At 38.2% G+C, this 288358-nt stretch overlaps 1 protein-coding gene and 1 long non-coding RNA gene across 2 annotated transcripts; one reads left to right on the top strand and one right to left on the bottom strand.

The window, feature by feature from the left end:
* Positions 1–55205: 55205 nt before the first annotated feature.
* On the bottom strand, positions 55206–57307 carry LOC119504773. Its single transcript, XR_005210632.1, has 3 exons — positions 57230–57307; positions 56582–56825; positions 55206–55354 (listed from the first exon to the last, which is right to left on the bottom strand). It is a non-coding gene; the product is annotated as an uncharacterized LOC119504773 (long non-coding RNA).
* A 204-nt stretch (positions 57308–57511) lies between these two features.
* Positions 57512–260473, top strand: RORB (RAR related orphan receptor B). Its single transcript, XM_037797309.1, has 10 exons — positions 57512–58125; positions 201422–201507; positions 205435–205576; positions 212461–212862; positions 231153–231274; positions 232630–232762; positions 235923–236030; positions 237545–237655; positions 240851–240963; positions 260091–260473. Exons 1-10 carry the CDS (start codon positions 58119–58121, stop codon positions 260244–260246), a joined length of 1380 nt encoding a protein of 459 aa, XP_037653237.1. The 5' UTR covers positions 57512–58118; the 3' UTR covers positions 260247–260473.
* The last annotated feature ends 27885 nt before the right edge of the window (positions 260474–288358 follow it).

Raw genomic sequence — 288358 nt, 5'->3', positions numbered from 1 at the left:
ATGAAATTTTAGCCTCACACCTACAGCTATGGCAAACAGTGTGAGCAGCCTACCTCCTAGCCAGATTAAAAAAAAAAATGCTTGCACTGAAAGTCTATTTCCTTTATTCCTTCTACACAGTATATCAGGTTGTTCTCAACAAAAAAGTATAAGGCGTACGCAATGGTAAGAAAAACAAGAGTCTGAAGGGACAAAGCAAGCACTAGAACCAAATTCAGAGATGGCAGAAATGTCAGAATTATTGGGCCAGGAATTAAAAAAAAAAAAAAAAAAAAAAAAAAAAGCTATGATAAATATGTTAAGAGCTCAAATAGAAAAAGTGGACCCACAAAAACAGATGAATAGTATAAGCAGAAAAATGGAAACTCTAAAAATAATAAAAGGGAATAGTAGAGTTCAAAACCCAGTAACAAAATAAAGAATGCTTTTGATTGGCTCATCACTAGATGGAACAAAATCAGTGAGCTTGAAGATATATTGAAAGAAATCTCTAAAACTGAAATTCAAAGAGAAAAAGAGAATGAAAAAGATGTGAAAGAATACCCAAGTCCTGTGGGACAATTACAAAAGGTGTAACATGTGTAATGGGAATAGTAGAAAGAGAAAGGAAAAGAAGAAATATTTGAAGTAATAATGCTAAGAGTTTTCCAAAATTAATGACACAACAAACCAGGAGGCCTAGGGAACACTAAGAAGGTTAAATAAAAATAAAAAGCCCTAAACCTAGGCATACCATATTCACACTTCAGAAAAACAGACAGAGAAAATCTTGAAAGAAACCAGGGGGAAAAAGCACCTTACTTACAGAGGAAGGATAAGAATTACATTGAACTTCTCTTCAGAAACCATGCAGTGAAAAGAGTATGGAATAAGATATTTAAAGCATTGAATGAAAGCAAGCACCAACCAAGAATTCTGTACTCAGCTATATTATCCTTTAAAATTTAAGGAAAAATATAGACTTCCTTGGACAAACAAAAAATTGAAAAAGTTTTTCATCAGTAGACCTCTCTTGCAAGAAATGTTAAAAGAAGTTCTTCAGGGAAAAGTTAAATGATGGAAGGAAGGAAGGAAGGAGGAAGGAAGGAAAGAAGGGGGAAGGAGGGAAGAAAGGAAGTGAAGGAGGGAGGGAGGGAGAGAGAAAAAGAGAAAGAAAGTAAGTTTTGAGGGAGAATACATGAAGGTCAAATAAAATCTTTTATTTCTTTCATTCTTAACTTATCTAAAAAATAAGTTTGTTCATAATAATAGTAATATCAACAATATCTTGAATGATTGTAGCTTATGGAAAAATGAAATGAAGGACAGCATTGTTTCCAGGAATGGGTTGGAGGAATTGAGATTATTCTGCTATAACTTACCTGTACTACCCAGGAAATGGTATAGAGTTAGTTGAAAGTAGACTTAGATGACCTGTAAATGTATTTGACCAACCATAGGATGAACATAAAAAGATCGATATGGTTGATATGCTAAAATAGGAGAGAAAGTGGAATCATATTAACTGCTCGACTGAAACCTGAGAAGACAGAAAAAGAGTGAAAGACAAAAAAAAATGAAAGAAATGATAGGAAAATTAACAAACAACAAGGGCAAGGAATAGAATCCATTACTACATCAATAATCACTTTAAATGTGAATGGTCTAAATATACAAATTAAAAGACAGAAACTTTCCAAGTAGATAAAAAAACAAGCCCCAACTATATGTTGTCTACAAAAAACCCACTTTAAATATAATTCTTTATATTAAAAGTAAAGAGATAGAGATTACTAATACTAATAAAGAGAAAATTGGAATAGCTATAGTAATCTCAAACAAAGCACGTTTCTAAGCAAGGAAATTAAATCCAAAGTAAGCCAAAGACAAAAAAAAACAAACAACAACAACAAAAAAAGCTAGAGCAGAAACCAATGAAATTGAAAACAGAAAAACCACATGCTGGTTCTTTGAAAAGTGCAATACAACTGATAAACCTCTACCCAGGCTAACCAAGATAAAATAAGACACAAATTACTAAGATCAGAAATGAAAGTGGAACCAGCACTACTAACCCTACAGACATTAAAAGGATAATAAAAGAATATATGAACAACTCTAAGCCCACACATTTGATAATATAGATGAATGGACAAATTCCTTGAAAGACACAATCTACCAAAACTTACTCAAAGAGAAATAGATAATGTGAATAGACCTATATCTATTAAAGAAATTGAATCAACAATTTAATAACCTTCCAAAACAGGAAGTCCACTAGGTAAAGATGGTTTCTCCCATGAATTCTACCAAACATGTAAAGAAGAAATGATACTAACTCTCTACAAACTCTTTCAGAAAATAGAAGCAGGGGGAGCACTTCCTAACTCATTGCATGAGGCAAGCATTACCTTAACACCAAGATCAGACAAGGCTATATAAAAAAGGAAAATTGCAGACCAATATCTCTCAGGAATATCAATGACAAAATCTTCAATAAAATACCAGCAAATGGAATGCAACAATGCATAAAAAGAATTTTACATCACAACCAAGTGGTATTTATTCTAGGTATACAAGCCTGGTTCAACATAGAAAATCAATTAATGTAATCCACCACATCAACAGGCTAAAGAAGAAAAATCATATGACCATATCAATAGATTCAGAAATAGCATTTGACAAAATCCAACGCCCTTTCATGATAAAAACTGTTAGCAAACTAGGAATAGAGGGGAACTCCCTTAACTTGATAAAGAATATATACCAAAAAACCTACAGCCAATATTTTACTTAATGGGGAGAAACTAGATGCCTGCTCCCCAAGATGAAGAACAAGACAAAGATGACCCTCTCGCCACTCCTATTCAACATTGTACTAGAACTCTTAGCTCCTATAACAAGACAAGTAAAGAAAATAAAGGATATACAGATTGGTAAGAAAGAAAAAATTTGTCACCATTCACAGATGATATGATTGCCTATGTAGAGAATTCCAAAGAATCAAAAAAAAAAAAAAAAAAAAAAAAAAAAACTCCTAGCATTAACAAGCAATTATAACAAGTTTGCAGGATTAAGGTTAATAAACAAAATTCCATTGCTTTCCTTTATTACCAGCAGTGAACGATTGGAATTTGAAATTAAAAATGACACTGTGAGACAGTGATTGTGTACTCTGAATAGATTATATAGTAAGTGAATATATCTCAATAAAACTTGCAATTTAAAAAAATCACCGTTTACATTAGCAACCAAAATATGAACCACTTAGGTATAAATCTAACAAAATATATACAAGATCTATATGAAGAAAACTATAAAACTCTGATGTAAAAAGTCAAGGAAGATCTAAATAAATAGAAAACTATACATTGATAGGAGGACTACATATTATTAAAATTTCAATTCCGTCCAACTTGATAAACAGATTCAATGCAATCCCAATTAAAATTCCAGCAAGTTATTTTGTTATTTTGTTATTATGGAAAGGCAAAAGACACAGAATAGCCAGTACAATACTGAAGAACAAAGTCAAAGCACTAACACTAACCAACTTCAAGACTTACTGTAAAGCTACAGTGATCAAGACAGTATGGCATTATTGAAAGAATAGAAAATAGATCAATGGAACAGGATGAAGACACCATAAATAGATCCACATAAATATAGTCAACTGACAGTTTTACAAAGGAGCAAAGACAATTCAATAGAGAAAGGATAGTCTTTTCAACAAGTGGTACTGGAACTACTGGACATCTACATGTGAAAAAATGAATCTTGGCAAAGTCCTTACACCTTTCCCAAAATCAACTCAGAATGGATTATTGACCTAAATATAAACCACAGCACTATAAAACTCCTAGAAGATAACATGGAAGAAAACCTAGATGACTTTGTGTTTGACATTGACTTCTTAGATACAACTCCAAAAGCATGATCTATGAAAGAAAAATTGATAAGTTGGACTTCATTAAAATTAAATACTTCTGCTCTGTGAAGGACACTGTTAAGAGAATGAAAACAAGTCACAGACTGGGAAAAAATATTTGCACACACATATTTGACAAATGACTTGTATCCACAATACATAAAGAATCCTTAAAACTCACTAATAAGAAAACAAACAACCCAAGTGAAAAAATGGGCAAAAAGCTGAACGGAAACCTCACCAAAGAAGAGACACAGATGGCAAATAAGCATATTAAAAGATGCTCACCATCTTATATCATTAGGGAATTGCAAATTAAAACGATAATGAGATGCCACTCCACACCTATTAGAATGGCTGAAATCCCAAACACCAGTTCCACCAAATACTGGTGATGACGTGGAACAGAAGAAACTTGTCCATTGCTGGTAGGAATGCAGAATAGTGCAACCACTTACTCAAATGAACTGAAAATGTGTGTCCACAGAAAAATCTACATGTGAATGTTTACAGTAGCTTTATTCATAATTGTCAAAAACTAGAAGCAACCAAAGTGCCTCTCTAGAGATGAATGGATAAACAAACCATGGCTCATCCATACAAGGGCATATTTTTCAGCAATAAAAAGAAATGAACTATCAAGTCATGAAAAGACACGGAGGAACCTTAAATGAATATTGCTAAATGAAAGAACCCAGTCTGAAAAGGCTATATACTGTATCATTCCAACTATGTGACGTTCTGGAAAAGGTGAAACAGCATTTTAATTAAAAGCTATCAAATACCAATTCCTTTTAACTGAAGCAATAATTTCCAGGAAAAAAATCTGTGTTAAATGCTGAAGTGTAACTTACCTTGAGATATAGCCAAGTTTAGCAACTAATATCAAAATCACTGTTAATTTTGTGGTGCTGTGGTGAGGTGGGGGTAGAGATGGGTTGCCAATTTGGATCCTATGGTAAATAGACCGCAAGATATAGCTGGAAGTGTAAAAAATTTATTGGGGATGACACCTTTGAAATATAAAGGAGAGAAGGAGAAGGAGTAAGCAGGAAAAGCCTGCAACCTTGATGAAGATCCATAAAAGAAGAGGAGGAAGGAAGGAAGATTGGGTAGGAAGAGACTCAAACTGCAGCGTAGATCTGAAAACATTTTGACAAGCCAAACGAAATACTCCAGCAAAAAGATGGCTCAGAGAAAAGTCCCTCACTTGGCAGAATTGGCCAGGCTGGATTCTACCTGCTGAGCTCAGACCTTGTTGAGAAACGCTGGGGAGATCGCAGTTTGGGCTCAGATGCTGTAGGGAATCCTGAAGATGTCACATACAGCTCAAGGTTCATCTAGCTGCACTCTTCAGAGCAAGTTCTCTCTCCAAGCAAGATCTCAGCAGAGCTCTTCCATTGCTTCACAGAAGGGGCCAGGATTGGTCTTACTTGACTAGTACTATCATGAGTTGTCATCAGTGCCCTCTGGTCTGGGCAGACAGTTAAGGTTAATGTATTTTCTTTCATGGGTGCTTTTGTGAGTTCATCAGAGACCCTCTTCAAGGGCAATTACTTTGGTTCAGATAATGTGTCTCCATCTGAGCACAGCTCCTTCCTCAGGCCCTTGGACATCTGGACCCACCTCCCCAACTTCTTTCTGCCAAAGTCTCCTGGCCTCTCCAATTGGACCAAAAACAACCCAAGGCCAGTTCCCAGCTCTCACATGGCTCACATCCGGTGCTCAGAAAGCACTCACGTGTCCTATGTCCTGACAATTTCTGGGAGGACAGCCCTCTTCCCTCTACAGTCACAGCAGAGTTTCTCAGCCTGTTAGATACCAGCCACTGTGCCCTGAGCTCCTGGGGATGCAGACGAAGCTCTCTGAGGGTTCCCACTGAGCTTCCTCCTTGAGGAGAGAAAACCTCCCCTTCCCCTTCCCCACAATGGGAGTGGTAATGACAGCTCCAACTGTGCTCGCCAAAATATAAATCCTCTTCTAATCTTCAACTCTTTTTTCTCACAGCCTTGCTAACCTCTTTTAAAGGATGGAGATCAGCGATCATGTAAATGTCCAAGTTTGGGGCCATCACCTTTACAATCCCTGCTCATCTACCCCAAATGGAAGTACCAAAAGTCCCATTTTAACATCCTTTTAAAATATATACAACTTACACCCAGCAATTCCACTTCTATTTTTGTGTTCTAGAGAAAATATATGCATTGCTTATAATATTGAAAAAATTGAAATAACCTAAATATTTATGAATATGGGAATGAATAAATAAATTTATGTGTTAGAATAGTATACAGCAGTTAATTCTTAAACTTCAACGTCAGAATCACCTGGTGGTGGGGGCGGGGAACAGGGTATCAAAATACAGATGAATGAAAGAAAATAAAACTTCAGTGGCTGAGAGATTTCAAATAGAGTCAAAAGGTCACTCTGGTGGACATTCCTACACTCTATATAGCTAACACTTTTTAGGTTTTAATGTATTGGAATAGCTAGAAGTAAATACCTGAAACTATCATACTCCAACCCAATAGCCTTGGCTCCTGAAGATGATTGTATAACAATGTAACTTACAAGGGGTGACAGGGTGATTGTGAAAACCTTGTGGATCGCACTCCCTTTATCCAGTGTATGGATGGATGAGTAGAAAAATGGGGACAAAAATAGGGTGGGATGGGGGTGGTGATCTGGGTGTTCTTCTTTTATTTTTATTTTTTATTCTGATTCTGATTCTTTCTGGAGTAAGGAAAATATTCAAAAATAGATTGAGGTGATGAATGCACAACTATAGGATGGTACTGTGAACTGTTGATTGTGCACTAGAGATGACTGTATTTTATGTGAATATATCTCAATAAAACTGTGTTTAAAAAAAAAATACAGATGACTGAGACCCACTCCTAAAGTTTCTGATTCAGTAGGTCAGGGATGGGCCCTGAGAATTTTCATTTCTAACAATCCCCAGATGATGCTAATGCTGCTGGTGCAGGGTCCACACTTTAAGAACCTCTATTATGTAGCAATTGAGTTAACAGAACTGCATCCTTATGTAGCATCATGAATGAGTCTTGAAAACAATGTTGAGTGAAATAAGCAAGCTGCAGAATGATGCAGATGGTCTAACACCAATTACATAAACTTTAAAAGCAAAATAGGGCAATATGGTACGATGGACACATAAATATGCAGTAAAATATAAAACACAGTAAAGAAAGATACAGGCTAAATTCATGACAGTGATTACCTGAAGGAGAGAGGGGATCAAGGACAAGTTGAAAAAAGATCTGAAACTAATATGGTAAGTGGTAACATTTTGCAAACCCTGGGTACAAAGAAATCAGTTACATTCTACTCTGGTTTTCCCTGCATTTGATATATGTCATTAAAAATAACATAAATTATTTTTTAAAGAAAACAAATTACCTTTAAAATGTATTTATTTATTCCTTCATGTATTTATACCTTGTCTTGTTCAAAGAGGATTTAAGTGAGCTGACATATAGAAAAAAATGTATATTTGATATTTTACATTAACAACAAAGATGATCATATTTTGTAAAACAAATCATTACAGATCATGTGGCACTGGTTGACAGTTCTTTATTATTGAAAAATGTATGGCTATATTTAAGTAATTGAAATATCATGATATTACCATTATGATTAATATTAATGGCCTTTATTATAACTAGTTATTCTATTGAAGCAATTCCGTGGAGGGGGAGAAGAAAGGCAGCAATTTTCACAGGTGGAAGGTCTGCGTTTCGGATTATATTAGGGGTCTTTGAAAATACAGAATTGTTTGCAGATTTCTTAAATTATTCATCTTAATGCCCAATTGCCTGAGCTGAAATTCTGACAGCAGATAATTCAAAATTGAGTTCACTGATATATACTAGAAACACACATGTTTTGTTTAGACCTATATGCTGTAGACATCAAGTGTGTCAATGGAAAATAGAATTTTTTTTTTTATTTAAGCTTATTTCCATTCTTGCCTCAATGTTGTAGATGGGGATTGGAAAGGTGATCTGCAGAGATGGATAAACTGGAAACTTTTATTTCATGATATTGAAGCCTTTAATATTTCTTTAGATGGGATTAGATATGCACGCTCTTTCTGACTATGCAGCCTATATCTTAGGGAACTAAGTTAGATCTATCCAATAATGGCTGTGATTCATTGCTGGGACACTAAAAATACATGCTCTGTTACTCATAGTCCTTTAAAAATATAAATAAGCACATATTCATTTTCTCTTTTTAGCTCTATATATTGCATTATGTCCCTCTAGTTGGAGAATACCATTTAGTAAACTGTTAAATGCTGGCAGAATTAATGGTTGCTTAGTCATTTCTGTTAAACAATTTGTTTACTGATTCTTGAAACCTGATCAATTAGAGATTTTTTAGAATTGGGGATCCACTTTTCCCACAGTAAAGAAAAAAATCTCATTAGACATACATTTTAATTAAAAGCTATTAAGTACCAATCCCTTTTAACTGAAGCAATAAATTTCAGAGAAAATATATTAGCCTGAGATGGAGCCAAGTTCAGTGACTAATAACAAAATCACTGTCATCTTCATTAATGAACATTTACCTCCATATTACCTCCAAATCAATGGTACTAATTTGCTTTGTTTTGATTTAAACATCTGGATGCTTCTGGCAACATTCATCAACTGAATTTTTTCAGTGTTTTCCACTATTAATCATTGCCCTTTATTTCTAATCCAGAAACTAGTGAGACATTTCTGTTACTTTTTCATTTCCTACCAACATTCTAACTCAGCAGAGAACAAGGCAGAATTCACAATGCTGTATTTAATTCACACTGGGAGAGAGAGGAAGGTTGGATTGAAAGGGAAAATGTGGAAATGCTCGTATGTTTAACACCTCCCTAAATTAAAATCAACGTATTTCTATGAATTCATTTCCTCATTGCAAGTGGCAGAGATGCTATCAGACAAAAACTGATGTAAATCTCATGCTAATGATTTTTATTGAACATGTACTGTGCACATTTTAGGGACTGGATTCTACCTAAATAATGCAGGAGCATGTGATGCCTGCCAAATCCCACACAATGTTGAAACCCCAGTTAGTGTTTCATCTTTAAAGAGAGAGCTCTGCATCCTTTTGGCAGCTGATGAGTTCAGATAGAAAACATGCCAGGAGTGTGGACCAATGCATTATCACACACACACCCCTGCCACATAACTGTGCTCGTCATATGCCATAACATTGGCAAGCAGAGCCCAGAGCTCTTTAAGAACAAGAAGAGGCTCATAAATAATAGTTGAATCACACAAGGGATAATTAAATGAGACAACTGAATGCCAATGGACTCCCCAGCAGAAAATACTCTTCTGTGAGGCTCATTCCTGCCTTGCCTTTCTTTTTTTTCTTTCTTTCTCAGTTCTGACTAGCAGTTCAATACTGTAGTTACTTTTCAAATGGGAGTGTTTAAAGAATGTCAAACTCTGAAAAACATTTTGAGACATTTTCATATTTAAGAACTTTTCTTCAATGTAAATAAACATAGAAAATATTCTTATTTTTAAAATGTTATGCTTTAACCTCACCATTCTAATGACAGATACCTGTTTGACAAGCAAACCACAGAAAACACTCAGGAAAAGCAAAAGAAGAGAATTTCATAATGTGCAAAATCTCACTGAGTTGTGTGTCCTGCAATGTGAGTGGAATTCATTCATTCTTTTCATTTAGGATAAATACACGTCAATGTTAGAGCCACCCCCTCATTCTTAAAAAATGAGATTCACAATGAATTTCAATGTTTCCCTACCATCCTCCTCCGAATTCCTTTTCAGAAATGCTTAATGTTTCTGGCTTGACAGCTTTGTGCTCAAGGTTGACAGGATATTTTTAGTATCCCAAGTATTTTAAAAGCTCTGAAAAAATCTAGCTCTGGTTTGCTTGTTTATAAAATGCATTTAGCAAACAATTACAGTTCATTTAATATGCATTCATTGCTGTCTAAGAAAAAAAAAATGCCTTCAGCTTTTTCAACAAAACAAAGGAAAATATGTATTTATTTTTGACACTGAGGTCACACAGAATGGGGAATGCTCACAACCACTGGGGTTTGGGCACCTTGCAACAGCAAAGTAAGGAATTAGAGATGGAGGTAAACCTAGTTCAGCTGCACTTCTTTTTCAATATAGGGAGCCTGGGGCCTCCATTCTGACCCATCTTAATTTGGTAGCAATAAGATAATTCCACATGGCAGAGTAAAGCTACACCTCACTTTCAGGAAGGGTTCTGAAAAGTTATGTGAAAATCTAATTTGTCACTTTAGTCATCAAATATTTATTCAGTGTCTGCCATGTGCCAGGTCCTGTGGTCCATTCTGGAGATAAAAGTGCAAACAGAACAAGCTTGGCCATTGCCCTCTTGGTGGTTACTGTCCATCAAGGAAGACAGACGTAAAGTAATACATAAAAGAGTGATATCACTGGCATGACGCAAGATCACTTATATATCAATACATCCTGAAATGCTGAAATGCAGAACCTAAATCTAACTATGGTAAGACATCAGACAAAACCAAACTGAAGAAAGGTCCATTTAACAGAAAAAGGGGACCATAGACTTAAAAAAATATATCAATTTCTTGAAAGACAAAAGAAAAGCTCTGGATATGTTCCAAATTGCAGGAAAGTAAAGAGATGAGATAACTAAATGAGCCTAGATTGTGTCCTGAACTGTTAAGAAAAACACATGCTATAAAGGACAATATTAGGTGAATTAGCAAAATTGGTATATAGGTGGCAACTAGATAAAAGTTATTATATAAATTATTATAAACATTATTATATAAATGTTAAATTTACTGAAACTGATAACTATTGTGTTTATGAAAGAGAATATACTTGTTTATAGGAGATACACACTGGATTATTTATGGATAGAAAGCTATGACGTATGCAGCTTACATTCAAACAGTTCAGAAAAATAATATTATGTGAGTTTGTAAGTGAGAGAAAGAAAATAGAGAGAGAGGAAGCAAATGATAAAGGTAGTGGAGCGAAATATTAACAATTGGTGAATCTGGATAAAGGGTGTTCTATTTACTATTCTTGCAACTTCTCTGTAAGTTTGAAATTATGTCCTAATAAAAAGTAAAAAAGAAAGAAGAAAAAGAAAGATGTTTGCTACAAAGAAGATGTACAGGCTGCTATGGACAACGTGAGGGAGAATATAACCTAGTTTAAGAGGCTTGACTTAGAAAGTATCACTTAAGATGACTCCTGAAACATAGCGAGGAGTTTGGTGGTGAAGAGTGTGAGACGTTAGGAAATCATTCTAGGCACACACATTTACGCAGGCGCCGAGTGTTCAAACCTAGAGAGACCCAATACGGCTAGAGCACAGGGTGGCAGGGAAAATGGGCTGAGGGAAATGGAAGGGGAGGCAGCGGACTGACTGTCGGATCACATAAATGAAGTAATAAAAACTGTTAAGGCTGGGAATGGCATGGTAAATAGTGTGGTGTAATTCAAGGCAAAAGGAAAGAAATAAAACTCTTCTTTTAGTGACTCTAACCCAAGTCCTTAAATGGTAAGTGGCCAAGCACACTCCCCACCTCCTTTCTTGGGATCCAAAGGATTCAACCCTATTTCCACTTGAACAATTAGTGAAACCTAAAGGAGGGAGAGCAGCCAAGCCAGATCATTGAAGGAGAGACGCGACTAAGTGGCTGATGGGAGCAAAGGAGCTAAGGAAGGGAGAGGGGCAGGAAGGATGTTCCCAGCAAAACTCCACAAGATGTCCTTGGAGAACAGAGTTTTAAGGTTTAAAGTTTAAGATCTCAAGACCAGGGATACGTCTTAAAGCAAAGTCAAAGAGTATAGTGAAACCTCTCAAATTTGTGTGACTCTATTGGAGTTTGATTATGTCACTTGAATTCCAAAGGAAGGGTGGACTGAACCTTCCTCTAGTGCTCACGTGTGTTTGGCCACCTAGAGGCAAGTTCTCTTTATGTACCATCCTTTTGTTCCATGATAAAAGGTTTAGATGGGATTAAAAAATATTTTTTAAAAGATATTTTGACCATCTTGTGGAAAATGCAATGTGGAGGGGAGTCAGGGTGATGGAAGAGGAAGAGTAGCTTCTGGGAAACAAGTTAGAAGGCTGCTAAATTATCTAGATGACACTTATCCATGGATGCCTAGGTTTGCATCCATGGAGATGATGGTATTCCATTGAGATTTTGTAAAGTCTTGTTTATTTAAATATTTTTGGGAAAATATGTGTTCATATTTTGAGTTTGCTTAAAATAAGAAACATTTATTAACAATATAACCACTTAGAATTTAATACCCTGCTGTGAGCAGCCACATTCCGGATTAGGCCTAGTAGACAAGCTGCAGCCTGCCCTTGAGTTCCCCCCGCCCATCGAGTGGTGCAAAGATGGCGCCCACATCCTGCTTCCGCTTTGTGATGTATGTGACAACCCTCTGTATTCACCAATCATGCTTGTATGCGTGGCGTTTGCCCATTGGATATACGTAAGGTTTATAAGAAAGTTCCCGGGCAGAGCTCGGGGAGACAGCCCACTAGGAGCCGTACCTGACGGCCACATCGAGGCTGCTCTCCCGCGAGGCACTCTGCCCCGCGTGGAAACCTGTAACAGAGAATGCTTATCTAGCTTCAGTAAAAGACTTGCTCTCGCAACCGCCGTGTGGCTCGAGTCGTGACTTCCAGCCAGGTCAGTTTGCGTGGTCTGCATCTCTCTCTCTCTCATCCCTTGTTTCTCCCCTCGCCGGCCGGGGAACAGGGGTCGAGCGGGGCGGCGCCGGACACCCTGCCACAACTTTACCTAGATATAATATTATATAGGTAACCTAGAGCCCAAAAACATTCTGCTAACTGGGATTTCACACCTAGCTGAAGTAAAAATGAATATCCTGAAATATCTAGGAAATAGTTCAATCAGCCGCAGAACCTCCTAGAACCTACCCAGCATGTGCATGTGTTTTTCTTCCTCCCAAGGCCCCAGTAAAGCCTGTAGAGAAGAACTTTGGGAGGCATATTAGTCTCTGGAAGACTAAAATCCCCTGGCTCCTATCTAGTATCCTTCCATATTGGCAAATCCTTTTCGCCGCCATGGATATGTCCTAGCATGTCTATGAATGCTTGGAGAGATATTACTGATCAATAAATCCACAAACTCATCAGGATCCTCAAGGGAGGGTGAGTCTGGCTTTGAACGGGGGAAACTTGAGATTTGTAAATACTGGCCCTCCACGTCTATGCCAGTGTCTAGGGCAATAAGGATGACTACTGGTTTTCTGACGGGCAGTAAAATGTTGTTTCTGATGCAAAAGTATTGGCCTACCCCACCTCGATGGTTGCTAACATGACCACAGACATAGGGGACTGGTGGTTTGATGGGTTGAGCCCTCTACCATAGGTTTTACCCTTGGGAAGACGGTTGCTGCAAAGGAGAGGCTAGGCCTCCCTATAATTGTGCCTAAGAGCCTCCTCCCGAATGCCTCTTTGTTGCTCAGATGTGGCCCTCTCTCTCTAGCTAAGCCAACTTGAAAGGTGAAATCACTGCCCTCCCCCGTACGTGGGATCAGACACCCAGGGGAGTGAATCTCCCTGGCAACGTGGAATATGACTCCCGGGGAGGAATGTAGACCTGGCATCGTGGGACGGAGAACATCTTCTTGACCAAAAGGGGGATGTGAAAGGAAATGAAATAAGCTTCAGTGGCAGAGAGATTCCAAAAGGAGCCGAGAGGTCACTCTGGTGGGCACTCTTACGCACACTTTAGACAACCCTTTTTAGGTTCTAAAGAATTGGGGTAGCTGGTGGTGGATACCTGAAACTATCAAACTACAACCCAGAACCCATGAATCTCGAAGACAATTGTATAAAAATGTAGCTTATGAGGGGTGACAATGGGATGGGGAAAGCCATATGGACCACACTCCCCTTTGTCTAGTTTATGGATGGATGAGTAGAAAAATAGGGGAAGGAAACAAACAAACAAACAGACAAAGGTACCCAGTGTTCTTTTTTACTTCAATTGCTCTTTTTCACTTTAATTATTATTCTTGTTATTTTTGTGTGTGTGCTAATGAAGGTGTCAGGGATTGATTTAGGTGATGAATGTACAACTATGTAATGGTACTGTGAACAATCGAATGTACGATTTGTTTTGTATGACTGTGTGGTATGTGAATATATCTCAATAAAATGAAGATAAAAAAAAAAAGTATTTGGTGACATATCATTCCCTTAAAGATAACAAAAGATAAAGAAGTTGACATGGGATCCCTAGGAACTGAAATGACTCTGGTATCCACTAGGTACTAGCTCTAGGTGAGTCTCATTAAACTCAAAATACACACTAGATTGACAGTCATTTCCTTTGATTTTTTTAGGAGACTTAATAGCATGTTTTGTTTATTTATTTGTCTGTGGCAAAAAAAAAAAAAAAACTGTTAAAAAATGGTAAATGTTGATTTATAAAACCAAAGGAACTACACCTTTCTTTGGAGTCAAAATTAACACTTAAGTCAAAAGTGAATAGTTCTCTATGTTCTCAGAAGTTGATCTAAGAATAGGATTAGACTTTCTACAGTTATTCTCATGAAAAGTATGAAATTTGAGCATATTTAGGAGAAATATGTTCTCTAGTACTTTACATTTAGTTAGCAAGGGGGACTAAAACAAATACATAAATTATTGATGGATCTTTATACTATATGTTTAATTTGCCCAGTTGCTAACCCCTAAAGTACCATCACAGATGTATTAAAAGAGAAAAATGCTTTGTCCTCTCTCTATATTTTATTCTCAGAAACTTGAAATGGCCTGAAAATTGTTCAGTTCTTCCTCACACCTTGCCTTTAGAACAGAACAAGAATAGCTTTGATTTTAAGGGCAGCAAACAAAGGTCCAATGCGATAGAGGAATTGGGAAGCGAGGTAGCAGAGCAGTCATTGTCTGAACAAAGGGTCAAGCTCAGTTACACAAATTTCCCTCTGCAATTTCTATTCACTGAACTGTGATAACCCTAAAGAATTATCAGTCTTGTAACCAGAACCTCTGCCCCTGTCTCCAAGGAAGACCACACACATTACATGAAGCCCCAGATCAGATCACCAGACTAGCTCATCCTTCCCCTTGAAAACCCTCGAGCTACTCCATCTGACTCCTGAGAGCTTGCCCCTGTCCTGAGACTAGAGCTCCACCCCATGTAACCCAGATAATCTGAAGCTGGGCAGAAAGGGACTCAGTTGTGGAATATACTACACGTATCTGTAGGAATCAGTATTTTAAGCAGAAAAAAATATCCAATTTGAACTGGTTTAAACAGTTAAGAGAATTTACTAGTTCACATAACTCAAAATTTTACAGGAGGGTTGGTTTCAGTTAATAGCAACAAGAGCTTGTTCTCTGCATTCTCTCTGCTCTGCATCCCGTGGTTTTATCTCCACCCTCGGGTTGGATAGGCTATTTCCATAGCTCTGGAATCTCACCTTCAGTTCCAGGCTTCACATCAAGATGGCACTTGATGGGTGAGCAACTGGACAATTTAGACACATAGTTTAAAGTTCCTGGGAAAGATTGATGGTAACCTCTGGTACTTCCTGTGAAGAAACAGCTCATTACTTGTGCAGGGTTTTCAGAGACTATATCATCAAATCTCAAGGTGGATTGAGGTCATTGCCCATTCTTGAAGCACTCACAATGACCAAAAAGATGGCCCATCCTTATAGCTAGGAATGGGGTCAGTACCTACAAAATCACATAGAGGAGAATAGCAGTGTGGTGGTCTCCCAAAGGAAATTTGGGGTACCATTAGGAAGAGGAGGGGTACTATCCATCCCCAAACAAAGTATATGTACTATACTAACTCAGCAAAAAAGACAGAAAATTCCCTCTGGCAGAAGAAATAGAAAATCACTGTGTTGCATCCACTTGAATAATTATTCATTCAAGCAAGAAAACCATTGGGTAAAAAAAATGTTGGGGAACAAGATATTCACACTGGGTCAAAGTATCACTTTATAGAATGCTTACTAATTATAATAGAAAAGTCTCATAAACACTACCTTAACCAAAATGATCAAATTTGGCAATCGGTGAGAATCAGCGATGACAATATCAGCTATATGATGTTTATCCCAGAAGTGTTTAACTTGGATCTAATCACGAGGAAAGAATCCAAAATGAGGGACATTCTTTAACACAACTGGCCTGAAATCTTCAAAAGTCCTAATATAAAAGACACAAAAAATCTGGGGATTCATACTAGATTACAGAGAATAAATAGACATTGTGGGGAGCCGCTTTCCGGGTTAGGGCCTAGTGGACACGCCGCGACCTGCTCTAGAGTAGCCCCCGCCCATCGTTTGAGCCAAGATGGCGCCCGTATCCTGCTTCCGCATATGACGCATGAGGCAGCGGTTGCTGCTAGCCTATTGTACACGCTTACGTAGTGCCAGCACATTGGTTGTAACTGTTGTATATAAGAAATTACCCGGGCTAGCCTCGGGGAGACAGCCCACAGGGAGCCGTGCCTGACGGCCGCATAGAGGTTGTTCTCCCGCGGGGTATAGGGCCTCGTGTGGAATATGTAACAGAGAAAGTTTTCTTCCTGGCTCCAGTAAAAGGCTTGCATTCACTGCTATTGTGTGCCTCAAGTGTCAGTTTGTCTGTGTCTCTCCCTCTTTCCCTCTGTTCTCCTTGCCGGCCGAGGACAGGACGCGCGGGACCGAGTGAGAAGGCGCCGGACAAGTGGTGGCCCGTACGGGGAACTCCTTTCGCCTCGCTCCTTTTTCATTGCAGCGGACTTCCCGCGCCTGATCAGCGCGAGAAGGTGAGTGTTTCTTTTACGTGAGAGTCAGGGCCCGTGGGTTCTCAGGCGGTCCCGGGGACTCGGAAGAGCTCTCCGAGTGGTTAAAGTACAGTGCCGACTGCAAGCATGGGGCAGTCTGGAAGTTCACCTTTGTTGGCTCCTTTAAGAACCCTCCTGAAGCAGAGGGGTATCTCAGTTAAGAAAAGCTCCCTACAGAGGTTTCTCGATGATGTTGAAACTTTTGCCCCTTGGTTTCCCTCCACCGGCAGCCTCAGTCTGCCCTCTTGGCTGAAGCTTGGTCACGATATAGACCGGGCGCGGCAGACGGGCGTTTGTCTGGATCCAGTTCTAGTACCTATATGGGAGACCGTCCGCGCGGTCCTTGAACTGGAGTCGGCTACAGGCCTAAGTCCGTCCTCCGCCTTGCAAGAGGTACGGCACGCTCTCCAGGAAACCCAGTCGGTGTCATCTGCGGCCGGCTCCCATAAAGGCAAGCAGCCAGAGTTGAGTGGTGGTAGCTCGGACACCTCTGCCTCAGAATCGGATAGCGTTGACGGTGAGGGAGCGGAAGCGCCTCCATTAATTGATTGGGAGGAGCCTCCCGCCCCACCCACGCGGCCTTCCGCCCCGCCGGCGCCTGTCGCCGCGTCGCAAAAAACGCCGCGGCTTCCGGTGGGCTGGTTGAGCGGTTCCGCCAAAGGCCCTTACCGAGAGCTCCCACTAGTGCCCGAATCCGATAATCACGATGGTCCGCCTTTGCGGGACCCGGAACCCCTTGCAGGCGGGCCGGGGGAGGGGCATCCACAGCCGTATCCCCCACCTGAATACTCAGGCCCCCTAGACCCCATATCATCAGAATGTGGAAGGAGGCATTTCTGGAAATGGGTCCCCTCTTTCACCTTTAGGCCTTTCGGTATACTAGGTGGGTACCAACCACTTAAGCCAGAACCATCCCCAGAAATGTACCCGGTTATTATTAACCATCAAGGCAACAACCAATATGAAGCATATGATTACAAACTTTTGAAGGAGCTAAGGCAGGCCGTCCATCAGTACGGCCCCAATGCCCCTTATACCCTGAACATGGTTGAAAACCTCTCCGCCCTAAATCATACGCCCGCGGATATCGTTCAGTTAGCCCGTGCTTGTTTGCCACCAGGCCGATTTATAGATTGGAAAGCGTGGTTTGAGGAGTTAGCTGAGGAACAAGCGGCTAAGAACGCAACGGGAAGACATGGCGCGTGGAATACAGACATGCTGTTGGGGAGGGGAGCCCATGCCCAAAATCAAACGCGGTTCCCTCAAGAGGTCTATGCCCAAATCTTCCGTTGTTTCGTGGGAGCTTGGAAAAAGCTGACAGGTGAGGGAGAGGCTCAAGCCTCGCTCAGTAATATTCATCAGGGCCCCACAGAACCTTTTGTGGACTTTGTAGCCAAAATGCAGACTGCAGCCGAGAGAATTTTCTCAGATGATATCTTGCTGACTCATGAAAGCCCAGACACTTAGAGAAGTCAATCTTGAAATAGCCCCAGAGAAGATCCAGATGACCGAGATTGTCACCTTCCTGGGAGCAAAACTTACGTCTACTCAAGTCTCCCCCCAAAAGGTGTCTCTCAGGTTAGATAAACTGAACACCCTCAATGACTTACAAAAACTCATGGGAGACATAAATTGGGTTCGCCCATATCTGAAGTTACCCAATGCCGAATTAAGACCCTTGTTTGACTTGCTTAAAGGGGATCCGGACTTAGCTTCGCCCCGGTCCTTCACCCCTGAAGCGAGACAAGCACTATGCCAAGTAGAACAGGCACTCAGTAGTGCCACGTTAAAAAGAATAAACCCTGATAAGCCTTTCGAAGCTTGCCTGCTGCCGACGGTGTCACAGCCCACGGCGGTGCTGTGGCAACAGGGGCCATTACTCTGGATCCACCCCGGAGTTTCTCCAAAAAAGATCTTAGAGCATTACCCTACCGCAGTTGCAGATCTGGCCCTGGAGGCCATCAAGAAGGCCATCCAACACCTTGGCCAACCACCAAAAAACCTTAGAGTACCCTACTCTCTCCCACAAATTGAGGTGCTTACCGGATGCATAGATCAATGGGCTGTTCTCCGATGCACCTTTTCGGGATGTATTAATAACCAATATCCCAAAGACCCCCTCTTACAGTTTGTCACCCAACATCCGGTAATCTTTCCCAAAGTGACTTCGTCTAGGCCACTAGCGAACGCCCTCACCGTGTACACGGATGGCTCCAGCTCCGGTACAGGGGCGTATTGTGTGGAAGGGGACACTCCCAAAACAGTGTTTTTTCAACCACAAAAACCGCAGTGGGTTGAATTGCAGGTTACTATTACAGTCCTGAGAGAGTTTCCTGGCCCCCTGAATATTGTCTCTGATTCCCTTTATGTCGTAAATTCTCTACAAATCCTAGAAACTGTGGGCATTATAAAATGCTCCTCCACTGTAAGCACATTCTTTCTCGAGCTGCAAAAGACGATTCGTACTAGGCAACATCCCTTTTACACAACTCACATTAGGGCCCATACAGGCCTACCTGGTCCCGTGGCCCAAGGAAATCACATAGTAGATGTGGCCACTCGACAGCCACACGTCTTCCCCGTGCTGACACCATATCAGCAAGCCCGAGAGTTCCACGCCAAATTTCATATCAATGCAGGTACCCTGGCTAAGCGGTTTAGTATACCGCGAGCGGCCGCTAGAGACATAGTCCGAGCTTGTGGAAATTGTGTTACTCAACAGCATATCCCATCTGTGGGAGTTAACCCTAGAGGTCTCGTCCCGGGAGACATTTGGCAAATGGATGTCACTCATCATTCAGAGTACGGAAAAATCAAATACCTGCATGTGTCAGTAGACACATGTTCTCAAATATTATTTGCCTCTGCTGAGACAGGGGAAAAAGTCCACCAAGTCATTGCACACTGCCTTGCCGCTTGGGCAGCGTGGGGCAAGCCAAAAATGTTAAAGACAGATAACGGACCTGCTTATACCAGTAAAACTTTCCAAAAATTTTGTGATAATATGGGAGTACAATTGAAGCATGGAATCCCTTACAACCCTCAAGGACAAGGTATCATTGAAAGAGCACACAGGTCTCTGAAAGACTTGCTCAAAAAACAGAAAGAGGGGATAGGTCACGGCCTATCCCCAAAGGCTCAACTGTCTGTAGCCTTATTCACGTACAATTTCTTAAATGAAAATTCACAGGGCATGACACCTGCCCTTCAGCACACCTCCCCGAGTCCTCCACATAGAGGTCTAGTCCGATGGAAGGATGTCCTGTCAGGACAGTGGCAAGGCCCTGACCCCATGCTCAGCTGGGCCAGAGGCTCTGTTTGTGTCTTCCCACAGGAACCAGGACGTCAACCGGTGTGGGTTCCGGAGAGATTGGTGAGAACCGTATCAACGCCCGAGAGCGCTGAGAAGCTGCAGCCTGACCAATTGGGGAACCCCCAACATGACACAAGAGACCCAACCTTCAACGCTGGTGACGACCAGCAAGATGACCAGCAAGATGATGAGAATGATCCTGACCGCCTCCCCGTCGTCCAGGGGGAGGACCGGTGATCCCAACCCCTATTCCCCTATAAATACCCTCCTGATTTGTTTTCTCTTTCTCAGCAGTGTTGCAGTGGTTCAGGGAGAAGATCAGTTCCTCTGGGGCCTCTGGCACCATCCCCCGACGCTAGCTCCCTTTTCTGCGGGGTCCCCCGCCTCTCCTCAGTTCTTCACTCCTAATTTAACTCTTAGCCTCCATCATCTACCTTTGCCTGCCAATGTTTCCTCCATAACCTTCAACGAGACCTTTCCTCTAACCGATGATACGCTGATCCTTTCATTTGCTAATCGCTCTATAGCTAATTGTTCCTGCGCAAACAGCACAAGTACTGCCTGTGATACCCATTGCACTCAGGTGACTTTTGGAGTCTTGCTAGAATTTCTTAATACCTCGGCTGGCTATCAACAGGATTGTGAGGGGTTGCTTAACAAAAATGAGACGAAAAGATGCCTCAAGTTTTCTGGGTTTAGACCAACAGTCCTTAACTGCTCTCGAGATCCTGATGCCCCGCAGCCTCCTTTCTCCCCTTGCGCGCATGATCTGCACAGGAAAACCACTCTGGGGGACTTCTCTTGGCACAGCTGTATGCCCGTGAGGCACCCGTTCCTCTTAAGTGAGGACTGGTGGCTCTGGTCCGTGCGCCCTCACATACGTAATTTCACAGCAATAAGCAAGATCCGAAACTATACTGAGGCATCGGCGTGGGGTACCGTAAACCAATGTCGAGAACCGCTAATCGACCCCATAGCCTCCCGTATCCAAACCTTCGCTCAGCATTTGGCCTGCAACCCCCTGGGGGCATGTCTAGACCTGCGCTATTTCATGCTATTGAATGGTACCCTTACCAACACGTCAACCGATGCGACGGGTGACTCCACCACTGCCAATTGTTCCTTTTCGGGTGCAGAGGGAACATATGCTGATAAGAATTGTTCCTTCCCTTTGCACAGGCAGGTTTGTGTGCTCCCTCCCTTCGCCTTTCTACTCTCTACAGAGCCTACCTTTAACTGTTCCAGCGTCCCCTGTACCCTGTCTGAATGCTGGAACGGATTCCCTCCCTACGCCATCCTAGCCTACCGTCCCAGCTATGTTTGGGTCCCGGTCAACACCACTGATTGGGTAGGCCCTATTACCCAGGTTGTGTCAACGGAAAACTTTCCGTTTTCTGGACCTTTTAATCCCTCCCTTAACAGGAAACCAAGAAGTGTCAAAAGCTGGCTGTGGAACCTCGGCGGCATCGTCGCTTCAGTGTTCGTCCCAGCAGTGGGGAATGCGGTGCTTCAAGCCTGGACAACGGAGCAGATCGCCCTGACGATGGAAACAGTCAACACTTTAGCCAATGCCACCCGGGACGCGTTGCACGCCCACAATCTAATGTTAGAGTTGAATTCGCAAGCGATCCAGAAAATGCAAAATGAAATACAGGAACTTGGACAGGAGATAGATGGGCTCTGGAAAACAGTCGAGCAACTGTGTGACACCCGATGGATCCTTTTCAGACTTTGCGTCACTCCGGTCAGGGCCAATGTAACTGCTAACACCCACAAAGTCTCTGACTGGCTTAAAAATACTTATCTGCCAACTTTTACCAATCTTACCCAGCAGGTGGACGTCAGCCTGGACAAGATTGGGACCGTTAAGTTGACCCCCGTTAAGTTCAACCTTGTCAGTTTGGTAACTGACCTGTGGAACCGAGTTACCTCCTGGTTTTCATGGCCCAATCTGACCACTTGGGTTCTCCTCGCTATAGGGTTGTTGGTGGGTTTAGTAATCGTCAAATGCCTGTTAGAACGCTTGTTTCAAGCACAGCAGCAACTGCGCGTTACCACTATGATGGCTATGTCTTCAACCTGTAGTACTCCTGATAGTAGCTTCTATACTGATCGATCCCCGTCCCGGCCACTCGGGGTGGGGCGCTCTGGGGCCAGGTTCGCGGCAAAGTCCATGGCCGTATCCCGGATATAACATATAACTCCAGCAGTCTTAATTTTTGTCTCAGGCGAGTCTCTTAGGCGGAGTCCCAGTTGTGGCCAGACTGGACTCTGGCCATTGCACAGAGACGCCTAGTGACGCCTTTGACGCTGGTTGCCACTCTCCTGCCCCAACCGTTTTTCCCCAGTTACGAGGCGAAGTACTGTAGGGAGAGTCACGTTGTTTCCAGCTCACGGGCTCTCCGGTCTCTATATGAGGTAAGCATTCTGGTCGGTGCCAGAGGTTCCGCCGTAAAATGGCAGGGGCCTAGTCCAGACTCCCCAAAGCACCAAAACATGTAGTGGGTCACTCAGGCCCACGGGAGTACACTCATCAATGGAGACACTGGGTTGAAATATATAAAAAAGGGGGAGATGTGGGGAGCCGCTTTCCGGGTTAGGGCCTAGTGGACACGCCGCGACCTGCTCTAGAGTAGCCCCCGCCCATCGTTTGAGCCAAGATGGCGCCCGTATCCTGCTTCCGCATATGACGCATGAGGCAGCGGTTGCTGCTAGCCTATTGTACACGCTTACGTAGTGCCAGCACATTGGTTGTAACTGTTGTATATAAGAAATTACCCGGGCTAGCCTCGGGGAGACAGCCCACAGGGAGCCGTGCCTGACGGCCGCATAGAGGTTATTCTCCCGCGGGGTATAGGGCCTCGTGTGGAATATGTAACAGAGAAAGTTTTCTTCCTGGCTCCAGTAAAAGGCTTGCATTCACTGCTATTGTGTGCCTCAAGTGTCAGTTTGTCTGTGTCTCTCCCTCTTTCCCTCTGTTCTCCTTGCCGGCCGAGGACAGGACGCGCGGGACCGAGTGAGAAGGCGCCGGACAAGACATGACAAACAAAATGTCTAACACGTGATTCTTGATTGGGTCTTGAATCAAATAAAATAACAACAATAAAAAGTTGTAAAGGATATCAATTTGGGAAATTTGCACATTAACTGTATGGAATATAGTAGAGTTACCAATGCTAAATTTTCTGTGTAGTAATTGTCTTTTATTTATGAAGAATGTCCTCATTTTTAGACAATACATGATGAAATATTTAGGTGAATAATACAATGCTAAATATCTCTTCTCCTAGAATTGACTTACTCTTAGTAAGTGAGATAGATGCCATTCCATCAAACATAATAAAGCCTTTGATGTGTATTTTCTTGAAAGTTTTAGTCTTTTATGATGTCAAATAACTATAGATATTCTTTGGTTCTTTGAATTTTCTTCTTCTTTAAAATGAAAAGTGTATAAAGCATGAACAATCTGTCACTGCTAAAAAGTGCACTGTTTTTACTCCATAGAGAAAATGAAAATAGGAGAAACCTGCTTGTAACCGTCTCATCAAAACTCATGTATTTCTGTACGCAAAAAGAAACCATGGTAGTAAAGGAAATTGGTATATACCATGAAAACATGTCTGGAATATTTTTAAAATGCTAATGACCCAGCATTTTTTTCTGCTTATCTTCTTTCTTTGAATTTTGGTTCTTTCCCTCCTCCCTCCCCCCAACTCAAGAAAAATTTCCTGTTTTTTTCTTTTTGTCAATTTTTTTCTTTAAGCAATAATTGCTGAGCATCTTTTTTTTGTGGTTTTATAAGAAAAGTTTTTTTTATTTCCACAAGAAACTCAGTCCTTTCCCAAGAGGAAAGGGACTTAAATAGATGGAGAGATTTAAATAATGTTTAAGGAAGAACTAGCTGTCAGATTTACTGCAAAATTTAAGATGTCTCTCTTCCTCTAACTCCTAAAGAAAAGTATAAAGACCATATCCTATAGAGAGTTTGGGTATGTATTTATGGAAGGTGGAGCAGAGGATTTTAATCAAACAGTCCCCTACTTTCCTTTGAAACCCTGTATGCTAATTTTATAATTATTAAGGAACAGACACATGTCTTAAAAGTATAGAGATGTTTCATTTTTTATAAATTTAATAAAAATATAGGGACTCAAACTATAGCTATATAAAACAATGTTCATCACGTTTACTTCTGATTGTATATTATGTATGTGCCTGATAGATGATGAACTCACCAATGGTACTCCCTTTCTAACAGAAAACATCAAAGAAGCACTTCAGAGTCCATATTTATATGACAGCCCCATATCCAGGAAAGTATGCAATTGTGTTAGAAAGCCCAAAATGTATTCAAGAGTTTCCAGTCCTTTTGCAACAATCCAGTTAATTTCCATCCAGTTTCTTCCAAGAAATTACATTAGCCTTTCTTTCTATTTAATATAATATAATCCATGGAAGGAACTACATTAGCCTTTCTTTCTTTTTAACGTAATGAAGAATTGACAAAAACTTATCCTGGCAATTGTGATTATATCTCATCACTATTTTAAAAATAGCTGTATTTATTAATTACCCCAAATCTTGAATGCCAGCTGCTGTTTCGGTAATCTATACAACCCACAAACCACATCAGAACTTCACAGTGTAAAACAAATGTTACCCTTTATCTCTCATGTTTCTGCAATATGAACTGGGCTAAGCTGGATGATTCTTCTGCTCCACGTGATAATCTGCTGGGAATGTGGTCATTATGCTCCACTGGGCAATTAAGTCCAAGGTGGCCCATTCACACCTGGCTGGCAGGTGGTGCTGGCTACAGATGGGGAGATCAGCTGGGGCTGTTGACCAAAGTGCCCCCATTCTCCTCCACTCAGCCTCTCCCATTGGCTTGCGATCACAGCATGATAGCAGGCTCCAATATGTTTCTTCAGAAAAGCCTCCGATGTTATACAACATTATTCTGTCACACCCTGTTAGTCAAAACAGGTCATAGGACTAACCCAGATTTGGAGGGGAGGAAATGAGCTTCATCTCTCAATGGTAGGAGTGACAAAGAATGTGTGGTCGTTTAAACCCACTGCACCAAATATTCCAGGTACTAGAAATATAGGGGGAAAAAAGCATAATATTTTCTACAATAATAATAAAAAGATAGGGATAATATATAACAACAAGAGAATAAAAGTAGAGCTAAATGTAGTTAAAGTGCCTGATGGTCCTTTCATTGTGTGTTAGTTCAAGAAGGAAGACTAAAAATCAGTGACCTGAGCATCCACTTAAAGAAGTACAAAAAATCAGTAAACTATATTCAAAGTAAGTAGAAAGAAAGAAAAGATAATTTAAAAAGGAGAAGGCACAAAATAACCTACTTCAGAAATAAAAAAGGTCAATGTCACAGCTATTAAAGAAATTACAAAGGTAAGATTGTATTAAAATATCTTTATGCCAATGAATTTTCAAAATTAAATAAGGACAAATTCCTAGGAAAACTCAACTTTACCAAAACTAACTCAAAGAGAAATAAAATAACTGAGGATGTAGAGAAATGAGAACTCTAGTGCATTGTTGGTGGGGGTGTTAAACAGTGCAGCCACTTTGGAAAGCAATATGGCAATTCCTCAAAAAGTTAAACATACAATTACCATATGACCCAGTAATTCCTCTTCTAAGTATATACCTAAAGAACATGAAAACAGGGTTTCAAACAGATACTTACTTATACATCAATGTTTTTAGCAGCATTATTCACAATAGCCAAAACATGGAAACAACCCAAGTGTCCTTCAAAAAATAGATGGTAAATAAAGTGTGCTACATGCACACAATGGATGATAATTTGACCATAAGAAAGAATAAAGTTCTGAAACATGCTGTAACATAGAAGAACCTAGAAAATATTACGCTCAGGGAAATAAGGGCAAATACTGCATAATGCCACCAATAAGACATGTCTAAAAATAGCAAATTCGCAGAGACAGAAAGTTGATTAAAGGTTAGCAAGGGGTGGGGAGAGCAAGGAAGGGGAAATATATGTTGAGTTGATATGAGGTGTGCTCCAAGTTGATTTTAAATTTGGGTCCGGATGGAGATCAGGTGTGACACAATGGGACCCAGCAGCCATAATACATGAGAAACGATAGGATGTTACTCGTAGGTCCCAGGGAGAGAGGGATGCCATGAGGGGTCGATGGGAAGTGTGATCAACTTGGGCAGCTCAGCCAGCAGGTGGGGAACACATAGCAAAGTGAGAAGGACCCATGGGTTTGTGCGTTTATTGTGGTCCAGGGGGGAGGTTAATAGATTTTCCACACTTTGAGTCAAGACTTGGTTATTTTAAAGCAAACGTGCAAGAGAAGGGAAAAGCACTAGGGGTCTGAGAGTGATGGGAATGGCTAGTTTATCACTTGGCGGCAGCTGGTGGGTTTGGGGTGAGGTGTATGGATGGTATGGGTGGTGGCAGCAGATATGGGTTTGGCCTCTGGGGGAGTTTGTGCCTATTAAGGTCAGTTTTGAGGCAAGTGGCTTAGTCAAGGTCAGATGGATGCTGAGGCAGTTCACAAAAAATTTTTGATAGCTGTAAAAATCCATCCCTTGATGCCTTGCCTTGGCATCATTTATTTGGAGGATTGTGGCAGTTTGGGTGACATATATTTACTGCCAGTGGCACAACATTATCAAATCAGTGCATAATGTACTGGTTATTACACAAATGTCAAAAAATCATTAAAAACCAAGAGCGGGAAGACTTTGCATAGCCATTCCCCCCACCCTTTATGGGATAGCTAGGAGGAAGTGTTGGAGGTGTCTTTTGTTTTTGTTTTTGTTTTTATTTAGGGCCTGAGGTATTTGTTGGAAAACCTTGGTTATACTGTGCACACCTTGATCTCTTGAGTGATCTTTTGTAAGTTGCTTTTGACCTGCCCTAAATTATTTATATACAAGAGAAGGTATTTCTTATGGCACATGTTCTAGTTTGCTAACGCTGCAGAATGCAAAACACCAGAGATGGATTGGCTTTTATAAAAGGGGGTTTATTTGGCTACACAGTTACAGTCTAAGGCCATAAAGTGCCCAAGGTAACACATCAGTAATCTGGTACCTTCACTGGAGGATGGCCAATGGCATCCAGAAAACCTCTGTTAGCTGGGAAGGCACGTGGCTGGTGTCTGCTCCAAAGTTCTGGTTTCAAAATGGCTTTCTCCCAGGACATTACTCTCTAGCAAGCTTACTCCTCTTCGAAACGTCACTCACAGCTGCACTGAGTTCCTTCTGCCCGTCAGCTCATTTATATGGCTCCACCGATCAAGGCCCACTCTAAATGGGTGGGGTCACGCCTCCATTGAAATATCCAATCAGAGTCATCACCCACAGCTGGGTGGGGCGCATCTCCAAAGAAACACTCAAAGAAAGCTAATCAAAACTGATAATGTCTGCCCACACAAGATTACATCAAAGATAATGGCGTTTGGGGGACATAATACATTCAAACCAGCACAGCACAGTCACTCCTTTTTTTGCCAAGAGGTAGTCTAAGGCTAAACCGTTACTCAAGACTTCCTGGGCTAGCGAATCTGTTTTGTAATTGCCCTTATTAGCCTATAGAGGGACAGGAGCTTAGGCAAAAGAACTGAGAGCAAACATGGGGGACTTCAAATGCTGGAAGGTTGTCCCTGCTGTGTGATAGTAAAGATAGAACATTTAGCTTGACAGTAAGGGCGTGGCAGAGTGTAAGGAGGCTTTACAACTCTGGGGAGTGGGAGTGTGACATGTTGAAAATCATGGCATCAGGAAGAGTGCTCCCTGCTTAGGCAGCCTGTCATCCTAGCCAAGCAGTATTCTAATGATGTCTCTTCCCATTTCTTAAGGCAGAATCTGGGTTCATTAGTTGGCTTGAGCAAAGGGGTGGCTGTGATTTATTGGGGTGATTGGAATGTCGGTAGGTGACACTGATAGTGGTCTTCGAACTGTGTCATCTCCATCATTGAATTCATGGGGGATGGGGGTGGGTGAGCGATGTCATTTATGGCAAAAATTGGGCAAACTAATGGGCTGGGGGTGATATTGTGTGAGGCTAGTTGGTGATTGCTGGGGACCAACATGGGGATAGGTATCCCTCCAAAGTAACAATCCATAAAGGATGGGGAATTTTGTCCTGGGCTTTTAAGTACCATTGGGCAACTCTGATGATGAGGTATCTGTAAGTTTTGCAAAATGGTTGTCGTCACAGAGCTCCGTGACTTTTTATGGGGTCTTCTAGGATGCACCTAGCAAAGGCTATGGCTGCATGTTTCCATGCAGCCCCCTGCATTTCTCTCCACAGGAAAAATTTGTTTTGTCTATACTCATATGCCAACTGGGTGCTAATTTTTTGTAGGCTTTCTTGGCAATCTAAGCTTTTGTCTTAGAATAGTGTGTCCCGGAGGCTGGGATAGAAGATAATAAGCCATGCAGGTTTGATTTGATTATATTCATGAGGCCATTGGTGCTGTATGAGAATCTTATTTGGGTTATACTTGGGTAGAGAATTATTTAAGCACTGGTGCCAGTGGACCCATATGTAAGTTAGGTAACTTTGGGTCATCAGCCATGCTCAGTGGCATGTTGGGTATAGGTGGTTGAGGACTGACAGCTAGCAATCTCCTCTGTCCCATCCCTGTGTACAATTTTAAGATTAGCCAAACATTTTTAGAGTACTACTGGGCCTGCCTGATGAAGTCTTATGGGTTAGTAAGTAAACCTAAGACCCAGGGAGTTAGCAAAAATACTAAAGCCCAGATTCAGGGTGAACATTTTCATGGTACCCGTCAGTAGAGACCAGCTTCTGGGACTGTCACTTGTATCATGACAGCCAGACTTAGCATTTTTTCCTCCCTGAGACATTGCATGATGCTTTTCTCTCAGGGCTAGCTCTATGACTTGTTTGCCAGTCAGGTGTTGTGCCTTGTATGGGCATGGGCACTCATGGCAGGGCAAAAGGAGGTCATTTTTCAAAATGTGATTGGCATCTACCAGACGTAACTTTCCATCTTCTCTAAAGGTGATCCAGACTGTTGCACTACTTCCTGGTGACTACTGCAGTGATGGGAAGTGGTCCCATTTAATTAATATGACAATAGGAGATGGAATGTGACCTCATCTATGGATGCCAGTATTTGGTTTTGGAGCACAAGTTACAGCTTTTAGCAACTATGTTGGCCAGTGATGGGCCTAGAGGCCATCCCTCTTAATGTGCCCAGTCCACAAGGCAGAGGACCTGCTGGGGCCTGAGGTACAATGGGCCCAGACCGCCATTTTGTAGAGGGAGATTGGAGGGCCTGAGTGGGCAATCTCTGAGGGACCCACCAAATATGTTATGTAAGAATGAATTTTAGATAGCTTATCCACAGTGTACTCTGGTGTGTGAGTCAAGCATGTGTGGAAATGGGTGAGGCTGTGAGCTGCTTCCAAATGTGGAGCCCCTTACAAGGGCCCCTCTTGTTTGAGAAAATTATTTTGTTTCCATTGGCTTAATCCCTCTGCTAGCCCTTTGGCCACTGCCCAAGAATTAGTGAAGATGCAGAGATTGGGCAACTGGCAATCCTGGATGGCTAATTGGACCGCTTCTGGCTCTACCACTCTGCAGACCCCAAACAGCCATGTTGAGGTGAGGTGATAGGCACGGCCCTCCAGTGAGCTGTGAGGCATATAATGATAGCACTGCCATCAGTGACATACACCGACTGCTTTTCTGTGTCAAAATGTTGGTCCTGAGGGGCTCCCCAGTTGGTTAGAGGAGGGGGCAATGGGGAAACCATCTCCAGCATCTCAAGATCTGTGGGCAAGGAGCTAAGCATGGGGCAAGCCACAACCTCCTGTAAATTGGAAAGGCCCTGTTTGTCAGGTTTTGTCTTCTCTTAGAGGCAGTATTTCCATTTTGCCAGTGAAGCTTCAGTAGCTGTGCTGAGCATCCACTGGGAATGATCTCTCACCCATGATGGTATGGGAATCTGCATGTGCAGACTGACAGGCAATCAAGTTGCATACCACAGCATGTTGTGGTGAACACTTAAGCTCTAGGGCTGTTGTGAAGATGAAACTAAATTATTACTTTGAAGTACATGCTACTTTGATTCTTCTAAATGCATCAACTTACCAAATGCACTTCACTATACAAGTGAATCTAGGTTACATTTCCTTTTCTTCTGTAGTGAAAGGGCCTTTTCTGTTGCTCAGTCTTGTGTTGTTATTTCACTTCCACCTGATGTTTTTCTCAGCTTCTAGCACTGGACAGAGGTAGTCTCAGGGAGGGACAAGAAACCTATGAGCATAGACTCTGGAGTAGCTCTGAATTAGGTTCTGCTGTCTAGGACCAGTCTAAGAGCAGAAGTTCTTTGGGAACTTAAGACTTGTCAGGGAGAAAATGAATCCATGCCATTGAACAGTCTAAGTGTATAGGTAAACACAGGGTAACAGAGCTGCATCTCTAACTGAAATGCAGTCCAGAACCCTGAGTGGGGCAGGTAATGTAAATCCTGGCATACTTTTCCTGTCCTGGCATCTTAGAGAGGGAAGCACACACAAGCTCCTGGGACTGTACGGCTAGCTGGGAAAGGAGAGAACTTACACATGCAGAAGGTTCATATGGGGTGTCAAGAGCTACTTTAAATGTGATTCAGACTTTGAGTGACAACTCTAAATGTCTGCTTTGATCCACATCTGGGGAAGTGAGATTTGTTCACAAGTAACTCAAATCTAGCAAGCCTGGAAAAAAAAAAGAGAGAAAGGAGAGAGTTCTGTAGTTAGGGCTATATACTTTGAATTAGAGATACATATGTTTTGATCCCAGAATTTTGTCAGTTGCTAGCATGACATGAGTAGGGTAATTAATTTTTTGAGGTTAAGTTTTCTCATCTCTAAAATTAGTATAATAATATACATCAAACAGGATTATTATAAAAATGTAAAGTATATATCACAGTGCTTGGTAAAAAATAATTACTGAATGATAGCAGCTATGATCTGTAAAATAAACATAATCTCTCTCTCTCTCTCTCTCTCTTGTATGTGCACACACACACGCACCCACATATGCTCAAGTACCTCAAAGTTTCTTGGCAAAAAAATTATTACTAAGTCACGTGACAAATATAAACAAATTTAGATTTGCTTAGATTTGTTTAGATGTATGTTTAAATTTATCAACTAACCAAGTCTTGGGCCTGGACATCAAGGAAGAAATTGTTATATTGAAGAGAATGGACATTCTTGCAACTCACGTATGCCATATGCTACATGGCAATACATACTATGTAATAATGTCATCACGCTTTCCAACCCACAAGGCCATCGGCAATATATAAGTATACAAGTTTCAAAAAAACCATGCTTACGTAAAGTGTTACCACATTTTGCGTGTTTTTGGCTAATTTTCAGTTTTAGGAGATGTTTAGTTAATTTTCAGGACTTTAGAAGGTGTTCCGTTAATTTTCTTGATTTTTAGAAGACATGTAATAACCATTATAGAGATGTTCAACTAAGCCAGTCAGTTTTCAGACCTGGCATAGGTTGATGAAATTTATCAAACAGAGTGTGAGTCAGCATAAAAAGAAAGGTTTTTTTTTTTGTTCTCTAAAATGATATACTTATTCCAGAAGCTCATGCAGTTCTGAAGCTCTTTCACAAAGCATTTGCAATTACCCACAAAATTTGCTTCCCAAGAGCATTTTGAAAACTCGAAATTGGGGGTTATTTTCACACTTCCCAGTGTTTTCAGGCTTTCACTTGTTTATAAATTAATCGAAAAAGTGTGACAAAACAAACGGAATTTTTCCTTATGAGAACATCTTTGAATGCACATTGGCCTTTTTGACAGCAAACACCAGGTAGGGAATTCAACGGTTTTTTGATGTCAGCACACACGATTTTCTATTTATCCTTATAGAGTAATTTGTTAAGGAGTACCTTTAATTGTAGTAATGAAATATGTCTAATCATCTCAAAATCAGAATAATCATTATAAGTGACAAGAACCTGACAAAAAGGATTAGGCCTTGAGAGAGAAGAAAGTTGAGTTTAAATAGTTTGTGATAGAATACTTTGTGAAGTAATACTGAATATATATATATACATACATGTATATATGTATATATATACACAAACTATTGCTACTATCAGCAATTGCTGGCCACAACATTTGTGATTATGGTTTTGATATCACAGACATGTATAATCACACTGCGATAGTATTTATCATTCCTTCTATTGTGTGAAACAGTTGTAACAAGAACTCCCTATATAGCTAATAACCTCCAAGAATCTTGAGAAACCCACCAAACACTAAATTGCTCTTTCATTTTCTGTTTAAAAAGAGAGGAGAAGAAAAAAAAAAGAGTGCGTGAACATTTCATCATGCTTTTTACAAATGGTGGGAAGCAGCACAATACAGTTGTCACCTGAACTGTGTACGGTGCTCTCTACCACTCCCTGAAATAAGTCATTTCTTGCATTGTTATTCCCATTGTTTTTGAGAGAGTAGCACCAAGAATTAGTTTGGGTTTCAAGGTAACTCACTTCTCTTGTACTTTAAGTGTGTTGTTGAAGATGTTATTTGCTACATCAAACAGAATCCTCCTTAGGAAGACGTCTTAGAAAAAATGTCTTTCAAGTCCTAGTGCCAAGAATAATTGGGCTTCTCCTCAGAAGTTTATCTGTTTTCATCTCATGAACATTGATTCTACTGTAAATAAATTGTTGTATTTCTTTCATTGCCTTGGCTCACCAAAATATGGGTAGCCCACCTCTGGCAAAATATACTAGACCACAATACATGGTTACTGTGAACCACTTATATATGGACTCATTTAGTTTTTTTTTTCTGTCTTTATTTTTATTTCCTTTTTAATTTTGTGTTATAAAAATTGTTAGCTTCATTAAATCCTTTTGGCAATGCAGGATAGATTTAAATAGAATAGAACTTCTGAATATATTGCTAATGTATTTGATTTGCGCATTCACATTAATTGAGCATCTACCTTTCCCAAAGAACTAGGAGAAATACCCAGATAATTTAAATATGGCCTCTGCCCCAATGTTGTAAAAGACACAAAGCCTACTCATAACAAAGTATGGTAAAAGGAAACAGACAAAGGTACAGAAAAAATGTCATGGGAGTTGGGAAAAGAGGTATTAATTGCCTTTGGTAGTAAGAAAAGGATAAGGAATATGCTGTAGAGTAAAACGATCAATTATGCTGTTACTAGCAGTATAACCTTGGATAAATCACTTACTCTCTTTGTGCCTCAATCTCCTTATATATGAAATAGGAATAGTAATACCTCATTAATGGATTAAATTAGATAATGTACTTACCCATGATCTAGCATAAAATAAATGCTGTGTTGGGGACTGAATCATGTCCCCCAACAAAGGCACATTCAGGTTCCAATCCCTGGTCCAGTGGGTATACACCCATTTGTAAATTGGACCTTTGAAGATGTCATTAGTTAAGGTGTTCCCAGACTGCATGAGGGTGGGCCTTAGTCCAAGACGGCTGAAGTCTTTAAAGGCAAAGAAAATTGGACACAAAGAAAGAATCCACAGGAGGATGAGAAGCTCAAAATCAGTGCAACCCAGAAGAGAAGGAAGACATTTGCCATGTACATTGCCATGTGAAGAAAAAGTCAAGGAACCCCAAAGATCAAAAGCCAGCCAGATGACGCAGGATATGACTCCCAGAATGAATCTGGACCTGGCATCATGGGATTGAGAACATCTTCTTGACCAAAAGGGGGTGCAAAATGAAACAAAATAAGTTTCAGTGGCTGAGAGATTTCAAATGGAGTCAAGAGGTCACTCTGGTGGACATTCTTATGCACTATATAGATAACATTTTTTAGGTTTTGTGTATTGGAATAGCAGAAGTAAATACCTGAAACTATCAAATGCCAACCCAGTGGCCTTGACTCTTGAAGACGATTGTGTAACAATGTAGCTTACAAGGGGTGACAGTGTGATTGCAAAAACCTTGTGGATCGCACTCCCTTTATCTAGTGTATGGATGGATGAGTAGAAAATGGGGACAAAAAACTAAATGAACAATAGGGTGGGATGGGGGGGATGATTTGGGTGTTCTTCATTACTTTTATTTTTTTATTATTATTCTGATTCTTTCTGGTGTAAGGAAAATGTTAAAAAATAGACTGGGGTGATGAATGCATAACTATATGATGGTACTGTGAACAGTTAATTGTACACCATGGATGACTGTAAGGTATGTGAATATATTTCAATAAAACTGAATTTTATTAATTAAAAAAAAAAGCCAGCCAGAAGATTCTGACTCCAGAAGGAAGAAAGCCTTCTAGCCTCTGAAACTGTAAGCCAATAAATGCTTGTTGTTAAGCCAACCCCCTTTTTATAGTATTTGTTTTAGCAGCTGGGAAACAAATACAATTTTTGGTACTGGAAAGTACTTTTATGACAAATACTAAAAAACATGGAAACAGCTCTGGAACTGGGTAATGAGTAGAAGCTGAAATAATTGTGAGGTGCTTGATAGGAAAAGCTTAGAGTGCTTTGAAGAGAAGCGAAGAGCCTGGAACCTGGGGCTGGAGGGGGTCTTGCCGCCTCCGACTCTTCGCCTCTGGAGCGGAGGTCAGCCCCGCTCTCACGCAGCCCAAGCGTCGCCCCTGGCCCGCCTAGCCCGGGAAGAGCGGGCTCCTGGCTGTGTTGGGGGCAGAGCCCGGGCGGCCGTCCGGGAAGGACTCCGGCGGGGCCTCAGGGTTCCCGTGCCCAGCGTCGGGCTGGCAGCACCCGCCGCCGCATCCCTTGGGCTTGGCAGCCTCCCCTCTCTCCAGTCCAAATAAGATGCAGACCTTAATTTTTGTCCGAAAAACAGAAGCAGCTTCCGTGTAGGACTGGGCTCGGCCGAGCTCCCCTTGCTGGTTCCCAGGTTTCCGTTTGGGAGGAAAAATAGTTTAGAAAAGTCACAAATTGACAGCTCCAGCCCTAAACAGCCCATGCAGTCCCAGAGGAGCGAGAGAACTAGATTTCCAGGGTTCTAACAAAATAAGACTGAGGATGTCCAGTTTCAACAAAAAATTAAAAAACATGCTAAGTAATAGGAAAGTATGGCCCAGACACAGAACTTGCCAGAAACCATCCCTGAGAAATCTCATACATTTTAACTATTAGTCAAACACTTTAAACCAATCATTAAATATGTTTAATGAGCTAAAGGAACCCAAACTCAAAGAACTAAAGAATATAAGAAAAACTGCCCGAACAAAACAGAAATGGTAGAACCAAACAAATCTTGGAGCTGCAAAATACAGTAAAATGAAAAACTACACAGATACAATAGCAGATTTGAACAGACAGAAGAAAGTATCTGCAAACTAAGAAAAAAAACCTGAAGAAAAATGAACAGCCTGATGGGCCTGTGGGACACCATCAGGTAAAATGACGTAAGCATCGTGAGAGTCCCTGAAGGACAACAGAGAAAAGGGCAGAAAAAGGATTTGAAGAAATAACGGCTGAAAACTTCCCAAACCTGAATATTATCCACATCCAGGAAGCCCAGTGACCTCCAAGCAGGATCCCACAGATCTACACAAAGACACACTATATTGAACTCTCAAAATCCAAAGACGAGAAGAAGAATTCAAAAACAGTAAGAGAGAAGTGATTTGTCACATGCAAGGTTGCCAATAAGATTAAGAGCGGATTTCTCGTTAGAACCCATGGAGGCCAGAAGATGGTGGGATGACACATTTAAATATTTAAAGAAAAAAACCTGTCAACCAAAATGCTGTATCTGGCAAAACTGTCCTTCAAAACTGCAGGCCAAATTAAGACATTTACAGATAAACAAAAGCTGAAAGAGTTCATTACCTGAAGACCTGCGCTACAAAAACATGCTAAAGGGAGTTCTTCATGCTGCAATGAAAGGACACTAGACAGCAACCTGAAGCTGTAAGACATAGAACTACATAGGTAATATAGAAACGTCTTACTGCACTTTTGGATCGTAACTGCCCCCCCCCCCTTACTGAGGTTTTAAATCTGTGTTAAGGGGCAGAGTGGATGAGATGCCACCTGAGCCCAGTGCTGCCAAGGGGGAGTCTGCAGGTGATGCAGAACAGTCCGTACAATAACCGCTTTCAGCAATATGGAGACGACATGAAGATACACAGCAACAATACGGTTGGAATCTCAAAATATACATACATGAATAAAAGACAAAAAACAAGTGAAAAAAAAAAAAAAAAAGAGTGCTTTGAAGAGACTTTGGGTAGAAACATGGACTTTAAAGGTACTTCTGACAAGGCCTTAGAAGAAAATGATGAAAGTGTCTTGGAAATTGGAAGAAAGGTGATCCTTGTTATATAGTGGCAGGAAACTTGGCAAAATTGAGTTCTGATGTTGGATTGAAAGTGGAACTTATAAGTGATGAATGTGGAAATTTAGCTGAGGAGATTTCCCAAGCTAAATGTGGAAGGTACAGACTGGTTTCTCCATGCAGCTTCTAGTAAATGTTGGAGGAAAGGGATAAGCTGAGAATTAAATACTTAAGCACAAAGGGATCGGCAATTAACGATTTTGAAAAATTGTCAGGCTACCCAGTGTCCTCTGAGACTAGAGCCAGAAGCTGCTCTATTAGGGAGCTCTCCCCCAGCATTTCAGAACAAGTCAAGATTGGAAATGTAGTTACCCAAGAAGGACCTATGGAAAGTTCTACTGTCTGATGGTTTTGACCCCCTGGAACTGCATGCAAAGTGAACAAGTTTTTTTGTAAAACTTGTATTAACAGAACTACTGCCAGCCTGGACTGAAAGAGCAGAGAAAGGATGAATTGAAGGAAGAATGACTTCAAGGCAGAACAATGGAAGCAAAGGTCTGAACCAGAAAGACGTTGGACAAAGAGAACAGACCCACCCACATGTGCAGAGAGGGTGGATCTGCCCCTGTGCTTGGAGGGATCTGCCCCTGTGCAGGGAGAGTGATATACTCCAAAGCTTGGAGGTGGTGGAGCCTGTGCCCCTGTGTTGCACGGAGCTTGGCCACCGTCCCCATGCCCAGAGAGAGTGACACCTTCACCCTAGTGTTGGGGAGAGCATGGCTGCTGAGCAAATGCTTGGAAGGGGTGGGGCTGCCACTCCATCATGCCCTGAGGACAAAACATTTATCTGTGGATGCCTCTCAGACCTTGAAATCTAATGGAGTTTGCCCTGCTGGGTTACAAACTTGTTTGGGACCTGGGACCCCTGTTTTCCTTCAAGTGTCTCCCTTCTGGAATGGGAATGTTTATTCTATGCCTATCCCACTATTGTATTTTGGAAGGAGATAACTTGTTTTCTAGGTTTCATAGGTCCATGGACAGAGAAGAATTTTGCCCTAGGGCAGACCACACATGTAACTGATTTCGGTGAAGCTTTGTATTTAGCATTGTCACTGAAATGGATTAAGGCTTTGGGGATGTTGTGATTGAATGAACGTATTTTGCATGTAGGAAGAACATGTCTTTTGGGGGTCCAGAGGATGGAATGTTGGGGATTGAATCACGTCCCCCACAAAAGGCATGTTCAGATCCCAATCCCTGTCCTGTGGGTGTGAACCCATTTGTAAATAGGACCTTTGAAGATATTATTGGTTAAGGTGTGCCCACACTGAATGACAGAGGGCCTTGATATAATATGGCTGATGTTCTTATAAGCAAAAGAAATTGGTCACAGAGAAAGAAGCCATGGGAAGCAGCCAAAGCTGGAACTTGGTGGAACCAGAAGAGAAAGGAGAAGATGCTGCATGTGCATTGCCATGTGGTGAAAAAGCCAAGGAACCCAAAGATTGCCAGACAAGACAGAGGACACCATCCTTAGGAGGAAGCAAGCCATCTGGCTAGCCTCTGAAACCATGAACCAATAAATTGCTATTGTTAAGCCAGGTAATTGTATAGTAGCAGCCAGAAAACTAATACAAAAGACTTAAATTTTTGGAGCAACATACCATGTTTCCACCTTCACATGAAAACTCAATGTTATAAAGATATCAATTCTCCCTAAACTAATTTATACATGTAATGCAATCCTAAACCAAATTCCTATAGAACTTATGATTTATTATTGAACTTAATAGGATGACTGTTATGGAATTTAGCAAGGTAATCCTAAAATTCTTCTATACAAAAATCATGCACATGAATAGTCAATATTTTTAAAAAATAACACTGGGAGGCATATGCCCTTCCAAATAGCAAAATATACATTAAAGTTATAGTAATTAAAACAGTAAGAATTGACATAAAAATAAACAAAGAGATCAATGGAACAGAATAGAATCCAAAAACAGACCTATTTATATCTGCAAACTATTGTAGATATGGCATTTCAATTCAGCAGAGAAGAGTTTGGATTTGTTTTGTTGCTGTTTTCTTTTCTGTGTTTTTTTGAGGGGAGGGGTTTACATTTTGAGGGAGGGGGCAGACTGGCATAGATTAAGAAGTGCTCACAATGTTCCCCATACTACAAAGTGTTTTTCACGAAATAACTCATATTGTCTGTCCCACAACCCTATGGGGGTAGTGATATCTGCATTTTGTAATGATAAAATCGAGGCAAGAGAGGCTAGTCACTCAGATCTCCACCAAGTAGCAAAGCTGGAATATGAACCCAAGCATTCTTACTCCATTACACCACGTAAGAAAAGGTAAGTCAGATTTCTACCCCTATCATACCAAACCCAAACCCAAACAATAAGTTATTTGAATAAAATATGGAAGAATATTCTTATAAACTGGGGGTTTATAAGACACCCAAATCCCAAAAGCCCAAAGGAAAGTATTTTTAAAAGTCATTACCTAAAAATAAAATCTCTCACAAGAAAAAGTACTAAAATAAAGTTGAAAGACAAGGTGGAACTTACAAAACAGGCAAAGGATTAATAGCCATACTATATAAACAGCTTGGACAAATCATCAAGTTAAAAAGCCAGTACACAGGTCAAGAATTCCTAAAGGCCCAAAAACATATGGAAAGGTCCACAACATAAGTAGTAATCAAGAAAATGAAAATTAAAGCAATACTGATATTGTGAATGTAATTAATATTACTCAATTGTACACTTCAAAGTGGTTAAAATGGGAAACTTTGAGTTGCATATATGTTACTTCAATAAAAAGTTTAAAAAAAATACGATACCAACGACTCAAGTTGATGAGGTTATGGGGAAATGAACACTTTGCTATACCATTTGTGGCAATGGAAATTGGAAAGACATTTTAAAGTTTGGCCATATTCACCAAAATCTTCAGTGTTAAACCTTTGACCCAGTTTTTCCACTTGTTATGGAATGATAGCTATTTGTAGAATATTACATAAATGTACAAAAGAAAAACTACAATTATGAATATCAATATAAAGAGAAAAGATTTACAATGCATTAGTATTTTAGCAGCAGTTCCTGCTAGCAAGAGGAAAGGATTATGGAGGAAATGAAAGGGGATCATAATTTTTACTCTATACACTCATATATTTTTCAATTTTTCATAATGCATATGTGTTTATGCATCACTTGTGTTATTTAATTTTTTAAAGAATAAATCTTGGTTATTTAAGAAAATGTCAAAACTAGGTTTTCCTGTTTGCAGACATAACTGCATTTCACAGTTTTGCCATTGCTCTCTCAGTTTGTTTTCTCTGAGACTGTTTACATAATCCAGACAGAGAGTTAATTTAGATTTTTGACCACATTCTCAGTTGTTCACTTGGGTAATACACTGTGGAGTAAATTCAAACCCGGCCTAACTTGTGAAAATACTCAAAGTTTTTTTTTTCACCTCTTTTCTTTGCAGCCCTCTCTGTAACTCGTATCTCTAGTGCTGTCTCTTCAGTTTCCAAGACCAAGCAGTGAGTGCCAGGCCAGCTCCTAGCAACATCAAGGCCCATTGATAGTCCTAGTCCCTAGCTGCCAAGGGTCCCCTTTCTCTTTCTCTAGGAGGACAGTTAGCTGGCATGTAACTTTTGCCCTCAGCCTTCCACTTTTTCCTGATATAATGCAAGTGGTGAGGAAATAATTTGAGATCTCCAGTGGAAAAAACATTAAGGAGAAAAGTCATATCCTCTAAGTGTCTGAGTAACAGATAGAAGACATATCCCTGTTGGCATCATGAAGACACATTAACCTGCTTACCTCTGGAGTTCTTGGAAGAAAACAACTCCCTATTTGATTATTCCATGGTTAAACTGATTTTTCTCTTTTTCACAAATTCCATCCTTCCTTTTGCAGAGCTCCGAGTGGAAGTCCAGGGAAATGCGATGGAACTGGATTGGGTAGTGAGATGGAAAGGAAAGACTGGGAGGGCTACTCCCTTTTCACAAGTTTTGTAACTGACGTGGCAGGAGCAATAGGTTCAGGAATTCTTACTCTCCTCCAGGCAGTACAAATGGGAATAAATAAGATTTTTCTCTGCTTCTCTCCTGCAACTGTGCCTTAGAAAGTGCTACAGAAGTAGACCTTACAGGGATGTGTAGTATACATATGGTATTTTGCCTGCCAAACTCAGTTTTCCTTTGGGAAAATGTTCTTCCCCTCTAATTCCAATAAGGTTGATCGCCTGCTCCCATCCAAGGTGGGCATGTGACCCAAACCTGCCAATCAAACCCACAGTCACTGGTTTAAGGATGGAAATGTGATGCAAACCAAGTCAATGGATGTCAGATCTAGGACTTTTTATCAAAATATTAGAAGAGATACTCTATTTCAATTGAGTTCACTGAGGTGGTAGAATGTAAGCTAGAGCATCTAGTAACTATCTTTATCACCTCACGGTTAAAGAGAAGGAAGTAAACACAGAATAAAGCAGAGCTGAAAGATGGAAAGAGACAAGCTGATGATGTTGTGTGAGGTCTGGATCCATATGTGCCACTTCTGGATACAAATTCAGTTTTCTTAAACCAATTTGAATGCTGTTTCTATCACATGCAACCCATAGGATCCTGACACATGGCCTTTCCCTCACAATAAGAATTTCAGTAAACTGTGGACAGGGAGGAGTGGGTAAGAGAAACAATGCCAAGAAACAGAGTAAGACTCAGATAATAATAATTAATGCCAGATGATTTCATGTGTGACAGCTCATTAAATTTGTATGGCAGATGAGGAAATAAAGAACAGAAGTTAATGACTGGCTTCTAACCCCAAATCCTTATGCTTTTCCTGTCCTAATACTTCTGGCTCAGAGACCTCGACCCTGGCCTGGTTCTTCTAGAACAATCAATTGGTTGCAGAGCTTCCCTCCCATACAGGACTTTTGATAAGCTAAAAGAAGGGTTAAGGTTCTAAGAAGAGTTACAGGATCACCTAGAAGATATTAAAACCCCCAATGCTCAAAACCACACCAACTCTGAAAAGCTCTTCAAGGGAATGGCTGGACTTGGAGTAAATGGTTGGAGCTGGATACAAATACAACCTATTTGTTTCTCCTGGTTTTAACACAACCAGCAAATGAAATACCATAAGTTGGAGGCTCCACCAGGGGGCAAAACCTTGTCAGGTTATTACTATCTATCTAGCTATCCATCTATCTATATATCTATATACATTCTATTGATATGAAGAAATCTAATGGCCTTGGCTTTGAGGCAGCAGCTTCATTAGAAAATGCCTTCTACACAGCCATTTGTACAAAATAGTTCTGCATCTCAAACATAGGCAGTTTTAATCTACCAAAAATATAAGATTCAGCAACATTTGCATTTTTCAACTTAAAAATAAATAGTTAAATTTTGTTTAAAAAAAAAGCCTTTACAAACATATGATTTGAAAATTGGCAGTGACCTACATATCCAGTGCAGGAAACAATTAAGTGCCTATACTATATCTACTCTTATAATAAATTACATTAATAGTTATAAGATATGTTATGATACTAAACAAAACAAGCATATAAAATTGTATATACGTAATGATAATTATGTAAAAGGCTTTGTGCACTTGAAAAAACACTGAGAGGAAGAGAATACAAAAATGATAATAGCTGTGCAGTTAAATGTGATCGTGGAAAACATTTTTCTTTTTTTCTGCTTTCTCTGTCTATTATGACGTGGTTTGTAAATTAAAAATGATCATTTTAATGTGGCCACAAAATCATCTTATCAGTATATTCTAGGTTTCCAAATTTTATTTTGCATAATTTTTTGATTTTGGAATATTTCTTTTCCTTTGGAAGATTCCTACAAATGTTACATATATATTTTTTGAAAAGCAAAATTGTAGGGAGCAATGATTTTTTCAGGCTTATGTAAATCTTAGAATCTTTGATAGAAGTATTTCTATTTAAACATATATCAGATAGCTTCTGAGTTTGAACAATATTTATAGCTTTTTTAACAGAATTTACCCAAGATTTGACCTCTGTTGAAATATACCAGTGATTGAAATGGCAGGTTTTACTTCAATTTATATTCACTGAATTTTTAAATGAATGAAACGCCAATCTGTAAACATAGTAATAGTTTCATAAAGTCTGCTTTTTTGTTAATTGGAGAAGTTGTGGATCTATAGAACAATTATGCATAAAATACAGGATTCCTATATACCACCTGTGCCAGTTTGTATGTACTATGTCCCCCAAGATGTCATGTTCTTTGATGCAATCTTGTATGGGCAGACATATTAGTGTTGATTAGCTGGAATCATTGGATTAAGTTGTTTCCATGGAGATGTGACCCACCCAACTGTAGGTGATAACTCTGATTGAATTATTTCCATAGAGGTGTGGCCCCACCCATTCAGTGTGGGTCTTGATTTAATCACTGGAGTCCTTTAAAAATGCTGGCACAGACCCAGAAACTAGCTGGCTTAGCTCACAGATGCTTGGAGTTGTGGACCCCTGACGCTGGCTGCAGCTTAGAGAGATGTTTTGAAGACGGCTGTTGAAAGCTAATGCTGACATTTTGGAGAACATCATTTTGAAATGCAACCTGGGATCAGCAGACACCAGCGACGTGCCTTCCGAGCTAACAGAGGTTTTCTAGATGCCAATGGCCTTTCTCTAGTGAAGGTACCCTATTATTGATGCCTTACCTTGGATACTTTATGGCCTTAAGATTGTAACTCTGTAACCAAATAAACTCCCTTTATAAAAGCCAATCCATTTCTGGTGTTTTGCAAAACAGCAGCATTAGCAAACAGGAACACCACCCACCACCGACACCTTGAACTGGTGTGGAACATATGTTACAATTGATGATAGCACATTTTTATAATTCTACTATTAATTAAAGTCCATAGCTTAACTTAGGGTTCCCTGTTTGTGTAGTGTAGTTCTATGGATTTTTAAAAAAATTTCTATTCTGTCACCATATATACAATCTAACATTTCTCCTTTTAATATCTATTCAGATAGATATTTCAGTGCTGTTAATTGCATTCACAATGTTGTGCTACCATCACCACCATCCATTTCCAAAACATTTCTATCTGTAAACTTAGTAACAGCTTCATAAAGTCTGGTTTTTAAACTCTACTTTTAAAAGGGTAATTCCTTTTCCCTCCCTTAAGTTTCATTCAGTCATTTATAACTATACAACCCACGTTTTTCTACCAAGAGCAGGATCCTTGCAGGCCCTGAGAGAGCCCACCCATCATACCCACAGAATCAAAACCTGCTTGCCTTTTCCTTAGGCATTTCAGTGTTTCCATTTACTGCCCTTTTGTTATCTCCTGGTTTTTTTAGTCCTTTAGAAAATACAAATTTTCTTTTTGGAAGACTGCAGAGCTTTTTGAGATTTAGTATAAGGTGCATTATTCCCCAAAACAATTAGTTTCCCAAGGTAAAAAGACCAATGAGTCAGGTTGCTAAAGACCGAGCAATTTTCACATTTAAATAAAACAAACAGTAGATGTGCCAGAAAAAGAATTGATTCTGGGGGTAGGGTCAGGTAACACACAAGAAATACAAGGCACATTCTAATAAGCTACTCTTGATTGAAGGCAACTTTGAAAAATGAATAGCTTATCTGTATTTCCATGATAGCTTCTCATTCACACAAATATGTACTTTATTTTTTTTTTAAATGGAGAAAAAGAAGCAGCAGCAGCAGATCTGAAAACAGATGAGCATGGTTGGTTTTTGTGTATTTGCATTTGAGCCTAATGGGCTTGAAGTTAAAATGCTGGTTTTGTGGTCTACAATTAGCTCCCCAAGTGTGGGAATGTGCCAGCCTCTCTGATGACCTCACGTGCGTGTGGTTCCCTGGTTCTCAGGTTCTCTGGCTCCTTCCTTCAAAGCCAGTAAATTTTAGGTGGTTGTTAAACCAGGTCCTGGTGTTCCTGGCACCAACACTGCTCCCTCTGCTGGGCACTGTCCTTCCATTTCCTAATCTGCTGGAACAGGAAATAGATGCAACTGACCCCTTGGAACAGAGCAGAGAACACAAGCTTATTTGCTGCCCTGAACACCTCAACTTACCCACTTCATTTATGTCTTGTCAGTATCCCCAGAAGGAAAGAGGGAGGATACAAGAGATCTAAGCAGAACTCTACAACTGTTTATTATCTTACATCCAGTTTAAATGCATGAAATTACTTCACTAGTCTTTTCTGGGGACACACTTGCATATTTGGTTAAAGTATGACATAATCAATTATTTTCAAAGCCATATTTTTCTGCTTTAACTTGTACTCTGTAACCCTCTGAGCCTCGAAGTCAACAAAAATTAATATTAGAGAACACTTTTGCTCCTGTTTCTGGTATACTTTGAGTGTAACAAACCTATCAAATGGAAAAAATAAATTAAAAGATGAATTTGAATGCATTGTATCTTTTTTCAGTTCACTGGTATTTGGAAGGGAACTTGTTCTCTCCTTTTGTAAGATACAGCTGTCTCACAGCACTAATTGAATTAAATTCAAGTAATCCACAAATGAATGATGTTACCCTTGCCAAAAAAACAAACAAAAACTCATAGAAACAACTTAGTTAATGACTATGTGTTTACTTTGCAGTAAAGAAAAACAATCATTTCTGAAACTTTCATTTGGAGATTGTGACATTACCTGGATTATTGGTTCCATATGTGTAAAGTATACATAAACTTACGCCAAGCAGAAAAGCTGTCACTCCGTTTCCCGAGGGTAGACCCGAGTGGTTAAAGATGGACTGGTAGGCTAGGGCTGCCACTGGGACAATGCCCATGGGACTGAAGTACTAACAACAACAACAAAACCAAGCATCATTCCTCAGGAAACCGGGCAGTGAGCTCCAGTCCAACGTGAACAACAACTCTTATACAGAAAGCCAGTAAGCAAAACCAAACAAAGAAGTTTCCCCTGACCCCCTTCTCTTTCTTCTTTGTCCCTCTTCCTCTTTTTATGTTCTCCATCTTTACTGCCCCAGTTCTGCTTTACTTCACTCATCATAGAAAGACTAATCTGAAATATGTCTCCCTGAATATAATACATAAGTTATCAATCTATTAAATAAATGGATGTATACACTCTATCTTGAGCTTTTTAATCCTTGAATTCTCCATCCTTTTCCTCACATTTGATTCCGACCCTTCATCTCAATCATATTTTTCTCTCTCCCTTTTCCAAGCCCTGGCTGCTGAGTGGAACACAATTTGTATTCAAATAGAACTCTCTCCAGATTTTATACCAACTGACTGATATCATAAGCATCTCACTGGGGAGTTCAGATAAACTTGCTTACTTACTTAGAGTTTTTATAAAGTATGCCAATCTCATCCCTTTACTCCCAGTGTCCCTTCAGAATTAGTTTGGATTGATAGAGTACTTTGCCCTTATTTAAAGGTCTCATCTTGTATCAACCTCTCTTTTCATTCACTAAAGAAATTCTGAAGCCTTTCCTCATCTGAGTTAGGCATTGCTTGTCTGCTTTGGTCCAGAAAATCATGCTTTCATAAACATAAACATTTCCTGATCTCTGCTGATGCATTTCAGTTTTTTAAACTATGTATGTGCAGCTTTTATCAAAATGCTGTCAGGCCCCAGAGCTGCCAATCATTAAAACTGATTAACCCCAAGGCATGTGTGTGGACTCATTCTAAGGGAGGGGCATGTGATGGGAAACTTGGTTTTTAAAGTGGCTGCAGTTAGCTGTGTATTCTTTATTTCAAGAATAGAAATGTGGTAGTAAGTCCCAAGGAAGATGTCTTACAACATCTTAAAAAGCAAAATGCAGATTCCCATCTATACTTTTGAGCAATAGGAAAAAAGAAAACAACATATTGCACTGAGAAATCTGATTTTGGTGAGTGAGTTGAAAAAAAGGGCTATCTTTTTAGTGATATTATAAACATGCAGCAATATACCAGTAACAATTTTGATATTTGGGAAGTGTAAGTACACAGGGAGTTTCTAAAATATTAATGGGAAATGCCCTGGGTCAAGTTTTGTCCATATACATGCCTTTTGATATTTTTTTTTAACTCAAAATCTCCAAAGTTTTATTTACCTATGTTCTCTGGTCAATCTAAACTTCTCTGAAATAGAAGAAAGATGCACGTTACCATTAAAAATAGCACGTAAACCATACAGAGTCTTGAACTTTTTTATAGACTATGTCCAGAGTTTTGATTAAAAAAATTCCAGAAAAAAATAGACAACAGATAAAACTAACAGATGACCAAGATATTGGAATTATCAAATATAGACTTTAAAGTAACTACGATCAAACATGGACTTTAAAGTAGCTATGATTAAAATGTTCGATGGAGGATTTTACCAGTTACTGGAATCTATTCTAAAAAGCCAAGTGGAAATTCTAGGACTGAAAAATACAACAACTGAAATAAAGACCTCAGTAGATATGTTTAACAACAGACTGGAAAACTGGACACAGCTGAGGAAAGGATTAGTGAACTAGAAGTTAGGTAAGTATAAAATATCCTGATAGATGCCTGGAGAGCTCAAAGGAAAATGGTGAAACATTCTAGCATACACAAAACACTATCTTCCTCCAGACAGAGGAGAGAGAGAAGGTAAGACAATGTTTAAGAGTAAATGTCAAGAATTTTCCAATTAAGGAAAGATATCAACCCATAGATTCAAGAGATGCTACCAATTCCAGGCAGAGTTAATTAAAACAAAACAAAACAACAACAACAACAACAACAAAAAACACTTAGGCATATCACGGCAAAACAGCTGAAACCAAAGACAAAGAGAAAATCATAAAAGATCCCCCAAATCATAAAAGATCCCCAAAAGGCAGATGCATTATTTTCAAAAGAACAACCATAAGGCTGATAGCTGACTCTTCAACAGAAAGAATGTAAGACAGAAGACAATAGAATGCCATGATTAAAACGTGGGGGGAAAAATCTGCCAACCAGTGAAAATATCTCTCAAAAGTGAAGCACACCATCAAAATCTGAGCAAATTCATTATCATAGGCCCACATTAAGGACACGCCAAAGGCAGACAGAAAGAAAATGGTCGCATAGGGAAACCCAAAAATGCAGGAAAATTACACAGGCTAAATACGGGGCAAATCTGAAGGAATGCTGAGTGTTAAAAAGAATAAAAACAATAATAATATTTGTTTTTATATCTTCAGGAGTTCAAAATATATTTAGAAGTAAAATTAATGACAACAAAAACAATGGCATAAGGGAGTTGGGGAAACGTTAATAAAATTAAATGTTCTCAGGACCTAGCAATGTCTGGATTGTGGTAAGAATACTAGTTTATATTATTTTCTAATAATTCAAGAACACATGTTTAATCTCTAGGGAATTACAAAAAGAATATTGAGAGAATGTATAACCAGCAGACTAACAGAAGGAACATAAATGGAATAAACTAAAACTGATTAATTCAAAGTAAGTCAAGAAAGAAGAAAACAATGGGTCATAAAGCAATTGGGAAAAATAAAAAACACATAATGTGGTAAATACTAGATTTTATTCTGTATATTTGTTAATTGTTTAGAAGTAGCTGGGGAGTGTGATGGACAAGAAAAGACTAATTGACATGAATTAGAAAATTTGCTGTTCATAATTCATGAAACAGATTTTCCACAAGCAAAAAATTACCAGTAGTTGATGATTTTTGCATGATTAAGATTAGTTGGGCATTTTATAACTCATTTTATACTCATTGTATCCTTTTGAGTTTATTAGCTCTGTTTTACATAATATATATAAACATACATATATAAATATATATATAATACATATATATTTATAGTTTTAGGCAGGTTAGATAACCAACCAAATTTCACATTGCAAATTGCAGCTTCTAGGAATAGAAAATAGTTGTGGGGTTTCTAAAATTGTCTCTATTTTTGTTTTCTTTTACTCCATAACTGATACACTTAACCATCATTATAAATGTCATTTGCCTTGAAAAAAAAATTAATAGTCATGCATTTTTTAATGTGGCCATAATGAAATATAGATACATCTTAGCAAATGTGCAAACAGGTTTCCATAAAATAAAAATAGTATTACTTACAACCCTTAAATCCTAGCAATTAGTCCAAGTTGTCAATTAACTAAACAAACTTTTATTAAGCATTTAATAAGTGTCCAGGAATCATACTGGGCAGTGATAATATAATACAAAACAAGACAGATGTGATGCTTTCCTCAGAGAGCTAATAATATTAATTATAAGTTATTTCCTTTAATAAATAACAATAAAATAAACAAATTATAAATTCTGGTATGTGGTATAAAGAAAACAAAGAGATGCTCTTACAGATTATAAATGAGTCCTCCTTTAGAGGATGTGATGAGGGATGATTTCTCTGAGAACATAACATTTAAGCCATCAGAGTTTTATAAGAACAGTAACTATGTGGTGTATTGCCAAAACTAGAACACTTCAGAGAATGAAAAGGGATACTTTTAATAATTTGCAGGATTTCTAAGCAAACCAGGATGTGCATTTACCCTACTTATAAACAAAAGTAAGGTCTGGATTATTTTCTAAATGCAATAGGAAATCACCAAAGTGTTTTAGCAGGAATAGTTATGACTTGACTTACACTTTTCAAAGGTCTCTCTAGCTGCCACCTAGAAAATACATGGGGGAGGAGTAAGAGTGGAGGTAGAGAGAAAAATGCTGAGAACATTCTACATGGCTAGGTAGGTGCTGGGATAGATGAAGCAGTGAAAGAGGAGAAAAGTAGCCAATTCAAGATATATTTGGGAATGTGTCAGCAACTAAGGTGAAGTTCTACAAAATATTACACTTGCATTTTCATTTATGTTTTAATAAACACACAGGAAATTATCTTAAAGGCTTTTCAAGTGATTTGGAAAGGGGGTTTTCAACAGCATTAACAGAATTATAAACTTGACAGAGAAATTTTTCACCTGTAGCAAAATTCATAAAGTGAAAATTAAGTAAATCAATCATCCATTAAGTTAGCTCATCTTTCTTCTCTACCAGTCCCAATTTTGGGTTTTTTGTTCAGTTCCTGTCAATTTGCAGGACTTATACACATGGTGTACAAAGGCTATTGATCCTTCCTCTGTCATATGTGCAACAAATATTTGCCCCAGCCTCTTGTTTGCATTTTGACTTTGTTTTCTGTTTTTCGTGTGTGTGTGTGTGTGTGTGTGTGTGTGACCCAAGATCTTTACTTCATAATTTTTCTTTTTAATTTTTGTATAGAAAAGTCTATCTAACTTTTTCTTTATGCTTTCTGGGTTTCCTGAATTAGAAATGTTTACCCCTATCCAAAAGAGTATACAAATACACCAAAATATAATTCCATTATGTATTTACTATTTATTTACATTTAAATTTGTAATCCATCTAAACTATACTTTTGCATATGATGTGATAAGGAGATCTAGCTTTGTTATCTTTTAAACAGTCAATAATACTAACATCATAGTAAAATGCACCATATTTTCTAATCTGAACTGAAATTTCACTTTAGGTTTTTATACAAAGTTCTCATATAGTCTTAAGTCAATCTCTGTATGCTCTGATACGCTCCATTATTTACCTATTTCTGTGTGAATATATTTGATTTTTATTACAATGGCTTTAGAGTAATTTTTGCTAAGGGAAGTCCCCTGCCCTAATCTTTTTTCCTTATCCTCTTGAAAAAACTTTTTAGTCATACACACACACACAAAGTGGTATCTGTTCCTTGTAAATAAATTAAACAGTACAAAATATATGGCACAAAACATTATGATCCTCATTCACTAATTCTTCCAATTAACCACTGTTAAAATGTTAGTGTGTTTTCTTCTAGAATTTTTGTTTAAGAAATTTATACATTTGAACCCATTCTGGACTAGTCTTAGTTTTGAAAATAGTTTCATTAACTATTCACATGCATTTATTCTTCCAAAGAAACTTTGAAACATTTTAATTTAGTTTCATAAAAAAGAAGCATAATATTTTAATGTCTAGTGTTCTGGAAAACACACAAATGTTTTTTGAACCACTGTGTTTTGGAAGAGAATTTGTAGATTACAGATTAGATCAAGAGATCAATCTAGTTCATGTAAATGGGTATTTGTTATAGAAAACTCTCCTAGGGTCATAATGGATGGGAAGGGAGCTCACCAAAATATAATAATAGGAAAATCACTAATCTGAGACAACGTTTCACTAATGATCCATCTCTCAAATTTAACTAAATCATGTAACTAGCAGTTTAGAATGCCAGGTGCTGGATACTAAGATGAAAATGACAGAGTTCCTTTGTCTAATGGGGAAACTGGGATGGGAAATAATGTGACTTGCTTGATATCACTCAGGCAAATGAACTACTCACTGGGACCTAGACATTCATATTTCCCCTCCCCACATGCTTTCAAACCCCATTAATTCTACACAGTTGTGCTATGTCCTTATCCATTCTATTTCTCAATTCTTGTCTCAGAAGGAAAGGAGTTCCTTCTTACCAAAACTAATCTATGACCCCTGATCTCATTTCTTCCTACTCTTTACCTTTATACACAAAATCATTGTTTCTTTCTTTCCTAAATTTAAATAGAAGGAAAGAAGTGTGTGTGTGTGTGAGAGAGAGACAGAGAGACAGAGAGACAGAGAAACTTGGTCTACAATGTTTTCAAACTAACAGTCAATCCCTCTCTTACCACCCATTGAAAAACGTTGAGTTGTAATTCATTCAGTACTCTGCATCCATGTCATAACAGCTCTTTGCTCCTCAGTCCTGAAGTTTTCCCGAGGGTCACTATTCTAGTTTGCTAAGCTGCTCAAAGCAGATACCGTAAAATGGGTTGGCTTTAGCAATGAAAATTTATTAGCTTAAAGCTTACCATTCGGAGGCCATGAAAATGTCCAAACCAAGGCATCATCAAGATGATACTGTCTTCCTGGAGACCAGTTGCCAGAGATCCTGGACTTCTCTGCCACATGGCAAGGCACATGGTGGCGTCTGTTGGTCTCTCCCTTCTCTTCCAGGTTTCGCTGCTTTCAGCTTCTTGCTTCTGTGGCTTTCTCCCTCTTTGTCTCAATTTCACTCTCTTATAAAGGACTCCAGTAACAGGATTAAGACCCACCCTGACTGAGGTAGGTCACATCCTAACTTAAGATTCTACTCACCCAGAATATCTTCTTGACCAAAAGGGGGATGTGAAATGAAACAAAATAAAGCTTCAATGGCTGAGAGATTTCAAATGGAGTCGACAGGTCACTCTGGAGGACATTCTTATGCACTATATAGATAACACCTCTTAGGTTTTAATGTACTGGAATAGCTAGAAGTAAATACCTGAAACTATCAAACTCCAACCCAGTACTCTGGACTTTTGAAGACGATTGTATAACAATGTAGCTTACAAGGGGTGACAGTGTGATTGTTAAAACCTTGTGAATCACATTCCCTTTATCCAATGTATGGATGAATGAGTAGAAAAATGGGGACAAAAACTAAATGAAAAATAGGGTGGAGGGGGATGATTTGGGTATTCTTCTTTACTTTTACTTTTTATTCTTATTTCTACTTTTTCTGGTAAAGGAAAATGTTCAAAAAATAGATTGGGGTGATAAATGCACAACTATAAGATGGTACTGTGAATAGCTGATTGTACACCATGAATGATTGTATGGTATGTGAATATATCTCAATAAAGCCTGAATTTAATTTAAAAAAAAAAAAGATCCTACTCACCCAAGTTTCCTACTTACAATGGGTCCACGTCCACAGGAATTCATTAAACTTTAAGAACATACTTTTCTAGGGTACATACAGCTTCAGATCATCACAGTCACTAATAACTTCATGATCAGTGAACCCAATAGCCCTTTACTTCCCTGACTATCTGACATTGTTAATCAGTCTTCCTTTCTTATAAGTCTTCCCTACCTATACTTCTCTGATGTAGATTATCACCTCCTTCCTCTCCTTTCCACCCTCTCATTCACTGGCTTATCCTCCTCCTCCTATACCATAAAAGGAGGCATTTTCCCTCCTCTCAGACTCACTCTCTTTTCCTTAGTGTTTGTAGATGTTGCCTGTATCTTTACTTCTAACTCCTACGAAGTTCCAAATCTCCAGTTCTATGTATCCAACTATCTGTTGGACCTTGTCACTGAAATACCTCAAAGTTGAAAATTAATCTCAACATTTTCCCATATTTAAACAAGCTTCTACTCCTCCTTGGTTACTTACTTCTATTAATGATATAGTTCATCCTATCAGCCTCTTACTGGTGACACTTTGGTTTAGCCAACACTTTGCCCACCATCTCCACTATTTAATCAATCACTAGACATTGTGGCTTCTGCCTGTAAAATGTATTTTGCATGCAGCCTTTCCATTTTTCCCATATTTTCTGCTGCCAATTCAAGCCCACATTAACTTTGACCTGCAATATTTATTACAAGAAAGGAACAAAAATATATTTATTTTCCTAGACTCCAAGATGGACCTGAACTGGGCATTACATTATTATTTCATAAATTTTTCACAGTATCCTTTTATTTTCAAACACATAATTTACTGTTCCTTATTTAATGGCATTTAGTGTATAATTTGCTTTACTAAGAGAGTTTGAGTACTTAGTACTGTGTAGTGGAAAAGAGTTCAAATGCCTATTTATTCATTTGCAAGTATATTTTATGCATCTTCTATGCCACAGGCAAGATTCTAGAGACTGAGGATTCAGCTCTGAAAAAATAAAATCAAGAAAGTCCCTGGACTCATAAAACTTACATTTTATTTGCTAGATTTGAGTCTGAATCCTGGATCTAGCATTTTTAGATTTGTGGTCTTAGACAAGTTACTTGACTTTCTAAGCCTCCACTCCTTTATCTGTTAGAAAACAAAAGGGGGGGGTGTAATAATAATTAACATGTAGGGTCTTATAAGACTTAGAAAGTAGATAGGCTGATATATCACATGATCAATCCAATAAATGTTAGCTCTTTGTTTTCCCCTACCTGTGTACTTTACCCTTTTCCTAACGCTTGCCTTACTCACCTCTTACCCCACATATTAGGGTTCATCTTATGTTTTGGTCCATTAACACACTTTGCAATTTATTATATAAAGCACAAGCCATGCATTTCGAAAATGTGCTTTCTTTTTTCATTTTGAAAATTTGTTGAACTTGCAGCCATACTTTAAAATGAAGCAGAATCTAAAGTACTTAGAGTTTATGAAGCTCTCCAGTTGATAATAAAGTTGTGAATAGTAATAAATATGAAAATAACTAGATTCAGCTTTCTTCAATAATTATGAACCCAATCTTAATCATTGTTTATTTTTCTCCCCAAATTAGAAGAGTTTAAAATGCAAACATATATTCTCTATCTCCCTTTCCTTCTCCCTCCCCCCCCTCCTTTCTCCCTCTCTCCTTCTCTCTCTCTCCCCCTCTTTCCTTTCCCTTCCCTTCCCTTTTCATTAGGAAATAAGAAAGAAAAAACTTATTTAGGTCTTTGCTCCATTTCTTGTTCAGATCTAGTGAACAAAAGAGTAGAAAACAGTATTCAACCAATAATTATGAAGCACCCACAAAGTATCAGGAGCTCTTCCAAACTCTAGTACTTTCTGACTCCTGCTCTTATGGAACTCTGCTGCAATTGCTGGGGCAATGAATACACTCAGAGTTACAGAAGATCTTCGAGGCAACCTAGATAATTTCCAATCTGCTGCAGAAATCTCTCTACTGAAGCCCTTTACCAGGGCCTTTCATTCAACCCTTGCTTGAATGCCTCCAGCTACAGGGGGCTCAGTTCTTTGCCCTTTCCATTTTTTAATAGGTTTAAACGTTAAAAGCTTTTATATTTTTCTGGCTTTTCTGATATTCAAAGGCAGTTTTATATCTCTTTCTCACCTTCCACTGCCACCACAACCCCCAAACTGAGCCATTTGTTAGTCATTCATTATGTAATACTGTTATCAGTAGTGTCTGTGTCCCTCTAAGATTCACAATTATTTAAAATACTCTTTCTATATAGACTGGTCAGTTCAGAATATAGTGAACCATTCCTTCATATATTAGTTCAAGCAATTTAAGATTGAAATATCTTTTTTTTGTGTGTGGTCACCCTACCTGGTTGGCTCCTATTAACCTTCCTCTCTGTCAGGACATTTCTTGTCATTACTACTCCATGGCTTCCCAGCTAAATCCGAGGGGTGGTAATGTTCAGGGAAAGCAGGTGATTCTTGAGTGTTTTCTAATAGCTTCCAAATTTATGTCAACTAAATGGAGCCCATTTATGTTAAATAAATATTCAGGATTTAAATAGAAGAAATCAGCATTTTCTAAGAAGTCACGAAATATTTATGTATAAGCTGATGCTTTTGTAACCCATCTACCAGGCAAGCTGAGGAGAAATTATATCAATTCTTGAGACCAAGCACAGTGCTATGTGACTTAATGATTGTCGTCTAAATTTATCAAAATTAACTATCAACTGAGACTATCCTTCAGGCCCAAGCCAAAAGTAGTTCCAAGCTTACAGGAAAACAGACAGTTCCATAATTGTTGAAATAAAATTACTGACACTGTACTTCATGTGAGCAAGGATAATAATATTAATGTGTTATTATGCCAAATGAAATATGGATATTTGCTGGTAGATGGGTTACAAAAGCATCAGATTATACATAAATATTTCGTGACTTCTTAGAAAATGCTGATTTCTTCTATTTAAATCCTGAATGTTTATTTAACATAAATGGGCTCCATTTAGTTGACATAAATTTGGAAGTTATTAGAAAACACTCAAGAATCAAAGTTTTAAATTTTTAAGGAGATCCAAAATGCTCCAGGTCACCACATTATAACCAATGATCAACATTTATGCCACCCTGAAAAAAAGAAAAGAAATATTTGTGCATTACCATATATGTAATATATTACATACGCAGTTCTGAAAAATGAAATAACATAAAGTCTTTATTTTTAGTTAATATTTTTTCTAAAATTTTCAAAAGAAACATATTATATTACTAAACAAAATTAGACATTGTTGAATACACAAAGGAAAGGACATATAAGAATGTGTAGGAGGGGGGAGAAGTATTTTCCATATATGTGTTGACTATCCTTTTTTAAGGATTACAGATATTGCAGCAGTAAAAAGAAATTTCAAAATTCAATAACTGTTCTGAAATTTAGGTCTAAATGAAAGAGTTAAAATTCTTGAATTTTGAAATTCCTCTTTACCCTAATGAAAAACAGAAATCTAAAATAATAATAGCAACAATAATAATTATAATGTTTACAAAAGCTTTGGAATTTTCAACAATCCTGTGTCTCCACTTGAAGCACATGAAATTAAAATGATACAGTCACAATTTGTTTCTTGACTATTTTATATTCAGTAATTTTTAATGAAGCAACTAAATTAGGCATAACTTAGTACAGCTTTAATGTAGTTATGATGAATATATTTTACTTGATTAAAAATGATAAAACCAGGGAGCCTTAAATATTATCTTAAAAGATTAACTACTGTGTCAATTATAAATCTAGGGGAAAGGTATTTATAAGGGAATAACTATTCTGAACAGTAACTTCCTTTTGTTCATTTCATTTAATTAATGACTCAATCAGCTTTCACTCTTAACATTAAAATTTTCCTAAGTTACCCATTGCCTTACACAGGAAGAGCATACAGCAGGCTATGTCAATATAACAGTAGTAAAGATTCAGCAAGTGATCCACTTTTTATTAAACAGGAGAAAAAGCTACTTTGGCAGGGTATAGTCATGTACTTAATTACATAATTGCCAAGTCTACATTGTATTTTGTGTTACATGACATAACATGAATAAATACCTGTAAAACAAATTATTTGGGTAAGTAAATGTCCATGAGGCCTGCTCTGCCAACAGGTAGGCTAACAAGTAGAAAAGCTCCAATGCCTTCCGAACTGAGGAGATGAGGCAATTTTTTTTTTGCCTCCCTTTCACTGAAAAGTAATAACATGCAAAGGAACAGTTTTGCTTAGATTATTATTAAAATAGTAATAAAGGAGATGTATGACAACTTTCACCTAAGGAATAAACAAACAAAAAAAAAACTTTACTTACATTTAATTGCCATTCTCGTCTAAACATGTAAATGTCTTCTGGCAGCAACTCAAATGAACAGTTTCTGTCTCCTGGAGCCTTGCGCCTTCATCAAATACAGAGCAGGACCACACAGTCATAGCCTCTGACCTCAGCCCCTTCCTCTCCTCACCAAGGGGGCCACACTGCCCAATGTGGGCTGTTATACTTGAGTCCCATAGCCTGTCGCCCACGGATCCTCCACGTGCTAATAAAAATTCAATTCCTTGACAAAAGAAAAAAGAAAAACGTTGCGGGGGAGGGGGAAGCTGTCAGAGTTTTTTGTTGTGTTTTTAAGGATTTGGGGAGAGGAAGGGCATCTGAAAGATGTTTTTTAAAGGAAGCGGATGGCCACTTGCTTGGGACTGCACTGGAATTGTGATAAAAAGTGATGGAAGTGAATTTCTACTATCCTACCACTAACACTGAAGCGTCCTGCCCATAGAAACCCCTGCCGGAGATGCGGAGTTTACCGAAAAAGGACTCGGCAGAGCGATGCCATCAATTCAAAACTAACTACACCAGGGTCGGGAGGCTTCGGACCGAGGGACGGAACGTGGGGCCCTGGGAGCCCTGAAGCGCTTGCTCAGTGTTCCTCTCCCTCCCACCGGAGTCGGAAGTGAATGACACCTGCAGATCTGCCCCACACTCTGGTGGCTTCTTCTCCTCCTCTGCCCTGGCCGGGCAGTCTCTAATTCCCAGTTCCAGCCCCGGCCGCCTCGGGCTCCTGTGTCCCTACCCCGCACGGGCCCCGGGCCCCTCCTCCGTGGTCCCGCCCACCCACGCGCAGCCGGGCGCTGATTGGCGGCGCCGCTGACAGAAGGCGGGGCCTGGAAGTCCCGGCCAAACCCGCCCTCACGTATAAGCCCCTTCTCAGCTCTCTCTCCATCTCTCTCCTCTCTTTCTCCCTCGCTCCCTTCCTCCCTGTAACTGAACAGTGAAAATTCACATTGTGGATCCGCTAACAGGCACAGATGTCATGTGAAAACGCACATGCTCTGCCATCCACACCGCCTTTCTTTCTTTTATTTCTGTTTCCTTTTTTCCCCCTTGCTCCTTCTCCCTCTTCTTTGTAACTAAAAAACCACCACCAACTCCTCCTCCTGCTGCTGCCCTTCCTCCTCCTCCTCCTCCTCCTCAGTCCAAGTCATCACAAAAGAAATCTTCTGAGCCGGAGGCGGTGGCATTTTTAAAAAGCAAGCACATTGGAGAGAAAGAAAAACAAAAGCAAAACAAAACCCAGGCACCAGGAGGCACCCCTCCTGAACACAAACAAACAACCATCAAAACAAAACAATCACCACCACCATCATCAAAACTGTTAACAGAACAGCTGCGGCGGCGGCGGCGGCAAACGTCACCCTCTGGCCTCGGCGTCCGCCTGAAGGGATGGTTTTCCCGGCAGAGCTGCTCTTCGCCGACCGCCTTCTTCACTCGTGCTGAGCGGGATTTTGGGGCTCTCCGCGGTTCCGGCTGGGAGCAGCTTCATGACTACGCGGAGCAGGACAGCGGCCACACCATGCGAGGTAAGCGAGCCCGCGGGCACCGAGGCTCTTCGGGTCCGGCCAACTTCAGCCCGACGGGGAAATGGGGGAGGGGAGACTACAGAGGTTGGCGGGACACAGTTCCCGAGTTCGCGTTTGCAGATGGGACTGCAAATGGCCTCAGCGTAGAAAGTTGTGGGAAGATTGTGATGCCTCTCGGTAGTTCTGGAAGACCGTGGGAGAGCGCTTTTTGGAGAGGGAAGGGATGCTGGTTGCTACCTCCCGGTCCTTGAGTTGCACTGAATCTTTTCTGCGCCTTGTTTTCGGGTGCGAAAGCCGACGCGGGATGAAGGGAGAGCCGGGAGAGGAGTGTCTCTCGGCAGAAGCAGCTGGAAGGGTGCGCAGTCATTGCCGACCCGGGACCGAGTAGCCAGGCGGGCAGGCGCGGGCACACATGCTCGCTGGGTTACGCGGCACACCAGCGTCCCCAGACAACCTATGCTTCCCTTTGCGGGAGCAGTAGGCGGGGGAGGCACGGTGTCGCGGCCACCGAGTCCGTCACCAGCGCGCGCCTCTGGCGCCGCCGCTGCGTTCCGGCGTGGTCCGCGTGCCCGAGCCCGGGGAAGTGCGCGACCCAGAGAAAGTTGTGCTGAGAAAGTTCGGGAAGCGAGGAGAGTCCACGCTCTCGGCGGCGGGGAGAGCCAAGGTCCCAGTTCTTTGTGAAATAAAGGGCCTCAGCAAAAGGCGGTGCTGGGTGCGTCCTCGGGCCACCCACCCTAGGCGGCACCTGCGGCTGTGAGCACTGGGCGAACTGACGGCTGCCTGGCAGCGCGCAGGAGTCTGGGGCGGCATACCCACACCGGCTGCACTCTGCGGCCCCCCTAGCTGCTGGCCTGACCTGCTTTAGGGAGTACTTTGTCCTTTTTCTCTCCTGGGCCGAGAACTTTCAAGTTTCCTGCGCGCTGCGACGGGACGCAGTCTCCCTCACTTTCTGATCCGCCACAACTTCACGGTTTTCTTGAAAAGCAGGCCGGATGCCCGCGTGCCTTGGGTATCTGGGTACACGGCTGGACCCCTAATCCCTGCTCCCAGTCTTCTTCCTGACCATACCTTGCGGTTCTTTGGAACCGTTCTCTCCTTCCCTTCGCACGTTCCTTCGTGTCTTGGCAACAGAAAGTTGGAGACCGCCAGCTCTGGACTTTCCTGCATCCCCGCCCCCGCGAGCAGTGGACTAAGCAGGGAACACTTTGGCGAGTTGAGCTTTAAACCCTCATCGCCTTCCTCCGGGCTGTATTTCTCTCCTACCCACTCGCCCAGTGCCTCTCGAGAAGCGTCCCGAAGTAGCAGCGGGCTTCTGTCTCCTCGATCCTCTCTCCCGGCAAGCGGTGAGCCCGAGCCAGGACCCAAGGGTGGAGACCGGGTTAGCCCACCGGGCGCTGGGGAAAGAGGAGGAACACGGAGAGGAGGTCGTCCATTCAGTTGGGAGGGTCTTGACTGAGGGTGCACTGGGAGTGGGGGCCCTAGGTGTGTGTGCGCGCTGGCTCCAGCAGTGTCCAGACTGGGTCTTGTCGAGTGCTCCGCTGTCCGGATTGTTTCCAGGAAACTATACTTTGGCAATTGGCGAGTCTTTGCTTTTCCTTTTTCTGACCCTCCCCCCTCCCACCCACACCCCCTGTCGACTCTCCTTTAGTTTGCTATATCTTTCTTCCACTTCTTTCCAACCTTACCCCCATGACTGTTTTCATAGGTTCTGGAACAGGTCTGAAACCACACGCCTCCTCAGCTCCCACCCGGCACTAGGACTTGGGCCTAAAAACCGTTCACCCTCTCCTTAAATTGTGGAAAGTAGAGTAGCGCGGCTCAGGAGTGGATGTAGCTTGATCGCGCCACTCCTGAAGGAGCAGTTTGCAAGCGACAGTCCCGGTTTGCCACGGTTTTCGCTGAGAGCCATGCGCTGGTACTCCAAGAGCTTGCAGGGTTTAAAGCCCGTGCTTAGTCCTCATGAGCACCTTGAGAAACCCAGGATAAACCCCGAGCTCCGTCACAGAGAACGACACCCTTGCAGGGCTGCTGAGGACCGCTTACAAGTTGTATTTTGGATGACACTCCAGGAGGTCTGGGGGAAATGCGCTAGAGAAGGGGGGCGGGGAGGGGGAATAAGCCGAAATGGTGACCGGGTCCCTCTCTCTCCCTCCTTGCCCCCTTACTGTATCCTCCACCGTCTCTTCTCATTTCCTGCGGTTCTTGCCCTTCTGCAACATCAGGAATTGTTCTTTAAGGATGGGATCAGAAAAGATCCAGGCTGCTTCATACTCGTGTTGGAGTCGGGGTTGAACTTGAGTGTGAACTTGAGAAGTGAGAGCGGGAAACGAATCAGCTTTCGCTTGTGCTTGGGCTACTAATCAGCCTATATGGGGGGAGGGGCGGTTTTTGAACTCGGTATTACAGTATGCCCCTTCCATTTCCTACACACACACACACACACACACACACGCACGCACTCACGCACGCACACACCGTCTCTATCCCCAGGTGGTCCCAGACAGTGTCTCACCCCTTTTGCAGCTGGCAGCTGTCCTGAGTCAGGGCGCTTTGCGCAGCGCAAACGTGGTTCAGGTTTGAGTCGTCGCGCTCTGGGCCAATTCGGCAAATCCACCTCCACCCCCCTCACCCCACCCCCACCCCCACCTCCAGGCTGGGGTAGCTAAGAGACTTTATCCTGAGGGAAGCAATTGGGGTAGGAAAGGGCTGATGTGGCTCTCTGATCTTTGAGGTCGGTGTTCTGCTCCACAGCTGATCCGGGTCCCTGACAGAGCGCAGTGGCTTACTCGGCCTGTAGAAAAGGAGGTTGCATTTATTGGTGCACAGAGCATTTCGCCCTTTGTCTCTAAGAGGGTACCGTTGAGTTCTAGAGACGCTTCTTCGCAGATCACCAGGGATTGATTGCATTACTGAAAAGAATAACTTCTGAAGTCAGAGGGAGGACTTTTAATTGGCTCCGTCCATATATTAGAAAAGAGTGAACCGAGGTGTGGGTTTCAAGACTCCTTCCGGAGAGGCCTGTCGGCTTTTTATTACACGGGGTTTCCGAGATCCTCGGATTTTTCAGTTCAGCCTCCGCAGAGAACCTGCTTCCAGAAGCAGGACACAGATGTTACAATCAATAGGTGATTGTCGCTGGAGCAGATTAGAAATCTGGTTTTATGCTTGTTGTATTCAAGGATTGAGCCTGGCTTTTTGAAAGTCCAGAATCATAGATTGTTTGCAGGTATTGAATGTTTAACTGCTAACTTTGGAAAGGAGGCAGCTTGCTGTCAGAGATAGCACAACTCTTCAGAAGTCTGGAACTCTGAATGTCCTGCTCGCTTGGCCTTCAGATTTCCTAAACAAATTCTTGGCCCTAATTTCCTCCACAAATTCCAATGAGCTATTTCTAACCAACATTCCGTCTCCCATAATTAAACAACATGACTGGAAGGACATGTCTGTCAGTAGTCCATTAACAATTGCTCATTAAGTAATCATCAGGAACCGTCAGGAAGCTGTCTTTATGCCGAGAGGAGTAAACATTCAAACAGTGTGAAGACAAATTCTAAAGCTGTATTTCAAGTATTGCTGAACAAATTAGAGTCTGCATAAGGAAATATTTTCTTATATAGTTACCTCCTGTGTCTCCCTCCTCCATCTGCCCCCACCTCCACCCCATATCCTGGATGAATTAGTAACAGGTATTATAACCCAGAAGTTCTTGAGGCTTTCTGGGCTTCTTGGACAGGCGTAAGCACCACCAAGACTTATTTTTCTATATTTTCTGGTACGCTGGAATTGGGAAACCAGGATGCAAATGTAAAGACAAACTCTGAGTAGCCTTCAAACATGAAGGATTCAGGATTAAAACTCCTTTGTTACCATTCTTTTAAAACTTAGAGTAGTGGATTTTCCATCAACAATAGTATAGGTTTTGCTCATTAGAGAATCTTTGAAAGGTGGTTTCATACGCCATTATTAAAGTGTTCTTATGTGATAGTTTTGCTTTAACATCACTAGCATACTTGATTTATACTCAGATACAAATGTTAACATTTACTTATTTTGGTTAACAGTTTGGTGACTAAATTAGTAATAGCCTTAACAGCACTTATTCCTGTGTGTATTTGCACACATTGTATTTTAAATTCAAGTGTTTCCAAGTCATGAAACTTTACAGCAACAATGATTTTTTGGCACCAAGAAAATACAAAGTTACAGGGTCAGTCTTCATGAAAATGACATTAAAACCTCATAATAATACCTGTTTTCTAAAGATAGCATATACAGAATTGTCAGCCAAATTTTAAAAAGCAAATCAATACAGCATGTAATTCTAGATAAGAAGAAAACTAAACTTTTTTTCAGCTATTACTTCACATTTCATAAACTTGTATTTTACTTTTAGGAACATAATATGGCCTATATACCTTTTTATACTTTTCACTGCAGTAGTCTTAAGAAATAAAAGTGTGAACCCAAGCCCATTAACTGTTATTTTCACTGAAATAAGTAGTATCCCCTGATGTAAAGTATGATATATAACCTTCAACTAAAATAGAGTTTAAAATCATTCTAGTAAATTATTAAATTAAAAATTGTATATATGTGGGTCTGTTGGGATTCTGCAAATTTATACATAAAGCAAGGTTTTAAATTGTGAACAATAATATCAATGCCACTGTGCATTGGTAAAATTTAAGCCTGACAGAAAAATACATGAGGAAATAAAAGAATTAATGCCAATGTTGAGACCCTCCAGTTCTGGCCATATTGAGACAAATCAAAGGTTCAGAAACATATGTGTTATCAATGCAGAAGTTATTAGTGATTGAGGTGGCTTAAAATATTTTTTTTTTATCATTCTAGTGATAAGTAGAGAATTTCTTAAGACTAAATCATTTCCGGGTTTATTTCACAAAGACCAAAAATGTAAAGACTTTTAATTAAATTGGAATTAATTAAAATGTCTAACAAAACATTTTATTGTGATGTTAAACTTTATAGAAAATGTAAATATTAGTAATGGACTTCATGCTTAATAATTAATATAGGTGTTTTATTCTAATGTAGTTTTGCTATTACATACGTACCTATCCAAAGGATAGAAATTAAATGAATGAAATAAGTCCCTTATGATGTAATGAACGATGGCTTTTAAGGACTCTACACGTAAAGTATTACTCCTGCAATTTTGTAATCATCTTCCAATTACAGCTTCTTGCAAATATTTATCTTACTTTGAATAGAATCTCTGACTTAACAGAATCCTTAGCAGATAATAGCAGTCTTTGGAGGCGTCTGTTGATACACACAGATACACAATATGTATATGTATGTGCCTATAACCACCCACTCAGACAAGAAGAATGAATATTTGAGAGAGAAAATCATTCTTATCTTTGCTTGCACAATCCAGACTTCCAAATTCAAACATATTTAGCAAAACAGAATCAACTTTCCAGAGCATTCAAAGGGAAGCGATGGATATACATGGTACTTGAGTGGCATAAAAAGGAACTGTTAATAGCATCTATTTATAAATAATCTACACAAAACTCCATTATACTACCTGATGATAATTAGAAGGAGAGGGAATCAAAGAATTCAGTGCTGCCAAATAAATAAAATATTCCTTCTCAAATTAAGCAACAAATTCATACATAACAAGGCTTATGCCATGAATTTGAAGGATGTCTCCTTTGTAGCACAAGACAAAGGGAGCATAGAGGAATAAATATTGATTGAACTAATCATCTGATGAATAGAAATGAGATTTACCAGTGCACCAATATAATAGGCTATGTTAACTAGTTCTTTCATAGCACTTATGCTGCCCTTTCAACCCCTGACCCCATCCATTCAGTTCTTAATGAGGGAAACCACAGGTGTTATAACGGCATTTATAGTGAATCAAACTAAATATAATAACCATGTGGTTAACTAGTGGCATTGAGGGATAGGTTCTTATGAAAGGAAATATTGTTATCATAATGTCACAAAATTATTGTTCATTTCAAACCACTTAGAATTTTGGCTTGTTCCGTTCGCCTTCAGAATATGTGACCATCAACATTATTAAAATATGGGGCCATCAACATTTCAAGTCCAAGATTTGGTGTCTCAGTAATAGGTTAAGTATTAATGTTTATCTGAGGAGCTAAAAATGTTATACAATATATATATTTTACCTACATTGTTTTAGACCTTGCATAGTAAGTGTTTAAAACATTTAAAAATAACACGTCTAGTATCTTATGCTTAACATAGCATTCATTATTTTTGGTTAGTGGCTATTTTATAAATATTGGAAATGAAATATAACTTTATAATAATCATGATTATAGGATATATTTTGTTTTAAAATTGAATTGAAATTTTCTTGGCACAAGCATTTCTTACAAAAGCAGAAATGAATATGTCACCCCTTGCCAAAAATGAGGCTAAAAACTTATTCAAAAAACATCCTTTATAAAATAGAAAAAAAGTAATATGCTTTGACTTAAGCGTATTCACCTCTGCATAGTGAATATTTTATTAACTGGCTGAGTACGCTGATATTGTAAGTTACTGTACTAGAAAGGGTATTCATTAATGTCATTTTTTTTGTGTGATTAGTTATCATATGTAGTTCTGGGTTATATTTCTCTAATTTAGAAGAATCACAGACATGAGCAAAGAAAGAATAAATATAATCTGGTTGTTTACTGAATTACAGGTTTTGTTACTAACCTACTTATTACTCTGTGCTCATATGAGCCTAATATCCTGGCACTATGGGATACAGAAAAGAGTTGGGATACTTGAAAAAAACAGTCACCACAGATTTCAATCATAGTAAAACTTTTGTCAATGTATATTGCAATAAATAAATTTTAAATTATGATTTTTAAAAATTTTCATACTAATATCCAATGATGTAACCTCCTTTTAAAGACTGTTACACTATTAACAGAATTTCATTAGGATTATGTTGTACTCATATGACAACAGCAGAAATATAGCATTTTAAAGTTGAATTAGCACTGCAAATGGCACTCTCTGAATTTGGGAACAAAATTGTCCTTCAAAAGGAGAAATAACAAAAGCTTTTTTAAAAAGACCTTGGCATTTGTAACCAGAACTTGGCATGAAATAATGAGTATTAGTGGCTGGAAAAGAAAAAAAAAGGAAGAAGAATCTTATTTCAATTATCTGATCAGTTTTTAAATTTAAAAACAATATTCAAATACAAATTGCTCTCCTTCTTATTTGTAATCAACTCATTTTGATTTGCCTGAATTTTGTTCTGAATTTTGTCAAACTCATTGAGTATGAGAATGAAGTATTTTCTCAAATGTTTCAATTTTTAGTTTTAATTTTTAAAGGAATAGCCTCAAAGATTTATCTTTCATAACTTTATGTTTACTAATATACATGTTATGTGACTCATAACTATATTTATCTATGATTTATTGAGCAGTCACCCCAAACTAGGCACAGAATCAAGGCCTGAGGATACTCAAGTTGATAAATCACCATCAAAGCCATGTTCAAAGTGAGAGCAGAGCAGAAGACTGTGGGGATGCTATCAAAAAGTCCGAACAGCTCTCACAAGTGAAGTGATATTTGAGATGGACCTTGAAGGATGAGTAGAAGTCCATCTTTTGGTTAATTTGTTCATCATCAAAGAATCATATAAAATTATTGCTTGTATTCCCCAGTTGCCTTTTATTGTTGGTACTACGTGAAACTGAGTCTGTTGAGTTAGAACTATTCAGGAAAGGGCATACCATGATGTAGAACAAGCAGTAGTATTTTTCTCAAATAAAACTTTCACTAGTAAAATGATTCTCAAGCGATACTTTTTTAAATATTAAGGTGACTCTTAAATTTCAAAATGAATATGTGTGTGTGTGTGTGTGTGTGTGTGTGTGTGTGTGTGTATCACCAGGAAAGGATATGGGAAATATTTTACAATCTCCTTATCCATTTGTTTTTAAAAAGGAAATTCTTATTTAAAATGAAGACATGGCTAATGTATATCAAATTTCATTGCCTTTAATGTTTAAGATATTACCTGAAAGTAGTGATATCTGCTCTATAGAGTGTTTTAGATTACTAGCTCTCAGGGAGAATACAATTCATTGAAACAATGGAGTATATACGCCATTGTCTGAGGGCCGTAATGACATTCTTCAAACTCTTCCATTGTCAAGACTTTGGATATAAAAGTATACTCTGAAAATTAAACTATAAAATTGATACATAATGGTTTTGCTGACTTCTGAGGCAGTCTCTCTCTTAAGTGTCTTGAAAGACGGAAAATTCTGAGGACTCATAGATAGTAATAAAAACCTAAGACTAAGAGGCAAATATTCTCTGTGTTCAACTGAGCACTATCTAGGGGTGAAGCCCGGATCAGGCTCAAGCAAGTATCCAATTCACTCCACAGTTAGGCTCCTCGTTTTGAACTATTTGGCATTCTGGTCTCATACTCAGCTCTTGAGAGTTTAATTAGCATGGATCTTCATAATAATGTCTCATCCACTCTGAAACACTGGCAAGATTAAGTTTCTGAACCTGCAAAGCTTGAAGCCAGACCCTGAGCTGGGGAGAATTCACAAAAGTAAATCTCACCATTTGAGACTTCCAGGCAGCCAAATCATCCCTCTTGGTCACAACCTCTGCATTAGCATAAAACTCATCTTCAAATTTCTACATGGTGAGCAAGATCTCTGAGTCATGTTTTCAGTCCCCCCAAAGAAATAACTTTTTGAAAATGCTGACTATTAGCTGGAATTTATTAGACTTAGGAAAGGTGCACTTCTGTTACAACAACATCTTGATGCTATAATGGCTATTGCATTTAGTCCATTTATATCTTGGTACTGGAAGAGTTCAAGAAGTGGCTAAATGATCCTGTCTCTTGGGGCTTTACTAAAAAGGTGAAAGGTTGGAAGAGAGGGTGTTTAAAGGCCCCTGTGATTTTTAGAAGCTTTTATTGAACAGTTATTTAATAAGGCAACTGGTTCCTTATAACAGTTTCTCTCTCGTGCTCATATGGCCATTTCATGTTTATGCCTGGGCAGGTGTGCCTTTCTGGGTGGTGAATGTAGACCGAATGTTTGGAGAACAGCGGATTTTACTTGTGGTGCCATGTGAAATTGAAGAGTCTGGTTTTTCACTCTAGCTTTTATGAAAATATGCCTCATTCATAGTAAACATTAAACCACTGTTTTGATCTTTCCATTAAAAAGACTATTTTAGAGACAGTCTTATGAAAGAGAATCAGAATGTGCTGTTGCCTGTAATTAACTCTGAGAACATGAAATTCAGACGGGGTACTATTTTTATTTGTTTAAATATTGTGAGGAAGATAAGTGAAACTAGTTATTTGACAAACTTCATTTAAAATGTGTTTAATTTAACCTGTCCAAAGCATGGATTGTAAAAGTGCTTCATAAGGGTTTTGTAATACTGTATTATCATGAAAATCCATATTCTAAATTTCCCACATAAAAATTCCATTATATAGCTGACCCAGAATGAACACTTGAATCATATTTTACTATCCAGCAGCTGTTGGCTTCTAGATTCCAGAATCAAACAATAACTCATAAAGTTTAAAGATACTAGGCACATAGAATTTCTAATGAATAATTGTCTATCATTAACATTTTTTCAGGTCAAATAATAAAATTATTACACAGAAAATTTCCTGTTAACTTGTACAGAAGTTGTGCCTGGCACATAGCAAAGGAATTAAACACTTAAAAAAAAAAAAAAGAAAAGGAGAAGAAGAAACCTTGTTCCAAATTTCCACAGTTGTTGAATATGAGCAAATGCCACACAGTCTGGTTGAATAGAGGAACATTTGTTCAGGAAAAACACATTGTATCATTAAGGTACAGTACTTCTTGGCAATAATTTTCTTTAACAAAAACAAAATATTTTAAATGAATTCATTTAGAAACTTTTAGGATTCCAACCTATTGATTAGTTTGCTCTAAAATAAAATTTAAAACAAATAGTCCAGTATAGTTTGTTCATTTTTTAATGCTGACTACTTTATAAAAGGTTGCATTTTAAGCACTCTCACTTGTGCATATATGTTTTCATTCTTGTGAGAGAATAAAAGTTAAATACCAAAGGCACAGGATTTTGGAGTCTTTCAAAGGGCAGCCCAGAAACATCAATAATAAGAATGCTAGTAAGGTAGTATCAATACCCTGCAAGTTTTGTTTTTGTTTTGTTTCATTTGTTGATATTACTAAAAATCAGTTACTGTCTAGTCACCCCCGATATCATATCAGAATAATTAAAATTTATGTTATTGGTTTTGGAAAAGTATTCTTTTGTAATGAAATAAATTGATTCTGAATTTCTTTCCACCAAAATCCATAGCATCCTCATTTTCATTAATGATTTTGAAACACGATTGGCTTTAGTGTTGATTTATTATCAAAGATAGACCTTTTTATCATAATATGAGGATTAAAAGTAAAATAAATATATTAGGAAGTTGGTAATACACAACACAATGTTGGATCAGGTTTAAATGTGATTCATCAAATCTCAGTTATTGAGCCCTTGCAATATATACAAACCGATGCCCTCCAAGATCATAGTCTCAAGCACAACAAAAATGTTTTTCTTATAAAATTCCCTAGAATTCCTTAGGTAGGATTTATTTCATTTGAATTTCTCAAATGTCCAGTGTTAATTAGATCCCTTTTTCTCAAATAAGAAAACTTGACGACTTGTCCATCTAGATATTTATTTTAAAATGTTGAGAGCAGAATTTGACTTCAAACAAGGACTTCTGACTCCCAGTCCAGTTCCATTTCCATCACTATGTTCCCTTCCTGAGGCCGAGCTATTTTTTACCACCCCTGCACCCATAGCAGACATCACGGATTCATTATGGCATTCATGCTCACTAAATCCAGATGCACCATCACCTGACCAGAATTGGCCTTTGAGAGAAAATCAATTTACCAACACTTTCATGAGTATTTAGAAGATATAAAGAACAGAGAATAATATAATAAAACCATATTTTATTCAGTTATAAGATCCTCTTGGCCAAAACATAGTTCTCCACAGTTCTCATTCCCAAAATGATGCTAATGACATCTACCAATCTCAAGAAAAATTAGGATAATAAATTCTATGAAAAAACCGACAGATTCTGAATAGGAACTTCCCAGCTAAAATTATTAAAAATTTTAAAAATATATAGTAATTTTTACCATAATTTTTTCCTTGAAAGTTCTAAAAATTTAATTCATAAACTCAAATATATCTTCTTTTACAGAGATATCAAGTTTTTAGTCAACTTGCATATTTATAGATATTCCCTCCACTAAGAATCTGCATCTACTTTAAGAAAGCAATTTTATGGAAGAACAGTTATAAAAATCCTTGATGTCTAAATATGAAAGTCCTCTTACTTCAGTAACCAGCATGCACTTGCCTGTTAGTTTACGATGTTAAATCCATTCCTTTGTCCTCTGCTTGTCCAGTCCGTCCTCTGTTTTTTTGTTTGTTTGTTTCTTCGCCAGGAGTGTTAGCTATCTTTGGCCATAAGCATTTCAAACAAATGAATGGACTGAATAGCCTAGTGTATCACCATTTACCAACCTGAATTTAATTATTTTTTTTTCTGACTTGACTGGGATTGCGACTTCCATCAACCCACCATTTGTATCAAAGGCCTATTATCATCCTATCCACTTCTATGTTTTGCACAAGCATAAAATATTTTCTTAAGGAAAGAACCTTGACAACATTAAGAAGGTGCCGTATCTAATTGTGCCCAGCAATGTAAAGAAAAACCAATTAAATATGACATTAGTTCCAAAGAAATGCAAAGTTCTGCTCATCCTTAACAATATTGCAATTTAAAGTGTTTTGCATTTTGGCTGAAACATAATATTCCTTCCATCAAGTTCTCATCTATATAGTTAAATTTATGCTTTCAAATTAAGTCCATTCACTTTACTTTAGAAGCACCTTTATTAATCCACTGACTTTTCAGGCCTCTTTGGTGTAATCTGTGCCGAACAAAACACAGCCTGAAACACTGACCCTACCCAGTCCAGTCGTTTATTCTCCAGGACTCGGATTGATCTTTTTATCTAATGGTCCTGACTCCCACAACTAGACTAAATTTGACCACAGTTACCATTAGAAAGACAACTGAACCTCATCAGAATCGGGATTGGGTTGTCTTCACCTACATTTAGTATCTAGTGCGTTTAATGATTATCAGGTTTGAAACACTGTAATCTTACTTCAGGTGCTTTTCTTTGTTTTACTACATGTAAAATGCTGTCTTTGCTTCTCCATTTTTTAGGAGTAACAGTATACTTCTTCACATTCATTAATTCTGCCAGTCTTTACACTGCAGCTGCTCCTAAGGCAGATTCTGAAAACATTTTAAGAAAGGAAATTTGTAAACCTGAGGAGGGCTGACAGATGCAGTCTGATCTCCTTACGAATGTAATAGCAGACAAAATTTATAATAATACCTTGCCTGTGTTTAGTGCTCCACAGTTCTCAGTGAGCTTTTACAGACATGGTCTGGGTGAGACACACAGCTATCCTGAGAGAGATGCAAGACAGGGTGGGGGACTTTCATGTGCCCAAAATGGCTGAGCCAACCGAAAACCCAAACATAAGCAGAGTGCTCTATACAACAGCTTAAAATTACAGTTTCTTTACTTTAAAAATTAACACCAAACCAAAATTTATAATCAGCTTATAAAAGAGAAAATACAAATGGCTAATAGACATATGGGGAAAAAAAAGTAATTCAACCTCACTTATTAAACAATTAAAGCAATAATGAGTGGCATCTTCACCTGGCAAATGAAGGGGTGTGTGACTTGGACATCCTCACATTCTGTAATGGGAGTTTACATTGGTACAAGCTTTTGGAAGTCATGTTGAACCTAAACCCTTAAAAATGATCATACCGTTTAACCCAGTATTTCACCTTCTGTGAATCTTTCCAAAGGAAATAAATGACAGGACCAATAAGACTTTATACCTAAAGATTTGTGCCCAAAGACTTTTATTGCAGCCTCATTGTGATGTTTTCAATAATACAGGGAAACTTTGGCTGTCAAGCTTTTAACAGCATGCTTTCATTGCACACATATTCGCTGTGTATGTTAGTATGTACTCATCATGCATTCAGCATGCTTCACTTTGTATTGACTTTTCATATGTACCTGACAATGTGTCTTAGATACTAGGAATAAAATGGTGAGCATATATTTTAATAAACAATCTAATAAAGATATGATCCCTGATCTCACTAAATCTAAAGTCCAATAAATAAAAAAATCAGCATTAAAACTCTATATACTGACCTGAATCAAAGCTGTATGATATGAATTATAGAAAAATGCATAAGAAGGAAATAAAATAAAATACATAAAAATGTTCAAAGTCAACTCTGGGTATTAAGATATCAGGTAATATTTTTCTTCTTCATTTTCTTTACTTTTTAAATTCCCACATAGTCTTTGTATATTAGTCCTAATATCAGACAAAGTAGCTACTCAGTTCCTCTTGCAGAGTAGTAAGTCTCCTACTTTATCTATGACTCCTTGAATTTCAGTTCATCCCTTTGCCTAAAGTTAGCAAGTATGATGTTAATAGGGTTAAGGGTAAAAGTTTAATGGCTCATTGAAAAAATTAACTTATTTGATATTTGCACAACTACTCATTCGTTCATCACCAAATGTGTATCAAAGACCTATTATGCACCAGACACTATCAAAAGTGTTGGATATACAAGATGAATAGAACTCAGTCCCATCCTCTAAAGAGTGTAGAGTCTAGTCTTCTTGATAAACCATATGCTATAATTCACCATAGGTATTGGAAATAGCAAATAATACAAATAATGATGAACAATTTAAAAACCTTTCTCCTTGAGAGGGAAAGGTAGGGTTCTGCCTTATTAAGTTCTTGCTAAGAGTGGATAAATATTGCCCTTTTTGTCTCTGAAGACTCACATTAAGTTGAGAGATATTATTTCAGATGCTGGAAGGAAGATCAAGATATTTGTATAGAAAAATTAGTCAGCTTGCCTTTTCTTTTTAACCTCTGTTAAACTAGCCCATATCTATCCCTTGCCAAAAACTGAGGCTTTAAAATCCCTAAAGGTTTTAAAGAATACCAGCACAGATATACTCAGGCCCTAAACTATGGAAAGTTGGAGCATGAACTGATTCCTCTTGATGGAGTTGTAGGAATAGTATCTGTATCTCTATGCTTTGAGGTAAATGAGGAATCCCAATTTGCTCTTAGAACTGTTGGAAACTCATTGGTACTTAGAAGGAAAAAATTCAACTTTGAGTATCACTACTAAGATACTCTTCAAACTGACATACTTATACCCTTAGGAGAGTGATTCTTAGTGGGGGAGGGGGTGATTTTGCATCTCAGCGGATATTTGGCAATGTCTAGAGTCATTTTTGGTTGTTGCAACTGGGGAGGTGCTATTGGCACCCACTATGCAGAGATCAAGAATGCTGGTAAATATCCTACCTTGTACAGGACACCCCTGAAAACAAAGAATCAACCTGCCCAAAATGTCAATAGGACTGAGGTTGAGAGATACTGACCTAGGAGCATATGAAGACTTTCTAAATGTAATCAATTTCCAGGTCCTCAGTTTTCTTTTGTGTTTTCTGAGAAAGCTGGTTCCCCTTTTCCACTTCCCCCTTCATAATAACCCTACTTCCACTCCACATAAGAAAGGTCTAACTCTTACCCATCTCAAATCTTTTTTGTGGTGCAAGGTTCCCGAGATGGGAAAACCTCCATTGTACTAAAAAAAACGGGGCTATCTAAAATAACAGTTTTGATGCTGAGCAAGTGAGTGATTCTTATGAATGGACAAAACATCCTTTTGTAAGTCAGGTGGTTTTCATTTCTTTACTTATAACGAAATTGTAGTAGTACGCAGTCAAATTGTCAATTACAGATCATTAAAAAGTTTTTCAGGATAGAATGCTATGGAATTCAGGGAACGTATTCCAGAAGGAGTTTAAAGAAGTGAGTTAAATTGTTAGGCAAAATTAGTTCCACTTCCATCTACATATTTATATAAATAAGTTCTTCACTATTTATACTTCTGAAAATGAAAAATAAAAAATAGAGTTGATGTTTAACCCTATTAGTAGCAAATAATAGTCATGCATAGATTCCAGAATTAATTGGAAGAAAAATGCCCCATCTGCTCATTAAGAGGTGAATTTCCTCCCTCTAAATATTTATTTTTCTGTTTAGTAAATATCAAATTTGTTATATATTTATGACTTTTTCAACTGTATTCTAATAATAGTGTTAACTCAATCCAGAAGAAAGCTTAACATGTAGAGCCTGTTTTCACAGAACAAAAACATGTCAAATTTAAATAAATATATACAAGTTTTTGTTAACAGAGAATTATAACACGGTGTGCAATAAAAGACTTTCAAACATGGAAAAATCTGATTTTAGGATAAAATTCTGTGAGAGAAGTGAAATAAAGTATGAATTCAAGGGAAAAAGTAGATGTTATGAAATTTCTGTTAAAAAAGAGCTTCTTTGTGTATTTTTTTTCAAATAGATGATATGAATATGAACGCATTTGGAGATTTAGATTCCATTGGTATATTTAAAGAGCAATTCAACAGTTTCATTTTAAAATAATAAATCCACAATTATATCCATACTCAGAAATTACATCCTTTGCAATGATATACTATATGCTACATAATCTGCTTTTCCAATAGTTTTGGGATGAATAAGAATGCTCTCAGACACATGGTTCCTTTACATTGTGACCTGCCGTATTTTTTTCAGGTTCATATTAACCTGGGATCCTAATTGCTTAGGAACTCTATTAGGTTGAGCATCTAGACAACAACTGTTTCAAACTCTGAATACAACCAAGGGTGATAACCTCTTCTCCATTAGCTTTTTTTAGATGACCAAGAACATTCATATCTGGGAGGCTTTGGACAACTGCCTATGTTACCCAGCTTTCTAAAGTGCAAGTTCTCTGTTGTTCTGGATGACCACCAACCTCAAAACTTACCTCAGATAAACACAGTATTCTTCTCAAAAAGAGGCCCTTCACAAACACTATAATGCCTTACCAATATAGACTAACTACAATGTGTAAACTCAGAATTGAATCTTAGAGTGCAGCCTAACAGGGAAATGATTATAATTGTGCCTAAGAGTCTCCCCCTGAGTGCCTCTTTGTTGCTCAGATGTGGCCCTCTCTCTCTAACTTGGCAGGTGATCTCACTGCTTTCCCTGCTATGTGGGAAATGACTCCCAGGGGTGTAAATCCCCCTGCAACATGGGATATGACTCCCAGGAATGAGCCTGGACCCACCATGGGATTGAGAACATCTTCTTGACCAAAAGGGGGAGGGATGCAAAATGAAATGAAATAAAGCTTCAGTGGCTGAGAGACTTCAAATGGAGTCGAGAGGTCACTCTGGTGGACATTCTTACACACTATATAGATAACACCTCTTAGGTTTTAATGTATTGGAATAGCTAGAAGTAGATACCTGAAATTATCAAACTCCAACCCAGTAGCCTTGACTTTTGAAAACAATTTATAACAGTGTTGCTTACAAGGGGTGACAGTGTGATTGTGAAAACCTTGTGGATCACACTCCCTTTTTCCAGTGTATGGATGGATGAGTAGAAGAACGGGGACAAAGACTGAAAAATAGGGTGGGATGGGGGGGATGATTTGGGTGTTCTTTTTTACTTTTAGTTCTTATTCTGATTCTTTCTGGTGTAAGGAAAGGGGTCAAAAATAGATTGGGGTGATGAAGGTATAACTATATGATGTACCATGAACAGTTGATTGTACACCATAGATGATTGTATGGTATGTGAATATATCTCAATAAATTGGAATTTAATTAAAAAAAAAAAAAAGAGGCCCTTCAGAACATTTCACTAGACCAGGAATTGTCAAACTTTCTGTAAAGGCCGAGATAATAAACTTTTCAGACTTTGGGGGCCACGTGGTCCCTGCTGCAATTACTCAGCTTGCCATTGTAGAACAAAAGCAGCCATGGCCAATAAGTGAATGAATGATCTCGGCTGTTTTCCAGTAAAACAGCCAAGGTTTGGGTGGGTAATAGTTTGCCAACGCCAACACTAGACTGTCAAGTCCCTGAGGACAGGGACAATGTCTTATTGAACTTAGTATTCCCAGCAGTTAGCACAAACCCTGACACCCAACAAATGTTGAATAGAAGAGTAAATGATAGTATTCGAGACTTATGAGAATAATAGTGTATTAAAAATGTGCTAAAATCCATTGTACAATAGAGGAAAATAAGAGAAGAATTGTAAACCTCATAGAGCTTAGACATTAGCCAAGGACCCCTGTTTCTAGAAGTACCAGGCAGCTTAGCTAAAGTTATTAGAGTGAGGCTGAAGTATATTATTTACATACATTCCAAGATTGAATAATTAATTATTCATATCTAACTTCTTATGTGTTTGTCTTCTCTATATTTTGAACCCCTTGTTGTCAGACAATATTTTTAATCCCCAACCCCAAACTTTATATCTTGTTCATGACAGGTAAATTAAATTTTGAATTAACTATGTGTGAGGAAAGTTAGCTCAAGAAAATGGCCAATGAATTAATTACACAACAAATACTAGAAGTATCTAGTATGTTCTCAGCTAGTTATTGAAGGAGAACCAATGAAGAAGATGCTAGTACTTACTCCGTGTCATATTCTGTTCTAAGTCCTTACAAATACAAATATTACAAATATTGCTTAGTTAATACTCATAGCTAAATACCATTATTAGATCCACCTGATAAGTAAGGATTCAGAGCCAGGCAGTCTGCCTCTCAAGTCTGTGCTCTTCATCATTGCAAAACGCTCTCACTTTTCTTGAGAACTGAACCCCTGAGGCTTCTAAATAATAAAAAATGAATTATTAACTAACACTACAGTGTTGCCAAATGACCACTGTGATCAGTAAAGACTAGATGAATCCAGAAGCAAGATCGATCTTATAGCAGTTCGGAAGAACTTTATGGGCAGTCACTTGAACAAAGCCTACAAATATGTGTAGAATTTTATCAGCAAAGAGTCATGGAGAAGTTTTTCAGATAGAAGGATGGAGCGGACAAAACTTGACGACAGGATTGTGAGACAGAATTTGTGAGAATACTCCCTCCCACCCCACCCCCCAAATGAAACAAAGTGTAAGAGAGGAAACCAACATTTACTCTACACCTATACATGCCAGATATTGCACGTAGTTACAATCTCAGGCATTAAAGTGAGACAGTACAGTTTCTTTCCAGCCCTGCCTCTGCTACTTACTGTGTGATCCTGGGCAAGTTACTTAACTTCCCTGAACCTCAATTTTTTTGTAAAATGAAGGTATGTAATGCCTGCATCATGGGGTCATGTAAGAGTTAAGTTAAATGAAATAACTTTATAAAGTGCTTAGCAAAGTACTTGGCATTTAGCCCTCAATAAGTGGTTTAATATTGTTCTTGAATTTTTGTTGCCACAAAAATATCTTTATATTGCAACTGAGATAGCTGAGGCTCAGAGTCTCAGACCAATGTCTGTAATGTACATGTGATTTCAAGTACAACAAGCTTCCCAGGGAGTTCTCATTGGAAAGTAAGGATTTGGTTAGATAAAAGAAAGAACTGAGAGATGCTGAGATGCCAAAATAGGTTTGTTGTACTCGGAGGAATGGAGTGTCGGGGTTTGAACTTTTGAAACAGGAACTATATGACTATTCCTACATTCAAAATTTGCCTTTCAAGGATTTGGGGGTCACAGAGTAGAGGTCTGAAGACTTGGTTTGGGTAAGGCAGTGTCAGCAGGCTTCATGACACCTTATTTGACCCCTTAACACCTACCTGGGAAGCAAGAGTCTGCACTCCCACCTAGTCCGTCCTAAAATACCTGGTAAATGTGCTTTCAAACTTTGGCTGAGTATGGCATTGCACCCACTTTCAGAGAAGAAATCTGGGATGGTCATGATACAGTTTGTTTTTCCTTATTTTTATTTACTTGTTTAGCACAATCTGGTTAAAAAAGTTCATAGACTCAACGTTTACTAGATATAAATTGTAATATTTCCCCATACCATCTTGCTGCATCTTTTCATACCCATCATGGTTTTGTTTTTTTGCTTGCTTGTTTGTTTTTGTTTTTTTAGCAATGGAGATTTTATTTGTTCTTTTAGAGTGTTTATGAAGGCATTCACCACTTTTTAAATGGGAACTATCCAATGTTTTATTTTATAATACATTTCATGCAACTTTTGAAGATCCCACCATTTATCTAAAATAGTTGAGTCTTTCCTCTTCTTCCCACGAAATATTAGGATTTCTATCAGAAGAACTCCTCAACATTTCATATGTCTGTTTTCAAAAGCACACCTGCAAAATGCATGTATCTTTAAAAAAACTCTTCAAATTCTCTCATCATTTCTCCTTAAGACAAACAAGTGTTTGTATTCATCATTTTATTTTTAAGGGGCCTATTGAGAGGGCTAAAATTTCAATGGAGATTTCTGCCTTAACAGAAAGTACTGACGTCAGGAGATGTAAATTGTGAAACTTACATAACTTGCACTATCCTCAGCCAGTATCTTTGGTCTAATTAAATACAAACCCAGTCAGTTGGCAGAAAGGTATGGTGTGGTGCTGCAGATATTAGCACCTTGTTAGCAGTTGCAACCTGCTTTCTCAGGCAGAACCTATTTCTGAATGCAAAGTTTTATATAGATAAAAGATGCAATGTTTGAAAGGCACTTGATGAACTTATATTTGAACCCAGAAAAATAAAATGTTTCTTACCGACCTTTTTAATTAAAAAAAAAAAAAAATGTAGTCCAGAATTCAAAAACAAATCACAAGAAAATAAAACAGTGGGCTTTATTATTTTCCAAAGCTATCATTCTACTTTTAAGTTTCAATTTCTAGAAAAAAAAATAGGAAAAAATTATATTTAAAATGCTACTACATGATAAGCGAGCTTGTGATGGTATAAATGTGTTATATAAATATAATTGTGTTATAAGTCCATGTTCATCTGGCATTGATCTATATTTCATCATTGTTGTCATCACCTTCATGGCTAATTCTATTGCACCCTTATTATGTGCAAGGCACTGTGGTGAGCACTTTATATGAATTACCTCAGTTAATCATCAGAATAAACTCGTGAAGTTAGTAGTATTTTTTTATCCCCATTTCAAAGATAAGAAAAATAAAGCATAGAGAGGTTAAGTAACTGGCCCAGGGTCACCAAGTAAGCACCTGAAGGAGCTGGGATTTGAATCCAAGTTTTTAAAAGCTGTGCTCTACCCTCTCCCCATCACTCACCCATGGTCATAGGATACTGCAAGCTGACCTTCCTCCTCTTGGTCTCCCTTGTCTGTCTCCATGGAGCACACCCTTCAGATACCTTCCCTGACTCCACCCAAGCCAAATCTGGGGGGTGGAGGTGGTCGGGGGAAAGCTCTGTTCCACCTTCCTCTTTAAGTCATCCACAATATTCAAACTTCCTCAGTGCCATTAATGTCAACATCCGGAATGAGAGTATGATCGTTCAGAATCACCTGAGAGCCTGTCTTTCTATTAAATGTGCATTTAAGAAATTGCCATCAAATATCAAACACTGCCTCTGGCCCAGAGGCAACCTGTCTTAATTTGAGAAGGTGCAGCTCACACCCGAGTGCACGCTGTATCTGACACAATGATATTTGCTGTCTCGCAAAAGACAGACTGTCTTCTGGGGATTCAGTGGAAAGATTGCCATAATCTAAATCAGGAGGACTTTCACTGCCCCTTACTGACTGTGTCACTTGGACAAGTCACCTCTTGGACCCTGCTTCCTCACCTCTAAATGAGCATGTGGAGTGAGGTAGTCTCTAGGGTGCCTCCCAGCTTTCAGAGTCCATTGGTTCATGCCCTAAAGGCTAAAATTTCATTACATTTTTACTAAGACTGGTTTTCAGTTGTCTTAGTTGTGAAGGAAAAAGAAGCTCTTATAGATTAGACAACCCATCCCAAACCAATCAGATATAAGGTGCACACACTGGGATCCTACCTCAGAACCATCCATGTGATGCCAAAATCTTGAACTAGAATATCCTTTATGATTTCCAAATCCTATAGACTCCAATGTCCTCTACAAACATGCCTGGTTCCCAACTTGTTAGAACTACACTGAATTTCTATGTAGTCCCACAAACTTACGATACACCAATAATACAAAATTCATTAGAATTATAGTGAGGGTCTAAGATAAACATCCAATGTACTGAGCAGTTTTGCTGAGGGCTGGTTCAAGTGTGTGTGTGTCCACACAGGGAAAGTATTTAGAGAAGCCAGGATGGGTAGTTTGTGTGAGACAGGGGAATTCAATGAAGGGAGATACTTTAGCCTTCCCTTCAAGTACATCTCCCTCCTGAGTACATTTTCTTCCATCACAATGGACTAGAAGAGATCCTTGCTTAGTGGTGCAGAACTCTCAAGACCTAATTTAGCTTTTATAGGAAATTCAAAAAGAGAGAGATGGCGCAAGAGCAAAGGAAAAGAACAAAGATTTGAATTTGTAAAGGGAATATTGATACTTGTGGACTGATTCTGTAACTCCTTTAAAAGAAATTTTCTAAGTAAATGCTGACTTAGACTGTTCCGTTGGTGGCAGGCCTGAGCTCCTCCCGCCGAACAATGCGCTGCCCAAATCATCTTTACAACTCCTGACAGTCCGTTGTTTCGGAAGTTCGGGTTCATTGGTTTTTATGCCATGAAGGTCAGGGAACATTTTGGAAAAATAAAATTTCCCTTTTAATTTCTTAAATGTGTCCTCCCAAGGATGCCCAGAAATAGGGAAGTTACATAAATGCAAATTAAAAACATGCTGACAAGCTGCGGTGCCTTGATCATTTGTTATTCACATTTCACAGCAATTTCCAAGAACATCACCACATCCTTTGTTAACTACATATCAATTAAAATACCTCTGAGAGGCAGGTACAATAAAGCACTATTATTGTCATTCTTGAACAGTGAAAGGCCCACTTTTTACTAACTGCTACACGTAGCACATAGAGACTTAGCAAGCAAGAGAGAGAAAGCCTGCTTTTAAGGATTTCACAATCTATGAAGAAAGACATTTTTCCAATGCTCTATCAAAAAAAAAAAAAAAAAAAAAAAACCCGAATGAAAACCGCAGCGGCTTAACCAGGCAATCAGTGGCAGGGATAAGACCAGAACCCAGACGTTCTTATTCCTTCTCATTTATTGCAGCTGCAAAGTCTAATAAGCAAGCAATTTTGCCACACGAATGTAAAATTGTGAGAGCAAAGAGCCCAAATCACCTTTGTGGATAATTGTAGCAGTGAAGGCAGACTGACCAAAAAAAAAAAAAAAAAAATTTTTTTTTTATAACTTTGGGCGTTGAAACCAGATGTCTCTCTGCTCCACTCCTTTTCCAAGTCAGCTGGGTCATTTTCCTGCCCCTCCAAGTCTCAGTTTTCTCACCAATCTTAACAGGAGAATGAGACCTACTTCATTGGGTAGGTACAAAGATTAACAAAAGCAATAAATATGACACCTTCCAGGCTCTTAATTAGTTGTTAGTCTTATTATCTGATAGACAGCAATGCTATATAATGTTTGCATTTTAAAATTTGGCCTCAAGCAGCAACATTGCATTTAATATATCACCCACATTCTAGGATTGGCTTGCTTTTCTGGGTCCTGTGCACCTGCCTGTGGTTCTGTTTATCTTGCATTTATAACAAACTGACAGTCTTTCACCTCCTATAGTGTATTTACTTTCTATAGCTCCACACCATTGCAGACTATTAGCTATGATTATTTAAAAAAATGGTAAAATTCTGTGATTTGGCAGATTAATTAACTAGGTTGGGTATTAAATTGTGGCAAAGATCTTCACGTGACTAAACCTATGTTTAGTTTATTGGGCAACTCGATGCTAACTGGCATTCCCCACCAGCTTGAAGAATACACAAACACAACAACTTCCCAGCTTCTAAATCCTGGCGTTAACTAAAACTTGATTGTGCCACTGCAGTAATCATCAAGCTTGAGCTGCAACTCTTGTTTTTATTCTGGGAAAATTGATTTATTCAAAATAATGTTTCACTTAAGGGTCTAATCATAAACCCAAGATGATTCAGATGAAGTCCAGCTGTAACAACAACAGTATTATCCAGAAAACTAACCACATGTATATTGAATCCCTTGAAAGTTTTCCATAACAGATCTAGGGGTGATAAATCATGCAAACTCATTCTATAATTAACTAAAGTGTTCCTTTTCCTTCACCATAATCCAAAAGGATTAGCCCGTGACCTTTAGTTGGATAAATCGGGGGCCCTAGTTTACTCTGCTGTACAAAATTAAATTCAGATTTTAAAATCTGATCCAAAAAAAAAAAAAAAAAAAAATCCAAACACACATAGAAGTGAAACTTTTCAGAAATTTTTAAACAAAACTTTGCAGCAAACACAAATTTGAATAATGGTTAATATCTCTAAAATAGCTTGGCTTTTGATACTATATCTTAGAACTTTTTCATAGGAATCTCCTGAAACTTCATAGTCATGTCATCTGGGAAGGTTTTCAAGTTGGTAACGTGAGTAACTCAAGAGAGCCAGGTTTTTACAGTTTATCCTAATCTTAGATAGCCCACAAGGCTAATTTTTCACCGTTTTCTCCCTACTGCCTAGCATAGTTCCTGACACAAAAGGGTTTGTCGGAGGAATGCACCAAGGAAATGGAACCATACCGTGTTCCCTATCTGAATTACAAGGACTGATCAAGCAACCTTGCTGCAATCCTCCAGTCTTTCATAAATATGCTTCTTGTGTAACTCCTATTTCTCCCAATTCCAGTTCCTGGCTGCAACAGGCCATCGTTCCATTCCTATCTAGCTTTATTTTTTTCTCTTTTCACACGACTGGTTCATTCATTAAAAATTTATCAAGCAATCACCTAAAACCCTTTTGCAAGACAGCAGAAGATGAAAGGATGGCTGGACAGATAACTTTCCAGAGGACATTTTATAATTACTGAATTTTTGCAGCATGCCTTCAATCTCATCTTTGAATTTTCAACTGTCTGAAAACTTGACCATCTTTGGAGAACTGTATTGTACTGAACTTAGTGATTTCCACTAAGTATGCTGAAAATTCCTGTTACTTGATGCCTCATTAATATAATAATCAAGTTCAAGCATTTTTTTTATCTAAAGTAAGTGACATCAAAATTTCACAAGCATTGGAAAAATACAAATAGAATTCACTTTCTCTCCAGGAAACACTGATCAAATTTATTCTATACAGTAATGTTATTGCATTATTTTCTGAGTTATTTTTGTGTAGGTCAAATAAAGTCTGAGAAATTGAGTTTACATTATTACCCCAAATACTGTTCACAAACTGGTAACACAGCAGTGGATGAGTCTTTACCTCAATAAGGATAATACCTAATTCTTTGATTTTGCTAAGATAAATCATTTAAAATGCAGTGCATTGTTTATAATTTGCTTCCCAAGGGGATAGTGTAGATATTCAGTTCTTAAAAATGGTTACCAAAACGAGAAATAGCATAAATCAGAGCTGTATAGGCTATTCCTCAAAGGGAACAACCTGTAAGCTGAAGTCATTGTTTGGTTCTCCACTACACACAGATAATAAACTGAAGAATGGACAGAAGTGTTTTGATGAATAGGAGTGTCACTGCAAATCACAATTAACCTAAAAAAGAAGCAGAATGTAAAATGCATGTGAGCACCTCTTTTCTAGTTTCCAGCTCTATCTAATCCTTATTAACCTAGCGTATCACACTGATTTATAGGGTAAGGATGCTGCCATTTTAGTTTAGGTGCTTAACAAGCAGTAAAGGCATTTGGTAAATATTTCCTGAGGTTCGACTCTGGTTGTTAGCTGTTGATTCTCTCAAATTTTCTTCTCTATAAGTCTTTTAGATTGCTATAGTCTTATGATTTCACTTTATATTTTCACAAATTTCATTTTTTCCTTTCATTTCTCAATTTCTCCATCATCTCATAGCTCTCCCCCTTGGGATTGATACCTTTTCTCTCTTCTTTTCTTATAATTGCTCTCTGTTTTGTTTGTTTTCTATTTTCCATGTATCTCATCTCAATTGTCTTTTACATTTTTTTCCAATTTGCATTGAAAGAGTTTGATTGACCCATATCCTCCTCCCCGCTTCCTTAATTTGTTCATTTTCAACCAGTTGGTAAAAGTGTAAACATCTCCACCAGTTAGCAGTTTATCAAAACTGTTATCAGATTAAGAGAGAAATGTTGTAAGTCTCCCTCCTTGCATCTTCGTAAACTGGGTCAGATGCAAAGCATAAATCTGTATTTACATGCCATAGATCTGATTTTAAAAGTCTGTTTGTCTCACATCTGTGTTGTTTTACATATATGAACATTTCCTAAGAAGAGGACACTAACCAAAATAAAATATTTGGCCTGATTGTTAGTTCCCAGTAACCAGAAAGTTAAAAGAAAAAATCACCTGTGATGTTGTCCAAACTAGTTTTTCAGTAGACTCTTTGTCTGGCAGCCTGTTAGAGCAAATACTTTTTAAACTTAATTCTTTTAATAAGGATAAATAATCTTTTCTTGAATCTTCCTTATAGAATCAGTAGTAAGAGTGGCCGGACAATTTTGATGAATTGGTTAGGCAACTGATGCTGATTGGGTTTATGCTCAGTCTTTGATTCTTGAGCTACAAAAAATATCTTGAGATTAACTCATCAGTATTAATCTCTTTGCATTGAGTGTTTTTAATTTTTAGCATGGAAATTATTGTTATGACTTCAGTCATTTAGTCAAATTCAATTTTTTTTTGGCAAAATATTACATGCCAAGACCTGTGCTAGATCCTGAGAGAGGACATAGGAATAAGGAAAGATCTTATTATATAGAGAGGGCAGAGATACGACTAACCAGCAGTTAAAATGCAATATGACTTGCCAGAGTCAGGTTTTACTTAAGGTGCTGTAGGGTCACAGGAAAGAGGACTCAGTCTGCCTTGGGTGGCAGGTAATGGGAAGAATTTGGAAAGGAGAGGAGCAGTTAACATCATTCCAAGCAAGAGCAATGTCTAAAAAGTGATTCAGTATTTCCAGATATATAGAAAAACTTGCTGCATTATTATCATCTCTTAGTTAACTCAGTCATAAGAGAGCTTGAAGGAAATCCAAAGATCTTGTCTTTTGCTGAAAAGCTAATTAACTTTATTTTTGACTGTCTTTTTAATTTCCTTTCTATAAGAATGGCCATTAATTTAAATACATGCATTAAAACATTCAACTAATTTATAAGAGAAGATAATGAGTAAATATTTTTTCTATTGTTTGCTCAAACTACATAGTGGTCTATTCTCTACTTTTGTAATTTAAATACTCTTTTTCAACCTCCATTGATTCTTTCCTTGTCTGATTATAATAAAAACTTAGATCAAGCATCATAACTCAAATATGAAAAGCCAAAATGAAAGTATTATAGCATTTGTCTTTCTCTTATATTCAAACAGTGAAATAAGAGAAAAAGGATAGTATCCTGCAAACATCACATCTGAAGATCTAATGTTTTGGTGGGGTTTTTTTACCTAATGGTTTTCTAAAAGGCCAAATTTGTAAGATAGAAGCCAAATTTGGAAATACATCTTTGATTCTAATTACCTACGACAAATAGACCTTTAGAAAAGGAAATTACTACTTTTCACCTTGGATTTGATGTAATACAAACCTGACGGTATACCGGTACTCAAAAATTACTCATTAAATTATATTTAATTTTATTTTAAGCAAAGTCTACTTAATGATCTACATCCCTAATGCTGGTAAATAAACACTAAAGATTAATCCAAACGCATATAATATTTAGACCAAGAATGATGTTGTTAAATTCTGATTTTCAGAGAACAAGCAATATTTTGTCAACTGAATAGAGAAAGAAGTGTGCTTATGTGCCATAATACCTACTGTGACTTATTAAATCCGTTCTGAGTAGAGTGTGGGAGTTAGAAAGAGGCAATATTGATTCTTCATTATTAGCTAAAGACTTACATGCCATATAAAATGGATTCTAACTTCAAAGTATCAAGGTGTTTCCAAGATCCTTTTTTAGAAATCAGTAGGAAATAAAAAAGTAGTATAGTCTTGTTAATAGGGTGGTGGAACTTTATTTTATACTTTCTTAGAGAATGCTAGAGATTTATCTTCATAATTGGTCAAATAATGTTTTGTTTTCCATTTGGCATTTCTCATATTGCTAAATCAGCCCGAATTTTCTTCTTCGGTCCCTCATAAAAGGGCAAGAACACACCACACTGACACATTAGAATTTTCACTCTATCAACACAGCAAGTCACTAAGTATTTGGGAAACCTGATTTAAAATTTGGATGCTCCCACAGGAAGAGAGTAAAGATCATGCATTTTTAATTTTTATAAGTCTAGAATTCTATTGTTTTTTTGTTCCAGCCCCATTCTAGGAGCACACCGATTAACGTCGCTTCCTGCAACCCCCAGCTAAATTAGAGTCTGTTTCTGGAAGTATCCCCAGTAATTCTAACCTGCTGCCAAGTCTGAGAGCCACAGAGAAAGCCAATGCAGGCATGCTAGAGGTGATCGCTGAAGTTTCAAAAGTACGGAAGTAAGATTTGTAACAGGACTTGGTTAGAAAATACAAGGATATGAGGGAGAAACTTTAAGGAAAAACAAACTTGGCTCCCGTGATTCCAATTTGCAGCTTCTTCACATGCTCACTTTTAAGAAAACAAAACAGACTTTCAAAGTCTCACCTAATTTGGAACCACTGAAGTTGTATTGGTGCACAGCCTGCATGAGAGCCACCAGGGGCTTTGTTAAAAATGCAGGTTCTGAAACAGAATCTCTGGCAGAGGGACCCAATAATTTAACAAACGCCGATTTAACGAACACTCCCAAGTGGTTCTTACGCCAAAGCTTGAAAATCATTATTCTAGTTAACTCGCACACTTTCTCCTTAGAAAAACAAAGGCTTACATTTAATCTTGCGGCTGGAGCAACCAGTGGGGGTGCGAGGTGGCTTAAAAACTTTTGCAGGCTCAACCAGACAGTCCACGGCAACATCCTTGCACGGAGCTCATGGTTCCCACTCAGCCAAGTGCTTCCTCAGGAGGCATCAAGGGCTTCCTTCTGGCTTTTTGAGGCTGCTCTGCAGATCAGGGCTGTCACAAATAGGTGGGTTCATTTTCTTCAAACACTTGTTTCTCAGAATTTCCCATTACTTTTTCAAATTGCTGAGGGTACACATGAGGCATCAGATTTACACGTCCTGTCAACTCCCCAAAAGTGGAATTTGTGCCAAAAATTTTGGGAAAGTCTGTTCCTTCAGATTCACAATGGTTGTCAAATGTCATCTATGGTCTTGCTGGCATGATTTCTATTTGTTTTTTTGTTTTTTTGTTTTTTAGTTAGGTAGCTATTACCAATTTCAGAATACACGTGTGCAATTATATGAGAGACACTTAGGGCAAAGCTGGGTGTCCCTCAGGGCTTACCAGTAAAAAAGGGGGACAAATATCACCCTTCAGAAATGGATGCTTAAAAATGAAACAAAATAAACTTTAACAACAAAAAGCCTACCAAAAACAAAAACAAAGGTAGCAAAGATAAAATGTTAGAGAGATGATATTCTTTGACACTCTGGTAGAATCAGGATTGATGGGTTAAAGTTACTAAAAAGCAAATTTCCATTCATAATAAGGAGTCTGAAAGAGTAACGTTGGGCTTTCGTTGGACATGCTCAAGCAGAGTTTGGAAGGGTTACCTTTAAGGGTAGTTTACAAACATAAACCTCACAGTGGAAGGTTGGAATTAAAGATCTAAATCCATTCTAGTGCTACTATTCTATGTTGATATATTCACAGTTATCTACAAAGGAATATTTAGGAAAGACACCCTACTTAATTAAAGCAAGCTATAAAACTCATGAGAATTTGGATGAGTAGAAGACGATACACTATTAGTAGTAATGTTTCTTTCAGTGTGAAAGGGCTTTTGATTATTATTCAAATTTTAAATTAAACATTTATTCTCAAGCATGTTTTAGAGAGGACATGAGTAGAAGCTTGAACTACAATATTCGTACCACAGAAAACAAGATGCTAAATCATCAACAAATCTAAGAGTCATTCATTCTCTAAGTATTCACTGAGCACTTAGCATGTATCAATCAGTGCCAAGATCTGGAGATACAGCAGTGAACAAAGGCCACAAAAAAAATCCCTGCCCCTAATGAAGCTTACATTTTAGACAGATAATAATAAAAAACAAGTAAATAACATCTGTAGTATCTGTGATGGTGATAAGTTCTACAAAGAAAAATGAAGCAAGAAAAGGTGATTTAGGGTGCCGGCAGGATAAGAAGTTTCAGGGAATTACTATTTTTCTGTCTCTACCACAAAAATATAGCCATGTTTATTATCTCCAGTAATAATTTTGGTATTTAGTTCAACCCTCTGGTATTACAGAAGAGACAACCGAGCCCACAGCGGTCCGTGTTTTGTCTAAGATTTCCATGGCTTGAGTTCAAGTCCACTCACATGTAGGCAAATGTTCTTTGTACTTTACCATGTGCGTCTCTTAGGAGTTTAGAAATTGCAACTTCAAATCCATTTTGTCACTACAGACGAGTCCAGACTTTGACGAAGAATATTTTTGCTCTTCCAAAATATTTCTCTCTGTGTATCGCACCAGCAGCATGTTTATAGGGTAGCCGGGTGACTTCATGCACTTGAAGATAGATGGCTGTTAACACCATGTTGTGAGTGATGACGTAATTTCACATGATTTCCAAATGGAGTTTCAGAGCTCCTCTTCCAAGGCTGAGATTTATGTCGACTATCAAACAGATGACCATAAATAGAGCTTGCTATAATTTATTTCCAAAATATCTGTGTGCTTTTAAAAGACACTCCAAATCTGTCACTTCCTTTTCCCTAAAACTCAGTGACATAAAATGGAGATCATTATTCCTCTGGGGCAAGGACCAGAGAGAACTTGAAGGGAGCGGTGGTGACTCAATTACTTCACCTGAGTAAACCTATAATCTACACAGGGGATGGGATTCTTCTGGTACACGTGTTGAAAACTCTTTCCAAGCGTAGCTACTGCTAGAAATAACTGTAAAAATACTATTTTCCTACTGCAGCTGCTCTCTTCATATTTGCTTTACTGAAAAAAAGAAAATACTATTGTTAGTACTGCAAGCCTCAGACATCAAGGTCTCCTCGGTGACTGCGTCTGGCAGTGGGAAAGGCAGCAGCCCCAAATGTTTCAGTGTGGGATTTAGGGTGCCAGGCCAATGTGTTGTTACCCTTCCACTTGTCAACAGGGAACAAACAAGGAAGATACAGAGATAGACCGTGGATACAATTAAAGTGGTTTTTACACTCTAGCTGTGGATATAATAGGGTTTTCAATACCATTAACGGACATGCTCAAAATGATTTCTTCTGAAGGTAATGTCTTCTTCTTTTGTAATATTCCTGATACCATTTTCTTCTTCGTTTGTAATATTACACCTTTATTTATTGAAAAGCTACTGAGTGCTGGTTCCATGCACTTGGTTTTGTGTTGTTTCACAGATGAGAATAGTGACTGACGTTTGCTATTGTGCTTAATCTATCCCAGGCAATGTGCTAAGAGTTTTACATTTATCATCTCATTTTATCCCCACAGCAGTTCCATGAAGTGGATACTATTATGAATGCCGTGTTTTAGAGACGTTAAGTAACATTCACAAGGTTATATACTTAGTGAACATCGAAGCCAGGATTTCAAACTAGCAGGATTCAAATTCTGAAGCCCCTTTCATCACAGTGTTGCCTGAGCCCTCTTTATTTGGCCTTTTTTCTTTTTTTCAAGCAAGAGTGCCATATTCTCTGTCCTTGAAGGTGGTTAAAAAATGGAGAAAATATTTTTGTAGGTATCAAATATTTCATAATTAAGAAAAATTCCTCATGCTTTTGGAGAATTTGGAAGCATGGACTTTTACATGACAGTATTTATTTTCTTGATAAAGGGAAGAAATATTGAAATCCAAGGATGTTTGAAGGTTGATTTTGCAATTGGAAAATTGAGAAAGAGAAGAAGGAAGGATAGTTTGTAGGGGCAAGGTAATGCAACAGAAGAATAAAGAAGACAAATAAGGAACTAATAAGTTAAGAATAGTTAATGCAAAGCTAGAAAAAATATAACACTGAGATCACATTTAACAATTTAGTTGTTAAACTTAAAAAATAAACATCAGACCAAAAGGGGGATGTGAAAGGAAATGAAATAAGCTTCAGTGGCAGAGAGATTCCAAAAGGAGCCGAGAGGTCACTCTGGTGGGCACTCTTATGCACACTTTAGACAACCCTTTTTAGGTTCTAAAGAATTGGGGTAGCTGGTGGTGGATACCTGAAACTATCAAACTACAACCCAGAACCCATGAATCTCGAAGACAGTTGTATAAAATGTAGCTTATGAGGGGTGACAATGGGATTGGGAAAGCCATAAGGACCAAACACCACTTTGTCTAGTTTATGGATGGATGTGTAGAAAAGTAGGGGAAGGAAACAAACAGACAAAGGTACCCAGTGTTCTTTTTTACTTCAATTGCTCTTTTTCACTCTAATTATTATTCTTGTTATTTTTGTGTGTGTGCTAATGAAGGTGTCAGGGATTGATTTAGGTGATGAATGTACAACTATGTAATGGTACTGTAAACAATCGAAAGTACAATTTGTTTTGTATGACTGCGTGGTATGTGAATATATCTCAATAAAATGATGATTTAAAAAAAAAAAAAAAAAAAAAATGTAGCTTATGAGGGGTGACAATGGGATTGGGAAAGCCATAAGGACCAAACACCACTTTGTCTAGTTTATGGATGGATGTGTAGAAAAGTAGGGGAGGGAAACAGACAGACAAAGGTACCCAGTGTTCTTTTTTACTTCAATTGCTCTTTTTCACTCTAATTATTATTCTTGTTATTTTTGTGTGTATGCTAATGAAGGTGTCAGGGATTGATTTAGGTGATGAATGTACAACTATGTAATGGTACTGTAAACAATCGAAAGTACAATTTGTTTTGTATGACTGCGTGGTATGTGAATATATCTCAATAAAATGATTTAAAAAAAAAAAAAAAAAAAAAAAAAAAAAAAATAAACATCACCATATATCTGTTCCTTACAGGTTCACTACAAATTTCTCCAATATCTGAATCTTTAAAAGATGAGGCTATGCCTCAACTTCTCATCTTTAAAATAGGGCTAATAATAGTACTTGTCTCAATGACTTATTGTAGAAATTAAAATATTAAATACATTTCAAAGAGCTAATACAGAGTATTTTTAAAGTGTTTTCAATGGTGCCTGGGACATTGGAAGCACTCAATAAATGCTGGAGACTGTAATTGTTATTATTGCATAGCAGAATGCAAAAGAGCATGATACCTAGGAGACTGAAAAATAATTCCCTAGATTATGTCATAAATTACAGGGATTTATTATTAAACTGCTACATTCATTAATTTAGCAAAACTCCCAAGCTATATCAAATAGAAGTATTTCAGACTAATTTTACACCTATGCTACTTTCTGTAGTCTAAATTGTCTACACCCCACAAATATAAGCACATCGTGTTACTTCTGAAAACTGATTTCCCCTTTCAGTTTCTATCAACCTCAGATAAATCGACATTCCAGCCCAAGTTTGATGAAAGATCATATACAAAAACAAAATACTTTCCAAATAGAAGGAAATTTTTTATTTCCTTTTGGATGTCAGTGATTAGAGAAGCAAACAAGATTCTCTTCACTCCTTTTTAGAATTGACTGCAAATTCACAGCCCTTTCTTTAGGATTAGCAAACTCTAAACGATCATATTTTATATGCCTGATTTGAAGCCAATTAGAGCCCTAAGAACTAAAATGAAGCCTGTATATACAAAGGTGACCCCTACCGAGTTGTGGACGCTGCTGTGAAATCTTTGCATTGCTTCTGTGTGTAAAACTGGCCATATGGCCACCTGAAGAGGAAAATTGGTCTTTCTTGTCATGTAGATCCAAGGACAAAGGACATCAGACCATTTACGCTGGTAATCAAAGGGCACTCATCTACAAATCCATAGCTCCTGGCCTGTAATCATTCATTTTCCCTTATCTCATTCCTTAATCTGGATTAAGGATATCACATCAGCACTTCTACCCTGGCCTCAAAGTGACTGTTAATTGTTGGTTTCATAATAAACACTTGACATTTTTTAAATGACATCTTCCTTCTTGTCATCCCTATTTATTAAACGTGACTCTTGTCCCAGAAACCTTTGTTGTTTCATAAGGTCCTAGACTACTATGTTGTTAATCTCAGCATTTCTTCTGCAACATGAGTACAGTGCTCCCCTAGTGACACTATCTCACGAAGAGACCTCCAATACATGGGGACACTTGGCTAGGGAGACAGTTCACTTTGACACAAAATTGTCAGTCAGCATGACTGAGCTCACACCTTGTTAAAGATGTAAACTGACAACCTCAACACTGGAATTTCACTTATTATTGTATCAAAGTGACAATGGCTGATTAAGGTAAAATGCTTACCCCAAAGCTCTCCAGCTCCAGTGGATTCAGGATTCTACCTTCAGAGTAGGTCCCTTGGCACAGTCAAATCAAAAGTACCCTGAAAGTTCCCAGTTGCAATAGTATGCCAAAGTACAAAGGGAAGATCTGAAAGTATACTGGGGAATCCACTGCATAATTGCCTTCTTTAAATAGAATGATAGGTTTTATTGTTATTTGGCTTCTTTAATATACAAAAGAAAAAAATAAGCCCTACAATTTTTATGATATCTTCTTTTGAAAGAAAAATAAATATAAATGCACTCAGAATAGCTTTCCCCTCTCCAACCTGCCCCAGTAAATTCTGAGCATGAAAATACTAAAACTTGCAAGAGAATTTTTTATAAAGACTGCTAAGTCTTCTTGCCGACGGGATGCAGTTTACATGTAGAGTGTGATGAATTCCTAGTCTTGAAATTCACGGTGTCAGAATTATTGCCGTTTAAAGTCATGTATTGAAAATTTTCCATCGGAATTAATACTATGTAATGTTTGCAGCCTCTGAAAAACCTTCAGTGTTTCTTTTCATCTAAGCTGACACACTGTCACTGTGAATAAAAATAAAAGAACGTATAATGCCGAGGAATTGTTTGCAATCAGAAGTTTTCTTTCAAGCTTACCTATCCTTGATCAGCTATCCATGACCTCGAAAGTGCAGTATGAGTTTCTAAGATTCAAAACCTGAATAATAGTTCTATAATTCTTTCCTGGGCTATTCTACAGAAAAGAAAAATGACCAAATGAAATGCAATCCTATTTCAACAACAGTCACATTACCTAGAAACGTATATATGTGACTATAATTCAAAATCTAAAGATTCTCTATCCTGCCTCCCTTTTTCTCAGTGAACAGATTTAGTATCCAACCCCAAAGCATCACTCTAAGCATATTTTTAATTTTCTCTTTCTACTCTCATTCACTCTTTCTGATCTTTATTCCTTAAAAGGTCTATTTTACTCTTATCATTACTAATTTGAATGAAGAATGCAATGCTATATTGTACTTTTGCAGAACTGTTGGAGAGCTGCTTTCTTTACTTGGTTCAGCTTCCAAGCTACACATTACACTCTTTGAGAGTAAAACTTTGTCTTCAATATATATATAGTATCCTTTAAAGCATCAATATGGAGCTTTCTATTCAGAAGACTCTCAATAAACATGGACAGTGTGATAATATACTCCATAAATTACAAATGGCAGCTGGCGTGATGAAGCCCAAACAGATTTCTTTTTTATGGTTAGCTGTAACTTTGAGCTCATTTTGAATAAGTTGTCCTCATTTTAAAACCAGGAAACTTCACAAAAGTCCAGATTTCCCATTTCTCTTTTAAAAAGTCAGAAAATTTGGGCCCCAGCTGCCACAAGGTAACAATAACTGGAGCTGAGAGGTGCCTCTTCCCTTTAGATGCATATGCCCCCTGTTTAAATTCCTTGTGCCCCCGGACTTGCTTCATCATTGCACTACCTACATGGTGGCCTCCCTAGATGTTGGAGCCTGCTGCCTCTTGCTCCACACAGGCATTGTTTGAAGGCTCTCGAATTCATTAATAGAATTAGCTCACAAATAAGACTTCCCCATGAGGCAAAATGATAGATTCTGTCCTCCAATAGGATCCAGCCATTCTCAAAATGTTTTTCTTGTGGTTTTCTTCATATTTATGCAAAATTCTGTAGGACTTTTCCTTATAGTTCTGCAGGGACCCTCATTCAGCTGCTACCACTCTGGGAATATGATAAGATCTGCATTTTTTGAGATATTCTATGAAATGTCATGAAAAATGACTGACAGGGGCAGTGACAGCAGCATCCCCACCTGGAATAGTGCTCATGGGGATAAGATGCAAGCAAAGTCCCTTTGGCATCTATGTTTTGAATCATAGTGTGGTTCTCCAAGAGTTAAAGAGCTCCAATGCTTATTTAATGATTTTTTTTAAAAATCCAATCCCGCAAATTTTAAAAAATTAATTTAATCTCGATGGACCTGTCAAATTTAAGTCGATTGCAGAGCTGAATGTCAGTCCAGAAAGGCAGTGGCACCAGTTCTCACACATTATGCTTTGTTATTATATCCATGAACTATAGTTATGATTGCTTGATTAGGAGGAAGCTGGTGAAATGTTTTTAATTCTTTTTTTAACGTATGCATTGCTGTTATGATTTCAGGTTTTTAAGAATATTGATTTTGGTCTCTTACCAAAAAGTCAAAAGTTGGTGACATTCTTGAAAACACAATTTCATCCAATGAAGTTGATAGAAAGCCTGTTAGAAATGGATGCTTTACTGTCGACTCATTGATTTAGCCATGCAGTGGCAAGAAAAATAATCTTTCCAAACAGTAGGTGGCCACTGTAGCACCCTGATAACTGATCTGTTGACAAATTATTCACATCTTCCCTGGGTGTTTTCCTACAGGCTGAGTCCAAATGTGACTTTTCTGATGTTCTTTCTTCTGTTTCATAAGTATCCCTTTCCTGTATTTGCTGTTTTCTTCCTACAGTTAAAATGGCCAGGTTCATACAGGGATAAAGAACAAACAAAATGCCTTTTAGCGCTCCCTTAGGGAGCTGGAGGGTTCTGAGAAAGAAGTTTCTCTCAGATAGAAAATACCGAATGGAGGCTGATTGCTTAAGGGCATTAGTTAAATATGATTGATAATGGCTTGTTATTATTTGTTTGATCTTATTTCTTTTTCCCCTCTTTAATCCACATGAATAGTAGTAATGAACACAGCTGAGTGAATGAACACAAAAGCAGATAAGCCACTGTGTGCATTTTACACTCTCAAATTTAATGAGTACATTGTCTTTAGCATCATTAATGAGTTTTGCAAAATCTGTAATATTTTCATAGAACACTACTGCAGCTTGTTTAAGGGTCATTTGACCACATTTTGCCCCTGGCACCAGAGTGATGGCTTAATTTTTAACTACAAATGATAATTCTAATTAGTGGGCCTGGAAAAAAGAAAAACCAACTCACCCCACCCACTTACACCCCAGACCCTAACTTGAACCCCAGAGCCACAATATATGATCTCTCTCTGAGGCGCCTGAGAAAAGTTGCTAAAGTAGTTACTGTACCACCTATGGAGTCAGAATATTTTGACATAATTACCGTATTTTTCCTCTGCAGCTACTACACCCCAAAGTGGCTATGTCAGGACATTGCTTCTTCTTTTTCTGTTTTCTCAACCACAAAACCAGGTTCCCAATTGGATTTGGCAGCTGCCGAGCTACCCTAATATAGCAGCAGACAAATCCAGGCAAAGAACAGATCTATCACTGTATCTGACTGATCTTTCTGCTTATGCACAGTGACAAATTCTCACCTCTTCATATAGATCAGCAGGCTCTGTAACCAGTCAGTCACGCATAAGTTGTGACGGCACATCATAATATTGGCAATTTGGAGTCCTGGAGAACAAGGTGAAACTTGCAGTTATTTTACATGAAAACTGCAGTCGTTCTCAGAGCAATATCATGTGAGTGTGTGTGTATGTGTGTGTATGTCTTCTTACAAAAAGAGGCTCATCGTTCTATTCACTTTATTAAAATACATAGAGAAAAAGGAGTGGAAAAACAAATCTTTGTGCTGCAGATGAGTGATTTGCATTGCCCGTTGAAGATGACTACCCAGATTTCTTTTCCCACCTGCTTCTAAGTTACTCAGAATGGCTAAATCAAGGAAGCCTCTGGCTAATGAGAATATGTGTGCTTGATTCTAGGATTCTAGTGCTGTCTTAGGGCAACAGAAGGATAAAATCTTGGGATCAATTTCTCAATTTTTCTCCTCCCTATTTCCAGTGACATATCCTCTAAAGAGGCTTCTGTTTACCCTTATGAAATCAAAACCTCCCACTTGTACCCCTCAATCTAAGAACTTTAAGAAATAGTTTTGGCATTTGCAAGGACTTTAAAGAAACTTCTTTTATCATTTTATGGTAAACATATTCACAAAATAAAATGCCCGACTGCTTCTGAAATGTTTCAAGATATAAAATGAAAATCATTCCCATGAGCTATCCAAACCTGGAGGAAGGCAGCAAATTATTTATCAAAGAAATCTATTAATATGTGTGTTTTAGAATTTATAGGTTGGTGGTATACAAATTAAAAGTATTTCAAGGTTACTCATTCAGAAGGAAATGAATCTATTAACAAATAGCTTACCAATGAAATGATGGAGGATTTAGGTTTCTGTTGTTTCAGTTGTTGATTTTAAGTTACTGGTATAAGAAACAGTGAAGAATGGTCTTGAGACAATTCCAGGTTGTTGATTCTACAGATATCCTCCAAGTGAAAGTAACAAAGTCGTATCTAAAAGATAAATTTAATGCAGAGAATCATAAAATATAAAAAATTTCTCTGCTTAGATGAAGTGTTAAATCCTTCCATTTTATTTCCATTAAGAAAGACTAGAACTTATTCAGTCTGAGGTTTACTCTGCTTTCGATAGTTGGTTTTAGGCTTAAGAAAATGGGGTGGAGGCAGCTGCTATCCTGATTGTGCTGAAAAGTAGCTAGGACAGCACCTGAAAACTGTGTAAGGATTCAGTATTTGATGATGGTGGTGGTGAGGAGGAGGAGGAGAAAAGGTAGAAGAGGGAGAAGAGGAGGAAAATAAGGAAATTTTAGTAACTTTCTCATATTCCTATAGAATAGCATACAGAAATTACCCTCTCTGTGTTAGCAAACTAGCTCTTTGAGTTCATTCTAGATCCTTGGAATACATTAGCTGAAATCCTTTATCTTTCTTTGGGATATTAAAGTACCATTTGTTCAAAATCTTATCAATTAAGATTACAAACAAAAACAAGTCTAACTCTCCCTTTCTTTCACTTTCTGGAGCAAACTCAATTGACCATATTATTCTTAACCAATTACTCACTCTGTCCTGCAGTAATAAGGTCAAGTCAGTGACATCAAGTTTCCAAAAATGAATTCTGTAAATGGAGTTGTTTATTAAATGCTTCCAATGGCATGAAAAAAAAGGGGGAAAAAGCAATGAAATTCCAAAAATGTAGAAACTACAAAGAGAAAACATCAGCTGACTAGCCCAAGGTCACCTGGTGAAATAGCAATAAAGAGAACAGTTTAATACCTGCCATGCATAAAGCTTTTAACTTGCATGGAAATGGAAGACTATTTATGCTTTCCCACACGTGTTAACCAAGCCCATGGACCACATAAGGTAGAATTTTCTCTTATATTGATATTGAACTTTTATCCTATGCAGATATGGTTCACTTACTTGATTTGAATTTCATAACTCTTTGGATAGACAGAAAAGGATGTATAAGACCCATTTTACAGATAAGGAAATTGAGTCCTAAGAGGTTAAGTGACTGACTCCAAGCTACAGAACCGGTTAGGTGCAGAGCCAGAAATAGAATGCAGATCTTTGTTCTCCTAATTGAAAGCTGTTTTCTAGGACAACAGTGCCTCTTCTCCATGCCTCCTGGTACAAATAGCTGTTTTTGCTTGGGAGACTTGAAGATTAAAGACTGTACATTCTTTTACTTATGTAGTAAACAGAAGTGAATGAAGCATTAATATACTAAGCATCTGAAAGCAGAGAAAAGACTTTTTTATTTTGCAGTTGGCTTTCTGGTACTTAAAGGTTTTATTTTTTTTTTTCTTACTCACTTTCATCTACTTAGAAGAAAGTCCCCACAGCAGCTTTTGAAATTTGAAAAGTCTAATTTGCTTCCTCCACATGAAACCCTCAACTCTGGTTAAATATAAGACATCTTCAAGCAGGTGTTTGTTTTCTTAAAAAACAAGAATGGCATTTTAACTTTATTCGTTCTGCTTCAAAAATATGCATTATTTTAGTCATTGGTTTAAATTGAAACATTTTCAAAAAGCTTCATTGCTGACTAGTTTCAGGCCATTTGATATTTTAAATATCATTCCATGAGTTTTAGCAGAGCAGGCATAGAAATAAAAAGACTTTTGTTATCTGATGAAATGTACAATGTTCTTATTCTCAAGAGGAAAACTTGGATAATTTTTAAATAGTGAAAGGAAATGTTATTGCTAGAGAACTTTATCTTATTTGCCTACTGTTGACCCCTCAATTAAAAAATTAAAAGATAACTAAAAGGAAAAACAATTTCTAGGATTTGAAAATAGAGAAAATATTTTCAAAGGGTCATCTTTCCAATGCAATTATTGTTATTAAAATTAGTTTACAAATAAAATCATAGAACTTTGGGTAATAGTATTTATTTGTTTATGTATTTTGCCTGATCCACTTCATAAAATAGTTTCCAGTAGCTTCCAATAAAAGACAAAGATATGAACAAAGAAACAAACAACAGGATTAAAAGGAAGTGTTAAATAGTAAGAAGGAGGTAGTCCAGTCATGATTAAGAGCATGGGGCTTTGGAGTCAAACAAGACTGGATTTGAATCCAAACTTGGCTGATGATAAGTTGTATGATCTTGGACAATTTACTCAGCCTCCTTGATTACCAGCTCCTTAATCTACAAAATGGAGATAATGCTGCACACCTCAAAGAAGAAAAAGATGGCTGCTGTTGTTTTTATTCCTGAAATGCCTTTACTAATGGATTCTGTTGCAATTAAACCTAAAAACAATGTTCTAAGCCACACATTCTATGAGGTTAGAAAGATCAAGCTAAATTTTAAAACAAATCTTGTGGAATGATGCTCATGACTTATACTTCACTTCATGAGCAATACCTTACAAAACTAGCAATCAGTTAAGAACTACATCATAAAATTTTAAGGAAATATCAGTGACAACCATATATAAATTTATTCTTGAATATATAGGTGTATTTGGTATTAGGTTTCATTTAGATGTTGCTGGTTTCTCCTTGCGACCCTCCTTGAAATGCAATGTCCTTAAAGATACTAAGTCTATAATACCATGAAAATGAATGCACAGCATTCCAAGGTTGGTTGCTGTTTGTGGGAGCAGATAGAAGAAACAGAAAAAGATGTAAAACAACACACACACACACACACACAAATTCTGCTCACTCTGAATGTATTAGAGGGAGAGAGTAAACTAGAACTTTCTATTAATAATTTCAATGTTTATTGAAGCAGACCAGGTTCCAGGCACTGTTGCAAGGCACTGGACGACAACATTAAAAAGCCAAGCAACGCCCTTGCCCTCCTGGAGCATTTTATTCATTAGTGCAAAGGAGAGACAGACTATGAACAAATAAATATGACAATGAAAGTAATCCAAAGGACAGTAATTGATAAAACCATGAAAAAATAAAATAATAAAGCTAGGTAAGGTGATAAATGACGGCAGGAAAACCAGGGGCAGTGCAATGGGGCCACTTTTTGCTGTGAATTCCATGCATGGATAGATATCAAATATCATTTACAAATCATTAGGCTTTGTGATGAAATTATCTCACCCTTCCCCTCAAAAATAAAATAAAGTTTCCAAAGGAAAGCAAAGTAACTTTGCTTCTTGCCCTTAAATCATCTTCCAGATACAAAAGCAATCACTATTTTCAAATTTAAAATGAGAAAGACCATTTGATTTGAAGGAAAAAGTTTTTGTTTTTGTTTTTGTTTTTGTTTTTTGGTGTTTTTTTTTTGTTTGTTTCTGTTTCTGTTTTTGTTTTTGTTTTTTGTCAGTGTGACATAAATGGGAAACTGGAACAAACAGATTTATTTTCAGCCCTTTTCAACTTTGTCCTCTGGCAAAATGCAAAAAACCAAAGACCTTCCATCAAATACAACTAAGAATACTGGATAATTTTTTAAAATATGTATTTTGTTTGTTTGAGTGTGTAGTTTATCCACACAGTTTGAAAAAAAAATATATAGTGGGGCATACATTGACACATTCCTGCCCCATCTACTAACATTCTGACCCACCCTGCCCCCCCCCCCAGGTAATCATTTTTATTAGTTTCTGGTGTATCCTTCCACTTCCTAGCTATGTGACCTTGGGCAAGTTACTTAACCTCTCTATGCTTCATTGAATTCATATATAAAAATGAGGGTAATGGGTAATAGTATACACCTCAAAAGGCTTTATGAGGATTAATTGGATTAGTGTTCATAAAAATACACAGATGAGTTCCTGGCAACTAAAGAGTTCTAGCTACATGTTTGTTAAGTAAATAAATCAATATATATAGCAAATAAGAAAATATATTAGTAACTCCCTCCTTGACTATACAAAAAGGAGAATATAATACACACAATTTTCTAACTTTGTTTTTTTTCATTCATGAATACTTGAAATATTTCATTATCAGTATAGAAACATTTCTCATTCTTTTTTATAGCTGCGTAGTAGTCCATTGAATAGATGCACCATTCTTGATTTAGCTGCTCCTCTAATGATGATCATTTACATTGTTTCCAGTCTGTTGCTATTACAAACAATGCTGCAGTGAACAACCATATCTGTAAAATTTTGTACGTGTGCAGATAAATTTGTTGGACAGATTTCCAGATTGAGATTTCTGGGTCAAAGGGTAATTGCATTTATCATTTTATAACTATTCACAAATAGCTCTCTACAGTGGTTGAACCATGTCGTACCCCACCAACAATGTGAGAGCACTCAATGAAACATCTTTTTAAAAATACGTCATTGAGTTGAAAAGACTTCTAAGAAGGCAAAAACAATGTGAAAGCAAGAATGATGAGAGGTGAGAATGTATTATGCATTGTACTTTAAGCATTTAAAATGATAAAATAATGCTCATAATTTAGGGCAATCTAGATAGCAAAAAGGACCCCCCCCCCTTTAAACAACCATCCCATTCTCCAACCCCCATTAGATTTTCTTAAATTGAACCCATTCAACCTATGATTTGTCCTTTTCCTGAACTATATTTTGGAGTTTTAATGATGATGTATGTGTAGGAAATGAGTTAAAGTTAAAAATGTAAATTTTGCATAGAAAAATAAATGTTCCCTTCAATAAACTTATAAACATATCTAATACAGAAGGGACAAGAAGCATTTAAGCTGTGTTTCAGCCCAGAGCCACCTGCCAACCCTGATAAGCTTCCAGCTGATGTCCACGCGGCACAGGGGACAGGCCCTGCCCCAAGTGGACAGTCTATTGAGAGGCTTCCACATGCAGCTGGGACCTAATCTAAGAAAACTTTAAATATGCCCTGTCCCTGTCCACGGAGGGACCACTAATGTCTCAACCATCGTATTGGAGGAAAATAAGTCTTCCTTTGAGAATAATGACCACAAAGTAGTGCTCTTGTGGACCTTCAACCCAAATCTATGCACCTATGTGGGAAAAAAGAAAAAGCCAATCCAATCCAAGAATTTATTTTAAATAATTGGTAATACCCTCAGATACCGAATAGAAACAAATGCAATCTTCTCTGGAAAATATGAAACTCACAGATCAAAAAGAAGTCACACAGATGAAGTTCTAAGAAGTGTAAGTTAATAGTCAAAATGACAAAAACACCAAAGAAAACAAGATATTGTGATGGAAAAACTAGACAGAGAGAAACACATCCACAAAGCTTTCAGGCATTGGAATTATAAGACCCCAAATGTAAAAAGTATGTGTAATATGTTTCGGGAAATAAAAAGGGTACATAGTGTGCGAGTAATAAACAAGAGACAGCAAATAAGACCAAGCACGTGGGGGTGGGGGGAGCTAACAGAGCTTATAGAATGAAATGTGTATTGATTGAAATTAAAAGCTCAAAAGACATATTAAATTACAAAGTAGACACAACTGAAGAGATAACTGATGAATACAAATTTGAAGACATTATCAAGAATACAGCACAGAAAGGCAAAGACATAGAAAACTAAAGACACGTGGAACATAAAGAACGTCTAACATACAGGTAACCAAGATCATGGGAAGGGAGGAAAGAGAATGAGGTAGAGATGATATTTAAGGAGATACTCTCTGAAAGCTTTCACAACTGATAAAAGATGCTATGCTCAGATTCAACAAAATCCATTCCCTGCTTCTTATCCAATACCTTTCTCAAAAATTCTGTGCTAACTAGACTCAAAATGCTCATCATTCCAAAATATTAATTATCCGAAAAGTTCCTTGGGATTTTCTCCCATGGACACGTTTCTTCGTCTCTTTTCTCAAAGCCTATGTAGAAGACAGGCTGCTTTGTGGAAAGAGCATAGTCTCTGGAGTCCAAGAATTTGGGTCCAAGAATTCACATTTCCTAGCTTTGAGTGTTAGGTAAGTTATTTAAGCTTTCTGAGCTTCAGCTTTCTTATGCTTAAAATGGGAATAATGGCATCTACCTTAAAAGGCAGGTTATGAAAATTAAATAGCATAACATCTATAAAATTCCTAGCATACTTCCTGGTACTTAACATTTTCACGTCCATAATTGTAAAAGTGCCTGATTGTGAGATCCTTCAGACAGAAGATTGGAGCCGTTGGTTCAGATCCACTCACGCCACTCATTCATTTGCTGATTTTGATACTAATCACACCAATGATCCTGGTGGGGCCGAAGTGACTCTTTCCACCACATATGGCAAGTTAGCAATGAGAACCCACCCACATGTGAGAATTCCTGATTTTCATCCCTACAGCTGCAGATTCAGCCACATAGGAAACAGCATGGGATAAAATCCCCCTTTGCTTTATTGCATGTCACTCCTTCAAGGTCATGTCTTATGGAAAAGAAGAGAGGCCACTTGCTCTTCTAATTTCAAGGATTCATTAACTCATTCAACCAACATTTATTGAGCCCATTTTTTTTAATGTGTGCCAGACTCTAGTCTACTCTTTACATCAGGAACACATCAGGTTGCAGAAGTCAAGAGGCTGTTTTCAAAAGAACACTTGAGGTAGATTCGGAAGTGAAAGGAATTTTGTTTAAAGTGGAGGACTTTAGGATTGGGGAGAAGGAAAAGCAATGAGAACTGTGTTTAAATGACTAACATATGCTCAAATGAAAACAAATTGAGTCTGTAAATAATATCTCCCTAATCACATATATTACAAGCTAATATCATCCTCTATCAATGACCTTTAAAATAGAGGTTTGGTAGATATTTTCCTCTGTAGTAATGCAAAGGGAATTAATAACATTTCATCATAGCACAAAAGGAAATTACTGAGAAACACAATCTTAGCTAAATGCATGGAATATGACATCTAGTTATATCTATATGTGTAGACTAGGATGGGATGTGGGCTCCCAATTAAACAGAACACCTTGAAGCTAGACTCGAGCTGCTACAGGGTTTTGTTTCCAATCCCTTGTCCCAGGGTTTAAATTGGTTGGAATCTCTCAGGATATTGTACCAATGACTCTCTTTGGTGGAGAAGAGCCTGTGAATTTTACTGTCAGCAGACACAATTCCTTTTCACTTTCTTATTTTGTCTTCATTTCTCGGCCTCTGCCCCTGCCTCCTCCAGACACTTTCACGCTTGCCGTTTGCCTGGGTGCCTGTTTGCTCTGTTCTCTATCATTATCCTTCTGATTTGAGAACATTGCTATTGATGTTGATTGCTACCTGGTCACGTGAGGGAGGCCAAAAAGACCCACACGGCTACCACAAGCCCTCTTTTCTTCACTCACACACGCATAAAGACTGCTCTTTAGTTTCCAGCCACCAGAGGATGTCTATGCACAATTCAGTCTTGTCAATTGTTAGAACAAAGGTAAGGGGGAGGGGGGACATACCATTGATTGCTTTATAATTTTTTACATTTGCATACCGTGGGGCCTAAATAAATAAATAAATAAATATACTCTCAGGGAAGCAGTCCTGATTTAGAAGTCTAGTTCTGCATTGAATTGCCATTCATCTACAGAGCCTGAATCTCTTCTCCCAACCCCCTTCTTATTTGGTCCCCTCTAGTGCCTGTCTCACCAGGCTTGCATGCTGTGCTTTGTAGTTCAGGGTAGCCCCTGACTTGGGGGCCCCATTAGCTCTCTGTATTTTTTACCCTGTGTCTAATAAAAACAGACATCAGAACTCCTCTCTCTCCTATGTGCCCAGGAATCCTGGGGAGGGAAGTTTCCCCTCATGCTGCCAACATGATCGGCTGATGCAACTCTGCCTGCCTTAGGATTACAAATACCATAGCCAGGGTCCCATCCTATCAAAAGGAATAAACAGAAGCTTTGAAATCAGATCTTTAGAATTTGCATTTTGCACTGCCACTAAGTAAGTTCTGTGAAATTGGGTGAGCCATTTAACTCCTCAGTCTCCTCATCTTTAAATTGGGATATGGCGACCTCAAATGTCAGAATGCCTCTGAAAGTTCTTGGAAATTGTGGTTTACTCCACAATGTGAGTTACTCTTCTCTTCTACTTCAATTGCCATGGGTGTTTTTTCTGGCACTTATTTTGGGGGTCCTTCCTTCTGCTATTCAAAGTGACAGCTAGTTAATCTAATAAAGTAAACCATGATGCTAAATTGGATGGAACTCATAGCTCATTTTACTTAAGCCCCTCCCTCTCATTTTTTGGCTTCAAAGGGAGTCTTCTGGACACCGTGGTAGAACCCAAAAGCTTATTTCAATCATAAGGATTTCTGACACTTTGGTAGTTCCACCAGAGGTAATATTGTGGTGCCTTTTTGTACCCATCAACTGTCATTTTTCTTACAAAGATCTGGCTCAGTGGACTTTTGAAATAACCCATCTACATTTACTGTAAATGTATCTTACATTATCATGGCTAAGTCATTCTCTCTTCCCTCAGATGAGCCAATCCAACACTCCAGTTTAGGTGATCTAGAGAAGTTTTGTAGAGTAGGTCATATCTGAGAAAAGTCTTTAAAAATCAGAGAATGAAGGAGGAGCACCACAAGAAAAAGGACAAGCCAGGGCAAAGGCAGAGAGATGAGAAGTTTCAAGAGCTGTTGTAGGAAAATAGTCTGGTTAGGGTGGAGTAGTTCTTCCAGAGGAAAAAGAAACATTCCTGGGTTATTAAGTTTGGAAACACATGATATTCCTGTTTTGGAGACCTGCAATATGAGTAGAATATTAACCTCCAATATGGATATTAGAGTTTAATCACTTATTTTACCTGAAAATAATAGGCATATGCCTATTATCATTCAATAGAACTTTAAAATCAGGGGAATGACACAGTCAACATTTTATTTCAGACATATTCATCTAACCAAATTCAAAGACCTAAAAATAAAAGGAGAGAAACTGGCAATCGAGATATATTTACAGGTGTTTGTACTAGTTCAGAAGAGCCACAATAATGAGAATTTCCATGGGTATACAGAAAAAGACAGATGTAAAGTCCTGGCAGGAGAAGGTACAAAAGGCTTTGGTTTCTGTATGGTTTAAAGCGGTATGTACCCCAGAAAAGATCATGTTCTTAAAGCTAATCTATTCCTGCAGGTGTAGACCTACTGTGGGTGGGAACTTTTGGTTATGTCAGTTGAAGTGTGTCCCAGGTGGGGCTTAGTCCTCTTACTGGAGTCCTATATAAGAGATGAAATTCAGAAAAGGACAGAGAAGATGAGAGGAAAGACACACACAGAAGGTCAGAAAGAAAGCCACATATGGAGCAGCCAGAAGCTGAACACAAAGAAACCTGGGAGAGAAGAACCCACAGACACTGCCATGTGCCTGGCCATGTGCGAGAGGAGTCCAAGATCTCTGGCAGCAGGTCTTCCAGGAGAAAGCATCACCTGTTGATGCCTTGATTTGGACATTTTCACCCCTTCAGAATTGCAAACTTGTAAGTTAATAAATCCCTGTTGTAAAAGCCAACCCATTTCTGAAACATTGCATTTGGGCAACTTTAGTGAACTAAAACAGCTTCTAATCATTGGAGATGATCTAAATAAAGCTGTTTCAAAGTGACTTGGAGATTTCCAACTGGGATGATGGGGAACAAGAATGAGTTTGATTTTAGGTACAGTAGGTTGAGGATACAGTGGGAAGGGGATAGAAATGTGGGCTTACAGTTTCTAAGGGGAGATATGCCAGAGATGGGGGAAGCATCTTCAGAGAGGTCATTGTTGAAATTGCTGCAGCAGCTGACATTTCTGGTAAAGGATTCAGTGAGATGAGGGTTGAGGTGAGAACCTTGGAGGAGTGTCCGCATTTAGGGGGCAGAAGGAGGAACGGGCCCTAATAGAATATGCAGCTAGAAAGAGAAGAGCCGGTGTAGTTCACTGTTTTAGAAGCAGGTGGAAGAAGAGTTTTAGAAGGAGGACATAATCAATGGTATCAATGATTGATGAACATTTTGGAAAGAAGAGAGCTAAGAAAAAGCCACTGACTTTAATGACTAGAAATTGAGTCACTAAAAAGCTCAGAGGGGAAAAGTTCTAAGAGAACTGCAGTAGATGGACTGCTAGGAGGTGAGGCAGTGATTCTCAAGGCTCTCAACCCTGCCACGCATTTGAATAACCTGTGGATTTTGTTGCTGCTGATGTTGTTGCATGGAGTCAAAGCCCACGTGAGGGATTCTGATTCAGTAAACTTAGGCTGGGACCTAAATTTCTTGTGAGTGGAAAATAGAGGAAAGGAGTGTTTTTAGAACGTTGACAGTGAAAGTGAGGAGAGATTATCAGCATCAAAATTTGTTGTTTTGTTTTAAGAGAAGTGACTTAAGTATGTTTGTAGGCTGGGAGAGAGGAAGAAAACTATATTAAAAATGTTCAAGAGGAGATCATTGATGAAACATGGCTCAAAAGAAAGGAGAAAGGCAAGGGATCTGAGCATGGGAGAGATCCTGGCATTAAATAAAAGGAAGGTCCTACCTTCCCTGGAGGGAAGAAGGAAAAAAGGAGGAAGGAGAGGTGAAGTCATCTTAAGATTTAGAGGTAGAGAAGAGGGAAAATAGGCGACTTCAGCTTCAAGGATTTGAAAGCTGTCAGTTAAAGGACAAAAGGTCTTCTGCTGAGAATGAAAGAAATAGGATTAAGATTAGGGAACCAAGTAGACTGGAGAACATTTGGCAGACCTGCTTTGGGATATGCTAATAGTAGACCCAAGCAGCCTACAATTACATCTAGGGTGGTCACGGAGGCCTCACTGAGAAGGTGACATTTATGCCAACACCTCAAGGATGTGAGGGAATGTGGATATGTGGTGAAGAGCTTCCCAAGCAGAGGGAACAGCAAGTGCAAAGGCCCTGAGGTGACGATTACCTGGTGCATTAAAGGAACAGCAGCAAGTAAGGACATGCAGTCAGAGAATTAATCAGGGAAGGGGCTGGGGCAGGGGGGTTGTAGTGATTCCTATGAGCTCTGATTACATAGGACCTTCTTACTACTGTGAAGAATTTACTTATATCCTGAATGAAATGGGGAAGCACTGGAGGGTGGAATATCGAGGCAACACCACCTGAGTTCCATTTTAAATAAAAGGATCCCTCTGGCTGCTGTGCAGAGAATAAGCTGCAAAAAGGCAAGGGAGGAAGCAGGGAGACCAGCTAGCAGGCTACTGCAAAAAATCCATTTTAGAAATTATGGTGATTAGGACTAGAAAGGTAGCTCTGAAAATGGTTTAAAACAAAACACAAAAATACAATGTTGAGTTATCAATATATTTTTAAGATAGAACTAATGGGATTTGCTGATAGATTGAATGTGGGGTCTGAGAGATCAGTCAAGGATGACTCCCAGGATTCTAGTTAATAGAGCAACTAGAACAATAGAGTTAATAAGGGGATGACTGCAGAGAAGGATTGGGGGCCATTGCAGAAAATGTTACAATGCAAAAATGTATAAAGAAAAAACTTAAAAAACTAGTAAAAACTTTTAAATAAATTGATGAATTTTCTTCCAGCTTTCTCTTCTATGCCTATGTATAAAGGTATACTTATCTTCCAAATTTGGATCATACTGTAACCTATTTAGTGTCCACCTTTTTCATTTAATATAGAATAAGGATTGCCCCATGATCTTAATTGTTTTTTAATAAACTTGCATAATGGTCCATAATATGGATAATGGATACATCCCATTTGCTTAATAATTATACCATTATTGTATACTTACGCTCTTTCAAATAATAGCTATTTAAAATGATCTTGCAATTTCCAATCCTTTATTTAAATCTTTACCACATCAAAACAGGAGTCCTGGATCAAACAATTTTGATAGTTTAAGTCTGTTGAAATATACAGTTAATTTGGTTTCCGTGAAAAGGTGTACCCGTTTACATTTTCATCCACATTCTCTGAGACTGTTTGTCTCATTCAGCCACTTTCAGGATTGTGTGCTAGTTATATTGCTTAGTATTTGCTAATCTGTCAAGAAAAAAGGCATAGTACACCCAAGAACTGACTATATTAAGCATATCAAAACCTTGCTAGCCTTATTTATTGCAAACAGCTTTGCCAATGAGTTGTTTGCCTTTTAATTTTGGGCATAACACTTTTGCCATATAGAAGTGCCTTAATTTTTGTAGTCAATCTGTGAGTCTTTTCCTTAATAACTTTTCAAGTCCCTTTTTTTCCGGCAACACTAAATGATTTCATCAATTTACAATACAAACACCAATTCAAAAACACAGTTATCAATCATTTCTTCAGTATTTTGAAATGTTTTGTATTTCTTTCCACCATTAATTTATTTGATATTTTAATTAGAATTTGTTTTTAATCTCTGGTATCTTTTCAAGTAAAGAAGAAAAAAGAAAAAAATCAATCTATGCTTCTAAAATATGATCAAGGACAGGTCACAAATACCCATCTAGATGACAGTAACGAAAAGAACTCACTGTTTTGAGAAATATACACTTTTCTAGCTCTGTGATAACTTTGAATGTAGGGCAGGATCATCTGAATCTTTCTCCAGAAATTCTCATTAGGTAGATCAAGCTGGGGCTTGGATAACTAAGTTTGTAAAGTTCCAAGTGGTCCTATATCACAGCCAATGTGGAGAACTGCTTTTCTGTGAGTTTCTATGAGCTCTCTACAACTTCTTAATTGCACCATGCCAACCTCGGTCCCTTCCAACTTTCAATTACCACTTGGGTGTACAAGTGACAGAAAAGGATGTCACTGCAAATCGTTTTCTCTCCTCTTCTTATATAGCTAGTCTGGAAGAAAGCAATTGTCAGATCAATCCACATGCTGATAGCCATAAACAGCAAAATTTAAAGGGCAACCCAAAGAACAATTATCTATTGGTATTACCTCTTCTGTGAGCATTTAGAACTTCATTATCCAATACAGCAGCCAATAGCCACATGTGGTTATTGGGCACTTTAAATGTGGCCAGTTTGAAGTGGCATGTGCTGTAAGTGAAAAATGCACACAGGCTTTTGAAGACCAAATACCAAAAAAAAAAAGTAAAACAAAATATCTCATTAATAATTTTTATACAGCTTATATGTTAAAATGAAAATATTTTGGATATAACAGGTTAACTAAAATATATTATTAAAGTTTCATGTTTCTTTTTACCTTTCTTTAATGCACCTACTAGAAAATTTTAAATTACTTATGAGACTTGCTTTATATTTCTGTTGGTCAATGTTGATCTAGAGATAAAACATGCCCAACAAAGCAAATTAAATTTGTTGTTTACACATTATTGGAAATTTATGGATCTAAAATACTATGATATACTTAGAGATTTATAGTAGATAAAACATAATTTATTCCTTGTTCCATTCATAGGATGTATAAAAACCTCTCCATCCAATTATAGCTCAAAAGTTTGTCCTGGAAAAAACATGATAGTGGTTATCATTTTTTTATTTTCAGAATTTATTGTGGAGTGCTTTTCACAACATGAATATTTTTAATTGATTTGATAGAACAAATGAAGACTTTTCAAGCACAGAATTATTGTTATTCAAAATGCATTTAAAATAAGACTAATTTTCTCTTTTTTCTGTTCCTTGCCTGGAGAGTTGTTGAAGGGTGGTACAGTTATAGAGCAGAAAGACACAAATACTGGTAAGGGCATATTAAAGCACCATTTCCAAAACAGAATCTCTGGGAAGCAAGAACAGGCAAACAAGCTAGCCTGGATGCAGTAACCAGGTAGCATGGTTGTTATAAAACAAACTTTGAACCAATCCCGGGTTTGACAATAGGGATTAGGGGGAATCTCTGCAAGCAGCAGCAGCTTCACGGTGTGGGCAGACTGTCTGGTTGGATACTCCAGGGCACACAGCAAATATCACCATCGTTGGGAAAGACCCAAGCCCTGATTAGTGTCTCAATTCACAGGATAATCCTTGGTGCAAAATTGTCTCTGAGTTATAAATCTCACCACCAACATCAGGGCTATGCATTTGATTTTTACCAGTATGTTTCTTTAATGAAAGTAATGCCTTTCCAATGTAAGAACATTAACTATTCAGTATCATATAATGTTAGAATTATAGAACATTAAAACTGAACAGGCTTTCCTGAGATCATCCAGGGATGCTGATCAGTATTATGAATGATAAAAAGTTGAGGGTTAAAATATTGCCTTTGTTTTCCAGGCTGTTATGACAAATACCACACAATAGGTTGTTTTAGCAATGAAAATGTATTGGCTTATGTTTTCAGAGGCCACAAGGCTTGCTTCCTCCCAGGTTTAGTAGCCTTCTGGCTGATGGACAATCTTTGGTTTATTTCTCTTTCTCTTCTGGGCTCTTACTAACTTCCCGCTACCCACTCCTCCCACGGTTTTCTCTCTGTAAGACTTCCAGTAATGGGATGAAAACCCATCCTGATTCACCTGGCCACACCTTAACTAAAGACAGCATCTCTATAAGGTCTATTTACAGTAGGCTCACACCCACAGGAATGGAATTAAGATTAAGAACATGTTTCTTAATGGGTTATATAAGTCAACATACCACAAATATTAAAAAGGAATGGAGGAGGCGGGGCAAGATGGCAGACTGGTGAGCTGTATGTTTTAGTTACTCCTCCAGGAAAGTAGGTAGAAAGCCAGGAACTGCGTGGACTGGACACCACAGAGCAATCTGACTTTGGGCATACTTCATACAACACTCATGAAAACGTGGAACTGCTGAGATCAGCGAAATCTGTAAGTTTTTGCGGCCAGGGGACCCGCGCCCCTCCCTGCCAGGCTCAGTCCCGGGGGAGGAGGGGCTGTCAGCTCCGGGAAGGAGAAGGGAGAACTGCAGTGGCAGCCCTTATCGGAAACTCATTCTACTGATACAAACTCCAACCATAGATAGACAGAGACCAGACACCAGAGAATCTGAGAGCAGCCAGCCCAGCAGAGAGGAGACAGGCATAGAAAAAAAACAACACGAAAAACTCCAAAATAAAAGCAGAGGATTTTTGGAGTTCTGGTGAACATAGAAAGGGGAAGGGCCCTGAGGCGCATATGCAAATCCCGAAGAAAAGCTGATCTCTCTGCCCTGTGGACCTTTCCTTAATGGCCCTGGTTGCTTTGTCTCTTAGCATTTCAATAACCCATTAGATCTCTGAGGAGGGCCATTTTTTTTTTTTTTTAATCCTTTTTTCTTTTTCTAAAACAATTACTCTAAGAAGCCCAATACAGAAAGCTTCAAAGACTTACTATTTGGGCAGGTCAAGTCAAGAGCAGAACTAGGAGAGCTCTGAGACAAAACGCAATAATCCAGTGGCTGAGAAAATTCACTAAACACTACAACTTCCCAAGAAAAGGGGGGTGTCCGCTCACAGCCATCATCCTGGTGGACAGGAAACACTCCTGCCCATCGCCAGCCCCATAGCCCAGAACTGCCCCAGACAACCCAGTGTGACGGAAGTGCTTCAAATAACACGCACACACCACAAAACTGGGCATGGACATTAGCCTTCCCTGCAACCTCAGCTGATTGTCCCAGAGTTGGGAAGGTAGAGCAGTGTGAATTAACAAAGCCCCATTCAGCCATCATTTCAGCAGACTGGGAGCCTCCCTACACAGCCCAGCAGCCCAGAACTGCCCTGGGGGGACGGCACTCACCTGTGACATAGCACAGTCATCCCTCAACAGAGGACCCGGGGTGCACGGCCTGGAAGAGGGGCCCACTTGCAAGTCTCAGGAGCCATACGCCAATACCAAGGACTTGTGGGTCAGTGACAGAGACAAACTGTGGCAGGACTGAACTGAAGGATTAGACTATTGCAGCAGCTTTAAAACTCTAGGATCACCAGGGAGATTTGATTGTTAGGGCCACCCCCCCTCCCTGACTGCCCAGAAACACGCCCCATATACAGGGCAGGCAACACCAACTACACACGCAAGCTTGGTACACCAATTGGACCCCACAAGACTCACTCACCCACTCACCAAAAAGGCTAAGCAGGAGAGAACTGGCTTGTGGAGAACAGGTGGCTCGTGGACGCCACCTGCTGGTTAGTGAGAGAAAGTGTACTCCACGAAGCTGTAGATCTGATAAATTAGAGATAAGGACTTCAATTGGTCTACAAAGCCTAAAAGAACCCTATCAAGTTCAGCAAATGCCACGAGGCCAAAAACAACAGAAAATTATAAAGCATATGAAAAAACCAGATGATATGGATAACCCAAGCCCAAGCACCCAAATCAAAAGACCAGAAGAGACACAGCACCTAGAGCAGCTACTCAAAGAACTAAAGATGAACAATGAGACCATAGTACGGGAGATAAAGGAAATCAACAAGACCCTAGAAGAGCATAAAGAAGACACTGCAAGACTAAATAAAAAAATGGATGATCTTATGGAAATTAAAGAAACTGTTGACCAAATTAAAAAGATTCTGGACACTCATAGTACAAGACTAGAGGAGGTTGAACAACGAATCAGTGACCTGGAAGATGACAGAATGGAAAATGAAAGCATAAAAGAAAGAATGGGGAAAAAAATTGAAAAAATCGAAATGGACCTCAGGGATATGATAGATAATATGAAACGTCCAAATATAAGACTCATTGGTGTCCCAGAAGGGGAAGAAAAGGGTAAAGGTCTAGGAAGAGTATTCAAAGAAATTGTTGGGGAAAACGTCCCAAATCTTCTAAACAACATAAATACACAAATCATAAATGCTCAGCGAACTCCAAATAGAATAAATCCAAATAAACCCACTCCGAAACATATACTGATCACACTATCAAACACAGAAGAGAAGGAGCAAGTTCTGAAAGCAGCAAGAGAAAAGCAATTCACCACATACAAAGGAAACAGCATAAGACTAAGTAGTGACTACTCAGCAGCCACCATGGAGGCAAGAAGGCAGTGGCACGATATATTTAAAATTCTGAGTGAGAGGAATTTCCAGCCAAGAATACTTTATCCAGCAAAGCTCTCCTTCAAATTTGAGGGAGAGCTTAAATTTTTCACAGACAAACAAATGCTGAGAGAATTTGCTAACAAGAGACCTGCCCTACTGGAGATACTAAAGGGAGCCCTACAGACAGAGAAACAAAGAAAGGACAGAGAGACTTGGAGAAAGGTTCAGTGCTAAAGAGATTCGGTATGGGTACAATAAAGGATATTAATAGACAGAGGGGAAAAATATGACAAACATAAACCAAAGGATAAGATGGCTGATTCAAGAAATGCCTTCACGGTTATAACGTTGAATGTAAATGGATTAAACTCCCCAATTAAAAGATATAGATTCGCAGAATGGATCAAAAAAAATGAACCATCAATATGTTGCATACAAGAGACTCATCTTAGACACAGGGACACAAAGAAACTGAAAGTGAAAGGATGGAAAAAATATTTCATGCAAGCTACAGCCAAAAGAAAGCAGGTGTAGCAATATTAATCTCAGATAAAATAGACTTCAAATGCAGGGATGTTTTGAGAGACAAAGAAGGCCACTACGTACTAATAAAAGGGGCAATTCAGCAAGAAGAAATAACAATCGTAAATGTCTATGCACCCAACCAAGGTGCCACAAAATACATGAGAGAAACACTGGCAAAACTAAAGGAAGCAATTGATGTTTCCACAATAATTGTGGGAGACTTCAACACATCACTCTCTCCTATAGATAGATCAACCAGACAGAAGACCAATAAGGAAATTGAAAACCTAAACAATCTGATAAATGAATTAGATTTAACAGACATATACAGGACATTACATCCCAAATCACCAGGATACACATACTTTTCTAGTGCTCATGGAACTTTCTCCAGAATAGATCATATGCTGGGACATAAAACAAGCCTCAATAAATTTAAAAAGATTGAAATTATTCAAAGCACATTCTCTGACCACAATGGAATACAACTAGAAGTCAATAACCATCAGAGACTTAGAAAATTCACAAATACCTGGAGGTTAAACAACACACTCCTAAACAATCAGTGGGTTAAAGAAGAAATAGCAAGAGAAATTGCTAAATATATAGAGACGAATGAAAATGAGAACACAACATACCAAAACCTATGGGATGCAGCAAAAGCAGTGCTAAGGGGGAAATTTATAGCACTAAACGCATATATTAAAAAGGAAGAAAGAGCCAAAATCAAAGAACTAATGGATCAACTGAAGAAGCTAGAAAATGAACAGCAAACCAATCCTAAACCAAATACAAGAAAAGAAATAACAAGGATTAACGCAGAAATAAATAACATAGAGAACAAAAAAACAATAGAGAGGATAAATATCACCAAAAGTTGGTTCTTTGAGAAGATCAACAAGATTGACAAGCCCCTAGCTAGACTGACAAAATTGAAATAGAGAAGACCCATATAAACAAAATAATGAAAGAAAAAGGTGACATAACTGCAGATCCTGAAGAAATTAAAAAAATTATAAGAGGATACTATGAACAACTGTATGGCAACAAACTGGATAATGTAGAGGAAATGGACAATTTCCTGGAAACATATGAACAACCTAGACTGACCAGAGAAGAAATAGAAGACCTCAACCAACCCATCACAAGCAAAGAGATCCAATCAGTCATCAAAAATCTTCCCACAAATAAATGCCCAGGACCAGATGGCTTCACAGGGGAATTCTACCAAACTTTCCAGAAAGAACTGACACCAATCTTACTCAAACTCTTTCAAAACATTGAAGAAAATGGAACACTACCTAACTCATTTTATGAAGCTAACATCAATCTAATACCAAAACCAGGCAAAGATGTTACAAAAAAGGAAAACTACCGGCCAATCTCCCTAATGAATATAGATGCAAAAATCCTCAACAAAATACTTGCAAATCGAATCCAAAGACACATTAAAAAAATCATACACCATGACCAAGTGGGGTTCATTCCGGGCATGCAAGGATGGTTCAACATAAGAAAATCAATCAATGTATTACAACACATTAACAAGTCAAAAGGGAAAAATCAATTGATCATCTCAATAGATGCTGAAAAAACATTTGACAAAATCCAACATCCCTTTTTGATAAAAACACTTCAAAAGGTAGGAATTGAAGGAAACTTCCTCAACATCATAAAGAGCATATATGAAAAACCCACAGCCAGTATAGTACTCAATGGTGAGAGACTGAAAGCCTTCCCTCTAAGATCAGGAACAAGACAAGGATGCCCGCTATCACCACTGTTATTCAACATTGTGCTGGAAGTGCTAGCCAGGGCAATCCGGCAAGACAAAGAAATAAAAGGCATCCAAATTGGAAAAGAAGAAGTAAAACTGTCATTGTTTGCAGATGATATGATCTTATATCTAGAAAACCCTGAGAAATCAACGATACACCTACTAGAGCTAATAAACAAATTTAGCAAAGTAGCGGGATACAAGATTAATGCACATAAGTCAGTAATGTTTCTATATGCTAGAAATGAACAAACTGAAGAGACACTCAAGAAAAAGATACCATTTTCAATAGCAACTAAAAAATCAAGTACCTAGGAATAAACTTAACCAAAGATGTAAAAGACCTATACAAAGAAAACTACATAACTCTACTGAAAGAAATAGAAGGGGACCTTAAAAGATGGAAAAATATTCCATGTTCATGGATAGGAAGGCTAAATGTCATTAAGATGTCAATTCTACCCAAACTCATCTACAGATTCAATGCAATCCCAATCAAAATTCCAACAACCTACTTTGCAGACTTGGAAAAGCTAGTTATCAAATTTATTTGGAAAGGGAAGATGCCTCGAATTGCTAAAGACACTCTAAAAAAGAAAAACGAAGTGGGAGGACTTACACTCCCTGACTTTGAAGCTTATTATAAAGCCACAGTTGCCAAAACAGCATGGTACTGGCACAAAGATAGACATATAGATCAATGGAATCGAATTGAGAATTCAGAGATAAACCCTCAGATCTATGGCCGACTGATCTTTGATAAGGCCCCCAAAGTCACCGAACTGAGCCATAATGGTCTTTTCAACAATTGGGGCTGGGAGAGTTGGATATCCATATCCAAAAGAATGAAAGAGGACCCCTACCTCACCCCCTACACAAAAATTAACTCAAAATGGACCAAAGATCTCAATATAAAAGAAAGTACCATAAAACTCCTAGAAGATAATGTAGGAAAACATCTTCAAGACCTTGTATTAGGAGGCCACTTCCTAGACTTTACACCCAAAGCACAAGCAACAAAAGAGAAAATAGATAAATGGGAACTCCTCAAGCTTAGAAGTTTCTGCACCTCAAAGGAATTTCTCAAAAAGGTAAAGAGGCAGCCAACTCAATGGGAAAAATTTTTGGAAACCATGTATCTGACAAAAGACTGATATCTTGCATATACAAAGAAATCCTACAACTCAATGACAATAGTACAGACAGCCCAGTTATAAAATGGGCAAAAGATATGAAAAGACAGTTCTCTGAAGAGGAAATACAAATGGCCAAGAAACACATGAAAAAATGTTCAGCTTCACTAGCTATTAGAGAGATGCAAACTAAGACCACAATGAGATACCATCTAACACCGGTTAGAATGGCTGCCATTAAACAAACAGGAAACTACAAATGCTGGAGGGGATGTGGAGAAATTGGAACTCTTATTCATCCTTGGTGGGACTGTATAATGGTTCAGCCACTCTGGAAGTCAGTCTGGCAGTTCCTTAGAAAACTAGATATAGAGCTACCATTCGATCCAGCGATTGCACTTCTCGGTATATACCCGGAAGATCGGAAAGCAGTGACACGAACAGATATCTGCACGCCAATGTTCATAGCAGCATTATTCACAATTGCCAAGAGATGGAAACAACCCAAATGTCCTTCAACAGATGAGTGGATAAATAAAATGTGGTATGTACACACGATGGAATACTACGCGGCAGTAAGAAGGAACGATCTGGTGAAACATATGACAACATGGATGAACCTTGAAGACATAATGCTGAGCGAAATAAGCCAGGCACAAAAAGAGAAATATTATATGCTACCACTAATGTGAACTTTGAAAAATGTAAAACAAATGGTTTATAATGTAGAATGTAGGGGAACTAGCAGTAGAGAGCAATTAAGGAAGGGGGAACAATAATCCAAGAAGAACAGATAAGCTATTTAACGTTCTGGGGATGCCCAGAAATGACTATGGTTTGTTAATTTCTGATGGATGTAGTAGGAACAAGTTCACAGAAATGTTGCTATATTATGTAACTTTCTTGGGGTAAAGTAGGAACATGTTGGAAGTTAAGCAGTTATCTTAGGTTAGTTGTCTTTTTCTTACTCCCTTCTTATGGTCTCTTTGAAATGTTCTTTTATTGTATGTTTGTTTTCTTTTTAACTTTTTTTTTCATACAGTTGATTTAAAAAAGAAGGGAAAGTTAAAAAAAAAAAAAAAGAAAAGAAAAAAGACAAACAAGGAAAAAAAAAAAAGATGTAGTGCCCCCTTGAGGAGCCTGTGGAGAATGCAGGGGTATTCGCCTACCCCACCTCCATGGTTGCTAACATGACCACAGACATGGGGGACTGGTGGTTTGATGGGTTGAGCCCTCTACCATAAGTTTTACCCTTGGGAAGACGGTTGCTACAAAGGAGAGGCTAGGCCTCCCTATATTTGTGCCTAAGAGTCTCCTCCTGAATGCCTCTTTGTTGCTCAGATGTGGCCCTCTCTCTCTGGCTAAGCCAACTTGAAAGGTGAAATCACTGCCCTCCCCCCTACGTGGGATCAGACACCCAGGGGAGTGAATCTCCCTGGCAACGTGGAATATGACTCCCGGGGAGGAATGTAGACCCGGCATCGTGGGATGGAGAACATCTTCTTGACCAAAAGGGGGATGTGAAAGGAAATGAAATAAGCTTCAGTGGCAGAGAGATTCCAAAAGGAGCCGAGAGATCACTCTGGTGGGCACTCTTATGCACACTTTAGACAACCTTTTTTAGGTTCTAAAGAATTGGGGTAGCTGGTGGTGGATACCTGAAACTATTAAACTACAACCCAGAACCCATGAATCTCGAAAACAGTTCTATAAAAATGTAGCTTATGAGGGGTGACAATGGGATTGGGAATGCCATAAGGACCAAACTCCACTTTGTCTAGTTTATGGATGGATGTGTAGAAAAGTAGGGGAAGGAAACAAACAGACAAAGGTACCCAGTGTTCTTTTTTACTTCAATTGCTCTTTTTCACTCTAATTATTATTCTTGTTATTTTTGTGTGTGTGCTAATGAAAGTTTCAGGGATTGATTTAGGTGATGAATGTACAACTATGTAATGGTACTGTAAACAATCGAAAGTACAATTTGTTTTGTATGACTGCGTGGTATGTGAATATCTCTCAATAAAATGATGATTAAAAAAAAAAAAAAAAAAAGCACAAGCAACAAAAGAGAAAATAGATAAATGGGAACTCCTCAAGCTTAGAAGTTTCTGCACCTCAAAGGAATTTCTCAAAAAGGTAAAGAGGCAGCCAACTCAATGGGAAAAAATTTTTGGAAACCATGTATCTGACAAAAGACTGATATCTTGCATATATAAAGAAATCCTACAACTCAATGACAGTAGTACAGTCGGCCCAATTATAAAATGGGCAAAAGATATGAAAAGACAGTTCTCTGAAGAGGAAATACAAATGGCCAAGAAACACATGAAAAAATGTTCAGCTTCACTAGCTATTAGAGAGATGCAAACTAAGACCACAATGAGATACCATCTAACACCGATTAGAATGGCTGTCATTAAACAAACAGGAAACTACAAATGCTGGAGGGGATGTGGAGAAATTGGAACTCTTATTCACTGTTGGTGGGACTGTATAATGGTTCAGCCACTCTGGAAGTCAGTCTGGCAGTTCCTTAGAAAACTAGATATAGAGTTACCATTCGATCCAGCGATTGCACTTCTCGGTATATACCCGGAAGATCGGAAAGCATTGACACGAACAGATATCTGCACACCAATGTTCATAGCAGCGTTATTCACAATTGCCAAAAGATGGAAACAACCCAAATGTCCTTCAACAGATGAGTGGATAAATAAAATGTGGTATATACACACGATGGAATACTACGCGGCAGTAAGAAGGAACGATCTCGTGAAACATATGACAACATGGATGAACCTTGAAGACATAATGCTAAGCGAAATAAGCCAGGCACAAAAAGAGAAATATTATATGCTACCACTAATGTGAACTTTGACAAATGTAAAACAAATGGCTTATAATGTAGAATGTAGGGGAACTAGCAATAGAGAGCAATTAAGGAAGGGGGAACAATAATCCAAGAAGAACAGATAAGCTATTTAACGTTCTGGGGATGCCCAGGAATGACTATGGTCTGTTAATTTCTGATGGATATAGTAGGAGCAAGTTCACAGAAATGTTGCTATATTAGGTAACTTTCTTGGGGTAAAGTAGGAACATGTTGGAAGTTAAGCAGTTATCTTAGGTTAGTTGTCTTTTTCTTACTCCCTTGTTATGGTCTCTTTGAAATGTTCTTTTATTGTATGTTTGTTTTCTTTTTAACTTTTTTTTCATGCAGTTGATTTAAAAAAGAAGGGAAAGTTAAAAAAAAAAAAAAAAAAAAAAAAGGAAAAAAAAAAGATGCAGTGCCCCCTTGAGGAGCCTGTGGAGAATGCAGGGGTATTCGCCTACCCCACCTCCATGGTTGCTAACATGACCACAGACATAGGGGACTGGTGGTTTGATGGGTTGAGCCCTCTACCATAGGTTTTACCCTTGGGAAGACGGTTGCTGCAAAGGAGAGGCTAGGCCTCCCCATAATTGTGCCTAAGAGCGTCCTCCCGAATGCCTCTTTGTTGCTCAGATGTGGCCCTCTCTCTCTAGCTAAGCCAACTTGAAAGGTGAAATCACTGCCCTCCCCCCTACGTGGGATCAGACACCCAGGGGAGTGAATCTCCCTGGCAACGTGGAATATGACTCCCGGGGAGGAATGTAGACCTGGCATCGTGGGACGGAGATCATCTTCTTGACCAAAAGGGGGATGTGAAAGGAAATGAAATAAGCTTCAGTGGCAGAGAGAATCCAAAAGGAGCCGAGAGGTCACTCTGGTGGGCACTCTTATGCACACTTTAGAGAACCCTTTTTAGGTTCTAAAGAATTGGGGTAGCTGGTGGTGGATACCTGAAACTATCAAACTACAACCCAGAACCCATGAATCTCGAAGACAGTTGTATAAAAATGTAGCTTATGAGGGGTGACAATGGGATTGGGAAAGCCATAAGGACCACACTCCACTTTGTCTAATTTATGGATGGATTAGTAGAAAAATAGGGGAAGGAAACAAACAGACAAAGGTACCCAGTGTTCTTTTTTACTTCAATTGCTCCTTTTCACTCTAATTATTATTCTTGTTATTCTTGTGTGTGTGCTAATGAAGGTGTCAGGGATTGATTTGGGTGATGAATGTACAACTATGTAATGGTACTGTGAACAATCGAAAGTACGATTTGTTTTGTATGACTGCGTGGTATATGAATATATCTCAATAAAATGAAGATTAAAAAAAAAAAAAAAAAAAAGACATAATGCTGAGCAAAATAAGCCAGGCACAAAAAGAGAGATATTGTATGTTACTACTAATGTGAATTCTGTAAAAAATGTACAATGTTTTATACTGTAGAATGTAGGGGACCTAGAGATACCAATTAGTGGAGGGGGAATGATAATCTAATAAGAACAGATAAACTATGGAGGGTAATCTCAATATTATGGGAATGCTCAGGAATGATTATGGTTTGTAAACTTTCTTGGATATAGTAAGATCATGTTGGAAGCAATAGAGTTATTTTAGGTTTTTTTTTCTCTTATTCCTTTGTTTTCTTAGGGGTTGTTAATTTTCTTGGGGTATGGTAGGAACATGTTGGAAGCAATGTAGTTATTTTAGATTATTTGTTTTTCTTACTCCTCTGTTTGGACAGGGTTTATTAATTTTCTTGGGGTATGGTAGGAACATATTGGAAGCAAAGTAGTTATTTTAGGTTATTTGTTTTCCTTAATCCATTGCTTTGTTTGAAATGTTGTGGGGTTTTTTTGGTTGTTGTTTGCCTGTTTGTTTTTAATTTTTTGATAAACAAAGTTAAAAAATTGAAAAAAATCAGTAGAAAAATGGGAGTAAAAACTAAATGACAAATAGGGTGGGATGGGGGGATGGTTTGGGTATTCTCTTTTCACTTTTATTTTTTATTCTTATTCTGATTCTTTCTGATGTAAGGAAAATGTTCAGAAATAGATTGTGGTGATGAACGGATAACTATATGATCATACTGTGAACAGTTGATTGTATACCATGGATGACTGTATGGTTTGTGAATATATTTCAATAAAACTGAATTAAAAAAAAAAAAAAAAAAAAGGAATGATTCCACGTGAGCTTTCTCAGAGACTTTGAAACGCTATTATGAATCTTCAAGTTGAAGATAGGTATATGGCATTTTCTAAACCTATGTACTACACCTGGTGAGACCATTGTTCTGGAGACAACAATTTCAAAAACTTTGAGTTAGTTCCACCCACTTTATTCCAGATGAGATAGTTGAGGCCTCCAGATGTGCAGTGATTTGTCCAAAATTACAAAGTGAGTGAATTGCCAAGTCCAGAGCTCATTCTGTCAAGTCCACCAAGAGAAAGGTAAGCAACGTGTCAGAGCTATGCTCATTAAGAGATTTTAGTATATTGGCATATAATGTTGCTATACACCTAGAGTAGGTTTTCAAATTTTTTTGAGTAAGGCCCACTGCTGAAATATTTTTCATCATGACCCAATTCACACACACATGCAAACACACACAACCATGCACATAAATGACAATAAGGTGCCATAAAATAGTGCTACCATTTTTATGTATGACGTGCTCTAGTATTTTATTTTTCTGCATTTTAAATGCTAGCTATAGAAACAATCATAAAATCAAAAATTGGAAATTAGAATGATGACTGAATATATGATGACATTGAGGAATTCATTTTTAGGTGTGATAATGATATTGTAGTTTATCAATAGAGCATGTTTACTGTTTCTTATTTTTAGATGAGATACTATGATGAATGGAATTTGTTTCAAAAGAATCAAGGAGGTGAGGGGGGAATAGAAGAGATGAGACTGGTGATGAAATAATAATTTTTGAAGCTGGGTGATATTTGTGCATTAATTCATTATATTATTTTGTCCCCTTTTCTACATGTTTGGAATTTCCCATGATAATTTTTTAAGTGGAAAAATAATGTGCTCTGTAAGTAGATTCCACAACCCACTAATAGATTGTGACACACTTTGAGGAAACAATACTTCAGAAGATGTAATTCTGTTGCCATAGGCATCATTTTTCAACTGATTAACTTGCTTGAAAACTTAATTTTATTTAAAAACTGGAGTATAGTCTTAAAACAAATTTAGACAATTTAAAAAAAGAGAATTTTACTTCATTACAAAATAGAAATTTCAAGTGAATTAAAATTTTCAAATAAAAGTTGGAGTCAACAGTGTTTTGGTTACCAACAAAGTTATTATTTACATGGTTTATCTCTATTTATAAATTCTGTTAACATGTGTTATCAAAAATGATGGAAAGAAATTTTCCACCCTGGTTTGTGCTGATTAGTCCATCCCAGAAATATTGTATTCAGTGCTGGGGCCAGCTTTATAGAGGATATAGACTAGATGGAGAATGTTCAGGGAAGAGAAACCAGGGCAGTAAGAGGGCTGAAGTATTATTATACAAGAGGCCACTGCAAAGAATGGGGAATGGTCAGTTTGGATTTTTGGTTGAAATGATTTCTGTAAATACCTGAAACTATTCAGGGAGGAAATGCTAAGTGGCTTCTAAAATTTGGAAGAGAGGTTAAACTTGTTCTATGGGATTCAAGGTGAAGAACTAGGACCAAGGAGTAAAAGCAACATTGAGAGAAATTTGGGGACATAGATTAGGAAAATTTAATAGAGCTTTCAGTGTAAGGAATTGGATGACTCTAGTACTGAGCATCCCATTAATGAAAGTTATCAAGCAAAAATAGGGTGATCACTTGGCAGAGATGTTTTATGGAAGATTTGTCTTAAGAATCTCTTCTTAAGAGTCCATAACATGATGGTAAAGAACCCAGACTTAAAGAAAAGACTGCCTGGGTTTGAATCCTGGCTCTATTACTTACTAGTTTCCTGAATTTAAGCAAGTCAGTTACTTCTCTCTGCTTCAGTTTCCTCATTTGTAAAATGTATAAAATGATGGTGGTATTATAACTTATGTTTATTAGGAGAATTAAATGTTAATATATTAATAAACAAAACACTTAGAAAAATGTCTAGCATGTAGAATACATAATATTAAGTGCTTAGCTGGTTTAATGGAGGCTCATGCTAATATTCAAAGCAAAAGGATTTCTCCCATATCATGTTCATAATATTATTCATTCATCCATTCATTCAGCAAATAAATACTGAGCACATACCTTGTGCCATGCACTCTGCTAGGCTATAGGATAAGACAATCAATACAGAGAACTTACATTCTCAAGAGGACATGGGCACAATATTGGACAATGGAGAAATAAATACACAAACAAGAAAAATTGTAACGAGTGCTATGCAGCTAACCTTGTGATAGAGAGCAACTGGGCAGTCATAGGGGATCTCTCTGAAGATCTGAATCAAAAGGAGGAGCCATCCCAGAGAGCATTTCAGACAGAAGTTGCTTTTGGTGCAAAGGGCTTGAGAAAGGAACCAAGTTGGCGTATTTAGTATGAAGATCACTGTATGTTTAGGAAGCCATGGGAAGACTATCTAGGACAGATGGATGGAAGCCTCTATACAGAGGTTGGATTTTATTCTGAGATCAATGAGAAGCCATTGGAGGCTTTCATGCAGAGAGGTAGAGAATAAAAACAGGGAAACCAATTTTGGGTAGCCCTGGTGAAAGAAGATGGTTTAAACAATTATTTTTTTCCCTGACTTAATGTAGTTCATTTCTCTCTCTCTGTCTGCCTCTCCCTCTCCCTCTCCTTCTCTCTCTCTTTCTCTCTCTCCCTCCCCCCCCTCTGTTTTCTTTCTATTTCTGAATCTACATTCCATATACTTAGATATTTGGAGAGTCAGAATCATAGACAACTGTCATTAAATCCAGGCAAGAATGCTTTCATTTTACAGTGAGAATTTTGAGAAACAGAGTAGTGAAATGACTTCTCTAAGGTCACAGCGTGTCAATGACAGAACTAGAACCAGAATTAAAGTCATATGATTTTTCCACTGACTAGACATATCAGCACTTACTTACCAACTACTGAGGCTCATGGTCAAAAGCAAGGTGAGATTTATGTCACTAAAGTGATTTTAAACACAAGAAATAAATGGATTCAAAGAGAGAGCATGGGTTCTATTAACTTAATCTATCAACTATATCTTTGTAGACCTGATTTGTAAAACTGTAGATTGATAGATTGTCTATTTTTAAAATCTTTTTATGCTTTCAAGTAGTCACTTATGTCCTTTATTTTTACTTATCAAGCGAATGATGTCAAAGAAAATTGGAATCATATGATGTACTACGAAAACCACAGGAGTCTTGGTTCTGGCCACTCCTTATTTTTCTTGACCTAGGCATAGGCAATACGCAATAGTCTAGAATTAACGTAAAATAATGTATAGCACTTTAGAGTTAGCAGATCCCGTGGAAAGCATCTAGTCCATCACTCCTCATTAGGAGGGAGGCAGCGTCAGCATCACCAGGGAATATGTTAGAAATGCAAATACCTGGGCCCTATCCCAGATCTACTGAATGAGAAACTTCAGAAGTAGAGCCCAGCAATTTGTGCCATAACAAGTCTTCTGGGTGATTCTGAGCCATGCTCAAGTTTGAGCACCACTGAACTAGTCCAACCCCTTCACTGTACAGGTGAGGCAACTGAGAATCAGAGGAGGAAAGCGATTTACTCGGGATGACCCAGCTCATTAAGCATCAATACAAGGACTAGAACCTAGGTCTCCTGACTCCTGGTGTGATGCATTTGCTTCTTGAACTGGACTTCCTTCCTTTCTCTGCAATTGCAACCTGAGAAGCCCTGGTTGAGCCCAGTCGTCATTGCTTTTTGTCTCTGCCCTCCTATCCTACATCAGGAAGAGGTATGCTTCACCCAAGCACCTGGGCTCTTTTTTTCCTTTTTGGACAGTTGCAGGAGTTTGTTGTTTAGAAGCTGCATAAATAATGAGCAGGCACAGTCAGCCCTGTTTAACCTTAGCTAAACCTTAGAAGGGAGGTAGAGCTACCTCAAGTCCAACCTCTTCCAGCTGCAACTTGAATAACTTAAAAAAAAAAAGGAATAGAGGTCTGCTATCTATTTTCACAAGCACTTATCTGATCATAGCTTCAATACGAGCTTTTTGTTTGTTTGTTTGTTGGGGAATGAATTAATACAAAGGTCCCAGTAGAAGTGGAAAGATAGTTGAAATACTAGCCTGAAAATTCAGAGGACCAGTGACTGTTTGTTAGCATCAGACCAGAGCAGTGCACCTCCTGCTTTCTTTGCTAGTAAGATGGTATTACGAATTCAGCCCATGCTAAAAAGAGATCTTGTCATCCTAGAACTTCACCTGGCATCTCCTTACTATAGCTGTTACTATAGCCAAACACGATATGGTTACCCTAGGTGGTGTTTCTGGCTGGTGTGATTACGAAAACATTTCTGTGCAGAAGAGTCTCCTCTCTAAGTAAGACTTAGAAAGAAAAGTGGACAAAGAAACAAAATCAGCACTGGGAATCAGCTATCTGAGGAAATCAGTAATTAAAACTAGGCACCGGCTAATTGCATGGCCCAGCCCCACTCATCCTCCTTCATCACCCCCTCCCAATCCAGTTTATTCTCTTAAGAGCTGAAAGTACGCCCTGCTGGCCTCTTATGTAAGTCTGAAATCAGATCTGGCATGTGGTTTGTTTTAGCCTGTCACAGACGCAGGGTACTGTGCTGACCCTCGATAAGGGTGTTCAGCATAGCATATGACTGTAAATCTTCTTTTTCATGCTCCACAGTGGGACCTTTGTCCTAGCAGTGATTTAGCCTGAGAAGCAGCCAGTAATCAGGAGGGTATTTTAAGTGGAAGCTTGCTCACTTCGATGAAGAAGAATCCAGAAAGCAATGGCTTTTTAAAAACTATTTTTAATTGAAGAGATTTAAGACCTTATAAATATAAGTATGTGGTTTTTTTCCCTTTCAAAAAATGATTATTGCTCAAACTAACCCTCAAATAATTAAGCAAAGACCTGAAGTTGCAATTGTTAAACAAGGTATCTTTAAAACTCTCCATTTGTCAAATCATGAAGTGCGGGGTCTTACTTAACTTTGAGTCTTCAGAAGCATGCATTTTGAAAGAATGTCAGTCTTGGATGGCAACTCAGTATATGTTATTCAGTTCCTGGAGGGTCCACTGTTTTAAATTCACTGTAATTCCAATTAGAGCTTGGGCTCTGGGGTTGGCAGTAGCTGCAAATAAGAACTAATAATGTTTCATTCCACTACTTATGTATTCTGCAAATGCATTCTTGACATAGTAGTTTGCATATGATGTCAGTGTGGGAAAATAAAAGGGTATTAGCATCTGTAAGCCCAGCAGAAAATTCTCAGAGAAGTCACCTCTCAAGTCACCTCTCAAGCTCACACAGTTGATTCCACAATTTAGGCAGTGCTTGCATTTGTAAAAATGTATTTGGTGGTGTTTTGTTTTGTTTTTTAGTTGAGCCATAAAATATCAGTGGCTCTTTATTTGTGTGTATTTGCAAGGTTTTAATTAGCTTTCACAGAGATCAAGTTGTCCATTAGAAATTGGTGGTCTTGTTATTTCTGCCTTTGTAATTTTTATCCAGATATAAAATAAATATTGTCAGGAATTAAAACATATATGTATAGCCATCAATGTGACAGCTTTTGATTGAAATGATTTCTGTAAGTTCCCAAAACTATTTGTGAGAAGACAGAAGCATTATAAGAATTCAATTCATTTATATCTTTTACTTACTATTGTTATGTGCTATTGTAGAAACACAAGGGCCTCTGCTGTAGGTCTTAGGACCCTCTAGGTTAGTGAAAGGGTGTCATATAACGCAAAAAAAGAGTAAAACGAGCCTTTCAAAAGGAAACCCTTGCTTTTAAAATGTGGCATAAATGATCTTATCTCTACAGCAAGGAGTTTGATCCTGATTCACGAAAAGCTGAAGTTATACAGCAAAGGAAAGTGGAGCCCTGTCCATTTATCTGAGGATTTGGGGACCATCCACAGAGACCAGGCAGGTTATTCAGAAAACAAAGCCCAACCTTCCCTGCATTATCTGATGGCATAGATGTTCTTATATTTCCCAGATAATTGCACTGCACACTGTTTTGCTTTGCTGGGTCATAGCATTGGCTGATCTGCCATGAGATAAATGGGGAAAAAAAATTAATTCACTAGGAAAGTCATTCCTTTAAAAGTATTTATCTATATGCTGTAGTGGGTGCTTTGTGTGCTGGAGAGCAAGCAGCCAGGTTGGAGGATCAGAAGCGGGTGGTTGGGAGTTGGTAAGTCTGATAAAAGGGCTGAATGGAGCCATAGAAATATTTTTACACTGTCTCATTTTTGCTGTGATAGCTGAAATCCAGAAGTTTTGTGATTTTCTTCACACTCAAATAATTTGCTAATATCAACCCCTGGAATAGATTCTGGGTTTCTAGGTGTCTTGGTGTCCTGATTCACAGCTTGATAATTTTTTTCCCACTATGACTATACTACCATACCGTAGATTTTGCTTGTTACCTTCTAAGTACTTAACAGTCCTCTTTCTTCTATGTACTAGAAACCTCCCCCACTTTTTTTTCCCCAGAAACAAACTCTTTCCCCATGTTGTGCACGAGACTTAGAGAAAGTTGATTCTATTGCCATCTGCATTATCAGAGTAAATCTTAGTCTCAAAATAATCCCATCTCCCTTGCCTGGGATTGGCCTGAGGGACCAGGCATAAGCCAGTCATCACATGGCATTCTCTGACACCATTATTGGCCCAAAAAGCTGAAGGGAAGAACTTGTGCTCCATACTTGGAAGAGAGGTTCTCTTCCCCCTGTGCAGAAATGACTGAGGAAGGAGGCAGCCCCCGTGCTGCAGGCAGCCGTCTTGAAACCATGCGGAAAGCCTTGAGGAACGAGCTTCCCACACAGAAGAGGGCAGTGCCGAGAGAACTGCCGATCCGTATCAGTGCTGTTCCTGGACTTTCCTACTTCTGTATGTTTGTTAAGCGAGCTAATAAATTTTCTAATTGGGCCAATTTGAGCCAGTATTTCAATGACTTGTAGTTGAAACCACCCCCTCTAACACACACTAATGTGTTTAGATACTTTAATACACGCTTATGTGTGATTTGGACTAAGGAAAGGATTTTGCTTTGACAAAAGACCCTTCTGTCATTAAGATGACTTTCTAGAACTTTGACCTTAATTACGGTTATGGCAGAGAACGCTTTGTGACATCCCTAACAACTCAAGTAGCCAAGACAAAACCATTCAGTCCCTCCCTACACAAATTGCAATGAACAGAAGCATAGGGGCTAGAATTCTGTCATGTTTTTTTGGGTTTTTTTTTTTTTTTTTTAAATTTCTTAACAAGGAGAAAACACCACATTTGATTTCTTTCAGGTTGCTCATTGCATATATTAGGCATGTTCTTTGGTTCACATTGTATTTTTCCATAAACCTTAAGTTTATAGAACTTAAGACATGATCACCAATTACTATATAAAGTGTAGAAAATATTTAAACACAAAGAAAATAAAAGGTGACCTATTATAGCCCCACCCTCCAGACCAAATCATTGTCGGCACATTTTCGTATATGTTTCTAGACTTTAATCAGTGTATATTTTCATTAATGTTTACCTAGAGGTTGTTTTTTAAACTATTTCATTTTTCATATATTGTGAACATCTTCCTTAATATTACAGTCAATTTTGAATTATAACATCCCCTAAAGCTACCTTTCTTTTCTTGGCTGCTCCTCTGGTAGCTGCAAACAACGTGTGTGCCTTTGCAGTGAGAGGATATTCAATTGAGCCTAAGCAGGAGGGAGCTCTGGGCAGAGCTGAGAGTGCTATCATTCAGCATTGAGAGTCTATTAATCTATTGTCCTTGTGCAGACACCACTTTAAGATATTTCCATCACCTCTGCCGTTTTTCCCTCTTCTTCCCCCTTTTTATCTTAGCTCCGATTCCCACTTAAGACTATGTTTAAGCAGATACATACATTGACTTTGGCCTTTTAATGAAAAGGAGATTCACTTGTTATCATAAATTTCATTAATTCATTCAGCACATATTTATTGAATGCCCTAGTGTGGAATGAATGGGTCAGAGTACCTGACCTTCAAGGTTCCAGTCGATTGGGAATGTAGACTTTAAAAATAGCATAGCAGTACAATGTGAGGAAAGTAAAGACCAAGTGCTGAGAAGACACAGAGGGGGAAATAGCTAGTATTGGCAAACCCCACTTCTGTTTGGAACTTTTCAAGTTTGTGTTTATAATATAGTTTTACATAAGCCTTTGGACTGGTTACTTGCCAGTTATCCTGAGACTTTATCTCTAAAAAGGATCTGAATACTTGTCTGCTGCAATAAAAATCCCCTTGGAGAGGGTTCATTAAAAGCAGACACGTATAAGTAGTCATTGTTAGCAACAATTATTTAAAAAACTTCTGGGGAGAGGCTGGCTGACTCATTTAATTAAGACTTCAGTCTCTTGGAGGATGGTTGTCCACTTTAAATTGTCATATTGTGTAGTCATATTTTCCAAACTCAGTACATAGGATCTGATAACTACCATAGGCTAATGGAGCAAAATATATGCAATTACTACTATGTTTAAAAAAAAAATCCAAGGCATAGTATCCCTGTAAACCGTATTGCCTTGTGTGTGTGTATGTCTTTTTATGAAGTCATTTTATTTACCTTTCATAATATTTCTGCTTGAAATTCACATGTCCCCAAAAACTAAGGAAAAGAAAATGTTCAGAAAATTGGAGTATTTGTTTCCTTCACAATTCACCCATTTCTAATCATCATTCTTCAACGACATATGGGAACATCATGGTTCTCATACAACGTGTCTTTTCAGAGTAAGAATCTATCTCTAAAAGCATCCTTTGCTGTTCCCCATACAGGCTAGTCTACAGAGATCAACTTGCAGGTCCCAACTTCAAGTGCAAGACATTTTTAATCTATGGTGTGCTTGTGAGTGTTTAACAAAAGAATCTGAGATAGTACAGAAGGCACATTGAGGTCCAATCCTATAAGTTCTCTAGCAATGTAAGAATGTTATCCCACATACGTCACTCAAAGAGTACTGTGGCTCTGTGTATTAACAATTTCCATGTCTTGATCACCTCTAACTGTAAACCAGTAATTAATTGGACTGAAAATATTGGGGAGGGGTGCAGTGCAATTAGAGTTGTTTATTCACAGTTTTAAGAATATATATATATATATATATATATAATAAGAATAAAAATTTAAAAAAAACAACATAGGGCTATACAACACTTTGGACTCTAATGTAAACCATCGATATGGTTAATAGTGCAATTATAAAAATGTTCTTGTCCTAGTTTGCTAATGCTGCAGAATGCAAAACACCAGAGATGGACTGGCTTTTATAAAAAGGGGGTTTATTTGGCTATACAGTTACAGTCTTAAGGCCATAAAAGTGTCCAAGGTAACACATCAGTAATCAAGTACCTTCACTAGAGGATGGCCGATGGCGTCCGGAAAACCTCTGTTAGCTGGGAAGGCAGGTGGCTGGCGTCTGCTCCAAAGTTCTGGTTTCAAAATGGCTTTCTCTTAGGATGTTCCTCTCTAGGCTGCATTTCCTCAAAAATGTCACTCTTAGTTGCACTTGGGGTATTTGTCCTCTTAGCTTCTCTGGAGCATGAGTCTGCTTTCAGTAGCTGTCTTCAAAGTGTCTCTCATCTGTAGCTCCTGTGCTTTCTTCAAAGTGTCCCGCTTGGGTGTAGCTCCTCTTCAAAATGTCGCTCACAGCTGCACTCCGTTCTGTCTCTTTGAGTCAGCATGTTTTATATGGCTCCACTGATCAAGGCCCACCCTGAATGGGTGGGGTCACACCTCCATAGGAGTATCCCACCAAAGTCACCACCCACAGCTGGGTGGGGCACATTCCAAGCAAATCTAACCAGCACCAAAACGTCTGTCCCACAAGACCACAATGATAATGGCATTTGGGGGACACAATACATTCAAACCGGCACAGTTCTTTTATGAATTGTAACAAATGTACCCCACTAATGCAAGGTGTAAATAATAGGGTGATATGTGGGAACTCTGCATTCTATGATTTTTATGTAAACTTCAACTTCTCTAATAAAAAAAGAAAATATATATACATAAAAGTTTTCAGCTTTCATAAAAGCATTTGTAATCTTTGCTAAGAGAGACTAATGTTACTGAATTAAATCTTAAGGCAGATTCGAAAGATCTAGCTCATCATTTTGAAGTTTAATAAGATGTCAATTTTATCTAAATGTCTTTCAGTATGGATAAGGATACTATAAATGATTACCTCAAGTTACCTACAATTTCAAAATTACTTGCCCTACTAAAAATCAAAAGAAATATCTGTAAATTGTTCTTTCCCACAACTTGTGGACTTCTGTTTTTTCTTACATGTTTCCCTCAGAGCCATGGGAATGTGCACTGTTTGCCATGGTGATATCAGGAGAAAACACCTGTTTTAGGATGAGCACTCAAAATCAAGCATGAGGCAGTGGTCTTCACTCTCAGTCTGTGGGGTAGATATAAAGATGTTATTCCTCCCAGTTCTGTCAAATTAAAGATGATGTTGCCTCCAATAGATGAAACTTTCCTTTCATCCTTGAGTAAGAGAATAAGCCATGCTCTTTTACATACTTCCAATGGATGGCACAAGGAGAAATATTAGAATCAAATTGCAGCAGTAGAAATCTCCAACTCCCTAGAATATTTTCATTGAGTCTTTTCAAGAGATCTAAAGGTGACCCTTTCTCCCATCATATGTTTCTCTAGTTCTTGTTCTAAATGTCAATCAAAAAGAGAATGGAAATATCTGAGGAAAACAGTGGGCAGAGCACCACATTCCTTTGAAAGAAATTCAAAGTAAATATCTTGATTTTGAATAAATATGAACCTATACAATTATGCTTTGACATCTGTCTGTAAGTATCAACTAAACAAATATGAGTTTAACATTTGAAACCTTTTAAGTCTAGTATAAAATAACAGTTTAGGACTTAATGTGCCATGCTTAGCTACAAAATTGGAAAATTCAAGACAGAAATGCACAACAGCTTTATTAGGAAGAATGAATCCCTAGTATTATATTATTTTTTATTTTGGAATAATTTTATATTTACAGAAAAGTTTGCAAAAATAGTACAGAAAGTTTACATATACTCCACCCAACTTCCCTTAGCGTTAAAATTTACATAAACAGAAAAATGTCATCAAAAGCAAGAAATTAACCTCTGTACAACACTATCAACTAAAGTAAGACCTTATTCAAATTTTGCCACATTTTCCTCTAATATCCTTTTTCTGTTCAAGGCTTTGATCCAGAATCCGACATTGCATTTGGTTAATGTTGCTCTCCAATCTGTGAGAGTTTCTCAGTCCTTCTTTCTTTCTTTCATGACCTTAGCACTTTTGATAAGTACTAGTCAGGTATTCTGAAGATGTTTCTCAAAGTTTCTCAACTCAAATTTGGATTAGTCTGATGTTTCCTCCTAATTTGATTAATGTTATGCATTTCTAGCCAAAGAATATCCTAGAAGTGATATAGAGTACTTTTCAATGCATTATATCAGCATTTCTTATTGCTGGTGGTATTTACCTGAATCATTCGGCTAAGGTGATATCTTTCAAATCACTAGTAATCTTGACTCAGCTATTCTTAGTCTAGTAAAGCCTTCTATTCACAAAGTGCTACATGTTTGAATCTGCTACCCTAGTGTAAAACAAATTATTTTTAGATATGTGTTTTAGTCTCCTATCTGCTAAAACAAATGCCATACAGAGGGTTGTTTAACAATAGGAATTTATTGGTTCACAGTTTCAGAAGCTGAAAGGCTGGCCTCCTCCCAGAGTTGGTATCTTCTGACTGGCCAGCAATCTTTGAGGTTTCTTGGCTTTTAGGTCACATGGAAATGCACATGATGGTGTCTTCTCCTTTCTCTTCTGATCTCTGTTGACTTCCAGCTTCTGGCTGCTCCCCTTGACTTCTCCTTCTGTATCCAATTTCCTTTGCTTATAAGAACTTCAGCCATAATGGATTAGGTCCACCCAATTCAGTTTAGGCACGTCTTCAAAGTGCCATTTACAAATGGCTTCACACTCAGAAGGTCCAGGGGTTGGGACCTGAGCATGCCTTTTGTAGGGAAAATGATTCAAACTCCAGTGGTATGACTCCACATCTTACCTATAAGGTGTGCCAAAATAGTATTCTTGGTACCTTGGAGCTTGATCCAATGGATCAGAATAGGAATGTCTGTGACCCCTGCACTTTTCTTAGTGTTTGCATGTGTGTATCTCTCTGTGTATGTGTGATACCTGGCATCACCGTGATACATTTGATAACAAGAATATCAATAAATGTCTTCCTTTGCATCTGTTAGGAAATCCCTCTGAGAACAGAGCTACAGCTCTGAGAGGCACCCTGATCACTCTTCTGCAGGTTTTCTCCTTGTCTGACCTGGCATGCAGGATGAGCATCTTTTCTTCTCTCTACCCCATCACCATGACCCAATGCTGGCCTATGTGGCTTTGACTCGTTGAAAAGGTTGAATGGTGGGATCTTCATCTCAATAGGGGGCAGTTAAAATGAAATTATAATCTGTATCAGCAGTTTGAGGCAATGAAAGGAGTATAAAAAATTACAGAGGTGGACTGTCTTGGGCAAAGGTCTGCCAGCTTCGAACAGCCAGGAGAGGAAAGTCTGTCTCCTGAGAAACAGGGGGACAACCAAACTTCTATAAACAGGAGGACTCCAAAACAACTAACAAGCAAAAGCCCAGTACAAGACAGAGGCCCAGAAAGACAGGGAAAACCTGCACAGTGCATTCACCTTGAGCAGATCTTCCTGATAGGAGGGCCAAAGCTCAAGAAAATCTGTCTTATCACCAGCTGTTTATTAAATCAAGAAACAGACATATCAGGGAATGAATCCCAGAGTTAACATTTTTAAATATTAAAATTTACAGTGTGCAAAAAAGAGTACAAGACAAACAAACAGGAAATAATGGCCCATCCAAAGAAGAGCATAAAAATCTAGAGAACACCAATGAAGAAGACTAGAATGGGGACATGCTGAAAAAGCCTTTTAAAAAAATGAATTTTAAAAATGCTCAAAGAGATGAAGGAAAATACAGAAAAAGAACTAAACGATATCAGGAAAACAATGAATTGAACAATATGGTAGTCTAAGTAAAGAGATAGAAAGTTTAAAAAGGAACAAAACAGAATTACTGGAGTTGAAGACCACAATAACTGAAATGAAAACATCCAGGAAGGTTTCAAGAGTGGATTGGAGCTGGCAAAAAAGAAAAGAAAAGAAAAGAAAAAAAAAAAAATCAGTGAACTTGAAGATAAGACACTTGAAATGAGTCAGGCTGAGGAGCAGAAAGAAAAAAGAACTTTTAAAAGATAAAATAGCATAAGACACCTCTGGGACACCATCAAGCACACAAATATATGCATTATGGAAGTCCCAAAAAGGAGAAGAGAGAAAGAGCAGAAGGAATATTCAAAGAAGTAATGACAGAACTTCCCCAATTTAGCAAAAGATGTGACTATGCACATCAAAGAAGCTCAGAACACAGCAAACAACTAAACATGAAGAAAAATACATATATTAATCACACTAACAAATGCAAAGGACAAGGAGAGAGTTCTGAAAGCTGCAAGAGAAAAGCAACATGTTACATAAAAAGAGTCCCAATTAGATTATTATTTTCTCATCATAAGACATGAAGTCAAGAAGGCAATGGTTTGAAATACTTAAAGTGCTGAAGGAAAACAACTACTAACCAAGAATTTTATATCAAGTGAGACTCTCTTTCAAAAATGAGGGAGAGATTAAGACATTGTCAGATAAACAAAAGCTGAGGGAGTTCATCACCACTAGACCTGCCCTACAAACAATGTTAAAAAGAGGTCTTCAGACTGTAAAGAAAGGACACTAGACAGTGGTTCAAAGCAGCATAAAGAAATAAAGGCCTATAGTAAAGGTAACCAACCATTTGGGCAATTATAAATGCCAGTATTATTATAATGCTTGGTATGTAACTCCACTTCTTACTTCCTACAGGTGCTAAAATGCAAATGCATAAAAAAATGATAAATCTATGTTTTTGAACATGTATGTGCAAAGATATAAGAGGTAAAAGTACAAAAAGGGGGGAATAGAGAGGTATAGCAAAAATATATGTGCATACTATTGAAGTTAAGTTGATATCAAACCAAATATGATTGTTATACACTAAGGATGTTAAAAATTTAATTCCATGGTAACCACAAGGAAAATAGATGAAAAGTATGTACAAATAGAAATGAGAAGCCACTCAATATGGTACAACACAAAAAATCAAATAAATATAAAAGTAGGCATTATCAGAAGTGAAAGAAGTGAAGGACAAGAAAGGTATAAGATCATAAAGCCTAACTAGCAAAATGGCAGAAGAAAGTCCAGTATTACCAGCACTGACTTTAGATGTAAATGGATTAAACTCTCCAGTCAAAAGGCAGAGATTGGCAGAGTGTATAAAAAAGCATGACCCAACTACATGCTGTCAGCAAGAGACTCTCCTTAAAGACAAAGGTGCAAGGAGGTTGAGGATGAAAGGATGGAAAAAAAAATACTACACAAGCAGAAAAAAAGAGAGCTGGGGTGGTTATACGAATATGGAATATATAATAGACTTTAAATAAAAAACGGTTATGAGGGACAAAGATGGCCATTATATACTGAAAAGGGGAACAATTCAACAGGATGATGTGACATTATAAATATATATGTTCTTACCAGCAGAACCCCATAATATATGAAGCAAATACTACAGATTTGAAAGGATAATTACATTAAATACATTAACAGTAGGAGACTTCAATATCCAACTCTCAATAATGGATAGAACATCTAGTCAGAAGATCAATAAGGAAGTATAGGACTTGAATGATACTCTAATCCAATTAGACTTAGCAAACACATATAGAACACTTCACCCAACAAAAACAGAATACACATTCTTCTTTAGTATACAAAACAAGTCTCAATAAGTTAAAAAATATTGAAATCCTACAACGTATATTCTCAGACCACAATGTAATGAAGCTAGAAAGCAATAACAGATGGAGAAATGGAAAATTCACATATAAGTGGAAATTAAACAACATACTCTTAAACAAATGCTGGGTTAAAGTGGAAATCAGAAGCAAAATTGGGAAATATCTTGAGGCAAATGAAAACGAAAATACAACATACAAAAACCTATGGGATGCAGTGAAGGCAGTTCTGAGAGGGAAAGTTATAGCTCTAAATGCTTACATTAAAAATAAAGAAAGACTTCAAATCAGAGACTAACCTCAAAACTGGAAGAACTAGAAAAAGAAGAGAAAACTAAACCTAAAGTGAGCAGAAGGAATGAAATAACAAAGATTAGAGCAAAGATAAATGAAATAGAAAACAAAAAAAGAGAATCAACAAAACCAAAAGGTGGTTCTTTGAAAAGTTCAATAAAATTGACAAACCTTTAGCTAGATTGACAAAGGAAAAAAGAGAGAGGATTCAAATAACAGAAATCAGAAATGAAAAAATTAGTGGTGTTTCTATATACAAGCAATGAACAATGAGAAGAAGATACCAAGAAAAAATTCCATTTACGATAACAAAATAGAATCAAATACCTAGGAATAAACCTAGCCAAGGATGTAAAGGACTTGTGCACAGAAAACTGCAAAACATTGCTAAAAGAAATCAAAGAATACCTTAAATAAATGGAAAGAAAGTCCCTGTTCATAGATTGGAAAATTTAATATTTTTAAGATGTCAATCCTACCCAAAGCAATTTATAGATTCAATGCAATCCAAATCAAAATTCCAACAACCTTCTTTGCAGAAATGGAAAAGCCAATCATCAAATTTAAATGGAATGGTAAGGGGTGCCAAATGGCAAAAGCAATCTTGAAAAAGTAGAACATAGTTGGAGGACTCACACTTCCTAATCTTAAAGTTTATTACAAGTCCACAGTAATTGAAACAGCATGATACTGGCACAAGGACTGATATATATACCAATAGAATCAAATTGAGAGCTTAGAAATCAACCATCACATTTATGGCCAACTGATTTTTGACAAGGGGATAAACAACACTCAATTAAGAAAGAAAAGTCTCTTCAACAAATGGTGCTGGGAAAACTGGATCTGTATTTGCAAAAAAAAAAAAAAAAAAAAAAAGAGAAACCTACTATATAAAAAAATCAGCTCAAAATTGTTCAAAAACTTAAATATAAAAGCTAGAACTATCAAACTCCTAGAAGAAAATGCTGAGAAACATTTTTAGTACCTTGTGTTAGGCAATGGTTTCTTAGACTTTATACCCAATGCACAAGCAACAAAAAACACAGATAAATGGGACCTCATCAAAATAAAAAACTTGTTCCTCAAAGGAGTTTCTCATGACAGGAAAATGACAATCTACACAATGGGAGAAAATATTTGGAAACCACATATCCAATAAAGGATATATATGTATATATATATATATATATATATATATATACACAGAAATCCTTCAACTATTTGATTTATGTATACACACACACACACACACGCACACACATCTATCCTTCAACTTAACAACAAAAAGACAAATAACCCAATTAAAAATGGACAAAAGACTTGAATAGACATTTCTCCAAAGAAGATGTACAAATCACCAATAAGCACATGAAAACATGCTTAACATCATCAGCCATTGGAAAATGCAAATCAAAACCACAATGAGATAGCATTTCACACCCATTAGAATAGCTGCTGTTTAAAAAAACAGAAAAAAACAAGTGTTGGGAAGATTGCAGAGAAATAGGAACACTCATTCATTGCTTGTGGCAATGTAAAATGGTGTAGCCACTGTGAAAGACTGTTTGATAGTTCCTTAGAAAGCTAAGTATAGAACTACCATATCAGCCAGCAATCCCACTGCTAAGTATACCCCAAAGAACTGAAAACAGGGACTCGAACAGATATTTGCACAGTGATGTTCATAGCAGCATTATTCACAATTGCCAAAAGATGGAGCCAACCCAAGTGTCCATCAATTGATGAATGGATAAATAAAATGAAGTATATACATACAATGGGATATTATACGGCCTTAAAAAGGAATGAAGTCTTGATACATGTGACACCTTTGATGAATCCTGAAGACATCATGTTGAATGTAATAAGCCAGACACAAAAAGACAAATATCATACTATCTCACTGATTTGAGACAATTAGAATATGCAAACTCTATGAGTCAGAATCTAGAATATAGGTTATCAGGGGATGGGGTGGGGATAGGGAATAGAAAGTTAAGGTTTAAAATATACTGAGTCCCTATTTGGAATGATGGAAATGTTTTCATAATGGATAGTGGTGATGGTAGCACAGCATTGTGAAAGCAAATAACAGCACTGAAATAGATATCTGAATATGATTAAAAGGGGAAATACTAGATTGTGTATGTATTAACACAATAAAAATTTTAAAAATCCAAGAAACTACACTACACAAACAGTGAGCCCTAAGTTAGACCATGGACTTTAGTTAATAGTACAATTATAAAAATGTGCCATCATCAGTTGTAGCAAATGTTCCACACCAGTGCAAGATGGTGGTGGTGGGGTGATGTATGGGAATCCTGTATTTTATGCATGATTGTTTTGTAAACTCACAACTTCTCTAATAAAGGAAAAAAGTAACTATACGTGTTTGGCTGCTCTATCTCTTGGCTTCTTCTGTTTTTCTTCCCCCTTTGCATTTCTGCAGTCATTATTTCATATAATTAACTGTGATTCTTTCAATAGTCGGTAAATATCCAGTTGGTGGATGATAGATAGAATGAATATAAACACAGTTTGTATGTAAGTATCATTTTAAAAAAAATATATAGAATCCGCTGAATTCTAAAGGAAGAATTAGAAGTATAAAGAAGGTTAAAAATGTGATGGGACAAATCATTAGCTGGTTGAGATTTAACAGAATCTCAATTCTAATGTTTTTTTAAGGGTGTGAAGATGCTAGGAGCTTAGACTTGGAATGGTGAGGTATAGAAAACGTGGCTTTGTGATTGGCTGCAAACATTCAAAACATCTTTTTATTCATTAATGCTCATCACTGGCTGAGTAAATGTTCACTGACATCTTCTAGCAATAGTAATTATCACAAAGAAGATATGTTTAATGTAATGGACATGTCAAATACATGAAAAGAAAATAAGGCCTCTCTTTAAATTTCCTATTTTATTGTTAAATCTCTTTTAGTGGTTGTTCCTATTTTGTATTACTTGAATCTAATATTCAGGACCTAATGACATGAAAACCAGGTATCAGGGTACCTCTTAGCTGCAAATACCCACTTTTTGCAAAGACACACTGTAATATACACACTCAGAAGAGAGCATCCTTTGAAAAATCCATTTATCCAGGAATCTGTACAAATAAAATTACTGCTTGAGAATTGCCAGGTAGAACCAATGTATTTATTTTAACTGTGCCTTCTTTGGTTTAACATTTAATGACCTTGGGTGGGCAAAAAATGAATTTTTGAGACATATCCCCATCAAAATCAGAATGTTGATTAAGATCACATAAATGATGAATTTAGTCCTTGTTGACTAAACATTGTTGCCCAGCTTTTTCTTTAGCTGGCTAACATCCGACTATTTCAGAAGCAATACGTACCTTAGAAGTCAATGTGATTTTTTTTATGTTTAAAGACGCTCCACTTGGTAGGCAGACACATGACCTCTAAGCAGCTAAATTTATAGGATGTGAAAGCAAGTTAAGATGAAGATTATTTATCTCTACATTTCTTCAAAAAGTGAAATGTAAAAACTTGTCTTAATATCTTATAACATGTTTTTCCTTAACAGGCATCTCTTATTTAATACATTTTTCTTTTAGCTTTTCTGCTCGTGTGTTGGTAGAACAATTCTTGCTCAGGCTCTGTGTAATTGACCTATGGGCATTTTCTGTTCACCAAAATCTCCCGTTTTTGTCATGTATATTTAGGCAAAGTCAAGGTCCCTTCCTATCCCTTACACGGATATCAGAATTGCCTGATTTGAATGAAACTGCCCTGATTCACGATAGGTGCACTTTGAACAAGAGGTTCTGATGATATCCAATTGCAAAATTCCCTTTGAAAAAGGTTCTGTAAAAATACTTCATACATTGTGATCTTACTCAAGCATTAACCAAGTGTTAACAAGAGACCAGAGTCATCCGTGTAGTTTTCCTCCGTTGGGTCCGATAGAATAGTACCCAATCCAGGGAATCAGCACGTTTCCTCCCTGCCTTTGCCAACACAATCACCTCGAACTCTGAAAGGAGGAAGGAGGAAATTGGAAATCCATTAGCCAAAATATTTTCATCAAAATATTTACAGCCCTGCAACTTTGTCAGGCTTTATGAAGTCTAAACTTTTAAAATTATAATATCAGAATGATCCTGCCTTGCATAGTTGTTGGGAGGATTAAATGAGATAATACATATTCATTTTTCTCATGATTTGAAAGTATATTATTTATATTATTTCCTGTGTTATTATTAGTATATTTTTATTATCCTGTCTACACTGCTATCAAGTTTTGTATTCCTATAGTGGCTCCTTATAGCACCACCACCCCTGAAAGAAATCTTCATCCTTTATAAATCTTGAAAGCTTCTTAGGGTCCCTTCTGAAGTTAACTGGAAGAAGTGGGGAAAATTTAAGGCTAATAGACACAGTTAAATAGAGAATGAGTATTTCAATTATTCAGCCACATTGATGTCACCATCTGATATGAATTGTATTTCTATGTGGGGATCTCAAAGAACCCAGAAGCATTTGCTTAAAGAAATTTGATCTGCGGGTTGTTTTGGCTTCCCAAAAGCCATTTCTTATTCTGTTTCACTTGAGGCAAGGAATGGCCTCTATTTGAGAGGATCCTCCAGTCCTGATTTCAAAGGAGTTGGTAAGCAAAGATTGGCTTGAGACAAAATTGAATTGGACCTTCACATTTCCTTTTTTGTTATTGAATTCAGGTAACCAAGATAGGAAAAAGGGGAGGAGTTCAAGGCAGTTGCTCTGGAAAGGACTGAAAAGTAGAGTCCCCAAAGGTCCTGGCTTTCTGGAATAGGAGCATAAGTGTGGGGGGTGGGGAGGAGTGATGGTGAGGAGCTCATCAGAGACCATAGCTTTGAGGGTAGCATTTTTTCCAAAGCAATGGCACATAGCAAATGCAGTTCAGCACCATATTCTCTCCTCATTCTGGAACTCTGCTTTCAGTTGTAAAGAAAATTGATGGAAAAAAAAAATCATGAAGGATAAAGACACAGTCCTATTTTTCTATACTCTGAAACAGCACATTCCTCTTCCTAGGTGTGTTGGTGCTTTTATTCAGATGCATTGCAAATATCTATGCCTTCTTTGGAATGGAAGTGCCAGGAAAGAAACAGATTTTGACCAATTACAGAGCAAACATCAAGAACTATCAGATGACTTGTCATAGGGCTTTTAAAGCCAGTGTCATTTTATTTTTAAAACCCATGGTTTTAGTGACTCAGGAGGCTTCTATGAGTTCATTAACCAGAAATCTCCAAACAAATTCTCCCTCTTTAATAATCCAGCATATCATTTCCATTAAGTATTCTCCATTTCTTCCTGCTCTCAGTACTCCAACTGGAGTCCAGATAGTCCAAACTCTTGTAACACATTTTGTGTGCTAAAATTGCACAGTTTTGCTGAACAAAACAAAATAAAATAAAATTCAGCACTGGACAGCACTCTCCAAAGCTAAATGACTCAGGTGAAAACTATTTTGTTTCCATATTGGCCTGCAGTATGTATTATGAAAACTTTCTGAAAATAGAAATCCAACAAGATTACCGTGATTTTTTTTCAGTCACTATGTCAGGAATAGCGAGAAGTCACCTAGTGATGATGAAAATTAGCAAAATGAATCTACGAAAGTAATGATCACTTCTTTCCTAAAGAAAGTAAACTGATTGTAGAGTGATTTGAATGCATTATTACCTAGACTTAATGAACTTTTAAAATCTGAATCTAAAATCTCATTTAGAAATATAGATATATTTTTTAAATATTTGCAGTTCCCTCAGGATATTTAGAGTTATGTATTTATTATATATATTTATATATATATATTATATATATTTAGTTATATATATTTAGAGTTATATATAGAGTTATTATATTTATAATTCTACAGCTATAAAAATCCTCCATCCTTTTTACCAAATATTAAAAATTGTAAAGCTCAAAAAGTCACCATTATTACAGAAATCCTCCTCAAAGAACGAAGATATATATCCAAATTAGAGACATTACAGTGAATGCACCAACGTTAAGATTTTTGTGAAGCAAAGAAGTTGTTTCTAGGATGTATATATAATCAAGATGCTGTTGTATGAATAAAATATGAATCAAATACTTCAATCACAATACTAGAATCAGAAAGGATCTTAATGGACCATTATAAAATGAAATATTATTATTATTAAAGTCCTATTTTTATTTTATTAATAGAAACAATGGCATATTTGCCAATATTTCAAGCTTTATTTTAAAAAGCTTGTATTTTTCTGTTTTTCAGAATATGTGAGGTCTATTTTACAACTTTTTGTTGTTGTCAAAAGAACTGTATGCAGTGACATTAGGAATGTATATCTATTAAGTAAAAAGGTTCATACAGCCATAGGCAAACTTTATTAGAAATGTCAATGCTATTTTTGCTGAAATTCATTATGATGAGAATTTTTTAAGTGAGTCCAATTCAAGAGTGTTTATTACAAGCGAAAAAGTAATAAATATTTACATTGTACTGTATGATTTCTGGAGATAAGATAAATTCATAAGTTTGATATGTTGCAATGAAATATTATGTGTAAAGACCAGTCACAGATACTTGCCCAAAAGACAAAATGTTTGCTATTTTTAAAAACCCCTACTATCCTTGAAACAATCTGATGACCTCAAAAGTTATCTACAAAATTGAGAAATGTTAATATTTTGTTTATAAATCATTTAAAAATACTTCAGGGAAGTTACAAAGAAAAAATTATATGCTGCATTTTTGATAAATGAAACACTGACAACTATAATACAAATGCAAATTTCTCTTTCTTTGGCTGTATATAAATAAGGTCAAACATCCAGCATAGTCAGATATATGTTTTCTCTGCCAAATATTTAAATATTTGGAAGCATTTGAAATTTGTTTTCTACTTTTTCAGGTCTCGTAAAAGTATTTGATTAAGATAATCTTTTTTGCATTTTCCTTCCCCCTACCCCATACACCTTAAAGAGGAAAAACATACATTTCAATAAAATAAAACTTTAATAGATTTTTTTAGGGCCAATAAAATGGTGTTAACCTTGTAACACTAAAACTCTTTCTTCCCTTGAAATCTTGGGAATGATACAGAGAATAATCAACAAAATAAATACAATCCCTTAGAAACCTTGTAACATTAAAATTCTTTCTTCCCTTGAAATCTTTCTGGGAATGATATAGAGAATAATCAGCAACCCCTTAGAAGTTAGAATCATTTTGATGAAAGGAATTTCTTATATAGAAAGTGTATATGCTTTTGTCAAATAGTTTTTTATTCCTTCCACATCTTCTCACTTTCGTACTTGTATCATTACATGCCATTATTTGTTAAATTAATAGAATCCTACATACAGGCATATATGTGCTGAATGTGTAAATGAATATGTATTTGTCATCTTCGATGTATTTAAATTTGGATGATGCAGCCATAAAAAACCTCCAGCATATTTGCATAATTAAGCATAATATTATGATAAACCATTTCAAAGAAAAAAGTTGGTCTTAGAATCACAATATGTTTATTTTTTTAACCTCATGTACTCAGTGTATATCTGTGGAAAAAAACTGATTGATTTTACCTTTGTGGAGGTGAAATGTTATTTTAATTAAACTTGTGTTATGCCAAAAAGAAGTAATAATATAATACATAAATATTAAACATGACTTTCCCGTTAGAGGAGCAAGACTTTGCTATTCTTTCTAGTTTTTCATTCTGAAAAGAATTCTAGAGGGTGATATGGATTGGTACTACACACTGTAAGTAAATACAGCTCATCTATTTGTGAATACATGTTTATACATGTATATATGTATGTGTGTGAGAATTACAAATGCATTTCTATTTCCCCAACTTAGCCCAGGACTTGAGACATAGTTAGATTTCAGTACATAATATTTGATTAATTCTTATTTTCCCTTCTAGTTATATCACTGTAATATATGTGATGGCTACAAGCAAGAGGATATTTTGAAAGAACATTATTTTAAATTTTTATGATAATATTTAAAAAAACAAACTTAGAAATGTATAAATTCTGGAAATCACAGTATAGTTGTAAAGCATAAATTAATATCAAATGTTTCTAGCTTTGGGAACTGAAAGAAAATTCGTGAACAAAATAGAAAATAATTCAACCTATAGAGCAATATGTGGATCAAACTTCCTTCCCCAAGGCGGTCCTGTAGTTACTGGTGACATCATGTGGTTAAGGTTGGTATCGACTGCAAAGTCAGCGAGTTTTCTAAAAACAGTTAAATTACTCCTCAGCAGAATAAATAACTTTAAATATATATTGTCTAAATTAAATTAAATGTGGGCAAATAATTTCACCAGTACTCTGACTAATCATTGTTCCTCAAGTTAAACTCCTCTTTTAGAGTCATGCTGTGTGCAGACAGATGCTTAGGAGAAATAATGAGTTACAATACTACATAGCAGGGGATAGGCAGGGAGCAGTTTTGTGGGTTTTTTTTTACCACACTACTTGTTCCTTTCCTTAAAAATAATAATAATAATAATAATAATAAACCTAACACTTTTAATTCCTAGAGTTGGGGAATTAAAGTAGACCAAAATGATGGAACTACCATTTTCTTCTCTTAAGAGTAGCAGTTCTCTGCAAAAGAGAGTAGATTTCTCTATTCATCATCTCACAGTTACCCAAAAATGTTACCAATGTTAAAAGCATTCATAAAACCTAAATTTTACCCTTTTTTTTTTAACTGGAATTACCAATCATGTTTTAACCAAAGAAGTTTGGAGACCACCTAATTATCACCCAGAGTTCATGAGTGTTTTGTCATTATTCCCTTTTCAGGACATAATTGTAAAAAAATAAACTGATTCAAAAATAACACAACAGCAGCAACTTTGAATTTAAAGAAAAAAGTTTTTAATAAGAGTGCCTGACCCTAAAATGGTAGCTGTCACCTCTAAAATGTAATTTGATGACATGGAAGTTTCTCCTGGAGGAAAGGCTAGGCTGAAGTGCAGGGTCTCCCCGAACAGGGAAAGAAAATGTTTGAGCCACCTCCTTCCAGGAGAGCTCTAGAGGTAATGGCTCTTGCAGTAAACATCCTGGTCCCTGGCCAGCTCCACACCTCTCCCTCTCGCCTGTGGCTCTTACCGGGTCTTCCCCTTTCATTATGTTGCACAATGCAGAGCCCTCTGGGAGACCTTCATTCCCTCCCTGAGGAAGCACTTCTACATTCTAGCATGTCACCACCTGAGGTATCAGTGTGGGACTTTTGCCAGGGTTTTGCTAGATTCCCTAGAGGAACTCTTACTGCGCTGTGTGATACTAAATGAAAAGTGCTCTCTTGGGCGCTCCCTCTTTAAAATGCAGGCAGCTAAATTCAGTGGGATGGAGAACCACAGATAACGTTTATTTATTTATAGAAGTAATAGCCACTGGTTTTTTAAGGAAAATATTATTGTCAAATATGTTTCAAGACCAAAGTTACGGGAAATACAATCTTTATATGAGTACCGAAGTGTCCTAAAGAAAGCACAGGTATGAAAACTATTTTTCTGAGAGCGGATGACCGAGGAAATCTGGGATGTGCCTGACACTGTGGTACAAGCTATTTTTGGAGAAAGCCAAGGCCTGCAGTTGCCGCTCATCGCGACAGATGCCCCACAGCGATAGCCGGTTATTGAACTGGTGGCATTGGCAATTGATGAGGCGATGGTATCACCCCTTAAGTACAGGTCACAGGAGGAAAAAAGGGTGATCTTGAGGGCAGCGAGATACAAAACCATCGGAATCGCACTGCCATCGCCCCATAGTTAAATTTAAACCTGTAAGGAAAAACCCCTTGGAATATTTTTTCTTTGGCACTTAGGGCCAGTCTTGGAACTAATTAACTAAGTTCAGCTGAAATCTCCTCCTTTCCAAGTAGTTTTCACTTAATTACTTCATACTTACCTTCATCCACATGTAACAGGATAACGTAAAGTCCCAGTGAGCCTTTTAAAATATATTCCCAATTTTCCTCTTATGTATGTGGCACAAGAAATGAAAACTTCTTGAATGAGGAAATGGCTTGTTGAACGACTGTTGAAAAATTAGCACACTATAGCTGAATTTGAAAGGGGAATTTCACCCTTCAGAATGTTTTAATTTTAGATTACCAAAATCTCATCTCTTTTGTATTAAATTATTTTGCTGACTCAAAAGCCGGAAGCCCCACTTCCACACCTATAAAATATATAACTTGAGGTAAGGGTATCGAAAGTTGCACATGTATTTTGATTACTGAAAAGATTAGCAAGTTTTTAAGTGTGGCTTTTCCACATCTTAATTCTATTGATCATACTTCTTTGAAGAAAGTATGTAGTGCCATTTTGGACATATAATTATCAGGGACATCTGGTAAGGAATTCCAGCATGACCTGTAACTGTTTTGAAAGAGTTGTGCATCAGATGTCTGTGGGAGCCAATCAGCCACTATGTATGTCATTTGTACAAGTCGATTTTCCCGGTCATTTTTTGTTCCACTCTAAATGATGTCCTCGGTGTTTGAATTTATTCCACAGAAGGCCAGGAAGGCCCCTGAGCTTGATTGTGACAATCTTCAACCAAAGGCCAAGCTTTTGTTAGAAAAACTGGACCTAGTAATTGCAGCAAACAGAGATGGAATCTTCTTGGTGTGCTCTCTATGACTGTGAGTGTTGACCATAAATCAGATTCAATTAGCACGGACTTGCTAAGGACTTGCCCTGCTTCAAAAACTAGCAAAGACAAAGCACTTGGCAAAAAAATCTGCCCCATTACAGTCTGGTTTCCAACTCCTTTTGGTGGCTCTTCAGAGTGGTAGCCAACTGCTGGATTGATAGTCTCCACAGATTAATGTTAAAGAACTTGACTAGTGGCACCCTTGATGACTTCTCTATGGGATGCATGAGGAAAGGTAGGGAAGGCAGAGGGATTTCTGTCCTCGGGTGCTCTTGGAGCAATTTCTGAAACCACTGTGGAGCACATCGAATGAAACAGCAACTGCGTCCCTAGGGGATAACTTGGCTTCACAGGGTATCAAAGCTGCGAGGGGAAATAAGGTCTGAGCTCAGTATAGGGTTTCAGTAAAGCTAGAGGCACCTCTCAGAATGCGTGGGAGGCCAGGCCATTATCCGAGGAGCATTTTGAGGGAACAGAACAGCCATTATGATACCTACACCACCCCAGCAAGATGAAGACGATGCCCATTCTAGATTTCCACAGCTTTGATTGACTGCCTCCCCATTGTTTCTTTCCCGATCATCTGGCACTTTCATTATCATTCCCACCCCCTCCCCAAAAGGGGGCAAGGGCAGCTTTGATTCACAGAGACTCTTCACACCTCCCTATGGGCAAAGAAACCCAGCCCTGAGTCTGTTTCAGGCATCCTTAGCAAGCACATGTTGACTAAAGAAAGCACAATCTTATGAGAAAAAAGCCACAGACCAATCAATACTCTGCCATGTTGTTTATGTCAATTTTAATTTTAATCAGGCTGGTTTCCTTGAATGTGCATCCTCAGATTCTCTTCTCCCTTTCACTTCATAGCCTAGACATTACTCCCTTAATATTTTTGTCTTTATTAATTTAAAAGTACTGTTGCTACCAATTGCAGAAAGAAGTGGCATTAAAGAGCTCAAAATAAATAAATAAAATTAAGTATGGTGTCTGTGATAACATGCATATTTCTCTAATCTTTAGGCATATAACATTATCCACATTGGAGGACAACGAGATTCTTATAAAACAACGATAAAACAACGAAGCCTTGCAAATTCAGAGTTGGGCAAAACCCTTCAGCTCTCCTGAGCCTTTTGGCTCTCTTTGATTGATAGGTAAATTTATCATGTGAAACAGGAACTCAAAAACAACACCAGAAAGCCCCAAACTAACCATACTATTGGGAATCCAAGCCAACAGTGATGTAATTTGGACATAAAAGAGAGAGAAAGAAATTTTAAAATTCTAGTGAGCCCTGAAATTATAAACAAGAGAAGAAAAATAGGGAACACAATTGTTGTCAGGTAGTATTAGCATTAAGGGACGCCCCCCTCGTGTCACTCGTGCCAATCAGACTGCTTAGGGCCACGCTTACATGGGACTGAAGACTGGGACTGGAGGGGGTGAAGGAATATTTGCTCAGGAGGAGGACTGCCGAAGCAAAAAACCCTAAGGAATTCAAATTACTTTGTGTGTCCCAAACCCTGTAAAAACGGGTTGAGCCATGTTGAAATGAGTAGTTACAATAAAAATGGCAACAAACGCAAGACTAACTTTTTATGCCTCTTAAAGAATCACTTTATTTATTTACAATAACTCAGTAAAATAATATTTATTATCCTCACTTTACAAATGTGGAAACCAAGGTCAGCCTCAGGGCTTGCTCCAGAATTTTTCAACAGAAAATTCTTCCACTTGGTGGAGGCGGTCAGAAGCGCCCAGAAGGCAGGAGGGCCTGTTAGAGCTGCATTTGCTTAGCAGCCACACTCTTTTCACTTGGATTGAATATGCATTAACCAGAGAAGTTGAGAAACTTTTCCAAAGTCAGCCAGGTAGTACAGTCAGCGGTAGAGCCTCAGTGATTTGAATCAGCCTGACATCAAAGCCTGGGCTCTTTACCTCTGTCTAAATTGCTCACAAAATTTTCCATCAGTGGTAACTTTCATTTGTTATTACACGCTCCAGAAAAAATTGCCCATACTTGGACATTTACTCTGGAGTAGAGTAGCTATTCCAAAAGGCCCAATTTTTTAGAGGTTGGCTGCAGCAGCTGTCAGGAAGTTGATATAGGGGGGAAAAAAGTTAGTTTTCTGTCTACCAGTTAGGGTTTTGCCTCTTGAAATTTTGCATCATCGAGAGTCAGAAGGGGGAGGAATAAAAAGTAGGCTCCCCTACCGAATTGTACAGGGACTATTACATTCCACAGAGTAGAAAGGACAAATTGGGCATAGAATTGGTAAGGATCAAATGAGAAAATGTATGTGCAAGCACTTTGTAAATGAAAAAGCACTGTGAAATGTAAGCTGGCATTATTATTAATATCCTCACATAGGATATCTGTGCCTCCATTCTTAATGCAATAATGGTCTTCTACAAGGTCCCTAGAAGACAAATCAAAAGAGTGTGTTTCCAGAGAAATGAAATGTAAAGTTAATTGTGGATGTTCAATAAATATTAAACAGCCTTCATATTTGTGGGAAGCTCCAAGTACATGATTAAGTTGCAGGGGATGGTAAAGGGAACCAGCATAATCTTTAATTATAAAATGCTTGTTAGATTTGATTCCAGTAAAGTGCAATTACCTTGAAACTTCTGGTTATACCTCACAAGAGGTTATGTTCTCAAGATGAAAGCTTTTATGGATGGGTGTTAGACTCTATTGTTTGAGACCGTCTACACCAGACCTGGCTCCTGTCTGTAGCAGCTAATTACCATTAACTTGGCAAGCCTCACGGGAATTCCCAATTGTATGCCAGCCATTCTGTGGCCTGCCTTGAAGTATGGAAACATCACAGAAGTGGGGATAAGGGCAACAGAGGCAGACTGTAGCCGTAGCTAGACTTAGGGAGAACAGGGCTTAAAGGGAATTCAAGATTTCATAATGGACAAAAGAGAGCTTGGTAGGAGGGAGAAAAATGGAATTGTCCTTGTACGTGTTCCCATGATTATAATGCAGACATATTTTTAAAAGACTAGCAAGGAAACCTCTGGATTTCATTTTGGAAAACTATCCATCAGCCTATGGAGCTTCAATTTAAATTGAAATTTTAAATCAGTGTATATTTTTTGAACCTGCCAGTGGAAGCAATGGGTGGGCTAAGAAAATGTTATTTTGAAAGCCTTTCTTAGTTTCATGCTGGCAGGGTTCCAAAAGTCTTTTATTAAGAATATTCTTATATAATAATAATGGCTTACACTTAACCAGTGAGTACTACATGACAAGTACTGGCAAGTACTTTATATATGTTAACTCGGTTCATACACATGAACCCATGGGGAAACTGAGGCACAATCATGCTTAATTAACTTGTCTATGTTCATATAGCTTAGACACAGAATCCATGCTTTTACCCACTGCACCTTTTTGCTTCCCAGTCTAGGACTGTAGAGGTTTCAGGTGTAGGTAGGAGACAAGAAAGGTTCTGTTTGTGCTTCTATATATTCTGCCTAGGTAGGATGCTCAAGATGAAAATATTTACACCACAAAACTACAATGTGTGAAGCAATAGAATTTTGCTAGTTTCTTTCTCTCCATGTTCTTCAGTTTCTTCCTATACAATTGGTTCTATAAATTGGATTTCATTTCCTCTCTAATGTCTAAGTGGTTCTAAAGAGTCCCAGCTTCCTTTTATGAATGAATGTGATGTCTTTTCCTTTGTGTCCCAAGTTATTACTGCCTTAAATTATCATCAGGAGTTTAAATGCAAGATGACCATCTGTCTGTTCTTGGGGATCTACCTGGTTTTATTTGCATAAATTTGCTCTAGGGAGCAGTGCCAGACATTGCAGGGCATGAATCTTTAAATGGAAAATTTGTATCAATAGGCAAAGTTGTTTGCCTATTTCTGTTTGAGAGAAGTTGTGTGCTATGGACATTCAACTGCAAAGTGCATGATAGATGACCTTCAAAGTCAAAAGCAAAACACTCCCTCAGGGAAGTTCATAGAAGGTGACACATATTCTGGATGTAAAATGAAGTGGAGCCAAGTCTCAGAAACCAAAAAACCTTGGCTGAAGTCTTAATTCTCCTACTTTCCAGTTCTTTAGCCATAGTGATCCCCAGTTTCCACACCTGTAAAATAGGGGCAATAATGCTGACTTTGCAGGTTTGCTGTGGAGATTGAATGAGGACCGGTATAAAGTACTTGGCACATAGTGACTGACTAATTAATTAGACTGCCAAGCAATAGCTGTTTCTGTTCAGTTTGGTCTCTGATCTAAAAAGAACCCTGTGACTCTCATTGGAGATAGCACCAGAGCTCCTCAAGCTCAACTCGAAGAATCTCAGATAGCAGAACTGAAAGAAATCCCAAAATAGTATCTGGCTTAGCCAAATAAGGCTCTGATCCTTACCCTTCTCCTGTTATACAGATGATGAAACCGAGGACCCGAGAGCATAAGTGGCTTTCTCAAGATCATACATCTGCAAGCAGTGAAAATAAAATTGGCCCTTCTGGGGCATTTTTCATTAAGTTTTCTGTGTTTTTTGTTTTGTTTTGTTTTGTTTTGTTGTATGGAATGTCTTATGCCAGTAGGGGTCAGCCGAGAGCAATCCTCTTACAAATTTTTTATCTTGTTTCCAATCACCACCAAAATTATAAGAGAAACTACGGGTTCTAAGAAGAGCTGGAAAAGCATCAGCTGCTCACATGAGGAAGAGTACAGTTAAAATTTATAGATAGCATGATTAAGATCCAAAATGAACATATTTTGGGGATCCTTTCTCTGCATTATTTGTTTCAGTATGTTCAGGTCCAGGACACAAGGACTCTGGGAAGTCAGATTTGACAACTAGGTGATATAGGTGTTACTGAATGGATTCTTAAAATTATGTGTACCATAGAATGCTGTAAAAAAAGAGCTTATTTTGAATTTTAAAAGTTTATTTTAAATACTAGATTCTCTTGAAGATACCTTATCAATGCCATATACCACAAAGTTAGCTTAAATGGTATAAGCCAGGGGTCTCTTCTATGCCATTTTCTTGCAAGTCTATTATGGTTGATTAGGGATTCTAGGCTATCTTTCCCCCAAAGGCTGCCTAACTCATTTGCATGAGTTCTGATTGCCAATCAGTACTTTACTGGTTGATGTGTTTCAGTTTATCTTTATCCCTTTCCTTCCGCTAGTTCCACCCTCCTTTAGCTCACCAATCAGCAGTTGTTTGCATGTGTAAAGAGAGCTCACTGACCTTGATTTTATATATAGGAGTCATCCAGTTTATAAACTGGATTCATTATATATGTGTGTATATATATATAAAAAACACATGAATATTTAGCCATTAAGTTTTCATCTTTTTGTGATTTTATAATATTTATTCCATTATTTTCTCATCTCCTTTAATAAATAAGAGTTTACAATTAGTAAATAATAATTCTTTTAGTTCTTACAAGAAATTTTCTATTTCTGGGGGCTTTCAGTAATTCAGACATGGACATAGAACTTAAAACTGGGTTGGTATAAAATGCTGGACAAGAGCACAAGTATGGTTTATTTATTTATACATTAATAATGATTTATACATTGAAGAATGTACGTCACATTCTTTTTTTTTTTTTTTTAAGCTTTTTTTTTCTTCTTTTGTTTGTTTATTTTAAGTTCCTGGCAGCATCTTGTAGCATTTTAAAAGGGCTGAATTTCCAAAGGCTTTCCTGGCTAAATCAGAGACAAACTAAAATTATCTGGAGAAGGTGGGTCATTCCTTTCCATGCAGTCCTATTAAAAGCAACAGTGATGCAATGCACAAATGTTGGGTTGACATGCAAGATTAAAATATTGATGATAAATAAAGCTTTTGTAAAAGAAGCTTCATTTGCTTAAGAATGTAAATTGCAATCCTGAATTTAAAAAACACTTTCAGTGACTTGATTTCCTGTCATGTACTGACCTCAACGGAAGGGCTTATAAACATACTAGATTTTGAATTCAATTTTTGCCAGTCAGCCTTGGCCTTCTTCTGTCAGTAACAGGGTTATATGTTCCCTTTGGGAAGATTTTTGTCCAGAGAACATTGGAGGGCATTTCAAAATCACCATAAAAGGTTTTCATTTAGGAGGAGGCAAAATTAAGAAATGACAAAGAAATGGCAGAAAAGGAGTAAGCCTCGACAAGAGTGTAACTGGAGGGGTGAGGAAGTCATCAGTAAGCTTATAATACAGAGTCTCCAAAATATGCATGACATATACTTGAATGTTTTTCTATGGCAACTTGCTAAGCTGTTGCTACCTCTTGCCAAAATTTGCATGAATATTCCAGAAAGGGAAATTATTCTGGTGGTCTTGCTCCTTGATTGGGATCCAGAATCAGATTTCCAAGAGTTATATCCCAATAAACACTGCACTGGAGTGTAAGACCAAGACAGAAGTCTTTTTTTGTATACTATTTTATGGTAACCATAGGAAGATTGGACAGAGAATGCTACCTCTCTTTTCTGTCACTGCAGCTCCCCCAAAATAATTCCATAATGATTTTTAAGAAATAAACCATTTTTCCAGGAAAGGAATTGAGGCCACCAAAATGCCTAAGATTCATCTACCAAGGATGATAGACCCAGCAGCTAGTTGTATCTTCTTTTGGGGAACTGAGGAAGCTGTTGGTCCAAAACAGTTTATAGAAATCACCCCAATCAAGTGGAAAGAACATTCTGTTTACCAATGGTGTGCCCTTACCTTGGGGAAGACACTGAAATAAACTATGCCTCAGTTACTCTGATTCTATAATGGAAATGTCTATAATAGCAAAAGTAGTAGAGAGGGGATTTTCTCTGGTAAGTCCACAAATAAGTAGTGGAAAGGTATGGCTCTTTTGGAATCAGATACTCCATTGACTTTCTAGATGTGACATTTTGCCCCATCCAGCTGTTGAGAAGAGCTGAAGTGCAGATGGGGAAACAGTCTGAACTCCTTCTCTCTGCCCTAAGGGCTCATTCCTGAGTAGTCCCTGACTTTGGTAGCACAGAACCACAGAGACCCTACACAACTCCTCTGGGTCCCTAAGTTGAAGTAAGGCTATACTTATGAGCGTCTCTCTTCCCTATAAAAATTCACTGGCATTTTGAAAACCCCAACCCATACCTTCTTTAAGATCCAAAACCCCAGAGGAAAGACTACATGTGGTCTCAGGCATTAAAAATATTTCCATGAATATAAAACTGATGCTAGTGAAAGACTGGGGTTATGAAATCGGATCCAGAAGGTCTACGTTTTCTTGAGATGTAAACAAACATTTTCTATGTGCTCCACTCCTGCGTCAGCTGATTAATAAAACTAAGACTGGTCTCGGGGGGAGTTGGGGAAGAGATCATTTACTAAGAAAACCAGATTTATTTTGTTTTTCATCCCTTATCCCGAGACCTTAAGACCAAAGGAAGGCTTCTATTAGCAAGTGAGATTTGACAGAAATGAATTGATTGCCTTCACAACCTCACCAAAATGATAGGAAATATTCTATCTACTCGAGAGGGAAAAGTGTATAGACCTTAAACCAAATTGCAGATGAGCAAGGGACATTTAAGCATAAAATGTGAGCCTAAATTCTCCTCTTCAAATAGTTCACTCTCCCTACCAGTGTCAAGTATCTGCTTCGATATATTTAAAGGCCCCAGTCTATGTAAATCAGCAGTGAAATTCTGTCTTAATGAAGTGGTTCCCCCTGAGAGCCAAACATCATTTGATATTGAATTCATGACTACCAGTAGGTTTTAGAACATGGAGCATTCCTCTGATGGATTATTCGATTATGTGTTTTATGCCACTATTTCTCTAGAGCTTTAGAAACTTGAAGGCACCTGCTATACACTTTATACATGTGTAGATTGTTCTTTTACATTTTAAAAAATAGCATTGTTATTTTAGTTCTTGGAGTCTGTACCCATGAAGTGAAATAAAGAATTCTCACCCTTCAAAGAAAACTCTGATTCCTTGGATTTGTACTGACAATATAAATATTCTATCATCTATTCTGTGTCTATTTATATCTCTTCTTGAGCTTAACAGCATGGATGAAATATTGCATTCCATCAGAAAAAGTAAAATCCAAAATATCATTATACTTTAAGTTTGTGACTGATGGGCTTAGTTGGTTAGGCCATGATATTAATTTAGCACTCAAATTAAGAGCCTTTTAAGCAAACAGACAAGGGCGCCTGGTGTTCTTTTTTACTTTAGTTGCTCTTTTTCACTTTAATTATTCTTCTGGTTATTTTTGTGTGTGTGTGTGTGTGGTAATGAGGGTGTCGGGGATTGATTTTGGTAATGAATGTACAACTATGTAATGGTATTGTGAACAATCAAATGTACTATTTGCTTTATATGACTGCGTGGTATGTGAATATATCTCAATAAAATGAATAATAAAAAAAAAAGAGCCTTTTAGCCATTCTAGGATAATTTACCCCTTACTTGTCTCTAATATCAATTTCCAACATGCTTTTGCTTTGTGTACAAAAAAGAACTAGCCAAGAGGGTAAATGGACCAGTGGAAGTCATCATCATCAATATCAGCACAATGGCTCAGAGCCCATGCCCTGTTAATAGAAGGTAAGGAATGTCAGTGTCACTTAAAAATGTGAGCAAATGATTAAAAATGAAGAATACCCAACAGAGGTTATACAGTGACAGCCTGCATGCCAAATACCCCCCATAATATTCCTTTGTTGGCCCTTACAGTGATTTTAAAACACTTGAATTAGTAACCAATATTAAAAAATTGGAAGATGTCACACAGAAATCTGGGCTCCCACTTGTGTTTACATTCTTGCTTTAGCAACAGTCAGCTGGAGCTGACGGGCCACGTCCAGGAGAGAGCGCATGTGCTCACTAGTTCACACCACATCACACCCCCTGTCTAGTGCTCATCTCCCTTCCATCTTTATATTACCTGCCTAAGCCTAAGAAGGCATTTGAGCTTACTACCCCAAAAATGTCCTATATACACAGGATAAATATTTGTAGGACCTGAGTAGTTTACCTTTTGAAAACCTTCCTAGTTCTTTGGTAATGTCAAAATTTGTTTTGAACGGATAGAAAAATGTGTGCTGCTAGATGAATGCTCAGAGCTTGTACCACTGTTACCTTCTTACTCAGATGTGCATGGGGTCATCTGTCCTAAAGGCTCTACTTATGTGTAAGACAGTAGTATGGCCCCAGACAGGGCCCTGGTGTGACAAATGGAAGGGTGGGGAATACATCTCTCCCTCCCGCTACCCAGCCTCCATCCCCAGAAGTCTGCAAGGTTGACATTCCAAAGGCTGGCACAAACTTATTCATAGATATGAATCTAGGGCTCACTTAAGTGTTTCCCTTTGTAAATGTACTATCACCTAGCAGACGGTTTCTAAAGCAGCTCTTGGACTAAAGAGGACCTGGCTTGCACCCCTGCAGGCAATTCCCAAAGCTGCACATGCCCCAAGCCTCTTTCCCGAGTGTCCAGACAGTCCCTGAAGAGTCCTTGGATTGGTTTCCCATGTACACTCATGGTAATTCTGCAAAACAGATGCATATTTTACTCCCCTTCCAGGATTATTTATATTTTCATATATTTATAGTTTTTATTTGGGCCATTAATTCTACAAGTAATTATTTATTTGCTAAATAATTGATTTTTTTCTGGGGAACATTTTCAATCAAGTAGATATCCAAAAGTTACCCCAAAAGTTATAGAAGATTAGCAATTCAAACCACAAACTTGCTTTAACTCTCCTTCAAGAACTCAGGTTGGAATGAAGTATAGCATCTAAACAGGAAGTATGATTTAGTGCTAACTTTTCGAGACTCCCAGGGGGGAATGCAGACATACTCAGTGTTAGTTCTGGTGGGTCAGCTACAAGTTAAAGATGTCTCTTCCCTCTATAAGGCAAAATTCAGCCTTTGCACAACCAGATAATGAACTCATTAGGCAACAGGCTCAGAATTTTGATAGTGTTGCTCAAGTTTATGCAAATGTTGTCTTTATATTAAGCTTTTCTGCCAGGGCTCTAATGACGGTGAGGTAACATATCTGAGGATTTAGCTTCTGATTTTCCCTCTGTGTGGCAGTCTTGACCATCAAAAAGACTCCAATCTTGAGAACTTGACTGCAGAGGCTGAGAATTAAAAGAACTTTAATACTATGTAAATGGATCATTACTGATTGGCTCAGTGTGGCTAATCATAGAGAATTCTTTCCCCATTGCTTGTGCAGTCTTACTCATTATGTGGGCTTTGTTTTATTATTATTATTTTAATACTGCTGTGTCATTTCAGCAGCACTTCTGAACAGTATGAGGAAGTGATTGAGAGTTTTTTGGAGTCAGTCTGTCTGAGTTTGTACAGACTGCATAACCTTGAGCAAAATATTTATCCTCACTGGGCCTCAGTTTCCTCATTCAAAATGGATATTATAATAATATAGCCACTTATAAAGTTGTTGTGAGGATTAGATGATTAATACATGAAAAAGAACTTAATAAAATGCTTGGCATGTCGTAAGTACTTATTTTAATGTTAGCTCATATTATTTCTTCAGGAAGCATCTTAGTTTGCCAGACTGCTATGACAAATACCACACAATGGGTTGTCTTAAACAACAAGCATTTATTATCTCACAGTTTTGGTGCCTAGAAGCTAAAATCAAGATGTTGGCAAGCCAATTCTTTCTCCCCCAACTCTGCAGCATTCTGGTGCTGGCTTGTTGCCATCCTTAGGGTCCCTTGGCTTGTTTCTTCATTTCCTGTCACATGGAGATCTCTCTCTCCTTATCTGCTCTTCCAGTTTCTGGTGATTTGAGGCTTTTGGCTCTTCCCTAACTGACTTCATCCTAATTTCTTCTACTTATAAGAGACTCTAGAAATAATTAAGGCCCACCTTGATTCTTTCAGGCCATACCTTAACTAAAAATAGCATCTTCAAATGGTCCTATTTGCACATAGGAACATGTTTTAAGGTGAAGAATGTGTCTTTCCTTGGGGTACATAATTCCACCTGCCACAGGAAATGTGGTGAACTTGGCTTTAAAGAGCACCCTGGGACTTTCAGAGTGCCATTCATTACATCAGAGAGGTTATCTACTGATTCCCAGTGTCAGGAGTGAGTTTACTGTACTTCACCTCAGCTCAGAGGTCAGAAACTATTAAGAACACACTCAGCTAAACATTAGCTTGTTCTGTTTAAAGTCATTGTTCATTGGTAATGAAGACAGATAGTTTGCAACAGCTCCAGTTTTCGCTTCAGCAGCCACTATCACAGACCCTCAGACAAATGGAATTGTAGGCAAAAGGGTGGCAGAAATCACTGAATGAGTCTGAAAGCCGCTTCAGAGTGGGATTACCAGTTGATACCAGTGAAAGCTTCCGGCACTAGGACTGGCTATCAACAGACATAAAGTTGAGTTGCTTGATATGAAACAATCATGTATAAGTTAATGCTATGGAACATTTCAGAGTGATAATACACCCAATGCTCTGGTGGATGGGAGTCTCTGTTCCCTCCTCTAAGCTCAGCACTAGTGCAGTGGTCCAGCCAGAGACCTTCAGGGTAACAGCAAATCCACCCACCCATATATGCACCAAACATTACCTAAAGGCCTATAAATATTACCTTGTTTATGTGTGTGACCATTTTTCAAATGTAGTTGCATTACTGAGTATATTTGTAGCAATTCATAACTGTGAATCTCTTCATTAATAGATTCCAAAAGTACTACTCACAAAGGGCCTGCAAAATTTGCACACCCTGAAGCAAGTCTTTTTATTGCAAATTTTGGAAGCCACTCCTCCTACCCTAATTTCAGAAGATATCAAGAGAAAAAAAAAGAGTAAAAATATATGAAGATACAAAAGTGAATGTAGTCTTCCAAAGTTTGAATAATATCTGAAGGTGTCTGCTATCAGTTTTTCCAACCAGGTCATAAATTATTCCAGGTTTGCCAAACTAAGGTGTATTGCCTCTCAGTAATCTCGATTGAGCCCTCTCTCTCTTTCTGAATTCCAAGTGTTAGCATGAACGCAGCTGACAGCTATTGTCTACCCATTGCCTTTTCTTAACTGTTAGATTATGAATAGCCTCTTTGGTACTATTTTGTCAACTAGTTCCTTCTTTCTCCTTCATAAGAAGCTATTGTTTATTCACTTTATTTTTCAACTAATACTTTTAGGCTTGTACATATTATCATTCAATTCTCACTCTGTTCAACTTCATAAGCATTTAGATATTTTAAAAAAATCTACACAGCACGTTTCTTCATGGAGGATGTTGGTGCAGACAATGTCCATGACTTACCAAAGTGTTAACAATCTACTGATGTCAATGGAATATGAAATTCTAGAAATACTAGATAACATATTGTAAAGAACTGTCCTTTATTTGTTTTTATTCGTATTACTGTTTCAGGAAAAATAAAATTGCATGTGAATGAGTGTGCATGAAATTGTGTGTGTGTGTGTGTATATATATGTGTTTCAGAATATTTTATTTTGGGAATCCTTATTCCTGATACAATCAACTGTAACCCTCCCCTGTCTATGTCAGTGTAGATGCATTGTTCAGTTTCTTTATGCAATGCTGCATACTAAAGGTCATGCATGATATCCAGTGAGCTCCTGACCAATCTGTCCGGCCTCTTGGCACTGATGTTAGCAGGTACTACCTTTATGGAGCAGATTGCTTAAATTTGGGTTTGAATTTTTCCCATCAATAAAATGAGCAATGACTTTATCTAAACTGACAGCAGTGTGGTAGATGATAGAAATACTTATGAATTAATAAAGATCAAATAATTAAAGGAGTTCAGCCAAGGTTGATCCACAGTGCTCTGAATCAATGGTTTCAGGATTTGGGTGTGCATTGGTTGGAGCTTCAGTGCTCAAATCGGATACTGCTCATCTCTTTCCTAATGATGTCCTTGTGGAATAGACCAAATTTCATATTAAAAGTTGCTGTTATATGAGAACTACTGTTTCCTCTAAAAATGAGAGAATTTGGATGGTTTTTATTTTTGAAAGGATTCAAGAATTGCCAGACTACATAGAGATGAACCTAGAATCTCCCTTTTGCCTATTTTGTGTGTTGTTCTGGTTTTTGGTCATATGCTTTAGCTCCATCATAATGTACGACCAAGTATAGCAGTTAACCTACTGCCTAACAAACTACGCAAAAATATAGGGGCTTTTAAAAAAACAAAAGTATTATTTATCATGATTCTAGTGAGTCAGGTAGGTAGTTCTTTTGGTCTGAGCCAGCTTGGCTGATCTCTGGGGTCAGCTGATGACTCAGCTGGGGATGGATGGTCCAGAGAGCCTTACTCACATGCCTCCTAGTTGGCAGGATGGCTGGTCAAGGAGGCCTCAGCTGGGCTGGCTTATCCCCCAGGAAGCTGGCCTGGGCCTCTTCACATGTGGTCTTAGGGCTCCAAAGAGTAACAAGAGAGGACAAGCCCCAGTGTGCAGGCACGTGTCAAGCTTCTGTCAGGTTTGCTAATGTCACATTGGCCAAAGCAAGTCACATGGCCAAGGCTAGAGTCAGTGCAGGAGACACTTCCCAGGGGCGTGAAGGAAGATGTGAGAAATGGGGCCATTACTGCAACAATTTACCAGCAGAGCTAGCATGAGAAGACTGTTCAGTCACTGGGCCTTCTCCTTTGATGTTTTACTGAAAACAATGTTCCAATATAATTTTGCATAATTTGTCACTTGATTCTGGTCATTTCTAACCTTTCACATATACTCTTGGGTTATAGGACTCTCAGTTGCTCATATGAGTTGGTTTTTTTTGTTGTTGTTTGTTTGTTTTAAATAAGGACTCTCTGGATTTAGAAGACAATTTTCAAAATATCTAATGAAGTCAGGGGCCTATAGTAGCAAGAACACTAGACTAGATCTAAGCACGCATGTGTTCCCACTAGCATGATGTGGGGCAATGGGCCTAACTGGGGCCAAGTCCCTCACTTTCAGTGAGACTCAATTTCCCCACCTGAAAATTGAGGTATTTGGGCTAAGTCTCCTCCTGACTGTAATATTCGGTAATTTTGAGACATCCAGAATATGTATCAGTACAAAAATTGATTCTTTGGTTCAGTGACTTTATGGATGTATTGCCCTGGGAGGAAAATATTGACCTTGGCAAACTCAGGTCAATCAATTTTGATGCTTGCCTCAAAAGAAATTTTCTCTACACAGAAAATAATGCTTTTAAGAGCCAAAGCTAGTGGTGGAAAATAGTCTACCTCCTCTCCTAATAAATGCCATTATGTACAACATAATATTATTATAAATCATCATTCATTATGGTTGGGTATTCTTTGATTTAGAACAAGGGTATTATAGTTTTAATTCATCATTCAGTTAACTCTTATTCTGAAGGAAAGATAAAAAACATTTCTCATTCTTTTCAGGCCATTAGTACATGAAATATTATATTCATTACATAAGAACTGGAGCTTTTAAGCTATCGATGGACTCTTGTTTGGTCAGCTAAAGGGCATGTATTGCCTGGTTGTATGGGTACAATGTGACTCCAAGCAAGATATCTTTAATCCTCTGAGGAAAGCAGTTGTATATTTCTCTAGCCTGCTCACACTGTTAACGTTTCTTATTTCTTTCTGTTTTCATCTGCATTTGGCTCTGACAGTTAGATGAGATTTTTTTTTTTAAACAAGGGGCCCAAAAAAAAGCGAAAGCTGTCTGTGCATACTTGGCAGAAGAATGATTCTAGCCATAGTTTCCCTTTAAAATGAAACAATGTTAAAATTTATAGAGCACTGCAGGTAAAGACCATTGAACATTCAAGTACGGAGCACCTTAAACACATCACTTTCAAAAAATTGTCCCTATTTGAGGTCACGCTGTTCCTTGGAATAATTTGTCCACAGTTAGCTTCAATCTGAGGATTTAGTGATCTTTCAAATAGACAGGAAGGACAGAAAATGGAATTAAGAATGCAGGGAATTTCAGTGGTCTAATGAAAGAATCTATGAGCACAAAGGAACTCTAACTGGGTTTCTGCATCTCTCTCTACTCTTTCTCGCATTACTGGAATGTGACTACACAGGTTTTCTCCCCATGGCTTAGAGTTTTCTCCTCAAACAGGGTCCCCAAGATTCAGTGATAAGAGCCTGGATCTGGGACTGCAAATCCTAGCTTCGTCACCTACTTGCCGTGGGATCTTGGACAAGTCACTTTATAGGCCTCGATTTTGTCACTTTAAAATGGTGTCAAGACCTATCTCACAGGAAATTCGTGAGAATCAAAAATCATGTATTGTACACAATGCATCTAGCAAAGTGCCTAGTGCTCAGTAAATACTAGTTTTGTTTTTTGAAGTTTTCCTTTTCATCTCCATGTCCTTAAAAACCAAATTTTAAAACACAAGGAAAGGCAAGGAAAGGAACCTAGGAAGAAAGTTTCACAAGGAGCTCATCTCATGCTCTCTTGCATGTACTGCTCTCTCTTACCTCAAAGACTGCTCAGCCAACCTACTCTGCACTCCACCCCATTCTGCAAGCATCAGGCCTTCCATAGAGAAGTATTTTCTAACCTTGGAGACTATTTGGATCTCCAGTTATACACTCCCTGTTCTGCTTTGCCACAATCTGCACACTTGCTATTAACTAATTCATTATAATTATTGGCTTAGTGTAGGAGATAAGAACATGGACTTTGGAGTCAGACTGCCTAGATTCAGACTCTACCTCCTCCACTTATTGTGTAACCTTTGGCAAGTTGCTTCATATCTCTGTGCCTCAGTTTCCTCATCTGTAACTTGGGGATAACAATATTACCTTCCTCAATAAAGCAATATATATAAAGTATCTTAAATTGTATCTGGCACATAGCAAGCTCCAAGCAGTAGCAGTAGTAGTAGTAACAGGCGTAGTGGTGGTAGTAATAGTAGCAGTAGCAGGGGCAACAGTAACAGTAGTGATCGTAGTAGTAATAGTTGTAGTAGCAGAAGTAGTAGTAGCAGCACTCCCTGTTGGACTGGGATATATATCTCTTTTGATCAGCACTCTGTGCCCAATGCCTAGGTTTGTGCCTCACACATAGTAGGCACTCAGATACATTTATTGACAGGCTGTTTCCTTTTTGAATCAATTATCTGAGTCATTCTAAAATGAAATATAAATTACTTTAACAGGTGTATATAGTAGTATTTACTAATTGCCTGGGTTATATCCTGAGAGCTGTGGCAATGAAGTATGTGTACTGTTTCTACATGTTGTGTGACTTTGGGAAATTTACTTAACCTTCATAAACATCAACTTCCTCACGTGTAAAATGGAAATTGTCACAAGGATTAAACAAAATAATACATATAAAATGCTAAGTATTCTGATTGCACATATTTCCATGATTTGCTGTCATATTAGCTGAGACCGTTGGCCCACCCAGCTCGGTGATCTGCCCCACATGAGGCACCAAAGGGTATTATGTTCAAGTGCACTATTGCCCTTTCGGAGTTGTTCCTGTTTGCTAATGCTGCCCTTCTGCAAAATACCAGAAATGGATTGGCTTTTATAAAGGGGGTTTATTTGGTTATAAAATTACATTCTTAAGGCTATAAAGTGTCCAAGGTAAGGTATCAACAAAGGGTACTGTCTCTGAAGAAAGGCCATTGGCATCTGGAAAACCTCTGTTAGGTCGGAAGACATGTGGCTGGCATCCGCTTGCTGCTCCCAGGTTGGGTTTCAAAATGTCATTCTCCAAAATGTTGCTCTTGGGGCATTTTGTCCTCTCTTAGCTGCAGCTCCTCTTCAAAATGTCACTCTCAGTTGCTCTTCTAAGTGCCCCTCTTGGCTGTAGCAAGCTCGCTCCTTCTGTCTGAGCTTAAATAGTGCTCTGGTAAACTAACCAAGGCCCATGCTGAATGGGTGGGGCCACACCTCCATGGAAACCATCCAACCACAGTTATCAGCTACAGTTGGGTGGGTCACATCTCCATGGAAACACTCAAAAAATTACAATCTAATCAACACTAATAGTCTGCCCACACAAGATTGCATCAAAAATAATGGCATTTTGGGGGACATAATACATTCAAACTGGCACAGGAGTATCCATATTTTCACTTTGGAAAGCTTCCTAATCTGAGCAATTTGACTACTTTCAAGGAAGTTTCAGAGTTAGCTGAATGGCAGTGAAAATGGGGAACAATGAAAATGCCTTCTCCGAAACATTAGAAATTTCTGGCTCAATTGAGTTCTTGTAAAATGTACTTTTATATAGACTGAACTTCTGAAATTCAACTGGCCTTATATTTACCTTTAGATGGATGGCCTCCATCTTGAACTGGGACCGTGATAGCCTCCGCCCGTGAGTGAAGGGCTCCCACTGTGCAGTGTCTATTCAGCAGGTAGCACATCAGGGTCTCCTCCATCCTTCTTTAAGGTGGAGTTCCTTAGCTTTAAAAATATTTTGGAAGAAAACAAAAGTTCCACCCACTTTAGTAACAAAGAAAAGAGAACTCCAGATTTATGGCAAACAACACAAGTAAAACAAAGTCGTTCTAATTTAACGTGGATTTAACGTGGATAGCTGATACTAAAGTGGGCATAGATCATAAAGTCCTGCTGACTTGTCTGATTATTCATTTTACTCCCCTAATGTGGTGTAGTTGAGATAATAAATAGGTGCTTTCATGGAATTTGAAATTGCTTTTCACATAAAGCATGCTTTTCTCAAAGCTGGATTTACTAAATTCACTGACAGCTGGAAGCCAAATGTACTCACATTAAATTGTTTACATCATAGGGATTCCAGAAGATAGATAAAGTACATTTCATTTATTTATGTACAACCAGTAGAAGGGATCGTGACTCCCATCTTTAACCAAATATGTTTCTCATCATGTATAATGCTTAAAATGTTACTAAGACACTGCATGTATTTATGTGTGTGTGTGCACATGCATGTGATGATAATTATTTATTTGCTTTGGCGTGTCTTTTTTGGTAATTTTTTTTGTTTGTGTTTGTAAAATAGGAAGTGGATTACTATCTACAATGGACTATATTTTGATATTTCTGAAACTGACCATAACCATCCATATTCACTTTCCCTAGAACCTGCAATCTCCTGCTTCAGCATTTATACATACCTAGACAATAAATGGTGGCAGAAAACCAGGAATGACAAGGCAAAGACTCATTTTCTTGCTACAGAAAATATGGTACCTGGAGTAGGACCTTCAGCATCACCAGGGAGCTCATTAGAAATGCAGTTCTCAGTTCCCACCCTAGACCTACTGAATCAGTCTGCATTTTAAAAAGTGATTTACATATCCATTAAGGTTTGGAAAGCATTGCCCTAGGGGAGGTTTCCCACAGCACTGGCCATCTCCAATCTTCAGGCTCTTTGGAGTAGGCACAGGGCATTATTGTGAAATTGGAGAATAAGAAACAGTGTAGAGAAAAACTTCCTCTTTTACCACTCATTCCCTGGACCAAATTTCTGGGAATAGATGACTTAAGGAGTGATGGAAAGTGGAGAGTCTCAAAGGGGAAAACAGGTACTAACTGTATGTAATCTGAGAAGCCAGATCAAGTGATGGTCAGCAACAGGTCTCAAGCCTACAATGGATATAGGAAGAGGGGCAAGCCTATCAAGGACCTTCACAAAGCACAATCCAGGGGTGAAGGGAGATAGGAAACTAGAGAATACTGTCAGAGACAGGCCCGTAAGGAGCTTGGTGAACCTTAGAAAGGTCTTCCTGTGTCTGTAGATTGCTTCCTTGGCTGATGACAATCAAAGCAGCTCTCTACCCATGGTATCTTCAAAAGCCAACTCAGCCTTTTACAGTGACCAAATATACCCCTTCATCCATTCATAATTCAGCTATCTGGCAATATGATTGCCCCATATATACACCAGAAATTTAGTTTAATTCAATTCAGCAAGTATTTATTGATTGCATGTGTCAAGCACCATAACCATGACTCGATTAAAAGAAGGAGGAAGAGGAGGGGGAGGCAGAAGAGGAGAAGAAGGAGGAGAAGAACCTTCAAAAAGCCAAAATAGGTGACTACGTTCATTACTATAGCCTTCCACATAGAATCAGTCTGGGCCTAATTCTGAGTCTATTTTTATTTATTCATTCATTTACTTTACATGCGATTCCAGAAAGCTTGGTTATCTGGTTTCCAAGTCATTGTAACAAGAATTGAATTGAAGTGGACAGGAAAGAAGGGACAGGGGAGTGAATGCTTTTGCTAGAGAAAAATGTGCTGATCCAACCAGAAAGCATAGATTGTCAGTAAAGAAACAGATAGAGACCTACAAATAAAGACTCAAGAGCTCAAAAAGCATACCCATCTGGAGCATTTTTGTGTAGATACCAGCTTTTCTATATACTTTTCTATATACTTCAAGAGACCCAGCATTCTGGATCAAGGCAATGAGTCCTTGAAAGGGTTCTGAGAGTTCACAAAAAGTTAAATCATGTTTAGAGTACTAGATTTAAGAAAAATAAAAATGACATATTTTATAGAAAACTCTCCATGCAAAGAGCCTCCAATAGAAAAATCATAGTTCTTTAAAGAGCAATCATAGCACTTTTCAGGAATTTATGAAAGCTCACTCTCTCAACATTTGGATAGCTGAAGCTTTAGTGTGTTTTTTAAAGTATAAAACTTACTTGGTATAATGTGAATAGACTGAAATAAAGAACACTCTCATTGATGGGCTCTAATTTATCTATTTTTGTTTTTGTTTTTATTTTTTGCATGAGTGAGGCTTTGGCAGTATCTGCACATTTATGAACATCGCGCAGCATCTTCCTGGAGCAAATCTGAGCATTCAAAGACCTCCATGCACTCATACTTCAACCCCCCATTTCTAGGTTCTTGATGATTATTACAATCAAACTTCCAAGAAGTTTCACAGAAAAGAACCATGATCCTTATTTGCCTGATTCTTAAGGAATATTTTTAAATGGGGATATCAGAGTAAAAAGTCTCATGGAAATTGTACCTACAATGTATATATTGTATGTATGTTGATATTATCACACATATATACTAGATATACTAGAGACAGCAAGTTTGAAATTGAATGGAAAAAGCTCATAAAAATGTACTCTAAACCTTTATAGTTTTTCTCTCTGAAGTAGAATTACTTGTGACCTTTACTTTCCCTTTATTTTCTCTACATTCTATGAAGTTTTTGCAAAAAGCATGTTCACACACATGAACATATTTGTATACATTATCCTGGTGTTGGGGAGGAAAGGAAGAAGGGAAGGGAAGGGAAGGGAAGGGAAGGGAAGGGAAGGGAAGGGAAGAGATAGAGGGAGGGAAGGAGTGACTGAGAGAGTGAGGAAAGTTGACTTGTTGATCTCCCAGTTGCCTTGTAGACTATCAACTTCCCTTCATTCTTCCCAACATCAGGATGTCTTGCCCTTTATATTTATAAAGGGCTTCCCTGTCCTTGCTGCTGATTATTCTATACACCTGGCCTCAGAGGATGTCCCTTGTTGGTGAATGATAAAAACCCAGGTACTCAGGATGAAAATTAGTCTGAAGCCTCAAAGCCAACCATGGGTACAGCTGAAGAATGGGGACGCTCCCCAGCAATCTAAGGCTCTCTGTGTCTCTCTCCTGTTCCACAATGCATTTCACATGTCTATGAACCAAAAACAATCCTTGACTCAGAATAACAGTCACTATGTCACTGGTTGGTGCAATTAGGACAAGCTGGAGGAAGAGGACACTTTGGATACAAGCAGACTACCATTTGAGAAACCTTCCCCAAAGCCCACTGCTCACTAAGTAGGCAGGTCATAAGTCACTTAAGGCAGCAGTTTTATTTTTCCCTCTTCTAAGCGTGCCCTTTCTTTGTATGCTGTTTAAGACTAAACTGTATAAAATGAAATTGACATTATGTAATTACTTGCCTTTTACACTGTGCTAACTTAATTTGCTTTTCATTCTCAGGTATTTAAGAGACCATTATTTTCCCATCAGGCTTCACTGTCTGCCAATTAAAGTATTAGATCGATGAGGTGGAGAGAAAACCTTGTTCGGGAAGGGTTCAGGTGGTCATATTGAAAACAACAGTTTTGAATCACTTTCCTTTTATTGAAGACAGAATTATTTTGCCTCTTTACCAGTTCATATGATACTGACTGCACATAATAGGTTATTTTTTTGTCCCATTAGCAGATAAAAATGTCTTGGCCATCATACAAGTTTTAGTATTTACATCTAAATACAAACTACATTTCCTCTTGCTACAGATGGGGATTGGGTTCAGGAGCTGGCATTTTGAGGGTGAATTTACCATCTTGGGTGGATCTAAATTATAATTAATCAAAGCTTATTATTGTGGGTTGCCCCATAGTCCCCCAGACATGTGCTGTCCTTGTGATTTGCTAGATAAATTTCATCAGGTACCACATCCAAGCCTCTCAGAGCCCATTTCAACTGCATGATCAAATATGATTAGTGTCCAGGGAAACATGGCATTTGAGTTGGTTTAAGGTGTAATGACCCAAACAAAAAATGCTATGGCACAGAGGTCTTTCCATCTCATACCTTGAGATGTGTCATTCTTTTTCTCCGTGTCGTTATAGAAAGTATCTGTACTTTGGAAGTGCAGGAAATCATAGCAATTACCCAAGGACTGTGGAGGGAGAAAAGGTCCAGGGCAAAGGTAGAGGCATTTGTCACCTCCAGAAAGCAATTTTTTTAAAAAAGAGAAATAGTGAATCAAGAAAGGTCACCATAAACAAAGCCAGTTAGCCTGTACCATTAAAAAATTAATAGATTGTAATTTCTGATAGCTCTGGGGCAAAAGGAAGAGAACAGCTTGTGCAATCATTAATTATGAAATATGATTATTGTCCATTATGGCCTTGTCAGACTTCATGGTTCTACTTCTGATCTGGAAAAGTAATTCCATGGGTCTTGAAAAGGCAGTGGGCTAATGGTGGTTTTGATTACTCTAATCCTGAGCTTAGAACACACAGTGGCTCAAGTGAATCCTTCTGTTCAATGTTCTTAAAGAGTAGCCCAGGAGAATACAGAGCTGTTGCCTATGAGATTCTACATCACAGTTAACCCTGAACTCATTCCAGGTTTGGATCAATTATCCCCTCACAATTACCCAACCCCATGCTTCCTTTGCCTGCTTGTAAGAGAGGTTCATTGGATAGTAGCTAGCCACATGTGGCTAAATTTAAATCTAAATTAATTAAAATTAAACAAAATTTCAAACCTAGCTCCTCATTTGCATTAGCCACATTTCAAGCGGTCAAAGCCACATGTGGCTAGTGGCTACCATATTGGACAGTGACAATATAGAACATTTCCATCATCACAGAAAGTTCTATTAGATAGCACCATAAAATTAGAAGCTATTGCTCTCTTGACTACCCCCATCAATCCCCCCCACCAAAAAAAAAGTCCTAAGAACCCATGACAGGGCTTTGATCTGCAGTTGTGGTTCTCAAACTTTAACACACATCAGAATCAACTGGAAGGCTTGTAAATTATTTTTAAAGATGCATGCTGATACCTTCTGGCACTGCATATTATTTTAGATTAAAAAAAAAACACAGACAGAAGTGCTGGTGGTGAGGCAATGACTTCTGGACTTGTGCTTGAGAAAGGTTTGATGAAGTGTTTGGTCCTAAAGCACGATGATCACAGGATACATACCATGAAGACAAGTGATGGTCTGCCGCTTGCAGCTGACCTTACTAACAGACTGTTATGTCCCTAAGCTATTTTATGGGAACTGAGCCATGTGCACAGAGAGGGGAGAAATTAATAGTCCTTGAATTATATAGCACTTTTTTTCCTGAGGAGCTCCAGTATTTAGTCAGCAAATCCTTTCCACATATCTGGTTATTTAATGCTTTTCCTTCTGTTTTTCTGAGGAATACTTTACTATGTAAATTGGTTTCATTTGTAAGTGGTGAAAATTTTCAAATTAAAAAAGGTGTTGTGCTATATCAATATAAAGCATTATTATTTATAGCTAGCATTGCTAATATAATTTAGGACACAAATGATAATATTTATAATGTTCTCCCCAAATAACAGGCAGCTTGTTAGCTGGATAACTAACAAGTGTAAATGAGCATTGGCCCAGGCATTTAGTATGCATTTGATAACAGTTTATTGCTGAATTAATTGGTACGTGTAATTTTCCCTGTCATGGAATTACAGGGAGTAAAAAAAAACTCAAGCAATGGAAGTAGGAATTCGTGGTCTGTGGGACAGCTCTTCTTGACACATGATCTGCCAAATCATCAGAGTTTTGGGAATCCAATCCCTAAATATGTGTGTGTCCCCAGTGGTGGTTCTCTGGGAGGACTCCAGGGATAAGGAGAATGAGGGCATCCAGCATGCCTGACGTTGTGGCTCTTTTCTGGTGCAGCAGCAGCAAGCACAGCTATGGGCTGGACAGTTTTCATGCTTAGAAACGATCATCATCTGCTGACCACCTTCTGTGTTCCAAGCATGAGCTAATCACTTATCGACAGGATTTCATTTCGTTCTCACAGCAACCCTGGGAAGTAGGAATCACCAGTTTAATAGAAGGGGGAACTAAGATGCAGAGAGCTTGATCATCTTGACTAAGGATTGCATTTCTGAAGTGGACTGGTCAGAGCACTTGGACTGGTCCAAGGCCCGTGCTCCAAACCAGTGCTTCTCAGAGTGTGATCCTCATTCCATGGGGAGGGTCATGAATTCCTCCAGGTAAGCCTATAAAGTCCCTTTTTCAGTTTTTATAATAAATAGGCAAATAACAATTCCAGAGATCTGTTTTTATTTAAGACTAAGGAACAATTTACTAGTACCTTACTTAGTGCATTGCCAGGAGTTATTAAAATGTTGGTATTCACAAACTAAAATGAACATGTTGTAAATACTTTACAGATGACTCTAATTCATTATTTTACTAAGAATTCAGGCTAACATATCACACTGTGAAGTTGCATATGTGCATGTACAGCTAGCTGGAAATCCACTAGAAAGTGGGGGTGGGCGGATCGGAGGACTGTGAGGTTTCTGCCTTGCTTAAGTGAAAGAAGAGTTTATTCCTTTGCATGCGAACACAGCCAGAGCATGCTGACATTAAACCCAAAATGTTATTTTGCTTTTCTCATAGCCCTATAATTTATATAGATGAGATTCTAAAAATTGTTGCCCTATCATTATTTGCTGAGCTAATAATCTAGAATCTCAAATGAGGCAGGACATATCCAATGCTGATGATGTTCTCTGTCTTAATTCACACATCATGTTTTGAGTAAATATTTGCATCTTTGCCAGTTTTAAGGCATCCTAACGGTTCTGTCTTTTTCATGCCCTAAGCAATAGAAACTCAGCAAGGTCATTTAGTTTCTCTTCAGAAAATCAGAATAAGCACTTTTTGAAAACATACCTAAGGCAGCTGCTCCTCCAACACTTCACCCATCAGTTGCCTTTAGCAAACAAAAGATAATTTTTAGATTCCAAGCATTAACTATTCTTGGACCCATTAGTTGCAAGGGCATGGGCAAATTGGGTTTTCACTCAATGAGTGTTTCTGTCATAGAGTCAAAGATATGCATTGCCCTTTATTTATTGAAATGTTCCTTCAGCACTCATGCCCTGCTCATCTGTAACATTCCAGTGGGAGATAGTTCTTAATTTTCAACTGTGTGACAATAATTCAAAGATTATTTCTCCAAATCATCTAATTAATAATTGTCAGTAAGTGTAGTGGTGTTAAATAGCAATTATTTCTACTTGGTAATTTCATCTCAGCCCCAAGGAAAAAAAAAATATCTAAATAGGGTAGAAAAAGAAGTCTTTTATGTCTTTGATATGACATTTACCACTGAAAATTCCCCAGGCTTTGCTGACAACCCCCCCCCCCCCCCGAAGCAGCTATATTTTGATAATGCTTTTCAAGCAGTTTGAAAATAACTTTAATTTACCACTTAATAGTGCTTAAGGCAGCAAGTTGAACACCTCATAATTATTAAGAATAAGAAACAAAATATAGAGTAAAATAAAAGTGCAGATGCCACTACATTCACTAAATTATTTCCAAATTCAGTATTTTACCCTTTGTTTTTGAAAAACAGGGTAAGGTCTCCAAGTTTTATATAGTAACCCTTTAATCCTAGGAGGCAACGGAGAGAAATCAGCATGGACATGTAGTTCTCTTTGTTCCTCCTTTCTTTCTTCCGAGAGACCAAAGAGTTTAAATCTTTCATTCATTCCTGAAGTAACATTCAGCATGAAGCATTGCACAGGTATTAATAAATAAAAAGAATAAGGATGAAAATACTAACTCAGTCCAATGCCCATGACTAAAAAATAGAAAGAGAAAATCCATGATAATCCTTTTCTCATCCAGAGACACAGGTTTATGACTGGTAATCAAATTTCACAAGGCTTGGGATGATCATATACAGACTTTAGAACCAAAAACTCATGGGCCCTTTGAACAGTACCTTCCTATGGACCAGCATTACTCACCCCCAAGAGGAACGGTCTGGTGAATTTTAAGCCCAACACATTGACATGCTCTATTTTCCACATACGGGCAGTCTGTCCACTAAGGCAAACCCCAAATTGCCTCCAACAAGGAGACAACCCAGTGTCTATCTGCTACTTAGAAATAAAGAAGGAAAGGCTTGCTTACAATCATTTTATCTTGGTTGAAGAAATCATTTGGTCCTACTGAGATACCAGGACTTGAAACAAGTCCTTTAGGGCTTCTTCAAATAGAAGAAATATGGAATACTTAATGCTGGAAAAAAAAAAAAAGTATGCCTTCCTTGAAGTGCTCCTTAATATCACTCACGTTGGTGAACAAATCTATATATTAAGAGCATGGGCTTAAGTCACAAAACAGACATGGATCCACCATTAGTAACAAACAGTCTGCTCTAAGCCATGGTTCATTAGTGGGCAATAGAATTAGCTGGAGACCTTCTTAAACACAGATTATTATATTGTCCACCCCTCGAGTTTCTGATTCAGCAGGTCAGTGGTAGGCCAGAGAATCTGCATTTCTAACAAGAACACAGGAGGGAAGTGATACAGATGCTGCTCTTTAGTGGACAGCACTTGGGAACCACTGCTCTAAGCTTGCATTCCCTGTCCTTCTGTGCCTCGGTTTCTTCACTGGTTACTTGACATAGAAATACCAACACCTTCCTCCCAGAGTTGCTGTGATACATAAATGAGATAATGCATTTAAAGCTCTGAGCACAGTGCCTGGCACATTCTAAGTTCTCAGTCCACACTCTCTGTTATCAGTGTTTACTGTTACGGAACTTTGGAGGCTTCTGAAAATGAAGACTGATATATTTGCCTTCATTTGCTCCTCTGGATTTTCTGCTGTTAAATTTAGGTCACACTAAACTTCTCTTTCTCACTCTCAAGTTAGAAATGAGAGATTTTGCTCTTCAAGGATGCTAAATTTACATTTAGTTTGGCAACGTGTATCTTGTTTATGTGATATTGCATTCTTCATTTGTTTCTCATTCTCTTCAATAAAATATTCAGGATGTCAGTTGGCTGGCTGTGCTGTAAGATGTCCTGGGATGAGTGAGGGAAAAGAACCGTACACAGTTCTACCTTGTAAGATACTTCAGGGACAACTTTTTTCTTCCAATACAATTCCTGGGCTTCGAACAGAGATAATGCTACCATTCTTGGATTTTTCTACATTCTTAAGTAAATTTTCTGTATCTGGTTGTTAAGTTGTCTCTTGGTGAATATGTTTCCTAGAAGATACAAGTTGAGAAATGCAACTCTTTTGCTAGTTTTGGAGCAAAGCTGAGTTGGTTTTGCACTAATGAGACTGTACCTGAATTATTTTTTATAGGTATTGCCTGTCTCTCATGTAAATGAGGACCTGTGCCTTTGAACAGAAAGCCAAAAACACAAACAAAAGAGGCAGGAATCTAAGCAATAGTAATAAAAGAACAGAGCCTAGAGATCCAAGGTTAAAAATCACTGATGTTTATAAAAAGAAACAGCTATTCTTTTTCTTGATGACCACACTGGAAGAAGACCAGACTCTTGGGAGGTGGTAGTGGCTTTGCTAGATAAATTGGAGCTAGCATGGATAAAGCCTTTTTTGTTTGTTTGTTTTCCAGAGTAATAGGTCATTTATTTCCCTTCTAGTCCTGGGCTCAGCACATGGATGGCTTCTCCCCACCTTTTGGTGGACAGTTTTCTCCAGGTTGCTACAGCTCATATAAAGCTCAGCATAGAAGGACCTCAGGTCCAGCATCGTGGCCCTGAGCTCCCTACAGGCCACCTCATCTCGGTCGTGCACCACGGCCCAGTAATCCATCAGATGGGTCTCCTTGGAGGCCTTGGCCACAGCTTTCCCACATTCTGGGATATACATGGTATATAATAACATCGGTCCCACATGCAGCAGCTTATAGCCTTGCATATTCTGATGTGAAACAATCAAAATGTATATCCTATGACATTGCATATATAGCAACATGCAAAATTATTGCCGTCTCCTGTGGCACCAGGTAATAGCTAGTAGCCTTCAACATATACATGCTTCTAGAGGAGCTTATCTGAGGTCAACTCCCAAATCAAGATCCTCTAGGAAAAATTGTTATGGCAACATCTCTGTATATTTTTAAGAATGATGCCTCTGTCACTGGAGTGAATGATATTTGGACTGGAAAAGGACAGAGCAAGAGTCCTTAAGACAGAATTGAAGTTCAACACTGAAGAGAGGGTTATGAGAGTGCAGCTTGCCACTTTAAATGAGCTCAAGCCTCAGATGAATGATATACTGGGGGTCTACAGATATGTTCCTTCTTTGATGGCAATCTTAGATTTCTGGAGAACTGAAATGCTTCCAGAAGTTTATGAATAAGCAAAATGTCCTACCTCAAAAAGCAGGCAGAGAAAGATGAATTACATATACACATATCTCTATCATTCAACAGCAAGACCCTAGGACGAATTACTAACCAGAGCCACTGGATCCTGGAGGTAAAATAGTATCACTGGTGGTCATCTAGAGCACACCAGAAATTAAGTAATGAAAACTGACCCCATAGTTTGTTGTTGTTGTTGTTTGCTATACTGATAAGATCAATGAAACAACACAGACGTAGTATTTTTATTTCAGCAGGGCATATGTACATACTGCAGCCATATGGGCTGAGGGAATCATAATCAATTCATCAGCAGGGAAATACAATAGTGACACTGGTTGTCCTGCAAAGTGCTGAACTTCCCATAATTGAAAATAACCAAACAGATACTGAATGAAAACCAAGGGAATCTCTTACTCTTCCTGAACAGTAAGCTTACATACCGGAAGTTCCATGAGGGAAGGTATTTAATTCAGTTCCTGGATTATTGTATACACTCAAGAAACATGTATTTGCTGCATGAATGAATGTCAAAATTAAAGAAATGATTGAGTTTCATTCATTTCCTAATGTTCATATCTTTATTCTTAAATAGCTTGGATTTCTACTGAGTTAGAGAGTGTTTAATATCAAAAATACTCGGCAGACTTCTTTGTTCAAAAAAAGAATTACTCGTAAAACTCTACCTTATGCATTTTGTCTAATATGATATAAAATGAAAGAAATGTATTGCACATGATACTGTGAAGTCATTCCTTTCAATGTTCTTAAGGTTTAAAATCTGAAATGTTGGAAGGAAGTTGAGAAATATGTTAGTAAATGAACAACCAGGATTCAGGATTTCTGCTGTTTGAATTTTGAGTTCTCCCTACTAATGTCATCCAGTAAAAAAATTGCTAGGTTTTTTTTTTCCCGTTCTATTATCTATATAGCTTTCTCATAGACTATATAAATATCTATATCTATCTATCTATCTATCTATACACACACACACACACACACACACACACACTGTAGAGAAAATGCTTGGAAATGTGAATCGTTTTTATAATATGGGTTTGAACCAAAGTTAAAATATTTACAAACTCAGTCACCAGAATAATTTAGCTACTGATTAGAGAAATAATCACTACTCTACACTGCACCAAAATTAACACCTAAAGTTTCTTAATGAGTTGTACAAGATAAGTGCTCAATAACACAAATGATGCATTTACAAAACTGTAAATAGTATAACCCATTCTTTTTCAGCCTTCTGGAGATACTCTCCTGTATAGCTTCAACTACATTAAAATATAGATTTAATTTGACTAAGTGCCCTTCAGAAATCTCATTTTGCAGATGCAGTTTTGACAGGACAGAAATGGAGTCATGATTGGAGAAATCTTCCACTACTACTTATTAATCTTTTATTAGAGAAGTTGTGGGTTTGCAGAACAATCATGCATAAAATACAGGATTCCCATATACCACCCCACTATTAATGCCTTGCATTGGTGTGAAATATTTGTTACAATTGATGAAAGAACATTTTTATAATTGTTCTATTAACTATAGTCCATGGTTTAACTTAGGGTTCACTGTTTGTGTTGTGCAATTCCATGGATTTTTTTAAAAAAATTTATTCTAATACCATATATATAAAACCTAAAATTTCACCCTTTTAACCACATTTAAGTATATAATTCAGTGCTGGTAATTATGTTCACAATGTTGTACTACCATCACCACCATCCATTATCAAAACTTTTCCATCATCCAAAATAGAAACTCTATACATTTTAAACCTTAACTCCCTTACTTGTTAACTCTGATGAAACAATACCTTGCAAAATCAAAATCCATGAAGACAGGGAATATGTCCACCTTGTGTTCTACTATGCTCTCATCTTCTACAAATTTAAGGAAATTAAATGTTTATTGAGAGTCTACTGTATACCAGGATTTTGGTTTGAACACTTTCACCTATTTTATTTTATCTAATTCTCATAAAAGTACATAAAATAGTAACTATTTTCCCTGTTTTACAAACAAGAAAATAGTGGTTCTGAGTTTTTAAGTTACTTGATAACATTGCTCAGCTGGAAAAGGGTGGATGCAGAATCCTGTTCCAAATCTGACATGTCCTTGCTCTTTTCTCTGTCTTATAAACCAGCTGAGACACTAAGGTATATATGAGCATTTTGTTATTCTGGGAGAATAGTTTTTCCAGTGGTTTGGAATCAAAATACGACTATGTTACATATGTAAATAAAGCTAACATTTACTGAATTGTTGCCGTGCTCCAGACACTAGGGGCTTTATAAGCTTTCCTCATTGATTTCTCAAACAGCTTAAAAGAACTCTGTGAGGTGGGCACTGTCCTCATCTCCATTTCCCAGGAGAGGAAATTGAAGCACAGAGGGTGTGCCAGTTTGAATGTATTATGTCCCCCAAAATGCCATTATCTTTGATGCAATCTTGTGTGGGCAGACATATTAGTGTTGATTAGATTGTAATTATTTGAGTGTTTCCATGGAGATGCGACTCAGCCAACTGTGGACGATAACTCTCATTGGATAATTTCCATGGAGGTGTGGCCCCGCCCATTCAGCGTGGGCCTTGATTAGTCTACTAGAGCACTGTATAAGCTCAGACAGAAGGAGCGAGCTTGCTACAGCCAAGAGGGACACTTTGAAGAACGCAAGGAGTTGAGAGAGTAGCTGCAGCTAAGAGAGACACTTTGAAGACAGCTGTTGGAAGCTGATGCAGACATTTTGGAGAATGCCATTTTGAAATGGAACCTGGGATTAAGAAGACACCAGCCACATGCCTTCCCAGCTAACAGAGGTTTTCAGGACACCATTGGCCATCCTCGAGTGAAGGTACTCTTTGTTGATGGACACTTTATGGCCTTAAGACTGTAACTGTGTAACCAAATAAACTCCCTTTTATAAAAGCCAATCCATTTCAGGTGTTTTGCATTCTGGCAGCATTAGCAAAGCAGAACACAGGTTAAGTAACTTGCCCTAAGTCACATAGTTTATGAATAGTAAAGCCTGAGTTTGTATTCAGGCACTAAGACTCTGGTACAGTGGTTCTCAACTGGAAGCTGTTTAGTCCTCCAGGGGATATTTGGCAATATTTGGAAATCTTTTTGGTTGTCACAGCTGCAGGGTGCTGCTGGCCTATAGCGGGTAGAGGCCAAGGATGCTTATAAAACGTACAGAACAGCTTTCCACAACTAAGAGTTATCCGGTCCAAAATGTTGATAATGCCAAGTCTGAGAAACATCTCTGGAACTTACCTTTTAACACTTCTCTATACCTTCCTACCATTAGATTTGGGCAGGGTCAAGGAAATAATGATATTACATCTGGCTTTATTGGTGATTAATTCTCACCCAAATTTAACTTCACACTTCTCTCTCATAGCATTAATGATTATAATATTCTACAACAGTATATTATACTGTACATCACAATCATCTGGGAATCCTCTGAAAAATAAAAAAAAAAATGCCTAATTCTTGCCCCCATCCAACCCCCACTCCCAAGTTATTACTGAGTTAGTCTGGAGTAAATCTTAGTCACCAGATATTAGTTAAAAGCTCCCCATGTGATTTTAATGTTCAGCCAAGTTTTGAGAAATGTGTAGAGAAAAAGAGCAGAGATTTTTAAAGTACACTTTGTATTGTGTACTAAAGTAATATCATAATAACTGCCTGCAATAATTGCAGCTTATTATGTGCCCAGGACTGTGATGAATAGTCTATAAAAGACATCTCATTTTAAATCCTTCAACACCTTTATCAGGTAGGTTTTATTAGCACCATCTTACCAGTGATGAGACATCAGAAGATGAACTTGACTAGGACCTCACAGCTAATGTGGGACAAAGCAGCAAATTATATCTAGCTCCTTCTGATTGGAAGGCCCATGCTGTAAACCACTGGTGCTCAAACATGAGTCTGAGTTAGAACCACTTGGAGAGCTGATGAAAACACATTGCTGAGCCCTTCCCAGAGTTTCTGATTCAGGAGGTCTGGGGCATGGCCTGGGACTATGCATTTCTAACAAGTTCCCAGGTGATTCTACCAATGTTCCCATTCTGAGGTCCACACTGTGAGAACCACTGTGCTAAAGTGGGACAGTTTCCTATAAAACCATGCTATTTCTCTTTTATGGCATGTCTCTGATTAAGGCATTTCATCCTACATTTCCCCCTAAATCTTTGGGGGGACTTTTAGAGTCTTTCTGTCCCACTAACTTAATGCTGGGGGACAGATCTAAACATTATGCTGGTGTGTAAAGGACATAAAAGCTTCCTGCCACAGTGGAGTGGCACCAAGGGAAAGCCATCCAGGGGAAGGGATCCACAACCGTATCACTTCTAACCAGAGAAAGGGTATCTATCAACCAGACAGAAAAAAAGACCTGAATCAGTGCAACAATGACCCAAAGTGTCTTACATACCAGACAAAGGACAGAAGGGAGACATAGTATACCGAGGGAAAGCAGGAGAGCAAGAGAAGTTGTACCTACACGTAGAACCAGCTATGGATAAATAAAGAATAATTCTCTTAACTAAGTAGCAGCAGCAAGCAAGCAGACACACCGCAAAGAAGAGCTTTCAATGCAAAACACAATTTAGGGGAAATAGTGGGAGTAGGCAATAAGATTTATTTATGTCCCCTCAGCGCTATAATCAGTCAGCAGGTACGCCACCCCTTGATAGACCCCAGACATTTTATTGAACCCCTGTACTAGATTGGAGACACATGAAGAGATGGTTTTATCCCTAAGGAGTTTACAATCAAGGTGAAAATGAGATTGATGAAGATTGATGAGATTGATGAAGAACACAAGGACCAAATGAGTGATAGAGAAATAGGAACCCAGAGTAAGCAGAAATCAATGTGTTTGGCGGAGGGGGGAGCTTTGTGGGGAATTGAAGGGAAAGAAGTCAGGGGATGTTTTGCAGAGGTAGTGGGAGTTGAGTTGAGCCGGGTGTTCAAGAATAGGTAAGATGTGGGCAGTCAGAGCTCATTGGAGAGAGGCCTTCAGGAGGAACAGGGAGGTGGCATGAGAAAGCAAAAGACTCAAGGAACACGGGTGGGGGGCTAAAGTGAATGGATACCTTTGACTTTGGGTCACAGGGTGAGTGCCTGAAAACAGACTGGACTAGACTAGGGAAACCCAGCCCTGGGAGAGGCTTGGATTTACCTTGTGGATACTGAAGAGCTAAAAAGTTCTTGATGAGGAAATGATATGATAAAAGTATACAGCTTTAGAAAAATCCCAACCACGTCCTCATTCTTTCTTGAACATAAGCCCCGTACTTAGTCCAGTTTCCCCTCATCCAGGTGCCCCTATCTCCAAATCAACCCTTTATTCATTTCTAGGGTGATGAGCACACTCTGTGCATCAGGATGCTGCTAATTCTCTTTTGATGTTCTTTGGTTCCCATTTCTTTGTCAGTCAGAAAAGGAGTTGGATTTTTTCCAAGGCTCAGGAGGTGTGAGGAGGTATAAGATTCTGCTCTGAGATCTGGCTTTCAGCCCCTCATGAATGGTTCCCATAAATCCTGTTCCATGCAAGTTAGTATTTAATAATTTTTAAGTAGTCCACAGAGGACAATTCTGTCTCCACATTTGAACTTGAACTCATGAAAAATTTGATGTCCTCCAGATCTGTTTACTTTCTGCCAAAGGGGGAAAAAAAGGAGCTCTTAAATGGCTTTCTTATTTATCCTTCTTAGCTACATGTCTCCTAAAAATATTATTTCTAATAATAAACAGAGAACTAACAATACAATGGAATGATTTAAAGTGGATTAAATCCATAGTTTTAAATACACACTGGACTGTGAGATTCATCATATTTATTTCAGTGCCTCGGACAAATAATATTAATTACTTATTAATTAATTAACAAATATTGACTGAATGAATGAATGATAATTAGAATCAGCAGCCAAAATGCATGTCCCATGGATAAGCAAAGGCAGGTGAATTCATATTCATCTATATTTATTGAACTCCCAATAGGTACCAGACCATATGCTAAGCATTTTTACACTTAATCTTCATACAACTCCAGTGGTTAGCTGTTACAATCTTCTATTAGAAATATGCAACCTAAGGCACAGAAAAAGTTAAGTATCTTCCTGAAGAATTCACACAGCAAATGAACAGTGATGCATGGAATCACAACCAGGTGTTTTAACTCAAAATCAAGATTCTTTCCTCTATGTTATATGAGAGAAAATACAATCAATGCAAACTAGGGTCTATAGTTAACAGTAACATTGTAATATTCTTCCATGAATTATAACAAAAGCAATATACCAAAGCTAAATGTCAACAGGGATATATGAGAGGGGTATGGGATTCTTGTTGTTGTTTCTCCTTTTTTATTTTATTTTTTATTCTTCATTCTTTTATTTTTTTTTTCTCCTCTTCTTTTTTTGTGGAAGAAATGGTAATGTTCTCATATAGATCATGGTGGTGAAAGCATAACTATGTTATGTGATTATGCCAGGAGCTACTGATTGTTCACTTAGGATGGATTGAATGGTGTGCTAATAAAACTGTTTAAAAAATAAACAGAAAGGAGGTGGGGCAAGATGGCGGCATAGAGAGGAGTGGAAGCTAAGTAGTCCCCCTGGAACAACTACAGAAAACCAGAAACAACTAAAAAATAATCCAGAATAACTGCGGGGGGACAGACGAGACCATCCACTCATCATACACCAACCTGAATTGGGAGGAATGCCCGAGAACACAGCATAAAATCTGTGAGTAAAACCTGTGGATCCAAGTCGTGAGATCCCCTCCCCCATAGCCCGAGCTGCAAAGCCTCGTGGTGCCAGAGAGAAGCTCTCTCCCAGCAAGCGAATATAGCTCAGCTGAGCTCCAACTGGGGTTTTAAGTAGCGAGTGTGAACTGCTCACTACAGGTGCGCAGCCCCAAAAAACAGACAGAGGCTTTGGGTGACGACTGACCTTGGAGAGCCAGAGGGTCGCCTTGGACTGGGTCTGAAGGGGACTATCTGTTTCTTTTTCAGCTCAGAGGAGAAAGCCCCAGTCATTTTCAGTTTCCAGGGCTGTGACTCTGGGAAGGGTGGAGACAGCACAAGCAGAGAGTGAGACCATTGAAATGCTAATGACCTCCACCTGGGGGGTCTGTCTTCTCTAGGAGGAAAGGGGTGGGGCCCTTTCCATTCAGAACCAGACCCCAGAGCCTGGGGGAACACAGCCACACCTCCTCACACCAGTCAAGAATTATAGGCTAACAGGCATCACCTGCTGGGCAGAAAAGCCCAGTGACCTGAGACATCAAAGGGTGGAGTAATTTTCTAAGACACACCCACAGGAAACCAGATACTGTATATTTCTTCCCTCTGGGACCTGAGCCTGTTCTGGTCTGGGAAAACCTGATTTGGATAACCAAGGAAACCATGCCTAGACAACAGAAAATTACAACCTACGCTAAGAAAAACAAAGTTATGGCCCAGTCAAAGGAACAAACGTACACTTCAACTGAGATACAGGAATTTAAACAACTAATGCTAAATCAATTCAAAAAGTTTAGAGAAGATATTGCAAAAGAGATAGAGGCTGTAAAGGAAACACTGGGCATGTATAAGGCAGAAATCAAAAGCTCAAAAAAACAACTAGTAGAACCTATGGAAATGAAAGGCACAACACAAGAGATGAAAGACACAATGGAAACATACAACAGCAGATCTCAAGAGGCAGAAGAAAACACTCAGGAACTGGAGAACAAAACACCTGAAAGCCTACACGCAAAGGAGCAGATGGAGAAAAGAATGAAAAAATATGAGCAACGTCTCCGGGAACTCAAGGATGAAACAAAGTACAATAATGTATGTATCATTTGTGTCCCAGAAAGGAGAAGAGAAGGGAAAGGGGGCAGAAGCAATAATAGGGGAAATAATTAATGAAAATTTCCCATCTCTTATGAAAGACATAAAATTACAGATCCAAGAAGTGCAGCGTACTCCAAACAGAAGAGATATGAATAGGCCTACGCCAAGACACTTAATAATCAGATTATCAAATGTCAAAGACAAAGAGAGAATCCTGAAAGCAGCAAGAGAAAAGCGATCCATTACATACAAAGGAAGCTTAATAAGACTATGTGTGGATCTCTCAGCAGAAACCATGGAGGCAAGAAGGAAGTGGTGTGATATATTTAAGATACTGAAAGAGAAAAACCGCCAACCAAGAATCCTATATCCAGCAAAGCAGTCCTTCAAATATGAGGGAGAGCTCAAAATATTTTCTGACAGACAGACAATGAGAGACTTTATGAACAAGATACCTGCCCTACAGGAAATACTAGAGGGAGCACTACAGAGTGATAGGAGAAAACAGGAGTGCATGGCTTGGAACACAATTTTGGGAGATGGTAGCACAGTAATGTAAGTACACTGAACAAAGATAACTATGAATACGGTTGAGAGAGGAAGGCTGGGAGCATGTGAGACACCAGAAGAAAGGAGAAAAGATAAAGACTGGGACTGTGTAACTTGGTGAAATCTAGAGTGTTCAACAATTGTGATAAAATGTACAAATATGTTCTTTTACGAGGGAGAACAAGCAAATGTCAACCTTGCAAGGTGTTAAAAATGTGGAGGTATTGGGGTAGGGATGCCGTCAACGTAAACTAGAGACTGTAACTAACAGAATCATTGTATTATGCTTCCTTTAATATAACAAAGGCAATATACCAAGGTAAATGCAGATAAGAGGGTGGGATAGGGGAGGCATGTTAGACACTTGACATTGGTGGTATTGTCTGATTCTTTATGCTACTTTGATTTAAGGTTATTTTTCCTTTTGCTGCTTCCCAGCTGTCATTTTTTTTTTCCTCTTTCTTTTGCCTCTCTACCTTCTTTGACTCTCCCTCCTGCCTTGTGGAAGAAATGTAGATGCCTTTATATAGATAGTGGTGAAGGTGGTGAACACATAAATGTATGACCATGCAGAGAACCATCGATTATTTACTGGGGATGGAACGTATGGTGAGTGAACAAAACCATATTAAAAAAAAAATGGATTGATGACAAAACCTCGAGGGCAATATACTGAGTGAAATAAGCCAGACACATAAGGACAATTATTGCAGGGTCTCACTGATAGGAACTAATTATAATATGTAAACTCATAGACATGAAATATAAGGTACCAAGATATAGGACGAGGCTTAAGAATGGGGAGCGGTTGCTTAGTATGAGCAGAATGTTCAATTAGGATGAACTTAGATGTTTGGAAATGAACAGGGGTGTTGGTAGCAAGATGTGAGAATAACTAACAGCGCCGAATGGTGTGTGAATGAGGTGGAAAGGGGAAGCTCAGAGTCATATATATCATCAGAAGGAAAGTTGGAGGTCAAAAGATGGGAATGTATAAAACTGAATCCTATGGTAGGCAATGTCCATGATCAGCTGTACAAATACTAGAAATCGCTTCCATGAACCAGAACAAATGTATGACAATACAATTAGAAGTTAATAATAGAGGGGCATACAGGGAAGAAATATATACCTATTGCAAACTATATACTACAGTTTGTAGTATTTCAACATTTTTTCATAAACAGTAACAAATGTACTATATCAATACTACGAGTCAACAATTGAGGGGGGTTGGTTAGGGATAGGGGAGGATTAGAGTTTCCTTTTCTTTTTTTCTTTTTTCATCTTTCACTTTATTTCTTGTCTGGAGTAATGAAAAGTTTCTAAAAATTGAACAAAAATTAAGTGTGATGGATGCACAGCTGTGTGAGGGTACCCAGGGGCAAGTGATTGTACACTTTGGATCTTTGGATAATTGTATGGTATCTGAACAATCTCAATAAAAATGAGAAAAAAATGAAAAAAATAAAAAAAATAAACAAAAAATACAAGTGCTGGAGAAGATGTGGAGACAGAGATATACCAATTCGCTGTTGGTAGGGAGGTAGAAAGGCGCAGCCCTTCTGGAGGGCAGTGTGTGGTTCCACAGGAGGCTGAGTATAGGGTTGCCATATGATCCTGCAACGCTGTTATTTAGTATACACTTGGAAGAACTGGAAGCAGGGAGATGAATAGGCATTCACACACTGGTATTTCTGGTAGCAGAATTCATGATTTGCAAAGGATGGAGGTGGCCTAAGGGGTCATCAACAAGTGAATGGTAGGGAGAACTGTGGTGTTCTCATATAGCAGAATATTGAATGGCTGCAAGAAGGAATGAAGTTGCGAGGCATGCAAATAGGTGAATGAACCTTGAGGATATTATGTCGAGTGAAATAAGCCAGAAACGTAAGGACAAATATTGTAAGGCCTCACTAATACAAACTAACTATAATGAGCAAATGCTGAGAATTGAATTCTAGAGCATAGTTTATCAGGGGATAGAACGTGGGCAGAGATTGGACAATCGACAATGCAGGAGTACACAATTTTCAATAAGGCTTATTGTAAGGGTTCCTAGATTGTAAGCTCTTACAGCAGTCACATCAATTCCTGAGTTTTAACTGTTATTGAAGAGATGTTTATATGGTACAAAATTTATATTCTCTATAGCACACTATCTAATTTAACCTGTATGGTCAGTCTATTTAAACAGCATAATTATGTGGAAACTAGAATAGGGAATGGGCCCTTGTTATTCTGTACAAGTCAATGTAATACCCCGACATATCCCAGAGTATTTTAGTGAGAAAATTAAAAAGGATTTGCAAAGTCCTCTTGAGAGACTGGGGAAAAAAATGTGGAATTATTAAACTTCCCCACCTGGGGAATTCCTGATATTCTCGCAAGCATTAGGGACTCCCAATTTAATAAGTCAAGCCCTCGATCTTGGGGCTTGCCTTTATGAAACTTATTCCTGCAAAGGAGATGCTAAACCTACTTATAATTATGCCTAAGAGTGACCCCTAGAAACCTCTTTTGTTTCTCAGGTGTAGCCTCTTTCTCTCAGCCAACTCTGCAAATATACTCACCACCTTCCCCACTACGTGGTACATGACTTATAAGGGTGTAAGTCTCCCTGGCAACGTGGGACAGGACTCCCAGGGATGAGCTTAGCCCTGGCATTGTGAGACTGAGAATGACTTCTTAACCAAAAGGGGAAAAAGAAATGAAATAAAATAAAGCTTCAGTGACTAGGAGATCTCAAGTAGAGTTGAGAGGTCATTCTGGAGGTTTTTCTTATGCATTAAATAGATAGTCCTTTTTAGTTTCTAGTATATTAGAATAGCTGGAAAGAAATACCTGAATCTGTTGAACTGTAATCCAGAAGACTAGACTCTTGATGATGATTGTATAATTATATAGCTTTTATCGTGTGACCATGTGATTGTGAAAACCTTGTGAATAACACTCCCTTCACCCAGTGTATGAGCAGATGAGTAATAAAATAAAGGCAAAAATATATATATAAATAATAGGGGGTGATAAGGGTTACGGGATGTTTTGGGTGTTCTTTTTCATTTATATTTTTTCTTTATTTTGGAGTAATGTAAGTTCTAAAATTGATTGTGGTGATGAATGCACACAATCTGATGATACAGTGAGCCATTGATTTGGATGGATTACATGGTGTGTGACTATATCTCAATAAAATTGCATTTTAGAAGAAGATTCTTTCCTCCAATGTTTCCCAAATTTATCTAATCATAAGAAATATCTAAGTGCTTATTACTTAGCTTCTCAGGCCCTCCTCTGAAAATCCTGACTCATTGGTGGGGGTCAGAAATCTGTCTATTTAACTTATGCCTCTGGCGATTCAGAGAAACACTTGAGGGGTTTGCTGTCCTGGCTGCCCCTTAGAACACTTTGGAGATGTTCAAAAAAATACAGAGGCCTTGGCCCCATACCAAATAACTAAGGTTGGCAGGAGTCATCGGGCATCAATATTCTGAAGCTCTCCAGGTTATTCTAATGGGCATCCAGAGCTGAGAACCACTGGGTTCAGCTATTTCGTGCTGTCAATACTACTTAACCTCTGCCAACCATCAATTCGTCCCTTGCCCTGCTTCCCATAAAAAGCAGTTCTACTACAATGTAGGCCAGGAAAAGGTGGAGACTTTTGAGAGAAGAAAGGAGTGGAAGGAAAGGAGATCAAGAAACCGTTTGTGACAAATGATTAGTGAAAAGAGACCCAGAACTGCTGATGGTAGGGAAAGGTGAGGAGTGAAGGGAAAGATTTGAGATTCATCATTGAAGCACTTTATTAACTCAAAGCAAAAGCTAAATAAAGCTGACACTCAGGTGAGCATTTCGTGCTCACATACAGGGCACGCTTTTTATGGAAGTCAAAGCAATTTTTACATACTCATATATTTATCCCTCCTAGTCACAAGGGGTGAGGATCAGAAATTTCTGTCAGTGTGTCTGCATCATTTCTATTTTATAAGTGAGAACACTGAGGCACACCAAGATGTCAGGATTGGGGCCAAGTGACCTGCCCAGCCTCAAGTCCCCAAACTGGTTCCCAGACCTCGGCACTGCTCTGCTGTAAGGCATGAGAGTTTTCTTCGTCCCCGTGAAATGCTGTGTTCATTACTTCATGGACTGCTTGTGATCCAGTGTTTGGCAGAACAGGAGCATGGCATTCCTTTATGGACTCCTTCATCACTGGATCTCAGTAGGAGGGTCTAAAATAATCGGATGCAGATTCTGAAGGAAAATTATGTTATAGTTTTATAGTTACAGGGGGGACTCTTGTTACATACACGTCATACACATATTGGATCTGTTTTCCTAACAGGATGAAAACTAAGGGGAATTTAAGTGCAGGAATTATAGGTATCTATATGACTTTGGGGGGAGAAAGATGGTGTATGTGTGTGTGTGTGTGTGTGTGTGTGTGTGTGTGTGTGTCTGTGTGATTTCGCAAATGCTGAACGCTTTAGTGAATACACAGTGGCAAAAAGAAAAAAAAATCACCCTCCTGCCTTCTTTGCCTGAGCAGTCTTTCACCCTTACTTAATGAAATGGAACAGTTGATGCCTTTAACTCCTCTTTCATTTAATCTCATTAATGCAGTCTGTTGGGATTCTGGTTGTGGGATAGCACAGGGGCAGACATCAGTCCTCTAGCAAAAAGAGTCATATTTGTCAGTTAGGACTTTTCATTGCTACATCAAAATGTGTGAGAACCAGCTCAAAACTAAAGCTGACGCCACTGGTGAGTTTTGCATTTTCTTCTCTCTTCTGACGTTTAGCTGTATGAACTACCCTCCAGGCAAGAAAGGAAGTGTTTACAAGCTTTCAGCAAAATAAATTGATGATGAGGTGTGGGAACAATAAAATATTCTCTGATGTGGGAATGCATATAATAAACAAGCCATACAGGCTTAATTTTACACCAGTGAACATATCCTGATGTAAATTACCAGGTGCATAGGTTTTTGAGATTAAATTCAACTAAACATCCACCATATTACACTAACATTTGCTGTATAAACATCCTTGTCATAATCTTGTAGCTTTTATTTTAGTCACTGGCATTGCTAGGATTATAATTATATAACATTACTAATCTTTAAAATATGTATTTCGTTTATAAATATATTATACTAGATATTTTCTCACATGTAAGAAATTTATTTCCCCCCAAAAATTATATTTGGCTGGATAATTATTAATGAGGTGAATTATGCTTGAGCTTTTCTTCTAAATATTTGTTAAGTGGCATAGTTCCTAAACACACGTTATCTTATAATACAGGCAGGTTTTGAGCATCTGTTTTAGTGGCACATAATTTATTGTCATTTCTTTGCTAGTACAAGATAACAATGAATAGCAGTTGGAAATCATTAAAAAAATAATATAATTTAGTTTCAAGTATGCTTACAATTATTCACAAAATGTTATTCATCAAACAAAAACCCCTTCAAATGTTATATAAAATCAGAATTACATCTCTCTGCAATGCTAAGATCTTCTGAAGTGTTGCCTGTATTTTTAGAAAAGAATAGGTGTCATTCCTATCGAGTTATTCACCTATTTTAAAATATACGTTTTTAAAAACCTTGTTAGTAAAATAAGCAATTATAAGCAATTGCAGTTCTGACATCAGTGGAGTCTTTAAACAACTATTTATCCTTACTACTGACAGATTTACTCAGGGTATTGTGGCTATTGTTGTTTAGCAATTAATAACAACAGACATCTTAATGTCTATGTACTTAATCCTATTTAGGTCTGAGTTGCAATTAGCAGAGACTCATAGGTGAACAGAAATTTTCCTTTCTCTCCTCATTTGGTGTAAAAAACCCACAAAAACATGAAATTGTCTTTTGTTGTAAAATCACGTAAGACACAGTATTTGATTATGGGGACTTATATAAACGCATACATGACTCATTCTTTTAAATAAAGTATATGTTAACAATTTGCAAAGAGAATCAGGTATGTTTCTTTTCCTCTTAAATTTTAGTGGGATTAAAAGGAATATTCTAAATTAAAGCTGAGGCTTTTTTATTTGTTTGTTTCTACAATAAAACACTTGATGCTGTGCTTAGCAATTTCTGGCATTCACCAATGTCTTTTTCCTCAAACATTTTCCTGTTAAAATAGCTCTGCTGCTGTAGAAGTAACTCAAATCTCTAAACATATGACCAAAAAAGCCTTTTTTCCTACCAATCCAATCTACCTAGTAGCATCAAAATGCCTTTGGTACAAATCAGTCTATTTGAAACACGGCTAACAAATGGGTCGCTCACAAACATCTCCATTCAAAATGTTATTATAAACAGTCAGAAAGCAATTGTGAATGTTCTGCTGGTACACGAACAGTTCAAAAGGAGGAAGTTGTTAAGATGCAAGTTGAAAACCACTGTATCTGTGCTTACTAATTTTTATGGCAACACTATGGAGAGGATTGTGGGCAGAAGGTACGGTTATCATTGTTCATACAACTCCTTCACCAGCTTACACAAACACTGAATAAAGCTGCTAGAGCTTATGTGCAGCATGCTGGATCTGATGAGCTCAAAAATAAGATAGCTTGGGTCCTATAATATTTAGGATTACGCTGGTAATCTCTTTAGGGGAAGTGTGCAGTATCAGCAGAACAGGCACTTCATTCTTTGTGGAAGCCATGCACTAATAATTCTATATTTGTTGGGTGTCCAAGCCTTTGCTCAGTCCCATTTTGATAAAGAGCTTTTGTGACATTTGGCATAGGGTGACACTGGGTGACACTACAAGAGAGAGTTTCTAGACTGACACTAAATTATCATTATACCCCTAAAAGAATGTCCGGTGCTGCTTGCAGATGAAAATACTTTCCTTTAAATTCTATATCTGTCCTTTTTTAAAAGTCCATATGTGTAAGAATGAACTAAATCCCAACATGCTTTTTCTGACCTCTGAACACGTTCCTCTCTCTAGAGATGAAATAAGAATCAAGATTGTCTTCAATTCTGTAATTTCTGTTCATCTCAAGATTTAATGTGGAAACAATGGGAGCTGAATTACAAATTTGCTAGAACATAGTTGATACAATAATGTACTCCTCAGTGGAGAAACTTGCAGACTATTTGGCCATTTTAGTATCATCTCTGTTTTAAAAAAATATCAAATTTCTCCCAGATAATCCAGGAAATTAGTTCCTAAATTATGAGTTCTTATGGAAAGATCATCCATTTCATTAAATGTCCAAGGTGTTCTACACCTGGAAATTCCTTAATGTCACATTGGACTATCTGTTCATACAAAATTTTCCCTGGGTCATCCCTCTGGTGGCAAAGAAAGTCATTTTGAAGATAGAAACTTGGTTTTGCTTTTATCTGTGTCTTAAATGTTCACTGAATCGAACTAGCTTGTTCCTAAAAGTCCTCCTTACTTGTCTTCGTTAGACCATCTCAGATGATCCTCCCTACCTCTATCAAAAAAGTAAACTTGGTGCAATTTGATTTTTAAAATAGAAAAGCTGTGTTATTTTTTCCACCTTCCCCAAGGAAGCTTTTTTGCTCCTTTTGGATTTTTTTCTCACAGATGTGAACTCTGCCTGGTCACTCTGAATCCTCTGCATGACTTGGCTTGTAGAGGTCTCCCACCGCCTGTGCTTCAGTGAAAGTGCTACACACAGGCATGAGCTTCCTGCTGAAAGTCTTCACTAAAAGGAGTCTAAAGAACGAGACTCAGAAAAAATAGTAAGGAACTAAAGAGACACAACTTTTATTCACCGGAGCAAAATAATTGCTGTTTTATTCTTTTTGTAACTGGAAATATCAGCTATCAAATAGATGACATCATTTCTTTTTGAATAGAAATTTCTCTTCACAGTGAGCTGGGGCTTGGGGACAGACAACCCGAGAGTTAAATTGCAGATTGTCTTGCCTTTCTCTACCAGAACTTCTAAAACTTGGCTGTGCGTATGGATCACCGGGATATTGTTACAATGCAGACTCAGATTCTGTAGATCCAAGGTGGAAGCCTACGAGTCTGCATTGCTGTCAAGTGCCCGGGTCTCGCAGATGCTTCCGGTGGTGGGACGGCACTTTGAATAACAAGGACATTTCTCAGTTTCCAGAATTGCTCGACATCCCTGCCTCCACCAATCCAGAGTGTTAGTGAGGAGGCACAGCCCCAAGAATGTGTCTTGGGGTTGAAAAAGAGAGAGGATGCACTACCTACCACACAGTACTAGAATGTGAAGAAGATACAGGCACTGCTGACAATCGTTAAATCTTCAAAGGAAACCTGGTACATTGGGTGTTAATTACAGTAATGCAAGATGTTTCTGGGAATACAGTGGCTTCTCTTTCTTCTGCCTTGTCAATTAATAACCAGAGTTTTTTGTTACTAACCCTTGAATGGTCCTACTGCCTTTTGACCAAACCAGGAATGCCTAAAAGGCAATAGCAGAAACTGGTGTTGAAGAATCCAGTGGCGTTTCTCTTTTAATGCCAGGGAAATTAAAAATCCCATCAGTTCTCAGAGTAGCTACAACTGTGATTACCTGGTCATCATAGAACAGTGCTTCATGAACTTCCATCTGGGTGAATGACCTGAGGGGTTTGTTAAAAAGCAAATGCTGGTATTTGCTCTGGGCAGGTGAGTGAGGAATGGAGCCGGTGGATGGTGGTGGTTTATTGTCGCGACCCCTCCTCCACAGACCCCCCAAGTACTCAACTTTAGTTGAGTAACCTCACAGAGGTGTTGGAGCACGTGCTCACCTTTCTGCCAACCAAGGCGTTGCTACCGTCGGCCAGCGTGTGCTGCTTATGGAGGGAGTGTCTGGGCAGGGTGTTGCGGACCCAGTTGAGTGTAACCTGGATCTCTGCTGAACCTGGGAGGCCAGCCATCGGGAGCAGCATTGCTTGCTCCACACGGTAGCAGGGGAGCTTGAGGTGAAGGCACTGGGTCTTCCATGCTCAGTGTCACCCAACCAGAAAATGAAGAGCGAAAACTTAAACCGAAATATTTCACCCCAATCCAATTACTCTTGTGTTGCATCTCTGGGCCTGTTTCAAAAGGGGGTGTACCCCTTTTAATATGAACAAGTTAGGGTGCTCACTGCCTGGACACCCCTGAAGATGGAGAAAGAAATTAAGTGACAGGAAGGAGTAGCAAAAAACAAGATAAGATTGAACAAAGGTCTATGAATACTGAATCTTTATATAATTATATATATATATATATATATTTTTGGATGCTGGGGTGTTGGAAGGGCTGGAAGGAGGTAAATGACATGGTGGAACTCAAGCCTGTAGCACCCTTGGGGATTTGCTCTATAGCTGCTCATTGAATTGTGCCTTGAAGGTCTTCACCTTTCTGTTTATACCTTGTATTGCATAATAGGGAAGGGACTGAGACTGTGGAACTGCAACCCATAACAATTTTTGAAATTACCTGTATGACTGCTTGTTGAGCTGTACATCGAGAATTGACACCCTTCTGTATGTATGTTATATTTTACAATAATGGAAATGGCTGAAATTGTGGAACTGTGACCCATGACATTCTTTGAGATTTGCTCTCTGACTACTTATTAAATTGTACGTTGAAAGTTATCACTGTTATATACATATGTTGAAGTTCACAGTAAAAAAAATAGGGGGAAAAGAGGGGATGTAATGCTTGGGGGAGTAAAAACTTGTACAGTTGAATCAGAAGGACAGCATCTTGAGTGCAGGTGAAGTGAGGCTGTAATATCTCATGTGGGAGTGGGAGGGAGCCACTTGAGACAAAGTTGCCGACCTGATGCTCTATCACTCCGTTATACTTTATATTATGTATTATGTACAGACAGGAAAATTCTCCATAGCCACAATATAGCCATCTCAGAATCAGGAAATTATCATTGATGCATGTCTACCACCTTGTCCTCAGACTCTATTCAAATTTTTCCAGTTGTCCCAGTAATGTCCTTTATAGCAAAAGAATTCAGTTCAGAATGGCAAGTTGCTTCTCTTTGTCATGTCTCTTTAATTTTCTTTAATCTGGAACAGTTTTTCAGGATTTCCTTGACTTTCAGCCTTGACATGTATGAGAATTATAGGCCAGTTATTTTGAAGAACCTCCATCAATTTAGGTGTTTCTAGTGTTTCTTATGATTAGAATTGGGTTATGCATCTTGGGCAGGCATATTACAGAAGTGATGCTATATTCTCACTGCACCTAATGAGGTGTCATATGATTTCCATTTATTCCTTTACCAGTGATATTTCCTTTGTTTATACTCTTTTCTATAGTAACTGATAAGAGTTTTGTGGGCAGATACTTTGAAACTATGTAAATACTCTATTTATTTATATCTCTATGGATCCTTAGTCTCTATTTTATTCAATGGAATATGTCTATGACTGTTAGTATTTATTTTGGTGCTCAGATTTTCCCCAATTTGGCAAGCAGGAGGCCTTTCAAGCTGGGTTCAGTGTCTTTTAGAGATAACTCCACCATCTTTGAGCAATTCCTTGCTTTCTGGCACAAGATGTTCGAAGCTCATCTTGTGTTACCTGTCCCAGTTCTGGAATTAGCCATTATTTCAAAGAGTCCTTAGTAGCAAATGGTATTTAGAAGCCAAGATCTGGACCCTAGTTATACTCATTGCTATTGGGTTTGCTGCTCCAAATCCCAGTGAGCGGACACAGCCAAGAAATATATGCATGTATATTCATACATACATGTGTGTATACGTGTATATATACATATACACACATTTACAACCACATTTCTATCTATATTGGAGATTCATATGCACACACATCCAATTCTAATCCAACATACGGGTCTTTGTAGTTTTCTCTCTGCCCATATTTATAGTTCCCTTTCAGATAATGAGAAACCTGGCTCCCATCATTCTTAATAATTTAGACATTGGATCAATCCCCTTATGTAACCAATCTTCTGTTGTCCCCTTTCTCTTGTGGATTTTCTCCTTACCCTGTTTGGACTCTGGGACTCAAATCCCAAGTAGATCTCCAATATCCAGAGACAGGCTTGCAGAAAACATTTTTCTTTGGAGCTTTAGTCCAAATCCTGCCCTGTCAATTTCTAGGAGTTTGTCATTTGGAAAAATCTTAAATTCAAGCAAAGACTGTTCTGTAAAGATGTTCCTTGGAGCATCATTTATAATAAGGGAAATTGAAAATAACCTAATGTTCACCTAATAAATGAAGTTTTTAGTGATAAACTGCAAGATACAGTAGCAACAAGGGGAAATGTTGATTTTTCAGTAATAAAAGCAAAGTATGTAATTATTAAAAAAAAAAAAGAAAAAAGCAAATGCTGATTCACTTGGTCTTGAATGGGATCTGATATTCTGCATTTTTAACATGCTGCTAGGTGATGCAGCTACTCCTGGTCTCTGGACCACACTTTGAGTGGCATGGTCATGGAAGTCATTAACTGCTATCACCCTGAATGATATCAGGTCCTACACACACATTATCCCATTATAATCAAACCTTGGCAAAACAAAATGCATTTAATGGGAATTCATTCATAAATTATGAATTAAAACCACTATGACCTATAAAAATGATTTGCTAGGCTTACAAGAAGAATACTTAACTTATTATCTGTAATTACTATTAATTATTACATTAATTGCTGTCATTTTATTCATCAGTTTCATTCTCTGTTGTTCCATTACTCCATAGACAAGCAACTCTTGGGGATAAATGCTCATATGTAAAAGATAAATAAACTCCCTCCATGATAATCCTACAAATTATGCTTTTTGAAAAAAATTGTTTTTTGCATTATGAATATGGTAGTAAATTTTTTCTTACTTTAGCTCCAATGATAATATAGTTTAGGGAATTATTATAACATAAAGTTCAATATTATCTTTACTTCATTTAAAAGATATCTATCAGCTGGATGGACAAGAAGTCCACCATCTGGAATATTACGGAGAAGCATCTGAGATGGGAGGGAGACCCCAGATGCTGATAAGTGTGCAGGCATTATAGTAGGAATTAGAGTGCACTGAATTTCATGAACTGTATTTAGGATTTGGACACGAAGCTGGGGTTAAGACGCTATCTGCCCTGATGAGATATATTTGGACACAAACCTGATCCAATGTCAGAAATCTTTTAGAATCACAATTTAACCTGATATTGAGGCAAAAGCTTAAAGACTTTTACTTTTTTCATGAGGGTCCCATTTTTCCATGCTTGAACCCCACCAAACCTTGGGGCAATTGTCTGACAAATCAGATTTGAATCTCTGCTTCATCATAGGCCTTTATGTTTGCTGTCACATGACATCAGAAGATTTTTACCTAATAGAAGAATGTAATTATCAGTCTGCCAATGAGAGAGGGAAAGAGTGCAAATGGGGATTTTAACTGGGATTTATCACAGATGGTAAATGAGATACAATTTGGATAGATAAGCTACAACTTGGGCTACTGAGACCATCTGCAAAAGGATTTTAAACCAAAGTAGTCGTCTTTATTAGAAATTCCTATATGTGTAAATTGTGCTTCACTCAGTATGAGCTTTTCAGGACTGCCCACTTTTAGCATAACTGTAAAATCCCAGGAAACAGAAGCCAACAGGCAAGCCCAGTGCCCAGGAATCAGAGCTTCTTGCCATATACAGGGAGATGCTTCTTATTCCCTTAAGGCAAAAAAAAAAAAAAAAAAAATGTTGGAAAATAAAAGACTTGCAATTATAGCCCCAAACCAAAGGTCAGGAAGTATGGAGAGAACTTCTGGTCACACTTTAATATTTTCAGGTCTGGCTCTGTCCCTGGGTTTTAACTCTTTTGCAGCTGGTTTACATGGTACAGAGAATTCCTGATAATACCTTGAGTCATTTAATTCCCTTCACTTAATTCTGAGATTTATTCTCTCTACTTCATATATGGCAAGTCACTATAGCTTAGTTTCTTTTCCAAATGGGAGTGTGTCAAATCTCATGGCTGTACTGAAAAAAAAAAAAGAAACAAATGTTCAGGATGACTGCTGTAAGAAGTTACAAGAATTCTCTAGTAAGCACCATAGAAAACATTCTAAAAAGAAGTATGGTATGGTCCCTGCATTCAATGGACTTAAAATGCCCATAGTAGAAGATTAGCCAGGTTGAGGTAAAGAGTTGGAACAGTGGGAAGAGAGCCACAAAGCAGACAAAGTAAAAATATTTCCTCCAACCAGAAAGTACCTGAAAAGTCTGTTATTACTATCATGCTTTCAAGAGTTAAGGTATTTTATTGAAGCACAGTGATACATTTTCTAGTTAACTCATTAGCCTGGATTGTTTATCTAACCTTAATACCTTCTGTCACCAGTGGGGTTCTCAGGGAGCAAAGCTAAAGATGTGTAGGTTTAGATAAGCAGGTGGAACTGAAAACGTGGCAGTGGCCTCTGGGAAGCTATAGCCAGGGACTCTAAGCAAGGAATGGCCTTTAGGAGTTACTTGAAGGGGAGGAGGAAGGGAATAAAGTGTGTAGAGAATGGCCAAGAAAAGGGAGAACATTTTGGCTACTCCCGAATTGTTCAACAGGAGCTACCTGCCTGCTATTAAATTAAGTATATTTTATAAATTATTCTAACATAAGGTTAAAAATCAAATTATTTTAAATCTTTCATGACATACTTTGACACTGTGAGAATGCTCCTCTCCCTGAAGGTCGTCATACGATTGCTTTCATAAACAAAAATATTTAATTGGTAAATAAAAGTTTAATTACCGTCTCCGCCAAGGATTACCAGCAGAAAGGTGAGAGGAATATGTAAGAAATTGAAAACATGAGCATATCTCAAGCCATCTCTCGTTGCCTCCCAGAGAATGCCATTGTTGAATTGGTCCACGAGTCAAACAAAAGTACAAATTTGAGCTCCTCTCCTCAGTTTTTTTTCTATCACTTTCATGGTCACAGCTGGTGGAGTCCAAGCACAAATCCTTCCTAGATGTTCAGTTTGAAGCTGTGATAAATAGCATGTCACTAGATCTGCATTCACCACAAGACAGGTCCGCAGGAGGTTATCACTAGTATAATGGCAAGACATTTAGAAATGGCAAATATTGGAGCAATATTGTGATCTGTTGCCCTAATCAATGTCTGAAATACTCTGTCTTGAAGATGTGCTTTATGAAATATATAGTATGAACAAGAAAGTTGTAGTTCAGAAATGGTTGTAGCTCAGAAATGGTGTTTTAAATGAGAGAAAATGAAAAACTTAGTACTTTAAATTTGTCTTCATCTATAATAAATCTCAGATGATGCATTCTGCCGTAATAGGTAAAAATCATCATAGGTTTTTCAAACCGATAACCTCCTTCCACACACAGCAACACACATACATCATTTTTTAAAAAATAGGCAAGGATGAATTTATTCAAAGTTATATGCAATAAAGAAGAAAGAGACTAGAAGGCTAATGTGATAGAGAAAAAGAGAGAGACCAGAGGCTATCACAGTGGGGGAGAGAGGGCTCAAACTCCCCACATACCCTTTTAAATGCCTTCTTTCTCTTTAAAACTGTTTATAGTTCTTCAGGATTACATGTTGAGCTAGGATTATAAATATGTATAAATATGCAGATGCTCTATCAAATCATTCTTTATCCCGTTTGTATTTCCGAAGTTGTGTAAGGTAACCTTTGTGGCTTTCAAAAACATCTTCTCATACCCCAGGGGGCAAATTACCTCTATTTTCATTTCCTTTAGAGTTAGATCATTTTATAATTAAGAACTTATTGAAGCAGATTCTCCCCACGTGTAAGCTACTCCCTGGGGAGTAATTTATGCAAAGAGAGACTCAGAGTTAATATCATATAGGCCTAAAAACTATACAATGAATACCTGGAATGTTTAGTCAATTTTGCAATCATTAAAACCAATTCACTGTTTAAAAGCTTATCACTAAAATAATCCAAATATGTTACATTGTTATACATTAGGTTATTTTTTTAAAAGATCTTTAATAAAGAGATAATGTGGCTTCTCATAATTGTTGCCCAAGAGCTTTAGAAATATTAGTTAATGATGTTTCTGATAATGATGATGATGATGATGATGATGATGAAGACAGACATTTTGTAGCTCTTTACTTTTTCCAGATACTTCTAATACATAAAATATCTCATTTCATTCTCATAAATCTGAGGTTTGTCAGCTAAGCTTTATAAACCAAAATCAGAAGATTGGAGATTTTAGCCTGGCCTTGGCCCCAGTGGCTCACAGAATAGGGGCCGGAATTCAAGAGAACAGAATAGAATGACGCCAAATCTTGTATTTCCCCTATATAACAAAATCTTGCAAATAGGTACTAGTTCATGTAATCTTAAAGCTAAAAGAAACAGAAGTAAATAGAAATATTTAGTCTATTAAGTTTTTTAGTTGATTTTTTTTTCTTCTAATGTTTTTTCATCATTATCTCTTTAACTGGTGCTATTGGAATAAATTAATAACATAGTGTCTTAGATTTCAAGTTGCTTTGACAAACACCAGAGGATGGTTTGGCTTAAACAATAGGAATGTGTTCGCTCACTGTTTCAGAGACCAGAAGTCCAAATCAATGCATTGGTGAGAAAGCTTGCTTCCTTGCGGGGTTGGTAGCATTCTGGCTAGCTGTTAATCCTTGAGTTCTTGGGCTTTCCTGCTAAGTGGCAATATCCCATCCTTTCTCTTCCGGTTCCGCAGACTTCCAGCTTTTGGCCTCTCTCCTCCTTTCTCTTTTTACAAGTCTTTCAGTAATAAGATTAAGACCCATTCTAATTCAGTTGGCCCCACCTTAACTGAAATAATATCTTCAGAAGGTTCTATTTACAATGGTTCACACCACAGGAATTGGATTAAGAATAATGTTTTTTTCTGGAGTACATAATTGAGCCTACAAAATTGCATTCGGGTTACTCAGTGAAGTATCAGCAAAATTGGGTAATTTCTGATTTTGCCACTTCCCAAGTCAAGAGTAGCATTAACCACCTGAGTCCTCAGTTTTCTCATGTGAAAAACAGGAGCATAACACTGAATGTTTTTTGCTTATAGAGGTGACATGAAGCTCTTGTGGAATATTTATCCCCCAAAATTTAAAGTGCGATCCTAAATCTCAGCACTATTAAAAAAAAAAAAAAAAAAAAAAAAAAGTAAAGCAATAAGAAAAAGAGAGTAATGTCCCTCATATATATACTCGATGCATTCAAGGGTGAGAAGCTGTACAAAGGCACCCAAGTAGAAGATATGGTGTACAAAGCATTTTAAAGTATATTTTGCATTTTTATCTTAAAAATTTGGGAAGGGGATGCCACATCTCTCTCATTTGGATAATTTTAACAACTCTTAGAATACTACCAGAGATACAGGAATTACTACATTAAATTTTTTCTCAAGGATTAATCCATAACTTTTATGCTGATGACTTAGAATCATCTTTTCAAGAGGTTCTTTCTACAGGTGCCTGCAGGACATCTTCATATAGATCTCATACAAAATTCACACATGCAAAATGGAAATCCCGTAATCTGCCATCCTCCATAAAGAAGTTTCCTTACCAACATCCTCATTTTTATTAAACCTACTATTTAATCTTACTCTCAAGGCTAGGAAACCAGAAGTCACCTTCAATTATTTTATCAGTTTTCACCTCTGTATCTTTATTTCACCATTTCTTCTCCTTTCTGCCTTTGAAGCACCTTTCTCTTTGCCTCTTCCTTTCCATTTACCCTCCACCAGTGTAATCCACACTTTCAGGATTATAGGAAGATCTTAGTTGGTCTTCCAGGCTTATTTCTGGTAGCCTACCAAACTCATCTTTCTAATGTACCCCAAACACCACTCTAATCATTCCCTCACCCCTGATTTCCTATGGCCAGTGGGATCAGGTGCAAAGTTCTCTGCCTAATCCATAATCCAGCATCTACCCATAGTATGCAATCATATGACCCAAATTTGCAAATACACACCTTCCATTTAGACAGGACACTTGCCTCAATGATTACAAGCCACAATCATCCCAAGTTCTCCTAGCAGAAATGCTCTCTCCTTTGACTTCAGACTGACCAAACCCTACACGAGCTTCAAAATCAATCTCCAATGAAACTATTTCAGTTTGTATTGACTTCATAGTTAATGTGCCCATAATTTGTCATTTTTTCTCTGATCTCTTCATGTATTCATTTTATTTCATCAGTTAACTTATCGGTGTCATTAACATAACATATCCTGTGCCAGCAGCCTTCCTTAGCATAGTGGACACATAGAGCATGCACAGTAAATATGGCATTTTCAAAAGTAAATATCCAGTCAGGTGAATGTGTAAGGCACCCAATGCCTGTTTTGCTTTATTTACCTTACGTAAACTATCACTGAAATAAGGCAATGTGACAGCGCTCAATAACTTGTTCCAAGTCTGAAACATGAAAACCAAAGCCACGGGTTCAAAGAATTTTTGAGTCACGCTATTTCCACACCAAGACTTAAAGGGAGAAAGCAGTGGTATCAAAAGTTTAGAAAAATTCTGGTCCTTGGTTACATTGTTCAGTTTAAAATAAACAAAGCAAATAATGATGGATGGATGCCCCTTCCCTGAGAAGAAGCTTGGGAAAGCCATTCAAATTGTAATGGTACCCACACCCTCACCCCCTTCTATCGTGACAGCGGAGAGAACGGGAGGGAGAAAGGAAGGGTAATAGGCAAAAGAAAACTTTGTAAGCTCAAAATGTTTGTTTTCCCCTTTCAGCACAAATTGAAGTGATACCATGCAAAATTTGTGGCGATAAGTCCTCTGGGATCCACTACGGAGTCATCACGTGTGAAGGCTGCAAGGTATGGGACTTGAACACAGCGCTGTCCTCAGCATCTGTGTGCCTCAGGCATTTGTGTGCTTCATGATACATGGGGTGACACCTTTTTAAAGAAGGGCTTCTAAGGACTCTTGGGCCTACTGCTGGCTCTCAGGAATTCTTGCTTGGTGGGTAGGTGGGTGGTGGATAGATTTTCTGTTCTTTTGCCTTTCACCTTTAATTGTCTAACTGGGCAGCAGCTTCTTAAAAATGGATTCTTATTTGAAAGCTTAAATTATTTGAATACATTTATTTACAGGATATAAATATTGACTCTAGCTATTTTAGCAGGATTATGTCCTTTAAACTCTAGGACATTTATTACTATTCAATAGAACTAAAGGTTAAAATAAAGATTGTAAGCCAGTGGGCATAAATATTTATCTATCTGCTTGAAAAAGAGGAAGTCAAGGTAACAATTGCAAAATGTGTTTGATTATCCCTTATTCTCACATTTCAGGAAAAGAAAAGCAAACTAGAGGCATAGAATGTTAGAAGAGGACCAGATAATCTAAATCAATTTAGAAATCATTGACCCAACCTCATTTTATGAATGAGGACCTGAGGCCTAAACAAGATTATGCCATTTGGTCAAAATCACTGATCTTGTTGGTGAGAGAACATGGCTCGAAACATGGGTGTTTGTCCTTAGTTCAGAATTTCCCCTCCTGTGTATACGAATCCTTCCAAGGACAAACTAATCCCTATGGGTAAATTGCACTTTTAAAATAAAAAGCTGGGGGAAGAGCAATTAGCATAGATCTAATCTGAAATAAGAGAAATTTGCAATTGAACAGTAAACTTTAAAAATTAATCCTTAAAAGGAAAGAAAGAGTGCAAGATTAAATATCAAAGGGAAATAAAAACATTGTTACAACTAATTCTAAAGGGCAATTTGTAACCAATATAAATAAAATGCAGCTAGAATCTGGGAAGGAAAAGGTTATACAATGGTACAATTACTGGCAACAGTGTTTTTCACAGAGATGCAGGCAAACTAAATCTTTAATTTTATGTCAGTAAACTGAAGGAGTAGTACAGTCCTAGATTCGAAGATCCAATATTAATCTTAAGAGATTTTCAAATATAAGTGAAACAAAGCACCCTATAACTGTCAAATAGTGATGCTCTGTGAAAAATTGACAAGGTTTTCATAATGGTCTCAAAAAAGATGATTCCTGGAATTGAAACTGAAGGGAAGAAAAGAAAAATAAATAAATGAGAACAAAGTGGGAGATTAGTGTGGAGAGGAGAGAATAACATAACTATGTGCACTAATCCATCAGTATACTGACCTGCATTCTGTTCCTCTACAGACCTGTATTAAGAATTAAATTATCCCCCCTAATGCACCTTTTTCAACTCAAGAAGAAGAAACAAGAAAGCAAAATTACGTCAGAAATTTTTTAAGCCTCCTAGAATAAGTTATTACTTCCTCTGGGCAGGTAGACAAATAGTTTTCTCTGTAAATATTAATAATTTTGTCATGGGAACCTTCCCCCTTGAAAGCATTTCCACCACTCCATTACCTTGTTATGCAACTTTAAGACCTCTGGTCTAGTTCACATAATATCCACTAAAAAATGTTTTTTAGATCAGTGTCAAAGCAGAGATGTTTTGTATCTCATTGCATAATGGAAAATGGTTGATTTTAAAAACTGGGTATATGTTCATGTTAAGCAGTCAACATATTTTCAACAGTAATTTCCAAAAGATTGGGCTATAGGCAAATATAATCCAACTGGTCTGTAATGGCCAGGAATGAGTGTTTATAATCTCCTGTCATCTATACCTTACAATTTAAAGGAGGAATCCATGATCAAAGAAATTTTGCTGCTGTTATGAAGCATATTCTGAGGTTTTAGTTAAAATAACATTGTACACACTGTTTTCTTAATTTCATAGAAAAACCCATATTTATAAACATGCTACATTTTTCTACAAACAGAAAATTCAAGAAATTCTGTTAAGAATAAGGTGCCAAAATTATCACATTCAATATCATCCTCAGAATTTTTGTAACACTGTTTTCAAGTCAATATAAACAACCCATTTTTAAATAACATCAATTTTGCTTGTGCATTTATTCAAATCCCTATTCAGTCAATAAAAGTTGAGACAGAATCTCTTTTTCATGCCAAAAACCTCTTTTGCAATAATGAGCAACAGATAAGCAAGAAATGCTTCACAATTAATGTCAAATTGGCCTTAAATTAGGGCTGTAGCTGTGACTTTAGAAAAGTCTTTCCTGTCAACTCTTTTGCTAAGTGGTACTTGAGTATCCAAAGACTAAAAGCATGCAATACTTCCTTAAAATGTAAGTTTCAGGTCATCTTTAATCAAAGCTGATAGGCTGAGTTTATACTTTCTGATGGTATATGGTATATGAACACATGATTGCAATTTCTGGGGGCTTGAATGTAAGCCCTCTTTTAAGGGTCTCTATGAATTCAGTCCAACTGGACAATCAGATATCTCATTCTGCCATTACTGGTCCATTAAATAAATAATACACGTGGGTATATGGGGACAGAACTAATCTTTTTATGTTGAATGGCACTGGGCTTACAACCACAGAATGAATTATGACTCTTTCTATCTAAGGAGATCCTTGACCACACATCCATTTCTGAAATTTCACGTAGGGTGGCCAAGCTCTCCTTTGCAGTACCATGCCATGCCGCACTAGAGACTCAGGCAAAAGGAAAAATCAATAATATTGATCCTGTTTTTATTTTAAATTCTTGATTTTTTTGCATTAATGTTGATTTTTAACATATTGCATTAAAATATTTTTTATCTTGATTTTTGAGTTTTTTGGCCACCCTTAAATTTTGCACCAAAGGTGAATGCCTTACTTACCCTCACCCTAGTCCCAGCCCTGCTTTATCCTACTATTGATAGTTCAAGAGACACAGAGCTGTTTGAAGTCAGGTGACAAGACGGATATTGGGCTTACCATCTCCGAACTTTTCTAGGCTTCCTCCTTCCAAAGGATGATGTTGTGGTTATCTTTTCTTAGTAAGGAGTAATGTAGACCATCACTTTGCTCTTGACATTTTGCATCTCAGCTGCAATGCTTTAGAAAGTCCAAGAGCAAACAGAGATTAGGGAAACTGATTAAATGGATGAATGAATGGATGGATGATACTTTCACATAGCGTATGGTCCATGGCCATTCATTTTGTAACAAGAGGACCCAAACTTAATTGCATGAAAACCTCCTATTACCTGCTACCTGAGGCAAGCCAAAACCATTTGTTTAGCTTTTACTTATTACTTATTTTTTTTTGAACAGTTTATATACCATATTTCCTTTATGCAACAATGTGGTTGATTACAAGACTCATCACTGGTTTAGAAACAACTTTCCAGATGCATCCTGGCCAAATTCAGTAATCTGATATGGGAAAAAAATGCTTCTTGGACACTAGGAAAATAATACACATATTAAGCACATGCTCCCCATTGCTACTAATACCCCCAAATTCCTAACACCCACATCATCTCACACAAGCCTGGGTTATTGTCCCCATCAAGTTTTTTCATTATTCGTCTATAGGTGACACTCCCCTCATCCTCCTTCACCACCCATAACCACTGCTCTTTGGGGTCAAAAGCCTTGTCGTTTTTTTTTATGCACGAACATCACATCTCACAAATATCCTTAGTAAGCATTGATTGATTGATTGATTCAATGAATGAATGAATGACACTTTCATCTATCTGGAGATAGTACATATTTCCTCCAACAGAAACACTTGGATGCTACCTAAGGAGAGGTAGCCAAAGAATTCTGAAAATTGAACTCAGTCGTATCCATTGTAGAAAATGCAGTAAATGCATGAGTTAATGGTGTCTTTGTTTCTCTTCTGATAAATCTATTTCCCTCTAATCTTTTTTCCTTCAGGGATTCTTTAGGAGGAGCCAGCAGAACAATGCCTCTTACTCCTGCCCTAGGCAGAGAAACTGTTTAATCGACAGAACCAACAGAAACCGTTGCCAGCACTGCCGACTGCAGAAGTGTCTTGCCTTAGGAATGTCGAGAGATGGTAAGGCACTGGCTTCCTATTTTTTACTTAAATGCTTTCAAATGGAGGCTTTCCACAGTCTGTTTAAGCCCCTTGTACAATTCTAGACAAGGAAATTGGCAAGAAAGAGAAAAGAAACCATAGTTCTGGTAGTGCCTTAAGAGGAAAAGTAAGAACATATAAAAATGTAGTATTGCCTATGAATTAATACGAAAAGTAAGACTTTCCTGTAGCTCATGGAGCTCCCTATGCCAGCCAAGTTAAGTGAAAGCCTTGCAGGCCTAGGTTGTGTGTGACTTACTGTTCCCATGTACCTGCAAATGGGGGATTTCCTGGGACACGATACTTCCAGGGCTAATACAGGGCAAATCTCAGGCAAACCGGGACAAGTTGGTCCCCAGGTAGGTCTAACTGCGTACATGAGTTGCTTAGTATGTGGTGATGCTAAAGAACAGAAAATGCTTTTATAGGAAGTTCAAAAGCTCTACTGGCTGGTCACTTCCACCTGGATAAGCCTTTGGACTTACAGGAGCCCATGTTGATGATTGCAAATGCTACAGCAAAAGTCCAAGTCATAGAAGCGCTGGTGGATGACGTGTTCTCCTCAGAACATGGCGTACCTGTACCCTCCACCTTCCCACAGCCCAAGTGGGCGGTTTAGCCTCCTCCCCCAGTAGGACTTTTTAGATTAATGTGAGAGGACAAATAAACTCAATCAAGATGAACCCATATTTTCACCTAGGTTTGAGTCCATTTTTAGGCATTCATCTGGACTGTTTCCCCACTGACATTGGCCACAGCTCCCTGGCCCCCAGTTGTAAGCTGCCCAGTGTCTTAGGACTGTTTCTGTCTTGCTCTCACTGTATCTTCAGGGCCTGGTCAAAAGCAGAATCGTAAATGTTAGTTGAATGAACCATGGAATTCTCCTATACCAGGGGCCTGAGATGCAGACAATGCTCCTGACCCTGTACCCTCTTTGTGTAAATCACTGTGGATTCTGTGCCTCTGGTCAAATTCCCTCTGGTGAAGTTCAAGGCAATGTGGAGCAAAATTAAAAAAAAAAAAAATCCAGGTTTTAAAGTAATATAGACATAGATAATTGGCATTCAGTGTCCCTTAGTGTATAAGGGGGGTTTATGGGTTATTAGGGTAAATGTGAGGACTTTTAGCCATTTGGATAAATTCAGCTTGGCACAGGTCCTGATATCTAAACATATAAACTACTTACTTTTTAGCTTGCCTTCAACAATTGTACCTTGAATTTTTGCTTACCTTTTCTCAAATTCCCAATCCAACTAATCTAAACTTGTCTTTGCACAAGAGTATACTGATAAGAAAAATTTGACCAAAAATAAAAATCCAACTTTGAGCCCTTCAGCTTATAGGTGGTTTCTAAAACTGCAGAGCAGTGCATTACCAGAATTCTCCATCTATTAACCAACTGGTTTTTTGTTTGTTTACTTGTTGTTCTGGGCTTTCTAATTACATAAATTTACTCCTAGGATAGATTTATAGCTCTCTGCATCCATATAACTAAGGCAAAGAGAGTGAAAGGTAGGGGTTAGGTGGTTTTCCCTGGGATTTATTTGGTGAACTTACATGAGAATTTGAGGTGATGATTATGCACTTCACTTCTACCATATGAAGTCTGCATATTAATTAACAACATCTAAAAATCCCCATTAATTGTGCAAAAACAATAAACCATTGGGTATCTCTTTTTGTTACCCATTCCTACAATAAAAGGAAGTATCTTGTGTGTCTGTTCTGGTGAACAGAATCAGTGGGCAAGGGATGGGCAGATTCACCAGATTCAGTGAAATCAGCTAACAGAATCTAAAAGACTGTCTGAACCCCATGGCATAAAAGAAACATGTCAGGGGTGGGGGCATTTAATGGCTTGACCCATTCTATTCTCGGGGGAGGGGTGGTAGCAGGGATAAACTGCAGCAGGTAAACCTCTATGCAAGTAAAAGCAATACAGTGTCTAAAGACACTGGGGATTAAGGATACTGATCCATCTTAACTTTAGGATGCCAGGGACATCTTCCAAAATGCCTCCTAAGCATGTCTTATGTCAAATAATGATGAAGAGAAATGATTGGGGGTTGGAGTAGTGATTGGGAATGAGGAGAAGAAGGGGCTCAAACAGAACAAAGAAATGGCTGTTTCTTGGAGGGGGGGGGTTCTTACTGTGTCATATGGAGGGATACTGATCTGAAACTTGATTTAAAGGGCACCTTATATCAAATAGGCCAAATTAAACCAGAAATGCTGAATCAGTTTTATGCCCTATTGATAAGTAATACCCAGTATGCCGCATTGAAGGATTCAAAAGTCCTGAAGTTATGATTGATTAGCCATGTCTAGTAAGGACTCACGAATGGGAAGTGGTTTTCTTTCTGCTGCGTATTTATTATCACTACTTTCAACTGACTTAGCAAATATTTTCAAAGTGCTTTAGCAGCAATACTAGTAGTCAAGGTAGAAGTCCCTACACCTAACTCCTTTTCACAACTCTCCCCTCCCTTAGGGATAAAATGACGTCTTCATTTTGATATTTGCATTTGTTCTCTGTTAGCTAATCCTGGCTCCAAGAATCTCCCTTCCCCATGACTGGTCGCTGAAACAACGTACTTACCTGTAGATAGCTTGACATGACTTTTGAAATCCTTGGATTTTCATTCTCAACTTTATTCTCTCCTGAATTTCTGTTCCTATAGTGTTTTTTTTAGCAATGGCACATATACGAGTAGGCAACAAATTTGGCAATAACAAATTTGTTCTAATTTGGCTTCGGCAAAGAACCAAAAAATCAAATCCACTTGGAACACATAACACTTGTTTACATGTATAAAAAGGTGAGGTTATGCATATCTGTGTGTATGTGAATTCATTACAAGTATATACCCACTAAATCATCTTCCACCATCTCTTATTTATTTTTCTTTTAACTGGACCCTTCACAAATGTTAGGTTCGTCTCTGTGTTGAAGGGATCTTCAGTGTATACTATTTCCAATTATGCTTCTATAAATTAAAAGTTCAGGAAAAGGCTCAGTATCAGTAGGAAGATATTGGATCCCAAACACTAAGCTTGAAAAATATAGTATGTGTCCTTTCAGGTATTTTGCATCTGTGAAAGAATGGAAGCTGCCCTCCAAGGACAAGTTTTGCAAATTAGGCTTCTTCTATTAAGAGCTGAACAGTCTAGTATAGTCTCCACTAGCCACGGTTTAAATTAAAATTTGAATTAATTAAAATGCAAAAAATTTTAAAATTCAGTTCATCTTTAGTTACACAAACTGTATTTCTATTCCTCGATAGCCACATGTGGTTTATGGTGATCATATTGGAAAGCACAGAGGACATTGCCATCATCACAGGAGGTTCTATTTGACAAAAAGTTAGAGGAGGTGAGAGACAAGATTTTAAAATCATGAAGAACAGGATTAGATAAGTTGAATCAGGCTTCTTAACAAAACTAAGAGCTCTAAAAAGAAAAAAAAACTGATACATCCTTAAAGTTGAAAGGAGTTAAATTAAGACCAGTTTCATTGGTAAAGAGCAAGACAGAAACATAAAGAACTTTACAACTAAAAATAGTAAGTTAAAATAAGGTAAAATAATTTCCAAAATGTTTATAGGAAGTCACAGATGATTGTTTTACAATTGGGTTATCATGAAGCCAAAAACATATGTCTGGGTAACATGAAGAAAAAGTAGAAATCTTTGAAGGAGCAATAACTTTATTTTTAAGTATTTACTCTGAAAACTTAGATTCCATTTAGAATCTCACAATCCAAAAAAATATGAAATGGTTTCCAATACTTTTGCTTAAAATTGTTCTTTGCTAGTGTGGAATCAAAACAAGGGTTAAGAGAATATCATGAGCAAGTGCCATCATTACTGAATATTTGTAAAGCACTTGCAATGTATACCAAATTGTGGTACTTTCTTTGAGAGCCAGCAGTTTAACAAGAGGCTGCCTCTATACTCAAGTGAATCTCATTAACAAACTAATTCAAGTTTGAGAGGGGCAAACACTTAAAATATGTGTCATTCTGTTCAATGGATAGTGGCAGGAAGAATGCTAATATTTGAAAATATAGTAGTAGCATAGCCTTGGATAAAATAGGCCTATCAATACAACAAATGTACTTACAAATAGTGACAAGGAATTATTTGTATACCAGAAAATTCAGTGGGTTTATTTTTGCCATATACTGTCATCGTTTCCCAAATATGTCACTACTTTCATTGTAGGAACAGGCATAAAATTGAAACCCTGCCTTATCAGCGTTTCTGAAATGAGTGGAAAATTCATTCTAAAACGGCATAAAAGCAATTATTAGTGGAGTCCTTGATTAAGTCTTAACTCTGATGATTCCAAAATATAGTAGAGCCATAAGTAGTTTAAAAATATCTCAGTTGCTTAGTGACCTGATAAGTCGATATTTTAGAAAAGCCATAGTTTTTCTCCATTGAGTTTTCAGATGTTCATAGGGGCAGAGGTCTTGTCAGCATGCTTATTTGACATCGTTAGCTTTGATTATGAGGTTATGGTTAATGGTAGAATTTCGAACCTAAAATTGTTAAATGTCGGATCTTGGCTGGGGTCCTTCAGGCATCTACCGTCAGCTGTGGGTCAGTTCTGTGGCTCTGCTGATCTTAGGTGGCCTTGCCTGGGCCGACTGGGGTGGCCCAGCTCTGCTTCACAGCTCATCCTCCAGGAAGCCAGCTCAGGCATGTCCTCGTCATGATGAAAAGCCCAACCACACAAGCAGTTTTTTTCAAGCCTCTGCTGGGTCACATTTGTCAATATCCCACTGACCCAAGGCAGTCACATGGCTTAATTAAATGCAAATTAATTAAATGCAAAACTAAAAAAAAATTAAAATAAATCAGAAAGTATACCTACCCGTTCCAAAACAAAAATCTTAATCTATAGCGATAAATACAGATTTTGTCTTCACCTCCATAGCTCTGCAACTAAGAACTAGTCTAATCCAACATGAATGCAAAGGACAGAGGGCTGGCAAATAAAGAAGTATGTCACATTACTTTCTTGAGGGAGGAAGGGATTCTTTCTGAAACAAAATATATCATAGTTTATTTCTTCTTAGACAGAAAGTAATTTTTCCTAGAAAATGACATCTAGTAAATTATTTGGAAAGGTACAAGGGAAGCTTTCCACTAAAAGTTATCTATAGAATTCTGTGCATGAACAAACTGGAAATTTCACTGCAATTAATAAGCTTATAAATTTGTCTTGAGAAAGAGAATCTAATATAGACAGTGTCTCTACAAACAAAATTATATGCAATGAACCAAATGATTGAAGACCCTATAAAAATAACAACTGAGGAGAAAAAGGGAGCTTGGTCTGAGTTAACCAGATTGCCTGTCTTCATTCAGAAAAATTCCTGGATAATTACAACTTCATTTTCCTGCTTAGACAGTGTCAGGATGCCAGACATAGGATTTTAAGAAAGACTAAAGGGGAGTGGGAAGAGTTTGTAGTGCTCCAAGTCCAGTCCTCACATCCACAATCCAGCAGGCAGCCAGGAGGAAAATGGCAGGCCTGGACCTTTAAAGAAGCTTCCCAGACATGTATCCACAGCTTTGTTGCCTTTCTGTTAACCGTGGCGTAATCACATAGATGCCACTGGCCGGGAGAGGACTGGGAAACATGGTCTCTATTCTGAACAGCCTGCGTGCAGACAAAATTCGGTGACTCTATAGCCAGAGAAAGAAGAGGAAAAGGAATACTGGAGGAAGAGAGGGGATCGAATGGCAGTCTCTTTCACGGCAGAATCTCCTCCGTGGACACTTCCTTTTGGAGAGTTCTTAAGCATCTCACTATTTAGCTATTCTCAGAAAAGCACTAACCCTAGTGACAGAAATTAGACTTTTCTATCCTCCACTTGCTTCTTTCTACATTCTGTGAACTCCTAACACCAACAGGTGATGGGAACATTGTTTCAAAGGAAAAGAGAAACTTTGATGGGAACCTCCAAATTTGTCATAGTCATCACCATTAAACATTATGTGAAAAATGTAGTGCTTTAAGAATCAGGCAAAGTGACTCCTTGAGTCAGGATGTTCACAGCCTAACAAGACAGCTGACAGCTTGGGAGGGAAAATGTCAGTATTCATAAGAATTCAGGAGGTTAAGCCCCCTAAGTTAGGGGACAACACATTGTGACCACTTGCAAACATTTTCCTCCAATGCCTGAGGATTTTGCCAGAAGAGATAGGTAATATCAAACTTGAGGGTGGTAAAATGAGAAAGAGGTTACTGTTGGCTCAATTGCTGGGTACTGGATGTACAAAATTGCTATTTTCCAAAGATTCTTTTCATGTGATCCCTAAAGCCAATTGAAAGCAAGTAAGAACAATGTGTTTATCATCCTGCCCCACATCCTTGTTTTCACCCAACATGTGATTTAGAAAACAGGTCTGCAAATGGGTACGCTGAAATGTGAAAATGATAGGGTACTGTCTGACAATCTGGTAATCCTAATGTTTAGAGAGAAATTGCAGAAAGCTAATGAGTGTTGGTTGACGTTTCAATAGCAAGTACAATTTTGTAGCCTTGTTTGTTTTTTCACAAGTTAGGAAGAACAAGGAAACAAGCCTTCTTACTTCAAGGAAACAAATGCATATATAAGCTTTTACCTCTTCTGAGCTTTGGTTCGATTCTCACTATGGACATAAACTAGAACAGGCTCCCACTGAATATAACCTTTCATCAAAAGGTCAGTGAATGGATTCTTGGGTTATGAGGCTAGGAGTTTGTGCATTTGATATCAAGGGGGCAACCATCCATGGCCTGGTCGATTTGAGACGGCTACTGAGACTGATAACCACAAGTGTTGTGCTCTGCTCTTCTCTCCAACCCAGCTGTGAAGTTTGGGAGGATGTCCAAGAAGCAACGGGACAGCCTCTATGCCGAAGTGCAGAAGCACCAGCAGCGGCTGCAGGAACAGCGGCAGCAGCAGAGCGGGGAGGCAGAAGCCCTGGCCAGGGTGTACAGCAGCAGCATCAGCAACGGCCTGGGCAACCTGAACAACGAGACCAGCGGCTCTTATGCCAACGGGCACGTCATCGACCTGCCCAAGTCAGAGGGTTATTACAGCGTGGATTCAGGCCAGCCCTCCCCGGATCAGTCAGGACTTGACATGACTGGAATCAAACAGATAAAGCAAGAACCCCTCTATGACCTCACATCCGTACCCAATTTGTTTACCTATAGCTCATTCAACAACGGGCAGTTAGCACCAGGGATAACGATGACTGAAATCGGTAAGTGGAACTCTCTTCCCAGTTCATTTTTGAAAATTCTGTTTTGAAGTTGCCTTGGCCCTATTTCATAGGGCCATTTGCTTGGGTCTTAGGTGAATTACTTGGCATCCATAACTAATTGATACAACTAATTGATATAACTAATTGATTTCAGATAACTGATTGATTTTAAAGTGTATTTTAATAAGTACCATTGTTGCCCCACCCTATAAAATTCATTGTGAGTAAAGGAAGAAAGAACAAATTATAAATAGCAAGATACTAGCTATTGAATTTAGGTTCACCCCTGAAGGAAAATGTTATTGGTATAATCAGGGATATTTCAGCATGTATTCAAAGTGATGTTATTCAAAGTGAAATACCTAAGAAATATAGATACAGTTTGGTATAACGGAATGAAATGGGGTCCAGCTCTCCCTCTCAGATAACTGAGGACAAACCTTAAGCAAACCGTACCTCAGTTTCCTTTTCTGTAATGGTAAAGAGTAGACCAGACGACCACTAAGAGTCAATCCAAGAATTTTACATGTGAATAGAGTCTGAATCATTGGCAATGAAAAGAGTGTAGTCTGGAACGTTACAGAGCATAAGAGAAGCAAATGAGCTCCAATGAGAGGGGACAATCGCAGGCATTGATTGCACCAGCAACCCGGTCCTGCATTGTAATGTCCTCCCATTCCAAGGAGTGGTCTTCAAGAGGGCCTAGCCATGGCCGCTGCTGACCTGTCACAACTCTGGTTTACCCTGTTAAGTTCAGAAGTCTACTTAATCTCATTAACTGGCTGTAGTGAAAACATTGATAGGGGCTTAACACTTTACTCTCCTGTGCAGCAGAGAAAAGCTACCCAAGCAGTGGCTATACCAGGCTTTACTGTAGTATTTCATGCACTATTGCTCAGGAACTTTTGGAACCTCCTCACATCCCACTCTGAAAGGTGGCACCAAAGTGTGGTTAAGAATCAGGACACAGGTGTTTGGATTTTATCTCTGAAGCTTATAATTTCAGCTAGAACAAGTTTCTTAATCCTAGCTTTGCTCATCTTTAAAAAGGGGGAAATAGTATGTAGCTCATAGGGTTGTGGAAAGAATTAAATGAGTTAATAACTGGAAAACAGAGCAATGTTTGGTACCGAGCAAATGCTCAATAACTGTTGGCTGTTATTATTTTTTGTACACCATGTGCTCAGCCACCTTCTTTGTCTATCCCAGAAATAGAAACCTAAATCTTGCAAGTGTTTTAAATTAAGTGGCTGTGAATACAAAACGAGAATCATGGCCATATTCTTGGCTACTTGTACAATCAGATTGAGGAAGAAGAAATGTAACACAGTTATAAACCCAATGTTTCTTTTTTAGCAATTCAGTAAGTAATAGTGAGTAAAGAAATTGTTGATAAAGCACTTGTAACAGCATCCACAATTGAGACATAGAAAACTAACCATCACAAAAATATTCATTATTATTGCTATTCTTAACCAAGTTTTTGCTATATCACATGCACTTGACACACGTTTCATTTTCACAAACATCTTATAAGTAAAATTATTATCCCCATTTTACACATGCAGAAACAGTAGCTTAAAGGGGTTAGTAACCAGAGTCCTATGGTTATTAAATGGTAAAGCCAGGTCCCAATGCAGGCAGCCTAGTTCCAGAATCCTTAAGCTCAACCATTACTGTTCTATCTGATATGGATTTACTCTCCTCAAGTTTCACTGTCAACCAATAGGGAAGGCCTGTGTAAATGAAGTCACACAATCTTTCCAAAAGAACATGTTACTAAAAAAAAAAAAAAAAAAATGGTTCCAGTATTTGTTTTTATCTTACTTCGTATCTAGGTGCCTGATTCTACTATTGATTTGGAACACTTGTTTAAATCCTTATAAAATAAACAAACAAAAAAAGTTACAATTTTTGGGCAATCATCTGTCTCCATATCCAAAAGGAAAGTCTTCTAAGAGTTCAGAGATCAGTGTCTTTGTGGTTTAGCATCAATAGACAGTATTGTGGAGAGAGAACTACAGCCAAACCATCAGATGTGGGTCACCCTGGCAAGTCACTTTTCTTCTCTGACCCTCAGTTTACTCATCTGTAAACTGATGCATTTGGACTAGATAATTTCAAAAGTCATCCAGATTTTCTATGCAGACACTGACACCTAAAATGAACTAGCATATATTTTCCTAAATATTTCAATGTACAGTTAGACTTTAGAGATCTCTAGATATGCTCTAAATTGTGGTAGCCTCTTCCATCAGACTTTTAGGGTTGCAGTTAGACTGCCCTGTGCATGCTCTCGCACTCCTAAGCCTAAATATTGGCTTGGCTTACATTTCGTTAAAACAGCAATGCCATCTAGTGGACACAAACTCATTCTTGGCTCTAGGTACCTATGACTAACCACAGTAGCGCAATACACTATTCCTTCCCGCACCATCCAAAAAACTGCCACTCATTTCACTAAAACACTGAGGCCCTAACACTAGCATTGAGCAGGAAGGCTGCAGTGGTATAGCATGGTGGTTGAGAACTCTGTTTCTGGGGTCCGAATCTTGGTTGCATCTTTCCACTTAAGCGATATACAAAACCTCTCTGAGGCTCAGTTGTAAACCTGGGCAAGAATAGTCTCTATATGTATTACTAAATAAGTTAGTATTTATAAGTTCTTAGGGCAGCGGTTGGCATGCATAAGCCTATCATTATTAATATTAATATAACTGATACCACAATATTATCAATCTCATTAATTATTACTTAATAGTAACATTACAGATACTATAATTACCTTTTATTGAGTAGCTCCTCTGTGCCTAGCGCTGTCCTAAGCATTTAACCATGCTGTTATTTAGCTTCCATAACAATCCTACTATGCCTGTTATGTACGTATCTGTATCCCCATCTTACAGATGAAAAAAATGGAGGCTCAGAAAGTTATATAACTTGGAAAAAGCAAAGTAAGTATATGAGCCAGGTCTGAGTAACTTCAAAGCCCATTCTTTTAGCCAATACCCTACATTTTCTCTCATCAAACAAAGGGAGCCCCTCAAAAGCTAACTAGCATTACCACAGCAAAGAGTTGTTTGGTGTTTGCTGCCTATCTGATGTCCTCATGGGTGCTGTACAAACTCAAGCTCACAGGGTTTTCATGTTGACATTTTTTACTTGATTCAGTTAATGGGCATCTGTACCAATCTGTGACAAGCTGTCCTCGAAAGAACCTTGTGCACATAAAACAGTAAATCTGATTTTAGTCATCTTTTACTCTGTGAATTCATGGTTGTATCACACCAAATAATATTTAACTTCACCCCTGGCTATGAGAAGGACTGGTCTACTTCCCTGGCTTCTGAGGGAACAATGAAATACATGCAATCAAGTCATTACTCTGAGGTGGGGTCATCTTAAAAGCAGATTATTTTTTTAGCCAGTGTTTGAATCAGTCCATGTAGAATAAAATCTTACAGTTTTTAAATTGTTAAGAAAATCACATTTAAGAACCATAAAACAACTGTATATGCAACTGTGTGCAAATCCCAAAAGTCAGTTACATGAATGTTATCAGAGTTGGGAAATGTTCACTGAGCACAGTGGGAATGTCCCCCAGAAAAATCAAACTTGTCTTTCTAAAAGTGCACCTAAGGAACTATAAACTTCCTAGGTTAAGGACCCTAATAACACTTACGTTTGTAGAGAAATGTAGAAAATTCCTTCATTTGAGTGCCTACATTTGAGCCTCACATTAGTGACTACAGGCAGGCAGTGCACAGACTATCCACATTGTGCAAATGAGAAAAATGAAATTAAGCTTCAAAAACAGGGAGTGAATTTCCTAGGGCACAGAGTTTGGTGGTAAACTTAAATTCTAACATCGGTCATTCCACTACCTCAGTCTGTCAGTTATTCTTTTAAGAAATGTACCAGGCACTCAAGATGAGCAGAACGTGCTTCTTGTGCTCACTGTCTGGTTTTTGACACACATGAAAGTAAGTAATTGTTATCGAGCGTGTTATATATTATAAGTCCTGGGTATGCTGGTACCATACCCAGGTGGGGGAGGTGGTGGCTATGAATTATTTTGAGCCACATCTCTTATCAAGAATGATTTATTCCCATGATCTGGGGATAAAAAAGTAAGAGTAAACAAATGGAAAAAAACATGAATTTCAGGAATTGCATCCTCGCATTTTTGAACATCCCGAGGGAGAAGAAAAGGTAATAAGGGAAAGGCAGAAGTCGGCTACAAATTAATATTTAGGCAGCAGGATTAACTGAGTTTAGTTGGAATTTTGCCTTAAACTGGCATGATGGTTGTGCTATACCTTTGGAAATAAAAATTTTCAATGTTGGGAAAAGAGAAAGGAAGAATAGCTAAAGAATATCTAGCAAACAAGCAGAGGAAGGAAGCGGAACCTCTTGTTTTTTTACTCCCCAACCACAGCTCTCAGATGGGTTGAATAATTTCCCAGGACTCTCGATTCCATGGAACCAGTAGTCTTAATGAAAAATATTCATTTAAGCTGAAAGATGATTGACAGTGTGCCTATGAAGTAACAGACAGTTCAGTCAAACAGTAAAACAGTACACTTAAATTTTAAAAAAAGAAAAAAAAATTATCAAATTAGCTGTGATACTAAGGGGATCAGTTGTCTTGTATACACATCACCTGAGTAACTTTCCAGATAAAGATAATAAGATGAGAATTCTTTGGTCCCTTCCTCTATGGTCTTAAACATAGATCTAGTTACTTGTTTCTATTGTGTTCTGTTTATTGAGCTCAGAATTTTAAGCTTCAAAAACAGAAATGAACCTCATTTTTAAATTTCTCATACTATAGAAGCTGAGTATTAATAGTGAGAGGAGATTACAAAAAAGAATTGGCCTAATAGAAATCTAGTCTCTGAATGAACTACCTTATTCTGTCAAGGCAACACAGAAACACGGAAAATATTACCAGCGTTGTTTAATTTGGGGGAGTTCTGTAAAACTTGGTGGCATTTCAATTACTGCTTATTAAGAATCCCATACAAGTGGTACAGTCTTAAGACAGCACCTTTATTGCCATATGCTTTTACTGATAAATATTTTATAACTGCTTAAATGTATTATGCATATTTTAACTACCCATTCAGAAATGGTGCATGGAATAGGAATTAACTACTTACCATGTATTTCCTGCGTTCTCTAATAGTACCTGAATCAAATGCAGATAGGCATTCAAATTAGAAGCAACTGTCCTTAAAACGGATAGAAGTAGATTAAACTCATGAGAAAAATCATTCAAGTAGCATAGGGAAAGAAAAATCCAATGTCTTTAGTTCTTCTCTTCTTGTCTTGAGGGAAGACATTGTGTGAGTTTCCATTGCCCTCTCCCCCCTCCCCCCTCAAACACCCGTACCCCAACACACCCTTTGCAGGCAGTTTCTGGAAAGTACATTGAAATTGGGATTCCTAACTCTGCACTTTATAGCCAAAGGAAATTGTTCAAAATTAGTTCATCTTTTTGAGGCTCATTCCAGTCATTTGAAAGATAAGGGGTTGGACTAAACGTCTTGGAAGGATTATGGTTGTCCTTGGAAGGATTATGTCTATAACCAAATTGTCCTTTGTTTATAGACAATTCACAAGGAGAAGGATAGGACAGAGGAGAGGAGGTAAGGAGTTGGGGACAACACAGCCAGGCCATCCCTCACCACGCTGAAGCAGCTGTTTCTGCAGTAATCAGCCACGCTTGCCTCAATGGTGCGGGACCACACTGGGGGCTCTCCCTGAGGCAGAATGGCCCTGTCAATTACATTAATAACCACCATCAAATCAGGACTCTGCACCAGCCTCTTCTCTCCATCCACCCCCCTGATAAAACAAGAGATCAAACTAAAATGAGTCTCAAGGTCACCAGAAAGCTCAAGGGGAGGGTGGTTGCCTATGCCAAACCACCCCAAGCACATGTACAATCTAAGTATAGAACGAGAGGCTGTGCAGATGCAGCTTTAGGGCAAATCCTCCTGCCCCCTGGCCCACTCCATCTTGATTACCGCCCCACTGTCCCCAGAGGGAAAAAGGGGAAATACAAAATGAAGATTTGTTCTTGACTACGAACAGCCAGCCTTAGCCCCCAGCCACCTTGGTTACTAGAGAGGGACTTGCTCGACTCCTCTGAAATTTTAACACCACCTTGGTTTTTTACCTTTCACTGAATATCTCCCATAGGGCTGTTTATTTCCAGAATCCTGCCTTCTATCTCAAAAACAAATTTCCCATGTGTGGGGACTGGGCTAAGAAGCCCAGTTGGCCATATTCCTACGATGGTTACAACTATAGCATTAACCATTCATGGCCGTGAATTATTCCAGTGCATCCTGGGAACAAAGAGCTCTATAGCTCTTCCCTAGCATCATTTAAACCCATATCTTCTCAGATATTCTTTTAATAACCTCACAAAGATGGTCTAAAAACCCATAGTAAAAACACTCTCCTGACATGCTCAATCATTCTCATACCTGGACTAAATGGTATTATGTCTACAAAAGCACTTTCTGACCAGCCAAGCTCTAAATAAATGTAAAGATCATTTATATTTTATGCTCAATTCAAGGGCTTATAAAAACATATATCTATTTATAATACCTGTATGCATATTAGTCACTACTTTCTCATACATGTTAATACAAGTTAATATAGCTTTCCTAATGCGATAGCATTTACTAGATTAGGTAAATCTTCTAAAGCACCTTTCCTATTTTGAGTTGAAGTTGTGCAGAATTGATCTTCCTCAGTGGACTTCCCCTGGAGATACTAGTTTGGCTCTGAATTCATAGCTTCCTAAGAAGATTCTAAAATCCACCAGCCGAAAAAAGTGTCATTGAGAAGCTACTGAAAAGCCAATTCCATTTTATATACTCAATTTCAGAAGCCATTGTAGCTATGAAATATTCTGCTGTAAGGAAGAGGGAAGGAGATTTCCTGCTTCTAGGGTCCCCCTATGACTTCTAGAAGTAGGGACTGTTTCTGTTTATAAGGTGACCTCTGAAACAGCCATCACTGGCAGTTTCCACATTGAACAGCATTTTAACATGTTATATTGTAGGCAGGCCGCACTTTGAAGGCTTTCCAAACCTTGACATTGGTGTTCATTAGGAGCTCTGAATTCTTTTTGCCTTTGATTGAGGTGGATGCTGAATTAACCATTTTCTAGCACCCATTATGGGAAAAGCGCATTAGGGTTAAATTACCACACGGACCATTGGAACACAGCAATACCAATTGTTTGCCGGGTTGTGAAGGACGCTATTACTTTGGTGCCGTTAGCAGGATCTGCAACCAACTTAACAGATTCTCTCTGTCAACCGGTACAGGATTTATTTCTGGGATATTTACAAGTGTCGTTTTGTGTTTTGTTTTGTTGTTGTTTTATATAAGCTTCCCTTTAACAATACACCCTCAATACTGAGGAGAAAGGATTTACTATTTAAGTCTGAGCCGTATTTATGAGGCCTGCTGGGGCCCTGCCATTTGGTTTTCAGACAGGTATGTCCTGGAACAATTTGTTGCTGGACTACTTGGGAAATACTTCTTTTAAAACACTAGTCAGTAAAATACTTCTTTTAAAACACTAGTCAGTTAAATACGTTATTTAAATAATCAAGTTACTTTTAAAAATTCAGGTTAAAAATTAGAAATGTGAAAATGGTTTCCAAAGATTACCTTTGAATTAGATCTTCCTAACAGTCAGAAATATATTGACTAAACTTCCAGAGGGGGTGGGGAGAGTGTTGCTTCTGTAGAAATGAACAATCAATCTATATGCCAACAAAACCCAAATAGTACAAATCAATCCTAATGATGGCTCTGGGCAATTTTCATAATTAGGTCTTCATCATTCGTGACCCAATAATTGTCCTTTGGGTAGTGTGTGGAGGTGCAGTTTTTAAAAGAGAGTGAGGAAAGATTTTAATAGATTCTGGATTGTATTTTTTGTTTGTTTGTTCTATCTGAGGCTGTTCAAGTGCTTTTAAGACTGTGAACTGTGCTCTTACCTCTGTAAGACTTCTCTGTAAGGCTACATGACTTCTCCCTCATGAGTCAAAACAAAGAGAAATTCTCGTGTAGTCCTCAGATTCCAATCAACATGTTCACAAGGCCATTAGAAAATGTCGCTGCTGCCAAATCCTTCTGTAGATGGAGGACCAAACCAAAGGAACTAATACTTAACGAGTTGAAGTGACTTCCCAAAGGGCACCAACCAAAAATGTGAAAGGAGCCACGTTGGCTGCCTTGCCCTCAGCAGATAGCTCCCTTGAAACTCCCAGTTCCTGGGCATTTAAGTAGGTTGATCTTTTCGTATTGTTCTGTGAAAGAGGTCTTTTACTATGCAAGTTAACTTTGAAATGTGATGTTTTCATAGTAGATTGTTTCTCAATTTTGTTAAACTAGTTTCAAGGAAGAGGACTGTAATTTCCCAAAAGTTAGACATGCACTGTTGCAATAAAACAAAACAGTTGTAATCCAAAACAGCTTTCTGTTATTTAAGTATTAAGACAGCACCCTCTTAGATAGTTAATTTGTTTTTGCTGCTTATGATTTTTTTCCTTTGAGTCTACTCTGCTTAAACACAAATGCTCTGTGGGTTCTTTCAGTTTTTCTTTCTGCTTTGTTTCCTGCTTTCTTATCTTCTATTAAAATGCTACCTGACATGAGCTTCCTGAAATTTAAGAAGATGTTTACCATCTTACTAACCTGATCATTCAGTCTTTTGACAGATATTATTACTTGCATTAATATGAATTTTTCTTTATGCTTTCCTCTATGTTCATTTTTCAATGAATTATGTTTTATCGCATCATCATCATTTTTAAAAGACTAATAGTAACATAATCTTATGTTTTGTAAATATCTTTTCTCTAAAGAACTAAGAATCTTTTGTTTCAGGTCTGCATGAGGTAAAAATCAGTTATGTCATTCTCTAAGGGTTAGCAATAGAATTTGTATGAAAAGGACACTGGTAGGTATCGCAATTCCTTGGTGACAAAATAACAAGCAGTTGGACCATGAAACTGAGCCAATAAATAAGTTATGAGATATTTATGCCCCCAAATCATCTTAAAAGTATTTAAGGAAGTTAAATGTTAAATCTATTACTTTTCTTTTGAAGCTACTTATCACTAATAGATCACTATTTCAAGCTAAGTACTGTTGATGTTTTTATTCTCATAGCACAATTCTGTTCATTAAAATATCATGATCTCTAGTTAGAACTTAGAAAAATCAGAAAGGTCTTTAACTTGACATTGTCTTCTCTGCTCACACTTTATGGTAGCAAACCAATAGATTTGTTCTATTTAATGATGGAAAACTTGTCAAACTGGTTGTCTGTTGTCAAAAAGACAAAATGAGCATTTTATTAAATGCTTCACCTTTCAACCATCTATTCTAATGTATTATAGTTACCACTTTTGAGAGTGGATTCTGATGAATTTTGATATTATGAAAACTTAATGCAGGCACTTAAAACATGCCTTGAGCAAGTCCTTAGAGATATCCTGGCATTAATTCAAAGTCAATCCCCTAAGAATTCCATTTGTCACACTGGTGGTATAAACTAAACAGAGAATTCAGCGGTTCTCCAGATCCTTAAGGCAAGTGGCAAATTAAAAATTCATTAATCATTTTGATTGAGGCCGAGATATAGTATTTTAGGAAGAATACTTCCAAGTTTAAAAAAAAAAAAAAATCCCTTGTGGAGGAAAATGAATAGGAAGAATAGTTCTGCAAGAAGAAACCATCCTTTCTTATGAGAAAGAAAAAAAAAGGAAAAAAAGAATTAAATTCAGACGCAACACCCTCTAGTGCTATCTATAGCTTTGAGTCTTTAGCTTTTCTCGCCTTGGTACAGTTGGGCCATGGGTATTCTTGATAATAACACTAAAAGCAGTAGTTTTTAAAGATATGCACTACTTTCTCCATTCCCAGGATGTGGGATTCTAATGAAACTACCAGTGCAATCCGTGTCTGAGGCACTCTAACCTTTGGAAAGCACCATTTGCTGAAATAATCCAGTGAGTGCTAAAATAAGCTGCTTTGGTGGAAAAACCCACTGAGCAGTGGAAATCAGAGCTACAGAAGGTCACTTGTTATTTTAATAGCTGCGAGCTGGTCCTCAGTTTATAACATCACAGTTACAAATGGAAATTGTCTCTTTGCTTTTTGGTTTACTTATTCCTCACCAAAATAAGCAGGTTTATTTAGCCTTTTTTCCTACATAGAAGGAATTCGGATGACTCATTTCCAAAGTTTGCTGTACTATGGGGATCAATAAGTAAACAAAGAAAAGTTCCTTTTCATATATTTCCTTAAGCATTATTTCAAAATATTATTTTTATATCTTATGATATGACTAACCTTTTAAAAACGACATTTGCCTGTGTGAAGTTTATCACATAAGTCTCACATATGCTTTGAATGCTTAAAGGAGGGACTTCCTTTCTACTTTGATTTATTCAGTAGATCACAGTGAAGGATAATGAGGAGGGGAAGGAGGTGTGGAAGTCCTTTAACAATCTCGGAGAGAGAGTAAGGAGACACAACTGCTTTCAGAATTATTTAAATAACAGTCTTTGGAAATGGGGGAAGGAGGTTGGTTCTAGCCTCAGGGCTCTGTAACTATTGCATGCACTATTGAGAATTATGATCAATTTTTATTACACTCTTCCCTTCAAAAATTTAATTTCTCACTTCTCACTGCCTCCATCCTGATTGGAACTAAGATTACTCTTAAGGCTTCTAGGGAAGTGTGACAATTTCAACAATACATTTTATATTTTTCAATCAAAAATGACAGAGAAGTTTATTTGCCTGCATCAATTACTCTAAAGCTTTCCAGGATTATTGTTTCATTTTGAATCCCACATTGTCATTTCTATCCCATAAAGTTACTCAATAAAATTACAAATTCTATTAATTGGATACAAGTCTTGGGTTCCAGTAAGTTTTTCTCCAAGCAAAGTCTTTCTCCAAGAAAAGTAAAATGAAATAGCAATTTTATGAAAAAAAAATTATTTATTTATATACATATGGAGAAATAGAAGGAAGAGAAAGAGAGGAAGAGAAAGAGAAAGTGAAAGCAAGCTATTTTTCATAAAATTAATAAATAAAAAATTAGAAAGATCAACTTAATCTTAGCCTATAACTACACCCCCAATATCCTCTTGCTAGCATCAACATTTACATTTTATCTCATCATGATTTAAAAAAGACTGAACTGAATATATAAATTGTTTTTCTTCTTCTTGTCATTATTATTAACAATCACAGCAGCCCACATACCCTCTTAGGGTATTGGGCAAACTTCTGTTTCACTGAACACACGTACAGAATCTTAACTTCCAAAAAGATGTGGCTACAGATTCACTTTCGTCTCCACTTAAGAAATACTTAGGCTTCTCCCTGGTCTCAGGAAGAGCAGGGAGTAAAGTTCATGGGCATCGCCACTGAAGGTGGTTCAGTTTCCCCTCGGTGAGCATCTGGACCGTTTCCTTATTGGACTCAATATCCAGCACAGTGCGTTCTGGCTCCTTCTTCAACACACACCATTTGCAGCCCAAGCAAGTTAAAAACTCCAACACAATCTGGGCTCTGAGAAGCAGCTGCAATCCAAGTCGGGGAAACGGATGAGAGGTGTGTGATTGCCCAGAAAGATTCCATATCCTCTGTTCTTTTACAACTCAGTCTCTTTTGTCTGGACTTGCTCATGTGGTTGGTCCCGGGAGAGGACTTCATTTACTATTACCTTTTCTATCTTTCCAGACAAGGACTCTTGAAAGTTCCTTTGGTTCCATCGGGAAAATGCATACTGTATTCATTGTCTCTCTCTTTATCCCTTTTTTATAAGTCCTCCTCCCCTTTTCACAACTGCAGACTCTCAGTCCAAGCAGACCGTCTCCTCTGATCTTCATGCATCTTTCTGATCACCAGAATGAGCTCCCGGGCCCTGCTCCCATGAGACTAAGCCTAGCTTCACCTTGTGGTTTACCAACCTGGGCCTTGAGAAAGTCAAGTCCATTTTTGCACCTGGGTCTCTTTTGCACAGCAAGTTAATGGAAGAGTAGAGGAGGATGGCTTCTGCAGCTGCTGCTACTGTGTCTTTTCCTTCACTGCTATTTATATGTCTTAAGTCCCCAAGAGATGTGCCTTTCATTTTACACCAAAAGGGGATGGTAAATAATTGTGCATGTTTAATGTTTGACTTGAAATTCACCCTGAGGACTTAGGCTTGAAGATCATCAACAAATGGCCAGTCTTGGCTTTCTCAAATCCTTTGTGTAATAAGGGAGAAGATGGAAGGATGGATAGATGAATAGATGGTGTTTGAATAAAAACTTTCAACGTTATCTTTAACAAATTCACCACTGATTGAGCATCTATTATATTTAATGTTTCCTGTTTCTCCCAACACCTCATCTGCTGGTCTTGTGCTTTCTCCTTCAGAATTGTTCCTGGAATCCAGCCCCTCTGCTCCTACCATTTTCAGCTAGTCCAGGCCTCCTCATGTCTTGCCTAAATGTTTAGAACAGCTTGATTAATCTCACATATTCTCTAATGCCACCTCATCTTTGCCAGTGTCAGGATTACCTTTCTAACACACAAAAAGAGTGACCATGTCACTATCCTGCTTCACAAGATAAGATACCTGCTTTGGCCTGACTTACTCAGTTGTTCATGCTCCAGTCACAATTTCCGTCCCTCGTGTCATTTCTCACCATTGACCCCATGCACGCTATATTGGAAACATAACAGATTTCTTGACAGAAGGTAGACCTGATTTCAAAACACCATTTTCTAGCTCTGTAAAAATTGTTCTAGAGTCACTCATTCTTTCTGAACCTTACTTTCTTCCTCAGTAGAAAGGAGATAATAATCACTGAAGTGGAAGGGAATGTAATGATATAAGATATGATGTCAGAAATTACCTAGCCTATAGCTGACTTTCTATCTTGCCTTCGTAATATTATTCTCTCTACCTGTGATACACCTTTCTCTTCTCCATGTAGCAAACTCCTACTCATCCTTCAAAACCCAGGTCAACAGACACCTCCTCCATGGTTATTTTTCAGCTTTCCCCAGACTTTGGGCTCCCACAATAATTCAGGGAACTTGTCCCATGATATAGGATAAGTAGGATAGGATAGGATAGGATGTGATATATGGTATGCTTGAAAGATCTTTGAAAACAAAGATCTTAATCTGTATCAGGACCTGGTACACATATCTTCCAAAAAATGTTTGTCGAATGAATATATAAAGGCACTGTGCTAGGCTCTGCTGCCCAAGTCTCGAAGGACTCACCATCTGAATTATAACAAACAGATCCATATAAATAACCACAGTATGAGTCCAACTATAGTAAGAATAAATTGCTGGTAGAATCAGAGTGTAGTCGCAGCTGCCTCTTCGACCTGATAACAGGGAGAAGCAGGAATAGGTATGTAAGCTAAGTCCTGAAGCATGCATGTTGATTTAATTTCCAATTTTGCCTAACCTACTAATGTGTTTATCTTTGCCCATCCTTCCTCAAACCCAGTAGAACCCTAAGCTTTGGTGGCAGAGGCCAGAGAATTCTTAAATTTAGACCAACAGTTCCCAGGAGATGCATTATAGAAACACTTATAAGGTTTTTCATAATACAATTTTTAGTGGCAATTGTAGTTTTGCTTATAACCCTGAAGCCTGTAAATTACTGGCAAATCAGCATATCTTGGAAAATGAAAACAACCTACACCAGGAAGATGAAGGTTTGAAAGCTATAGAGCTGTAAAAATCTTATGTTTTCATTATATACCTACCAGAGAACAGATATGTTTTTTAGATTCTAAATAATTAGACTGCCCCAGTGAAATTGAAAAATGATGAACCATGACATACCAATCTATTTTAATATGATGAATAGAGTAATTCCTGCCCTTTTTTTAACAACATAGGAGGATATTCAATAAAAACTTTGAATATAGGTTTTTGTTTAAAAGAAAGGCTTTTGTAATATGATAAGCAATGAAAGTCTAGAAATGCTGAACCCAACAGCGTATAACTAAAATCATAAGTTAACATTTTGTAGCATCTTCTATATCTATCATGTATAGTTCGGATTGAAAAATTCTAATAGATCTTGAAATATCTTGTTTCAGCAGCACTGATTGCAAAATTAAATATCTCTGTTTTGTCTCCATTGGAGTCATCACACTGCTTCTCTGATGACAAGTGGTATAGAGTACACCAACAGTAATTATTGTGGTGTCCATTTATTAAGCGTTTCTAAAGTGCCAGGAACTGCATTATAGATTTTATTTGGAAAGTTCATTAGCAACTTAAACTTACAATTTTTATTCTCTACATCATTGAAACACAATTTGCTTAAGGCCTAATGTATATCTGCAGCTTAGTGATTTAACAAGAAGCAACCTAAGTGCTACTTTGGTGGTTATCATGGAGACATTAGGGCTATTTAAATAGAACAGAAATTATTTGAAGTAGAACCTAGCCTGAAACACAAGAAAAATTCCATTTCTGTGTGACCCAAGAACAGTTAGCAGGCAGAAGATTTGGTCATCTTCATGTCACTCACACCCCACAAACAGAATTCCCATGTGCTGTGATTCCCCAAGCCATGGCCGCCTTCATGTGCTCAAATAGCAGATGTGATTACAAGAGACCTCCTCCCAGATGTACCCACATTCAAAGTCAGGCTTTTTTTTAAATTCAATTTTATCAAGATATATTCACATACCATGCAATCATCCAAAGTGTACAATCAATTGTTCACCATACCATCATATAGTTGTGCATTCATCACCCCAATCTCCTTTTTGAACATTTTCCTTGTACCAGAAAAAGGGAAAATAAGAATAAAAAATAAAAGTAAAGAAGAACAACCAAAACACCCCCCATCCCACCCTATTTTTCATTTAGTTTTTTGTCCCTATTTTTCTACTCATCCATCCATACACTAGATAAAGGGAGTGCGCTCCACAAGGCTTTCGCAATCACACTATCACCTCTTGTAAGCTACATTGCTATACAATTGTCTTTATTAAGAGTCAAGGCTACTGGGTTGCAGTTTGATAGTCTCAGGTATTTACTTCTAGCTATTCCAATGCATTAAAACCTAAAAAGGGTTATCTATATAGTGCATAAGAATGTCCACCAGAGTGACTTCTCGGCTCCATGTGGAATCTCTCAGCCACTGAAACTTTATTTCGTTTCATTTCACATCCCCCTTTTGGTCAAGAAGATGTTCTCAATCCCACCATGTTGGGTCCAGGTTCATCCTCTGGAGTCATATCCTGCATTGCCAGGAAGATTCACACCTCTGGGAGTCAGATCCCATGTGGGGCAGGGGGGAGGGCAGTGAGTTCACCAACCCATTTGGCTTAGCTAGAGAGAGACGGCCACATCTAAGCAACAAAGAGGTACTCAGGGGGAGACTCTTAGGCACAATTATAAGCAGGTTTAGCCTCTTCTTTGCAATGATGAGCTTCATAAGGGCCAGTCCCATGATAGAGGGCTCAGCACATCAAACCGCCAGACCTCAATGTTTGTGAGAATATCAGCAACAATCCAGGTGAGGAAGCCCAGCACCTCTACATTTCCCCCCAGCTCCTCAGGGAGGCCCTGCATATATATTTTTATTCTCTATCCAAATTACTTTGGGGTGAATAGTTTCTCTATTTCAAAGTAACTTATGCAAACCCACCATGTCTCACTTCCCATTAAAAGTTCCATGTAATTATGGTATTTGAATGAACTGTGTTAGTTAAATTGTTTAGGAAATACAGATCTTGCACCAACTAAACATCTCTTCCCTCATAGGTTTTTAAAGGAGAGCTCTTATGTTTAGCTCTATCACTCCACTTTTGTACCCCCCAAATTCAAAATGATTGGTGTTTAAGATATAATACCAAATACAACTCATTTTAGATAAACCACCCCCCAAAGATTGATTGCACTGGTCACTATTTTTTGAGAATGTTACCATTCTTTTTAAATATTTGTTTAAACAAAAATTTCATCATGTAAAAAAATTTAAAGGAAAATATAATGGCCCCATCACCCAACTTCAAAAATTACCAACTCATGGGCCATATTATTTAATCTATACCCTCTCTTCCAATTATTTTGAAGCAATCCTGGGCAGCGTATCATTTTATTTATGATACTTCAGTATGTGTCTCTAAAAGGTAAGAACTCTTTTTTTACATAATCACAAAATCATTATTACACTTAAAATATTAACAATAATTCTTTAGTATCTTCAAATACCCATTCTATGACCACGTACCCTCAATTATTTCCTAACTGGTTTTGTTTTTTTGTTTTGTTTTATAGTTTGTTTGAATCAGGATTCTAAGAAGCACAATCCCTTGTGATTAATAGACAGGTTTCTTTTTTCCTTATTTTTATAAATTCTCTCTCTCACCATATCTGTTTTTTTCTTTACAGTTTATGTGTTGGGCAAATTAGATTATTTGTCTTGTAGTTTCCCACGGTCTGAATTTTGAAGATTGCATCCCATGTTTAACATGTTTCTCTGTCTCTTGTACTTTTCTGTAAATTGGAGGTTAGAGTTTAGCCTTGATCAGTTTCTGGTTCAATTTTTTTGGCTAGCTATCTGTAAGCGGTGTGTGTTCATCAAGAGACAATGTCTCGTCTCTTATTACGGCATCAGCAACTGTTGGGATGCTCTGTTGCTCAATGTTGCAATTCTTAGTGTTGCAATGCTCAGTCCATTAATTCATCAGAGGTTGCAAAATGATTTTCCGATTCTGCCATTCTTTTTTTATTAATGTAGACATTTCTATAAAAAGAAATTTCCCTTCATGAAGTATTTGGTTACTCTGAAGTATATAGTTACTATAGAAAGAGAAAAAATGCTTGCTTGTTTTCCTTTATTTTTCAGTTTTCAATGAGTTGGTTTCCTACCACCCTCAAAAACATAACTTTTTCTAGTATCATTATGAACTCATGAATTTAACATATTTTATGTGCTTCAATTCACTGCAGTTATCATCCCTATTGATGTCCAAATCAACCCTTCTTTGGCCAATCGAAGCCAAAGTTGGCTCCTGAGTCCTTTTGACACAATCCTAATAGTCTTTAATTTCTAGTATAGCAAGAAGTTCATTTTACATTTCTTGCCCCAGATTTGGAGCCCACCATTTCTCCAAAGGAGTTCTTGGTCATGACATTTAGAGACCACAATCAGGGCATTAGGGATGGGTTATTTCTTGGCCTTTTCAGTAGACAGAGTGAGGAAATATCTTTTTAAAAACGATAAAATTGCTTATAGTTTATATGGATCCTTGCAGTTAAAAATCATGATTAAAGGGTTTTTACTTGAGCCTTTGGTCTTGCACCAGCATCTCCCTTCTCCCCTCCTGAAAACCCCTGTGTCAATAATACCAACATCAGTCCTCATTTGCTGTGTATCACTGTACACATGCAACAGCACGAGACAGTAACACCAGCACTACCAACACCAATACTATGGCTAAACATGATTTAAAATAGTTTCTGAAATTATTTTTCTCTCAGGTATATTCCACAGACAGGATGTTATAAGACAAAATAGTTCCCTTCTATGTGAAACCTAACACAATACCTGGGCCCATTTTGTTTCATTTTTCTTTTCAGTTTTTCAGAAATTTTTAAAATTTAATTTGATTTTATAATTATGTAATACATTATATGATTCCAAAGTCAAAAAATAGCATCAGAGAAGTCTGGATTCTATTCTTGTCTCTCCACTCCTTTCCTTCTCTATAGATAACCATTTTTTTTTTAAATTTACTGTTTAATCCTCTCTCTTTAAATGTATATTTTAATCTCCCCTTCTGGGATAAGCAAAAGGGGTCTAGTGATTTTCAAAACATTTTAAAAATTTGGAGTGTAAGTATCAAGAATGATAGTGGTGTTTTTAGGCCAACAAGCAAGAAACTTGGTTATCTTGTACTTGTTTTTTTTTTAAATGATAATTATTTGAAGGCTTTAAAACTTGTAAGACCCCACAGTTGTGATCAGAAAGAGGGAGCACAAGTGGTAGTAAATTTTGATTCAAAGACTGAAAATTAACCAAAAAAGACAATACATAGTTGGTCTAGAGATTTTAAAATAGAGAGTAGTGTTAAAGGCACCAATACTATTGGAGCATCTCTAAAAGGCATTCCTGTAGTAAACACATTCAAAGCAAATTTCTTAGAAAAGAGTGATTTTATTCACAACGCCTGAACTGATATTCTTTCTCATAGATCGCATTGCACAAAACATCATTAAATCCCATTTGGAGACATGTCAGTACACCATGGAGGAGCTGCACCAGCTGGCTTGGCAGACACACACCTACGAAGAAATTAAAGCGTATCAAAGCAAGGTGCTCTGGGAAACTATGGGAACATTTTTCTGTGATTACTCTATTTCTGGGGTTTCTCAGTCTTGCATTATTAATATCTTGGACCAGATAATTCTTTGTTGTGGAGCTGCCCTGTGCACTGTACGATGCTTGGCAGGAACCTTGGCCTCTACCCACTAGATACCAACAGCACCCCCTTCACACACAGCTGTGATGTCCAAAAAGATTTTGGACATTACCAAATGTTCCCAGAGGGGCAAAATGGCCCCCGTTGAAAACCACTACCCTCTTTGCGTGACTGGGGAGACTCTATCTACATCAGATTATTTTAGGATTTCTCACGATGGCTTCTTAGGGCCAGGAAAGGAGCAATTAAGCAGTTGCAGAAGTAATGAACTGCAAACGAAAAATTTTTTCTTGCCCATGTCAAAAAAAGACGAAAGAAAAAAGAAACAACTCAACCCATCTTTTTTATTATTATTGTTAATAATTATTATCATTATCATTATTTCTTTCTGTCCATTAGAAATGTTTTCAGGAGAAAGAATTTGTCATTATTGTTCATAATTCACATCACTTTACTTTGGGATTCAAATTCTCAATTACAAGATCTACCAGTAGGTAGACTTTTAATAAAATATACAAATGTGTGTATGTCTAAATATATGATTATACCATACTGATTTTTCTCTACTGGAACAATTAAACCTTTCCACTTTTGCATAAATGAGGAGACAAAGGCATAGGTATTACTGTAGTCAATGAAAAGCAGAATTAACCCATATGAATTTTGGCTTCTCATTCCAAGGAAAATAACCCAAGGACCAAAATATATTTCTGGGATTCTATATTACTTAAGAGGGTGGTTTGATTTGATTTGATACCTTTTCCTTGAAATTCTTTTCAGACCCTAAATTGTGGGGGGAAAAAATCACATGAAAGTGTTACAATTTAGTGTCCATCAGGTACACATGAAAATGACATCGCGGGAGCCTGTGACTTCATTCTCTATTCCTCACTGTGAGAGTTTGTTTTCAAAGAGTACACTAAGAGCTTGTGTTTGTTTAAGTGAGGATAAGGAAAGAAGGAAAAAGGAGGAAAAGATAAAATAACTAAAGGAAATTATCTTTGCATACTACATGCAAAATTTCCATTATTTTAGCCTCATTAGTTCTCTGATAATCATAGCGTATTGAGGTTCAGACAACTCAAAACAATGTATTTTAAAATATGGCCTACTTCTTTTAAAGGAATCAGGGAAACTCCCACGTTGGGCCACAAGTGACAGCTAAGTACAAGTAAGGCAACCCCGAGTATTTTACTGACTCTAGAAGGAGTTCTTTGCTCTGTTTCCATCCTGTGTTTTCTTTCTCAAGTCCAGGGAAGCTCTGTGGCAGCAGTGTGCCATCCAGATCACTCACGCCATCCAGTACGTGGTGGAGTTTGCAAAGCGGATAACGGGCTTCATGGAGCTCTGTCAAAATGATCAGATTCTCCTTCTGAAGTCAGGTGAGCAGGGAGAAGGGTTGTGGGGTGGAGGGCGTCCATTTTAGACCAGGTTGTGGTGGACCCTTACTCTGTGCTGGTTCTAGAAAATCCACCTTCCAAGATGCTGCTCATTTTTATCACCTACATTGTCAGTCAACTCCCAAAGCAAACGCTCAGCAATAAAAACGCCCTGAGAGTCATTCAGTTCCCCTTTGATGTCAAATACAATTTTGCTTATTGGAAGTAGAACTATTAATTGCGGAGGTTGAGATACCCAGCTTGACAGGCAGTGCAAGTAATTAGTGTGTTAAGGTAGCTGAATTGCTGAGCTGGCGCTAAAACGTACCCTTCGCCTTTTGTAGGGGGAAGAGATCTAGGCTTGAGCTGAGCTCTGCCTCTGTGGTCATTTCCAATTATTATAATGAGGATAGCCTGAAGCCAGTACACCAGAGAAACTCCACTGTGCTCACACTGTCCCCCCCTCCTTCCCTCACACACACTCTCCTACACAAGCACAGTCTCTTAGGAAGTACCTCAAGAAACTATGCCTATGACTGACTGTGCAGATGCTCTTACCCAAAGAGGAAAAAAAAATTGTCTTTCTTGATCCCCTTTTAAAATAGGAAATGCAAACTACTGTGGTGTTTATGTAAACCTTAGTGGCCCTGGGCCATGGTAATTGTTAAGCATAATTTTATATGTATAACATACATGTATCTGTTTAGGTTTACCTATGATATCTCATTTAATCCTGTGAGATCAATATTATTATCTTATAAAGGAGGTGAAGATTCAGAGACATAAAGGACCATGCTGAATGTTACAAAGCCAAGACATGGCAAAGTTGGCATTTGAACCAGGGTCAGGTATAGTGGTAATTCTAAGTTGCTGCTGCTTCTTAACCAGATGATGCAAGTTGATGCAAACCTTGACTCAAGCACTAACTTGATATGTCAATTATCTATTGCTGCATAAAAATTGACTCCAAAACTTGGTTGCAACAATCATTTGTCTTGCTCGCAGATCTACACTTTGGAAAGGGCTCAGCAGGGATAGCTTGTCTCTGCTCCCTGTGGCATCCACTGAGAAGACCCAACGGGGGGAGGGAGGATCCAGTTTCAAATTTTCACTCACATGGCTGGCAAGTTGAACTGGTTGACAGCCTGGAGCTCGGCCAAGCCTCTGGGCCGGGGGCCTCAGTTCCTTTCTATGTGAGTCTCTCCATAGATGAGTTGGACTTCCTCACGGCATGGTTGTTGGGTTCCAAGAGCCAGCATTCCAAGAGAACAAGCCATAGTGCCTAGCATTTTTCTATCTTAGCCTCAGAAGTCACATAGTGTGACTTCCACATACTCTATTGGTCAAGGCAGTCACTAAGTTCCCCCCAGGTTCAAGGGTAGGGGACATGGATTCAACATCTTGATAGGGTGTGGCAAGGTTCTAGAAAAGTTGTAGGATGGGAGATATTTTTATAACCATCTTTGAAAAATAAAATCTGCCACACGTGATATGTGACCTTGAGCTAATCTCTCTAGATGGCAGGTTCCTCATTTGTAAAATAAATAAGTGGACTAAAAACAATGATTTCCAAACTTGGAATTATATTAGCAGCATCTGAGGAGCTTATGACAGGATAGAGTCCTAGACACCAACCTAGTCCCAGAGAACCAGAATCTCCTGTAGGGAAACTCAGTTCTTAGTATTCCTAAGTAACTCTCAGATAAAACCAGTCAGTGGACTGACTTTTGGGAATAGGTGGATCACATAGTCTTTAACATCTTTGTCTTTTGTAAAAATGTCAACTCTAGTATAAAAAAGGCCTCTTTAAGCTCTGTAAGCCTCCTGTAACTCATCTGTAAAATAGAGCTAATAAAACTCATCAAAAATGGTTACTGCAAAGAGCAAATATGAAAACGAATGTAAGGGGCCTAGGAGAGTGTCCAGCACAGCTTAGATACTCAATAGTGGGTATCTATTACCATTTGTGTTGAAAAGTCATGGTTTCAATTAATATTTGCAAATCCCCTCCTTCATGTAAGCCACCAAGCTGGGAAACATATGCTAGGGTAAGCAAAGAGAAATCAGCAGAACAAAGGAAATAAAATACAGACATAAATATAAAGTGGTGACATAGGAAAGATGCCACAAAGGTATGGCCAAATCATCAGTTGGATGTTCTCATGCACTTTTGTAGCTTCTAAGTCTGGCTGTCATCTTCCAGCACCCTCTGGCCAAATGCACCATTTCTCCAAAATTCAGAGAAACTGTGCAGCAATAGTTCCTGAGTATGTCATAAGTGTTGAGAGGGAAAACAAAGGTAATTCAAAACCAAAGCTAATTCACTCATAATAAATAAATATTTATTAAGCACCTACTATGTGCCAGGAATTTTTCTAGGTCCTGGAGATGCAAACGTGAACAAAATAGCCACAACCACCCATGGCTGCAAACAAGGTTCCTGCCCATCACTGGGTGGGCATAAAGTGAACTCAGAGAAACTCTAGATTCATCAAGGTTCAACAGGCTTCTTCCTGCCAGGACTTCTCAGAACCTTCGGACTGCAAATGTTGATTGTGACGCTCTGATGAGAGATAATATGCAGACTTTTCCCTAAGCCTATTTTACCAAGAAACCCTCTTTTCAAAGAGTGTCAGATGCAAATGGTGCCCCAAGAAACATGCTGGAATCTCTCTCCAGAGTCATCATGTGCTGAAATATGCATGGACTATGCTAAATACTCCATGTGGCAGGTGAAGTAGAGAGCAAGTTTTCCCAAGAGCAAAACCTCTATGAAAGTTAAGACCAGACCTGCCCTGCCATGAAGCTCCTTCCTGAGCTATTTTTCATCAGTTGTTTTAAAGAATTGAAACTAATTTTTGTATTAGTTCAAAAAATAAGAAGACATTTATGCTCCACCCACACACACACACATCCACCCCCACCCCCACCCAAAATTACTATTGCTGACCTCTGAGCCATCTTAGAAACATATTTTATCTTTAATTCCTCCTATACTATCAAGGGAACTTTATTTCTAATATTGTTCATTTTTTACCTGGGAAAATCTTGAGGGTTTTCTGTATGTGTGTGTCTGTGTGTGTTTATTTGTGTGTTTGAAGTTCTTAATACTGTAATAACCCCTTTATTACTGTATTTTTTATTTATTTCTTTTTACTCATAGGTTGCTTGGAAGTGGTTTTAGTGAGAATGTGCCGTGCCTTCAACCCACTAAACAACACTGTTCTGTTTGAAGGAAAATATGGAGGAATGCAAATGTTCAAAGCCTTAGGTAAATCTTTCTTGGATGATGACACGATTTAATAGCTGCCATCAACTGCTTCCCTTAGATTGGCATAGAAACGTGAAATGCCTTGATTCTTTAATGTGAACTCGTATCTCATTATTCAATGAGGGTTGGACTAAGTCAGTCTCTAGTGTTTCTACTGACTCTCCCAATCAATTATCATTCCCAATACGAAAGGAAGATGAGAAACATGGAACCTGTTGAAACCTACCACACCTCATTTGGAAATAAATGAAGACTGCTTCTATAAAAGCTAAGATGTGTTATAGGTCATTCTTTTGGAATCTTTACCTTCATGTTTTCTACTTCACAAAATATGTTATGTAGACCCCTGGTGGTCCATGGAGGTGAACTATTAAGTTTCTTATGGAAATTAATAATTATTAGTTAAGATGCATAATTAAGAGAGGAATTTCTTCACTTGTTTCTTACCCAGAGCAGTGACTGTATCCCTTTTAATCCATCAAGTTTTGTGGACACAGATTGAGCTGGAACTGACCTGGCCAAATTGATTTACAGGCCATTCTTTTTGGAGGGTATGAACAGCTTCAATTTTTGTTTGGAAGGTCTATCATTCGCAGCCGGTCACCAGTGCACGTGCATGGAGAAGAAGAACATTAGCAAAGATGGGCTGATGCCAGGAAAGGTTTTAATGAGTGATAGTGCCATTTGTTCCGTATCCTGCCCTCTAGCCTTTCACCTCTTGTGCTGTTAGTTGATATGATAGCCAAAAGCAAGTCCATTGGGACTGGCAGTGTTTCTCTTTTGCACTTGATACACATCCTTGTCATCCCCAAGGCTAGATTTTCAAGAAGGGAAGAGAGCCTTGGCAATCAACATCAGTATATTTCCAGCTTCATAAAATAAACATTTACCAGGGATCAGTGTAGAGATGAAGCATTATTTTGCCAAAATTTACAACGACTAAGCAACTTACCTGAAAGTCATCCATTAGAAGTAAAAATAAATGAACTCTAGTCCTCAGTCAACTTTCCTGGGAAGTTACCAAATTTTGGAAGGCACCTTGTCTGCACTCTAGAAGGAGTTTCTCACATCTCAGTTTGGGGCGCCTGGACACCCTAGGTTCAAGTACCACCAAGATTCACAGCCCTCTGCCCCTTCTAGTTAGATATAGGTTTTCTATAAAGGACAGGATCCCCAAATCACTTTTTTTTTTTTAATTTTTTAGTTGGAAGTAATTTCAGATGGGATTATATTCATATTATGCATTCCCACCCAGATATTACACTGGGAGGCACAGTGCATTCATTTGCTCCTCACTGGTGATGCTAATTTTGATTACCTGGTCAAAATGTTGCCCAGTTTTCTCACTCTATAGTTACTATCAAGTTAACTCCTTATGTATAGGAACTTGGAAATGTTTTTTTCTAGTTGTCTAGTATGCAAATTCTTGAATAACTTTTTGATGGTGAGATTTTTCTTACTCCTGCCCCATTTTGTTCAATTATTTTAATTTAATCTTCCTTCTTCCTTTATAGGTTCTGATGACCTGGTGAATGAAGCATTTGACTTTGCAAAGAATTTGTGTTCCTTGCAGTTAACCGAGGAGGAGATTGCTTTGTTCTCTTCTGCTGTTCTGATATCTCCAGGTAGGGCCGTCTAAGGTCACTTACCATTTTTTTAAAAACATATTTTGCTGTCTTGGACATTAACTTTTGACTTTTCTTAACCTATTTTACCACCTTTTATGTATCTTTTGCTTTACCTAAGCCAACATGTTTAGGAGAAACTTTTAAAGAACTGTATTTTCTTTTGGACAGTGCAATGGAAAATAGCCTCAAATTAATTAAAATGACAAGTTTTCTCCCAAAATCAAGAGTTGGACATGAGATAGGAGTCACTTCAGATTCTGAGAAACAAAACTGTTCCTTAACAGATAAATAAAAACAGATAGTAACCTGAATTATAATTAAGTTCTATTTTAATTTTAAGAATTAAAGAAATATACCAGAAAAAAAAAAAAAAGTCCAATAGTGTGAGGCTTAGTAGAAACATACCTAAATGACAAATCCACCATGGGAGCTAAAATAAGTTAAAGGTACACTTTCTCCTCTTTAAATACCTCTTTCATTGGCTTTTCTACCTGCATTAATGTGGGTATGCTCACTGCAAACAAATGCTGGTCCCTCTTCTTTTAGCAATTGTAGGAGCCTTAAAAGGAAATGGGGACATCAGAGAGAGAAAGTGGCTTCTACTCAAGGCTGCCCAGAGGAAGAGGAAAAATCTCCGAAATGGTGGTAGACATTCTAGTACAAGCTCTCTCACCCTTGATCTATGTGACCTTGAAGACATGACTTCTAGGAGCTTTAGTTTCTGTATTCCTAAATAAGGGAGTTGGACTCCATAAAAGCTAAGAGCTTCTTGCTCTACACTGCAATACAATACCAAAAAGTTTTCAAAGAAGTTAAGGTGTGACAATGTTTCTTGAACAAATAGAATGGTAACAATTGAAATACATTTTTCAAAGTATATGCCAGCTTGAAATGGATAGAATCCTAATAAATATGTGACTCCCTGTTCAACTCGAAAGAGAATTTGGAGTCACTCAGTTGTCTGGTCAGTTAGGTTTTAGACCAAGGGAAAGCATCATTAACAGCATGAAAGAAGAAAACATTCCCACCTAACTTTTACAGTCGAGACGCTCATTCACTCCATAGCCTATTGATCTCTACGGACTCGATCCCTTTTCTTACACCCTAACATTTTTTTGATGAGGCTAGAAGAAATTACTTTCACCTATAGTGGTACACTTTGACATGTTGTTCTAGCTATTTCTACCAACACCAGCCTTTGCACTTTTTATCATTTAGGCTTTATTACTCCTAATATAATCCTTAGTAGATTTATGAGAGTTTTTATCTTATTTCTGTTTTCTTTTAACAACTTAAGAAAATTGGAAATTAGTTATCCTTGGAATGTTATTACCAGCAGTTTCTTTTGTGGCCCAGTCTAAAATCAAGCTTGTTACGGTGGACCTGTTCTTTACCCTAGAGATTTTCCCGGGCCTGGAAGCACCAAGATAGACGAAAGTGACTAGACATACTTACTCCTGATATCAATCACATGCCAAGTAATTGTCCTCCTACCATTGTCTCAAGTATTTGTTTCTACTGGGTATAGGATAGCAGTAATAATGGAGGGCTAGTTCTAAGCCTGTGGGTTTATGGATGAGGGAGGTGGTTTCACTGGTGGTTCCTGTTCAAAGGAAGCATTGTAGAGATTCACTCTCTGCTTTTGGTAGTTTGTGGTTAAGTCAGTAAATTCATGTATGTATATGTATGAATGATCATGTTAGTGTCTGAAATTTTACCATCAGCTCTATCTCCCTTGTCCATTTGAGAATTGACTTCCTGTTGTAGGACTGATCTCCTGCGTACGCAAGTGTGTGATTTCTAGGTATCAATGCCATAAAAATGGAATCACGACGTCTTCCTTTGGGCCGCGCTTCCCCTTCCCTCCCCTTTCTTCCCAAGGGCTCCTGGCAGCATATACTTAAGACATAATATATCAAATTTGATTTATTGTATCTTAGACTCAGAGAACTTAGAGGGCTCTGAATGATCTACGAAGATGGACTGCCGCAGAAGAAAGTCAAGCCATTTATTTATGCATTAGAAATCAGCTGAGCTGTTTGGCCTTTTTCTAGAAAGGACTTGCTATAGCCATCAAATTCTGCTGAGTTTGGAAACATGAGGTTTGGCCTGCTCTACCCGGTGAGGCATTGTCCAACCATGGTACCAGCCTCACACACAGAGGTTTCAGCAAATACCTGATTTGCACCCTGGCCTAGTGCCATATTCAAAAAGACAGAAAATATAGATTTCCAACCCTGTAGACTCTGTCTTGGGCCAGGCTCTACCCTTCCCTCAGGTTCTTACCAAATAGCCACTGTCCAGTCCACTCCAGATAGCTCGGAGAAAGGAAAAGGAAGGAACTTTAATTTATTCTGATTGACAATTGTCACTGAAGGCTTTTGTGCTCACTTACGTAAGGGGTTGCTGAACTGTTGGCTAGACTTGTCTGTCCTGTCTAAGATTACAGAATCAAGTTTCTCACCTGGCCTGAACTGTGTTCAGAAGGATCATGTCCAAGTTCTTTTCCATGAGTATTTGTTCAGCATTTGGAGATTCTAGGCGCCTCTTCACTGAAGGGCCAACCTAAGGCATTGATTCTGGGCTGCATTTTATCACCCTGGTATAAAAAGCCTCTAGGGAGAAATGGAAAAGGGAATGAAGGAAGAAAAGAAGGAAGGAAAGGAAAGACAGTTTACCCTATCCACTATTTAAAACTTCAATATAGAAAAATAGGTCACAGGAGTAAATTTTTTAAATCAATGCATATTTATGCTATATAAATTATAATATAGCTTTGCTTTATATCTGCTGAGAAAATAAGATGAGAAAGGGAAGGAGGATCCTGAATACCAAAAATATTCCTGTACAATAGATTTTCTTCACAAGTGAAGAAATTCATTTTCTTCACAAATCATTTACTTTGGAAAAAAAAAAAATATCTAGGCTTATGTCCAGAGAAAGAGTAAAGATATAAATTGTCACAGACAATCAGAAATATGAAGAAGTCAGTCTGAACCAATGTGCCCTTAACTCCATCTTGATTTCCTATGTCAATATATTGTACATTGTTGTCAAAGCTGCTTTGAGAAGCAATTTATAACTAAGTAACATTAAATGGATCAGAAATTCATCACTTAACATTAGTAGATTTATATCATCTACAAAGCTTATATTCCCTCCCCCTCTTGACAATTTTTTTTCTTTTGTCAGACCGAGCCTGGCTGATAGAACCAAGAAAGGTCCAGAAGCTTCAGGAAAAAATTTATTTTGCACTTCAACATGTGATTCAGAAGAATCACCTGGATGATGAGACCTTGGCAAAGGTAGGTCCCCAGACCACAGACTCATGATCAGTGAGCAGAAGACGCCTAGTTAAAAGCAAGGGAAATTTCTCAGCTGCAGCAGTTTATGCAAGTTACTAAAAGCTGCATAAATTTTGGGTTCACATTTTAAAAGAGAGACTAGTGAATTATAATAAATTGAGAGGAAGATGACTAGAGAAGGATAATATTGACAGATCTAACTCAAGGCATAGAAAAACAGATAAAAGGAACTAAGGGTGTTTCATCTGAAGAAGAAAAACTTGAAGCAAAGAGGCTGGAAACAAGGATGAAAGTCTTCAAAATGCATATGTAAAGAACAGAAGACTTTGTGCCACTTCAGGAGTCAGGTCTGGGCAGAAGTTAAGAGTGGATATAATTTTATGCACAGTAAGGAAGAGCTGTCAAAGGAAGAGAATCATTAAACAGAGGGATGAACTACTGTGTGAGGTAGTGAGTGCCCCGTCCCTTGTCATATTCTAGTAGACCTGTCTGGTCACCTTTCAGTTAGGTTGCAAAAGACAATCCTACCCAGGGTGGAAGATTAGACTGAATAATTTTTTAATTTCCCTTCAACTCTAATTTCATCATGCAAGACCCTGCCCTGGAGTTCTTTCAAAATGAAGTCTCCCAGGAGCAAAATGCATTCAACATGCCATCAATTTCTTGATTCACCTTATTAAGAATGGTGACCTTTGTGAAGAGAAAAGTTGTTTACCAAAGTAAGATGACAATAAAAGGAAGAAGTAATTTGCTAATGATTGATAGTCAACATTATTCTAGATTTCAAAGGATCTTTGATTTCTTAAGAGCTAGATTTTTTAGAGGATAGAAAACTAGGAAATGGAACTTATTCTTGGTTAAAGATGATAGACATCCTACTCTTTATATTTTTATCATTAAAGCCCTCCCACTTTGCCCTTGAAGTTCTTTATTTTTAAAAAAGGGCGGGAGGGTAGAGACTATTTGGAGAACATATCAGATTTTACTTTGCACATACAAAGTACTGCTATAAAAAACCTCTGTGAGTTAAATATACTGCTTCATTATGGTAACATTTTGTTAAAATTAACACATCACTAGGAAGAACATTTCCACACTGTAGAGTGATAGTTCTTTTTGGCGTAACTTCTCACTTATTAGCAGTGTGGTCAAGGACAAAAAACTTGCTTTCTGCACCTCAATTTTCTCCCAGTCAAAAACAAAACTTTGAAATGCTTTCAGATTTGCTGGGCAGAAAAGATGGTAATGTGATTATATTCATGGCTCTCTATGTTCCCAGTAGCATATATGCATAAATGCATCTGATTTACTAATGTGGAAGCATGTTTCCTGCATTTAGGATCTCCAAAGATTTCGGTCCCCATATTCACCAACCTAAAATTAAGATCCTGATGAAATCCAGAGTTGCACAAAAGTTGTTCTTACTCTGCTTTGGTGGTTGTCTGCTGGCCAGGAAACCCTGGTCTCATCATTTGTAAAATGAGGATTATAATTTCTTGTCCCTGTACAGGTGTGTTGTGAGATTCAAATGAGGATATACACTGCATAAATTCTCATGCTGTAAAACTGTGATTGTTACTCCCTTAAGGAGAATAAAATTTTCATGCATACACCATTTTCCATCTTTTTAAAAGATGGAAATTGGGATGGTTGGGAGGTGGAGTGTGGTGTTCCAAGAGATGGAGCAATGGCATGGAGGTAGGAGAGTATAATGTATAGTCAGGCTATAAATAATAGATTTGGCTGGATCCTGGGTTTGGGAAGCCAGGAAATGAGATAACACTGGTCACTTTCCCTAACTCTTATGAAAATAAAATATATATATAAAATAAATATACATATATATTTTTAAGTCCCATATGACTAGGGAAGGCAGCCCATCTGTTCTCTGGTGCACTTTCCTTGTCTGGGAAATGAGTGGGTTGGGCTGGATGGACTTACAGATTCCTTCAGTACTAACATTCCAAAGGAGAAAAATAATGGTTCCTCCTGACATCTTTTGCCCTCCAATGCTCGGTCTGGTATGATTTTGTAAAAGACTCTTTAGATGTTTTACCATGACAATAAGTGAATAAAGACTGACTTTGCTAAGTCTTGCAAATTCAAGTTAGTATTCTGTGCACTATGGTAATTCAGTCCAGGAGAATATTCCAGCCCCAAAGCTGCAAAACGCACAGTGCTGATAAAGCCCACTTTGAGATGTGTACTTCCCAGTTGGTGACTGCCGTGGATACTGAGAAGTGTAGTTATCTTTCTCCACTCAGTTGAGAGCATCCTGAACACTGCTGGGGGGTGGGGGAAAGGTAGGAGATAAAGCAGTGAATATTTGAACTGCAAATATTGACGATTCTGTTTTGCGGTCTGTGGGAGTTTCTTTATTGCAAGTCACTAAATCTGCCTTTCTTGTTGCCCTGGCTAAAGGGACAGAGAGAGGTGCAGGAGAAGGATGGGCCAACTCTGCCATTCTTTGTAGCTTGGATCTGTTTGTCTGGCTCACTTCTTGCTCTCAGGTGCATGTCTCCAGCTGTCTCCTAAGTTGGGGCGTTCAATGGAGCCCTGTTTGATAGAAGCCTTCTCCAGTCCAGCCCTCCTTCCTTATCCATCCCTGATAGTTTCCTGAGTAATTAGAATCATAGCATATTGTTAGATAGCATGTTTATTTTTCCCAGAACTCCTGAAAATATATAACATCCAGGAGGTGTGCTCTTGACCAACGCTCTCTTGAGAAGCTTAAAAATGGCAAACTCTATAGCAACACATATATCTAACAGGAAGGCATGGAGAACTCCTGGTGTGCCTCAGACTGCAAAGCCCACTCACCTCACCAGAGGCAGAGGCTAAAGGGTAGGTGGTTTTTCATTTGGCAACTGTAAGGCTTCAATGAGTCCATTGCCTTCGATCCACTTCTCAAAACAATGCTTGTGCCTTGCCATATGCAATAGATGCTACTTTTCTAGGAACCATGGGCCACGTGTGCTTCTTTAGATCCATAGTCCTATGCTGATAAGTCCTTTCTAATTCTTGCAGAATGTGACAAGTTCACAGCTATTTTGCTGAAGGTCAGACTCTCTCACTCTTCTTCCTCCTTTGGTTTCTGACTGGTCAAAAAATTATTGCCAGTCCCCCACTGGGTTCTCTCTCTCTCTTCCAGTTAGTTTTCCTAAGTTCATCCACAAGGTATTAGTCTAAGATTAAGTCATGCTAATGAAAATGCAGTGGGTGTCTAAGGTTGGCGATGGTAAGAGAATATCCTGGCCAAGAAGAGTGGCTGGTCTATGTGGCAACAAATCTTTTCCTTCCAGGTTCATCTCCCTCTTGGATCTTTTCCTTGCTTCACTGCTATTGTCAAGTGGGCCGCAAAGGACACAAATCCTCCTTTTCACTGCAAAGTCCTAGAGTAAACAGGAGACTCTTCTCTTGGTTCTCCATAGCACCACCAAGAAGCTGAAATTTTCAAAAAGTCATAATACATGCTATGACATGAGAGGAAAGAGAGCCACCTGAATCCAAATAATAGGGTTTTAAAAGATTCAGCTTTTTACTGCAGACAAATCCATCACATTCCATTGAGGACTCAGGAAGATGGGAGGGCTTCCCCTCATTTTCTGCTTCTGACCTACCTTACCATGGCCAGTACCACCTTGAACTCCTACAAGGTGCAAGATCATCTCCTGCCTGGGCATTGAGGCCGACACTGTCCAACAAGGCAGGCACATGGGTCTAGTGCTCACTTGATATGTAGCTAGTCTGAAATGAGATGTGAGATGTGCTTTAACAAGAAAAAATACACTGATTTCAAAGACTTAGTACCCAAAAACAAATGCAAAATATGTCATTATTAATTTTTTATATTACGTATATATTGCAATGATAATATTTTAGATATTTAGTGTTAAGTAAAATATGTCATTAAATTTAATTTCACCTCTTCCTTTTTAATTTTTTAACATGACTAGAAATATTTCAATTACATATGTGACTTGCATTGTATTTCTATTGAACAGTACTGATCTAGGCTCTTTGAACTTCAGACAAGGGGGAGATTCATCTCTCCTACCTACTTAAGATTGGGTTTCTCATTCCTACCATTCTGTCTGATCAAATATGTCTTACCTAGGTGAGGGACCTAAGCATTAGCTTCACCTTTCAGGTGAGGCACTTTCTAGAATATTCTGCCATAACTTCACGGGATATAATGCACTCTTTTTTTTTTTTTTTTTTTTTTTTAATCATCATTTTATTGAGATATATTCACATACCACGCAGTCATACAAAACAAATTGTACTTTCGATTGTTTACAGTACCATTACATAGTTGTACATTCATCACCTAAATCAATCCCTGACACCTTCATTAGCACACACACAAAAATAACAAGAATAATAATTAGAGTGAAAAAGAGCAATTGAAGTAAAAAAGAACACTGGGTACCTTTGTCTGTTTGTTTCCTTCCCCTACTTTTCTACACATCCATCCATAAACTAGACAAAGTGGTGTTTGGTCCTTATGGCTTTCCCAATCCCATTGTCACCCCTCATAAGCTACATTTTTATACAACTGTCTTCGAGATTCATGGGTTCTGGGTTGTAGTTTGATAGTTTCAGGTATCCACCACCAGCTACCCCAATTCTTTAGAACCTAAAAAAGGTTGTCTAAAGTGTGCGTAAGAGTGCCCACCAGAGTGATCTCTCGGCTCGTTTTGGAATCTCTCTGCCACTGAAGCTTATTTCATTTCCTTTCACATCCCCCTTTTGGTCAAGAAGATGTTCTCCATCCCATGATGCCGGGTCTACATTCCTCCCCGGGAGTCATATTCCACGTTGCCAGGGAGATTCACTTCCCTGGGTGTCTGATCCCACGTAGGGGGGAGGGCAGTGATTTCACCTTTCAAGTTGGCTTAGCCAGAGAGAGAGGGCCACATCTGAGCAACAAAGAGGCATTCAGGAGGAGACTCTTAGGCACAAATACAGGGAGGCCTAGCCTCTCCTTTGCAGCAACCGTCTTCCCAAGGGTAAAACTTATGGTAGAGGGCTCAACCCATCAAACCACCAGTCCCCTATGTCTGTGGTCATGTTAGCAACCATGGAGGTGGGGTAGGCGAATACCCCTGCATTCTCCACAGGCTCCTCAAGGGGGCACTACATCTTTTTTTTTTTTTTTCCTTGTTTGTCTTTTTTCTTTTTTTTTTTTTTTTTAACTTTCCCTTCTTTTTTCAAATCAACTGTATGAAAAAAAAAGTTAAAAAGAAAACAAACATACAATAAAAGAACATTTCAAAGAGACCATAGCAAGGGAGTAAGAAAAAGACAACTAACCTAAGATAACTGCTTAACTTCCAACATGTTCCTACTTTACCCCAAGAAAGTTACATAATATAGCAACATTTCAGTGAACTTGTTCCTACTACATCCATCAGAAATTAACAGACCATAGTCATTTCTGGGCATCCCCAGAACGTTAAATAGCTTATCTGTTCTTCTTGGATTATTGTTCCCCCTTCCTTAATTGCTCTCTACTGCTAGTTCCCCTACATTCTACATTATAAACCATTTGTTTTACATTTTTCAAAGTTCACATTAGTGGTAGCATATGATATTTCTCTTTTTGTGCCTGGCTTATTTCGCTCAGCATTATGTCTTCAAGGTTCATCCATGTTGTCATATGTTTCACCAGATCGTTCCTTCTTACTGCCGCGTAGTATTCCATCGTGTGTATATACCACATTTTATTTATCCACTCATCTGTTGAAGGACATTTGGGTTGTTTCCATCTCTTGGCAATTGTGAATAATGCTGCTATGAACATTGGCGTGCAGATATCTGTTCGTGTCACTGCTTTCCGATCTTCCGGGTATATACCGAGAAGTGCAATCGCTGGATCGAATGGTAGCTCTATATCTAGTTTTCTAAGGAACTGCCAGACTGACTTCCAGAGTGGCTGAACCATTATACAGTCCCACCAACAATGAATAAGAGTTCCAATTTCTCCACATCCCCTCCAGCATTTGTAGTTTCCTGTTTGTTTAATGGCAGCCATTCTAACCGGTGTTAGATGGTATCTCATTGTGGTCTTAATTTGCATCTCTCTAATAGCTAGTGAAGCTGAACATTTTTTCATGTGTTTCTTGGCCATTTGTATTTCCTCTTCAGAGAACTGTCTTTTCATATCTTTTGCCCATTTTATAATTGGGCTGTCTGTACTATTGTCATTGAGTTGTAGGATTTCTTTGTATATGCAAGATATCAGTCTTTTGTCAGATACATGGTTTCCAAAAAATTTTTCCCATTGAGTTGGCTGCCTCTTTACCTTTTTGAGAAATTCCTTTGAGGTGCAGAAACTTCTAAGCTTGAGGAGTTCCCATTTATCTATTTTCTCTTTTGTTGCTTGTGCTTTGGGTGTAAAGTCTAGGAAGTGGCCTCCTAATACAAGGTCTTGAAGATGTTTTCCTACATTATCTTCTAGGAGTTTTATGGTACTTTCTTTTATATTGAGATCTTTGGTCCATTTTGAGTTAATTTTTGTGTAGGGGGTGAGGTAGGGGTCCTCTTTCATTCTTTTGGATATGGATATCCAACTCTCCCAGCCCCATTTGTTGAAAAGACCATTATGGCTCAGTTCGGTGACTTTGGGGGCCTTATCAAAGATCAGTCGGCCATAGATCTGAGGGTCTATCTCTGAATTCTCAATTCGATTCCATTGATCTATATGTCTATCTTTGTGCCAGTACCATGCTGTTTTGGCAACTGTGGCTTTATAATAAGCTTCAAAGTCAGGGAGTGTAAGTCCTCCCACTTCGTTTTTCTTTTTTAGAGTGTCTTTAGCAATTCGAGGCATCTTCCCTTTCCAAATAAATTTGATAACTAGCTTTTCCAAGTCTGCAAAGTAGGTTGTTGGAATTTTGATTGGGATTGCATTGAATCTGTAGATGAGTTTGGGTAGAATTGACATCTTAATGACATTTAGCCTTCCTATCCATGAACATGGAATATTTTTCCATCTTTTAAGGTCCCCTTCTATTTCTTTTAGTGGAGTTATGTAGTTTTCTTTGTATAGGTCTTTTACATCTTTGGTTAAGTTTATTCCTAGGTACTTGATTTTTTTAGTTGTTATTGAAAATGGTATCTTTTTCTTGAGTGTCTCTTCAGTTTGTTCATTTCTAGCATATAGAAACATTACTGACTTATGTGCATTAATCTTGTATCCCGCTACTTTGCTAAATTTGTTTATTAGCTCTAGTAGGTGTATCGTTGATTTCTCAGGGTTTTCTAGATATAAGATCATATCATCTGCAAACAATGACAGTTTTACTTCTTCTTTTCCAATTTGGATGCCTTTTATTTCTTTGTCTTGCCGGATTGCCCTGGCTAGCACTTCCAGCACAATGTTGAATAACAGTGGTGACAGCGGGCATCCTTGTCTTGTTCCTGATCTTAGAGGGAAGGCTTTCAGTCTCTCACCATTGAGCACTATGCTGGCTGTGGGTTTTTCATATATGCTCTTTATCATGTTGAGGAAGTTTCCTTCAATTCCTACCTTTTGAAGTGTTTTTATCAAAAAGGGATGTTGGATTTTGTCAAATGCTTTTTCAGCATCTATTGAGATGATCAATTGATTTTTCCCTTTCAAGTTTTTAATGTGTTGTAATACATTGATTGTTTTTCTTATGTTGAACCATCCTTGCATGCCTGGAATGAACCCCACTTGGTCATGGTGTATGATTTTTTTAATGTGTCTTTGGATTCGATTTGCAAGTATTTTGTTGAGGATTTTTGCATCTATATTCATTAGGGAGATTGGCCAGTAGTTTTCCTTTTTTGTAGCATCTTTGCCTGGTTTTGGTATTAGATTGATGTTAGCTTCATAAAATGAGTTAGGTAGTGTTCCATTTTTTTCAATGTTTTGAAAGAGTTTGAGTAAGATTGGTGTCAGTTCTTTCTGGAAAGTTTGGTAGAATTCCCCTGTGAAGCCATCTGGCCCTGGGCATTTATTTGTGGGAAGATTTTTGATGACTGATTGGATCTCTTTGCTTGTGATGGGTTGGTTGAGGTCTTCTATTTCTTCTCTGGTCAGTCTAGGTTGTTCATATGTTTCCAGGAAATTGTCCATTTCTTCTACATTATCCAGTTTGTTGCCATACAGTTGTTCATAATATCCTCTTATAATTTTTTTAATTTCTTCAGGATCTGCAGTTATGTCACCTTTTTCATTCATTATTTTGTTTATATGGGTCTTCTCTCTTTTTGATTTTGTCAGTCTAGCTAGGGGCTTGTCAATCTTGTTGATCTTCTCAAAGAACCAACTTTTGGTGATATTTATCCTTTCTATTGTTTTTTTGTTCTCTATGTCATTTATTTCTGCTTTAATCCTTGTTATTTCTTTTCTTCTACTTGGTTTAGGATTGGTTTGCTGTTCATTTTCTAGCTTCTTCAGTTGATCCATTAGTTCTTTGATTTTGGCTCTTTCTTCCTTTTTAATATATGCGTTTAGTGCTATAAATTTCCCCCTTAGCACTGCTTTTGCTGCATCCCATAGGTTTTGGTATGTTGTGTTCTCATTTTCATTCGTCTCTATATATTTAGCAATTTCTCTTGCTATTTCTTCTTTAACCCACTGATTGTTTAGGAGTGTGTTGTTTAACCTCCAGGTATTTGTGAATTTTCTAAGTCTCTGATGGTTATTGACTTCTAATTGTATTCCATTGTGGTCAGAGAATGTGCTTTGAATAATTTCAATCTTTTTAAATTTATTGAGGCTTGTTTTATGTCCCAGCATATGATCTATTCTGGAGAAAGTTCCGTGAGCACTAGAAAAGTATGTGTATCCTGGTGATTTGGGATGTAATGTCCTGTAGATGTCTGTTAAATCTAATTCATTTATCAGATTGTTTAGGTTTTCAATTTCCTTATTGGTCTTCTGTCTGGTTGATCTATCTATAGGAGAGAGTGATGTGTTGAAGTCTCCCACAATTATTGTGGAAACATCAATTGCTTCCTTTAGTTTTGCCAATGTTTCTCTCATGTATTTTGTGGCACCTTGATTGGGTGCATAGACATTTACGATTGTTATTTCTTCTTGCTGAATTGCCCCTTTTATTAGTATGTAGTGGCCTTCTTTGTCTCTCAAAACATCCCTGCATTTGAAGTCTATTTTATCTGAGATTAATATTGCTACACCTGCTTTCTTTTGGCTGTAGCTTGCATGAAATATTTTTTTCCATCCTTTCACTTTCAGTTTCTTTGTGTCCCTGTGTCTAAGATGAGTCTCTTGTATGCAACATATTGATGGTTCATTTTTTTTGATCCATTCTGCGAATGTATATCTTTTAATTGGGGAGTTTAATCCATTTACATCCAACGTTAAAACCGTGAAGGCATTTCTTGAATCGGCCATCTTATCCTTTGGATTATGTTTGCCATATTTTTCCCTCTCTCTATTAATATCTTTTATTGTACCCATACCGAATCTCTTTAGTACTGAACCTTTCTCCAAGTCTCTCTGTCCTGTCTTTGTTTCTCTGTCTGTAGGGCTCCCTTTAGTATCTCCAGTAGGGCAGGTCTCTTGTTAGCAAATTCTCTCAGCATTTCTTTGTCTGTGAAAAATTTAAGCCCTCCCTCAAATTTGAAGGAGAGCTTTGCTGGATAAAGTATTCTTGGCTGGAAATTCCTCTCACTCAGAATTTTAAATATATCGTGCCACTGCCTTCTCGCCTCCATGGTGGCTGCTGAGTAGTCACTACTTAGTCTTATGCTGTTTCCTTTGTATGTGGTGAATTGCTTTTCTCTTGCTGCTTTCAGAACTTGCTCCTTCTCTTCTATGTTTGACAGTGTGATCAGTATATGTCTCGGAGTGGGTTTTTTTGGATTTATTCTATTTGGAGTTCGCTGAGCATTTATGATTTGTGTATTTATGTTGTTTAGAAGATTTGGGAAGTTTTCCCCAACAATTTCTTTGAATACTCTTCCTAGACCTTTACCCTTTTCTTCCCCTTCTGGGACACCAATGAGTCTTATATTCGGACGTTTCATATTATCTATCATATCCCTGAGGTCCATTTCGAGTTTTTCAATTTTTTTCCCCATTCTTTCTTTTATGCTTTCATTTTCCATTCTGTCATCTTCCAGGTCACTGATTCGTTGTTCAACTTCCTCTAGTCTTGTACTATGAGTGTCCAGAATCTTTTTAATTTGGTCAACAGTTTCTTTAATTTCCATAAGATCATCCATTTTTTTATTTAGTCTTGCAATGTCTTCTTTATGCTCTTCTAGGGTCTTCTTGATTTCCTTCATATCCCGTACTATGGTCTCATTGTTCATCTTTAGTTCTTTGAGTAGCTGCTCTAGGTGTGTCTCTTCTGGTCTTTTGATTTGGGTGCTTGGGCTTGGGTTATCCATATCGTCTGGTTTTTTCATATGCTTTATAATTTTCTGTTGTTTTTGGCCTCGTGGCATTTGCTGAACTTGATAGGGTTCTTTTAGTGTTTGTAGACCAGTTGAAGTCCTTATCTCTAATTTATCAGATCTACAGCTTCGTGGAGTACACTTTCTCTAACTAACCAGCAGATGGCGTCCACGAGCCACCTGTTCTCCACAAGCCAGATCTCCCCTGCTTAGCCTTTTTGGTGAGTGGGGGAGTGAGTCTTGTGGGGCCCAATTGGTGTACCAAGCTTGCGTGTGTAGTTGGTGTTGCCTGCCCTGTATGTGGGGCGTGTTTCTGGGCAGTCGGGGAGGGGGGGGTGGCCCTAACAATCAAATCTCCCTGATGATCCTAGAGTTTTAAAGCTACTGCAATAGTCTAATCCTTCAGTTCAGTCCTGCCACAGTTTGTCTCTGCTACTGACCCACAAGTCTTTGGTATTGGCGTATGGCTCCTGAGACTTGCAAGTGGGCCCCTCTTCCAGGCTGTGCACCCCGGGTCCTCTGTTGAGGGATGACTGTGCTATGTCACAGGTGAGTGCCGTCCCCCCAGGGCAGTTCTGGGCTGCTGGGCTGTGTTGGGAGGCTCCCAGTCTGCTCAAATGATGGCTGAATGGGGCTCTGTTAATTCACCCTGCTCCCCCTTCCCAGCTCTGGGACATTCAGCTGAGGTTGCAGGGAAGGCTAATGTCCACGCCCAGTTTTGTGGTGTGTGCCTGTTATTTGAAGCACTTCCGTCACACTGGGTTGTCTGGGGCAGCTCTGGGCTATGGGGCTGGCGATGGGCAGGAGTGTTTCCTGTCCACCAGGATGGTGGCTGTGAGCGGACACCCCCCTTTTCTTGGGAAGTTGTGTTGTTTAGTGAATTTTCTCAGCCACTGGATTATTGCCTTTTGTCTCAGAGCTCTCTTAGTTCTGCTCTTGACTTGACGTGCCCAAATTTCAATTCTTTGAAGCTTTCTGTATTGAGCTTCTTAGAGTAATTGTTTTAGAAAAAGCAAAAAGGATTTAAAAAAAAAAAAAAAAAAAAAACGGCCCTCCTCAGAGATCTAATGGGTTATTGAAATGCTAATAGACAAAGCAACCAGGGCCATTAAGGAAAGGTGCACAGGGCAGAGAGATCAGCCTTGCTTCGGGATTTGCATATGCGTCTCAAGGCCTGATCTCCGCCCTTCCCCTTTCTGTGTTCACCAGAACTCCAAAAATCCTCTGCTTTTATTTTGGAGTTTTTCGTGTTGTTTTTTTTCTATGCCTGTCTCCTCTCTGCTGGGCTGGCTGCTCTCAGAGTCTCTGGTGTCTGGTCTCAGTCTATCTATGGTTGGAGTTTGAATCAGTAGAATGAGTTTCCGATAAGAGCAGCCACTGCAATTCTCCCTTCTCCTTCCCGGAGCTGACAGCCCCTCCTCCCCCGGGACTGAGCCTGGCAGGGAGGGGCGCGGGTCTCCTGGCCGCAAAAACTTACAGATTTCGCTGATCTCAGCAGTTCCACGTTTTCATGAGTGTTGTATGAAGTATGCCCAAAGACAGATTGCTCTGTGGTGTCCAGTCCACGCAGTTCCTGGCTTTTTACCTACTTTCCTGGAGGAGTAACTAAAACATACAGCTCACCAGTCTGCCATCTTGCCCCGCCTCCAATGCACTCTTAATATGGCATCATAGCCACAGCATCATACTACAGAAGAAACTTTATCACCTGGAAATAGAATGAGTAGGAAGTGTTTCCAAGATTTATTATTTTTATTTACTCAATAACTATTTATTGGGAGTCAGATGTCCAAGGTGTATAAACATATATGAGATAAAAGTTCACATGATACGGAGAAAAAAACAAGTAGCTCAGTGACTACAACGAAAAATGATGCATGATCAGAATCACAGGACTGATAACTGAAAGTGATTGAATGTTTACTATGTGCCAAGCACTGTGCTAGTCGATTTTAAACAGATTGACATATTTTAATTCTCAAAATATTGCACTCATCTCACTTTCCAAGGAGAAAGTTGAAATTTCAAGTGATTATGTATCTTGCCCAAGATTGCTCAGATTGCAAGTGAGGGACCCAGAATTTGAACCCAATTAGTCCAATTCCAGAGCCTGAACTCTGAATTTTGGGGAAGCTATTCCTAAACGTGTGAGATGTTCTGAAAGAGGCCCCTTCAGGCTCAGGCAGCTGGAGGGTTCACACCTTCTCGGGGAAAATTGTGGTAGGTTGAGCTGGGAGAGGTACGTGCCAACAGATTCATTAGCCTCTGAATTCCTGTCTGTTTATAGCATCAAGATAACAAAATTGTATCATCACCATAGAGGAGGAAGCTTGCCTTTCTGTTATAAAAATATCAAGTTACTAAATAAAACTATAAAAGATGGAAGGCTTAGACATCCTTACTTCACAAGTTAATAATTGAAATTTCACCCAAAAAGTCATTCCTGGCCACTCATATCAACTATTATTATAACATAGATTTAGAAAACACAGCCATGTTGATTCATGGATAGAGTCCATAGAGCAGACACTGATGGAGAGATCAATGAAAACTGCAAAGAGTCATTTACAACGGTTTTCATTGTTTTCTCAATGAGATAGAAATACACTATGCCACAATTAGTGATGGACTGTTTATGCCTAAAGTCTGTTTATTCTTCTTTCAAGATTTTAGCTGTTTTATTAGAACTCCTAATAGGAAAGACCAAGAATTTGAGTTCAATATAATCTTGAACAGGCCAGCCTGCCCAATCAGCACTTAAGATCCCCTGCTCGGATGATGTAGCTTTCTGGTCTGAAGCCTTCCCATTCTTGTTTCCATTTGGTGAGGAATTTGTTTTATACCTTAACATTTGTATACTTTTTTAAAAGCATAACACATACTGAAAAGGTATTAAATCTTGAGGGTACGACTCAACGAATTATGACAAGGCTAACATACCCATGTAACCACCACCCAGGTAAAATCAGCACTCCAGAAGCCCCCTTCAGGCTTCCTCATGCTACTCAATATGCTTTAAATAATGCACAAATAGGCAAAATTATAGGAAACAGTTCAACAGATCCCCCCAAGTTTTTAAATTTCAAATCTCTACTCAAGAAACCTAGTCTTCTCCCGGGACAGTTTCCTACTTCAACTTACATTTATCATGAGTATGTACCCTGTGCTACATGTCAGGGAGAAAATGATGACTAACGCACAGTCTCTGCCTTTGAGTGCTTTCCTTGAGGAATTTCTGTGAAAGACAAGTATTTCAATCCATCTTAGCTGTTTACCATTTGCTGAAATATACTATGTTTCCAACTCCCAGAAATTCCTGGAATTGTCTATCAGACTAATGATAACTGAGAGGATGGGTTTCGATATTACTCCTCGGTCATCAAGTTGCAAGTTATGTATTAGTTAGGACTCTTTGGTTGCAAGTAACAGTAACCAACTCAAACCAACTTAAGCAAAAAGAAAAATATGAAAAAAGAAAATAATGGAGAGCTGTCTCACAGAACACAAAGGCAAGGGTTCAGCCACCATTCAGGAAGGTACTAGAACAAGGAATTGGGAAGCCTTCAGAGTTGTCCATCTCACACGTTTATCCTTCTTTAGGTAGCTACTTGATTGTTCTCTCCCTCTGAAGACAGCTTTCTCTGCTCCCCTGGTGAAATATGGCTCCCTCTTAGCTATTTAGGTTACTCAGTAGTTTCTGCCACATTTAGAGAGGAACTTGCTGGTTCTCAATCCCAGTTCCAAATTTAACCCCTGCCTGAATCAACTGTCCACTTCCAGTTTAGTCCATCAGGAATAGGGAGGTGAGAACGTGTAACACAATATCAATCCCCAAGATGGGGTGGGCATGATGCCGGGAAGGCTTACGACCTGGGCAGGTATCCTAAATTCAGTATTATACAATTAAATCCAAGTGTCTAAATTTGGCTTTAAAAATGTAATGGACAAATGAACTAGATGTATGCAGCCTCAGTTTATGCCCCCTGGTTTTATCAGTGCTCCTGAAGTTTCTTCAACTTTGATCAAAACATCACCGGCTTCTGGCTTCAGGTTGGAGGGCATCTTGATGGTCTGGAGGTCCACATGAACAAGATAACTCACTAGCTTTACCCTCTGTGTGTTCCATTTTTCCAACATCAAATGTACCGGTTACAAAATAGCGAATTTTCTCATAAAACCTCCCTCTGGAGAGAAGCAATTGGATTATTATCCCTTCTAAAACAGCTGCTTTTTCTTTTTGTAGACTCCTGTAGCTATAACCTAAAGCTTCCTTCTTATGAGAAATGCTTGTCATAAGACAGAGATGAGTGTAAAGATGCCTTTTTATAGACCCTCTGTCTACCCCTGCTATGGGAATTATTTAAACATGAAGGAATTTCATGATGATTTGAAATTGGCTACCCCCTCCTTCTCTAAGTGCTTGTGGATCACCTCCCCAGCTGTTTGAAAAGTTGTTGAGCCATTAACTGCTGCTGAGGCTGCTCTGGGCTCCCTTTGAAATGGGGGTCCCCTGGCTGCAGTGCATGATATTAATGAGCAGTAAGTGACTGCCTGCTGCTTCCTCCACCAGGCCCTTCTGGGCTCTGAGAAGCGCTGCCGCTGCCTCTGCAAAGCCTCCTGGCCCATCGTGCCTTCGAAGTGCCGACTGCTCCTGCCAGCGCTTCTGTTTACGCGGCCGAGTCAAGTCCAAATCAGCCTCTTCCAAGAGCACAGAGGCTGGGGAAGCACTTTGCCTTTCTCAGTGTTCTTTGGTTACGTGGTCCCAGGGCTCTTTAACAAAAAGTTCTTCTCACCATTCGGCTCATTCTACAGACAAGCAACAGGGACTGGATCCAAATCCCAAAAATAGGGAAGAGCTGGAGCCTCAGCCAGTAGCTTCTCAATCCACAATTTCTAGCAGAAGACAAGAGTTTATATTCATTTTCCCAACCCAGACCCCAGTGCTAATAAGCAACTGTAGAAGGATTTGCGTCATCCGTTTACAAAATTAATTTCCCACACCACTCCTTCACTAAAGGAGGAGAGTAATGCTTTAAGAATTGTAGTACATAGGATCATATTTTAAGAATCACAGTTAATAAGATGAGAAACTTAGTTTAATGGCTGCAAGAAAAGGAAAACCAATTTGATTTTGTTTTTTCATTCCAATAAAAGTAAATGGCTGATTTTCCCAAGGGCTAAGCTAGTTTCCTGCCCTTGGTGTCATTTAGCTGAAGAAGCATGGCCTTGATTGTTTCTGTCTGTGAATTTAAATGTGATACTAACACTTAGACCACCACTGTGTGCCAGGCACTGCTGTGGACAATTTGTGTTAACAAACTTAACTGTCTCAACAACCTTCGGAGGTAGGGCTTGTTGTCATTGCCATTTGACTGATAAAGAAGAGGAGAGGTTAAGAGACTTGCCCAAGGTCACATAGCCTTAAATGGCAGAGCCAGTACTCTAACCCAAGCAGGCTGGCTCTGAAGGTCAGGCTTTTGGGGACTGGGCTAATCCTTTTTATTTTGCATTGGTTGTGTCATAGGGAACTCAGGAATTTAATTACTTGTCCCCTACCAAACTAGTAAAACTAAATGACTAGAACCTTCCTCCTCTAGCTATAACTTCCTTGTCTGCCTCCTAAAAGGAGCTGATTTTACACTCACCTCCCCAAACAGTTTCAAATACAATACAGAATTTACTTTTTTTTGTTGCTTTTTTGTTTTTTAAAGGTCTGTACTTTTAATGCAATTTTATTGAGATGTATTCACATACCAGATAATCGTCTAAAGTGAACAATCAGTGGTTTACGGTATCATCATATAGTTGTGCATTCATCACCACTATCAATTTTTGAACATTTTCATTACTCCAAAAAATAAAAATAAGAATAGGAATAAAAATCAAAAAGAACACCCAAAGCATCCCTTATCGTGCCCCCCCATTATTTATTTATTTATTGTCCTTATTTTCTTACTCATCTGTCCCTACACTGAAGGGAGTGTTGGTTGCAAGGTTTTCACAATTACACAGCCACACCGTAATAACTATATAGTTATACAATCATCTTCAAGAATCAAGGCTACTGAATTACATTTGAACAGTTTCAGGTCTTTCCTTCTAGCTATAGAATTTACTTTTAAACTTTGAAAAATAATTGTAAATTTGCAAGATTTGAACTTAGGAAGCGCTATTTCTCAAAGTCCATTCCACGGACCAACTACATCAGTATCTGCAGTAGATGCTTGTTTCAAACGTAGGTTCTGAGCTCCACCCCAGCCCTACTGTAAGAGAATCTCTGGGAATAGGACCCAATAATCTATATTTTTAGGAACTGACCCAGTGATTCTTAAGAAAATCATTGTAGAGTTGCATATGGAAGTTTCAGTTGCTCTGTGCATCATCAATTCAACTATAGATGATTGTAGAAAACTTTCAAAGACTCTCTATATTCAGTAGCTATTTCAGGGAGAATGGTATTGTGCAAGAAGTGTTCCTAAATCATTGTAGCCCCTTTCTGAGTGAGGCAACTGGTTAAAAGAGCTTGGATAACTTCCCAAGGGACTCCAGTTAAGAGGACTCTTGTCTTTACCTAAGAAAATATAGAAAAGGCACAATCTTCCACCCTGGATCCAAAATGAGCCCCTCAAATGGGATTCTAACAGTCTTTCTTTTCTGCTTAAAACCTTTCCAAAGACCTTACCAAGGCCTACAAGGCCTTGCATAATCTGGTCTTGCCCACCTCTCCAGCATTGTCCTCAAACACGTGCATTACTTTACCAGTGACAGTGAACTTTCTTCAGTTCTCCTGGTGCACTAAGTGCAACCATATCTTTGTGCACGTTCCTGGGGCATATTTTGTTTGCCCTGCCCCCAACAGCTAGTTAGCTCCACACTCATCCTTCAGAGCTCAGTATAAATGTCCCTTTCTCAGGGAAGCCTTCTCTGACCTGCCAGAAGTCAGGGCCCCCTATTCCCTGTCTCTCCTAACACCATCCCTCCATGGCACTTTTCACAGTTTTCAAGTCTGCCTTTGACCATGTAGTAACTTCATTCCTACCTGTCTTCTCCAGTAGATTATAACCAAGAATCCTAACTGTTTTGTGCACTCTTGTGTCTAGCAAAATGTCTGCTACATGCTAAGCATGCTTTAAATCATTGTGGAGTATCACAAATGAAGAAAATATATACAACTCACAATGCTGGAGAGAAAGTCTTGCTTCTAAGTCTAAAATTTAATACACATTCTATAAACAAAGATTCAACATCTTTCACTTCTATCCTTATCTTTAAATAGCACTAGAGATGGTGAAGTTGGAAAATCTGAACTCCCAAACTTCTCTGTGTTCTAGATCCCTTCAATGATATGTCAACAGCTCTAATCCTGGCACCATTTTTAAATTGCTCATTGCACAGTTCTATAGTCCTTAGTTGTTCAAAAGAAAGTTGATGGAAAAGTGCAAATTCCTCATTTTGAAAAACCAAAAGTAACTAATATCTATTTTCTCTTTTACTTCAAAGGCTGAAATGGATTCTTGTTATTGAATGGGTTAGGGAGTATGGTGGGCCTATTTGGTGATTAGATGGGTTTTATTTTATTTGATCATCACTTTCAATTTATCTTTGGTCAACCCTATAAGTATCTTTCGTAAAAGTGTTCTCTATAATGTTAACAAATCTTATTCCACAAAGTAGTTTGATCGCAGTGACATTTTGTTTAAGCTATTTTGACACAAATGATGGTTTCTAAGTGGTCCCAAATTATATTAAGGGCTGCAGTTTTTCATCCAGAAGACAGGTAGGAATGAAGTTACAAGACCTATTTAGCATTTAGCAAACTGTGGGCATTTAGAACTATTATAAAGCACTGTCTTCTGGGCATTTTAAGTAAAAAAAATTACATCCTACATGATTCATATATATTGAAACCTAGAGATTATAAATGGATATTCTCCCACTTGGTTTAAAACACCTCCCTAAGGTAGCTAAGTGACAGTGACCTCCCAAATGTTCTCTTGTGAAAACATAAACATAGGTTACATTTTATGCATAACAGGGTAAAGAGATGAGAGATATGCAGGTGGCCTAGTGAGTTTGACAGTTCAAAAATTATGGATTATACCTCATACTGTTTAGCTTATGCCTTCCTAACACTGTCAACTCACAAAACTAAAGCTCTAAAATCCATGTCAAAGAAACTGTGGGAAATGATGGATGATAATAATAATAATAATAGTATTAGCTAACAATTTTGTTTCATGCCCACAGTGTTCATACCACTTTTATACGTATTTCCTAACTCAACACAACAACCCAAGAAAGTCCACACAACAACCCCACGAAGCAGGTACTGTCAGAATTCCCATTTTACAAATGAGAAAACGGAGAAATATCGAATATTGATCACACAGCTCTTAAGTTGTGGTAAAACCAGGATTCTGACTCAGGCAGTTTTCCTGAAGAACCCTACACTTTACTGTTAAACCAGACTACCTCCCATTCATACTTTATTTCAGAACAGTGAATCGAGAAGCGTGGTCCTGCTTTCTTTCTTTCTCCTTATTTTTTCCTTTAGGGGCTTTTGGGGAGGTGGGGGTTGTTTTGTTCTGTTCTAAGAGAAGCTGAAAGTGAGCCTTCTTTCTTTCTGGACATCTTTTTGCAAAGTCATTTAATTTCACCTGGGGCCTGGAAGGACATTGATTCAGAAGACAGAGCACTAACGAGCTCCCCTCTTTGTCTCCATTCTGCAGTTAATAGCCAAGATACCAACCATCACAGCAGTTTGCAACTTGCACGGGGAGAAACTGCAGGTATTTAAGCAATCTCATCCAGACATAGTGAATACACTGTTTCCTCCATTGTACAAGGAGCTCTTTAATCCTGACTGTTCCACAGTCTGCAAATGAAGGGAGGAGAGAACTGTCTCATTGTCATGGAATGCACCACCATTAAGACAAAAGCAATGTGTTCACAGAGACTTAAGAAAAATGTCACTACTGCAACATTAGGAATGTCCTGCACTTAATAGAATTATTTTTCACCGCTACAGTTTGAAGAATGTAAATATGCACCTGCGTGGGGCTCCTTTGTTTGTTTGTTTTTGAAATGACCATAAATATACAAATATAGGACACTGGGTGTTATCTTTTTTTTTTTTTTTTAATTTTATTCGGGTATGTTTTGGGGAGACAACTGTTTATAGAATTTTATTGTAGATATATTCAAGAACAGAGCGGTACTTTACATGATTCCTTTTCCTGTTGATTGTTCAAATATAATTTAAGAAAATGCCACTTAATAGGCTTACCTATTTCTATGTTTTTAGATAGTTGATGCATGTGTGAATTTGTAGCTGTCTTGGAAAGTACTGTGCATGTATGTAATAAGTATATAATATGTGAGAATATTATATATGACTATTACTTATACATGCATATGCGCTGTGGCTTAAAACACCATAACTGCTAGCAAAGGAGGTTCAGTCAGGCTCTCTGATATCATCTGCCTTCTGTGTTATATGTTATCTTTATGTCGGACAATCAGGATTTTGTTTTCCCAGCCACAGTTTTCATCTCTAGTCCATGGCAGGATGGCACCAATTCAGAAATAAGTCTACAAAGAGCAAATATAATGCTCGGCCTCTGTATACGCTATTTCTGTCAATGACATCAAAGCCTTGTCAAGATGGTATACATTGGAGAGAAATAAGTATTTGGAGCCATTTTCCTGTTTTAAGAATTAGGCCACAGATAATATTGTGGGATCCATGACATTTCCTATTTTTCACCCAAACACATAAAACACTTTTTTCTTTGGATTTCCAGTTGTCAAAGAGACTTGATTTGGTGCTTTATGTATCTTCAACAGAGAAATACAGTCTGTGGATAATGGCCACCAGCAACTTTTTTCTAGTAAAATTAGAGTAAAAGAAGAAATCAAAACCAGAGTCCCAATGTCAGGCATGCAAAAATTTTCTCTATCACCACTTTTTTGTTGTTGTTGTTGGAGAAGAGGTAGAAAGAGAACATACAAGATAAAGAAGTAGTTCTTTATACTCATTCTTTTTAAGAAATTCGTTAGAAAAGGCAGCGATAAAAGGAAAGGCAAGATTTTATATGTCTTTCTAGTCTGGGATCTCTAGTTGTTTTTTGACTCCATAAATCTGTATTATAAGAATATAGCAAGAACTTGACAGATTAGAAAAAAGATTTCAATGATCCTAAGGAACTAAAACACCGCAAAGCCAAAACTCATTCCTAAGCAGTTTGAAAGTGCAACATCCATCTAGCCTGGGATTATTTTTTAGCAATAAATACAGAATGCAAGTGATGAGATCAGGATCAGAGACTTTAAACTTCTTTGTTCAAGTTTTCTCTTTTCTACCTGCTCTCCAGTTATACTGATCTTCAGAAAAGTGTAAATTCCAAGGAGTATGTTCTGCCCATGTTCTGGAGGTTTTATGCCTTTTAGTCTTACCTGATCCAAAATAACATAAAAAGGAAGATAGAAGAGAGCTTCAGGTAAAAAACAATGAAAATTATGATCTGTAAATATAGCCTAGCACCATCTCATAAAGGCCTGCCCTTTTCTCCTTGTCAAACACACATAAACCGTACACACACACACACACACACACACACACACACACACACACACCTGCTTAGTAAAGTTTCCATTGGTGGGAACCTGGATTTTTTTTTTTTAAGATCTTATGCTCTTCTGAAGTTGCATGATTGCAGCCATCTCCAAGATGCTTCAGAACTCCTCACTGCTGATCAAAACAGTGGTGTTTGTCTTTTCCTCTTAGAAAACAGAGACTTTTCCCGCCTCATGATTGATGAATTCCAAACCAATGGGGAAAAACAAAAAGGCTTTAAAATAATGAATCTCTTTCTCAACTACTGTTATATTCAATTAATTTAACTACAATGAACCAAATTACCTTCAGTGTCTAAGAAGACAGCTGTAGACTGCTTATTATGCTGCTACAGGGACTCAATTCTTTTTGGTATAAATGTCACTCCTGCTAGCTCTTTGTATAAAGAATTAATTCCAAGAGTCATATTTCCTTCTAATGGAAAGATTACTTTACTGATTGCTAGGAAAACAGGGTAATGGAAGGCACTCAATTAAACCAAGCCATTTCCAAATGCAATGTATGTTTTATGATAGGCTTGTGTAGGCGACGCTTAATGTGCCTACTTGGCGTTCCCCTTTGAGCTTTGAACTTATGTCAAACTTTGTTTTCATTGTTCTCCTGGCCTAGTGTTTTCCATTGTCAGCCTGTAATTCCTGCTCAGTTGTGTAGGGAATCATTTTGTTTCCTCCAATTTACCTTAGAGGATTTAAATTGGCTCAATTTATGAAGTGGCTGAGAAGTTTTTCCTCCCTTGTCCCATGGGTGATGTAGGAAAAAGATTTTTCCCCCACATTCACCTTGGGGGGTATTGGTTTTGAATTTGTGTCATTTCCACTAGTGCAAGCACTTCACTGGGACAACCTTTTGAAGCTAGGGGAAAAGAAATAGAGCTAGTGATTGAAACATAACAAAACAGTGGAAACCACTATATGGTCTGCCCACTTCAGTTGAGAGAAGAGATTTCCATTTTTGCCCACAGTTGCCAACCCTGTTCCTTAAAAAGCATCAAGTCATGTTTTCAATGGTAACAACGCCTTAAACAGCTGCCCTTTGAACATCTTCCATGACTGCATCTTAAGGTATTTTGAAATTAGGTAAGAGCAACCTTCTCTACCACATACAATCCCAGCACTTTGTCCCTTCATTGTGAGGACTCACAAGTGTTCACAACACATTCATGATAAAGTGTGCACTGGAAGAAAGAATCCATAATCTGTACTTTTCACTTCATGCTTCGTAAATGACAATCACTGCTTGATGGCAGATGTTGCACTGTACCCACTCAGGGATGTTCCATTAAAAAACAAGTACATCAAGAAGGAGGGGGGAAAAAACAGGAAAATGACAACAAAATGTAAATGGCATAAGTTAAATGTGCCAATGAGGAAACCTCTCCGACAAGGCTTTCAGACCAACAAGGAATAACTTTATGGTTGTAAACAGACTTTACTTTTACTATTTGAAACTGCTGAAATGTGGCACACATACATTTTCCTGAGCAAGGACAACATATTCTCATTTTCTAAAATCTGCAAAAAGCCAAATATCCAGCTACTCCATTGATAAGAATATTTATCTCCCAGCAAATCCAAGCTTGATATGCAAGTCCTGAGTAAGAAAATATAGAAATCTAATTGGCATTTGATGAACCTAGGGAGGTGAAACTGTGTGAATTCAAGCTGCTTGGTATCAGTGTCCATAAAAGAAAAGGAAAATTTTGCCAGAAAAAGAGAAGAATAAGGGATTCCAAATGTGGTTTGACATCCCACATATATCCCTACCATCCATGACTTGGGCTGTCTCTGTAGCCCTTTTTCTGTGGCTCCTTTATCCCTAAAAGCTTAAAGCTTAGGGTAAAGATGCTTTCCACAAAATACCCTTTCTAGACTTCTCTTGTAATAATGCCATCTTCGTGGCTCTGAACTAATGGACCACTGAGTAGATAAAAAGAAAGAATATAGTGGTCCTTTTGGTAATTAGGCTTCTTTGGCTGAATCCAAAAGACCCTAAGTCATAGTAACTCTGGATGTTAACAAGAGGTGCCAGGGAGTCATCAGTACATTTCTGGTCCCAGTTGCCTTGCTCAACACATAACTACACGACAGTCACGCTCAACTGTGTACGGACAACCACACAGATGGATTCAACTCTCTCTCACTCCCAAAATCCCATGTGCTCAAGGCTTGAATACAAAAACAATTCTTATGTCCCAAGAACAACCTAAAACTTACCAGGTTTCTTCAAAAGCATCAGACAGATGTAAACGTCAGTGTTGTTCCTTTTTCTTTGTTTCCATTTATTATAGAAGCAAGGAAAAATTCCAAAGCTCCTGGAAATTGGAAGAAATATTTTTTTTTTTTTTTTTTGGTGGGGAGACTGTTTTTCTTTGCAAACTTTTGTTTCCAGTGAAGTCACTACACTTGACAGTATATTGAGGCATGGACTTCTGAGCCCTGACAGAACCACTGTTCAGTACAGCAGCAGTAACTCAAAAGTGTACATCTGGAATGAAACTTTACCAACATGCCCTGTATAAAGAGGAAAGCCCACCATCAGCTTTAGACGAAGAGCTGTTTTGTGGTCTGTTTCTAGCTGTTAGGACAAGCAACATCTAGGGTGATCATTTAGATCTTTCAGAAAAGAGCTGACACCCTTTTCCTTTTGGGGGTTTTGAGACCAGAGGCACATGTCCACTTAAAGCAGGGGTTAATATTTCAAAAGACTAAACAGGCCACGTGGCAAACAGAAGAGGAATGTCCCATCTGAAAAGAAACATCCTCTACTCAGCTGAAGCTGAGTGTTGCTAGAGCTTCTGATTTTTATAAAACCTTTTGTGTTATATAAGTGAGGGCAGTTGATTCAGAACTTAATGCAGACAAATAAATTTCTGGACAGAAGAGGGGCCACAGGCTGCCACTTTGCAATCTCCAGTTTAAAACAAAATCACATGCCTGGAGTATGTCCGTCCAGATACAACCCTGAAGGACATTTTAGTATTCGAGTAGGAGGGTGGGGAAACTGGAATCCTGTCCTTCTGATACTCAATTTGTTTCCGTATTTGACTATCACAACTAGAGAATATAGGGAGAGGTCGGTTGAAAAAAAATAGCAAACTGTAAAAAAGGAAAATAATTCCATTGAATGATAACTTGTAAAAGACACTTTTATTTGTCTTGCCTGGAATCCCATCTTCACGAAGCCAGGTGGCTCGATTTCCTGCCGCTATTTCTTCTGAAAGTCAAATGCATGACTTTTAGGCTTTTGAGTCTAAATGTGTTTCCTTAAATGTGTGGCTTCAAGATCTGAAACAAGTTTTTACTGTCCCTTAGTTGTATCTGAAGAATTTATTCTATAGTCATGATAATGTAGTCCTCCATTGTTCTGAAGTATGGGACCGTGATTCCTATGCAGCAGATGGAGGGTTGCCTGTTTGTGCACTTTTTTTTTTCTCAGCTGCTGAAATTCCTCCGAAGTGAATTGGCCATAGTAATCTTTGCCCTCTGTGTGACTGTAAACACGACCTTCAGTGGATCAGAGAAAGCAGCTCAGTGATTTCTCATGGCCAAAAATAAAGCACAAGGGTTACCAGAGTTGGAAAAGCCCACTTTGGTGAAGCACGGGGTGTCCCCACCCTTGCTGGGCAGCGTGATTTGTACGTTAAACTCTACTTTTCTGGCAGAGTCTGATGGAGAGCATTCGCATACCTGGGTCCCCACCGTATCTGGAAACACGTTAGGTGTCTAAAAAGCTACAAATCCCATCTCCAAGTTCAGTAACGTCTGCCTCATCTGTTTAACACGCACACAGAATGAAAACTACACACACAGAAAACTGAGTATGTATTGTAGAAATGTAGAGGAAAAATTAAAATATTTTTTCAAATGTAATTACTTTTAATATATGCTTGTGGAAGGTCTAATATGATGTATGCTGTCTCTGTAATTTTTGCTGTAAATAACCGGAGACAGTGAATACACTGATTTTTCTATGTCTCTGTTTAAGCATAAGACTTTGTAACAATTTTTTAGAGGGGGATAAACAACAAAGAGCAAATATGTACTTGCTTCCTTTCTGAGTGTTATGTGCTTCTCAGTTTTTTTGATGGAAACTGGTTGTAACAGTTTAAGCATCTTGAACGGGTCATTGGTGTTAAGTGTACATTTCTTTTTTTGTAATACAGCCAAGAAAGGGACAGGGCTGTCAATTAAATTGGCCCCAAAGAATCTGTATTGAAAATTGGCCTAAGACCTGAAAACTCTATCCGAACTAAACAATTCGGAAAAAAAAAAAAAAAAAAAAAAAAAAAAAAAAACGTTGCCCAAGTAAATCATCTTACCTGTAGAAAAGGGCTTTGTCCAAATCCTTTCTTCATGGAATAGATTAAGGAAAACAAACTCTGCTTTCTGATGAACAAAATATTTTTGTACACGTTTATTTCTTATTAATAACCTGAGGTCAGACCACTCATTCCCTGAAGCCATAACTGACCTTCACCAAATAAATGTTGTAAAAAGAACCTGGGGGAGGGTTGGGGAGAGACTGAGACGGAGGAAAATCTAAAGTGTCATGAGCTATCGCAGCGCAGGCAGAAGCAAGTCCGGTGAACCTGATGCTTTTCCTGCATCCCAAATATGACTTTAAATGGCGAGTATTTTATGATGATCAATTTATAATAAAAAGATATTTAGATTTAAATGAGACTTTCCAATATTTTTGAAATCCCTGACAATGCTTCCTTCCTCATATACTTCCAGTGTTCAGAGATTAAGTGTTTTTATCTGAGCTCCAGACTACACTTGTAAAGTAAAGAGCAACTCTAAGTCCTCCAGCGGTTGCAACCACAGGCTGGCTGTGGCTTGGCTGTACCTGCTAACCACTGCTGCACTTGGCAGTGTGGGCTGGGCCGTTTGCATCTCTTTTTAAGCATGCACACCATTGTTGGCAACGCACAAAAGTTGCACTGCCGAAAGTATGTAAAAATAAAGGTATTCACTCTAAAAAGTGTAATAATTATACTTTTTTAAGAAAAGAATAATGCTTCCTGGAGTCACCATTGATTTTTCTGGCTTAATTGCATTATTATCATGTGTTATTACCAGCCTATAGAGGCAAAGGCAAACTACAGATCAACCCAATGACATACATAGTTTTAAAATCTACAATTTTCTGATCTCTCTCTCCTTGTTTAATATGTAAACCCTAATTTCTGTGTATATGAGTAAAACTGCAGCCTGAGTCACTTAGGAAGTAAGCATTGAGGTTTTTTTTATTATTATTATAAATATACTAGAGTAAAACAGCACTCCCTAACAAATAAAAAAGTTTTATATTACTTCAGAGTATAATAGGTTTTTTGTCCTTATTTTATGTCCTGTAAATTATTAGTTGAATACTGTTAGCATTCCCTGATAATGCACACATGATTTCTGAATGTTTTCTGTAAATGACAATCAATGTTTATGAAGTTCCCTCCTTTAATGCTGAACAAAATTAAAAGAAGAAAACAAAAAACAGTGTTGCCTAATGGTTTTCTTTTCTCCATAGGGAAGAAGGAAGAGGTGAAGAAGACAGATAGGTTTGGCTTGGAAAACATTATCCCTGAGTTTTACCTGTAGCATTACCCTTTTTCCAGTAAATAATAGGTAATTTTTTTTTCTGGAGATTCTTGGGTCGTCGTGGACTAGCCTGAGTTAGAAATGTTCATTGAAAAAAAATCCGGACTTCATTCTAGCCAAAGAGCCAACCAAGTTGCCATTAAAATGAGAGCTCAAAGATATAGCTCTCTACTTATTAGTCCTTTCATAAAAGGAAGCCCCAGTTGGAGCAGCCACATGCAACAACCCTGCAAGCACTATGTTGAATCAAATTGCAGCCAGTAAGAAATAGATGTGGCAATCCCTACATCTGATTGAAGCTTTCCAAAAATAATTAATGATTAAGTCTCCAGTTCTGATTTTTTTTTTTTAACAAAACATCATCAAGCTGTTCCACCGCCAAAATCAATGCTCACCAACATATGAACATGCTGAATCTTATTTGAAGCTGTAGTAGGAAGCAATTGAGGCTAATCACAGACTTTCAGTGATGGTCAAAAGCACAGTTTTAAGAGAAACCAGCAGTTTTTCAGGGGCTTGGAAATTGCTGCAGGTTGGGGTCCCTGGAGCTGACATGCTACAAGCCTAGTGGCTAAAAATAAGATTTAATTGATTTTAAAACTGATAGCACTGACTCAAACAACAGGACAGGACTTAGAAAGCATTCTTTAAAGTTTCTCCCAGCATCAGGCTTTGGAACTAGTAAAAACCCTTGGGGATTAGGTTTAAAGCAATATCTCCACTCAGTACATCGAGACCCCCTTGTGGCCTTGCTCTGAAGATACAGAAACTTTGGGGATTTCAACACTGCACTGATATTTTTCCTAGAGCACCAGTTATGTCCCTTGGTTTCTAATCAGGTTTTCAAGTGACTGGCCTGAGATGACAAACACATCATCGCAGCCTATCCCAGGCTCATGTCAGTTGTCGCCAATAATTTATCTCGGTTCTTCAGAAACCAAGATCTAGGCAGCCATGAAACACAGGATAAAACTTACCATTTGTTAATCCAGTTTGGGCCATAGGACATAATAATTATCAATCTTTGATAGCATTACCAAAAGCATGGATTAAGCCCTTTTTGTACACAAAGCTTTGTTCTCTTGTAGGTCCTCTTCTTTATTCAAGAACCCGTGCTGGTAACATTTGTCACCAATGGCACCAGGCTGGTATACATGAGACGTTTCAGGTATCAGAGAAGTAGGTGGAGCTTGGCCTTCCCACCCCAAGTGGAAGCAGCTCCTCCCATCCTATTAGAGAAGGCGTAGAAGTAAAACAAACTCGAACGCCATCTTGGTGAGGGGATGTCTCAGATTACCAAGCCAACATTCTATAAAAAGTTTTCTCTCCCACATTATTTTCTCAACTTGAATTCAGTTGGCTTAATCAGTCGAATACGTGTTATTTTAAGAAACTGTAAACTTCTTGAAAGCCGTGTCTCCCACACCCTTAAATCCCCCAAGTTCTTGAAGCAAGGCATGGTATAGTGTGAGCGATGTGTCAGTGCATATATTGGGGTCCACTCTCCTTTTGTAATTTTGGCTGCTGAACTGTCTATCTGATGTTATTTCACTTCTTTTGACCTTGAGCGCATCACCCTGCAGCAGAAGCACCAAATGTAGACATGCTTTTCACCGTAAGTGCTGAAAAGGAAAACAGCAGCCCATTGGCAAAAAGGCATTAGAAGAATATTCTTTCCTTCCTCTCTCCACAAATTTAACAGCAATAAGAGAAGGGGCCTCAGTGGTCATTAGAGGATAGGAATGCCTCAGATTCTCACAGAAGACCCAGCTGGGCAGGAAACAAATAGCAGAGAGAGGTCAGGGAGCCTAACTGTAAAACAAATTTGACAGTAAATGGGTGGTCTCCTCATGTCCCTCTCAAATCCCCCAGCCTGCTTTGCTCAACTTACAAAGTCTCAGTCGAAAAACAAGAGAACCTGGAGAAATGATTACTACATGAGCTATATCACTGCACAGGTAATAAATTTTAAAGAAGATTCTACATTTTAAGAGAGAGAAAACATGATAGCTGTGATCATGTCTTCCTGTTGCTGCAATCAAAACAGTGAGCCAAATGTCATCTTAGATGCCATCTTAATCACTGGATAATTCGCAAGGGTCCAGAAGATGGAGGAAGCAAGAAAGAGTGTGGAGGATCACACAGTAGGTCTACATGGGCTAGGCCTGCCCACATTCCACCAATCAGAAGTAATCCTATGGCACCACATAACAGCAAAGGTGGCTGGGAGATGTGGTCCACTTGTGTGCCCACAGGGAAAAGGAAACAGGGTTTGGGGAATGCTTAACAGTCCTGATACAAATGTAACAGAAAATGGAGTCTCAACTCCAATTTCCCATCAGATGCTTCAACAAACACCTTTTCATTTACTTTTCAACAAATACTTACTGAGCAGCTTTTATATACCAGGCACTCACTGGGAATACAATAGTGAAGTATAACAGCTACAGACTACCCTAATGGAATCTATTGTTGAGGTCCTAGAAAGGTGGATTTACAAGGAGACAAAGACATAATACAAATAATTATAAAGGATAAACCTAATTATGACTGTTATGCCAGCTACAAAAATATTACAGGATATCCCTATAGGTTGTCATTTATCATCTATTTAATTCTACTCTTGAACTCATTATCACCTTCTTTGTTTGCCAGGGCTGCTATAACAAATACCGCAGACTGGTTGGCTTAAACAACAGGAATTTATTATCTCACAGTTTTGGAGGCTAGAAGTCCAAAATCAAGGTGTTGGTAGGGCTAGGCTTTCTCTGAAGTCTATGGCATTCTGGTGGTGGCTGGCCGGACATCCATAACTCAGTCTCTGCCTCCGTCCCATGGCCACCTGTCTCCTACTGTGTCCAAGTTCCCTCTGCTTATAAAGACTTCAGCCATATTGGATTAGGGCCCACCCTGATTCACTTTGGCCTCATCTTAATAAGATCTTCAAAAATCCTATTTACAAATGAGCTCACATCCACAGGACTGGGGTTTGGGACTTGAACACTCATTGTAGTCCATTCTGTTTTGTTTTGTTTTCCTTTTCTTTTTTTTTAATTCATTTTTATTGAGATATATTCGCATACCATGCAGTCATACAAAGCGTACATTCAGTTGTTCACAGTACCATTATATAGTTGTGCGTTCATCCCCCAATTTAATTTTTGAACATTTTCATTGCCACACACAAAAATAATAAGAATAAAAATTGAAGTGAAAAAGAGCAATTAAAGTAAAAAAGAATGCTAGGTGCCTTTTTTTTTTTTTTGCCCCCGTTTTTCTACTCATCCATCCATACACTGGACACAGGGGAGTGTGAACCACATGGCTTTCCCTATCACATTGTCACCCCTCATAAGCCACATTTTTATATAATCGTCTTCAAGATTCACGGGTTCTGGGTTGTAGTTTTATAGTTTCAGGTATTTACTGCTAGCTATTCCAATTCATTAGAACCTAAAAAGGGTTATCTATGTTATGTGTAAGAGTGCCCACCATAGTGACCTCTCGGCTCCTTTTGGAATCTCTCAGGCACTGAAGCTTATTTCATATCCTTTCACATCCCCCTTTTGGTCAAGAAGATGTTCTCCATCCCACGATGCCGGGTCTAGATTTCTCCCCGGGAGTCATATTTCACGTGGCCAGGGAGATTTACTCTCCTGGGTGTCAGACCCCACATAGGGGTAAGGGCAGTGATTTCACCTGCCAAGTTGGCTTAGCTAGAGAGAGAGGGTCACATCTGCCCAGCTTCCATTTTACATTCCCACAACCTACTCTTTTCTTTGCTACTAAATCCAAAGGGCTTTTTTTTTTACTACTATCTCAGTTGACCCCTCTGTGGCATTTGATTCAGTTGATCATCCCCTCATTCTTTAAACACTGATTTCTGTTATTTAAACACCAGTTTTCCTCTTGTCCCCAGGCTGCTCTTTCTCAGCCTCTTGTGCAGCCTCCTTTCCTCTGCCCATCACTTAAATGACAGAAATCCTCAGGTGTTTGTTTTTTTTTTAACAATGCTAATTGTTTAATTAATTTCTTAATAGGGAGCCAAAATCTCCCTTCTCGTATCTTTTACCCCTGGTTATAGCTAGTCCTAAACAGAGCAAGTGTATGTCCAAACCCATCTCCGTTACATCAATCCTTTAAATACAATACATACTTTGTCCACTCCTCACTCCCTGTTATCTTTTTCACACACTGAACATTGTCAGTTACCCCAACCATTTCCCACCTTTAATCTGCTCATGGAGATGTCTTTCATTTATTTGAATAACCAAATCAGAGCCGCTAGGAGCCAGGGACCAACCAGAAGTCCCATCTTTGTCAGTGATGCCAATCATATGATCATATGATGCATCATTTGATGCATGGTTTTTGCAGACTTTTTGCATATTGACTCACAAAGAGAAAATCCCTGACCTCAAATCTTTAAATGAAGAAGAGAGCAATTATTTGTCCATTGTGGAAAGAAATTTTTTGAGATACTCATCTGTGTTTTGCTATCTTGCCATCCTGTGAGCTGAAACTCATACCTAAGGCTTTTTGTAATTCCTTACCTTAAGTATATTTACAAGGTAGAAAGCAAGCTGAATTTCAGGCTCCTGAGGTTCCTCCTCCAGCAAAGATTTCTGTATCCCACACACGGCCCCAAAGAAGAACACTTTCTAGCTACCAGGCTTGAGTCATGAAGAAATAGGCAGTAACTGATTTCTCTAACCACAGGCACCTAGTTGCAGTTTCTGGGCACCACAGAGGCCTCCCGTATGAGAGGGCATCAGTTTTTCTTATTCATTTAGCCCTCAGTTATTGAGCACCTACTATGGCCAGACCATATGCCAATTATTAGGGATACAATAGTGAACAAACAGATGAGGCTCTTCCTCTCACAGAGTATGCATTCCAGAGATATTTTGTAGTTTCCCACCCATTCAATGAGATGATGACCCTCTAAATGATTATACTGATTAACAGAAAATAAAGATTCTCTTTGAGCATCTGAGTGTACAGATTGACAATCAATCCACAACACTCCGTCTGGCCAAATCACTCAGTTTGTTCCTAAGGCAACAGGATGGAGTCAAAGCAGCTTCAGACAAAAATAAGGGAGAGGGAAGGGCAAAATAATAATAATAATAATTTGAAGAACGCTATGAGAGGCCACAGAGAAGTAAGTGGATTAAATGGGAATTCTGAGATTCAATCGTGGCTAGCGGATCTCAAACATCCCCTCATCCTTCTATGCACTTTTCCTAAGGATCAAATGTTCCACTTGTATATTCAGACATAAACTAAGAGAAACCAACTAGCAGAAAATATTTAATCAGGAGGATGGAGAAGGGAATTAATACTTCCTTTAAAGAGCCAAGTGGCACCGAAGAGACTGACCAAATGGCCGGGAAGTTTTACCAGGAGTGTGATCCTCCTGAGCTACCACTCGGCATCATCTAGATTCTGTGAACTTCCTTCACAGTACATTCCATCCTCACACCTTTTTTTCCATCCTCTGAAATAAAATTTGGATTTTCTGCTTTTGAAGGATAAAACATTATTTTTCAGGTGGGATAGGGGCTGCTGAAGGGTCTAGGGTAGCTGAGTGGAAAAGCAGAGTCAGGAAAGACTTTTGCCAAATAAATAATAACTCTTGTGCCCTTCACCCTGCGGAAAATTCTCCTTCCCAACCCCACATTCACATCACTGGCCAGGAAATTCTTGTTCATTACATGGTGAAATTCCCTGCACACATACTAGCCAAGCCAAAAACATGAAGCATGTGGAAACTGTTTATTGTGTTGTCTTGTGCTTAAAGCCATTGAGCCCTAAGACATTTCCTGTCTTGAAAGCAAAAGTCATAAAAATATTAGCTATAAAAATAATCCCTTGGCACACATCATAGTTCTATGTCTTCCAACTAAAACAAAATCTTCATCTTTATTGATTTCCTTTTATTAAAATTAATTATTTCAGGTTAAGAAGAAAGAAATCTCCTTTCTCTAAATTCTTTCTGAAACACCATTCCTCCCTGAAATCAGGATTTAAATTTCTAAAAGTAAGTTCATCGAACTTGTTGAGGCCTCAACTCTCAGATGGTTAGATGGCATCATTCTTTGGGAAATACTTGTCTATCTCTTAGCAGAATTTAAATCGTTTATCCACACAAGTTCAAGGTAGCAATTAGATTGTTCTTTCTGATTCCCCTCCCAGAGAGGAGTTGCAGAAGTTATCTCAACAGTTCCATCCAACTTCCAGCTTTTACAACACTCACACCGTCCCCCTGCATCTCGGCAAGAACAAATGCTTGCCCAATTGCCCTCCATGGGCTGTGCAGTAAAATATTCTTTTAAAATAGAAGACTCTACAAAGAAAGAGCCAGGATATTTGTTCAAAACAACCAGTACATTTTTTTCCTTACTTGTTTCTCACAACACTTGTATCAAATGCTTTTCTGATTTTCCCAAAGGCTGGGTCTGGAAGGCAGGCTTTTTGACCAAGTGTAAGGAGGGATCTGAGAGGTCAAGTGCAAAGGAGACCTGAGATCAGGACTCACATCCCAGAGTCATGCCTAATTCCTTCATCCGTTCTGCATTGATTGGATGTTTACTGTGTGTTAAGCATTATTCTGGTCCCCAGGAAAAACACATGGTTGCCATGGTCGCTGCCCTTGAGGTTTTCACAGTATAGCAAGGCAGGCAGACCAGCCAACAGATCAGTGAGTGAAACATTTTGAAAGCAGTATTTAGAGAGAGGGCTGTAGGAACTGTAATGAAGGAGTGATAAAATCTATTTGGAAATAGCTGTAGGTGGGAAAGGGGAAACCTACAGATACAGTACCATTTGAACTGAGGTCTGAAAGATGACAAGGAGCTAATCAGATGGACAAGCAAGAAAGGTATACCTAGTACAGTAGTAGAAAAAGTACATGCAAAAAGAGAGAAAGAGAGAGAGAGAGAGAGAGAGGTCTAGAATGTGGAGCAGCTGATAGCTGCCTTCCAAATACCATCCCCATACATGTTTTGTTTGGCTTACACTTAATTAGGAAATTTCATATAAAAATCAGAGTTTCCAGATTCTTTTGGAAAAAACAGATCTGACAACACTGTTCCCACATTCTCACATGGAAAAATTGACAGGACCCCAGTCAAGGCTGTCCCTTTTATACAAAACATGTTTTCTCCAGTTTTTCTCCTTATTCATTGCCTACCTACCTGGCTCATTAACTGCTTGATTGTACAATAATCAGTGATGGAAGATGAGTGGGGAAAGGGCAAAGGTTGGATGGTCATGAAAAGTAGGCCAGAATGCCTGCTTGAGAAGCTTATATTTTAGCTCAAAGTTTCTGAAACTGTGCCCTCATAGAACTAGTCATCCACAGGCTGGGCAAAATAATTTTGCTTGTCCTTATAAATCTTTTTTTCAAAGTTAAGACTGGTTGTCACTTGTCTATATGTATTGGTACACTGGAAAAAAAGATCAGATATTTATAATCACAACTGCTAAAGAAGACAGTTTCTACTAAATAGAAAGCCCTCAGTTCAAGTAAGACTTAATGGCTTAGACCTTGCAAATTTCAGAGGAAAATAATTCAGTTTCCAGGGCTTTCCAAGAGGGAGGAAGTATAAGAGGACTCCCAGGAGTTCTGACACTTGAACATATATGAAGACAAGCAGTCAGGAGAAGATATCCAAGACTCTCCAGTTCTCTACTTGGGAAGTGGTGCATGGAACTCAACCAAGGAGAAACCAAGGTTTGTTTTCTCCAAGGCCCCACTTTGCCTTGTGGAAAGATAGTGCCCTTGTAGGCAAAGACCCTGAAAAGACCTATGCCAGCTTGCCTGGTTGCGCTTTGTTAATGAGTGCAGCTCATCAACAAAAACATACCCTAAATTCTGCCTTTAAAAGGAAACTGTATGTTGTAACTCATTTCTAAACAATTTCCATGTATCCACTGCACCCTGTGCACAGGATCTCATACCATTTTTGAAAATGGCATAAATAACTATAAAAGAAAATGTGTGGTAAGGGTAGCCAAGTTAAATATCAAATCAAAGGAATACATATTGATTGGGTGACTACTATAATAATAGTGACTAACCAGCATAGAGTTCTTTGCCTCTTACAATGTCTTTCACCTACATTCTTTCGCTTGACCATCACATCAGTCCTTGATGGGAATAATGGATCTTACAGAAGAGCATCAATATTTGTAAGAGACACTTTCAAAACTCAGCTATAGAATACAATTTCCCACCATAATATGAAGTAAAGAATCACTGGAAAATATAAGAAATCCCTTCAGGTTTTCATGTTAGTATAAATTCCAGATTAAGGCCATTTATGAAGTTATTGAAATAACTTCTCCCACTTTACTACGTTACCTTATGACCATAGTAATATTACCCCTTTCTTGGTTGCATCTGCAGTGCCAAAAAACTACTTCTTAAAAGCTGTAAACTAATTTTTCTACCTAACAAGTTTGGATTTAAATAAATGTTGCACAAGGATAGATTAAAGGAAAAAAGATTACAGTTTTATTGATACCAAAAAGACATTCCTAACAATAATTCTAAGTAATATATGAATAAAAGAAAGTGATGTATACTTGATAAATAAGATTAAATCATCCATATAAATATTAGGAAAAAAGAAACAAAACCATCTTTATTTTTTTCAGTTTTTTTATTTTTATTTGTATCTTCCTATTTTTTGCAATAGGAGTGTATATCTAGAAAATCCAAAAGACTACATTAAAATCATCCAAATTTTTTAAAAAATTTCATTAGGCAGCTAAATGGGTGACAAATATGCAAAAATCCACATTTTAAAATAGTATATCACTGAGAAATGAAATGGGAAAAGAAAATCTCATTTGCTAGTGTAATAAATACTATAAAATACCCCTGAATAAATTTAACAATAAAAGTAAAGAACCTAAATGAACAAAAGTATAAACTCATAAACATAAAAAAGACTGGATTCATGGAGGAATATACTGCATTTATGGAGGGAAAAGGAGAAAAAATAGTAATAGCATAATAAATGGAAACTCTCTAATAAATGGCACAAAAATAAACTTACACATTCTTACAACAGAAGTGTTAATCATATTTTTTAAATCTAATTATATGATGTTTTTAAAGAGAGCATTAAAACAAAATGATACAGGAAAGTTGAAAATAAATAAATGAAAAGAGATGCCCTAGATAATTACCAAAAATATTTTTTAGGGATGTAGAAATAGAAAATTATAGTCTTGTTTACTTAGTATTTTAAAAATTAAAAATCCACCAAGAAGATTCAATAGTCATCTACTGTTTTATGTATCTAACAATGTGGTTTTGAAATATATAAAGCAAAATCTGTTAAGAGTTCCAAGGAGAAATTGAAAAAGCCACAATGGACAAATATCATGCAGTTCTCAGACCCAAGAAGATCAAATAGATTCCTTTTTCAAGAAAATTTAGACAAGATTTTAACAGCACAGTTAACAATTTTGATTTAATAGATAAATATTTAACTCTAAATCCAATAAACAAAAAATGTGCATTATTTTCAAACAAATGGAACATTCATAAAAATTGACTGTGTACTGTGTCACAAAGAAATCTCAATAAATTTCAGAAAGAACTTACAACAGTGGAAAAAAAGTATAAATTACAAAAAATTAAAGACTCCCCCCACCCAAAAAAAAAAAAAAAATCAAAGCAACTTGAAATTTAAAAGTAATCTTCTAAGTAATTCCTGGATTAAAGAGGAAATCAAAACTAAAATTACAGATGATTTTGAAGTAAAAATAATACATGCTCTATATATCGATACCATGGGATATAGCCTAAGTGGAACTTCATGGAATGTATGTATATAAGTTCATAAGTTTTAGAAAACAATAAATATTTAAATTGAACGAAGTATTATACTCAAGAAATTAAAATTTAAAAATAAACCTAAGTACAATTGCAAGAAGGAAATAATGTAGATGCAGGCAGAAACTTATCAAAACTAGGTAGTGTTGACCAATAAAACAAAAAGTTGATTCTTTGAAAAAAGCTATAAAACAGACAAACTTCTGACAGCTCAGATTTTGGGGGTGGAGGGATGGTGAGAGATACAAACAGGCATCAGCAATTGCTATGAGAATTTATGGATACATCCTTTCTGTCAAATTTACCAATTTCTACCTCTCTGGCTTCTGAGCAACACAACTTTTTAAATGATTCATTTGTCTTTCAGTAGAGGTAATTCTAGAATCCACCAGCTCCTATTTTCCTAGAGCTGGGGCTGCTTGAACCCTGCTTGCTAACTCAATGATGACCATCTATTGGACCAAGCATCACCTTAGGTAGGTGAGAATCAGCATTCCCAGCAGCTGGGCCTGACCCTGCAGTCCCTTCTGCCAGGATCTCTAGGCTAGAGTGTTCCCACAACATTGGGTCCTAAGTTGCTCTTGTTTCTCTCCCTCCATGCCCCCAACCACGGTCATCGGACACCCCAACAGAGAAGTAACCACCACCAGACTGTCTAGCCCTAAGTGCCATGCTGGGGACTATAGGAATTCAAATCTCTGGTTAACTAAACAAAAAAGAGAGAGAGAAAACCCTAAGAAGCACTTAGAGAATGCAAGGAAAAGAGTGAAGAGATCAAAGTGATGAGAAAAGAATAGTGGGCTGTAAAGAACAAGTCATAGAGATCTGGCCAATGAAGGAAGGAAACAGAACAAGTCAAATAGGAATAATCAAGGATAAACCAAAAAAGAAATTCCACTGGGATTCAGGCAACATACTAAAAGGAGATCCATGCCAAAATAAATGCAGTGAATGTTTACATTTTAAAGAAGAAAAGACTCAGGCATCCAACCCACCAACCATTCCTGACTGCTCTTCCTTCAAAATTAATCCTCTGCAGAATCCACCTACTTCTCCCACTCTGTCACCATCGCCTGAACCCAGACACTATCAGCTGTGCCCTTCACTACCAAAATAGTCTCCTAAATGAGCTCCCGGCCCTGGCTCCTGGTAGACTATTCTTCACACAGGATCCAGAGTCCTAACATGTCTTTCCTCTACTCAATCCCTTCCGATGGCTTCCCATCTCCCTGGGAGTAAAATCCAAAATGTGCAAGGATTTGCCTTCCCCCATCTGAGCTTTTTTAACCTTCGCTCAGCACACATCACTTCCCACAACACCCACACCCTACTCAATCCTCTTTGGTCACAGTGACCCCTTGCTGCCCCTTCTAAAATGTGCTCCCACCTCAGGGCCTTTGATCTGGCACTTTCCTCTGCTTTCTTTGGCTTCCCCAAATGTCCACAGGGCTGCCTCCCGCTCTTCCTTCAGACCTCAAGAAAGGCTTCCCCCAACCACCCTACTGACAATAGGAAGCACCTCCTTCCCTATCTTATCCCCCCTTACCCTGCTTTATTTTTCTCCATAGCATTTGTTGTATATGTATTATGATATTGTCTTCCCCCTCCCACGCTAATAGATTGTCAGCTCCTTGTAGTTTGCCTCACTGATATATATATATATATATATATATACTTAGAGCATAGATCTGTGCCTTGTACATGGAATCAGCACAATAAATATTTATCAAAATGAATCATTAATTCAAGAAGATAAAGCAATGCACCTTCAAGGGTCCAAATTTCATGGACTTTGATGACAATCAGTGCTTTCAGAGAAAAAATTAAAATGTATTATCCAAGAATTCCATACTCCACCAACTTCTTGTTCCTGTATGAAGATACAAAAAAAAAAAAAAAAAATCATATTCAAGTATGCAAGATTGTGAAAGAATAGTAAATATACACCTCTCCTGCATAAAGGAAGGGACATTTTTCAAAGACATTTACCAGAATAATGAAAAAAACAAAGAAAGGAGAAAAGAATAGCAATAGTTAACAGTGCTTGCTATGTCAGGCATTCTTTTGGGTGGTTACATTAACTCACTTAATTATTTTTGTGCAACCCAAGGAAATAGCTACTATTATTATTCCCCACTTCCAGTGAGGAAGCTGAGGCATAGAGAGGTTCATTTTCCTGTTCAAGAGCATACAGCCCAACAGAGGTGGTACCAGGATTTGAACCCCAGAATTCTGGTTACAAATTTCACATTCTTAGCCCTTATGCTATACTTCTAATGAGACTTTAACTCTAATCACAAGAGTTAATGTTGATTAATCTAAATAATTATTTCTTATATTATAAAATCTAAAAAAACAAAAACAAAAAGAAAAACATGAAGAGAGTCTTTGTTGCAAACTATTGGTGTGGAATCCCAGTATAAATGGAGACAAAGGAGATAAAGGAATAATCCTCTAAGCAATGATGCTAAACTTCTCACCTATCAAGAATAATCAAAAATGATTGTTTTGATTTTGACACTGATTGGATAAATATAGGCAGAATTTTCTTTAAAAAAAAGAAAAGCTTTAATGTAACCACTTATAACATGTTTAAAAGAATGTCTAACTACAATTCAGATCAAACTCCCCTTGAAAAGCATGTAAAACTGCTGGGTAAAAGATGTAAGATGAAATGTAAAAATGTCTAGTTAAATTATGACTGAATAAAAACAAAAACAGTCTTATAGAAAGGAAACATAAAGACAGAAATCAGTCTAAGTAAAAATTATTTATGTCAGTAAATATAATGAGTTTAAATTCTCCCACTGAAAGTTACCACATACAGAGATTTGTGTTTTTAACCATCCCTCAAACAAACAAACAAACAAATAAAACAAGATTAAAAATAGAAGAAAAATGGAAGTAGATATTTAAGGGAAATGCAAATAGAAGTGCAATCCTTATGAGTCAAGAAAACTAGGTAATGACAAAACATTAGCAAAATAAATCAGAAGTAAAGCACCTAACTGGGGAAGCAGGTAAGGATTCCTAAAGACGGTTCTGTTGCTTGCTTTCTGTTCGCTTACAGGGCATCCTCCATTATCCATCCTTCACTGGCCAGCACTGTGCTCCAGTGAGTATCTCTATTAATTGAAATGTAAATCAATGGCTTTCAATCCCTTTTCAAACTCTTTCCATGGGACATTGCAACCAGGACACAGGTACGTGTGCACACACATACCCATAACAATAACTGAAAAAAGTTTCATGAAACTTACGCTTACCATATGTGACTCTTTGATGCTTTCTATTATATTTTATCCTATTTCTTTCCTTTTAAAATTTTTTTTTTCTTTTAAGTGCCATTTATGAGCAACTAAACTGATTTCATGGCTCACTAAAAGACCAAAGCTACAGCTTGAAAAACATTGGTTTGAAGGAGAAATAAGCCAGTATGCATAGGAAAAGATATTTAACACTACCAGGAACCAGTGAAACGCAGATCAAACTCCAAAGAGATGCTATTACATACAGTATTCTTACCTAGAAATAAAAAAGCATGAACTACGAATACAGTAACATAGCTAAATCTCAAGTACATATTGAGCAAAAGAAGTCGGGCACAAATGGGTATGTACTCTTGATTCCATACAGGCAAAAGTAATCTATGGTAATAGAAGTCTGATTAGTAGTGGGGGTTGGGAATTGACTGGAAAACTTTTGGGGGCAATAGAAATATTCTCTATCTTGATCTGGATGATGGTTGCATGAGTGAACACTGTCAAAATGCATCAATCTGTCTGCTGAAGATATGTGCATTTGACTACATATAAATTATACAATAATAAAGTAATATTAGCATTTTAAAAAGGCTAAATAAGATTTAGTCATCAAAGAGGGGTGGGGAAAGGAAACTCCAGGCAAGAGAAAGGAAGCATAAGGCATGAAATAGCATGACATGCATCTGGAGAGGTAAAGAGGACTTGAAAGCCATACCAAGAAGTTCAGACATTTTTACAGGGGTTGGAGGAGTGACAGTAATAACATTGTCAGATCTGCATATCAGAGAAATCAGTCTGGTATCCATGTAGAAAATGGAGATAAGGCACCTGGAGACCAATGCAGTCGTCCAGGTGAGAAATCTTAAGGCTAAAACAGGGATGGTGGCAGCAAGGAGAGAGGGGGAGCCAAGGTGAGGTACGGAAGTGAACCAAGGCCAGCCAGACTCAACCGTGGATTTCCCAGTTGCCTTGAATAAAGGAAGGCCTTAACTTCCTCTTCCCTGACTATGAAGAAACCATTTTTCAATACTTTTACATTTCTCTCTCTCTTACTTCACCCCACATGTATTTACAGTCAAAGGACATTGAAGGGAATAACTTTAAGAATGGCTACCAACAAATTAAGGGAGGCTGATATTGAGTGCCTCAAACTGAAAGTATTTGGGAAGATCATGAGTCTCAGAGTAAGAGCAATTTGAATCTGAACACAAGTTAGGAAATGATTTTCATGCATTTACTTGTCACAAATGTTCCATTCAAAAAAGAATTTGGGGTGCCTTACAAAAATTCATAGTGTAACCCAAAATTTTTAAAATTAAATAAGAAAAACAGATGGAAAGGAAAGCAAAGGCAGGGAAAAAATGAGATAAAGCCAAGAAAAAGCAACCACCCAAACTGCATGTCCTTTCATCTTATACACTTGGTAGACATGGGCCACAGTTTTGACAAGTACAAAAAGGAAATTGAGGGCAATCTATGAGTGGCAAATTACTTATTATATACCTTAAAGTTGTGGTAAAATTGATCTATAAAGTACCTAATCACTCAAATGTTCTCTCCTTCTTCTCACCTCTTTGTACTTTCCTAAGACAGAAACCTCAGAGGTATCTGCAAGCCTCTGGCTCTCGATGCTCCTATCCAATCACCAAAACATTCCAGCGCACCTCTGAAGTAGGTCTCGAGTCTCTGTTCTCAGATCCTTAGGTCAGGCCTTCCTTAGTCCACCTCTAAAATATTCCAACAACCCTTTAACTGTGCTCGTGACCCCACCAGCCCACCTCCAACAATGCTGCCAAAGTTCCTTCTTAACAACAAGATCTTCAAAGTCCAATCATATTACTTATTAGCATCAAGTTTTCTTTGATTCCTCCTGACTTACCATCTCTTGGATAAAGTCCAACTGGGCACCACTGCATACAAAGACCTTTACAATGTAGACTCCAGGTACCTTTGCGATTTCCTCTCTTCCACAGGTCCACTATAGGGTAGTGAAGAGAGTGGGCTGTGAAATCAGACTGCTCTTACTATGTGAACTTGGGCAGTACTCACCCTTTCAGGGCCACAGTTTTCTCATCAATAAGTGAAAATATCAGCACCTATCTCATAGAATTGTTGAATAAATCTATGTGCTTAGGTGTGTACCTGACACATATTAAGAACCTTAAAACAATTTGAAAATATTATTATTATTGCCCAAAATTCCAGCTACCATGACTGAAACATTTGTCCCCAGACACACCAAGTCCTTTCAGGTCCATATGCCTTTCAGCAGGCTGTTGTTTTTGCATGGAGTGCCTCTTTGCTTCTTTCCCAAAGGCATGGTGCTATGAAAGGTATGTTTGGGGAAGGATGGGCTGTTGACCGTAGCTGATATGTGGGCTACATAGGGTGCAGGTAGAGGCGCTGATTCTAAAAAAGCTGGTCACAATTACAAAGGACCCGCATGCCATAAGGAGTTTGGCATTATCCCAGTTGAATGAGTGAGTGAAGGGGTGAATGAATGAATGAAAGAATAACTAAATGGCCATAACGTTTGTAATTATCTGCTTAGAAATCTGTCTCCCTCATCGGACTGTTAATATTTCAGTTAGGAACTGCATCTAATTCCCTCTGTATCCTCATTGCTGCAGATACTTAATGTGTTAGGTGCTGAGGATGTTCACATTCTAAAAGTGTTCTACTTTCCATATAGTCCCCTTTTATGTTTGTGAGTCTTCAAAGCAGATTATTTTAATGGTCCAAAATAGGGAATTGGAGACCAAGTCAATCCCTTTATGTATTATGCTACCTATTAATTTCTACAGCATCTTTCCCAAAGTGCCTTTAGTGTGTGTTTGTGAAGGAGGTAGGGAAGGTGTATTTGAGGAAAGATGGACTGTTTACTGTAGGTGAAGTGAGAGATACAAAGTGAAGTGCAGAGGTGCCAAGCCTAAAGAGGCTCAGTCACAGTTTTCACAAAGGACCTATACACCATGAGAAGGTACATGACATTATCTCAGTTGAACAAATGAGAGGAGCACGGGAACTCACATTTACTGAGCACCTACTGTGTACCAGGCTATTGCTGGATACTTCGTATGAATTATCTTCATCTTCACAAGAGCCCCTGAGGTAGATATTATTAGCCCCACTTCACAGATGACGACACCTAGAGACTCCAGAAAATAAAAGTGAATTTTTTGAAGGTCACACAGCTAGTAACCAACAGAACTAAGATTTGAACCCAGGCCTATTGGTTCTAATGTGTGCTCTTTCAAAATCACCTCACTTCCATCATAATTTTGAAAGACAGAGCATGTAACAATTGTTAAAGGTATGGGTTCATCAAACATGTAAGAAAAAAATACTAAAAAATTCTAAAAAAAAAAAAAAAGTGTGCTAGAGGCAGGAGGACAAATGAGAGGTCCATTGCAACAGTCCAGGAGAGCAGCAATGGACTCTAAATACATTTTGCAGGTAGAGCTGAAAGGCTTTGTGAATAAATTGGATATGGGTATAAGAGAACAGGAAGAATCAAGGATGACTGCAATTCTTTTGGCCTCAGCAACCTAAAGGATGGATTGCATTAACTGAGATGGGGAGACTGGGAGAGAAGTAGATTTTGGGGGGATATCATCTGAGGTATTTTAGAATTCAAGTAATGATGTCAAGCAGGTATTAAGACATAGATATTCCAGGGAGCTTTTTGTTTAAATATGAGCACTCATGGGTGTTAAATATGAGCATTCATGAATGAATATGTATATTTCCTTTTATAAAAATGGGATCATATTTTTCACACTGTTAAAACATTTAGATTTGCTTGTATTTGCTGTTGAAGGAATGAAGCTACCAATCAATCATTTGAACAATTAATCATTTGTACATATGCAAAGAAAGGTATCTGACAAATGCTCAGTAATAGTGGTCTCTGAGTAGTGAGATAGTGGGTGATTTTTACATTCTTCTTGGTTCTCCACTGCACAGTTCAAATTTTTTTACAGTAACCATTGGATTGTTTTCTCAAACGTGATGACACTATTTATAAGGGACTTTAGAGCAAATCCATTTTTCATATAATGAATCTTGAATGTAAATATATTCTCTGACCCAGGAAATGTAAAACATAGAAACCTTACCTTAGCGCTAATCTTCGGTTTCAATAAAAGAGCTAGAATATGTTAGAATCTGCTGGCATGAGTTTTAAACACTACAAAGTACCCAGTTTCAACTTATGTCTGGACCAGATGCCCTTTGTACATTGGCAATACTAGTTGACATTGAGCCTGTCTGTAGAGTAGGTGAACATGTGTGTTATGTCCATAAGTTTATATGAGTGCATGTGTCTGTGATCTGTATCAGGACTCGGCAGATACCTTCAGTCCCAGTCCTATAAGGCTCCTTGTGAAAGAAACCTGCCTTTTAATGAGTTTACCATTAAAAAAAGAAAAAAAATTGGGACACTGCCTGGTTCCACAGTGTTAAATGAAAATAACACTCAGAGTTGAGTTAGTCTGATTGCATGGGATCTATTTTCCCCCTTGCTGCAAATCAGAGCAGTTTTCAGCTAACAAGAAGGGGTGCCCCACTTGAACGGGCAGCAGGCATCACTGCTAGTCAGAATGGCACTTAGCATGGCTCTGCCATCGTTACATCCCCAGGTTCGAGGCAATGAAACTCCAGGAGTGGCAAAGTCAAATCAGTTCAATTGTCTGATTGTTCATACTCATAAAGTGGGGAAGCTGGAGGGGGTCTGGCATAAAACTTGGAGTTCTGCAGTGGAGCTCCTTTAAGGTAATTCATTGCCCTCTGCAGTAGCTTAAATCAGAGGGGCCAGCATGGTCACAGTAAATGCAGCTCCCCACACTGCTCAAGAGCAATATCGCAGATAGCCGGCTGCTATGCCAGATGTCAAAGGTGCACTAAAAGCACTTGTTTTTGATCTACCCCATTCGTGAGAAGTACAATGGCTGGGCCTTTAAGCACTGCCATAAAAAAAAAGATTGTGATTAATGAAGCAGCACAACTTAATAAACCAAGTTGACTCCCGCTTCCTTCTCCTAGGCATTTTCACTGTCCACAAAGCAGTTCTTTTACTTAGCAGCAGGGACATGTAAAATGTTAATCATCAATCTGTGGGCCATTAAAGAAGTTGCTTTCCCTTTCTCAACTTGAAAACCAAGGGGGAAAGATAATAGGTTTGGTTAACAGAGCTGTTCACATAATGGAGATATGCAGAGGGAAGCTTTGATGGAGGCAGCCCCGGAGCCCAGAGCACTCATCCACCCTGCTCTCAAGACCACAAGTTCAAATCCTAGCTAGGGCCGGGAGGCTCAGGGTGGCGGCTGGGGTGAGTCTCTTGATAGGGCCTGAGTGAGGCCAAAAATAAATGAGAAGGTACGGACGCTTTCTGTGTCAGCAGAGAGGGTCAGGGACTACTGCCTCCTTCCTCATATAAAGCACCAAAATGTCTTTCCCAGGACATTCGCATGATGAACACAACTTAGAAAATGCAACTTGGGAGAAGACCTAAAGTTGCTTAAAAAAATTCCCTTCCCAGGGAGGCCAGTGGCTGTAAGCAGAGCTCTGGGCAGTGGAATCCTCCCTCACCCAGAGACCAACACACACGGTTTTTAACCAGTTGTCCAAAGTCTAATGAAATTCTTTCTCTGTGGAATTCAAAATTACGTCCGTCTAAGCAAGATTTGAAAATTTTCTCATAACTTACAAATTGCTTTTGGCAGGGACGGGGGTCAGGAATCAGGGCCTGAGGATCAGGCCCATGGCCCACAAATGTTTTACAGGGTCTGTCAATTAATATCAGCAGGAAAAGAGAAACTTCTGGAAGATGGTGTCCAGTTAGGGCATTTCCAGTGTTCACGGTTGGGAAAGGTGATGTTAAGATTAAGAACAGGTCATTGTGTCTCTTTTCACCCATTTGTTAAGCTCCTGGTCCTGTCTTGCCTTGGTAAAGAAAGCATAGACTGCACAGCATCCAGACCAAGTACAAGGAGATGCTTCACACTCCTAGAAGTAGAGAGAGTGTGTGTTTGATGAATCCAATGAGAGAAGAGCCAGGGGTCAGAGAAACCCTATCTGGTAAGCTAAAATGCCATTTCTCGACTAGAGTCTTTTCCCTTCAGTTACTCTTCTTGATTTTTCTTTGCTTCCTCTATGAATTAAATGGGAGCAAGGTCATTATCCATCTTTTAAAAATGTGCACATTTAAAATCTTTGCCATTTGTTTTTCTCTCAGCATGCTTCTCCTGGATCTCCAAGTTCAGACCCTGGGATCCAATGAAAATCATCCCTTACTATCCCAGGCAGAGTCCACTTGGTCGAGAAATCAACAGAGCTCATCAATCTATGCAACACTCAACTTCTCAGACCACGACACACAGATCAGGAAAAGAGGTGCCAACGATCTCAAAAAAATAGCCCATGGCAGTAGAAATCTTGGGCAGTTTCTACTAGAGCTGTACATGTCCTTGTTTAATGAAATTTTTTGGAGTAGAGCATGAACTCTTGGAGGAGCTGTGCTGAGTCAATTTTTTTCCCATCACATCTTTCTTGAATCCACTGGCTAGTTAGAAAAGAATAGATGTTGGTCAAATGAGCCCAAACATTTTCTTCAAAACCCTTTATTCATTAAAGTGACTATAGAGTTCTCCCACTCTCAGCCTCCAATCTTCCCTCCACAGAGAGGCCAGAGCAGAAATTCCAAAATACATGATGCTTAGTCCAAGCAAACTACTGTTTGTTCCCTGGAAATGCCCCCCACCCCCTTCTGTAATGTCTCCTCATTCCCCATTGTGAGAAACAAGCACTATTCCTAAAAAGGAATAAACGCTCACCTGATTGTGGAGAAGAAAAGAATTTATTCACGGTCTTGCAAGAACTGACGCCTAACCCAAAATGTGGGGGTTGGCACCCAGAACAATAGATTTAGCAGTATTTATTCCCTAAACCTAACCACAAGTCCCTCCCCTGTTTCTTTATTGGCTGGATACTCCAGAGGTTACATTCTATTCGATAAGCCTAACTAGCCTGCCCAAATTTGAAACATGCAGCCCGCCCAAATTGGAAACATTTGAAATACGTTTTCTGCACAAATTTGCAACATTAGGAACGGTTGGAACAAATTCCCACCCCTGACTATAATGGTTATGCCCAGGCCTCTTCAGAGCCAGTGGGGGCTAGTTTGGTAACAAGTTATGAGGCTATTTTGAGAACCTCTATTCCAAGGCTCCACCCTGAAAGGATAGTAGATAGTGGGCGGATAAGCAGGGGGACTGACTGTGGATTACAGTTTGTCTTTTTAACCTTCTACCAATTCCTTAACTGCCCCACCCTGCTAGGCACACCTGTCCTGTGTGAAAGCTAAACTTAATCTCATTCTCACAAATCCTCCCTCTTTGTTTTAAACTCTTTTTAGCTTTCACATTCCAGTCTTTCAAAGTTCTGAAGAGCTGTCTTACATTCCTCATTGTACAAATCCTCCTCTCTGAGGGGATATAAATTGTTTCATGTGTATTAAACCGGCATTTGTTTGGTTAGGGCTGTCTCAATAAGCCTTTGAGTCAACCCCCGGGCACATGGAATGATGCAGCAGCTGACTGCAGCTACAATGATAAGAGAGGTTAAGATGGACAACGCCACCCTTTCCACT

The sequence above is a fragment of the Choloepus didactylus genome, chromosome 10 (genome assembly GCF_015220235.1).
Source record: "Choloepus didactylus isolate mChoDid1 chromosome 10, mChoDid1.pri, whole genome shotgun sequence".
Lineage (NCBI taxonomy): Eukaryota > Metazoa > Chordata > Mammalia > Pilosa > Megalonychidae > Choloepus > Choloepus didactylus.
The sequence above is the reverse complement of the archived record's forward strand: the minus strand, read 5'-3'. Positions and strand labels throughout refer to the sequence as shown.

Coding starts and splice junctions, on each gene's coding strand:
- RORB (XM_037797309.1), top strand. Junction 205,577..212,460: donor CTTAGGAATGTCGAGAGATG/GTAAGGCACTGG, acceptor TCTCCAACCCAG/CTGTGAAGTTTGGGAGGATG. Junction 212,863..231,152: donor GATAACGATGACTGAAATCG/GTAAGTGGAACT, acceptor TCTTTCTCATAG/ATCGCATTGCACAAAACATC.